Raw genomic sequence first — 288,358 nt, 5'->3', positions numbered from 1 at the left:
AATGCTGTGGAATAGGGTCAATACAGGAAGTGGAGGAGTTACATTCCATGACAGTTTTGTAAAGCTCAGTTGATATGATAGCAAATCTTCCTATGGTTACTTTTGTGCAGGGTTTGCTGATGGTGTCCATGTTTGTATCAGGAGATTCAGGACTAATGCTGGCTCTAATTGAAGTTATTTTGTTATTGAAGAATGATGCTACAGTAGTTCTTCCCATTTTGATGCAGATGACTGTGGACGGGTGGGGGCAGTGTATATGACACAATTAAAATGAACCACACATCTCTCTCTCTCTCCCTCTCTCTTAACATGTCAATACAAGGGGTGCCCCGGTGGCTCACCATATTCACTCAGCATAAACCGCAGCGTCCTGGGTTCGAATCCGGCCCAGGACATGTCAAGTAAGTCAAGTCAAGTAATTTATTTATATAGCACATTTAAAAGCACAAGAGCCAACCAAAGTGCTGTACAATCAAAGCTTAAAATCAATGTCCTAATATAAAATACACAAATACAAAAAGGCACAGCAGGACAAGACAGTACATTCAGAGAATAGGACAGTAGGACAACACACGGATAGGGGAACACAAAGTACAGTAGCACACAGGGGACAGAGGAGCATAAGAAGAGATACAAGAGGGAGGGGGCAGGATAAAATTACATGGGAGTGTGTGAGTTAGGGTGTGGGAGAATCAGGGTTTATTGAAGGCCAGGGAATAGAAGTGGGTTTTTAGACGGGCCTTAAATGTCTCCAGCGAGGGGGCAGATCGGATCGCCAGGGGAAGCTGGTTCCATAGCTTGGGGGCCACGGCCTTGAAGGAGCGATCGCCTCTCTTTTTGAGTCTGGTGCGGGGGGGGGGGGACCAGCCGAGCCTGGTTGGAGGATCTTAGTGACCTGGGTGCTGCGTAGGGGGTGATGAGCTCGGTGATGTATAGGGGTGCTGCACCCGATAGTGCCTTAAAGGTGAGGAGGAGGATTTTGAAGTCTATTCTAAGTGGGACTGGGAGCCAGTGTAGGGAGGCTAGGACTGGTGTGATGTGCTCTCTCTTTCTGGTGCCGGTAAGGAACCTAGCTGCAGAGTGCTGGACCATTTTGAGGCGGGACATGGCTGCCTGACTGATGCCGGTGTAGAGGGCATTGCAGTAGTCAAGGCGTGAAGTGATGAATGCATTGACTACAGTTTCCAGGTCGACGGGTGAAAGGATTGGTTTTATTTTACTGATGTTGCGGAGTTGGAAGAAGCATGACTTGACTACGGCATTTACCTGCCGGTCGAATTTGAGCTCTGGGTCAAAGATTACACCCAGGCTCTTGACGTGGGGTTTGAGGTGGGTGGAGAGTTGTCCTAGGCTGTTGGAGAGTGTTTTGGTGGAAGAGGGGGGCCAAACAAAATGATCTCCGTTTTATTTTCATTTAGCTGTAAGAAGTTGAGGGCCATCCAGCTTTTTATGTCCCTAAGACAGTTTTTAAGAGAGTCTAGGTTAGCTGTGTCAGAGGGGTTGAGGGGAAGGTAGATTTGGGAGTCATCGGCATAAAAGTGATATGAAATGTTGTGTTTCTGGATGATTTCGGCCAGAGGGAGCATGTAGATGGAGAAGAGTATGGGGGCTAGGATGGAACCTTGGGGGACCCCATACGGTAGACTAGCTGTGGGGGAGGAGTGTCCACCCAAACTGACCGAAAAGGAGCGGCCGCTCAAGTAGGATGCGAGCCAGTTTAGGGCAGACCCCCCAATACCTAGCCTGTGTTCGAGACGATCGACCAGGGTGGAGTGGTCGACCGTGTCGAACGCGGCAGAGAGGTCCAGGAGGAGGAGCATGGCACAGCTACCTGAGTCGATGGTGAGAAGCAGGTCATTGTAGATTTTGACTAGCGCTGTCTCAGTGCTGTGCCCTGCCCTGAAACCTGACTGGAATTTGTCTAGGAGGTTGTTGTGATGTAGGAAAGGGAGGAGCTGTGCCAGGACAGCCTTTTCTAAAATCTTAGATAGGAAGGGTAGTTTGGATATGGGCCTGTAATTATTGAAAAGAGCAGGGTCTAGGTTAGGTTTAGGAGGGGCTCAACCATGGTGTGCTTAAGGGAGGAGGGAACAGAGCCAGATTCCAGAGAGCTGTTATATATCATATTTGCTTATCGCGTCCCGCTCTGAGCCTTATGAGATACCCCTTATCTCCTATGATACCTACTGTATCCCCAACGAACAACTACATGCACCCACACCTGAATGGGGCCCCGCCCCTATGGAGGCGTAGCCTATATAACCATGACTCTGGTCACCAAACACTCTTCCTCTATTTTCGTTCCAGCGTATCGGCTGCGTGCACCGTACGTAAACTAGCAGGATGAAAAGATTAAGGAAGATTCGTAATGTTTTAAGGCTTACCGGAGGATTGTTTTTCCCTGGATTCTCCGGAGCTTGTTTCGGCGACACATGAGACCTGTGCTGATGGTTCCTCGGCTGACGACGGCGGACCGAGGGGCAGCGTGCAAGGTTTGACCAGCGGGTTGGCTTGTACAAAGGTGAGGTCTGTGTCAGTAGGCATCAATGTCGATGTTGGTCGTGCTGTGGAGTATGTTTCGGCACCAGGGCCGGGGCGGCTTGGCGATCGTTCCACTGCAGTGGACGATGTCCTGGCGATCCTGGAACATGCTGTTAACGCTAATGCTGCTACTGCTACTTCTGCTAACGCTGATGTTGACGCTGGAATGTCTAATAATCCCCGCCGCGGGATACCGCTTTTCCCTCCTCTTACCAGCTTCATTGATGAAGGTCAGTCGGTGGTGGATGTGGGGGGGTTCGCTGAGCTCTATTTACCTTTTTTACGGGTGGAGGGGCTAACAACGGGGTGCAGGCCGGGGGTACCTTGGCTAAGCAGCTAGGTAGCTTCTTTTCTGTGCCCAGGCGGGGATGAACGACGTTCCGCCCGGCCGATGCTTGATAGCATATCGGCTCGGAGGGTGGCAGTATGGACGGATGAGTGGTATACTGCTGCAGGATGGCGGCCAGTGTTATGGCTGAGCTGGCTACTTTCCTATCCACAATGGCGTCGGGTAGTAGGACTTTGGGTCCAACCGGCATTGTAAACATGATTCATGTTTGTGGTGTTATGGAGATCTTGACTCAGTCGCAAGCTATAACTGCGGGGAGGATTAGGATGCTATCGACTTTGGTTGTTAGGCATGTTTGGTTGGAGCAGTCTCCTCTTGGGGAAGATGATAGGTTTTCTCTCCTCACAACTCCTTTTTCCACAGATAGTCTTTTTGGGCGTTCTGTGGAGGCGCAGGCGGTTGTTGATCTGGGTCCTACACCGCCTCACGCTGTGCAGCCAGAGGTGGGAGCACGGTCTCGTTAACGACTGTGGCGAGATCCTCGACAGGCGGCCATGTTTCCCCCGCCAGTGGTGCCCTGGTTGGAGAGTCAACAGGGTATCGCGAGGCCGACAGCCTTGGCGGCCGAGGGATCGGCCATTTTGGGTGAATTCGAGTTTGGTAAAACAAGCCGTCTTAATTTTGCCGCGAGCAGCCCGATCCCCGTTCAATCCTCTCTCTGTTACCCACAGAAGCGGGGCTCTGATCGTTCTCCTTTGGCTGCGGGCCGCGAACCTTCATTGAAGCGTATGCGGCCCCATTCTTCACTTCTCATGGAGGCAGGGGCTGACACCCAGTTGATGGCTGAGTCTGGGTCTGTCCGTGAGAATGTTCCGTCGTCGCGTGGTTCCTACACCGCAGGTTGTGGGTGGTAGGAACCTGGGCCCTCATTCATCAAATGTGTGCGTAGAACTATTCTATTTCCACACGTAAGCACGGAATGTAGAACTAGTGTACGCACAGGGAAGTCGGGATTCATCACACACTGCGTACGCAGGCTCTATGCTCCTCCGTGTTGATGAATACCACTTTGTTCTACCGTCAATGCTCGTGCATGATTATCCATATAATTATGGTCATGAAAGTGAGGAAACACCCCCCATGGGATGTGAAATAATGGACTGACCCGAGCGGTACTCTGAGAAACTCCACGGAGAATTCACTGCTGTCGAACCAAGAAGACACTATCGCGTATTATGGGATAAATAAAAGGCGGATTTGTAAACGGTGATGTCAGATATCAACGGCTCCCTAAGACCATTGCTGCAATTCTGCCTGGACAGCTCAAAATACTAATAAAGACCGTTCGTTGACCACTGTTTGGCGTTGGTTGTGTGTCATTATAATCGTGCTGTAATATGAATGCCTTTATTAGTTGTGTTCGATTGGCTATATGATTTTTAGAGGCATCTATTTTGTTGTCGGCTAATAAAGACCGCGCTGGAATATGACTGCCTTTTCCCGTGTTGTTTGATTAATACCCAGGGCCAGGGATTAAAGTTCTCCTCAATTTTATTCCAAATCGCGATGGATCTCCCGTCAATTTTCTACCTGCTGCATATGATTTCTAGAGGCATACTACAATCTATTTTGATGTCAGTATTGGGTAGCCTATATAAACAATAATAGAGATCATATACGAGAACAATGAATCTCACTGCATGTATGATGTAGTCTGCCTTTCAATACATGAACTTGAATTCCATCATGTTTGTGTGCGGGACTCACAAGGCTGTTGTCACAATGGGTGGTACCGGTACAGTAATAATTACAGTCCACACAATATCACGATCCATGCCATAGCCTATGTTCTATTAGGACATGATCTGTGACGACAAATGTTCTAGAATGTTTGAAGATATCATACTCTGACAGCATGCCTATGATCAACAAAAACGCGAACTTGAATCCCATCATATACATAGTCTGTCCACTATGGTGTCATTGCAATGCGTTTTCTATTCTTTCTTATACAGTAAAAAGGGGGAAGAACACTATATTCATATGACTTGTATTCTGCTTACAGCTTCGAAATTCCACTTGTTTCGTTTAACGTAAAGCCTTTTAAATATAATCAAGACGTTCCCGTGTTTCTGCGGTCTGCGCAAAATAATAACGAGTTGAGCTTTATGATTAATGATGAATTGAAAATGGGGGACCCTGATGTAAACAAGACGAAAGTTGGTCTGCATCCCCAATTACAATTGTATGTACTGAGCTGTACTGTACTGTACCCATTCTGCAATCTGTTAATAAACTTTCCAATCAATCAATCAATCAAGCTACGCGGAGCGCAGTCAGTCAGTAGCCTACACCCCGTATATTCCGATAACGCTATATAAACCATGCTGCATTCATTCTGAGAGAAAGATCTATTATTCCAAATGCTATTTATAGGGTTCTGACCATAATTACACTACTGTTGCTATTTTACAATGAACTATAATGAACTACGGTTTGTACAGAACATGCCAGTGTTATTATGCACAGAAGCTCATTTCCTTGTTGTAATAATATATTCTACCACTGGGCGTCAGGTACGCCTGGTCTGACCTGTGCGTAGATGTAAGCACAGAGTCAAGTTCAAATCGAAATTGATGAATCCCACTCTTTGCTTAGAAATGATCGTACGCACAGGGTAAGCACAGATCTGTGCGTAGAACACGTTGATGAATGAGGGCCCTGGTGTTATAGCTGCCACTAGCTCCAGTGGTCAGCAGGGCGACTCGTTGCCTCTTCTGTTGAATGCTCAGCAGGGGTTGCCCCGGCTTCGCCTTCGCCAGGCGGGGTATCGCGCTGTTGCCTCCCACTCCCGTCAAACCGGCAGTCGTCTGCAAAGGAGAGGCGAGCGTGATTTGAGTGGTAGCAATATCACTGCAGGGCTTCGGTGTGTAGGAGCCCATGGGGTCCTCATGCCTTGCGTGTCTAGCTGCGGAACAACTCCTCAGCATGCGCTGGAGGGGTGTTCAGGGGGCGAGTGTGTGTCCACAAGTTTGATGACAGCTCCTCCCGTATCAAATCGGCCCTTTCTGTCGGGGTCCCCCCTTGGGTGCTTTGCACAACGGGGGGGACCGGGCCAACTATCTACTGTCGCTTGCGGCCCAGCGTCAGTTGACGGCGGGGGCGCTGTGGGATTATATTCACATATGGCGACGGGAATGCCCTCTGAATCAGTGGATGCGGAGAACGTTAGAGGCGGGGTTGGTTTTGCAGTTCGCCCAGTCCCATCCTCCGTTCTCGGGTTTGGTGCCGACCCTATTGTTAGGGTCAGACGCAGTGACAGCCCTGGCCGACGAGATCCAATCTCTGTTGGCGAAGCAGGCCGTCGTTGTGGTCCCGAGAGAGGACGCAATGTCAGGCGTCTACTCCCGTTATTTTCTGGTACCCAAGAAAACAGGGGGGGTCAGACCTATACTGGATCTGTCCGCGTGCAATTGGTTGATTGTAGCGAGACCATTCAGGATGTTGACCGTCCGACTCCTTCTGCTTGCTGTCAGGAGGGGGGACTGGTTCACCTCCATAGACCTGAAGGATGCGTATTTTCACATCCCCATTTTCCCTCCTCACAGGAAGTTCCTACGGTTCCTGTTTCAGGGCGTAGCGTACGAGTACCACAGAATGCGGTTCGGTTATTCTCTGGCTCCCCGCACATTCACCAAGTGCGTGGCGGCTGCTCTGGGGCCCTTACGTCGTCGGGGGATACGAGTCCTGTTCTATCTCGACGACATTCTACTCCTCAGCCGTTCAGAGGAGGTTGCCAGGTCTCATACTCGGCTGGTGGTGGAATTCCTCACCAGCCTGGGTTTTGCTGTGAATTGGGAGAAGAGTACCCCTCTTCCCAGTCAACAGGTGGAGTACTTGGGCTTGACATTGAGGTCGAGGCCCATGATTGCGACCCTCTCGGAGCAGCGTCGGGGGGTTCTCCGTCGCGCGCTCGGGGGTTTCCGTCTGGGAGGGACGGTTACGGCGTTGCAGGTGATGCGTCTGCTGGGCCTTATGTCGGCTGCTCACACGGTGGTTCCTCTTGGCCTCCTCTTTATGAGGAGGATACAGAGGTGGTTTCTCTCTTTGAGAATAGATCCGGTGAGGGACAAAGGGAAACGGTTGACGGTTCCTTTGTCGATATGGGGAGATCTCGCCCACTGGAGGAGGCTGGGTACCCTCACCATTGGGGTCCACATGGGCAGCAGGGGCTCACACGTCACAGTCTTCACCGACGCCTCTCTCACGGGTTGGGGAGGGACGTGTCGGACCCATGCAGTGGGGGGCAGCTGGACAGGTCATGCTGGCTCGGCTACCCTGCATATCAATGTGTTGGAGTTGAAGGCGGTCTTCCTGGTCCTCAAACGGTTCGACCACCTGGTGGTAGGCAAACACGTTTTGGTCAGGACGGACAATGTGACGGCGGCGGCGTATATCAACAGGCAGGGTGGGACTCGTTCCGCCCGCCTGCTCCGGGCGGCGCGCGATCTGTGGCTATGGGCATCCCGCAGGCTGCGCAGTCTGAGGGCGCTCCACATTCCTGGTACGGAGAATGTGGGGGCAGATATAATGTCTCGGGCGGTCTTCGTCACGACGAGTGGGAACTCCACCCCGACATAGTCAGACAGATCTGGGATCGGTTCGGGGAGGCCTCGGTGGATCTGTTTGCGTGCCGACGCTCTCACAAGTGCCCCTTGTGGTTCTCGCTCAGTCGGGCAGATCATCCCCCCTTGGGGGTGGATGCCTTCTCGACCTTTCCATGGCCGCCCGGTCTTCTGTATGCCTTCCCTCCTGTACAGCTGTTGAGTCAGCTGTTGGAGCGGATACGGAGGGAGCGCAGGACAGTGATCCTGGTCGCACCGGACCGGGGCACGTCAGTGTGGTTCCCGGTCTTAATCCAGCTTCTGGTCGCTCCTCCTTGGGTCATTCTGTGGTCAGCGACGGCCCTCTCACAGCGCAACGGATTGTTTTTCCAGCCTCCGGTGTTGGGTCAACGCCTGGTGGTGTGGCTGGTGGGAGGGTGAGTCTGGAGGGGATGGATCCCTTGGTGGTTGATACCATCCGGTGTGCGCATGCTCCCTCCACTGTCGCGGTTTACGCGGGCAGATGGTGTGCGTTCCAAGAGTGGTGTAAGGGGGGGGGGGGCTGGGACCCAGTCTCCTGCCCCCTGGATGCTGTTCTGAGTTATCTCCAGTCTCTTCTTGGTAGACTGTCGGCTTCGACGGTGAGGGTATATGCGGCAGCTATATCCTCCTATCATGAGGGTTTTGAGGGGACTGTTTTGTTCAGCCACCCTCTTGTGAAGCATTTCCTGCTTGGCGCTCGACGCGTTAAGCCGGTGCAACGCTCCTTGGCTCCAACTTGGGATCTTCAATTGGTCCTCGGTCGGTTGTCCTTGGCCCCGTTTGAGCCGCTCGAGCAGGCGCCGTTGGGACAGCTGTCCTTCAAGACCGCGTTCCTACTGGCTGTCACTTCCGCTAAACGCGTAGGTGAGCTCTGTGCTCTCTCGGTACGTCCAGAGTGCCTGTCTTTTCGGACCGATTGCGGTGCCACTCTGCGACCTAATCCTGCTTTCGTGCCTAAGAATATCCGGAGTTCCTTCCGCTCCCGGGATATTGTGGTTCAGGCGTTTCGTCCTCCTCCTCACACTAGTGAGTTAGATGCGGGCCTTCACCTGTCATGTCCAGTCCGTGCTTTGGGGATTTACCTCAGCCGTACTCAGGACTTCAGGGTTACCGACCAGCTTTTTGTCTGTTACGGTGGGGCTCGTGCTGGTAAGGCACTGTCGAAGCAGCGCCTGTCCCATTGGTTGTGCGAGGGCATTACCCTCTGCTACACGTTGGCTGGGCAGGATCCCCCTGGGGGCGTCAGGGCGCACTCCACTCGTGGGGTGGCTGCTTCTGCCGCTCTCCTGGGTGGGGCCTCGGTGGAGGACATCTGTGCTGCAGCTTCATGGTCCTCCCCGGGTCCCTTTGTAAGGTTTTACCTCATGGACATGACCGGGGGTTCTGTCTCCCAGGCGGTTCTGGGGTCTGTGGCCTTTCCTGCTTCCCGTCCTTTGGTAGGGTAGCAGGAGTGTATGGGTATGGGCCACAGTGTGTTGAGTCACACGTGGTTCCGCCTGTACGGTGTGTTCAAGGGGTTCTGGTTCCCTCTTGTTCGCATTCAGGTGGAGTTGACTGCGCCCCCCCTTCATTAGGGAGGATGGGGTGACAGGGCTCCCCGCACCCCTTGATGTGGGCTTACGGGTCCTCAGGGGGTACATCTGTCGGGTCTCGCGTCCGCTCTAACCCATATCTCATAAGGCTCAGAGCGGGACGCGATAAGCAAATACGATATATAACGATAGGTTATGTATATAACCTAGTTATATTAGTATTGGCTGAGCGTCCCGCTCTGCGCGGCCCTGAGTTCCCTCTTGAGGGATCTTTTCCTGGAACAAGATTTGGCGAGGAAGAGTGTTTGGTGACCAGAGTCATGGTTATATAGGCTACACCTCCATAGGGGCGGGGCCCCATTCAGGTGTGGGTGCATGTAGTTGTTCGTTGGGGATACAGTAGGTATCATAGGAGATAAGGGGTATCTCATAAGGCTCAGAGCGGGACGCTCAGCCAATACTAATATAACTAGGTTATATACATAACCTATCGTTTATGATAGACAAAATACTGGGGCCTACTATGTCCATGGACTCTTTTAGAAGATGGGTAGGGAGGGCATCAAGGGGGGATGTGACAGTCCGCATGCCTGCCACCAGCTCTCTGAGAGTGGTCCTGCATGTCTTCCCCATCTCTCTCCTTCCCAAATTTCCAAAACTGTCCTATCCACAATAAAGCACAAAATGCCCTAAAAAAACATATCTAAAAAATAAAATAAAAACATTTACATTCACAATGCCTAATGTTTTCATGTAATGCCCGACTTAGAAAGAGCAGTAAAAAAGCCTCTCATCCTATCTATTTTGGCATGTATTTCAGCACTATGGACAGAGAACAGAAATAACATAAGATAAGATCTTCCTTTATTGGTCCCTTTGGGGAAATTCAGGGATGAATCTAATTATCACCATTAGTCTTTTGCTTAAACCAATGGGTGTTCAAACAGGTCTCCTCTCTCACAAGCCCAGTGACTTGCAGAGTAATCAAATGGCCCACTCTGTGTTCCTAGTTTTGGCCGCATAGGCACAGTAACCTACTTGTAGGTTTGCAAATATTTGTTATCCATACAGAAAATACAGAAAGATACAGAAATCCATTGGATGGTCATTAATAGCTGCTGTTTTATCACAATAACTGAACTGAGCTGCATTACTGTTTGTGTTTTCTCATAATAACTGAACTGAGAAACACTACTGTTTGTGTTTTACCATAATAACTGAGCTGCATTTTCTGTATGTGTTTTATCATAATAACTGAACTGAGCTGCATTACTGTTTGTGTTTTATCATAATAACTGAACTGAGCTGCATTACTGTTTGTGTATTATCATAATAACTGAACTGAGCTGCATTACTGTTTGTGTTTTATCATACTAACTGAACTGAGCTGCATTGCTGTTTGTGTTTTATCAAAATAACTGAACTGAGCTGCATTATTGTTTGTGTTTTATCATAATAACTGAACTGAGCTGCATTACTGTTTGTGTTTTATCATTATAACTGAACTGAGCTGCATTACTCTTTGTGTTTTATCATAATAACTGAACTGAGAAGCATTACTGTTTGTGTGCATTCCGTGAAAGCTCCTGTTGTCTTTGTAGCCTGGCTGCATTTTGAAATAATTGGGTAGAGAACAAAAACAAAGGGATGATTAATTGTAATTCTCTTATCTGTACCTACTGACCTTATCTGCCGCTACTGACTGTGGGGTCTAAGTGCCCGACTCAACTGACCCATTGGCTGGCGGGGCCGGGGGCCACATGTCTCGCCCGTCATCACGCCTGCATTCAACACCCCCTCCTTTCTCTCTCTTTCTCTCTCTGGCATTGATTGCATTTCATGGTGTGATTTTGATCTTCAATCCCTGTGTGTGTGTGTGTGTGTGTGTGTGTGTGTGTGTGTGTGTGTGTGTGTGTGTGTGTGTGTGTGTGTGTGTGTGTGTGTGTGTGTGTGTGTGTGTGTGTGTGTGTGTGTGTGTGTGTGTGTGTGTGTGTGTGTGTGTGTGTGTGTGTGTGTGTGTGTGTGTGTGTGTGTGTGTGTGTGTGTGTGTGTGTGTGTGTGTGTGTGTGTGTGTGTGTGTGTGTGTGTGTGTTGCTGATCATTAGACCTCTGCTCTCTGTCCATGGTGCTGAAATACGTGGCAATAGGTAGGATGAAAGGCACTTTTACTGCTCTCTGGCATGTCATGCAAACATTAGACATTGTGAATGTGAGAGACATGTCGATTGTTTTGTATTGTCATGTTAAGAGTGAGAGAGAAAGAGATGTGTGGCTTCATTTAAATTGTGTCATACCTTGGCTTTTGCTGAAACAACACCACATAATTTGCACATCAAAATACATTAAATATTAAGGGCAAAAAAACGGTGTATTTTCAGCATAACGGACCATTGGATTAATGAGCTTCCTTTCAGCACTTCATACCAATGGGTTCTGTTTTCGGGATAACGGACTGTCGGGCCAGTGGGAAATATTTTGGACTATTGGGCTGTTGGAATAATGGGCTGTCTGACTTACTGTATGGGCAGTCTCTGTTAAAAAAAATGTGTACTGTCTTTTACTATTATGCACTCTACTACTAAGGAATCTACTACTACCTACTATGCTAGTATGTCTTTACTACTCTGCAGTCTGCACTCATGACTGTAGCACTTATGTTTGACGAACAATGTTACCCTTACTTCCAGAGTTGTACCCTTCCTGCTGACTTATTGTACAGAACTTGTAAGTCACTTTGGATAAAAGCATCAGCTAAATGACTAAATGTAAATGTAAATGTATTCCTGTGTTTGACGAACAATGTTACTTACCTTTAGCTGCCAGAGCTGTACCCTTCCTGCTGAACTTGTAAGTCGCTTTGGATAAAAGCGTCAGCTAAATGACTAAATGTAAATGTTAAACCACCCACATCAGTGTTTTTATTGAACTATACATGACACATATAGATGATATGTGTTTGAATGAATTTCCCATTCACTTACATGAAACGGTGACGTAATCTTTGCTATACTACACTTGTGAGCTACTTATCTCTACAGATTTGAGTGGTGCACCCCCGTCTGATAGTTAGCTTAACACAGTAGCTTTCAAAGCACGTCAGGCTAATTTGAATTCCCGATCTAGTTAAGCAAAGGAAACGGCAGTGCATCTCTATCCCACGGGGAGACAATTGGACGTGTTATGAAGTCATCTTGGAGAGATCCCAGATAGCAGAGTGGGCGGGTCACCAGAGGCTCACCAGAGGCTATCTTTGCCAGAACTCGTCGCTTCTATGACACTGTGTGTGTCCTTGTTTCTAGTCAAGCACCATTCATTTCAGATACCTAGGGCCTCTAGGCATAATATCTTATTAAAGTAATATCTTATTAAGTTACCATCTCGCCTAATTGAAGGGATTTCTCTTCCTTCGGCTCTAAAGAGCGGGGAGTTTTCTTTTAAAAAAATGGAAATCAATTAGGAGTTAATGATGTAGCACTGCAGTTAAAAGGACAATGTTCCCAGCAGGCCTTGATGGGGGAAAAAATATCGTATTGTATTCCACCAGAGGTATATCTGCCGAGCGATCGGATGACGTCAGTGTGTAACATCAGTGTGTCGTCTCTGTCACTTTCAACACGGAGAGAAAGGAGGGAGACGTGGTTTATATTCTATTGTTTGTCTTGTAGCTAGCACATTCCATATTCATCAGCAGCACTTGGAAATCTCTCTCTCTCTGTATAGTATATTTATACACATACAGTACATACTCACACAGACACACTATATATATATATATATATATATATATATATATATATATATATATATATATATATATATATATATATATATATATATATATATATATATATATATATATATATATATATATATTAGAGGTGGGCATAGATTAATTTTTTTAATCTAGATTAATCTATCTGCAATCCTGGATTTAATCTAGATTAATCTAGATTAAAATGGCTAAAAAGAAGAAAAAAAAACCTGCCGAAGGCATTCAAAATATGTGTGTTCTACCCAAATAATGACCAGAAGTAAGTCCTTACTTTTTCTTTCCTCCTTATGTTTCTCAGGCCAGGTGGCCCATTACACCATGAGCCCATCTACCGTTTCCAAAATGCATTACAGACTGTTTGAAAAAGCTGTTTTGCTATGATAATTGGTAATGAAATATCAAAATAATGTTCAATAAGATGTACTTGTGTTTAATAAGTTGTTTTATTCAGAAGTTAACACAAATAAATAATATTACCAGTACAGTACAGTATCTAGCACTCTCAGGAGCAAAACAGAAAGAATCATTTCAAACTTGAACTATGTGACATGGCTTGAATCAACTGCTCCAGTGGAGTTGCTCAGTGGCCAATGGTGTCAACTGTGGTTGTACTGGGCAGCTCCCAGGTGTGAATGGAACTGTGTGAATGTGAAGCAGGGCGTTCCTGAAAAAGAGCATCTGTGCTCAGCGAACCTACCCTGGGTAAATAAAGGTAAAAAAAAAAAATGTAAAAGATTAACGGCGTTAAGATTAATGCGTTAATTATATTATCGCGCGATACTAGTATAGCGTTAACGCAGCACGTTAACGCCGTTAACGGCCCAGCTCTAATATATATATATATATTGTCAAGGTCTCCCATCTCTCTCTGTATAGTATTTACACACATGCTCACACACACGAAATATATATATTTATATAGTTTTATTGCCCATATTTATTGTAACATTATAATATAACTGATAGGGCATACAGACCCGCATCTGCACCTTTGATTACTGTTTACCTCCTCACACGACGTCTGTGATTGGAGCGGAGTGAGAGGCGGAGTCACGGAGTTGGAGAGAAGAAGTGGGGACAGAATGGGTTGGAGAGTGATAGGCAACCTTCGGAACGAAGAAGCCACCTAATGATGATGATTCTTATATTCAGAGTTAATTATATCGTTTACACTGCTTATTTTTATACTATAATCTCATTGCCTATATTTATCTCTTTCTACTATTACCCTGCCCATACCTGTAACAACCCCCCCCCTCCCCCATGCTGCTATGACGCCCGCATTTCCCCAAGGGGATCAATAAAGGAATATCTTATCTTTATTGTCAATGCCCCCCCCTCTCTTTGTAGTATATTTATACACACGCTCACACACACTAAATATATATATATATATTTCTCAATGCCCCCCTCTCTCTCTCTGTATAGTATTTATACACATGCTCACACACTATATATTTGTCAATCCCCCTCTTTCTGTATAATATATTTATACACACGCTCACACACACTAAATATATAAATATATATGATATATATATATTTGTCAATGCCTCTCTCTCTCTCTCTGCATCTTCAGTGTCTGTTCATGTCTGCTCCTCTGTGTTCAGGGTGAACAACAGCCGCGGAGGTCGGGGTTTGGGGCAATATGGTCCCAAAATATCATCACCATATTTCGACACGTTTTCATGATTCATGAATGTATCACAGTGTTTTTCACTTTGCCTTTCTACGGCTAGTTTGCAAGTTGAAACAGTGTGAACCCACTGGTAACAATTACACAGAATCTTTGTTTTTAATTTTGTTTCTTTTTATTGTCTTGAGGGAGGGCATTTATAATTGTATTTATTATTTTTATTTAGATGTCTATTTTCTTGATTTTTATATAATTTCATAAATGTATGTTTTGGTTATAAAAAACTGGTAACAATATAGTACTCCTTTTGTATATGTGAGCTTATGAGACAGAAGTAAAGGATCAGTATCAGGATATGGAACAAGTAGTGTGAATTGTAAACATTTTTATCACAATCTCCACGGGAATGATATCATGACGGAATCTTAACATCACCCACCCCCTGCGCGGAGAGAGCGTGTGGTTGTCAAACCAGTTTCTCCCTCACTGACTTGGTCTGGTCTTTTCTTTTTGTAATTAGGGCATGATTGGATTAAGTGAGGAAATGGTGAGAGAGAGAGAGAGAGAGAGAGAGAGAGAGAGAGAGAGAGAGAGAGAGAGAGAGAGAGAGAGAGAGAGAGAGAGAGAGAGAGAGGAGAGAGAGAGAGAGAGGCTGCTGCTCTGATTCTGAATGAAAAAAATCTGCTATTAGACCTATTATATCGTCTGCACTGCTCCACATCCTGGGAACTCATGTTTTGCATTTGAAGTGCTATGTTTGGCACCAAGAAATAACCCCCTCTTCCTCTTCCCTCTCCTCCTCCTCTCATCCTCTTCATCCACCTCCTCCTCCTCCTCCCCCTCCTCCTCCTCCTCCTAGACACAATTGATGATAGTTGTTTGATGACCATGCATCAATTCAACGATTTTATTATTTTCTGCAACTGCTACTCTTAATAGTTACACTGCTGGCCAGTATGACTTACTACCATCTTTATACCTGGATCACTGTACATATTAATACTACAACTCTGTACATACATCTGATTAGCACTATTACTCAGTAGTACAAATTTATATATTTCATACACAGTTTAATCACTGGTATATTGTATATTTATGTTGCACTTTACTGTTACATTTTCTGGTTGGATGCTAAACATATTTTCATTGTACTGTACTTAGATGAATACATTTTGATCGAATCTAATCTTTATATTGATACAGCACCATCAGATTTAAACAAGCATTATAACAACTTTATTTAAACACAGGAGTTATTGAGGGAGACCCTCACTTTCAATGTCACGAGATTACAAAACACACACAATCAATTTAAAACATACAATAAATCAATCACCAACACACTCAAAAATAAATACAGCTCATATGCAATATCACATCAGACAAAGCAATTACAAGTCGACATAGGTTATTGATGATTGAATATCTAAAACGTCCAAAAGAGACAAAAGAGTGCTCAGTTCTAGAATTCCATGATTCCACTGCAATCAATACAGAAAGCAGTCCTTCCAAGATTAGTTCTAGCGTGTGGAACCTGAAGAACTAGACAATCACTAGAGCGTGTTCAGCGGTGTTCCAGAGCAGCATAGCGATGGTGAAACACAAAACCTCCTATCCGAATATTTCACTTTAAAAAAAGATATGTATATAATATGTATATATATATTTTCTTGCAGAATGCAATTCTTTTTAAGGATACCCAATACAATACACTGCTTTTGGATATTACTATAGTGTGTAACAATACCAGACGGAATAGTCAAACCCAAATCTGAAACTTTGCAGCTAGGAGGTTTTGTGTTTCAGCCATTGATAGGTGAGATATAAGGTGGTAATTTACAGAGTAGGGCTATATAAATATATAATGATTACATGGGCCGCCTCAGGGGGTGTGCGAGCAGTGCGGTCGCACAGGGCCTCGCGGGAAGGGGGGCCTCGCACAAAAAAAAAAAAAAAATTATTTATTATTCTTTTTATTTTTTTTTTATTTTTTTTTTATTTTTTTTTTGCGAGGCCCCCCTTCCCGCGAGGCCCTTTTTCATCACAGACCTAAAATCTAGTTTTGCTTATATGCTTATATATTTCACATTAGACACGTTTGTAGAATGTGTCTGACTTGTTCCTGGCTTTGAGGCTCTGCAGGCAGCTCTGAGGCTCTGCAGGCAGCAGAATTGGTTTCAATGAGGGGAGGGGTTACAGGTAAGGTAGCGTCTGTTGAGTTCATTGTGTGTGTCTGTGTGCTTGCCGGGGGGGGGGGGGGGGGGGGGGGGGGGCGTGAACCGACTCATTGCCAGACGTGAGCGATTCGACTCACGCTCACGGCAATGAATCGGCTCTTATGAACGAGTCGCTCATGACCGACCCATCACTAGCGTCTGACTATTTTGCGCGTGCAGCATTGGAGGTTATGCCAGCCAAGATGAAGAGGACATCGTTCGGCAGATGGACTGAAGATGAAAGTTGTTGCATGTTAGACAGTTCAGTCAGGCTAGCCATCCCGGCTAAAGACAGGGACAGCTAGTTAGCTTTAGCTACGTTATAATATTGAGTGCTAACGTGTGGTTCAGTCGGGATATAGCCATGATGATGTCGGCTAGTAGCTAGCTTAGCTAAAGGCTAACTAGCGTTAGCTAACCTAGAGACAGCGCGTGCAGCATTGTTATGCCAAGATGAAGAGGATGGTCGTTCGGCAGATGAACTTCGTCAACTCCACGCGGTTGTCTCCATCCTCTTGGATGTTTGGTGAGTTTTTATTGCACTCTATTCTATTCCCGCCGTGGATATCTCTCTCTCTCTCTCCCGGGAGCCAACCGGGCCGACTAGCTGTTGTAGTACTTGTAGCTAACGGTGTGTGGCCTGGACTTGTTGCCGGCACCGCTATGGTAAACACCACTCTGTAGTGGGACGTGTATTGCCTTCTTTTTCCCTTCTCTCTTCGTATGAGAAGAGGAAAACACGGCGGCTGTCTGAAGTGTTGGCCTGTATTGCTTTTCTCACGTTGTACAGCTTTTCAGTGGTAGCCGCATAGCTAGCTTCTGCGTTAGCTAATGGTTAGCGATAGCCGGGTTGAGCTAACTGTTAGCCAGTTAGCTGTTTAGCTATGACGTTAGCTGCCGGCTGCGCTCGGCTGGGAACGTTAGTTTGATGCTATCAGTTAGCCTAGAGTTAGCTGTTAGCTTGTGCTACGACCGTTGACATTAGCCGTGAGAATAGCAGGGGGCCCTGGCACTCTGACTACGACATCATCTTTGACAGAAGATGTAGTCGGGCCTGCACCATGACAAGGTACCGGCCATAGCTTCTTTTTGTCCCGCCAGCGAGAGGCCTTTCGTCAACGTGGAGACCTGTGTTGCGGCCTTTCGCCCTGCGTTCCTTGGTGCAGGTAAGATGTCCATTGGACATTACCCCACTCTTCCTTCCTTCCCTCCCGAATGTTTTGTTAATAACGATGTTTTTTTCCAGGCAAAACAAATGTTACTTCACAACATTTGGAGATACGACATGTGCTGTGTGTGAATTGTCTTGGTCGTTTGTGTAGCTTGGGTAGCGTTGGCCAAAGCTGTGTGTGGCCTGGTGTCAGTACCTGGCTAATCTATTTGCAGTTAGCCTATTTAGCTGATGTCGGCCCTTGGCTCCTTGCTACTTTGTTTTCTCTGGTATAGACCCTCTTCTCTTTGGATTTAAGTGTTGATCTTTGTCCTTTTGGATCTATGTATATTCATGTTGCCTTTGTGAAGTTATCTTTTCCTTCTGTTTTGTTCTTCCATTAAAAGTTGAATATCCTTTAGGGGCTCATCTTTGCTTATCTCTCTCTCATACATGCTCTCTCTCTAACACACACACACACACGACACACAGACATGCTCTCTCTCTCTAACACACATGCTCTCTCTCTCTCTCTTTCTAACACACACAGTCTGCCTATGGCGGCCTTTCTCGATGGCTAGGCTGTGCTCGCTGAGTCTGTACCTAGTCAAGGATCTTCAGTCACAGTGCTCAGGTATTCTGCCACTGTGTACTCTCTGCTTAGGGCCAAATAGCATTTCAATTTATTTCCAATGTGTCTCTCTCTCTCTCTCTCTCTCTCTGTACACTGTATATTGACTGTAGAACGGGAGCTCTCTCTCGCTCTCTCTCTTGCTATATGTTGACTGTATCATGCCCAGCCTCGGGCAGCGCTATTATTTAAGAATATGTTGACTGTATAAAAAAATAAAAATAAAAAAATTATATATATATATATATTTTTTTTTTACCTTTTGGGGGGGGGGGGGGGGGGGGGGGGGCTTGCGTTTAAATCATGCACAGGGCCTCGCTTTTCTTGAGAGAAAAGACTTGAGTTGATTGTTTACCAATGACTCCAGGATTTGGGCTAAGCGTGGTAGTTTGGAAATTGGGCGGCAATTGTTTCAATACAATTCCAACTGCTCTGCTATAACTGGGCTAGATTTAGAAGCTTCTAATCCATCCTCACCAGTAGAACACATGGAATCACTGGACCTCAGTGCCTCAAGAACATCACCAGGAGAGAGAGGATGAAGTCAAACTGAGAGGCATGGTTCATAGTTTACACACATTCATCATGATCATTTAAGGATTGATTGATTGAATGGTTGATTGATTGATTGATTGATTGATTGATTGATTGATTGATTGATTGATTGATTGATTGAAAACTTTAATTAACAGATTGCAGAATGGGTACAGTACACTACAACTCAATACACACAATTGTTAAGGGGATGCAGACCAGAGAAAGACTTCCGTCTTGTTTACATCAGGGTCCCCCATTTTCAAGGAGACCCTGCACTATTTTTCAAACAGATGGCCAGAAACAGCAACATGTTTGTTGAATGCAACTTATGCAAGGCAGCTCTCATTCATAATCAACACGCGTAGGCAGGGACTCGGTGGTTTTATCTTTGCTTAAATCTCCCAGTTTTTCCTTTTTGCTGGGTTTGCATATGAGTTTGTGATTAGGTCAAGATAATAGATAGATTGTCCTCACAGCATTTATTTCGGATTTGTCTGAAAGATAAACAATAAGCTTCTGGCACGAGACCAGGCGATACTCTTATCTTTAGGAGATCATCGATCGCTCCTGTGAGAACCATGGTGCTGTTCTATCTTTAATTTGAAGTCTCTTGAAGCATGCATGTTTAATAACAATACATAGATAAAATGATTACGTGAAGAAATCCAGGGCCGCATGAACATATATCTGACGTATCTGATGTCTGACATACAAAGTTGCTATTCGACATATCTTCCATAAAAGCTTGGTCATTAAAACGTTTAAAAGTGGAGTGAGATCTGTTTTTTTCCAAGTTCTTGCTTGTTATACTGTACATGCCATGGAGCAGCGATCACTGATGCCTGGTGCAAAACTCCACTAGACACAAGTTTATCAATTCCATTTAAGAATATAAGATAAATTAAAGTAGATTTTGAGTCATCTTTTAAATTAGGTCGGTAATAAGCTGAACTAGATTTAAATCACCACTTGTACAGCAGGTCTATTTTATTTGAATAATTATATTCTATTGTGCTTCTATTTTTATTTAGTTTATATTCCATTTAATCTGATTCTACCTTCTATTTTATTCTACCTTAATTGTCTGTCCGTTAATGTCGCACCAAACGACCAAATCAAATTCCTTGTGTAGCAGGGTGGATTATCCCTGCTTCGTGGGAACGGGTGTGCACAGCCACTGGGTAGCGAGACACAGTAGATCTCTCTCTGACTGCACCTCCGTCTTTGGGTCTGGAGCACCAACTGGAGGCTGGCAGTGGGAGTGGATGGGGCCTGGGATTTACCAACCTGGTCCGGTACTCTGGTCTTCCTCTCCATTCCAGGGCGGTCAGCAGTACTCCCCAACACGCTCTCACTTCCCCCAATTACTCCTTTAACCCTCCCACACCTAGTGACTGAATTGTAAATAAATAACTTGGTTCCCCCCGCAAGCAGTACCCTCCCTCAGTGACACTAGAAACCTTACAGTAAGAAGGGAAAGGTGGAATAGGAAGGGGTTAATTGTAGTAACGTTACCCACACCAAAATGGTTAATACTGGGCACAGGAATGGACACGCACACAGAACCCCATCTAATGTTTTATATTAGTTTGGACGGTTCAGTTACAAAGATTTAATAGGAGTGGTCGAATGGAATGAAGTCCTACTATTGCTCAGTTTGTAACTCAATACCTTATAGACACGTATATTATACACCCACCTCTGGGTTAGTACCAGGGATAATATACTTCAATGTGTTTGACTCATCACCCACGTCTGGGTCAGTACCATGTATAATACCTCTATCAGGCTTTAATTATATGGTAGGGATAATACCTCAGGTCTGTAACCTCCCCACAGGGAAAGGGTTAATTAGATGGGGAATTATTATTAAAGAACCAACACGTTATCACACTCAAAGGAAATCAAAAAGGTGGGCCCACTTTACTAAAACAATAGTCCTATACTAATGCCGGCATGTAATGTTTATGGGGTACCCCTATGAACTGGATTTAGCAACGTTAGCTTCACCCGCAGGCCGCATCACACTGTGTACTGTGCAATAAGATCCTGAGCCCTGACGCTCTACTGTACTCAACCAAGATGGCGGCCTCACTGCGCCACCACCGTCCGGGTAGCAAGATGGCATCGAACGCTCTCGTCACGGGCGCTAGCAAGCGGGGCTGGAGCAGAGGGGCAGTAGCGGGCTGAGAGCGCGTGCTGGGTGATGGCGACCTCTGCTGGACGAGAAGAACTCCCGTGCTGGGCTGACGACAGCCGGGGCAGAGCAGACGTCGAACGCCGGCGAAGACTGGTTGTTGACGGCCAGTGCTGGGTAGACGCGCAGCAATACTCTAGCCCTACCTTAACTGAAGCTACTCTTTGGGTCCCAAACAGCCCTCCTGCTATACGGTTATACTGTTACGCAACGTGGCTGGCTACACCACCGGTCTCTTCAGCGCCTCGCGCCCGGTGTATACTGGAGTCAATATAGCCGTTAGCAGCATGCTAAATATACCGCACACACTGCTACTATAACACGTTATCTATGGACGTTAGTCCTTGGGTTCGGTTTCTCTTACTCACGCACTATCACGGATACTTCTAGGATAACCCGTCATATACTCAAGTTCAATACGTTCACCCGTGTGGTCCACAACGGGGGCTCTGTCAAGACACGACCGATCACATCCAAGTCCCATCTCGAAGAGGCTCGTTCCTCCCACTTCCGTCTCAGTTGGCTTGCTTCCTTCTCCGTCTCTCTCGTACGCTCTGCCTGCCACCGCTGCCCCCTGCTGGTACCGCCAACTAGCCCCACAGGGAAGCACTGGGTGGAAGAATATGATCCAGTGTTACTGTTTATAATCCATATTCCAGCCGGTAGGAGAAGGAGAAACCTGCGTCATTGTTCGAGGGAATATCAATGGAAACTAGTTAATATGTCTTGGTGCACCAGAGGAGATAATAGGCAAGTCAGCACTTCTGAATAATAGCCATATATTCAGGGTGCTACACTTGTATGTGTAAACTACTTGGCAATAAAGACCTTTCTGATTCTGATTCTGATTCTGATTCTGATTTACTCCTTTAAATGGTCTGATGCATTACTCAGCCAATTCAAATTAAAATCACCCACTACAAGCAGCTCTGGAATCATCAAAACAAGAGACAAAATGTCAGTAGCCTTTTGGTTAGCAGATGGGGTCTATAGGCACCTTTTAAGATCACTGGGCCTAATGGATCTTCAGGGCAAGCAGTTGAAAACTTGTTGGCTTGGAGATGGAGTCTATGGACGGTCACAGACAAACCCATTTCTACACAAAAAGCCATCCTCTCCCAACTATATCCTTTCTAAATAAACTGTAGCCTGTTAGAGTTACTTCCCAGTCATTAATACTTGCTTTAAGCCATGACTTACTTAATACTAGGATATCAGGATCATTCTGCAGAATTAAAACATTTAAATAATCCACTTCTTTTGTATTGGGCTTCTAACATTCAAACGCATAATCCCCAAACCATTTCTATTTTTAGTGGTTGAGTTGAGTGGAGAGTTTGCAGCATGAACATAAACAGAGGTAGGAGGTTGTGAGGGAATCGTGGGCAGGTTTGAGGCAGTAACAGTATGATTTGAATAGTGAGTAGAATCTTATAAATGGTAAATTGTGCATTTATATAGAGCTTTTATCCAAAACGCTTTACCATTTTTTGTTCCTCACATTCACCCATTCACTCACACATTCACACACCGATGGTGGAGGCAACCATGCAAAATGCCAACCTGCTCATCGGGAGCCGTTAGGGCGGCAAGTGTCTTGCTCAAGGACGCTCTGCCCGGAAGGAGCGAGAAACTAACCGGGAGCCTTCCAATTACCAGATGACCGATCTACCTCCTGAGCCACTGTCACCCCCTAATAGTGAGTAGGATTTCTAGTAGTATGTGTGGGAATGAATGAAGGAGTTAGCTGATAGTTAATGGTATCAGGAAGACAACAATTGTGATGTATCAAGGTTGTTATAGTTGTAGTCCAAACCGTTACTAAGTTACGAGGACACTTTGTAATTACTCCTGAGTGACGGCTTATAGGCCTATTATTTATAATTACACATACAGTATGTCAAAACCAGTCATTTAAACTGAGAAAAGCTGGATTATAGGGCAAGGTTCATGTTCCTTGAGACGAGAAGAGAGCGGGCTCTGTTCGAGTGAAGACAGTCATATCAGACAGGTGCAAATAGCTTATCTCTGTCAGAGAGAGTGAGTGGTGAAATTAGCATGTACAATAGTGCTGTATATACAGAATATATACATTTATTATTACCGTATATACATCTATCTGACTATATACTTGCATATAATCATTTTTACATGCCTGTATATACTATATCTATATCTGTACATATCGGGCCTTACCTACTCTTACTAGTTACACTGCTGGTCATTATGACTACTTTCATAGTGTCTTTATACCTGTATCACTGTACATATTAATACTACAACTCTGTACATACATCTGATTAGACACTCAGTAGTACTAATTTACAACCCACAGCCTGTCTGGCCTCACGTGGTATGAGGCTGCAATCTATCACCTGGAAGACAATAGGCGTGGGAAGAGGACTAACAAGCCAACTCCAAAATACTCGCCCAGAGATGGGGGTTGGGCTTGGGGCCAGCGACCCCATCCCGTAAAAGAAAACCTATAGCAACAGAAAAAAGTACTAATTTATATATTTTATACCCAGTGTAATCACCTGTACATTGTATATTACTATTGCACTTTACTGTTACATTTGCACTCTGGTTGGATGCCATTGTACTGTACTTGTGCTGTATAATGACATTAAATTGGAATTGTATCTAATCTAAATTGTCCCCCATGCGCTACAGTATCTAGGGTAGGAGAAGGGACCAGAGATGATGCATTTCTTGCCAGTGTCCAGAAGAGTGTTTATGAGTGTTTTCTTTTTTATTTGATTTATTTAACCTTTATTTAACCAGACAGGTCAATTAAGAACAAATTCCTATTTACAATGAAGGGTAACAGGGAAAGGGGACAACAAAAATGTAAATAAAATAGAAAAGAGACAGACGATACAGACATCACTGTGACGACCAGAGGTATTGAACCCAATGTGCAGATGAAGAGCAATGGTAGACAGGTCTTGTTCAAACCCAGTACGGGTATATTTAATTAGAAAAGAGTAGTCAGGTATTCAGGCAGAGGTCAACACATGGGGAAAGCAGTCATACAGTCCAGGGGCGTGCGCGGGACAGGAGAGTCAGACAATGGACTAAAGAACAATAAGAGAGAGAGCAGAATAACACGACTAACTGGGAAATACTAAGTTACGATCTGGCAGCCTCATGACATCTGCGGCGGAGTTATATTACTGACGTAATTGGCCCACAGACGTCAATCAGCTGCTCCGCTGACAGCAGCACACCAGAGAGAGAGAGAGAGAGAGAGAGAGAGAGAGAGAGAGAGAGAGAGAGAGAGAGAGAAGCCAGGTAGGAACTGTGACAATCACAGAGGTAAGTGGAGAATTCTCCGACGTTTTTCCCAATATGTTCATTATTATTATTATCATTATTATCATAAGTAACATTTATTGCATGCGTTAGTTATTGTCTGGTGCCGCCTAGTGGACGCAGTTTGGAACGTGTATTGTGACTTTGGACAGGTAAGCTGTCTCTGCGCCGGCGCGTCACGCTATTTAAATGACACTCTTGACCATAGGCTGTAAGCTGAAAAGCCCTGTGGGCGAACTGACTGGCCAATGGTACGTTGCATTGTATGCGCCGTTAATATCCGCAATTATACTTTCATTCATATATCTAGTTATTAATTAATGCCGTTTATTTCCTTTCCTTTGTATAGGTAAATAATCTGACTACTGACTAAATGCTATCGACTACTGACAGTTGCTAAATGCTACTATCCAATGCTAAACGCTGACAGTTACTAACTGTAACCTGACTATCAACAAACTGTTATCTGTGTCGACTCTGCTGGACATTACCAAATACCATATCGACCTCTATACTGACATTATCCACTAACATCTGAATGTACGCTGCTGGCTAACTGCTAACAAGTACTACTATCTACAGACTTAAGCTGCTACTAACTACCAGCTACCAGCTAACTGCTTGCTGGGCCGCACATGCCACTATGCACAGCATTGTAGGGTAACCCAGCCAGTTGTGGGCTCAGCCACGTTGTCAAACGTTACATGAACACACACAACTTCTCATCATACAACCAAAACCCAGTTCATTCTTACTCACGTAAAAAACAACGCTGTTTCTAGGTAGAGAGAAAAGCACAAGCTTTGGCCAATGCTACCCAAGCTATACAAGCGACCAAGACAATTCACACACAGCACATGTCGTATCTCCAAATGTAGTGAAGTAACATATGTTTTGCCTGGAAAAAAACATCGTTATTAACAAAACATTCGGGAGGGGAAGGAAGGAAGAGTGGGGTAATGTCCAATGGACATCTTACCTGCACCAACGAACGCAGGGCGAAAGGCCGCAACACAGGTCCCCACGTTGACGAAAGGCCTCTCGCTGGCGGGGCAAAAATAAGCGAGACGCCCCCCCTCCTGCAGCCGGTCATGGTGCAGGCCCAACTACATCTTCTGTCAAAGATGATGTCGTAGTCAGAGTGCCAGGGCCTGCTATTCTCACGGCTAATGTCAATGGTTGTAGCACAAACTAACAGCTAACTCTAGGCTAACTGATAGCATCAAGCTAACGTTCCCAGCCGAGCGAAAATGGGCAGCTAACGTCGTAGCTAAACAGCTAACTGGCTAACAGTTAGCTCAACCCGGCTAAGAAGCAAGCTAAGCGGCTACCACTGAAAAACTGTACAATGTGAGAAAAGCAATACAGGCCAACACTTCAGACAGCCGCTGTCTTTCCCTCTTCTCATCCGAAGACCTCTACACATCCCACTACAGAACGGTGTTTACCATAGCGGTGCCGGCAACAAGTCCCTCGCGGACTATAGCCGACCTGAGCATGGAGATATTCTCATAATGAAACACCAAGCTCACCTCCGTCGCACCGGGTGCTTTTAATTTTTTTGAAAAAACGGGGCCAGCGCGGCGACAGTTGGTATCTGTTTGTCCAGTGACCCGGGGAATTGAACCGCAGATTCGGAATCACGGTCCCAGGAAAACAAAGCTCTCGATGAGGAGCTCATGTTAAAGGCCAACTTGCAGGTTAAACCCTACTCTTCAATTATGGGTAGTTTACATCATTGGTATCTAATTTCATTATAATTTTTTTTCCATTTGACGCCGGAAATGCCACTCAGAAAGGGTTAAAAAGGTCCACGCACGAATAACATGTACGGAGCAAATGAAAAAGCTTATCAGACGCTAGCAGGGCCGCGACGTCACTTCTGGCAACTTATGCCTTATGCCCGTCCGGGTCATAGTACTACTGGCTATATGGCTCTGGCTAACGTTACCCCGCTAACGTTAGCATTATGGCTACTGTCGTGAACCATTTTAAATCGGGGCATGTAAAAGAGTTTTGGGAACGAGTCAAATGTGCAGGTCCTCTTCTCAGACCTGTGGGGCAAAGCACTGCACACGCATCATGCCGGCTAGCAAGCTACTGTACACGTCACGGCATGTTGATACGATAGCAGCCCCTCGGATAGCACTCGGTGCATCAGTCACGAAAGGGGCTACCACGATAGCTATTAGCTAACTAACGTTAACGTTACAAGCTCAAACACCTTATTACTTATTACTATTGTCGTGTCCATAAGAATACTTGTGAGGACAAAGGTATACAAAGAGGAGAGAACCATTTTAAATCGAGGCATGTTTTTTGATTGATTGAATAGTTTATTGATTTAGAATGGAAAATCACACATATACATTTGATCACAATTATGAACAGGTATACATTTCTCCATTTACCAATAGGATTCCAATAAACACAATAAAGCCATAGGCTTGATTCCATTGTGGTCCTTCATCATTGGTGTCAGTGGATTTATATACTGGTGTGTGGACGTGGGTGTTTGTAGTGTCTGTATGTCAGGATGTGTGGTATAAAAACAAAAAATACATACAATAATATTACATTTTATAGACAATAAAAGAATAAAAAGGAATAACACTTATTAAAAACCCTTTGTTCACTACTCCCAGCTTCTGCTACTTATGATCCACCTCTTTATAGCTAATTTAAAAGTGGAGAAGGGGCTTATGGGCTTCAACTCCATTGGTAGGCTATTCCATTGTACTGCTGCTGAATATAGGAATGAGTTTTGGCCTATTTTTCTATTGCATCTCACTGGGACGATGTCTGTAGGGCTCCCCTGGTGGTGTGTCCATGTACAGCCCTTACCATGTTAAAATATCCTCTAAGATATTGAGGGACAGTATTCCAGAGTATCCTGTGTGTCATGTTGAGTTTTATTTGGGAGACCCTCTCCTCAACCCTGAGCCATTTGAGGCTGTCAAAATGTGTCTGTGTAAGGTGAGTCCTGGGATGGAGTTTTAAAATCATTCTAACTAATTTGTTCTGAGCTGTCTGTAGCCTACCTTTCAGTGCTACTGTGATGCCAGTGTACCAGGAGGAGCAATTGCATAGTCATAATGACATTGGATCAGTGCCCCTGCCAGGACTTCCATTGCAAGGAGTTTGTTAGGAGTTTTGATAATGCTGGCTACCAAGCTAGCTAACTTAGCTACTAACGTTATATACACAATATGTACAACGGCACAATGATTTACATTATTACAAATATGGTAACGTGGTTGTGGCGTTTACAAATAGTGGTTAGCTTTAGAGATGAATGGCTATGATCACGGAGCACTAGTGTTAGGTGAAACAGATACATTTTCATTCATTCACTCCTCGGCTAGTAGTAGCAAGGCTCTCTGCTTCCTGGCACTACCTGCCTGTGACTCTCAGAGCCCCTGCTGCCCTGCACCTGATGTGACGTCATCATTAAGATGACACACGCACGTTATGAACCATGGATTAAAATATGCATGTGCGTGGAGGTTGTGGTTTGGTCGACAAAATGTTTGATAAAAACGCTAAAACTGGGTAAATTTTAGGGATGCACCGAATGGGAAATTCTTGGCCGAAACCGATACCGAAAATAGAAAACAGTTGGCCGAAAACCGAAAGCCGAAAGGCCGAAAATGATTCATAGAATAGATTTTTTTTATCAATGTTGTGGAACATTATGATTATGGAAAAATATATGATTATGGCAAAACTTAACTTAAATAATAAATAATCACTATTATGGGTCCATAAAACATGTATTCAGCACTTCTGAATGCATACAGTACATTAATTCCATCTTTTCTCTGGCTGCCGCAGCGGACATCTGTGCTCTACTGAGCGCACCTTTCTAGTCCCCAGCATTTTGACAGCGTCAAAATGTGAATAATATGCATATTAGATCACTCGGTGATTAACCGCGACGGGCATAATAGTGAATGAGGATATGGAAGCATGTTGAAGACGCATTTGTTGGACGCGTTGCGCGCAGAGTTTACATAGGGGCAGCGCGACTCCCGACAGCGCGACATCATCACAACAACACGCGAATGATATGCATAGATCACTCCTACCGCGACGGGCATAATAGTGAATGAGGATATGGAAGCATGTTGAAGACGCATTTGTTGGACGCATTGCGCGCAGAGTTTACATAGGCGACTCCCGACAGGGCAACATCATCACAACAACACGCAAGGTTGTTTCTGTTTCGGTGATATATTTTCGGTGAAAAAACTCTTTCGGCCAAAAGCCGAAAGGCCATTTTTTGCCATTTTCGGCCCGGTGCCGAAATTTCGGTGCATCCCTAGTAAATTTCTATCCATTTTTTTCCCCTCTTCATGAAAGTCAGCGTTGGCCTAGTCACATGCCGGTGGTGAAAATAAGGAAGGAGCTGTTAGTATGGCCACACCCCTGCTTATGTAGAGGAGCGGATGGGGGTGTGGCCAGGCGGATGGGTGTGTATATGTACATGTGGAGAAATGTATTCAGTAGTTAGACTGATATAGGATGTGTTCCACTAAGCAGCGCAGAGCGTAAGCTATGACGTAATATAACTAAATAGTAACGCACAGCCACTTGGAAAAGTAACTGTAATCAGATTACTGGTTTGTAAAAAGTAACAAGTTAGATTACTATTTACTGAAAAAAGTTATCAGATTAGAGTAACTAGTTACTTAGTAACTAGTTACTGGCATCACTGCGCAGAGTCCACTGTCGGATTTCTGCACATCCACGACACAATTTCTGACCGGAGGAATAACCCCCCCTCGCCGGAATCCATTGACTCACATGAAATGAATTCCAGTCTCTTACTTGCCTTTTCAGTTGAGTGAAAGTTTGAAGGCAGAAATGAGTCTCTTGTCAATCTAGACAGAGCTGTTAGTGGAGAGGGGGCTCATTCATATGAAAATGATTACCATAGAGAGCATGTCTGGTTGGAATACACTCCAATGGGAATGAGGGGGAACCTGAACAAAAGCAGAGCTGTATGAGCTAACTCAATCAGAAGTAATGAAGGTATGCCCAATAAGATTTTATGCATTAGGGGCACCGTTATTATGTAACGGACCATCTCTTACTCCAAGAAACTTTGCAATAACTAAATGACTGTTTAACAAGATCAAAATGGTGTTTTGAAACCAATTTGTTGAACGTTTGGTGTTTGTCTAAATCCCTGCAGACCTGGAGCCATTTCTAGTGGCATATTTTGATGCAAATAACTTACAGTACAAGCACTTCACCTAAAAAAACAACAAACAGCGCTGATTTCTTTTGCACATAATCTCACACACATTGATTTAGTTTGAGAGTTATTGAGAGTAAATTAGTTTGAATATTGTTTCAAGCCTTTTCGACCAAGCTCATACCTGGCCGTAATGTGAAGCTATAGCCGGGGACCAGCAACCTTCCACCATGGTCCGTGGACTAATGTCCAGGTCAGAGAGAAAACACTAAATGGTCAATGACGACTTTTACGTCTTCAGTGTCATCGTCAGACCCTTTTTAGGGGGTTCAAGCTCCACTGTAGTCCTCCTAAAAATACTTTTGTTTTTAAGCTAGCGCAAAGCTGATATCATATGAAACTAGACCACCTAAGGGATCTATAGGCACAAAACACGTCATGCTAACTTGCTGGACGCTCCAATGTTAGGCAAAAATTTGGCAAGGGTAAAATATTTGGACCATTTTCAAAAGGGTCCCTTGACCTCTCACCTCAATAATATCTGAATGAAAATGAGTTCTATGGATACCCAAGAGTCACTGTCCAATTTATGTTAATCCCATTCAGTTTTGGACCAAAACCATGCCGTTTTTCCGCATGTAATACAACAGTATTACTTCCGCCTATTTTTTAAATGGTGTATTAGCCTATTTCTGCATACTGGGGACCATAAACAGTCTTGGAATTGCATAAATCAGGTATGACTCGGGAGCTGAGACTCTTGTGGCTCCAATGAGCCCAATTATATTCATGTGTGATGGTGTTGGTCTCCATAGTAGACATTTACATTTTCATAATTTTCTTTTTACTTGACCTCACTGTATAAAATGACCTATTGTGACCTCATGACACTTCACAACCACAACTTAGAAACCAGGTCATTCAGAGGATATGTGGCCTGTCAATAAGAAGGGGCTCCTGAGCCATTTTCTGAACAGAAGAGCTCACCATCTGTTTTCCCAAGGTTTTTGATACCAAATCACAGCATGACTTCTTCCATGGTGTTCTTCACACTCTCTGTGTCTTAACTCATTCACTGCCAGACCCGATGATAGTCGGGTTATCTCGCCAGCAGTTGAGCGCCATACCTGAGTAAGGTTGGGTTTTCATAGTTTTTTCTTTTATTCGATTTTTTTATGCAATGTCACGGACCTCTGTATTACCATAGGAAATCATTCTGAAATTGCTAGAGTGCAAAATTCACATATTGCTCCATATCGCCGTTTTCAGGAAATAGCCAGGATCACTCTGAAACTATACAATATTCACCACGGTATAACACGCACACTTATACATGAAAAAATGTAATAGTTAATGTCAAATGAGCCATAGTATTGTCATAGCTAGAATATAGAATATAGATATAGCCCTGCAAACACCGCCACGCACAGTGAAAATCCCTATCTCTTAACTCATTGGACGCCAGAAGTCGCTGTGTACCGTGTGGTAAGAAGGCCACCGCTTTAAAGAATATGAATACATGGCGGTGTTTGCAGGGCTCAAACAATATTATATATCATAGCTATGGATATAATACTATTGCCCATTTGACATTGAGTATCTATCGTTCAATTTGTGAAAAAGAAAAAAAAATTTCATCCATACATTCCCGTTTTATACCGTGGTGAATATGAGTATAGTTTTAGAGTAATCCTGTCTAATCCCAGAAAACTACGCTATGTAGCATTTAGTGCATTTCACTAAAAAAGAGTTTCTCGCCTGTATCAACAATCAATCTGAAATCAACACTATATTATCGGTATTATGTTTCATCATGAATACATGAAAGGGTGGGGGGGGGGGGGTCGTTTTTCAATGCTTTGATCGCCACGAACGGAATACGTTACACATACGGTTGGATCGTACTCCAAAAAGAATATTCCAATTATTGATGTCGATCGTGTTGCCAACATAATCCACCAAAGAACATGAACCGGGAGTGCTTGATTCTCCTCAATCCATGCGTTATAAAAGCGTGTCCTGCCCGACAAGGAAAACCCGCACCGGACTTTTTAGATCAACTCACAGCCCAAGCCAGAGAGTTTCAAAGGATGTGCAATACCGGCCACAAGGCGGCAGGCGGCCGTATTGGAGGTTTGGATCTCAGACCCATTCCCAATGATAACATCAGGCTCCCTGGATGGATAATCAATGGAAATAGCGAATAAAAGAAATAACGACCAAAACCCGTACTATACTTGGGTCTGGCGCCGAATGTTCGGCGAGTTAACCCGACTATACTCGGCGCTGAAAGTGTTAAAGTGGTGGCCCATTGAGTACAAGGATGGCTTACACCGCTGGCCGTGAATGAGTTAATGGGTGTATGTATGGTACATGTATGACACCTACTGCTGACAGTAATGACTCCTTTAATTTAGTTTTGAATAATCTTAGCAAAAAAGGCTACTCAGTCTCCATTCCTCATTTCCAAGTTTTAAGTTTCAAGTTGACATTGTCACATCCGTATCCTCAGTATAGAGGAGTGATACCTTAGTTTCTTGGCTCCTCTGCCTAGCAGCAGTATCAACACAAGTAGTACAACGTATAATATATATTTAGATTCTAGTGTTTACTGTAACCATATTTATCGCAATGTATAATATAACTGATATCTGGGCATACAGATCCTCATCTGCACCTTTGATCTCACTGCCTACTTATAATAATAATAATAATAATAATAATACATTCGATTTATAGTGCACTCTATATTTGGAAACCAAATCGTGCTCATTATGCGTATATTCAGAGTTAATTATATTGTTTACACTGCCTATTTTTACTTTCTACTGTACTATAATTGTATTGCCTGTATTTTTACTGTAACCATATTTATCGCAATGTATAATATAACTGATATCTGGGCATACAGATCCTCATCTGCACCTTTGATCTCACTGCCTACTTATAATAATAATAATAATAATAATAATAATAATACATTCGATTTATAGTGCACTCTATATTTGGAAACCAAATCGTGCTCATTATGCGTATATTCAGAGTTAATTATATTGTTTACACTGCCTATTTTTACTTTCTACTGTACTATAATTGTATTGCCTGTATTTATGTCTTCTACTATTACCCTGTCCATACATGTACAGTACCTCTCCCTCTCCCCTCCCCCTAAGCAGCCAGATGAGCGAATAGTTATATTAAAGTTTTTTAACCATTCAAATGTCTGGGTGGTTAATAATTTTTCACACCACATTTTCCTGTGGTGTGACAAAGTCGGAACACATTTATCATTGCTTTACATGGACCGTCACCTAACCAAAGTTAAAGAGCTTAGATGTTACCACCCAACCCTACGTAGGGCAAACATGCACAGAAAAATATATTTATCCCAACCAAAGAGAAACGACCGGATTAAGCATTTACATGGCTGTATATTTTCTTATAGAACGGATTATCAAAGGTTTACACCGCCTCTCTCACCTCGATTTAAACATCCTTCCGGTAGGGCCGGATTGGGCCAGTCTCTTCTGATTGAAGTGGTTACATGAGGCGTTTTCAAGTTTCAAGTTTCTTTAATAGTTGTCATACAGAAGTACAGAATACTTTCATACAAAATGCTTCTTACTGTTACGCTCCAGAGACTGTGCTAGACAAGATAGTATCAAATAACATAGTATAGCATGTAATTTAGAAGAAGAAAATGAGGTCACAGTGTTCGGTATAGACATATGTACAATGTTCTGAGTTACTATAATATACAATACTATGCAGTGTACTAATGTACAGTACTATATAGTGCAAAGCAGATTCATTCTGATCTGGATATTTTTCCAATTATTAGTGGGGTGTATTAGTGTTCGTGTAAATGCAGTGTGTCAATTTGCCACCAATTCATCTGAAATGAGCAAATGCTTTAGGGCTCTCTGTCTATGCATTTGTGAGTTGATATTTCAGAGGGAAATTGCATGTTTTGCTTTTCAAAACAATCCATCATCTTGCATTAATAGTTGAGCACGATATTTGCATATTCAAGACTTTGACACAGACTGATCTGTGTGAGGGAGTCTATTCTAGGCTCTCGGTGCTCTTGATGGGAGCGTTCAGCCAAAACCACACGAGACAGCAGTCATTTTTAACTCCAGGTGACATCTGAACACACTGGAACGCACACACGTATGTGCCCATGTACACACCCTCACACCCTCACACACACACACACACACACACACACACACACACACACACACACACACACACACACACACACACACACACACACACACACACACACACACACACACACACACACACACACACACACACACACACACACACACACACACACACACACACGTATGCATCCACATGCACGTAAAACTATGGCTGTCCCCCCCCCCAAATCTGAGCGGAATCCTGTCAGGCCTTGAAGGATTAAAATTATGTTGTTAAATATGAATGTATATATGTGAAATGATGGCCCTCTCCTCTCCTGGTTCACATGACCACACATCACTCAGCCTACAGTGCAGAACACACAGCTCACTCATTCCTACTTGGAGCCAAAATGGGAGTTACTGGTGTAAAATAAGGAGTAGAGATTTCCTCGATAGCAGATGATAAGGAGAGGCAAAAAAAGATAATATTTTGGAAATACTTTGAGAAATGCTTTGAGAAATACTTTGAGAAATACTTTGAGAAATACTTTGAGGAATAAGGGAGCATCACATGTTCGCAGAATAGACATAGCGATGGCCGAAGAACAAAACCTCATATCTGCACTTTGCGAGGTACTGATACCTGGTCAGTATTGTTAACACACATAGTAATATAGTCCAGCAACAGTTTATTGTATTGGGTATCCTTTCTGCATTCTGCAAAAAAACTGCACGAAAATAACACTTTGTCAAACCTTTAAATCTTTTAGATAGGAGGTTTTGTTCTTTGGCCATCGATAGGCATAAAATAAGCATAATGTTGACACAATTATAGACAGGCATAAAATGAGCAGAGAATTTACATTAAAACCTCCCGGAAAATGTGTAATAGATCCGCTATCAGCTCTATCTTTAATATTTCAAAATGTTCAGTTGCTATCGCTATCAGCTCTATCTTAAATGTTTCTAAATGTTCAGTTGCTATTGCATGCACTCATCTGTGTTTCACTACACACATGAGTGCATGCTTACCAACTGTCCGTCTGCAACACTACTATCACCGACATCTAAGAAGGGAGATCCCCCCTTGAATTGGCCCTTCTAAGGTTTCTCTCCTCCACATTGCCTGTGGTGCATTTTTTACTATTGCTAGGTTTTTGTGAGTTTTTCCTTACCTTCGCATGGGGTGGGGTATGTCTGGGAGTGTTTGCATTGCATTCATTTATTTTGCATTTATTTTAAATTTGTTGGACCTTATGGTGTTCTTGTTTTGTTTCTTGACTTATTGTGATGTTTCTCCTTGACTTGTTTAAAGAAGATGTGTCCGGCCCATGGGGACATTAACGTGTGTTGTCGGGCGATACAAATACATTTGATTTGATTTGATTCTGTCATTAAAATCTAAGAAACATTTTAAAAAAATGTTTTAGAAAAGATTGTAATATATTTCTGTCATTAAAATCTATAAAAAAGGATTGTGATAGATTTCTGTGTTAAAATGTCCAACCCCAAGAGTGGTTCCTGCACAGGTCACACCCACCTCCCACCCACCTTGTATTGGGAATTGTGCAAAATAAAAGCAATGCATTCAGTGCGGACATAGAATGAGTATACAAATAGACAGTGCAGTGCAATAAAATAGACGTAAATTATCTGCAAATCATAGATACAAAATATAGATACAAAAATCATAGATACAAAACAGATCAGAGCAGTATGTCTACGGTGTTCATTTGTAATCCATGCGCTACACATTCTGATTTCTTCAAGGTCTCGTTTTGAGGAGACGCAAAGGAGGAGCGCACCCCGTGCCAACTCTTACTCCAGGAAAAAAAAGGAAGTAATCTGAGATTAGATTCATGTCGGTCCCAAAATAATGAGTGTTTTTTTTTTTTTTTGCAGGGTCTTCATGCCCGAGGTGTTGGAGTTAATTGGGTGCGTGGAACAGACTAAGGAAGCACATTTACGACAAGCCACGATAATCATGTTTTAGGCTCAGCATGTCACGTTGTGCGTTACGACTCTGCATCGGCGGAGCGGGCCTATATTGAGCGATGACTTCCCCCTAATTAGATGCAACATGCAAATCAAGAGCACCCGGGAAAGGCTATGGAATACATTACCAACTTTCGCGGGATCCCGGTGGTACGGAATGCAAAGTCGGAGGAATCGGGGGCGTGTTTACGTTGTAGTTGCTAATGTCATTCCCACGGGGAGCTCTCATGTGGATAAACAAATTACTATATATACCGTATGGATCTATTGTCTCGCGCTTTGACTTTGTTCCTCGGCTAGCGCTCCGCCCGGTGCTTTTGGTGACTGACAGGATGCTCGCCCCGGTCCTCTGGGAGGATGTACTGTAGCGTAGGCCCAGCTCAGTCCTGCAGGCCCGGCAGAGACGCTCGCCCTGAACACTGATTAGTTTGGCTCCAGGCGCCCTATGAATTATGCTCTTTGTGTCAGGACGCTTTCCTTTGGATTAACGGCTCATTCTCTGCAGGGTTTCCGCCGAGGCCAAAGTTCAGAGGTCATAAGTTAAACATCTATATTTACTTACTTATCGTCGGTTATTGATGTAAAGACCACGCTGAGATATCGAGGAGCATATTCTGTCTTCGCTCAGCGTTGAAATATGTCGTCGGGACAATAAACACGGAGATCAATTAAAAAGTCTTGCATCTTATCTAAACACTGTTTATTTTAACTTTTCCATTGGGCAGTCGTAGTCCATTCAATAGAGTTGCAAAACCACTGTAACTCAAAGCAAAGTACGCCGACAACTCATGCTTGAAAACCTGAAGTATTGGCTTTTTTGACAGGTTGCAATGGAGAAAGATAAACCTGTCAGTGTGAGTGAATAATTTGTTTCTCCAGACATCTACTGTGGGATGTGGAGGCAGATAGTGGATCTGGTGGGTTTGTTGTAGCTCTGGGGATAGTTATACACACAATGCAGTGATATACTTGGGATTACAGCTCTCCACACTTGATGGAAAGCTGCAGAGATGGGGGGAGAGCAAACTGCCAGTACATCTTACACAGATAACCAGTAAGATACGTTTAAAAAAGAATTTGAAAACAGCATTGAGACAAAAATAAATGTTTACATTAACCTGATAAGCTGTAAGCCGTATTTCGCCTAAAGGTACATGCAGACCAGGCTGCAGAAACAAATTAGTGGGGGGGCATAACATGTTCTCGGGGGGGCACAATGGTTTTTCAACACAGGTTCCCTTTTATACGTTTCAGCTGGGACAGCGGCGCTGTGGCTTGCTTGGCGCTGCCCACGGTGCTGAACTAAACAGCAGAGAGACTATTGAAAAATAAAATGTCTCTCTATTTTAAGAACATTCACTTATACAAAAACAGACTGAACGGATATATATAACAGACCTGCTGGGGCAGCGGACTGAGAGCAGGGGACACAAACAGGCTGGATAAGATGGTCAGGAAGGCCAGTAGCGTGGTTGGGGTGGAGCTGGACTCTAGCGAGGGTGGCGGAGAGGAGGAACCTTGCTAAGCAACCCCTCCCACCCACTATACACAGACTTGGCTGACAGGAGGAGCATGTTATAGGCTCACACTACCTAAATGCAGCACTGAACGGCACAGGAAGTCCTTCATTCCGACAGCCATCAGACTATACAATGCATCACTGTGCCTCACTGCATCACTGAGCACAGAGTGACAGTTACTATCTTCCTGGACTCTTACTTTTTAAACAGCACTGTGCAATATTACACCTACTGTAGACGTCAGTATATTTTTACTTCATTTATTTACTGTATCTTTTATTCTATTTTTATTCTATTTCATTTTATTCTATTCTTAGGCCATTTGTTTTGTTATTCTTATTCGTGACTTGTTCTGTCTAAATGTTTAATGTTGAGTGATTTGCAGTGTCAAATTTCCCTCAGGATAATACATTTCTATTCTATTCTATTCTATTCTATATCTTTGAAAAGTCTCCATTTATTCAACACTTCTGAATTCACTGAAAACTGAACTGAACTGACAAAAATAAGGTGCATAAAAAAGCAAAAAAAAATTCTCCACAGGCTACTCACCATCATTAGTAGAGCGGCAAGCGGCGTTTGGGGACAGAGTGAAATCTTCTTAAAACACTGCCCCTCCACTCATTCCTGAACTTTTTTGTTAAGTCCTTCTCAAATGCCAACTGAATTAAATTGGCCTTGCGTCGATGAAGCATACTAAGGCGATGTTATGTAAAGACGTTCTTGAGGGTAGAAAACTAATTCTCACAGAGTGCCGTGCTAGCTTCAGTAGTGTTGTTGTTGTTGACATCAGTGCCCACTAGGGCTGTCCCCAACTAAGGATTTGGATAGTTGACTTTGATTGACCAACATTTTTTTTTTATTTTTTTTTTACCAGGGTGGGCACAGCTGACTCTGTGGGCAGGCCCGGCCCCCTAATGCCCGCCCATGGCGCCGGGTCTGGGTACATGCCTAAGTAAATGGAAGATTGCTCCACTTCTGCAAGGTCAATTTGCATCTAGGGACCTGGGGGTATGTATTTCCAGTGTCAGAAATATTGTGTCTGTTACTAGGCTTGAGTAAATTGTAATGAAGAAAAGGAGAATATAAATTATGATTTATGATTTTTGCGTCTTTGATCAAAAATTGATACGGGTAGGAGAAAATGCTCACTGAGCTCATTCACCACCTTATTGAGATCATGTGTACAAGAAATCTAAGCAAATGAACCGCGGGAAGATGATTAAACAGAAGGATTTGTAGATACAGTAATTAATGATAATCGATTTAATTATAAATTCATATTTGATCTTGAACTTGACCTTGACCTTATTATGGCCAAATCATACATCTATGGATAGGGAAAATGCTCCTCTTTCCAATGGCAGGGTTGAATCTGGATTTAGTAATTTCCTTGCGGTTTTTGCGATAATTAGCATTTTCCGATAAATTTGTATTTCCGATAAATCGTATAAAACATTGGTAAAAATGGAAATATACACTTTGACTACTGTTTTTGATAGGGTTATGGTCTTTACTCTTGGCTACAATTCTTTTTTTTAAACATTGACCTCTTAACATCCAAGGGCCCACATGTGGACGATTATTTGCCGACATCTAGTGGCTCGGGTGTGCATTTCTTTTAATACAAGATATAGATATAATTAAAGCCCTATTTGTTGCCTGTCGATTGTCCTTTCAGGTGACAAAATCCGTTCAGCGGTTCTCGAGTTACATGTCGATATGTGAGGCGTGCCCCAAAGTACGCAAAAGTACACATTACCACCCCCGACTCCCGGGGCTCTAGCTCCGTCAATCATTTGGCGACCTCGAAGATCTTTGCACAGGGTTGTAGCCAATGTGTGTGGCTTTCCAATGATACCCCACGATATGATAATTGGGGATCTGATTTGATTTGATCAATTTATGATAAAGAAAAGCAGGGTCCCCCTATAGGGGGACCTTAAGGCTTAACAGAAAAACACAGATACTGTAGTGTACACTGACTGTAAATATATGAGTTTAATCCCGTTTAATCCCCTTTATTGTATTTTCTGTTATCTGATACTCTGTTATTGTACTGTAATGCTATTTGAAAAAAAATTTATATGTAGGAATATTGGAATATATTTGTAAATGTATGCTACTATGGACTTTAGAGAAGCTAGATCTCTTAATATTTTTTAAAAATAAGCTAAAAACTTACCTCTTCACCATAGCCTTCTAATACACTCCGCTGTTGATTGTACTGTAGCACTATTTTACTCTGTCCATTCTATTGTATTGATCTATTCTATTCTACTATTTTATTGCACTGTATTATTTTACTCTGTCTATTACTTTTTATTACAGGTTAAAAACTGTCAGGTATTAAAACTGTGTGGGTATCAAACAAGAAAGACTGTCAGGCTTTAACACTGTGTAGGAGCCAGGCCTAGGACTGCACCCTGAGAGAGGGAACTGCACCCTGATAGGGAGGTTTGCCTTGAGTGGGAGGTTTGAAGGGTCGAAGTGGGTATCAAACAGGAGGGAAGACTGTCAAGTTTTAAACTGTGGATACCAAACAGAGAAGGTAAAGACGACTTTGATCTGTTGAACAGTAATCCAGAACTATTTTATTGCACTGCATGTAAAATAAATGATTTTATCTATTCTATTCTACTATTTGATTGCACTGCACTATTGCACTATTGTACTCTGTCTATTTTATATTACTCTTTTTATTATTGTCTATTTAAAACTACATCAAACCATAAACAAGGGATGTTGGGATGTTAGATCCTAATGTGAAAAACTGTGATTGTATATGTCTGCACTTTATGTGCTCATGTTATGCCTGTCTTCTTTCTGTTGTGAAGCACTTTGAGCTGCAGTTTCTGTATGAAAGGTGCTATACAAATAAAGTGTATTATTATTATTATTATTACTATAATGATGTATGTATCTACTGTTTTGTTGTGTGTGGACCCCAGGCAGTGGCGGCCGGTACATTCTTCCCATGGGGGGGGCGCTATACCAAACATTTTGCAAACATGTACCACGCATTGGCATGTCACTGGCAGCGGACAGCTGACCAAGCGAACACTGACTCCCCACAAGTTAACACTACCAAACCACCAACAACACACAACCAGTCAAATAAAGTACAGTCTAATTCACAACTTGAAACACAATATATAAATAGAAAAGTTAGAAACAAACTCGCTCCGTCTCCAAACACACGCAGAGAGAGAGAGAGAGAGAGAGAGAGAGAGAGAGAGAGAGAGAGAGAGAGAGAGAGAGAGAGAGAGAGAGAGAGAGAGAAGCGTTAGCTGAGTGGCTGAGAGAGAGAGAGAGAGAGAGAGAGAGAGAGAGAGAGAGAGAGAGAGAGAGAGAGAGAGACAGTGGCGGCTCGCCACTAGGGGCGCAAGGGCGCCGACCCACCTGCTGGCCAGCTGCTGTTAAATCACAGAAGAAGACAATAAAACTTTTTCGTTTTTGTGTTTTATAGCCCTATAAATAATATAAACATGTTTAAAATGAATAATATTTACTCATTTTAAGTATGTTTGTATTTCCAATGCACAATATAACGTTATTATCTAAATAAAAAAAACATCGTTTTCATGAGCAGGAAGTGACGTTTTTTTTTTATTTTTTCGTATTTCTCGCCCGGGCTAGAAGCGATAGCGCTCTGAGTGCGCGTCACAGTTTGATCGCTGTCTCCGTCACAGCCAATCAGTGCATACGGCGTTGTGCGTTGAAATATGACTATTATGTTGGAATCCGAGCGCGATTTGAAGCGGTCTAGGCAGCAGCGTGAACTTCCGTGAAGAATTTCCATAGCCGCATTTCGCGGAGACGCTCTCTGATTGGCCGACGCCAGTATTTTTTTCCATGGCAGAATTTCACAGAGACGATCTCTGATTGGCCGAATCCAATTTCTAATGTTCCAATTCTAGCTTCTAGCTTGGTTCCTAGGTTGGTCCTAGGTTGGTCGGTGGAGATAGTTGTGTTGTTGTGAGATGCATGCAGCTGTTTGTCTTAGACAAGCGTGCCGTGACTGCAAGTTCTTTAGACTGTTAAGCTTAGGCACTCTTTCAAAGTTGGTTAAGGTTAGAGTTTGTCTTAGAGCATGGCGATAGAACGCCAGGTAGTTTGCAGTCTGTTCGAGCGGAAATGGACAAAGGAATGTACTTGTTGAGTGTTGTGCTAACGAGCTCAGCTAACACTTGGCTAACAAGCTATATGGCGGATTATACACGTTTATCAAGCTCTCCTGCCCTGGACGTTTCAACTAAACAGTGAGTCTCTCTTCTCTCTCTCTCTCTCTCTCTCTCTCTCTCTCTCTCTCTCTCTCTCTCTCTCTCTCTCTCTCTCTCTCTCTCTGTGCTTAACGTTAACGTTTGTAAATAGTTTTTTAGGAGCAGTACTACTGCTGGCCATTCATGAAGCGAGACATTGCTGATTGTTTATTTATTTTATAACACAAGACTATGACTACCAACTGCCTAGCCAGCCGTGTATCAATCTTGGATGCAATAATAACGTTACTTACCACACTGACTATGTCGATGGCTCATTGATTTAACTACTGCAGCTCTCTCGGATTGAAAATACGTGGATTATGGCTTGTTCAATATCGTCTATGTTTGAATGAATGAATGAATGAGAACTTTATTAACAGATTGCAGAATGGGTACAATACAGTACGGCTCAATACACACAATTGTTAAGGGGATGCAGACCAGAGAAAGACGTTTGTCTTGTTTACATCAGGGTCCCAGATTTTCGATTCATATCGATAGTTTAATAGCTAGCCTTGGCTCGTTTAACAATATGCTAAATATGTGTACAGCCCTGTACTCATACTGAAGTTATTCTTGTTATATAATAGGTCTGATTGTGTAACGAATCGATTCCACGTCGCGCTGTGTGTGAGAGAGAGAAGGAGAGAGGGAGAGATCTGCCTGTGTTTGTAGACGGGCGAGTTTTGTTTCTAACTTTTCTATTTATATATTGTGTTTCAAGTTGTGAATTAGAGTCTAGACTATACTTTATTTGACTGGTTGTGTGTTGTTGTAGTAACAGCTGAGCGACTCGTTCATAAGAGCCGATTCATTGCCGTGAGCGTGAGTCGAATCGCTCACGTCTTGCCATGAGTGTTGCGTGGTACTGTACTGTACATGTTTGCATTTTGCAAAATGTTTGGTATAGCGCCCCTAGTGGCGAAGTACCCACCGGCCGCCACTGGGAGAGAGAGAAAGAGAGAGAGAGAATCACGTTAGTTAGTTAGAGAGAGAGAGAGAGAGAGAGAGAGAGAGAGAGAGAGAGAGAGAGAGAGAGAGAGAGAGAGAGAGAGAGAGAGAGAGAGAGAGAGAGAGAGAGAGAGAGAGAGCGAGAGAGAGAGATCACGTTAGTTAGTTAGAGAGAGAGAGAGAGAGAGAGAGAGAGAGAGAGAGAGAGAGAGAGAGAGAGAGAGAGAGAGAGAGAGAGAGAGAGAGAGAGAGAGAGAGAGAGAGAGAGAGAGAAGGTTTTATGTACTGTAGAGCAATACACTCTGTACCGATCACAATACCACCACCTGGTTGTGTGGCAATAAAGGAATCTTGAATCTTGGCAATGGTAATCATACAGTACATGTCAACAGTAAAGAACCTGAGGGCAGAGTGATAGACTACAGTCTAGTGGCTGAGAGAGAGAGAGAGAGAGAGAGAGAGAGAGAGAGAGAGAGAGAGAGAGAGAGAGAGAGAGAGAGAGAGAGAGAGAGAGAGAGAGAGAGAGAGAGAGAGAGAGAGAGAAGCGTTAGCTGAGTGGCTAAGAGAGAGAGAGAGAGAGAGAGAAAGAGAATTAACTCACTTTGTTTAATTGAAACGTGGTCCAGCCGGAGGGCTTAATAAAGTGTATGTCCACTGACTGTCCCCCAGACTGTTGTCGATGTATATTCCACTGCCCACTGTCCAGACTCGAGACTGCATCACAACATACAGCAACTACCTGGCGATCTGCCATCCACTTCTGCAAAATGCGGCTACGGAAAAGTACTGTTGTCGCCGCGTCGGCCAATCAGAGAGCGTCTCCGCGAAATGCGGCTACGGAAATAAAAAAAACTGCTAAGGCTGCTTGCCTAGACCGCTTCAAATCGCGCCCGGCTTCCAACATAATACATCATATTTCAACGCACAGCGCGTTACGCACTGATTGGCTGCGACGGATACAGCGATGACGCACTCAGAGCGCTATTGAGTCTAGCCCGGGCGAGAAATACAGCTAGCGAGAAATGCGGCTATGCGCAGTGAGTCACTTCCTGTTCAGGAAAACTATAATTTTTTATTTGATATATTAACGTTATATTGTGCATTGGAAACACAAACATACTTAAAATGAGTAAATATTATTCATTTTAAACATGTTTATATTATTTATAGGGCTATAAAACAAATATATTTTTTTCTTCTCTCCCTTTTAACAGGGGGGTCGGCGCCCAAGCGCCCCCAGTGGCCAGCTGCCACTGACCCCAGGAAGACTAGCTGTTGCTGCGGTGATGACTAATGGGGATCCGTAATAAAGATAAAGAGCCATTTCCGATGGAAAGTAATGATAGCGTGAAATAATAACTTACTTAACTCCAGTGGAACAACTTGAAGGCCAAGTCTCTAATTGCAAGTCCAAATCGCTCCACAGAACTGGAAATGTAAAGGTGCCATAAACAATTCTCTGATTGTGGGTGAAGCCCATCCAGTGTCATACTCAATCTGTTCTCCTGTTTTATTATTATTATTATAATACAGGAAACGTCCTCATCTTGATTCTGTCTCCTTAGCTTTATTCATGGACTAAAACTAATTTCCGCTTTCACTTGTCACATCCAGGAATGTTTTTTATACTACCTTTTGGGAGACTTGCAGCGAAACAGATGGTAAACCTTAAGAACAGGCCTTGATATTCTTCATCTTCCCTGTTGCCATGGTGAGTGGAGAGGATGTGGTGTGGCATTTGGCATTCATCTGCAAAATGTTGATATGACAATGAATAAAATTATGCACAGGTGCGCAAAGCAATCTGTTTGCTTTTCCTACGGAGATTTTTAATAAATCAAAACATACATATGTATTTACATATGAAAATACATTATTATGCACATGGATTACAATATTAAATTTTTTGATCCTGTAATTCTGTTGGCATAATGCAGTGTTGTAGTTGTATTAAAGATAGTAGAGTCAGATGAATTAAGATTGAGTGAAATCCAATAGATGAAAGTGGGTTTGAAACCTTATCAAATCTGTGTTGTCAAAAAGCCCATCTGCCCGCTTGTGTGTACATATGAATTCTCGCAACACACACACACACACACACACACACGCACGCACGCATGCATGCACGCACGCACGCACGCACGCACGCACGCACGCACGCACGCACGCACACGCACACACACACAATGGAGAAATCCACTTAACATGGAAATTGTGTTTTCATCTTATAGGAATGTACCATTCCAAGGGATTTTGAATGCAGCTAATAAATAACAAAGGCAATAGTTCAGCAGTTGCCTAAACTTTGTGCAAATCAACTCTTCAAACTTTGTGAACCAAGAGGGTTATTATATATAATATATAGAGGGGTACTAAATTAAATATTAAATGAAAATAAAAACATGTATTTATTATTCAGACTCATTACGTGTATTTAAAAAAATAAAAAAAACACTTCCCTGCTTAACCTCTGCGTCCGCATCTCTGGTTGAAAAACACAGAGGAAGGACATCCCTCTCGCTTCCCGTCTTGACTAATAGAAACCATGTTTCCCCTCGAGCGGTGAGTTGGAGCTAAGCTACTCTCTCTGTGTGCGATAACTCATAGGCTCTCTCCGGTGGAATGGTGTGTGAAATATGGACACCACCACTGCCACGTTTCGACCCAGCAGACGGTCAATCGACCTCAAAGACTACTTAAGATTTGAGTGTGTAATATTTCATCCTATCGGATTTGCATTAAAGGCCCACCTTCCAGCCACCTCTTCATTTATTTCAGTCTAACCACTGGAATTGTCTCCTGACACGGCCTCTTCCACGACCAGGACAGCCCAAACCTGCCCAATTTTCTGTCGTCCTGTTATTTACCCGTAGCTCGTTGTACAGAACTTTGGATAAAAGCGTCAGCTAAATGACTAAATGTAAATGTCCCCATATTTCTAAATGTTAACTGGAGAATGGTTCTGCACAAAGGGGATGGAAATATGACTTGTCATTTGGCTCAACATAGGTTGGGGTAAGTTGTTACCCTAGCCAAAGGGTAAGTTGATCCTAGCCAAAGGATAAGTTGATCCTAGCCAAAGGGTAAGTTGATCCTAGCCAAAGGGTAAGTTGTTCCTAGCCAAAGGGTACGTTGATCCTAGTCAAAGGGTAAGTTGTTCCTAGCCAAAGGGTAAGTTGTTCCTAGCAAAAGGGTAAGTTGTTCTTAGCCAAAGGGTACATTGATCCTAGTCAAAGGGTAAGTTGATCCTAGTCAAAGGGTACGTTGATCCTAGTCAAAGGGTAAGTTGTTCCTAGCCAAAGGCTAAGTTGATCCTAGCCAAATGGTACGTTGATCCTAGTCAAAGGGTACGTTGATCCTAGTCAAAGGGTACGTTGATCCTAGTCAAAGGGTAAGTTGTTCTTAGCCAAAGGGTAAGTTGATCCTAGTCAAAGGGTAAGTTGATCCTAGTCAAAGGGTAAGTTGTTCCTAGCCAAAGGGTACGTTGATCCTAGTCAAAGGGTAAGTTGATCCTAGTCAAAGGATAAGTTGATCCTAGTCAAAGGGTAAGTTGATCCTAGCCAAAGGGTAAGTTGTTCCTGGTAAGTTGATCCTAGTCAAAGGGTAAGTTGATCCTAGTCAAAGGGTACGATGATCCTAGTCAAAGGGTAAGTTGATCCTAGTCAAAGGGTAAGTTGATCCTAGTCAAAGGGTACGTTGATCCTAGTCAAAGGGTAAGTTGATCCTAGCCAATTGTTCCTGGTAAGTTGATCCTAGTCAAAGGGTACGTTGATCCTAGTCAAAGGGTAAGTTGATCCTAGTCAAAGGGTAAGTTGTTCCTGGTAAGTTGATCCTAGTCAAAGGCAGGGGTGTAAAGTACTTGAGTAATTGTACTTCGTTTCAATACTTAAGTACTGTTTTGGGGGATTTGTACTTTACTCGAGTATTATTAGGTTTGTATACTTTGTACTTTTACTCCATTACATTTCAGAGAAAAAAAACATACTTTTTACTCCTTACATTTAAAATGCAGACCTACAAAGTACAAAGTACGAATCTCGCAGGTCCAACCATTTTAATTAGTATATTTGAATTGTTTATCTCGCCAAACTAACGTTAACGTTATTAATCCTGCGACCGCAGGTAAACAGCCAATCAAATCCCCATAAATGTAAAATGAACCCATACCCATGCTGATTGGTCCTTGTGCAAGACTAGAAAGCGGGGATCTTTGATTAAATACCTGCTATCAGAAGAATAGACAGTCAGAGTGACAAGCCATAGAAGATGGCCACAATGAGTGATGAAGAGGACGAAATGGTCGGCGACAACGTGGACGGACAAGACGAGCATCCATGGCCCTATCTACATAGAAAATACATAGTTCAAGGACTCCAACCTTATAGTGTTGTTGAGTTGCCAACTTGCCATCATTCAAAAACCTGATAAATGGTTTGCGACCAAGCACTAATGTATGAGGCCCACTGGCCGCTCGAAGATCAGCAAAGCTGCTCAAACCATGAAAGAGAAAGTCACTGCTGCTATGAGTGAAGTTGAATGGATCGCGACAACAACAGATTGCTGGACAGCCTGACAAAGAAGTTTCATTGGGGTAACCGCTCACTGGATCGACACTGAAAGCTTTGAAAGGCATTCTGTTGCACTTGCCTGCAGAAGACTGAAGGGCTCCCATACTTTCAATGTTTTGGCCAGTGCCTTAAACGACATTCACTTGGAGTACAAAATCTGCATTATGCTGTGGTTAATATTGTGATATTATTCAGTGTACTCCAGTATTCTGTCTTTAATATTGTGATATTATTCAGGGTACTCCAGTATTCTGTCTTTAATATTGTGATATTATTCAGGGTACTCCAGTATTCTGTCTTTAATATTGTGATATTATTCAGGGTACTCCAGTATTCTGTCTTTAATATTGTGATATTATTCAGTGTACTCCAGTATTCTGTCTTTAATATTGTGATATTATTCAGGGTACTCCCATATTCTGCCTTTAATATTGTGATATTAGTCAGGGTACTCCAGTATTCTGCCTTTAATATTGTGATATTATTCAGGATAATCCAGTATGCTGTGGTTAATATTGTGATATTATTCGGGATACACCATTCTGTTTTTAATATTGTCATATTATTCAGGATACTACAGTATTCGGTCTTTAATATTGTGATATTATTCCACTGTGATGTGAATGCCGTCCATGTTAGTTTACCTTCAATGGAGAAGTGCATAATTTTAATGCAAAAAAAGTGTCCTATGTTCTTTCATTTCAGCATTGTCTATCGCAGAACACATTCCATTGTGGGCAGAGTGTCTGCTTGGTTTCATTCCAGCCTTGCCTAAACACCAGCTGATGATTTCACTAATTGGCTCACCTCTTCAACTAACTCACCTGGTGCAATGTGTAGTTAAAATGAAAACTTGGCCCACGATGGAATGAGTTTGAGACCCCTGGTCTATCCCTTTAAAAAAAATTACTTTTACTTTTTAGTACTTAAGTACATTTAAAAGTAGGAATTTTTTTTACTTTTACTCAAGTGTGTTTTAGCCAGATACTTTGACTTTTACTTGAGTCAGATTTTGAGACAGTACCCATACTTTCACTTAAGTATAATTTCTGGGTACTTTTTACACCCCTGGTCAAAGGGTAAGTTGATCCTAGTCAAAGGGTAAGTTGATCCTAGTCAAAGGGTAAGTTGATCCTAGTCAAAGGGTACGTTGATCCTAGTCAAAGGGTAAGTTGATCCTAGTCAAAGGGTACGTTGATCCTAGTCAAAGGGTAAGTTGATCCTAGTCAAAGGGTATGTTGATCCTAGTCAAAGGGTAAGTTGATCCTAGTCAAAGGGTACATTGATCCTAGTCAAAGGGTAAGTTGATCCTAGTCAAAGGGTACGTTGATCCTAGTCAAAGGGTAAGTTGATCCTAGTCAAAGGGTATGTTGATCCTAGTCAAAGTGTAAGTTGATCCTAGTCAAAGGGTAAATTGATCCTAGGGCAGGGTAAGTTGTTCCTGGTAAGTTGTTTCTAGTCAAAGGGTAAGTTGTTTCTAATCAAAGGGTACGTTGTTCCTAGTCAAAGGGAAGTCGAACCATACCTCATGGGTAAACTGACCAGTTGATCGTTTCCAATAAAAAATCTCATTACAGCTCAATTAAGTGACATAGATGAAAAATAGAGATAAGGATTGCAATAGGGATTGCTATTTTATTTATTTATTTATTTATTTTTAAATTGAAATCATTTCACTGAGTTGTGATCAACACAACACAAGGATTTAGTGTCCTCTGATGACATCACAGGAGGAGATATTCAAACTCACTCTCAATAACTGTCCAACTAAATGAATGTGTGCACAACTGTTTAGATCATTGGGATATGTGTGAGATTATGTGAAAACATTTTATTGCCATTGTTTTTCAGTCAAGTACAAACACATTTGTTGAAACAGCTCTCCATTGAATGAATGAAGAAATGATGAATGATGTGGTATTCAGAGAACCAAGGTTATAAACATAATCTAAACTACCGTTCACTCACTACCGCTTAAACTAGTGCACGTCGTGACACATACATTCAGAGAACCCAGGTTATTAATGTAACACAAACTACCGACCTTCCCACTCATGCATTGCGTGGCACGTCAATTAGTGTCACAAACACAAACTGGAAAATACACAAAGGTATGCATGTTGACAGGAAATAAACATGCGCTGCAATTGAAAGAAACTGTAAATCACTCACAGATCACAAAGGAAAAGTTGAGGAGGGTTAATTGCCCCTGATGAGCTGAAATGTCTGTCACCACTCAGAAGTTGCCCCTGGCGAGTAGCGACACATGGGTCTGTGAGCATCCCAACGTTTGCACCAGAGTGCTTTTTAGCAACTGGGAGCGGCTTTTGTGTTGTTAATATCTTGCTATTGAAAGTGGGATAATGTAGATCATTCATAACCATAGTTACATCTCATACTGGCAGCATGTCTTGCTTTGCCTATTTGACAATAGGGGCGAAGCTACTGCGTATCCCTGATCAGTGCACCCCATGTTGGCCCAAAAAAGGTGCAGAGTAGGAGTGCTTGGTGGTTTGGTTCTGCCAGCCGGCAGGGCAGAGTAGGAGTGCTTGGTGGTTTGGTTCTGCCAGCCGGAAGCTCAGAGGAGGAACGCTTGGTGGTTTGGTTCTGCCAGCCGGCAGGGCAGAGGCAGGAGCGCTTGGTGGCTTTGGTTCTGCCAGCCGGCAGGGCAGAGGCAGGAGCCAGGATCTCCCATTTACTGATTGTTGGGCTGCCCTTTACCTGCTGCCACTGGAGACGGGCAGACAGGCAGGCAGACAGGAGAGCTTGAGAAACACCACAGACATACTTACCTGGTGGTTTTTCCTCCTAGACGATAACACCTTGCTTCAATGTTCACCAGGCTACTTCCAAACCTGCAGAGCCTGCGTAAGTGATGCAGCCATGCAGTGAGGGGCACAGTGGTGACTGGGATCCCCACAACGACATGTATAATGTGTTTAGAAACAAATCTCTGAATTTCCTTTACCCAGACTTTAAGGATTCTTCCTAAATGTGTGTGTAGCATCCTGAATATTCTGCTAATTATTCAGAAGTGCTGACTTAACCTGTTACTTCACCTGTGTGCACAAAGATGTGATAAACAGTGTTCCTTTTTGATATCTCACCCGGACTAATGATGCGAGGTGCTCTTCTTCCTCCGGCTTCGATATGGACATTGAAGCATCTTTCTTCCTGCCTTGAGTGTCCTATAGTGGGACCAGTTTGCGGTCGCCAGCAGGGGGCAGTGGTGGCAGGCGGAGCGGAGGAGAAAGGAGCAGCGAGTGAGAGATGATTACCTGGAGGGCGGAACAGAAGGAAGTCCTCTTCGACAGTGAACTCGGACGTGAGCGGACGTGAACGGGCGTGTGCTCTCGACGAGCCCCGTTGAAGAGTCCCGTTGAAGAGCCCCGTTGAAGAGCAACAGGAGATAACAAGTACTTTGCTATAACACGGGTTGTTGAAGAGCCCCGTTGAAGAGCAACAGGAGATAACAAGTACTTTGCTATAACACGGGTTATCCTAGAAGTACAAGCGATAGAGAAGTGTGTGAGTAAGCGATACGGAAAGAAGAACCAACGTCTGTAAATAACGTGTTATCCTAGAAGTGTAAGCGGTGTATTAGCTTGCTGCTAACGGCTATAGTGACTCTGAGTATACCACCAGGCGAGCGTCGCTGAAGACCGGTGGTGCATACAGCCACGTTGCGTTAGCAGTACAGGCGATAGCAGGAGGGTTCACTAAGACCCACAGTTTAGCTGTGTTTAAGGTAGCCAACAGTTTAGAGCGCGCCAGCCCAGTCAGCAGCCCCGCAGTGGACGTCTCGTCGACGCAGCCGAGGACACCTCTTCGTCCAGCAGAGGTCGCCACACCACAGCACGCTCCTCCAGTTCAGCCACTGCCCCTGCTGCCTACCCAAGCCCGCTGGCTGTGCTCGCAGGATCGCCCGACGGCCATCTTGTCACCCGGACGAGGGGTGGTGAGAGTGGACCCGCCATCTTGGTTAAGTACAGCGGTACTTCGTGTGCCAAAACAGTATTCATTTGAAGCGAACGCTAACAACCAGCGTCTAGGGGTACCCCAACCATTATAAGCCGGCTTTAGCTTAGGTTTTTATTTGGTAACGTGGGCCCACATGTAACTTATTTTTGTATTGTGATAACTGTGTGACGTTCTTGAATTCCCATTGAACTCCTTGACATGTGCCTGGGTCTTCCCCTAATCCAAGCAGGGCTTTTGAAGTAATGTATTGAGCACTAGGTGCCTATGTTGGGAATAGCGTTCCCCTATAATGTGAGTGAGAGCACCCGGTGCCTAATGTGATTATATGCCATATGAACCACATAAAGTATAAACTGTAATTGCTAAGTGACCAGGCTTTATATAAAGGAGACGTAGATGGGATCACGGTGTGTGTGTCTATTTCTGAGCCCGTATTCTAACCCTTGTTGACTGGGTAAATATATGACTGTAGTATTATTATTTAACCCTTTCACCCTATTCGCAGCATATGGTTAAAGGTCTCTACAGGTGGTCAAGGAAGGGTACTGCTTTGAGGGGAGCGCAATATCTTTATTCAACTAACAGTCACCAGGTGTGGGAGGGCTAACAGAGGTACTGGGGGAAGTGAGAGTGTGTGGGGAGCTACTGCTGACCGCCCTGGAAGGCGAGGAGGACCAGAGTACCACCCCCCAGGTTAGTAAATCCTGGGCCCCATCCGCTCCTGCTGCCCGCCCTCCAGTTCGACGTTCCGGGCCCAAAGACGGGGGTTCAGATAGATTAAAATCTACTGCATCCCGCTACCAGGTGGCCGTGTACAACCACTCCCATAAAGCAGGGATAATCCACCCTGCTACATGTGGTTAAACTACAAAGAATGTTGCGCACTTCCCTAGATACAATAGGTGGGTCATCTTTCCCCACTCTCCCTATAGTAGATCTGATACTTGCTTATTCAATTTGCTGTATAATTGTAGGTGCTCACAGTGATACATATAAGTATACATAATTTGAGCATATAAATAGCAGTACTATCCAGTACTATTATACATTATGTACATTCAGTTTACATTATATACATGCAGTATACATTACATGCATGTAGTATGACATATATAGATGGTGCTACGCTCTCCAATGTGTTCTTCCTTGATGATAGCACTTTGCTTCAATGTTCACCAGGGAGGGAGTCATAGTCCCCTCCCCTAACACTATATCAAAACGAGAGTTCAGTAAAATAACCCCTCCCCTAACAATATATAAAAACAAGAGTTCATAACCCCTCCCCTAACAATATATAAAAACGAGAGTTCATTAACGTAAGGTTATGTATATAACCAAGTTCTATGAATACTGGTGACGCTCAGCGTCATTCTGCACTAACCTCACTTCGTGCCTAGCACTGAATAAAAAACTCCACAATGTACCTTTAAATACCGACATCCGTCTGGCCACACCCCTATCTGCTTACCTTCATAAGCAGGTGTGTGGTCACCTACTCGCCTCCTTCCCAAACTTTCACCACAAGGCGAGGTCAAGGGCCGCAGTGGCGTCCTGACGCTGAGCGTCACCAGTATTCATAGAACTTGGTTATATACATAACCTTATGTTCTATTTCATTCTGGTTTCCTGGTGTCATTCTGCACAACAGGAGCTGAGCGGAAGCCAGAAGCTCGACAAATGTACCCCGCTGAGGCCCCCCACAACCATCAGACCGGAGAGGACCGAGCCCCCCGACCCTCCCTAATGGAGGGATACCCTCCCTATTGGAGGACGGGAGGGAGACGGATCGAGCAACTCAACGCACAGGGTGAGCAGACCGTGGCTTGACCCCACGACTACGCACACGCACAACCCGCATGCCACCAGGGAATGAACGGAAGGAACAACCCTCGTTACTGCCCCCAAAATCACAGAGTCAAGAGCAAACTCAACCCTGTGGCAAGGCCGTAGCAGCGGAGCGTGAAGGAAGACCCAGACCCCCTGAAGGGACTGGATCCCCTGGAAAAAGGGGGCCCGGAGAGGTCAATGACGCCAAGCATCAAGACCTCACCAGGCGGTCACTTAGTGACACCGCCCCCCACATCGCCAGCGTATTCGGACAGGGCCCCTCCAAGAGCGGGCCCTTCCCCCCACTAGTACGCCGCCTGGCACACTGACCCTGCAACACAGACAGTCAGCATGGCCATAACTTTGCAGCACTCAAAAGGTTAACCATAACGGAAGCAGGCAGCGCACCGGGGAAACCAGGCAGCAGGCTGTAGACCCGAGCCTGGAGCACTGCAGACGAGACAGGCGCCAAAGGGGTCAACTGAAAACAGCACCCCGGCGGAAGGGGCGTATGCTGGCATTGTTGCGCACCATGTCAAAGCCTCCATAAAAAAAAAACACCCAGAGGGGTCGAGGCAGAGAAGGCTGACACGATTGGCAGACGTCATGAACGTGCAGGGGCACACTCAACCGGGTAACCCGGGAGTTGACTCTGCTCCAACACACCAGGGAATCAACCACCCTCTTGGTACCACAGACGGTGGTTGTTTCTATAACCCCTCAAGAAAAAACTCAAACACACCTGCGGGTATACACCAGCTATACCACAGTACAAGTGTTTCAGTTTCCAAAAAGGGTTATTCCAGGCCTACGGTTTCAACGAAACATTACTTCGGACCGGGCCCGGCGGCTCGGGAAGCACACAGGGTTACCAGAGGAGGTCCAGAAGACCACCCCAACAGCCCCCTCTTCGCCATGCGTGAGAGAGGAGCGAAAGAAAGGAGAACCAGCCCCTTCATGATAGTGCCAGGTACAACGTGTACCCAACAAGGGTCTCCATAACGCCTAACCCTGTGACACCCGGGCCGACCCGGCATTTTTCCCCCCGAAAAAAGCATAAGTCCCTCAGGGTACCAGAACAGCAGATCTGCGTCCCCGGCGGACAACGGGTTAAGTGACCTGGACCAGCGCGACCAGAACCAATCCCGTGCCCTAACCACGCCGACATGCCCACTCCAGGAGAGGGGGTAGGTATGCGTGTCGATCTAAAACATGAAAAGAGGGCGCCACCCAGACGGTCCCATTTGTACCGCGCTCAGTGGCCCACCCCAAGGGCGTGAAACCCCTCTACCTATGTTCTGATCTATTCCGTTAACATCCCCCAGATATGAACGAGAATTCATCGAGACAACCTAGTAAACTGGCGCTCGGAAGAGACAAACTAACGAGCAACCAAGGCGTACTAGCCCCCTGTGTGATTCTTATCAGAAACACCCCGAGCCAGCACTACTGTATGTACGCGTTGAGACCCAAACACATCAATGGATAGTCTAACAAGACACCAGACATTGTTCCTCCAAGTCGCCTGGGAGAACGACAAGGAGCCGTCGTGCTTCACGTTCTTTCCTCTTTTTATTTAAAAAAAAAGAAACACAGACTGACATGAATCCCACATGACGCAGCTGAGGGAATTTTTTTTTCATTTTTACATCCCGCCACCCTCGCCACAGGGAGGAGACGGGAATCCCCAGAGAGACTTCCCACGCGAGCTGTATAGATTGAAAAGAAATATTGCAACATTGAGCTATGTAACACTTGGGTTAGGGCTCTCCGAGGAGGAGGCACTGAACCAATACACACTCAATAATCGAATTGAATCGAATACACACACAATAGAGCAGAACTCCTTTTTTGAAGTTCTACTCACCTTGACAATCTGAGGAGGAGGGTCTGAAACTCTGAGGAGGCTCCCTCACTGGGAAGGAGAGTCCGAACTCACAGAAGGCACTTCTCCCTGAGGAGGAGCTTCGTGAGGAGGAGCTCTGACAACTCCCTGAAACAAATCCATAACATGGACCTGAACAACCCACGGAAGTCTTACCAATAGAGACGCGCTCAGTGACGTACTCTATGGCGGGGGAATTTCCGCGGTGCACACGCCCAATCTTTCAGGGCGTGGGATAGTCTAACAAGACACCAGACATTGTTCCTCCAAGTCGCCTGGGAGAACGACAAGGAGCCGTTGTGCTTCACGTTCTTTCCTCTTTTTATTTAAAAAAAAAGAAACACAGACTGACATGAATCCCACATGACGCAGCTGAGGGAATTTTTTCTTCATTTTTACATCCCGCCACCCTCGCCACAGGGAGGAGACGGGAATCCCCAGAGAGACTTCCCACGCGAGCTGTATAGATTGAAAAGAAATATTGCAACATTGAGCTATGTAACACTTGGGTTAGGGCTCTCCGAGGAGGAGGCACTGAACCAATACACACTCAATAATCGAATTGAATCGAATACACACACAATAGAGCAGAACTCCTTTTTTTAAGTTCTACTCACCTTGACAATCTGAGGAGGAGGCTCTGAAACTCTGAGGAGGCTCCCTCACTGGGAAGGAGAGTCCGAACTCTCCCACGGACCTGAACATGGACCTGAACAACCCACGGAAGTCTTACCAATAGAGACGCGCTCAGTGACGTACTCTATGGCGGGGGAATTTCCGCGGTGCACACGCCCAATCTTTCAGGGCGTGGGACCAGGAAACTCCCCCCCCCCCCCCCCCTTACCCTGTAACGTGCCGAACAGCAACGTGACAGGAACCTTGAAGGACAGGGGGTTTTAACCCCTGACCAATCAGAAAAAGGGGAGGAAAGGATTACCAGTTCACCCCTTTATGAACCCTCACCCCTGATACGATGTAATGACAAGTAGAGCATGACACAGTCATAGCATGCTACATGAAGCATCTAACAGCTTCACATAGCTCATGTGCTAACCTGCTACCTGAGTTTTACTAAGGAAAAAACACAGAACAGAGAGGGCCCCTTTAAGAGCCCCGGTCCAGACTTACACATGTGCTTCTGTCGGCCAAACCTAACCCAGTTGTAGATCACAACGACACACACAACCCTTCATCACAACAAAAAATGGCAAAAGTACACTCTTACTACAGAGGAACGCCGTTTTTCATAACGAGAGAAGACAGAAGTCCTCGATTATGTAATGGCCACAGACCTTGCTAAGCACACATGATAAGTGACCAAACAACCTTTTCTTTAGGAAAAAATAGTTTCTCAAGCGGAAAGCACAAGCCCAGCAACTTAAGCTGAGGGTTACATCGTATCCCCACAAACACAGTGACACAATATATTGTAACCAAACATGTCTGAGAGGAGGGGGGGGAAGCCTCAGGGAAACCGGGGGGTCACCCCTCCTATCTTACCCTTGATACGACCAAGGTGAACAGGCACCTCTGTTAATGTGTGAACATGGTGTTCATTGTCATCACAGGCTGAGAAAAAAGATTCATTCCTCAATCACATGTCACTAAGCATAGCTTCACAGGTTAACTAACCCTCTTAGTTGTGAGTTCCCCCACGGTACAACGTTACATGAACACACATGTTCTCATCACAACCAAACCAGTTCATTTTTACACATGTAAAAAACAACGCCGATTTACTACAGAGAGAAAAGCTATACCAGTGACAAGACAATTCACACACAACACGCGTCGTATCCTCAATGTATTGCAGCAACACATGTTTTGGAAACATCGTTATTACAAAACATTTAGAAGGGAAGAAAAGAAGAAGTGTTTAAAGTCCAGTCAGGACTCCTACCTTCACCCTGAGCGCCGGCCGAGAGAACTGCAACACTGGTTAACGGGACACTGAGTCGAACCCAGCATCTCCTGCGTTGGTGACGAGGGTATGTCCGCTACGCAGCCGCCGTTCTCCATGTTGACAAAGTCCTCGCTGGCACTGGCACCCGGGTGTAGGGTCGACTAACATCCTCTGTCAAAGATGACGTCGTAGTCAGAGTGTTTAAGGCATGTTTATAGTCACAGTAATGTTTCAACAGTGTAGCATTAAGCTAACAGCCGTCCGACTGATAGCAACAAGCTAACGTTTACTAGCCTAGTAAACACAACGAGCTAGCGCCACAGCTAACAGCTGACTGGCTAACACAGTAGGCCACAACTAGCATGCCAGCTAAGCAGCTATCACCTGAACTGTACACAACGACATAACAAGCCACACTTCAGACAGGCCGCTGTCCAAGTCCCTCCCCATCCTAAGAGGGAAGAGAAAAAGAAATGTCAAACACAGTTTTCAACAGTGATTTACCAGACATACAGCGGAGCCGACACAATTTCCCATCCGGGCTGCAGCCGACTTGAGCATGGAACTCCCGATAATGAAGATCCTATGCCCACATTTCCTCGTTAGGGTGTACTTCCACATTTATGTGAAAGATGGGGCCTGCACGGGACAGAGAAGCATCCGCTCGTCTAGAGAATCCCGGGTTTTAACTAGGTCTCGGTCGCGGCCCACTAGGTTGACCATCATGGGCGTCAGACCAAGATCCTCCGTCCGCCGCTTAAGAAGCCGAGCAGAGGATCCCAGTCCAGGGTCGGCGTTCGTAAAATTGTCAGCTAAGTACTCACCCCACATGGAAGCAACCGATTTCTCACAACAGCCGGTGCCTCCCACAGTCCAGCTGTATGACCGGAGGGCCAATACCCATCCAGCCGCAGCAAGGAGGACTGCAGTTGGGGAGTATATCAGCGGCGCGAGCCCCTAATACGAAAAAGCCGGTGGAGGTCAGAATGATCATCATCTTTGCTCTTCTCTGTATTTACGAATGACCTATCTTGGGCTACCAAATGTGCTACAACAGTTCTTTATGCAGATGATTCAACATTGTATTACGCGGCACCATCATGCAATGTACTTAATGAAGTTTTGAGTAGAGAACTTAAAGTTGTGCATGACTGGGTAGTATGTAATAGACTTGTCCTTAATATCTCCAAGACTAAATGTATTGTGCTGGGAACAAGGCACAGGTTATCTACAAATCCAAAGCTTCATTTAAACTTGTGTAATTCAGCAGTTCAACAAGTTGAAAGTACTAAACTCCTTGGAGTGATGCTGGATTGCACTCTGTCTTGGTCTCAGCATATTAATTATATTGTTTTAAAAATGGGAAGAGCAATTGGTATTTCCAGGAAATGTGCTTCTTTTGTTGCCCGTCCCCTTTTATGTCAGATAGTGCAAAGTTTAGTTTTATGTCATCTTGACTATTGCTCTGCGATGTGGTCATCTGCTGCCAGTGGTGACCTCAGGAAGCTCCAGGTGGTCCAGAACAGGGCAGCACGGTTGGTACTGGGCTGCTCACTAAGGTCTAATGTGAGCCGTATGCATGCCCGCCTCTCTTGGCTTAACGTTGAAAATAGATTGTCTTTTAATATACTTCAAGCTGTTCAAGTTGGTCATGAGCAGTAAGACTCCTGTTTTTATACATAATCAGATTGTTTTTAGTAATACTGTGCACGAGCATTACACTAGAGGTTCCAGTAGTGGGCAGCTTGAATTGCCAGGTCCTAGAACCAGCGCTCTGGGGAGATCTTTTATTTTTAGAGCATAGTGGTGTGCTATATAACAACAATAGCTGATGGTATTGTCCTCAGGAAAACGGTGCGGATTTTCCCAAACCAGAAACCGTGGGTGGATAGCACTATTAGAGCAGCTCTGAACTCTCGTACCACCGCCTACAACCTGGGTAGAGAGTCAGGAAACATGGAGGAGTATAAGGCTTCAGTCTATACTCTACGCAAAGCAGTCAAACTTGCTAAGAGGACATATGCTGACAAACTGGAGACACAAATGGCACAAAACGACACAAGAGGATTATGGCAGGGACTGAAGTCAATAACTGACTATAAAGTCAGCGCCCCGTCAATGGGGAGCGACGACGCCTCCCTCGCGGACAAGCTCAACACCTTCTACGCTCGGTTTGGTGTAGACAGTGGCGCTGCTGGCTCTCCGGCTAGTGACGTCACTGGCGCGCCGGCTGTTGTGGAGGGGGGGGGGCAACCGCGAGGGGGGGGGGACGCTCTCTCGTTGTCGGAACACAGTGTGAGAAGAGCATTTATGCAGGTGAACACCAGGAAGGCTGCTGGCCCAGATGGCATAACAGGACGTATACTCAAGACCTGTGCCAACCAGCTGGCCCCTGTGTTCACCGTCATATTTAATCAATCACTGGCGGAGTCAGTGGTCCCTGCCTGCTTCAAGAGGTCTACCATCATCCCTGTGCCGAAGAAACCCTCCCCAGCATGTCCAAATGACTACAGACCGGTGGCACTCACCTCTGTGGTCATGAAATGTTTCGAGAGGCTGGTCAAGGACCACATTTGTGCCTCCCTCCCCAGTGATATGGACCCTATGCAATTTGCATACAGGACAAACAGGTCCACCGACGACGCGGTCTCCCAGGTACTGCACAGCACCCTCTCGCACCTTGACCGTCAGAAGGGGGGCTATGTGAGACTGTTGTTCATTGACTACAGCTCAGCGTTCAACACCATAGTCCCCACCAGACTGGTGGACAAGCTGATCGAGCTAGGTCTGAGCTCCGCCCTGAGCGCCTGGGTACTGGACTTTCTGAGCGAAAGACCCCAGGCGGTCAGGGTGGGGGGTCAGACCTCCAACACCATCACCCTGAGCATCGGGTCCCCCCAGGGCTGTGTTCTGAGCCCCCTGCTGTACTCACTCTACACACACGACTGTGTGGCCAAGTTCAGCTCCAACTCCATAGTGAAGTTCGCAGATGACACGGTGGTGGTGGGGCTGATCTCGGACAACGACGAGAAGGCCTACCGGGAGGAGGTGGAGGTACTGGAACGCTGGTGCCAGGACAACAGCCTGCTCCTGAACATTGGCAAAACCAAGGAACTGATCGTGGATTATAGGAGAGGACAGCAGGAGACACACACACCACTGATGATAAACGGGGCTACCGTGGACAGGGTGAGCAGCTTCAAGTACCTGGGGGTCCACATCTCAGAGGACCTGACATGGTCAACACACATAGGCACAGTAGTAAAGAAGGCGAAACAGCGTCTCTACCACCTGAGACAGTTAAGGAAGTTCAGAGTATCGGGGAAGATACTCCAGTCCTTCTACTCAGGAGCTGTAGAGAGCATCCTGACCGGAAACATCACTGCCTGGTATGGAAACAGCACGGCACAGGACAAGAAGGCCCTACAGAAAGTGGTGCGCTCAGCCGAGCGTACCACGGGTATTGCACTACCCCCCCTGCAGGTTCTATACAACAAGAGGTGCAAATCCAGAGCCTGCAGGATAATGAAAGACCCTCACCACCCCAATAACAGCCTGTTTCAGCTGCTGAGGTCAGGCAGACGCCTGCAAATCTCAGCTACTAGGACAGAGCGGTTTAGGCTCAGCTTCTTCCCCCAGGCCATCAGAGCCATGAACAATGTACATTGAGTGCTCAGAACATTGAACTGTCCACACACAAGCACACATGAACACACACACGACACGCACACTGTGCACGCTCACACACGAGCAGCCACTTAACACTTTAACATGAGCGGGCACACACTCATGTCGCACACACGCACACTTATGGCCAAAGGAAAGGTCACTTTAAATTAGAATAACAGGAACAGTGTATTGCACTACCAAAGCTAACTAGCATGTCACACATGCGCTGTAAATAACTATGTACAGATACCGAGATGTCACTCCATGTTACCTGCTATCTGTTACTGCACAATGTTGTTTCTTCTTTTGATTCTATTATATGTACCACTGTATTGCACATCGTTGCGGGCAAGACCACCCGCATTTCATTGTATACCTGTATGCCGTGACAATTAAAACTCTTGACTTGACTTGACTTGACTTAACTCTGTCGAATGGCCTGCCTCGGAACCTCTGCTGCATTTACAGTAGATTCACTTTTAAAAAGAATCTTAAATTGTTTTTAAATAGTTTTTAACACTGTAAAGTAATTTTTTGTTTTTGTTTTACACTAATGTAATTTTAGATATATTAATTGTTACAGTAGGTTCATTATGCATTGTGTGTACTGACTTTTAATCATTTTGTTTTTTGCAATAGTGATTGTTTTTGTGTTTTTTTGTGTGTGGACCCCAGGAAGACTAGCTGGTTGCTATCGCACCAGCTAATGGGGATCCCTAATAAAATCAAATCAAAATCTTCCAGACACTCCAGTGACGAAGACAATATCGCCGTATTTTCTCGAAAATAGTGAGAGAGAAAATAAAGATATAATGTCAACGTATCTTCCCTTTCTTCTGTTTTCCAACTTTCTTCGACTAAACAACCTCGTCAAGTGTGGGTATATACCAAGGCACTTCCTTGTGGTGAAAGTGAAGAAGGAGGCGAGTAGGTGACCACACACCTGCTTATGAAGGTAAGCGGATAGGGGTGTGGCCAGACGGATGTCGGTATGTAAAGGTACATTGTGGAGTTTTTTATTCAGTGCTAGGCACGAAGTGAGGTTAGTGCAGAATGACGCTGAGCGGAAACCAGAATGAAATAGAACATAGCCCCTCCCCTAACACTATATAAAAACTAGGGGTTATGACTCGTTTTTATATAGTGTTAGGGGAGAGGTTATGTTAATGAACTCTCATTTTATATAGTATCAGGGGAGGAGTTATGTTAATGAACTCTTGTTTATATAGTGCTGGGGGAGGGGTTATGTTAATGATTCTCGTTTTATATAGTGTTAGAGGAGGGGTTATGTTAATGAACTCTCATTTGTAGTGATATGGGAGCGGTTATGACTCGTTTTTATATAGTGTTAGGGGAGGGGTTATGTTAATGAACTCTCATTTGTAGTGTTAGGGGAGGGGTTATGACTCGTTTTTATATAGTGTTAGGGGAGGGGTTATGTTAATGAACTCTCGTTTTATATAGTGTTAGGGGAGGGGTTATGCCAAGGATGGCTCCAGTGCACCAAGCCACAATTTCAGGCCCGTCCAAAAACATCCTGAACACAAAAATGGTGACAGTTTAACGGTCTAACTTCACAATTCAGTGCTACATAGTTCAGTCTTTTCACGTTTCCAGCAACTATTTTGTAGTTGTATAATGTGTTTAGAAACTAATCTCTGAATTTGCTTGACCCAGACTTTAAGGATTCTTCCTAAATGTGTGGTCAAATTAGAAAATACATGATGTGGGTCCGAAGTATATATCTGCTTCATATTACATACTTTGTCATTTTATTTGGTTATTTGTTTGATGTGTGTTTTAATTATTTCCCTTACCTCTGTGGTGTATCATCTGTCTCTTTTCTATTTTATTTTAAATATTTTATTAAACATTTTTATTGTTCTGTCCCCTTTCCCTGTTACCCTTCGAGAGGCCCTTTTGTCCTCTCACCAGGCCATCATTGTAAATAAGAATATGTTCTGAATTGACCTTCCTTGTTAAATGGACTGCATTTATATAGCAAATGGACTGCATTTATATAGCGCGCTTTTATCCAAAGCACTTTACAATTTACGCCATTCATTCACACACCGACGGCGGAGGCAACCATGCAAGGTGCCGATCTGCTCATTGGGAGCAATTAGGGGTTAAGTGTCTTGCTCAAGGACACTTCGACATGCTGCCCGGGAGGAGCTAGAATCTAACCGGGAACTATCCGATTCCCAGACGACAGCTCTACCTCCTGTTGCCCCTGGTTAAATAAAGCTTAAATAAATAAATAAACATGCAGAATACATTACGTACATGCAGTAGTAATGTATACTGCATGCATGTAATGTATACTGCATGTACGTAATGTAACATTACGTACATGCAGTAGTAATGTATACTGCATGCATGTAATGTATACTGCATGTACGTAATGTAACATTACGTACATGCAGTATACATTACATGCATGCAGTATACATTACATGCATGTTGCATGATGTATAGATGGTTCCACGCTCTCTCCATCTATAATGGCGCTGCATTGGGTCGTATTAACAAACAACAGGTTCGTACTCGCTGGTGTTTGGGTCTGTGGAGATTCCCAAAGCGAAGCAGAAGATCACAGGGAAGTTCAACAGGTTTTGACTGATACCACGTCCTTTTATGCTGGGAAACCTTTGAACATGTTGAAAGGCAACGGGAACTCTACACCCAGCCGCCCCTCCCCTCCCGCCTCTGATCATGATATATGAACAACATCTTAGGATGCATCTTCTGCCGCACACTTTGGAGCCTCGTGTCCTCATGAGGAGGCTGGACCCTTCATCATATTTAATTTCTGTCCCAGTTAGTAATATCTGACTGCAAAATAAATAATAAGGAGGATGTAATTGGATATTATACAGAGTGGTGAATAGGGATTTGTGAAGAGTCACACTAACTGAAATAGGAGACGATGGCGGACTTAAAAGCCAAACAATTGTATCTTTGATGCCGGGGTGCTTTTGCCGCCTTCTGCGAGAGCCGTTTTCTCACAGAGTCCAACTGGGGGGGGGGGGGGGGGGGGGGGATCACACGGCGAATGATATGCATAGTTCAGCCTCTTACACGGGACATCTGAGAGCCCATTGGCTGGAGGAAATCCAATTAGGTTCGGAGTAAACCGCATTATTGCATCATTACCGTTAATTGACCTCTCAGAGACCTGTTACTGGAACACTGGTGGGGACGCCTGCATGCCGACTGCAACATTTATGAGGTTATGGAGAGCAGGCTGGAGAGGGGATGGAAAACACATTACAAAAAGACATTACTTCATACAACACACATACACACGCCCCCCCCCCCCCCGAGGAGCAGTGCGCCTCTCTGCATTGGAGTGGGACACTCGAGGAGCTGATAAAGCAACTAATAAATACATGATGATCTCAAGTCCTCCAGTGGGGAGTCCTGGTATCAAAGATTAGCTCGAGAACCTAATTTCCCCCCTTACTTCTGCGGCTCATGCTGCCCGAGGCTGCCTTTGAACGCTGCTCGGTTTTTAACTAAAGGTGAGACGAGGGGGGCGTGCGCGTGCAGGGGGGGGGGGGGGGGGTAGCCTTGGTAGCCGTGACAATAGCTGAAATAACGATATTCTTTGATTATCGGAATCTGTGGCATTGGGCTCCGACGGGGCGTAATTGCAATGGATGATGGGCCCGTACTTATACGGTTCATCACGGGGTCACGGGCAACTCTGGAAGTGGCCCCGGTGGGCAACCAGCCGCTGTTTGGAATAAAAGCACCGGGACTCGCGGTAGCAAAAGAATCCCATATATTTTTTTTAAAGGTACCCGGCTCACGGAGGCAAAGCGGAATCCCCTTAAAACATCAATAGGCCTCCGTAGCTCCAGGCACCCGGTCTCTCCTCGTTAGATCCTCACACAGGCCTCGTCAAAAACACATCTTTCATCTCGACGTGGTGTGGGGGCTGCGGAGACCAGACCTGTCGATACGCCACTGCCGAGAACAGTCCCACCACCGCTTTGGTTGCCGTCCACCTCGGCTTGATGCTTCTCATTGGTAACACGGAAGGATGTGCCTTTTGTTGTTCGGTTCTGACAAACGGGACAGATCCTGGGAGACGTATGGGGGCACGGCGGGGGAAATGATCGTCCCACTATTGAGGAGACGCTTGACTCACTTTGTATTTTTAGTAGCATTCTGTAAAATACCAACAGGCAATATCCCTTGGCTGAAATAGCAGAAGTATGTGTGCTATATAATTTGCCAAAACGGCACAATGGTTTTCAGATTCTTTTTTTGTTGTTCAGGAATCTGCTTCGGAAATATGACAGATGAATCCTCATGATGCCTTGATGAGTGATTACTGTATTATGCCTGTTATCAGACTAGATTATATTATATTAGATTATATTAGATTAGATTAGATTAAAATGTATTGTCATTATAAAGCACAAGTACAGTACAATGAAAATAAGTTTGGCATCCAACCAAGTTTCAAGGTTCAAGTTTCAGGGTTTTTTGTCACATACAGTACATTAAAAGTACAGTGTACAGTCAATGCAATGAGATGCACTTTGCCCTGGCACTCTCTCAGCCCTTAAAAAACTATAAATAATAACATAAACTGAGAATAACCACACAACATACAATAAAAACAATAGCAGCATCTAATAAAATAATAAAAAATAAATAAACAATTTAAAGCCCAACCTCCAGGTTAAACCCTACTGATCAATTATGGGTAGTTTACATCATTGGTATATAATTTCATTATTTATTTTTTTCCATTTGACACCGGAAATGCCACTCTGAAAGAGTTAAAAAGGTCCATGCACGAATAACATGCACGCACAAATCAAAAAAGCTTATCAAACGCCGACGTCACTACAGGTGCATATTAATGAGCCGAATCTAAAAGCTTATCAGACGCTAGCACGGCCGTGACGTCACTTCAGGAAATGCCTTGCCCGTCCGGGTCATAGTACTAGTTCAATGCAGAGGTTCAATGGTGGCCCACTCGGTGCATCACAGTTAGCCTATATAGCTCCGCCGTCCCTGCTGCCTACAGTCGGGACCACTACACTGACGTTAGCCTATGGTTCTCTCCTCTTTGTGTGCCCCCGTCCTTGCGGGTGTCCTGCGGAGGAGCTTGTGGATGCGACAACAGCGGCGGCCGTTGTTAGCTCATAGCTATCGTGTACCACTAGCCTTTACGGGCTCGAGCCATTGTCGCCGTTGTCGCGTCCATGGGCCCCCCGGCAGGGTACCCGTGGGGACGGGGTGTACAGAGAGGAGAGAACCATTTTGGGTCGGCCGTTCATGCCGGCCAGCGAGCCGGATGTCGGGATATTTTGTTAGCACAATAGCTACCAAGCTAAGCTATGTTAGCTACTAACGTTAGAAACACAATATGTGTACAACGACACAATGATTTACATTATTACAAATATGGTAACGAGGTTGTGGCTTTAGAGATGGGTGGCTATAATCACGGAGCAATAGTGTTAGGTGAAACAGATACATTTTCATTCGGCTAGTAGTAGCAAGCATATATCAGTGCCTGCCACTAGCTGTGTGTGACTCTCAGCGCCCCCTGGTGAGCCCCCTGGTGCCCTGCACCTGTTGTGACGATCATTTCGATTACACACGCACGTTATGAACCATTGATTAAAATATGCACGTGCGTGGTGATTGTGTTGGGCAGACAAAATGTTTGATAAAAACGCTAAAACTGGGTCAATTTCAATACTTTTTTTTCCCATTCTTCATGAAAGTCACTGTTGGCCTAGTCCACATTGTTTATTGAACAAAAATACAACGTGAAGGTTGACCTTTAAAGAACATGGGCCTCATTCAACAATTCTCTTATTATTTCTCTTATATTCTTGCTTACTTGTCTGTTAAGAGAACAATAAGAAAAGCCACGCCAAATACATCAAGCCGTTCTTAACCTCGAAATCTGTGCGTACCCAGGAGATTTGAATGGTGAATCCCACTCATTCTAAACTGGATGCACGTTCTCGCGCAAGTCATTTAGACTGTAAAATAGACTGTATTAATATAGTAGTAATATAATAGTAGTTGGCTAGTTGCGCGCTTCTGGCCACCTCCCGCAGTGTGCGCATACACACGTACTGTATACAGTACGTGCTAAATGAATCGTTCCAGCAAAGTACTGTGGGCTTTGTCAATATTGAACGACTGTGCATTATCAAGAGCCAATCGCACAGGTTGCCTCATCTCATCTGGCTCTGCAAATAGATCTAGAGTCTGAATATCTCCACATATATAGCCTGCTGATGACTGACACATCTCTCTCAAATCCATTCTGAGAACGGAATGCAGTGCCCGCGACGCGGGTCTTGATTGATTGATTGATTGAAAATTGTATTAACAGATTGCAGAATGGGTACAATACAGTACAGCTCAATACACACAATTGTTAAGGGGATGCAGACCAGAGAAAGACTTTCATCTTGTTTACATCAGGGTCCCCCATTTTCAATTCATCATAACATATATGACATACAGATGAAGCCCTTCAGATTCAAGTCCCTTCTGCCACTCCTCTGTCACTTTAGAACTAGCACTCAGGTGTTAATTTTCGAGGGCTGGTGGCCGTAAACAAAGGGAGGGTACTTAACTTAAGTGCTTCCCCAGGGAGGGGGTCGGGGGCTACTGCCCTCAGACCCCCAAGATCATTTTTATATGGGCAGTCTGACTTGGGGCACTGACCATATATTAGTGTTGCAATGCATGATAAATAAACAGTGAAAAAAGCTAAGAAATCGGATGGGGCTGGGACATTTGGGACGAATAAAAATGTAAGATGAAAATCTCCCCAGCCTGTGGGAGGCAGTGGAGGTGTGAAATCTGGCCCGGTCCAGAACAATAGGAGTCACAAAATCAGTTTGGAGTGGAGTGGTGGAGTAGTGGTAGAGTAGCAGTAGATGCTTGATTTTTGAGGGCTTTATCTGTACATGACATACAGATAGACAGTACTGCTACATCTATACATTTATGACATACCAGATTTACAAATACAGTACTGTTTGTGATACAAAAAGAGTAAAAAAAAAAGAGAGTATATATATTTGACGAAGAAACTGTACATTGGAGGAGGTGGGGGGGTTGGGTAGGTGGGGTGGGGTGTGGGGGGGGAACTACATTGGAGGTGGTTGGGTGGGTGGGGTGGGGGCGGATGGGTAGGCGGGGTGGGGGTAACTGTACATCGGATTATCGACGAAACCTTACTTAGTCCAAGAAGAGGGTCTTGTGTATTACTGGGTTTAAGTCAGTTGTTTATTAATTTATGTTTTACTGTTTGCATACGAGGTGGTCCGCAAATGTTCTTTATAACAATCTAGTGGTCCACATAAAACAGAAGTTTGGGAACCACTGATATATATCTAAATATGCGTTCTATGCTACGTATACAGTACTGCATATCTGTATGTCATGTCATAAATGTCATAATATATATCTATATATCTGTATGTTGTGTATGTCATAAATGTCATTATGAATTGAAAATGGGGGCCCCTGATGTAAACAAGACGAAAGTCTTTCTCTGGTCTGCATCCCCTTAACAATTGTGTGTATTGAGCTGTACTGTATTGTACCCATTCTGCAATCTGTTAAAAAAATCTTCAATCAATCAATGGCCTGGGCGGCCAGAGCATAACTGTTCTAACAGTAATATATAATCCATTTCCGACAGAACTATTATTATTATTATTATTGAAAAGTTCTGTATTTTTTAAGTTGTATTTGGGGGCAATTAACCAATGGTATGCTTTTTTTTATTTATTTTTTATTTTGGGTAAGAGTTTCTTATTTCGGTAAGAGTGCTCTCGACCACTCTTGTAATTTGTTCTTGCCTGAGAAAAAAGCAACAATAAGAAAACTTTGCTGAATCCCAGGTAAGAACAAAGTAAGAGGAATGAACGAAATCTGTTCTTATATCGCTTCCTTCATGCATGAGGCCCATTAGAACATACAATAAAAGCACAGATGAATAATAAAAAATAAAAAAGTCCACAGCTTCTACAATCATTTAAGCGCTAGCCTACTGTTCAATTCAGTATTCAGTCTGACCGCCCGGGGGTAAAAACTATCTCTGAGGCGAGAGGTCCGAGCTCTGATGCTCTGTAGACGCTTCCCTGAAGGGAGATAAGACAAAAGGCAGTGTGCTGGGTGTCCTTCATAATACAGAATGCTTTCTTCCTGCAGTGGGTGGTGTAGCGGTTCTCAACAGGGTGCCGCAGAGAGCTGCCAGGGGTGCCTTGAGATTTAAAAAAAAATTATATATTTTTTTTATTTTTATTTTTTTATTCTTTTTGGATTACAGAAAATTATCACTAAAGTGCTATCTGTTGCAGCTGCACTGTTTTCCATGAAAATACCATATTTGGATAAGTTTGACCATTTCTCAAAATCTGAAAATCATTATGAAACTTGGTGTTAATAAAACACAGAAAAGGATCACCAAGTTACTCTGGATAAAAAAAACTTTACAGATAACATTGAGACAAAGCTTCCTGACACATCTCCATCCAAACTCTTGGAAGAACTCATTGAAATCTCATCTGATACCACCTGGAGAGCTAGTTTCAGAGTGTGGTGCTGAGTACCAAGTATCTCATGATGCAGCAGTTAAGGTGTTGATACCATTCAGCACCACATATCTGTGTGAAGCTGGCTTTTCATCCATGACAGCTCTGAAAAAAAATATAGGGCCAAGTTGAGCCTTGAGGATGACATGCATGTTGCCTTGTCAAAGATCTCCACACGTATTGACCGTATTATTAGCCAGCAGCAGCAGACCTCGCATTGAGCTAGACATTTCCACTGAGTGAACGAGTGCTTATTTTCTGTATTTATTTATATTTTTTGAGAAATGGTAACTTGGTGATCCTTTTCTGTATTTAAAAAAAATACATGATTTTCTGTTTTTGAGAAATGGTCAAACTTATCCAAATATGCTATTTTTATGGAGAACAGTGCAGCTGCAACAGATAGCACTTTAGTGATCCTTTTCTGTATTTAAAAAAAAATACATGATTTTCAGTTTGAGAAATGGTCACACTTATCCAAATATGCTATTTTTATGGAAAAGTGTGCAGCTGCAACAGATAGCACTTTGGTGATAATTTTCTGTAATTTTATTTAAAGAAATATGCTATTTGATTTATACTACAATAATAATGTCAACAGTACTAAGCCATTTAGACCTGAAACACCTGTTAATAATGCATTATATAGCCTGCATACCTACACACAAATGTGTTTCCCGGTTTCTTAATAAACATTATTTTGAAAGCAAGCACTTTTGTCATCATTGTAGCAAAAAAGACACGACCGGAAAAGTCTTTATCGTATGTAGGGGTGCCCTGGAATATTTTATTGAACACAAGGGTGCCTTGGCAGCAGACAGGTTGAGAACCCCTGGGGCCCTGTTTCTCGTACCTGGTTCAACTAAGTCGATCAAAATGTCATTATCCAGATTCAGTTAACCCGATGTTTGAAGCCGGGATTTTCCTGTTCCTCGAAGGTGGATTCAGTCTCGTTAACTCGATTCAGACTTGAGACCCAGGCTAAGTGCGCGCGGCCGCTTCAGGTGAAAAGCCAGCACGTATCGATGGCAGAGATCCTGATTCTCTAACGGCATTGATTGATTAATTGATTTAAAACTTTATTGACAGATTGCAATACGCTCAATCGCCTCGCCGACAAGTTAAATGCGTTATCTATAGGCTAATTTTAAGTCCCTCATTACCTCAATCAATCAGATTATATTTCTTTAAACTTGCCTGCTGGATTGAATAATCAAATGAGATCTTGCTAGCGAAAATAATGAGTTAAACTGTTATACAGAATTACGATACGGCTCTCTTACCCATTGATTGATGTATAGTCGATCTTTAACTTATCTCCACTGTGGTCTAACGGGTTGTTCTTTTGACTTTCACGCAGACAACCGGGGTTCGAAACCCTAGTCTTTTCCTTCTTTTTGCAATATAGGAATAATTCAATTTGGTGCACGTTGAGAGCTATATAAAGAATGACATCCTCAATGCATGTAGATTTATAATATTTTAACTTAAAACCAGGCTACTTTGGCGTATAATCATTAATATTATATTCAAAAAGATTATATTGGAAACACGGGGTTTCGAACACCGGTCGCTGGGTTGGCAGGCTTGAACACTACCGCTGCGCCACTGTGCCAGATGGGATAAATTCATTGTTTATACATTAATGAACGAGAGACCCGTGTTTAGAATATTCTTTATTTTGAATGAAGTTCTATTTCTTTATCCTCATTCATTAATGTGACGTCAACGGCTCATTAAATTTCTCAAATCCGTCAAACAGCGCATCTCATCAGACATCTTAATCCCAGTTACAATTAAAATAACCACGTCATAATGTGTACATCGCACCGAGCGAGCGCCACGGTATATATAACGTGCATTATTTAGGACAAAGTGAATTTAGTATCAGCATTTTGGGTCTATTTTACATTTCAAAAGCCCCCTCTGGAAGAATGGAGCACAACAACGTAATTCAGAATGGTATAATGCAGATCGTAGACTGTGGGAATAATTTCAGGAAACGGGCTGTCACTTTTTTGCGGGGGCGTGGCGATGGTTCAGGCTAACTTGAACTTAAACTCTGCTTTCGACCAGGCTCAAACTTTTGGATCTGTTGTCATGGTGATTTGAACAATCCAGCTTCGGGGAATCGGAAAGTCAGGCTTAAGTCAGACTTACCCGAAAGTTATCCGGCTAACTCAGTTATCCAGGTACGGGGAACGGGGCTAGATGATCTGTAAATGTGGTAATGGTGATCCTATGATTTTAGATGCTGTTCTCACTATCCTCGTCAGGTGTTTATGATCCTGAGCGGTGGTGTTGCCAAACCATACCAGTATGCATCCTGTTAAGATGCTTTCTATTCTGGACCGGTAGAAATTGATTTTTGTTGACATACCATGCTTCTTGAGACACCTCAGAAAATACAGTCTCTGTTATGCCTTTTTAATGACACAACTGATCAGCGACCAGGAGAGAGAGTCTGAGATCTGGATGCCCAAGAACTTGTAGCTATTTACAATTTCAACAGGAGTGTTATTTATGAAAACAGCTGACTGAGCAGTTTTGTTTTTCCTAAAATCAACGATGAGCTCTGTTTTCGCAACATTTAGGAACAGATTGTTGTTGTGACACCATATGGACAGGTCCTTCACCTCCTCCCTATATGCGAACTCATCGTTCTTTGTGAGCCACAGACTCATACCCCCCCGACACTCAACTAACCGCCTCCGACAGTCCTTCATACCAGTGGCCATCAGGCTCCACAACAGTGGGCAGGGACTGCGGCCAGACATCCAACTAGAACTAATAGGAACCCAAGGAGGACAATAACACTACCTATGCATATTGCACCTTATGTGAATACTGCACCTTATGTGAATACTGTGATACTGTGAATACTGTATTTCAGTTAGTTAGATAGTAAATTGTAACACTGCCTTATGCATACTGCACCGTATGTGACACTGTGAATACTGTATATTTCAGTTAGTTAGATAGTAAATTATATTGACTTATTTGTTTACACTGCTTGTGTTGTTTTTACTACCTGTACCCCCCCATCCCCCATGCTGCTATGATGCCTGAATTTCCCCAAGGGGATCAATAAAGGAATATCTTATCTTATCTTATAAGCCCAATTACTGTGGTATCGTCTGCAAATTTCATAATGCTGTTGGTATGATGTTTGGCCACATGTGTACAGACTGTAAAGTACAGTAAGGGACTGAGACAACAACCTTGCGGAGCGCCGGTATTCAGAACTGTGGTAGATGAGTACTGTAGCTCTTTCCAACGCTTACTGTCTGGAGTTGGCCTGTCAAAAAGTCATATGGAATATGGAGTCAGATGGAATTGCAGAGGCCAATATCTGTTTAAACACCAGATTAGATGGTATGATTGTATTACAAACAGAGTGCAAATGTAACAGTAAAGTGCAATAGTAATATACAATGTACAGTTGATTAAACTGAGTATATAAGATATATAAATGTGTACTACTGTGTGTAGTGTTAATCAGATGTGTGTACAGAGTTGTAGTATTCATATGTACAGTGATACAGGTATAAAGACACTATGCTAGTAAGTCGTACTGGCCAGCAGCGTAAGTAGTAAGAGTATAGGTAAGGGATATACAGATATAGATATAGTATCTAGTATCTACATGTAAAAAGGATTACATGCAGGTATGTACAGACAGATGTGGATAGATATATATGGTAAGAATAAATATATATTAATGGTATATACAACATTATTGTAGGTACATGCTATCATAGAGAGTTATATGGGTTATATGCATATAGTGCAAGTACTAAATAATTTAGCATTTCTTTTACATTACCAAAACGGCACAATGGTTTTCCTTTTTTTTCTTTTTTTGTTCAAGAATCTACTTTGAAAATACGACAGATGAATTCTCATGATGCCTTGATGAGTGAGGAGGGTTATATACTGTATATTATGCCTGTTACTTATCAGATGTTGTTGCTTACAACAATAAGACTTAATTTCACACTGCGCTGGCCCTCCACAAAGACCCGTCTGCCGTCATTCCACCTCCATCTCCGTCACTGAATAGACTCCCGTTTTATCTCTGTGAAGGGAACAAGTGAATGGCCGCTTGACTTGATGCAAAACAAAGAGATGCCTGGATGCAGAGAACGATTCTAGACAGATAGCGCTGCTTTTTTAAAGAGTAGATGTAATGTACGTGTGAAATAAACGAGACAATTCAACTTTTGTGCCTTTAATCCCCCCCCCCCTCCCCTTAGGATAACTACGTATAACATACTATGCTATTTTGAACATTAGACCCTATTAGTTGTCTGTCTACCATGTCCCTGACACTGACAATCGGTCAGCGAAATAGCTCTGTTTCAAATGGAACTGTTATTGTTTCAACATTCAGATTGTGTGATACATTTCACAGGAGAGCCTACTGAAACGGGTAAGAACACACCCTGAGCTTCACGTCTCTCCCAGTATCTGCTATATTAGCCCAGTGAGCCCTGGGCTGGCGAGCTTATGAAAAAAAATGGTAAATAGGCATTTATACAGAGCTTTTATCCAAATCGCTTTACAATTTGTTCCACACATTTTACCCATTCACTCACACATTCACACACCGACGGCAGAGGCAACCATGCAAGGTGCCAACCTACACATCGGGAGCAGTAATCTGTTCTTAATTGACCTTTCTGGTTAAATGGACTGCATTTATATAGCAAATGGACTGCATTTATATAGCGCTTTTATCCAAAGTGCTTTACAATTTACGCCATTCACCCATTCATTCACACACCGAAGGCAGAGGCAACCAAGCAAGGTGCCAACCTACACATTGGGAGCAGTAAGGGGTTAAGTGTCTTGCTCAAGGACACTTCGATATGCTGCCCAGGAGGAGCGGGAATCGAACCTCCAGATTACCAGAGGACTGCTCCCGAGCCACTGTCGCCCAGAGAACTAAACTGAGGCAGGCATCAGACAACGGCAGTCAAAGGCCACTCCTACAGCACAGAATACACACGAGTAGGGGTGGGCGGAGCTTCTACCTCTGGTTACCCTGATACCTGGCGAGAGCAATCACTCTCTCTCTTTCTCTCTCCCTTACTCTCCTTTGCAACATTGCATAAATTCCTTGGCATACATTCACATAAAAAGACTATATCCACAATGCCAATTAATTTAGAGAGCATAGATAATAAAGCCACAGATGAAAGGAACCTGCCAACATGGTAATAGCTGTATTTTCAAACACAATGCATAGGAAGCAGTACAGATGAGACTGTGCTGACATTGCATCGCAGCGTCTGCTGCATTGCCAATAAAAGCTCAGGCTGAGCAGTAACTCTTCACAGAATACCAACATTCAATGCTCTGATTGGTGCCAGACTTTGGTGGTAGTTCTATTGAAGGCTGTATTCAAATTCAAAATAGAGCAGTTATCTGAGGAAATATACATCAACCAATATATCAAACGTTAGCTAGTTAACAATGCAACCGATTGCTTGATGATTCTGACATCCAAGGTAATAACCTGTTTAAATTACATAAATGAGGAGATGGCTGATCCCATTCAACTCAATGTCGGCCGAACTGAAAGTGTCCACACTTGGCACCAACGTGCGTCCACACGCTACACACTCAGTGACGCAATGATCCTTCCTCCTCCCGCCCCAACACCTTGGACCCCCTGCAATTTGCATATCGCCCCAACCGGTCCACGGAGGACGCCATAGCCCATGTGCTGCACACAGCAGCATCACACCTGGACAAGAGGTAGGGGAACTATGTGAGAATGCTATTTATTGACTACAGCTCAGCATTCAATACCATAGTGCCCTCCAAGCTCAGTCAAGCTCAGAGACCTGGGCTTGAACTACAACCTCTGCCAGTGGGTCTTGGATTTCCTGACAGGAAGACCCCAAGTGGTGAGAGCAGGCAAATGCACCTCCTCATCCATCACTCTCAACACAGGTGCCCCCCAGGGCTGTGTTCTGAGCCCCCTCCTCTACTCGCTTTACCCACAGGACTCTGTGGCAAAGCACAACAGCAACACAATCATCAAGTTTGCTGACGACACAGTTGTGGTGGGCCTGATCTCTGCAAATGACGAGAGGGCCTACCTGGGAGAGGTAGAGAACCTGGCGCTGTGGTGCCAGGAGAACAGCCTCTCCCTGAACGTCAGCAAAATTAAAGAGATGATTGTGGATTTTAGGAGATCGGGGGCTAGGGACTACAGCCCCCTCAGCATTGACGGGGCACCGGTCGAGAGAGTGAACAGTTTTAAGTACCTCAGAGTCCACATATCCGAGGACTTGACATGGACCACACACTTCGACAGTGTAGTGAAGAAGGCACGGCAGCGCCTCTACTTCATTAAGCACCTAAGGAAGTTCAAAATGAGTCAGAAGATTAAGAACTTCTACTCATGCACAATAGAGAGCATCCTGACTGGTAACATCACCTCCTGGTTTGGGAATAGCACCGCACACGACCGCAGCAGACTACAGAGACGCCCGATTGCGTCTATATTAAAGGCAGCCCAAGAGTGCTTCCGCATTGGCGTTTTGCGCTCTGATTGGCCGAGCGCGCGCATGCGCATGAGCCGCGACGCGCAACTCTAGCCAGGAATCGAAACTCCGTTTAAGCTCCAGAGAGCGAGGCTGAAAATCCACAGTTCTTGCCACACTGATGGAGCCGAATCCCGGATCCGAGTTTTCTGATGAATACCCCCAAAATATGGAGGTCCCGAACGCAATTAAGTATTGATTACGCTGCAACGAATCATTAAAAAAATAAACCGTTAACTGGAGTATGTTGTTTCTTTACACATATTTTGGATTAGAGAATTGGTTTGTCATGACAATCCAATAAAAAATCGCACACAGTAACTAGTAACTACATGCATCATTGTTTACAGCGAACGGTGGGGCTGGGCTCGGGCGTGCGGTGCTCCGGTGGCGGCGGCGGTTGACCGATGGCGATGCCGAGGACGAGCGCGCGTCCGTGGGGTAGACGGCCGGTGAGAGAGCGCGCTAAGTATTGTATATTGTATATTGTATATTTGTATTTTGTGTTGTCATGTATTTATGTTATTTGTTGTGTGTGTGGGTGTGTGCTTGAATGTATGTTTCTCTCCTGCTCCCTGCCCTTTACCCACTGTTCCTCCTCGCATAAGATTGTTGATGTATATCCCGTTTTTTCATTTCTTTTTTATTAATTAAACTCTGGTATGATGAATACTTCTAAATGTTTAAATGTTATCCACCTGAATATAAGGAGCATGCACCCCAAAATTGATCTACTGAGAGCTTGGCTTGTTTACAATAATCCCAGTGTAACTGTGTCTGAGACATGGTTGCATAGTGCAATCTCTGACAACGAGGTTGGACTTGACAACTATGTTCTGTACATAGCTGATAGGGGTTCTAGAGGCGGAGGAGTGGCTACATATGTCAACTCCAACTTGACATCTGAGCTTCTCAGGCCAAGGGTGAACCCTATAAACTTTGAGTGTCTTTTCATAACAATTTCTTTTCATGAAAATAAACAGTTGACCATTGGACATATTTATAGACCTCCTGATTCCCCTTCTGAATCTATAAATTATATATTATATTAACTCTTTAGAACGTCCAAATGAAACTATTATCATGGGTGACTTTAACATCAACTGGCTAGAATCGATCATCTAGTAATCTAGCAGGCCTAAATGACTACAGACCGGTGGCACTCACCTCTGTGGTCATGAAATGCTTTGAGAGGCTGGTCAAGGACCACATCTGTGCCTCTCTCCCTAGTAACATGGACCCACTGCAGTTCGCATACAGGACAAACAGGTCCACTGACGATGAGGTCTCCCAAGTACTGCACAACACACTATCTCACCTTGACAGTCAGAAGGAGGGCTATGAGAGATTGCTGTTCATTGACTATAGTTCAGCTTTCAACACCATAGTCCTCACCAGACTGGTTGACAAGCTGATCGATCTGGGTCTGAGCTCCGCCATGAGCGCCTGGATCCTGGACTTTCTAAGTGACAGGCCCCAGGCGGTCAGGGTGGGGGGTCATACCTGCAGCAAAATCACCCTGAGTATCGGGTCCCCCCAGGGCTGCGTTCTGAGCCCCCTGCTGTATTCACTGTACACACATGACTGTGTGGCCAGGTTCAGCTCCAACTCCATAGTGAAGTTTGCGGACGAGACGTGGTGGTGGGGCTGATCTCTAACAATGACGAGAAGGCCTACCGGGAGGAGGTTGATGAACTGGCACGCTGGTGCCAGGATAACAGCCTACTCCTGAACATTGGTAAAACCAAAGAGCTGATCGTGGATTTTAGGAGAATACAGCAGGAGACACACACGCCACTGTGGATAAACAGGGCTATCGTGGACAGGGTGAGCAGTTTCAAGTACCTGGGAGTCCACATCACAGAGGACCTGACATGGTCTACACACTTGGGGCTAGATCCACAAAGAATGGATTGCACAGAGCAAGTTGCACCCTTACTTACAATTCATTATGAATTGAAAATGGGGGACTCTGATGTAAACAAGACGAAAGTCTTTCTCTGGTCTGCATCCCCTTAACAATTGTGGGTATTGAGCTGTACTGTATTGTACCCATTCGCAATCTGTTAATAAAACTTTCATTCACTCAATCAATCTGCATGGTGATTGCAGAATGGGTACAATACAGTACGGCTCAATACACACAATTGTTAAGGGGATGCAGACCAGAGAAAGACTTTCGTCTTGTTTACATCAGAGTCCCCCATTTTCAATTCATAATGAATTGTAAGTAAGGGTGCAACTTGCTCCGTGCAATCCATTCTTTGTGGATCTAGCCCTATAGATTGTGTGAAAAATGGGAGTAACAAGTTTTTCTACAACTCAAGTTCAGACCTATGTTACTCTAGGTGAGTCCTAAAGTGAAGGTTGTGCAGGAGTCTCACTAGTTTATTTTGGGAGGTCTGGAGCTCAGTGGCGTCGCGTGGGTAAAATTTGATTTTTTTAAATACATTTTTATATATATATATTTATATATATATATATATATATATATATATATATATATATATATATATATATATATATATATATATATATATATATATATATATATATATATATATATATATATATATATATATTTAAGCCAAATAATATTGTGACAAAATAAAAATGCACAGTAAATATAAATACACATTTCAAGTGTAAACATACAGCTATACTATTCCATGTGCTAGATTTAATAAGATTCGAGCTGAGTAAAGCTCTTCCCACACCTCCAGGGCGGCAAATGTGCAGAGGCCAGAGTACTTAGTTTGCTGACGGACCCGTTTTAAGGTGTGGGAAGGGCTTTAGTCAGCTTGAATCTGATTGGCTAGTATTGGTTTTGCACTCCACATACATGAATCACATGGTGGAAGCTGGAGAAAGACACCTCCCCTCTGCCTCCTCTCCTCTGCTGCAGTGACTGCCTCAGTGACTGTACTGTGTCTCAGTGTGTTAGAGAGAGTGAGAAGGAGAAGAGGGAGAAAAAAACAATTATAACATAGAGATGAAAAATAATGATTTTTTTATTATTATTGTAATTTTTTTTTTTTCATATTTCATATTTCATATTAATTCATATTTTAATAATGGGGAAGCCTGGCTTCAGTTGGCTTCCAGGAGGATTCGCCACTGCTGGAGCTTTGTCTTCATTTGTTTGGATATGTTACTGTACTATGAAGTGCAAGCATAGTCAAAGTGACATTGAATGAGGGCTCCAGCTAGGGTCCTCAGAGCATTCCTATTTTATGAAAGAGGACATTCTAAATATTTTTTTTTTTTTTTTTGAACCTTCGTAATCACTTTTTGTGCCATTTTTTTCGTTAGACAGTTTGTTGTTTAAAATAAAGCCCAGATAGGTGACCTCCTCTTTATCCTCAATAATGCTATCACCTACTCAAATTTCAAAACCCTGGTATTTTGAAGGTCGAAGATCTGGTGGGGAACGATCTGGCTATTACATCCAAATGAGCTTTATTTTAAAGTAATGCTTACAGCTCTGAATCAGAATATCTACCCATATCCTGGTTACATCACCATGGCTACTGTCATAGCGTCCAAGGAGTAATTCCACTCTTCACTGTAAATGGAGCAGCTCCAAGATTTCACCAGTCTCTCAGCTTAACCTTTTCACTACCACACTACAGAAGGTTATATTTCGTACTTGCATCGCGTCCCGCTCTTAAGCCATACCGAGATATACCTCATCTCATGTACCTATTGTACTCCATCAACGAATAAAACCAAAATACACCCCTCACCTGCCAGGCCCCACCCCTAGTGGCATGCTACATAGGACTGGGCATGGCCACCACTCTTCCTCTATTTTCGTTTCCATCATAGCGGATGCAAAACGCCCTATGCAACTAGTTGATTTGAAAAGTTTAGATAATATTGCGTACTTACGGAGATTTGCTTACCCCTGGAATCTTCGGGGTATGTTCCAATGACACGTCGGGTCTATTCTGATGTTCCCTCGTCTTGTGGCAGCAGATCGAGGAACAGCGTGCGATGTTGGCTATCGAGCCGGCTCGCACACAGGTGGGCCCTGTGTCATCAGGCATTGATGCTAGTGTTAGTAATGCTGGTTTGTTTTGTTACACAACCATGTTGTGTGTCGGCGCCAGGGGCGTGATGGTTTGGTGAACGTTCCACTGAAGTGGACGGGTTCCAAGCGATCCTGGAGCGTGCTGCTAAACACTAATGCTAACGCTAAATGCTAATGCTAATGTTAAATGCTAACACTACTGCTGAAATGCTGGGCACTGTTCTAATGTTCCCCGCCGTGGGATGTTGCCGCTTTTCCCTCCTCTTAAACCGGTTCATTGATGAAGGTCAGTCGGTAGCTAATGTGGGTTTTTTTGCTGAGTCCTATTTTTCCCTTTTACGGGTAAATGGGTTGACAACAGGGTGCAGGGCGGGTGTGCCGTGGCTAGGTAGCCTAGCCAGGTAGCATCGATCCTGTGCCTCGGCGGGGCTGGACAATGTCCCACCCGGGAGCCGATGCTTGAGAGCGAGTCGGCCCGGCGGGTGGCAGTAGAGCTATACTGCTGCAGGATGGAATTTAGCGGCGGCCAGTGTTGTGGCTCAGCTGACTGTTTTCTGTCCACATTAGCGTCGAACGCTATGCTATAGTGGGGCTACTGTTTTTGTTCTGTCTCTCTGCTACGGGAATGTCTGTCTATGCTACAATCTTCCCTCCTCTCAACCATTCATGCTGACGGTCAATCGGGGGTAGTGCGGGGTGGGGCTTTGTTTACCTTCATGGGTAAATGGGCTGAGGTCTAGGGCTGGTGTGCTGTTGTGAATATTATGAATGAATGCGGGACTGGTTTCTCTGGTCCGCCTCCCCTTAACGTTGTGTACATGGGCTTGCCCATTCTACAGTATGTTCGTGGTGTTAGTTAATTTATTCATTAACCCCTTCATGGTGCACACCACAGTGGAGGTTGCTGTTTACAACCACCACTGGTGCTCCGTGTTAGCATCAGTCCTTTGCTTTTGACATGTTGAAACAGTGCCCCGCCCGGCCGACGCCATGAGGTGGGTCGGCTCGGCGAGTGGCTGGTGGGCTGCTAAAGCCTGTACCGCCACGGTATGGAATTGGCAGCGATTAGAACTGTGTTCGAATTGCTGTTTTTTTCTATAAAAAAATTGTGTCTGGTGGCGGGGCCTTGAGGGCCTGCCGACGTCGACACATCGCGCAAGGTTGTTGACGTTATTAGCTTTGACCCAGCCGCAAGCTATAACCGCTCAGGGCTCCCCTTTCCGCAGAGGATTTTGGTCTCCCGCTGGAGCGCGGACGGTATTTGTCCTAGGCCCCACACCGCCTCACACTGCGCAGTCAGAAGAAGAGAGAGCACGGTCTCGTCAGCGGCGATGATGAGGCCCTCGACAGGTGGCCATGGTTTCCCCCGCCAGAGGTATCCTGGGCATTGAATCGACAGGTGTCCACAAGGCCGACAGCCTTGGCGGCCGAGGGATCGGCCATGTTGGATGGGCTCGGCTTGGAATATACAAGCCGTCGCCGTCCTGCCGCGAGCAGCCCGCTCTCCGATCACTCCCTCCCCCAACACCAGCGGAAAAAGGGGGCTCTGATTGTTTTCCTTTGGCTGCGGGCCGCGTGCCTTCGTTGAAGCGCGGGCGGCCCCACTTTTCGCTTCTCATGGGGACAGGGGCTGACACCCAGTTGATGGCTGAGCCTGGGTCTGTCCGTGAGAATGTTCTGCTGTCAAGCGGCTCCCACACCATAAGCTGTGTTGGTTGAGCCTGGTGTTACGTCTGTCAACTATAGGTGTTGTCAGCAGGGGGGCTCGAAACCTTTTGAGGCACACAGTGCAGGCTTCCCCGGCCTCGCCTTCGCCAGGCCAGGTATCATGTTGGTGCCTCCCACTTCCGCGAGATCGGCAGTGGTCTGAAAAGAAGAGGTGCGCGTGATTTATGTGGTAGTAATATCACTACAGGGCTACGGTGTGTAGGAACCCATGGGGTCCTCACGCCTTGCATGTCCGGCTGCAGAACAACTCCTCAGCATGTTCTGGAGGGGTGTTCAGTGGGGGGGCTTTTGTCACCTAGATTGATGTCAGCTTCCCCCATATCAAACCGGCCCTTTCTGTCGGGGTCCCCCCTTGGGTGCGATTGCCTCGTGGGTAGTGTCAGGTTCTGACCCGACTCCATGGAACGCTCTGCTCGCACGGGTCCAGGGTTGGCTACGCACAGTGGGTGAGACCTGCGCCACATGGCGGCGGGTGCGTTGGGAGTGTCATCACATATGGCTACGGCAGTACCATATGTCAAGGTGGATGGAGAGAACGCTGAGGCAGGGACTTGTATTTACACAACCCCACCCGTTTTCGGGTTTGGTACAGACCCTATTGTCATGGTCACCAGCAGTGACAGCTCTGGTCGACGAGATCTGATCTCTGTGGACGAAGCAAGCCATCGTCGTGGCGTTTTCCTCCCGGTGTTCTCTGGTGCCTGAGAAATCGGGAGGGGGGGGGGTGTCAGACCCATGTTGGACCATGGGAAGATTCGGTATTTTTTGGATCGTCTCATACCTGTTGAACACTGTCAGGTGGGGGTCTGGTTCTCCTCCATAGGCCTGTAGGATGCGTGTTCGCATTCCCGATCATCCGTCCTAGGGCTTACCTGCGCTTCCTTACAGGGTTAGCGTATGGGTACCAGGGGCTGTCGTTCGGCTTTTCTCTGGCTCCCCGCATCTTCACCAAGTGCGTGGAGGCCGCACTGGGGTCTCAGCGTCATCAGGGGTTACGAAGTGTATTCTGCCCTGCCGACGTTCTGGTCCTTGGCGGTCAAGGTGGATCGTCAGGTCTCATGCCAGGCAGGGTTCCTAACAGCCTGGGGTTGCTGTAGACTGGAAGTAGAGTACTCCTCTTCCCAGTCAACGGGCGGAGTGCTATGGGCATCCCTCTCTTAAAGACCTCTGCGACAGGTCCTGCATTATTATGATTACAGTATATCATCCGCTGGGCAGTCAGTGGGTTGTTGGTTTTCTTTATCCACTTTTCCACAGGCATCTTCATCTGCTTCTTCATCATTTGCATCAGTGTCATCTGATTCCATCTCAAAATCACTCTCTCCATTTTGGATAGCAGCAATCACATCCTGCACACTGTATTGAGGACCTCTCATTGCTGGTGGCATTCTGAAATGGACAAATTAGAAATAGATAGATAGACAGACAGACAGACAGACAGACAGACAGACAGACAGACAGACAGACAGACAGACAGACAGACAGACAGACAGACAGACAGACATACAGACAGACAGACAGACAGACAGACAGACAGACAGACAGACAGACAGACAGACAGACAGACAGACAGACAGACAGACAGACAGACAGACAGACAGACAGACAGACAGACAGACAGACAGACAGACAGACAGACAGACAGACAGACAGACAGACAGACAGACAGACAGACAGACAGACAGACAGACAGACAGACAGACAGACAGGCAGACAGACAGACAGACAGACTGTTATGGTTTGTAACCGACCCCAATCGCACAACACAAGACAGGTATGAGAGTAAGCCAAAACAGGGCATTTATTCAACACAACACAAAAAGCGGCACTGTCCCTTTAAGGGAGAACACAAAAACACTGGAACAAAGAAATAGGGAAAAATGTGGCACTGTGCCTTTAAGAGGCGAGCAGGCTAAGGGGAAGGCTAAGGGACAGGGCCAGGGCAAAAGGACAGGGCAGGAACAGGGGCACTGGAGAGGGGAACAGGGACAGAGGCCCGGGGAGGCGGGCTGGAGAACAGGGCCAGAGAAAACAGGGTTAAGGCCTTGGACAGGGCGAGGGCCAGAGCTGCTTACAGGGATGGCAGGGTTCAGACGACGGAGGCCTGGCAAGGAGATCCTCCTCGGAAGTGAAGAGACGCATCCTCCCGTAGAGGATTAGGAAGCGATGCGCGCCAGCTTGAGCGTCTGGAGTAGGAGCGCGTCTGGAGTAGGAGCGTGCCGGCTTGAAGAGCGCGCCGGCTCGGGGTCTGGAGTGGAGCGCGTCTGGAGTAGGAGCGCGTCTGGAGTTGGAGCGCGTCTGGAGTAGGAGCGCGCCGGCTTGAAGAGCGCGCCGGCTCGGGGTCTGGAGTGGAGCGCGTCTGGAGTAGGAGCGCGCCGGCTTGGGGTCTGGAGTGGAGCGCGTCTGGAGTAGGAGCGCGCCGGCTTGGGGTCTGGAGTGGGACACTGGAAAACCTCCCGTAGAGAATTAGGGAGCGCGGACTGTGTCCCACTCCAGGCTAACGGAGACAGGTGGCGATGACTGGCACCTCGTCTCACGCCGGAGAAGAACCAGCATACAGAATGGCACAACGTCTCCCAGTGAGAAACAAAGGAATCCTCCCGTGGAAGAATAGAGAGCGGTGACGATGTCTCACCAGGAGCGCGGCGGTAGATGGTAGCATACAGATACAGAACGACCCGACGAGGACTGGAGGGGAAGTCCAGGTATTTAAAGCCCTCTGGGGCGCTAATCATAACTTATCACAGCTGTGAAAGGTAGTCCAAGGGTGTGGGCTGTTGAAGAGCAGAGGAGAGTAAAACAACGCAAGGGTGGGGGCTGGTGAGGTGAGGAGACAGGGAATTAAAGGTCCAGGGAAACAGGGTTAAGGCCTTGGACAGGGCGAGGGCCAGAGCTGCTTACAGGGATGGCAGGGTTCAGACGACGGAGGCCTGGCAAGGAGATCCTCCTCGGAAGTGAAGAGACGCATCCTCCCGTAGAGGATTAGGAAGCGATGCGCGCCAGCTTGAGCGTCTGGAGTAGGAGCGCGTCTGGAGTAGGAGCGCGCCGGCTTGAAGAGCGCGCCGGCTCGGGGTCTGGAGTGGAGCGCGTCTGGAGTAGGAGCGCGTCTGGAGTTGGAGCGCGTCTGGAGTAGGAGCGCGCCGGCTTGAAGAGCGCGCCGGCTCGGGGTCTGGAGTGGAGCGCGTCTGGAGTAGGAGCGCGCCGGCTTGGGGTCTGGAGTGGAGCGCGTCTGGAGTAGGAGCGCGCCGGCTTGGGGTCTGGAGTGGGACACTGGAAAACCTCCCGTAGAGAATTAGGGAGCGCGGACTGTGTCCCACTCCAGGCAAACGGAGACAGGTGGCGATGACTGGCACCTCGTCTCACGCCGGAGAAGAACCAGCATACAGAATGGCACAACGTCTCCCAGTGAGAAACAAAGGAATCCTCCCGTGGAAGAATAGAGAGCGGTGATGATGTCTCACCAGGAGCGCGGCGGTAGATGGTAGCATACAGATACAGAACGACCCGACGAGGACTGGAGGGGAAGTCCAGGTATTTAAAGCCCTCTGGGGCGCTAATCATAACTTATCACAGCTGTGAAAGGTAGTCCAAGGGTGTGGGCTGTTGAAGAGCAGAGGAGAGTAAAACAACGCAAGGGTGGGGGCTGGTGAGGTGAGGAGACAGGGAATTAAAGGTCCAGGGAACAGGCGAACCTCACAGTACCCCCCCCCCTCCACGGGAGCCACCGGGCGACCCAAAAATACAGACAGTGGGGCAGGGGACATGACAAAGCAACAAACAAAAAAAAAACTGGGCCATGCTAGCAGGGGAAACTACACCTAAGGTGGGGCTAGCAGAGGGACAGGGAAGCTGCCAGGGCACTGCTAGCTACAGGGCCTATGCTAGCTGTACTGCTACATTAACATAGAGGCTGCACTAGCTGCCGGAGCTAGGCTAGCAGACAGGGCTGGACCAGCATGAGAGAACAAGCTAGCTGGAAGGACAGTCCTAGCTGTGGGGAAACTGACCTTGCTAGCTGAAGGGGCAGTCCTAGCAGTGAGGAACTGACCTTGCTAGCTGAAGGGGCAGTCCTAGCAGTGGGGAAAACTGACCTTGCTAGCTGAAGGGGCAGTCCTAGCACTGGGGAAACTGACCTTGCTAGCTGAAGGGGCAGTCCTAGCAGTGGGGAAGCAGACCTTGCTAGCTGAAGGGGCAGTCCTAGCAGTGGGAAAGCTACACAAAAAATGGAGGCCACGCAGAGGGAACTAAAAAGGGCAAACTCAACATACACTGTCTGTGCTGGCTGGGGTCGTCGACGGGTCGGGTCGTACTGTTATGGTTTGTAACCGACCCCAATCGCACAACACAAGACAGGTATGAGAGTAAGTCAAAACAGGGCATTTATTCAATACAACACAAAAAGCGGCACTGTCCCTTTAAGGGAGAACACAAAAACACTGGAACAAATAAATAGGGAAAAATGTGGCACTGTGCTTTTAAGAGGCGAGCAGGCTAAGGGGAAGGCTAAGGGACAGGGCCAGGGCAAAAGGACAGGGCAGGAACAGGGGCACTGGAGAGGGGAACAGGGACAGAGGCCCGGGGAGGCGGGCTGGAGAACAGGGACAGAGAAAACAGGGTTAAGGCCTTGGACAGGGCGAGGGCCAGAGCTGCTTACAGGGATGGCAGGGTTCAGACGACGGAGGCCTGGCAAGGAGATCCTCCTCGGAAGTGAAGAGACGCATCCTCCCGTAGAGGATTAGGAAGCGATGCGCGCCGGCTTGAGCGTCTGGAGTAGGAGCGCGTCTGGAGTAGGAGCGCGCCGGCTTGAAGAGCGCGCCGGCTCGGGGTCTGGAGTGGAGCGCGTCTGGAGTAGGAGCGCGTCTGGAGTTGGAGCGCGTCTGGAGTAGGAGCGCGCCGGCTTGAAGAGCGCGCCGGCTCGGGGTCTGGAGTGGAGCGCGTCTGGAGTAGGAGCGCACCGGCTTGGGGTCTGGAGTGGAGCGTGTCTGGAGTAGGAGCGTGCCGGCTTGGGGTCTGGAGTGGGACACTGGAAAACCTCCCATAGAGAATTAGGGAGCGCGGACTGTGTCCCACTCCAGGCAAACGGAGACAGGTGGCGATGACTGGCACCTCGTCTCACGCCGGAGAAGAACCAGCATACAGAATGGCACAACGTCTCCCAGTGAGAAACAAAGGAATCCTCCCGTGGAAGAATAGAGAGCGGTGACGATGTCTCACCAGGAGCGCGGCGGTAGATGGTAGCATACAGATACAGAACGACCCGACGAGGACTGGAGGGGAAGTCCAGGTATTTAAAGCCCTCTGGGGCGCTAATCATAACTTATCACAGCTGTGAAAGGTAGTCCAAGGGTGTGGGCTGTTGAAGAGCAGAGGAGAGTAAAACAACGCGAGGGTGGGGGCTGGTGAGGTGAGGAGACAGGGAATTAAAGGTCCAGGGAACAGGCGAACCTCACACAGACAGATAGATAGATAGATAGATAGATAGATAGATAGATAGATAGATAGATAGATAGATAGATAGATAGATAGATAGATAGATAGATAGATAGATAGATAGATAGATAGATAGATAGATAGATAGATAGATAGATAGATAGATAGATAGATAGATAGATAGATAGATAGATAGATAGATAGATAGATAGATAGATAGATAGATAGATAGATAGATAGATAGATAGATAGATAGATAGATAGATAGATAGATAGATAGATAGATAGATAGATAGATAGATAGATAGATAGATAGATAGATAGATAGATAGATAGATAGATAGATAGATAGATAGATAGATAGATAGATAGATAGATAGATAGATAGATAGATAGATAGATAGATAGATAGATAGATAGATAGATAGATAGATAGATAGATAGATAGATAGATAGATAGATAGATAGATAGATAGATAGATAGATAGATAGATAGATAGATAGATAGATAGATAGATAGATAGATAGATAGATAGATAGATAGATAGATAGATAGATAGATAGATAGATAGATAGATAGATAGATAGATAGATAGATAGATAGATAGATAGATAGATAGATAGATAGATAGATAGATAGATAGATAGATAGATAGATAGATAGATAGATAGATAGATAGATAGATAGATAGATAGATAGATAGATAGATAGATAGATAGATAGATAGATAGATAGATAGATAGATAGATAGATAGATAGATAGATAGATAGATAGATAGATAGATAGATAGATAGATAGATAGATAGATAGATAGATAGATAGATAGATAGATAGATAGATAGATAGATAGATAGATAGATAGATAGATAGATAGATAGATAGATAGATAGATAGATAGATAGATAGATAGATAGATAGATAGATAGATAGATAGATAGATAGATAGATAGATAGATAGATAGATAGATAGATAGATAGATAGATAGATAGATAGATAGATAGATAGATAGATAGATAGATAGATAGATAGATAGATAGATAGATAGATAGATAGATAGATAGATAGATAGATAGATAGATAGATAGATAGATAGATAGATAGATAGATAGATAGATAGATAGATAGATAGATAGATAGATAGATAGATAGATAGATAGATAGATAGATAGATAGATAGATAGATAGATAGATAGATAGATAGATAGATAGATAGATAGATAGATAGATAGATAGATAGATAGATAGATAGATAGATAGATAGATAGATAGATAGATAGATAGATAGATAGATAGATAGATAGATAGATAGATAGATAGATAGATAGATAGATAGATAGATAGATAGATAGATAGATAGATAGATAGATAGATAGATAGATAGATAGATAGATAGATAGATAGATAGATAGATAGATAGATAGATAGATAGATAGATAGATAGATAGATAGATAGATAGATAGATAGATAGATAGATAGATAGATAGATAGATAGATAGATAGATAGATAGATAGATAGATAGAAATAATACACTACACAATACACTTATTATATTGCAGTAGGAATAACTATATCACCCACACCCAGGAGCCACAATGCAACAAGCATCCACATCCAATTACATCTCTTTAGACAAATTATCATACTAAAAGGAATACATGCATTCAACTTGTCATGTATCCCAGAGCTCCACCATAAAAAACCTCTGAGTAATTTTATTTTCCTCCCTCTCATTTAATGCACAAAAATCACCAAAATTGCCTTCTTCCATCTTTGTAATATCGCCAAAATTCGCCCCATTTTAACTCTGGCTGATGCTGAAACCCTGATTCATGCTTTTGTCTCATCACGTCTGGACTACTGTAATGCACTTTTTTCAGGCCTACCGAATTCAAGCATCAAAAATCTTCAACTCGTGCAAAATGCGGCTGCATGGATACTAACTAGAACTAGAAAATGTTATCACATCACACCAGTTTTGTCCACCCTACATTGGCTTCCTATTCAAGCCCGATCTGACTTTAAAGTGCTACTCCTCACCTACAAAATTTTAAATGGGCTTACACCGCTCTATCTATCCGATCTCATCTCCCGATACTCGCCCGCTCGTGCTCTGCGCTCACAAAATGCGGGGCTTCTATCGATTCCTAGGGTTAAAAAGAAATCCGCCGGCCACAGAGCCTTTGTCTACCGCGCTCCCTACCTGTGGAACAAACTACCTGCCGTCGTCAGGGGCGCCTGCTCTGTCGAAGCTTTTAAATCCCTGCTTAAGACCCATCTTTTCTCTCTCTCCTTCAACCTACCCTGATCTCACCTGGTCGGGGACTGACCTTTAGATTAATCTGTCTAGTTTAGTTAGGATGTCTATTTTCTCCCATCTCTGCTTTTCCGCAGCACTACAAACATGGGAACTCTCTAACCTCTGTGTCCCCCCCCCTGCCCCCATCTCTCTGAGTGCCTGCTGTCCAAGGTGATGGATGTCTCGGGGTCTTGGCCAAGATTGCAGAGACTGCTCTACGTGCACCACCGAGGCCACGGATCAGCTCCTTACAGTCTTCTGTCCATGGTCTGTCAACGTGGTTTCATTGCTGGGTTAAGTACTTCTATTCTATTCACATAATATGCTTACTTCATATATCTACTCTATTCACACATATGCTTACCACTTGTATCTATTTGCTATGTCCGCCCACTACAATCACGCAAGCTGTCTAATGCCTGTCCCGTCTCCCTGTCTCCCTGTGAGTTGCTGTCCCGGAGTGTTGACCGGAGTGTCGGACGTCCCACGATGAAGGCTGGGAGCATGCGACCCTCTCTGCGTGCCCTCCTGTCTCCCTGTCTCCGGCGGTCTCGTAGTGGTGACCGGAGTGCTGGACGTCCCGCGATGATGTCGGGGAGGTTGCGACCCTCTCTGCGCTGCCCCCCATCTCCCTGTCTCCGGCTGTCTCGGAGCGATGACCGGAGTGTTGAACGTCCCGTGATTAAGATGGGGAGGACACGACCCTCTTTGCGTCGCCCCTGTGCCTCAAATAGATTCGCTATCAGCTCTATCTTTAATTTTTCAAAATGTTCAGTTGCTATTGATTGCACTCATCTGTGTTTCACTACACACATGAGTGCATGCTTACCAACTGTTAGTCTGCAACACTACTATCACTGACATCTAAGAAGGGAGATCCCCCTTGAATGGCCCTTCTAAGGTTTCTCTCCTCCACACTGCCTGTGGAGAATTTTTTCCCTATTGTTAGGTTTTAGTGAGTTTTTCCTTACCTTCGCGTGGGGTATGTCTGGGAGTGTTGCATTCATTCATTTATTTGCATTTATTTTAAATTGGTTGGACCTTATGGTGTTCTTGTTTTGTTCTTGACTTATTGTTATGTTTCTTCTTGACTTATTTAAAGAAGACGTGTCCGGCCCATGGGGACATTAACGTGTGTTGTCGGGCCTTACAAATACATTTGATTTGATTTGATTTGATTCACCAACATTCCTGAACATTCAAAACATGTTTCTGCCAGAACCAGAAAAAGTTAAATGTATTTATTTTTAAACTCATAAGATATAGATACAGTTTCAAATACTGCTATGGATAGAGTTTCAAATAATGTATTAATTTATTAAATTCTGGCCTTAACTAAAAATCTTAACAGAGCAAACACATTTAGAACTTGGCTATAGTGAATTATCAAAGACATTCTATTTCTATTAGTATTTTTCCCCCATATGTGAACATAAGTGCAATGTCCCCATGTAATGTGTAAGGTGCACATGCAATTTTGACTACCACACTCTCCCAGGGTTGTTGAATTGCAACAAAGACATAACAAGCTCAAAATCAAATGTGATGAATGTATTCCACAATAACTAAATATATACATGTTCTACAGACTTAGCTAAAAGTGATGTTGTCATCTTGCAACTCCTACTGTGTCACTATAAGGTCATGTGACCAGAGACCACAATGTCTCCAAACACTCCCATAGTGTGGCCTGTCTAACCTCCAGAATTAAACATTTGTTCTGTGACAACCCCAGTATTCAACATGTTCATCTTATATGCATGTGAGATGCATTGCCCTCATAGTAGAGATGGTTGAGGTGAGACCTAGCTTAGCTAGATAATTCACAATACCATTGATTGGAATTCCTTTCTCATAGTGTAAGTGCACTATGTTATCTCTGTACCTCTCTAGTCTCTGACCACAGCTGTTATCTCTGTACCTCTCTAGTCTCTGACCACAGCTGTTATCTCTGTACCTCTCTAGTCTCTGACCACAGCTGTTATCTCTGTACCTCTCTAGTCTCTGACCACAGATGTTATCTCTGTACCTCTCTAGACTGACCACAGCTGTTATCTCTGTACCTCTCTAGTCTCTGACCACAGCTGTTATCTCTGTACCTCTCTAGTCTCTGACCACAGCTGTTATCTCTGTACCTCTCTAGTCTCTGACCACAGCTGTTATCTCTGTACCTCTCTAGTCTCTGACCACAGATGTTATCTCTGTACCTCTCTAGACTGACCACAGCTGTTATCTCTGTACCTCTCTAGTCTCTGACCACAGATGTTATCTATGTACCTCTCTAGTCTCTGACCACAGCTGTTATCTCTGTACCTCTCTAGTCTCTGGCCACAGCTGGTATCTCTGTACCTCTCTAGTCTCTGACCACAGATGTTATCTCTGTACCTCTCTAGTCTCTGGCCACAGATGTTATCTCTGTACCTCTCTAGACTGACCACAGCTGTTATCTCTGTACCTCTCTAGTCTCTGGCCACAGCTGGTATCTCTGTACCTCTCTAGACTGACTACAGCTGGTATCTCTGAAACCCAACTCGTTTATTGTCCCTCCCTCCATGCACCTCCTGGTCACGCATGCATCCCACGCCTCCAATTGACAAGATTCCCCCTCAACCAACTATTATTAAGTCTGTTATAAGAGCAGCTCACCCCTCATCAAATATAGCTCAGGATTATATCATTCCATGGTGAATTGTGTGAAATCACTCGGCTTGACATTTAAAGTAGAACACTGGTGTCATTTAGACTCACAGGCCCATTTACAACCGTCTACATCTAGACATTCTCAATCATCTTGTGCAAAGTGTAAATCCTTTTAAGATATTTCTTTTAGGGCATGTTGTGCTTTATTGTGGATAGGACAGTCAGAGACAGAAATCGGGTGAAGAGATGAGGGAGGACAGGACGAACCCAGGACGTTGCGATTGTTTATTGTTTAAAAGGATCCCCATTAGCTGCCACCTAAGTGGCAAGCTAGTCTTCCTGGGGTCCACACAGAAAGACAACACAAAACACAAAACATAACAATACATGAGATACATATGACAATCACAATTCACTTCATTAACAATGATAATCTAAAAACAGTAAAAGATTGTAGACATCTTTATAAACATAAGAAATTTTTAGAAAAGGTTATTACATTCATGAGTAAATATTTCATTATTACATTCCTACAGTAGGTATTTCCACTTCCAAACGTGAACAGTATTTGCTCACTTAAGTATTGCATTCTTAGGTGGTACTTGAAAGACACTTTGCTATTCAATTTACTTATGTTCAGTGGGCAGTTATTCCAATGATTGATGGCACGATAAACAACCGTCCTCTGCATTTGATTTTGGACGTGGTAACATAATTTGTCCATCATCGGCTGACCTAGTAAAATATGAATGAACCTGACTGCATCTGACGCAGCATGTGTCTTAACTTAAAAAATAGGTACAATGTGAGATCTCTGAACGCTCATCTCTGTAACACGTTATGTTGCTCTGGTGAAGTCTGCTGAAGTATTTGTATATATACTGTAAAAGAATGAATGGCAGTGACTCCAGTGAGACAACAACCCCTGATACCTCCAAATATGCTGTGTACATATACATTTAATAATGTGAAGGAGAGGTAGTGTTAAGTCTCTGGAAAGCATCTTCTAAATGAATTAAAACAGACCTCTATAGACACCCTTAATGGTTATCCTCTCAGCTCCATATATTTAATAGACAGCACTCAACAGCATCCCATTGAGGGCGACACGCTGGGGGGCGGCAGTGGTAGAGCGGTCGTCTGGTAATCGGAAGGTTCCCGGTTCGGTTCCCGCTCCTCCCGGGCAGCGTGTTGAAGTGTCCTTGAGCGAGACACTCCAGATGAGCAGGTTTTGGCACCTTGCATGGTTGCCTCCTCCGTCGGCGTGTGTGAAAGTGTGAGTGAATGGGTGAATGTGAGGAACAAAATCGTAAAGCGCTTTGGATAAAAGCTGCGTTGCTGCGTTATAAATGCAGTTCCTTTACCATTTATCAAACAGAAGGAGAGAAAATGGAGGATTGTTCCCACTTTAAACCCTCAGGCACCTTCCTATCGTATAGGTCGCCAAAAGATCTCTAGAATTGATGCTTTGAAAATACCAGCACAAAAATTTGCCGGAATTTCCATGTCGAGGAGCGAGAATGGAACCTCTTAATTGCAAGAAGGTCCGGCGTCCAGTAAGTACAGTGACTTCTTGGGTCAGTGTTATCTAATGGTCTTTCCCGGGTCCCTGCAGCCCATTACGGAGCGGAGACTTCTTGATGTAGCAGGGCACTAAGTGGAGTACAAATCACAATGTAATTTCCACAAGTACCCCTCTAATGTTCATCAACCCCGGACACTTATACAAGAGATATAACCAAGAGCTTCCTAATGGAGGCTTTAGGAGCACGTTACATCACTGACCGGCAGAGTGCTGTGATATTCCAGAACAAAATGCTAATGGGAGACATTCTAATAGATTCTTAAAAGAACGGTAATGTTGCAATGTTGATCATTACGACGACTCGGAACTGAAGGTTTTTCTTACGAGAGGTGATTCTAATTTCGTGGGCGGCTGGGTAGCGTAGAGGTCTAAGCACTCGCCTACCACCGCAGAGACTCTGGGGTCGAATCCAGCTGTCAGTCGTCCCTACGAACACACGCAGTGTTCGCGGGTGGGAAGCCGGTGAGGTATGAGTCCTGTTTGTTGCAAACCGCGACTCCTACTGGTAGGTCAGGGCGCCTGTTCAGCAGGGAGGGGATCTGGTGGAGATAGCGTGAACCTCCGCACACGTTATGTTCTCCCATTAAAACTCCTTGCTGTCAGGTGAAAAGAAGCGGCTGGCGACTCCACATGTATCGGAGGAGGCATGTGATAGTCTACACCCTCCCCAGACCTGCAGTGGGGCAATGCGTGCAATAACCAGGAATGGAATTGGCATAACGACTAAATTGGGGGATGGGAGGAAAAATATAGAAAGGCAAAAAAATAAAAAATTATTCTAATTGCAGAGGCTTCTTTGCCTTCTACGCCCCGGCTGAGTTATCGTCTGTATCGTACCAGCCCGAACTGAGACACTTTCAAAGAGCTTCCCATGAGGGCTGTGTCTCATCTACACACACGGGACGCAAGGCTGTCATACAGGCATCAATTGTCACCGTCTTGGACGACATCAGAGAGAGCAGGACGTAACAGCGTTTTATTGCAAATGAAGACGAGATGCCAGACTAAGGCGGCTCGCAGAGACGTCGATAACATTTATTTCTCCAGAACCATTATGGTTTTGTATTCCCCTGAGGAAGGTCCTCGGGGGTGAAGAAAACAGAAAGACTCTGAATTACTGTATTGACTGATCTGATCAATCGCGAAACAAAACCGAGGGGTCGTTTCTTTCCATGCCGGCGTGTGTGACAATCGTATACTACTCTCTTCAGATAAAACTACCTATAACACAGGGGAAGTTTAGAGGCTTACTTGCAGGCCTGTTTTTGACTTAGCCTACTTATATTAGTTAAAAACAGTATATAGTCTTTCATGTGTTTCACACATTGGTCTTTGTTGTATCTTCATCTGGGATGCAGTTTCCGGTGGGGAGTGTCATGGTTGGAGGGGGACGCGGGTAGTTTGAGTGTACTTGGATTTTTTGCTGGGTACGGTGATTATCCGACCGTCGCTGTGCATGGCGGTGTGAATGGCACGAGGGCTGTTTCCATCGATCATGACATGCTTTATCGGGGTGCGTGTCTTGGATGGAGATGTGGTGGGGATTGTTGTGTGGGGTGTTTGGGGGACTGGCTGTTCCAGGGGGGTTCACATGCATTCGAGCAACACTGTAGCCTACTTAGTGTACTTATTGTATGCCTATTCTTATGTCTGCACATTATACGTTGGACTACTTTTATTGTCTTTTATACCTACAGTATTCTTATGTCTGCACTTTATGCATTGTTATTATTCTGTCAACACTATGCACATTTTATGCCTATGTTCATTTTATGCTATTTGCTGTGGGGCACTTTGGGCTGCGGTTCATGTGTGAAAGGTGCTATATAGATAGTTATTATTATTATATTGTAAAAAAAAATGTATGCATTGAAATGTCTGTAAGTCTCGACGACATTGAAAATGAGGGTGACCTCAATTGTCCCTTTTGAGAATAAAATAAAGGTTTGAATTGAATTGAATTGAATTGGTAGGCTCTTGCATTGTCTTCCCTGTCCATTTGTTTGCCTACTGTACAGATGTAGCCGTCTGTCTATACGGTATCAACCAGTAGGGGCGCTCGGGTTACACCAGGTTACTTTTCGTCTCTAGGAAAAGGGAAGGGGAGACACAGCCGGTGACGAGGGTTGTTAAATTGCTCGTTCTCAGCTTGAATACACAGCCTGAATGCGCTCTCAGATCGTGACAGTTTTCAAATGTCCAATCTGACTCATTTAATTTTCTCATAAAATGCTTAAAATGTTCTGTTTTTGTCCTATCCACTATCCGTTTAATTTACAGTTTTTCAAGATTGCTAAAACACAAAAGACAATACCCTAAACCAAATGACCAGTTCCCTAAACACATTCAATAAAACTACATATTTCACCTGTAGACACAATTACACAAAACTCAAGCCCCTTTTCTCACAAGTCTAAACGCATTTTGTCTTGCTAAATCATATCTTGCAAAAATCTCTTATCAAATGTGCACATTGAAGCTCATGTGATGCAAAATGATAGCCACAGTCAGCAAAAGTTGAACACAATGAACACATCGTCATCTGGTGTCATTGGCTGCCAGCTATTAGCCTTATAGATGCATTACTGTATAGTAGGCCTATATATCGTACATGTATATGTATAGGTCATGTTTCCATATGCAGTATGTATAGGCCTACTGTCACTGAATTTCAAATTGCTTACAAAAAACTGTGACATATTGATAGGATAGTGGAGTTATGTAATTACTGTAAAGAAAAACATCACATTGTGTTTTACATTTTTACGTGTATTGTTGTGTGTAATGGATCCTCCATAGTGTTTACACTTTTTTCCATTTAGTTGTGATACAGTTTTTTTTTCCGATTGCTTACTGTAGGCACGATTTTGAAAACAGGGCCCGACACTACACAAAATTAGTACAACCACACACACAATAAGCAGAACACCTCAGATCCTTTGCTAAATGAAACACAAAACTCTAAACACAAAACACATGTTTCATATGACTTACTGTAATTCTGTTTGAACCAGTTACACACTGCTTGTGAGGTTTTGTCCGCTGCCCACCCACTCGCTCTGTTCCTTTAAGGTATTTTGTTAAATTAATTGCATTCCGCGCCCCACACTTCTATCTTGTAAGATGCCGTTTGATTGGTGCTCTCCCAACCACACGCTTCTGGAGCAATGATCAATTTCATCCTGCAGCTGTCACAGCTTGTCATTAAGCGCCCCGTGGCTTTAAATACCCTGATCTCCCTAATATTGATGTTGGATCGTTTTGAAACATTCCCTGCATTTGCCTGTTCCTTCCCGTCGCTGCTTTCCCTGTTCTGTTGCTTCCCAGGACTCTCGAGAAATATTCCGTTTGGAGAACCTGCTTCCCCGTTACGAAGCGGCCGCCTCGTTTGATCTGCTCGCTTTACGCGTTGCGCTCTGGTGAGTTTTTGTAAACAGTCTTTTGGATCTATCGTTTTTAAAGCACCGAAGAGATCCCGTTTTTGTTCATACTGTTCTCACATTTTTGTCTGTTGGAATTACACGTTTGGATTACCTAATTGTTTTCACTCTGGACACTGCTCACTGTGTGTTTCACACCGAAGATCTGTCACTTGGATTATTTGTTTGGACAATTCACCTCTCCAGTCACCTGTCAGTTTCAATTGTGCATTGAGCTAACTCAGGATCTCTCTCTCCCTCTCCGCCTCCATCTGGAGCATATGCTGGGAGGATCTGCAGAGCGGCTCAGACGTCACGGACAAATCCCACAACATCACCTTCTGGGAGAAGCTGCAGCAAACATTCCTCACATGCCTGTTTCCCAGTTTGTTCTGTTCACCACCTAATTCATTCTTGTTACTCAGTAAATAAACACGCCCTTGATTTCGGCTAACTCTGAAACAACTCTCTCTGTGCCGTTTGCGTTTGGGGTCGGTTTCAAACCCTAACATTACGATCCAACCATGACGACCCCAGCTGACACAGAGAGAGTCAGAACAGCATTAGCAGGCCAGATTGAGTTAACCAAGGAACACAGCCAACAGCTAGACAGGGCTGCGGCTGCAGTACAGGAACTCCGAGAGCAGGTCCTGCCTATTCAGGGGTCCCTGGGCGCTCTGGCTAGCCAGCAGTCAAGTATTCTCCTCCACTTACACACGCTGAGTGACACCGTTAACACCTTGCTTGTACCCCCACTTCCTTCAGGAGCCTTGGCCGGAGCATCACCCGCAGCCCTGGCAGGCCCCGCGCCTCCCGATCCCGCACCTCGGGAGCCCCGTCTCGCCGAACCACGGCTGTTCGACGGCAACTTCGAGGATTGTGCCACATTCATCATGCAATGTGAGTTGGTTTTTCGTCATCAACCCAGTCGTTTCACTTCAAGGGGAGCCCAAGTGGCCTACATGACTAACTTGCTCTCAGGCCGGGCAGCCCAGTGGGTCACTTCCTCCTGGGCAATGGAGGCAGACTTCTGTTTCTCCTACCCAGACTTCGTGGCTGAGCTCTGCAGGGTGTTCCACCATCCAGCCCGTGGTCTGGACCCTGGAGCCCGGTTGGGTACCTTCCGGCAGGGCAGCGGCGGGGTTACCGACTACGTGCTGGAGTTCAGACTGGCGGCTACGGAGAGCGGTTGGAACGACCAAGCACTTCATCTTACCTTCATGAGGGGGCTCAACGACGCAGTCAGGGACCAGCTCGCGACCCGTGAGGAACCTGAGTCCCTCGAGGACCTGTTCAGCCTCGCTATTCGCATCGATGGACGCCTCCAGGAGAGAAGACGTGAGAGAACCCGACAGGGACCTCCTGAGGTACTCCGGACCCCCCGTACTCGTGACGGTACTGCTGGTCGCCCTGCTCCCAACACGACTGGTGGTCTTTTTCCCTCCCGTTCGGTACCCGAGGAGGAACCCATGCAGCTGGGACGTTCTCATCTGAGCCAAGCTGAACGGGAGGCGAGGTTCAGGTCCGGCCTTTGCCTCTACTGCGGTCGGGAGGGACACCGTATCGCCAACTGCCCCACCCGGCCAAAAGACCAGGCTCGCCGGGACCCCGGGAGATCCTGGTGAGCCGTTTTTCTCGTTCCCAGAGCCGTGCACCACCTGGCCATCTGATGAGCGTCACCCTGGCCTGGGCGGACCAACGGGCCACGGTGGAGGCACTCATTGACTCGGGGGCAGACGAGAGTTTACTAGACTTCGAGTTTCCTAGACTTCGAGTTTGCTACCCAGGCCAACATTCCACTTGAGGACCTAGTGAGGCCATTGGAGGTATTCGCATTGGACCAACACCGCCTGGCTGACATCACTCAACGCACCTGCCCTGTCCTGCTGACCATTGCTGGTAACCACGTTGAGAGACTCCAGTTCCTTATCACCAGATCCCCTCTTGTCCCAGTAGTCCTGGGCCGGCCCTGGCTCGCGCTGCACGAGCCCCACATCGCCTGGTCCTCCGGTACCATCAAGGGCTGGAGCTCCTCCTGTCATGCCCAGTGTATTCAGGCGGCGTCCTGTCCCCCGCCCCGGAGATCCGTTGGTGAGCCGCCTCCGGACCTTTCGACCATACCCCCCGAGTACCACGACCTCATGGAGGTTTTCAGTAAGTCCAGGGCTCAGGCCCTTCCGCCCCACCGGCCTTACGACTGTGCCATCGACCTCCGCTCAGGGGCTCCCCTTCCCGGCAGCCGCCTCTACAGTCTGACCGTCCCGGAGAAGGCGGCGATGGATCAATACATCTCTGAGTCCTTGGAAGCAGGACTCATTCGGCCTTCCTCCTCTCCTGTGGCGGCCGGTTTCTTCTTTGTTGGGAAGAAGGACGGGGACCTTCGACCCTGCATCGACTATCGCCAGCTCAACGAGATCACCATTAAGAACAAGTATCCTCTACCTCTCATGAACTCCACTTTCGAGCCTCTCACCCAGGCTACCGTCTTTACCAAGCTGGACCTCCGGAGTGCCTACCATCTAGTCCGTATCCGTGAGGGCGATGAATGGAAGACCGCCTTCAAGACTCCCAGGGGCCACTACGAGTACCTGGTGATGCCGTTCGGCCTCACCAACGCTCCGGCGGTATTCCAGGCGCTCATGAACGACGTCCTTCGTGACATGCTGGAGGAGTTTGTGGTAGTGTACCTAGACGACATCCTCATCTTCTCCAAGACCCTCGAGGAACACATCCAGCATGTCCGCCGTGTGCTGGAGCGCCTCCTCCACAATCGGCTCTTCGTCAAGGCGGAGAAGTGCCGATTCCACTCCGACTCCGTCGATTACCTGGGCTTCATCGTGGAGAAGGGCTTGACCCGAGCTGATCCTCGCAAGATCCAGGCAGTGGAGGAATGGCCTGAACCCACCTCTCGGAAGGAATTACAGAGCTTCCTCGGGTTCGCCAACTTCTACCGAAGGTTCATCCGGAACTACAGTCAAGTGGCGGAACCGCTTACCAGACTGACCTCTCCCGCCCTGCCGTTCGACTGGTCCCCAGCGGCGTGTGCTGCGTTCCGCTCCCTCAAGAGGAGGTTCACTTCCGCCCCGATCTTGCTCCATCCAGACCCCAAGAGACAGTTCATCGTTGAGGTGGACGCCTCGGATACTGGACTGGGAGCTATCTTATCCCAGCGGTCGGCAACGGACCAGAAGGTACATCCGTGCGCCTTCTACTCGCGTCGGTTCCTCCCTGCCGAGAGGAACTATGACATCGGCAATCGGGAGCTGCTGGCGGTTGTGGCTGCCTTGGAGGAGTGGCGTCATTGGCTAGAGGGGGCCGAGGAGCCGTTTACCATTTGGACGGACCACAAGAACCTGACGTACATCCGTGCTTCCAAGCGCCTCAACAGCCGGCAGGCAAGATGGGCCAGCTTCCTCAGTCGGTTCGACTTCTCGCTGACGTTTCGCCCTGGTTCCCGCAACACGAAGGCCGACTCCCTGTCCCGGTTACACTCCAAGGGAGCTCCAACCACTGAGGACCCGACTCCCATCCTCCCGGAGGCCAGGGTGGTAGGAGTCGTCACCTTGGGCATCGAGGGGGTGGTAAGGCATGCCCTACGCTTCCATCGCGCTCCAGGCAATGTACCGGTTCATCGTCTCTTCGTCCCCGACTCAGTCCGGTCCCGGGTCCTCCAGTGGGGCCATACCAGCCGGTTCGCCTGCCACCCGGGCGTTCATCGCACGTTCTCCTTCCTGGCTCGTCGATTCTGGTGGCCCACCATGAGGAACGACGTCAAGGAGTTCGTACTGGCCTGCGCGGTCTGCGCCCGCAGCAAGGCCTCCCACCAGGCACCCTCCGGGTTATTACAGCCGCTTCCCATTCCGAGCCGTCCTTGGTCACATGTGGCGCTGGACTTCGTCACAGGTCTTCCCTCCTCCCAGGGGAACACGTGCCTTCTGACCGTGGTGGATCGGTTCAGCAAGGGGGTTCACCTCGTGGCCCTTCCAAAACTTCCCTCGGCGGCCGAGACGGCGGACCTCCTGACACACCACGTGTTTCGCCTCCATGGTTTTCCCCAGGACGTCGTCTCGGACCGGGGGCCCCAGTTCACTTCCCAGGTATGGCGGGCTTTTTGCAAGGGATTGGGGGCAACGGTCAGTCTTTCCTCTGGTTATCATCCCCAGACTAACGGACAAACGGAGAGGATGAACCAGAGCGTGGAGTCTGCTCTTCGGTGTGTGGCTGCCGAGAGACCAGCTTCTTGGAGCCGTTTCCTTCCCTGGGTCGAGTACTCCATCAACTCCATGGTCAGTTCCGCCACCGGCCTCTCACCCTTTGAGGTATCCCTGGGCTACCAACCCCCTCTTTTCCCTGCACAGGAGACGGAGGTGGCAGTTCCCTCCGTGCAGGACCACCTCGACCGGTGCGGTCGGGTCTGGGAGATCGCCAGGTCCGCGCTGCTCCGGTCATCAGAGAGCGCCTGTCGTGGGGCTGACCGGCGCCGGGTTCCTGCGCCGACGTACCACCCTGGGCAGAGGGTGTGGCTTTCCGCGAGGGACCTCCCACTTCGGTCCTCGGCCAAGAAACGTAACCCCCGGTTTGTCGGACCTTTCGAGGTTCTGAAGGTACTCAGTCCGGCGGCGGTGCGTCTTAAGCTTCCTGCGTCCATGCACATTCACCCCGTTTTCCATGTGTCCCGGGTTAAGCCTGTCTCTCTCAGTCCCCTGATGCCTCCTGCTCCGGATCCACCTCCTCCCAAGATGGTGGACGGTCACCCCCAGTGGCAGGTCCGCCGGTTGATGGGCGTTCGACGGCGGGGTCGGGGGTTCCAGTACCTGGTGGACTGGGAGGGTTACGGCCCGGAGGAACGGAGCTGGGTCTCCCGCCAGCTCATCGTGGATCCCGGCCTGATCACCGACTTCCATCGTGCCCATCCGGGCGAGCCGGGTCGGCCTGGTCGCCGGGTGGCTCCCGTGGAGGGGGGGGGTACTGTGAGGTTTTGTCCGCTGCCCACCCACTCGCTCTGTTCCTTTAAGGTATTTTGTTAAATTAATTGCATTCCGCGCCTCATGCTTCTATCTTGTAAGATGCCGTTTGATTGGTGCTCTCCCAACCACACGCTTCTGGAGCAATGATCAATTTCATCCCGCAGCTGTCACAGCTTGTCATTAAGCGCCCCGTGGCTTTAAATACCCTGATCTCCCTAATATTGATGTTGGATCGTTTTGAAACATTCCCTGCATTTGCCTGTTCCTTCCCGTCGCTGCTTTCCCTGTTCTGTTGCTTCCCAGGACTCTCGAGAAATATTCCGTTTGGAGAACCTGCTTCCCCGTTACGAAGCGGCCGCCTCGTTTGATCTGCCCGCTTTACGCGTTGCGCTCTTGTGAGTTTTTGTAAACAGTCTTTTGGATCTATCGTTTTTGTGTGTTTTTAAAGCACCGAAGAGATCCCGTTTTTGTTCATACTGTTCTCACCTTTTTGTCTGTTGGAATTACACGTTTGGATTACCTAATTGTTTTCACTCTGGACACTGCTCACTGTGTGTTTCACACCGAAGATCTGTCACTTGGATTATTTGTTTGGACAATTCACCTCACCAGTCACCTGTCAGTTTCAATTGTGCGCTGAGCTAACTCAGGATCTCTCTCTCCCTCTCCGCCTCCATCTGGAGCATATGCTGGGAGGATCTGCAGAGCGGCTCAGACGTCACGGACAAATCCCACAACATCACCTTCTGGGAGAAGCTGCAGAGCAGCAAACATTCCTCACATGCCTGTTTCCCAGTTTGTTCTGTTCACCACCTAATTCATTCTTGTTACTCAGTAAATAAACACGCCCTTGATTTTGGCTAACTCTGAAACAACTCTCTCTGTGCCGTTTGCGTTTGGGGTCGGTTTCAAACCAGTGGCGTCGTTAGCCCTGGGCTTCCGGGGCTTTAGCCCCGGATGTTTTTCTCCTAGCCCCGGATCTAAAAAAAAAAAAAAAAAAATTGTTTACATTTTTTTTTTTTTTTTTTTTTTTTTTTTTTTTGTCAGCATCCCCATTGTCTGTGCTGAATGTTTGTTAGTGTTTGGTATTTTTTGTTGGTTTTTAGTACTTTTAAACATTTTTAGTAAGTAGTTTTCATTTGATCCTATAATTCTTTCATTCACCGATTTGTGGACTTTTTTTTTAGTGTCCTGAAAGGTGCCTTATAAATCAAATGCATTATTATTATTATTATTATCATCCAGGAGGGAAAAGACACTTTGGATAGTAGGGACTGCATCTCTGCCTGTCCTGACCAGGAAACACTTTGCAACTGTGATCTCCTCTGGCAATAGTTGGATATTGTAATGTGTGGCAAGGGGTTGCAGCAATTCCACTGAGAGAAACTGGTCTGAGGCTGGATAACATGCCTGTATGCCTCTCATAAGTTGTTATCCAACTCATGAGAACCTGCTCTCAAGCTCTTGCAGCATTCTGTCGACGACTGGATAGAACAGTCTCTGTCTCAGCTGATCTCCTGAGCTGAGGTCTGAGCTTGTGCCACAAGATGACTCAACTACATACTCGTCCATCCTTTTCTGCTTCCTCCTTTGGCTGGTAGTATGTTCCTCAATCCAAAGGCCATTACATATGGCCTTTGTCCTGTCATACATGTCCACTGCCATCTCTGAGGTGCGATAACCTTTGAGTGTGTCCTGCACTGTGCTTTTAAATAGTACAGATATTGAAGATGTGCACTTTAACGCAGCAGCACCTGGAGCCATCCATACCCATGTCCAGTGTCCTATAATAAGCTTTAATCGAACCTCGGATAGTCCGGTTGGTTTGGGGTGGTGTGAAAGCTCATTCACTCTTGCAAGTGAACCCTGCTGCGGTTCATTTGAGATGTGAATGCAAAGCGGACCAAAGGCAGGAAAAGACCCAAAAATCGAATCTTTTTTTTATGAGAAGACTGAAACATATGTATATAATGAAACACACAATAGTTTTTTTTCGATTGCCTAAGCATGATTTTGAAAACGGGGCCCGGTGTTTCAAAACACACAATTAGCACAACCACACACACAATTATCAGAACACCTCAGATCCTTTGCTAAATTAAACACTTGTCAAAACCATACACTAATTTTGTTACCATATGAAACACACGTTACATAATGACTTAATTCTGTTTGAACCAGTTACACACACTGCTGTGCTTAACCTAAAACACATTTAGCAATTCTACTTCTCAGTGATTAGAGTACTGTAAGTGAAGTATGCAGAGAATGTATTGTATATTTTCACGTTCTCTGTGTACAGTACTTCACTCTCCTTCCATTTTGGTTGAAGACAGGTGAACTCACCTGCTGCATTTTTATAGTGCTTAAACCTGATTGTGTATCTACAATTAAGCAATGGTGTGTTTGCGCATCTGATGGCTGTGTTTAACCAATTGGCTCATATGTGGTAATTTGACATTCTGTGTCTAATGTAATGCAAGTGTGTTTAGTGTTTTGCAAATCACTGTGTGTATTGTTTTGCAAAAAGTGAGGCTGACATTGTAGGGGTGCAAATCTGGGCCTATATTTTGCTCCTTGAGTGTAAGGTTTTGATAATTGTGTAATACTTTTGATTTGGGTGTTTATGCAATTGAAGAAAACTGTAAAGACTAGAGATGAACTGTTTATTTATTTTGTACATAGGCTGTGCATATGTTTGTTTGTTTGTTTATTTGCTTATGTGTATGATTCTTAACTGTGTTTTTATTTTGTTATTGGTGTATATGTGTATGTACAGTATATGTATATATATTATATATATATGTATATATATGTGTATATATGTATATTTGTACTCCTGTTGGGGCTTCTTGGACCAGATCAATGTTTTATCTGGCTAAATAAATAAATAAATAAGAAACTGATGATTTGGTCCTGTTAACTTTGAATTTTCTATGGGGACTGCCCAGATCCCTCGCATGGACCTGGACCTCACTTTGAGAACCTCTAATGATTCTAGTTATTCAGTATTCATCTCTAATTACTCTAAAATTGCGTATTTCTGTGCTTAAAAAAAATAAAAAAAAGGGGACCCCCCCCCCCTCCACCCCCCTGGGCTGAAGCCCCCAATGTTTTCTAACCCTAAAAACGCCCCTGTTTCAAACCCTAACACTGCTGTGCTTAACCTAAAACACTTTTACCAATTATACTTCTAATTAGAGTACTGTAAGTGAAGTACACAAATAATGTGTCAATATACAATAAATTCACCAAACACTACACAAGACCAATTCTGCAGACTGATGAAAATATAATTATCTCCATATAGGCCCCTACCAAAATCAATCAACATGTCAACATGGAGAATCACAACAAAACATGTACCAGTTTTCATATAGTGTGCATATCACTGTAAGCTCAGCAAATATCAGACAAACATACTGTATCCAGTAGGCCTACAGGTTACAATTACAGTGGTTACAATCACAGAAACATTTATGAAATGAAAATAGAGTACATAAAATACTAGACATTATCTGTTTGCCTAGCTGGGCCTGGGCCTTGTTAGCCGTATCATTTTCAGGATAACTTGGCATAAATCAGACCTTTCGGTTCCCCGAAGCACGTTTGTCTAAATCACTATGGCAACAGATCAAAAAGTTTGAACCTGCTCCAGTGCAGGGTTTAGTTCAGTTTGTTAGCTGGATAAACTGGCCACGCCCTCGAAAAGAAATGCCAGCTCCCTTCCTCACAGATCCAATTATACTATTCTGAATTATGTTTTTGTGCTTCGTTTTTCTAGAGGGGGCTTTTGAAATGTAAAATAATAGACCTAAAATGCTGATAATAAATCCTATTCAGCCTATGGATTTACTTTGTCCTAAATAATGCATGCGACACAGACTATGTGGTTATTTGAATAACGGAGCATTGCAAAGGTGAATCCCGTGGGGATATTTTTAATGAATGAAACCTATTGGGCGTTTGGCTCTGATTCGTTTCATATTCTCCGCTGTGGATGTATTTGCTTAACGGAGTGCCCGGATTGTGTTTCATTGAAGCATAAATTGAAGCGACTTTATGCGTGGATTGTGGATGTGAATTAAGACGAATCTGAATCTGTGGATTGTTGAATTGTATCACTGTCACTCACACGTTATTGTTATATTGTAACTGGGATTAAAATGTCTGAGGAGATGCGCTGTTTGACGGATTTGATGATGTGGACGTGACTTGAGAAAAGTGAATGAGCAATTGCAAGCCTTAGACGTTTTGATGAATGAATTTGAGAAAATGCATTTATCTGTTCAAGCACTGTTGATGAACATGACTGGTGTCACTGGTATAAACCAAAGGTTAATCAATTCAATGCATGTATGGATGATGTCCGAAACAGATTAAAACCTGATTAATAGTGAAACTGTAAAGCCTCCAAGCCTCTCTGACACGTTATTTCGGGGGTCGCACCTTGAAAACTTTGGGAACCATGTATTTATGTAGTACATGATATAGCACATACAGTACAGATATCCTCATAAGTATCTATTAATTCGTTATTAGATACTCTTTGGGCTTGTTTTTATCTACTTATTCTGAAAGAGTTGAACTAATTATTTTCGCTAGCAAGATCTCATTCCATTATTCATTCCATTAAGCCTACTGCCAGCAGGCACATTTCAAAAAATATAATCTGATTGATTGGGGTAATGAGGGACTTAAAATGTGCCTATAGATATGCATTTAACTTGTCGGTGAGGCTATTGAGCCGTACTGTATTGTACCCATTCTGCAATCTGTTAATAAAGTTTTCAATCAATCAATCAATGCCGTTCGAAAATCAGGATTTCTGCTATCGACACCTGCTGTCTTTTCAGGTGAGGCGGCCGCGCGCAATTATCCTGAGTACCAAGTCTGTTTCAAATTCGAACAGGGAAAGCCTGGTTTCAAACATCAGGTTAATTGAATCTGGCTAATGGGACTTTTGGTCGACTTAGTTGAACCAGGTCCAGGTATAGGGCCCTGGTCAGATAATTTATGGGAAACTGGGACATGCTTTGTTGTGATTCTCCATGTTGACATGTTGACTGATTTGGATATATGGAGAGAAAAGATATATATTTGCATCACTCTGCATCGTTGGTCTTGTCTCCAGTGTATTGTATATTTGCACATTCTCTGTATACTTCACTTTCCTTCCATTTTGGTTGAAGACAGGTGAACTCACCTGCTGCATTTTTATAGTGCTTACTATAACTGTATTTTCTTAATTTCCATACTATTCCTATGAAACACACAAATCTATAAATGCCCAATACATATATTTTGAGAGCAGATAAGAAGGTTCCTAAAAAAAATTCCTGGCAGCTTAGTATACCGTTTATATTTGCAGGCCTTGAGAGGGATTTTGGTGTCAAAGTTTGCTTTTGAGCATACAGTATGGGCAACTATTTTTGTGTTGTTTTGAAAAGAGAATGTTAGGTTTTGTGTATATATCTTGAGAAAAGTGTTTTGTGTTTAGAGTTTTGTGAAAAGGGAGGGCAGTTTCATGAAATGTGTTTTAGCAATTGTGAAAAACTGTAATGGAGCAATTTTATTGGGCAGTTTCTCTCCTCCTCCCCTCTCCTTTAATCAAAACAATCAATGGATTCATGTTAATAAATAGTAAGACTGTTATATACTGTAGTATATAATATAGAACATTGTTTGTGTCATTTATGTGTACATATCATACATCGTGCGAATAAACACACACACACAAACACACAAATTCACGCAAAGGGGGGGAATGCGCCGCTTCACAGACAGGGTCGTTGACGAGAACGTAATCAAAGGGTACTCATCTACATCTTCATTATAGACAACAGAACGCAATCACATATGGGCCTGGCAGACAATAGCTACAGATGGGTGATTAAATGTTTCTGCAGACCACGGCGTCCTTCTCTCTGACTGTCGTGATGCTGGAGATCGCCGTGCGTAAGACAAGGACTCGTAATCACAGACCCTTCAGAGTGGTATCCTTCACCGCTAATAAACAACTAATTTCCAAACTCTCCATTTTCAAGACCGTGTTCGGCCGGCAGTGGTCGGCCGCACACACACACATATAAATACACACACACACACACACACACACATATAAACACACACACACACACACACACACACACACACACACACACACACACACACACACACACACACACACACACACACACACACACACACACACACACACACACACACACACACACACACACACACACACACACACACACACATATACACTGACGCTCATGTAACGAAATGTCAAATCTGTGCGTCCGCAAAACAAAATCACACAATCTGTTAATACTTCCCACGGCTGACCTACTTACAGTACTGAGCGCGTGCATTGTCTTTTAAATATTCATAGCCTCCGAAGACGCAATCATACATCCTTATTGAAACGATCCCGTGGATTTAAGTCCCATTAGCTTTCTGTATATTATTGCGTTCTTCATGAATCATTGCGTAACACTCTTATCTCTTCTCCGTGGCAACCGCAGAGAAGAGATAAGAGTCACAGAGAGAGAGAGAGAGAGAGAGAGAGAGAGAGAGAGAGAGAGAGAGAGAGAGAGAGAGAGAGAGAGAGAGAGAGAGAGAGAGAGAGAGAGAGAGAGAGAGAGAGAGAGAGAGAGAGAGAGGGAAGATATAAATGTACGGTGTCACATGAAGCCCCCTCCCATATTTCCAGAGGTATTAATTGCTTTGTGAATCTTTGCATGATTGGACCTAGCTGGTGTGGAAAGTGAACATTAATCATGCCGTTTTTGAGGTGGGATGTGTGCAGACTCTGTTTTCCGCTATGGAAGCCTGTGGAGGTCACTAATTGAAAGGAGTGGGGGTCCAGGCAATGTGTGCGTGTGCGTGCGTGCGTGCGTGCGTGCGTGCGTGTGTGTGTGTGTGTGTGTGTGTGTGTGTGTGTGTGTGTGTGTGTGTGTGTGTGTGTGTGTGTGTATGTGTGTGTGTGCGTGCGTGTGATTAACACATTCTCAAAATCAAGTCCAATTCAAGACAAGACCTTTTTTTTCTTGTCTTAATGTCCCATCAAGGACAATGAGCAAATGTGCAGGGTGGGTAGATTTATGGTCACCTGAAGGACAGACTGCGGAGACGGGTTATTGCATGTAAATCCGTCTGGATTAATGTGCCCCGGCTAATGTAACGCGGCGAGGTGAATTAGCGGCTTCTCTGTCCTGTCCTCCTCGGAGAGACGCGGGGGAGTACGAGGCGGCTGAACTGCTGAACCTCCCCGTCACCTAGAGACTGAAAGGCACTCCAGTCAATATCCCCCCACAGCCATTCATTCCCAGTGGTGGAAGAAGTACACGGCTCCTTTACTTAACCCTTCCACTACCACACTACAGAAGGTTAACCTTCCACTACCAACCGGCTGTAGTGTGGTAGTGAGGTTAACCTTCTGTAGTGTGGTATTGAAAGGGTTAACCGTCCGTAGTGTGGTAGTGAAAGGGTTAGCCGTCTGTAGTGTGGTAGTGAAAGGGTTAACCGTCTGTAGTGTGGTAGTGAAGGGTTAACCTTCTCTAGTGTGGTAGTGAAATGGTTAACTGTTTGTAGTGTGGTAGTGAAAGGGTTAAGTAAAAGTAGAAATAGCCAGATATTTTTTTATTCTGGTCAAATGTATTCAAAATCCATATACTTAAGTAAAAGTAGAGAAGCATTTGCTATTGAATGTAAAAAAAGTTAAAGTAAAAGTACACATTATACATGATGTTTGTGTATTCCAGTGATTGGGAGCATTCCATCCTCGAACCATTGACCTCCTACAGCAGTGTTTCCCAACCAGGAAAGATTTATTTTTTCGTACAGGAAAACCATACCCAAATAATGAATAATGCATGCCAAAATTGGGGGAATTCAAATGAAGTAATAATTTGCTGGCTATAATATTACTACTTGTTCTATCGCGCAACATTCAGCTTCCTGCCGGACTGTCAGGTGTTACACCGAGCATCATCATTGTAGTGGCGCGCTGGTTTTCTTGCTAGCTAGCAAAATATCAAGCCTCTTTAAAAATGTCTGTTAACATTATGGCTCAATGGCTGAGTCGAGCTGGTTCATCCAGCAACAATGATACTGCTCAATCAGGAGAACCTGTTCAGAAGAAAAAGAAAACGGAGAATCGTCAGTTTGGTGAACATTATGTGCTCTCTGGATTTACTGTCACAACTAGAGCGACCGCAGCCAATGTGACCATGTGACTTTATCCAGGTCATCCACTCACTCACACACACACACACACACACACACACACACACACACACACACACACACACACACACACACACACACACACACACACACACACACACACACACACACACACACACACACACACACACACACACACACACACACACACACACACACACAGCCGGTCTGCCACAATATATAGACTATTAATTATATATCCTGGGTATCACCACGATTGATTGCGTAGTAGGGGGTACTTTAGGTTGGCTTGAAATGCTTTGGGGGTACAGTACTCAGAAAAGGTTGAGAACCACTGTCCTACAGTATGTTAAAGTGGTATGTGGTCCAGTTCTATTGCTCTGATTAAAGGTCATGTTAAAGTGGTATGTGGTCCAGTTATGCTGATGTCCTCTTGAAGTCGGCAGGCTTAAAGTGTGAAAGTACTGTATATAATGTAACTTGTCTAACAAAAAATCATACATTTTTGCCACGTTTTCTATACAAAACTAGTAACTGATGGGTTCAGATAAATATAGTGGAGTAAATGGTACAACATTTCCTTTGAAATGTAGTGGAGTAAAAGTATAAAGTTCCTTGAAATGAAAATACTCGAATAAAAAGTAGCTTGAAATTGTACTTAAGTACAGTACTTGAGTACAAATACTTGGTTACAATTCACCACTGTTGAAACGTACTCCACGCCTGTCATTCCACACCCGCCGACAATCTCCACATCGACTGTAATGAGAGCGTTTTCTAATGTGCCGCTAAATAAAAGCAGAGCCGAGGCCTGGCACATCACCAGAGGATTAGTGCCCTTCAATAACAATCGTATGAAAATATGCTAATATGGATTATTTCCTTTCTGGATAGAAATGCCAATTAAATTAGGAATTAACTTTATTTCTCAAACCCCCAGCCCCCCTCCTTGCTAAGGCCGATTGTAAAAAAAAAAAAAAAAAAAAAGGATACTCTGATTGGTCTCGACAACAGTACCACGACAACAACAAAGGAGTATCATTTAGCTCAGTGGCAAATAATTAAGGATTATCCTGCGAGGCTCTGTTAATTAAGTGTACAGTGATAACGGGATCATAACGAGCGTGAGGTTAAGACGACTCTCTCCGTAATGGCCAATGGCGATCGATCGCCGGAGTGGAGAGTGAGTTTCCGCATGAAATATGAGCGTGGTGTGTAAGAGCCTCTACTTCACAGGCGTATCATCTGATGTTTCATGCATTCTTAATGGCTGATTTATGTGACGTCTGTATTAACATAAATCCATGCTTTGCAGACCTCACATGGTAGCTAAGCATCGAGCAGCCATTATGACTCATGAATAATATCAAACCCATTTGCCACCCACTGTTGTCTATATCTACTGATCTGTTCCATAAAATTTGCATTGCTTTCCTCCACCCCCGCTGCATTCTCCATCTTTTATAAGACTATACGAAAGACGTCATACTATATATATATGCTAATATAAGATGATAAGATAAGATAAGATGATCCTTTATTGATCCCCTTGGGGAAATTTGGGTGTCAAAGCAGCATGGGGGGGGGGGATACAGGGTGGGGGATGCATAGCTTCACAGTCCTATATGCACTATAGGTACACTATAGGTACACAAAAAAGTACAAACACAAGATAGTGATGAGAGTCCAGTGATAATAGTCTCTAGTGCAAAATACAGTCAGTACGGTGATGTGAGTCTCTAGTTCTCAAGTCCAGAGTTGTGACAGTGATAGTTCTGGCAGCAGAACCGGCCGCCCGAGCCCTTTGTTGTAGAGCCCGATGGCTGCCGGTATAAAGGACCGGCCCAGGCGGTTTGTGGTGTGTCGGGAAGGGATGAGCTTTAGGCTGAACGTGCTCTTCTTTCTGGCTAGCTCCTCGTAGAGGGGGTGAGAGGGGTTCTCCAGGATAGCTTCTAGCTTTTTCCTCATCCTCCTCTCAGCCACCACCTCTAGGTTATCCAGCTCACCACCCACTACTGAGCTCGCCTTCTTCACCAGCTTGTTCAGCTTGCTGGAGTCCCTCGAGTTGATGTTGCCCCCCCCCCCCCAGCACACCACAGCAAAAAAGAGGACGCTGGCTACAACCGGCTGGTAGAAAGATAGCAGCATATACACCTATTTCTACATTCTGTGAATTTTGATTTCAAACATTCGTTTTAAAGTTAACGACTGTTGATTAAATATACATTATCGCTCCCCCGCTGAGGTCGCAGCCGGGTCTCGTTCCCACCGAGAGGGAGGGAGAGAGAGAGAGAGAGAGAGAGAGAGAGAGAGAGAGAGAGAGAGAGAGAGAGAGAGAGAGAGAGAGAGAGACCTCTACATGTGTTCTGTTGGAACGCGTCAAACCAGCGGGGGAAGAGGCTCTCTCCTGTTTCAGCCGCAATTCTGAGAGAGAGCTTTTGTCTTGCCCCCTTTTTTTCTCAGAGAGAGAGAGAGAGAGAGAGAGAGAGAGAGAGAGAGAGAGAGAGAGAGAGAGAGAGAGAGAGAGAGAGAGAGAGAGGAAGGATGAATAATTGATGGTGTGAGATGGATGGATTCACATCAGTTGCTCGCTGATCCACTGTGTGTAGAATTACCTGGTGTGTGTGCACAGAGTGCTCTCTGTGCACCGTTTGCAATAAGCTGCTCACACAGTGTGTTTATGTATTGTATTGTATTGTATTGTATTCAACATCTTCAACCACTTGTTTTTATTTTCCCTTGTATTGTATTGTATTGTTTTCAACATCTTCAACCACTTTTTTTTTTTATTTTCCCTTTCACTCAAACTCCCTGCTCTAAAATTATCATAAATTGTCATACTGTATACGTTGAATGCCATTGCTTTCTCATTTAAGGATGACATTTAATGATGAAATAACCTGATATAAAAAAATAAAAAAAATAAAGAAAAACAACTAACCTTCGTACTTTTACTATTATGCGCTTTTCTACTAAGTAGGCCTACTTTACTCTCCAAATAGCTGATTGAAATAAAGAAAAGGAAAACCAATGCAAAATTCTACTTGGAAATAGCTGAGATGACTTCTTGCTCCCCACTCATAACGATGAGCTAATCGACTCATTCTGTGAAGCATAAATGGATACCAAAATTACACTGTGTCAGCAGATTTCTGTTGACACTACCCCAGCCGTACCACGCCACCCACAACATTACCAAACAGGCACAAAGAGGAAGGAATCATTGCTGACCAAATTACCAATACACCTGCGCCGGCATGAAAACAGAACCCTTAGTTAGGGAGGCACCGATTAAACTTTTTCAGTCCCGCTACCGATACCTGGGCGTTGGGTATCGGCCGATACCGAGTACGAATCCGATCCATTACTTTCAATGAACAGTGACTTAATTTTGGGGTCATTGGACAAATATAAATATAATGCATTTTTTTTATAGAGTTAACTGTTGTGAGTACTGCTTCTGAACAGATGCCTCAGCCTGATAGCTCCCCCCAGAGGTCGCGTGGCGCTGTCACTCAGTCCCGACTCGCACGCTTCCCTAGAAGCGCCCGGTCCACACCGGCTGCTGATCTACAATCAGAGGCTCCTGTCTCCTTCCCTATGATGGAAGGACCAGCCCTGAGGACAACGCGAGTTCGTTCTGCCAGGAACATGTGGGGACGCTGTTCCCGAACTGCCACGCTCGTTGTTTTTCCGCTCGCTTGCCCCCCGTGTTTTTTTCCCCCTCGCCTGTCCATCGTGTTAAGCCCCCGGGACTCCCGACTATTCCCGGGAGTTGTTTAGGCAACATTGACCCACTACATATACAACACGGTAAGACCCCATTCTACATTGTTAAGACACACACACATAGTCACCTGCTTCCCGACACATTTATTAAATACACACTTCATATCCCAAGCTTAATACATGCATACCGGCGTTGGTTGGCGAACTAACGTTACATATTCACAGTATACAATGAATCAATTAGCGTTAGTAAATCATCATCAAATATACACGTTTCACACACACACAATCCTTATCTGGTGGTTCCCAATCGGCGCTCCCATCAGATTCATGGGCCGTTGAATCGCTGTCCGAGGACTCGGCTGAAGAAGATATCAGCACAGCAGCCACCTTCCTCTTCCTCGAACTGCGACGGGGAGAGCCGCTCCCGGTCCCGGGGCGAGACACGTCGCTGGGCCCAGCGACGGTCTCACGGCTCTCTCCGATCGGAGCTACCAAAGGTCCGGTCATTGGTGCTGCTGCTGGAGCTACCAAAGGTCCGGTCGTTGGTGCTGCTGCTGCAGCGGCGGGTCCAAACGCCATCTTCGTTTGAACAAACCGATCCGCTGTCGGTCTGTCGCCTCTCTTACCTACACTACGTCTCCTCATACTGATCTAAATGGAACTACTAAATGATCAAACTACTATTACTACTACTGAAATATACTACCTAGACTACACACTAATCCCTCACAATAGTACTACTACTTAGCACGACTAAGTACTTCTAAAGCACAGCTGAAACCTTACAATTATTCTGATACTACCACTATACTGTATCAAACTATAAATATAGACTATAGGCTGATCTCAATTCAAATATCTCTCTCTCAATCTCTCTCTCTCTATCTCTCTCTCTCTCTCTCCCTCCAAAACCTCGTCGATTCTGGGATCCCGCTAAACTTTTATACCTGTGGTCACACTGGTCAGGTATGCTGGCCAATCAAATGCCAGATTCATTGTGGGGTGCAATATTCATTACCTTGTGATACAGTGTTAGAAAATAGGGGGACACTGCCACCTAGTGTAATTTGAGAGGAAATGCAGTTTCCTGTTCAAACTCTCTGCCAAAAGCTCCGCGGTGAAGTTCAGACAGGGAAAATCGAAAAAAGATGTAAACAGAACAAAGACGAGTTACGGCGTCTTCGGCAACTTGAGCATGGCGGGGAAGGACGCCTAAACTCGTCTTCTGGCAGTTAAAGTGTTAAATAAAATAATGTATTTGAGATTCTCTTAAAATGTATTTATTTTTTTATTCTTAAACTAATTTAATCTATTGAATAACAGGTCGTTATTCCTCTGACTTCTGTCTCACACACACACACACACACACACACACACACACACACACACACACACACACACACACACACACACACACACACACACACACACACACACAAACACACACACACACACAAACACACACACACACAGAGCTCCCCGGGCCCCTGTCCTATAAGGTATTGGCTTGTGTTGTTACACGGACACATTTGTATGTTGCACCACGACGGTACTTCCTGGCTTACAGTGTACAGACTAGTAAACAAACACTCCGTCTCTTATTATACGTGAACTAAAGAGTACAAGGTTTACACAACAGCCCCCACCTGCTGTTTTATTGTATTTGTACCTGTACTATCCGCTGTCAGCTGTTTATCTCTCTTTGTGTGTTATGGTTTGTAACCGACCCCAATCGCACAACACAAGACAGGTATGAGAGTAAGCCAAGAACGGGTATTTATTGAAAACAATCAGAAAAAAAGGCACTGTCCCTTTAAGGGAGAACACCAATACTGGAGAAACAAGAAAAGGGAAAGGCCCAGTGCCTTTAAGAGGCGAGCTGGCTAAGGGGAAGGCAAAGGGAAGGCTAAAGGAAACAGGGCCGGGGCAAGGGACAAGGCAGGAACAGGGAGGAACTAGGAGGAACTGGACAGGGAGGACTAGGAGGACTAGAGAGGGGAGACAGGGACAGAGGCCCGCGGAGGCGGGCTGGGGACAGGGAGGACTGGGAGGACTAGAGTGGGGAAAACAGGGAACAGAGACCCGCGGAGGCGGGCTGGGGAGTGGGAGGACTGGGAGGACTAGATAGGGAGGACTAGGAGGACTAGGGAAAAACAGGGTAAGGCCTTGGAACAGGGCGAGGGCTGGAGCTGCATACTGGGACAGAGAAAACAGGGTAAGGCCTAGGAAAAAGCATTAATGAAGTTGCTGCTCTGCAGCTTCTCCCGGGATGGTAGACTGGGGAAGCAGGTGGGAACATCAGAGCCGCTCTGCAGACTTCTCTCGGCAGATCTCCGAGGTGGGTAAACGGAACCGAGAGGGAGAGAGGGAGTGGGTTAACTCAGTGCAGTTGGAACAGAGCAGGTGACAGGAGAGGTGACTTGTAACCAAAAACAGAGTTATCCAAGTGAGAGAATCTTCGGTGTATATACACACTGTGAGTAAACGTCCCAAACACAAATCCACGTGATGAATATCTTCGGTGTGTAAACACACAGTGAGTCAACGCCCCAAACACAAAACCACGTGATAAAAATCTTCGGTGTGAAAACACACAGTGAGGCGATGTAAAGGCCAAAATATTATCCCAATGAAAACAATCCAAAAAAGGCTAAAACGCTGGGTGAGTGACTGTCTAATAAAAAGCTGGAAATCTTCAGTGTTTTATAAACACACGAAAAACAGAATTGGATCAAAGACAGTCATAAAAAACTCACCCAGGCGTTGTGCGTAAAGAGCGTTGGAACAGAACGGGGCGAGAGCGTCGCCACCGGGGAACCGGTTGTCCAAGCGGAGGTCAGAGTGGTGCGCGACTGCTTGGAGTGCGCGCCGGTACAGAGGACGCATCTGGAGTGCGTCTGCGCGGAAGAGCGTGCCAGGCTCGGAGGTCTGGATGGTGCGCGTCTGCTCCGTGGAGGTCTGGATGCGCGCCTGGAGTGAAGAGCGCATCAGCTGCGTCGAGGTCTGGATGCGCGCCTGGAGTGACGAGCGCATCTGCTGCGTGGAGGTCTGGATGCGCGCCTGGTTGGAAGCTGCGCGGAGGTCTGGATGAGCGTCAGGACGTCTGCTGCGCGGGGGTCTGAAGTGGAACACTGGGAAGCCTCCCGTGGAAGTCTAGAGAGCGCAGTCCAGTGTCTACCTCAGGCAACGGCGACAGGAGGCGAAGGCTGGAGCGCATGTCACGCCGGAGATGAAAACAGCATAAACAGACAGAGGACCTCCCGAAGGAGTCCTGGTGATAGAGAATATGATACCGAATGAAACGGCATGTTACGGCACGACCCGACGAGGAACAGAGGGGAAGAGCCAGGTACTTAAAGCCCAAAGGGGTGCTAATTAGAATACACATCAGGTGCGGGAGGTAATTGATAATCGAACTAGAAGTGAGAGTTCGGCACCAGACCAATCAAACACATAATGACAGGTAGTACAAGGGTGTGGCTGCTGAGAGCAAACGAGAGTAACGAACGCGAGGGTGGGGGCTAGTGAGGTGAGTGAGAGGGGAATTCCTTAACAGTAGGCTTAAAGGAACAGAGAGAGTAGGTGAGCAGCGGACAAAACCTCACATTGTGAGCTTGATTAAATAGCGTTAGCTCACGTTAGCTAGCGTTAGCTCCGCGGCTAATTTTAGCTTACCCTGAACTAAATCAATGACTAGGTTCTAAAGCATTCAAGTAGTTTTCACTGCACATAGAAGTAGCCAAACAGCGGGAGCATTTCGGGAGCATATTACCAAAACCCAGGCAATTTCGAGCCCTTAAGGAATCAAATAGAGTCTGCCATGGCTACATGCTAACGTTATTGCGCAACTGTAGGAAAAACCTGGCAGCGATAAGGGAATCGAAAGTCACGGGAGCCACACGGTTCCAGGCATCGGCCAATTAATCCCTACTCCTCTGTGGGGTCAGCAAAATGCTGTGACCATCTACTCTCTACAAACCATTGGTCAGGTCGGGTACACATTGTTAAATAAATGAGGCTACAAACAGCTTCTCTGTACATTTTTTACATTTGTCAGTTTCTGAGCATCCTCCTGATAGACTAGTCTTTGATCACCTGGTGTTTCCCTTGATCTACATTCTTACATGTCTAAACGTTTCAGGGTCTTTCCCAGATAGTTACATCATTGAGAACATGGTAAGTCACCCACCTTTGTATTTAAACATGGGATCCATTTTTGTATTTAAACATGGTAAATCATCCACCTCTGTACTTAAACATGGAATTAACCATAGGATCCATTTCAGTATTTAGACATGGACTCTAATCAGGTATTTAAACCTGGATTCTACTCCTCCCGTATTTAAACCCAGAGTATCCTCCCCCTGCCTTTAAGCAATGTAGCCACCCTCCTTCAGTATTTAAACATGGAGTACCCTCCTGCAACATTTAAGCAATTAGTCACCCTCCTTCAGTGTTTAAACATGGAGTACCCCCATTCAGAATTTAAACAATTTTCTACGAACCATACTTTGTATTTGTCGTGGCCTTCAATACCCTCCTGGATTTGAATACACCCATTTTCCTCCCACTGTCTGTCTGCCCTCTGGTAACTTGGTTGAATACACCCATTTCCCTCCCACTGTCTGTCTGCCCTCTCCGGGGGACAATGTGACCCCACTGACTACCCTGTAGTACTATGTAGTAGTAATCAACAGGGATAGGTGTACTGTCCTCCTCGTCACTCCCTTTTCAGGCATAGTCTGTCAGATACTTTGGGGGTTTGTGTTCCCTTGAGGCATACCTCCCACTGCTTGGGGCACTTGACGTCACCCTCGGGTGCTCCTCGTCATCGCCCTCTGGGGGTTGCTGGCTGTCTGCCTGCACGACCATACTATGTACACTGGGCTGGTGTGTCTCTGTTTCTACACCCCTTACTCTGGAGTCCAGCTCTGGCTCCTCTGTCTGTGTCTCGCTCTCACATGTTGCCTTTCTGACAAACTTGACTAGCATGTGTTTCTGCACTCTCCCGTTACCGGGATGATAAACTAGGAGAGCGGGGCTTCCCATGTCGTGTCCTAGGAAAAACCCTTTTACACCTCTGGACTCAGGCTTTCCCCTGTCCTGCGGGTACGCATAATACACTGATCCAAATCGGTGCATTCTGGCTAGATTACACTTCTTTCCTGTCAGCGCTGTATACAGGGTGGTGCCCGAGTGCTTATTAAAGCACCTGTTTCTGGTGTAAGCGGCTTCTTGCACCGCATAATGCCATAGGCTCTTAGGTAAGTTACTATCTACTAGCCATTTCGAAAAGGGTGCGCCATTCCCTCTCTGCCACCCCGTTCTGGTGTGGGGGATATGGACGTGACGTCTCGTGTCTTATCTTGTACCTTCTCAACAGTGATTGGAACTCTCTGTTTGTGAACTCGGTTTCGTTGTTGGAGCTCAAGCATCCTACGTTACCATAAGGGGCTACGTCTGCCAGGAATTTCTCTGTGGCCTGGAGTGTACGTCACTCTTTGCTTTGAGAAAGTAAACAAACACTGCCCCTGTGCACACATCTGTAAAATACTGTACATATCTAAAGCCTCCTATGGACTCGTTGCTTACTGGGCCGGCTAGGTCCGTGTCAACTAATGCAAGTGGTACCTTACTTTTTCTGTGGGATTTCTGTATCTCGGTTGCAGTGATGCCAGTAACGCGTTACTAAGTAACGCGTTATTGTAATCTGATTACTTTTCCCCGAAAATAGTAATCTAACACGTTAATCTTTAAAAGCCAGTAATCTGATTGCAGTTACTTGTCCAAGTGGCTGTGCATTACTATTTCGTTACTATCTCATCATAAATTCATAATGCAGGCGGAATGCAGTATTTTATTTCGTTTTCGACAGTCAAAAATACATTTTGAGCTGTTTTTCTTATTTGGGAGTGACGTGGTGTGGCAGTGAAAGGGTTAAATACAAGAATGTGTCCCGCGGCGTGACTGGTCCCTCTGTCTGTGAGTGACTCTGCTTTGGTCCAATCACATTCCCCATCCACAGTCTGCGAATCAGAGGCAGAGTAGGGCGGGTCTTCACAGCACGTCATGTGACATATGCGCCAATCGTGTGACAGCAGGGCTCCGTCGTCGGAGAATTCCACCCCAAAACGCTTGGCAAAATTAAAAGTGAAACCGCAAGATGACTTTTGCGGTTTCTGTTCAGAATTCCACCCCAAAACGCTCGTCTAAACGTAGCCTCAGTCACTACTTCACGGCGGAGGAAACAAAATACTGTCTACCGCTAAAAACAGCACATCCAATTGCATTGAAAGCATCTGGAATCACAACACTAGCCGACGCTTCGACTAGGTACAGGAGGGTTGATGGTGGCAGAGCAAAAGCTCTTATTTGCCAGATTTACAGTTAATTTACATGTTAAAGAGAGACTGATTGTATGTTTATAGAGAGACATTTATAAAAACAATTTAATAGTTACAGTTGATATAATTGAATAGTTCAGCCTGCATTTGTTAGATGTGATACACTGGTTTTGTAAAACCACTGGCTGGCTGCTCTAATGCTGTGAGCATCATAGACTGTTGCTTTACCATACTTGATGGTACAGAAGCTGAAGCACTAGTTTAACAATTTACGTTATGTGCAGAGAAACAAGTTAAAAACTATTTATGCACTTTCAATAAAGCGTTTAAAAAAAACTGTTGGGGGAACGACGACGACTTCGTAACCTAGTTACTTTCAAAGTAACTAAGTTACTCTGATAATCAAGTAATCAGTAAAGTAACTTAGATTACTTTTTAAAGGAGTAATCAGTAATCAGTAATCAGATTACTTTTACAAGTAATCTGTGGCATCACTGCTCGGTTGAGTAAACGTCCCCGTTTTGCACACTGCACAATTTTTGTCAGGTCTACGCTTTTCACCTTCAATGTGCATGCCTTCTGTCACTACTTGCAGTTTCAGTAAATCCTCGTATTTACAATGACCCATAATCTCGTGCCATGTCTGAATATCGTGACTGGCCGTCACGCTGCACATATAATTATTATCATTACACTTGTCGTTGTCATTACACTCTGTTTGCAGATAATATATTCTCTGGTAAATTTTTATGTCAAACCGTGTACCGTCAGGTTCTACTCCAATATACGACAGTGTCCCACAAGAGTCTATTCTGCGTCCACTTTTATTTACATTATTTACATTTTTCATACAATCTTGTATGCTACTGGCTCCACTCTTAAACTGGGCACTACACATTTACAGTCTGCTTTGATGCCATTCAGATAGGTCTCATTAACCACAAGCTAATCTTAAATTCTGATAAAAACAAAATGTATGTTATTCTCAAGGTCTTGTGTGAGCAGTATTCCTGATATTAGTATTCATACGCTTCATTGTTCTCAAATTTAAATTGTAGAATCTTATAAATACTTAGGATTTTTGTTCTCTTTTAACACCCATGTGGAAAACATGTCGAAAATGTTGATTATTTTATAGAAACAAATCATGCTTTTCTACTGCCAGTTGGAAGTACAATTAACAATTAACAAATGTCTGTATTGATCATGGTGACATTATGTACATGCATGCCTCTTCCTCCACCTGAAAACCCCTCAATCAATTTCTCACTCACCATTGTTTACCATACATACTGTCACATGTTTTCTATACTTAGCTTTACTGTAGATACACCACATTTAAAAACTGAGCTTGGTAAAACTGGTTTTACATACTATGCTCTTTGCAAACGGAATGCATTACAGAGAACCTTGAAATTGGAGCATTTAATTCCATTGGAGGATTTGAAAGACTGACTTTTCAGATGTTTGTAATTGTTTCCTTTCATTTCCTTTGTTCCACTTGATTGTTTGCTGTTCGAAACTGCACTTGTCTAAACTGTACTTGTCTAAACTGCACGTGTCTAAACTGTACTTGTCTAAACTGTACTTGTCTAAACTGCACTTGTCTAAACTGCACTTGTCTAAACTGCACTTGTCTAAACTGTACTTGTTCTCGAGTTACATGCCGGTATTTGAGGCTTGTGCAAAGTAGACAGTATTGCGCAAAATACCACTCCCGACTCGTGGGGCTCTAGTTCTGTCAATCATTTGGCGATCTCGAAAATGATTATGGAGGGTTTTAGCCAATGAGTGTGGCTTTCCAATGATACCCCATGTGGGGATGTAGTTCAAGTTCAAGTTCAAGTTCAAGTTCTTTAATAGTTGTCATACAGAAGTACAGAATACTTTCATACAAAATGCTTCTTACTGTTACGCTCCAGAGACTGTGCTAGACAAGATAGTATCAAATAACATAATAACATAATATAGCATGAATTTAGAAGAAGAAAATGAGGTCACAGTGTTCGGTATAGACATATGTACAATGTTCTGAGTTACCATATAATATACAATACACAATACTATGCAGTGTACTAATGTACAGTACTATCTAGTGCAAAGCAGAAATGGGATGAGGTACAATTTTAGGTACAATTTACAGTAAGGTGTACGAGTTGTAGTGCAATCCTTCATCCATAAATATAAAGTGTGGGGAGTGGGTGCTACAGTGTGTTTGTTTAAAGTGGGTGTGTGCTATAAGTGTGTGGAGTGGGTGCTACAGTGTGTTTGTTTAAAGTGTATGTATGCATCTAAAAAACAAAAAAAAACTAACAAGCTAAAACAGGAAAAGAAAAACAGCCGAATTAATTGAAATCTATGAGAAAACTGAGTTTTTCTTTTGTACACAGTTTACCAAAATCAAATCACTAATTTCTGAATGGATCTGTACGCCATACCACCTTCTGGGGAAATACTACCTCTGGACTACTAACTACTACAGAAAAACTTGAGTAACAAGTTTTTCTACAACTCAAGTTCAGACCTATGTTACTCTATTTCATTAGCACTAAAAGTGAATCAGAATGTCATCTTTCAGAAGATGCCAGGCTCATGCATGTGCTATAAGTATAAAGTATGTTGTTTTGGTTTGCAAAAAAAGTATGCAGTCCTCTAAAACGAAATTTAAATAAAAAAAAAAAAATTAAACTAAAATGGCCAATTTTGGGGGCGCAGGTTAACACATTGTCCGCCATGCATTGTACCCATCATTGGGCCCAGTCTGCCAGTGCTGTAACCCTATGGAGATGTTTACCTTTTTACTATTTTCACTATGGGTTGATACGTTGATCAGATGGATTGCCGTGAAATGAATAAACAATCGGGCTGAAAATAACGTTATATTCCTCTTACCGTTTGCAGATGAGACTGGAGGAAAAATATTTGTATTATTGCGTTAAGAAAGAGATCCCAATGCACTCGAGTGTGTATCTAGATCCACGCTACAAGATATTACTGCCGGAGGAATTTCCTCGATGCACCGAGCGCCACTTCCGGTTTGGCTTGGAGTGTAACTCGCCCGACATCCACCAGGCGGCGGTATTGAGGCGTTGCAATATCAGACAGGGTCCAGCTGCAGCAGCGGAGGGAGGCTGGATGAATTATGAATGCCATGGCGAAAAAATGAAATATTGATCCCAAAAACGAGTTAACTCGTTTCTGGCGCACAACGCATGGCGGGCAATAACGAGTATACTCGTTTTTGGCGCACAATGTGTTAAGAGGCTAAACTGCATTACAATGTGCTTGTATGTGTCTATTGTTAACAGGTCTCTCTTGTAAAAGAAAATGAGACAACCTGTATAAATAAAGGACAGAAAAGAAAAAAAAAGTGTGAGTGAAACCGTTATAAACGGATAAGCGGAAAAGACGCTTTGCTACGACCTGGCGGCTCTCCGCTCAGAGACTTGGGTGAAGTGTACAGTGACTCGGATGGAGGGTGTGATGGCTGCAGGGGACTCCTGGGGCCTCCAACCATATGTCACGGACAAACTCTTCCACTTTTAACACGGACGGGGGCCCCGGCTATTTGCACGTAGCCGGCTGAACCCGGGTCAGCGAGAGGTGAGGCGGCCCGGCGAAGTGGAGTGTGTGAGAATCCTGCCGCACGGATGAGGAAGTCGTGTCAAGTGGCGGTGGGGGAGGAATCGTTTTACACTTTTAGAACCGGAGTAAATAATGGATGATGGGCACCTGTGAAAATGTCATGAATCACGGTCTGAAGCCCTGACGTGACATGGGAGGAGAGTTTGCAGGAGGGAGCGGAGGATGTTTTCTGCCTCCTGCCTGACTCTTAAACACAGTGTAGTCCAGAGGACAACTTCCTCTCCCTTCATGTTGTTTTCTTATTGAAATTTTTTAAATGTTACTTTCTTTCTTTCTTATTGAACCGGGTTCCGTCACCATGTAGTATTTGAGGAACAGAGAGAGAGAGAGAGAGAGAGAGAGAGAGAGAGAGAGAGAGAGAGAGAGAGAGAGAGAGAGAGAGAGAGAGAGAGAGAGAGAGAGAGAGAGAGAGAGAGAGAGAGAGAGAGAGAGAGAGAGAGAGAGAGAGAGAGAGAGAGAGAGAGAGAGAGAGAGAGAGAGAGGAGAGAGAGAGAGAGAGAGAGAGAGAGAGAGAGAGAATGAGGGCCGTCGCTGTATGAAAATTGCTTAGGTCAGTAGTCTGAATGGGTTCCCACTAAACACCGGCATGAAATTTAACCACCCTTCGCGAGATTAATTACCCAGTGAGAGAGCCTTTTATGGCCAAGTTTTATCACAGGGGAGCAGTCTTACCCCCCCTCACTCTTTCGTTTCGCTCCAAGGCACTATTTGGTAAAGAGAGACTGTTGATCTTGCTCTCGACCACTTATCCAATCATGGCCAATCCGAGAAGACATCTGAGCAAGCTTGTGGAAACGGGAGAGAGAGTTATCACTCGTCCCCGATATAATGTCGAGTCACTGAACGACACTGTCTGCTTGGAAGCCCTCTGTGAGTAAGCTAATGTCAGAGGTGGTCATATAAGGCACTTTGACGAGAGCACACAAATTAGAGAGTTGTTTATGTGCTCACAGTCAGCAGGTGAAGGAAAGTTTAGGCTCCTTCTCGTTTTACAGCTTTGGAGAATGTTATTTTTATCATTACACAACGACAGAAGAGGGTCATTAAACATGTAGAATAATAGAAAATACAGTGTTAGCTTTTTTAATTACTTCACAAGGACATGAAGCTGTTTTGGCAGCATTGTGTTTGTGTCTCTTTCCATTCTCAGTCGTCCATATAGCCACCTTGAGCGGATATGCTTTTTAACTGGCCTGACCTTGTTTTGCCAGCAATTATCCACATGTCAAGGTACCGCATTGTAATATGCACGCATGTCAGGCTAATGTGATATGGTCACAAAGTTTAATTGTAGTATCAAATCCAGAAACCTAGACAGGGAGAGATTTCTCATTTGTGAAGAGTTAAATGAGTTTCTCTATGCTGTGTGGTGAGCAGTGGTGCAGTGCTCATGGGACGTGGTAGCACGCCGTTCCACCTCCTTTCTGAGCAGAAGCACGCGCATGCACACAAAATGCGCTCCACAACTTTCACTCGACTCGTCGTGCCGTGCATCATGTACCTGGCTACTTGTCTTTGCATAACAATAGCATACCAATAGCATAACAAAGAACGAGAAGAGCAAAACCAAAATACAAGCCCTGTACCAATTGGTGGGGGTTTGCTTGAGCTGTGGAACCTCTCACTATGTGACAAATGGTCCCGACTGGAAGGATGAGACATTTCTTAAGTTGTGCTTCAGAAGGAAACTGTCCTCCTCTGGAAGATAAGGGTGTTGTACAGAGGGCTAACATTTTCAACGAAGGCAAATATTGATTAAATAGATTAAATAGCTTTGATAAAGCAGGCTTGCTTGACTGTTTTGAAACCACTCTATTGTGAAACCAATTACAAGTTACATTGTTAATTTAGTTTGTATTAACTTCTAGTTTAAGTTAATTCAATTAAAGAAATTGTAACTACAATGTAACTACAATTACATTTAAAACATTGTTTGTTTTTCCACCATATCTGTTGACAATATAATTTCTTTATATATTGAAGGCTACATCCTGCTACCTTTTTCAGCTTCAAGGCAATATTTACAAAAACTAAACTAAAACTAGTAATTTCCTATACAAACATGTTCCTACTATTTATGCACATAATAATCATAATGCTGGTCGGAGCTGTTCTGTGTGCAGGCGAGGGAACATTTATGTGCATGTGCGTGTGCACGTGTGCGGGCACGTGACGTCATTAAAACACAGTGCAACCACTTATGAAATCACCACTGGTGGTGAGCGATTTCCGACTCTCATTAAATACCAGATTTTCCTTTAAACTAATGCAGGGGGGGGGGTGCGGCTGGGTGGCGCAGCGGACATTGCGCTCATCACCAACGCAAGAGACACCGGGTTCGAATCCGGCTGTCGGCGTTGCCTCCGGCTCTGGCCGGCCATCATACTAACTCAATTGGCAGAGTTAGCGGGTGGGAAGTCGAAGGGTGGTAGTCTGGTCGTTGTGAACAGCGACTCCTACAGGTCGGTTGGGGCGCCTGCACAGCAAAGTCAGGAAAATGGCGGGGGCAGTGTGAGCCTCCTACACGTTACTCCTCGCCAAATGAGAGTCCGCGCTGGCAGGTGAAAAGATGTGACAGGCTGCCTCCACATGTATCGGAGGGGACATGTGATGCAAGGCTTCTATCCTCCCTACAACCGGCCAGTGAGGGGCATATGCGAGCAACGATCAGGACAGGCGAAAGAGAATTGGCACGAGAGGTAAATTGGGATGGGGAGAAAAATCACAGAAAAAAGGAGGAGAAAAAGTAGATACAAAAAAATGAATGCAGGGGGGTTGCAAGTGATAATCCTAATCATACTCCTGCAATCGGCCAATATTATCATCCTCCCTGCCACTGTTACATGGATATTGATTCTCATGCCTACAGGGACCGGGTTGCCAGAGCTTAAAATATTCCACCAATAGCAGTAAAAATATTACCCTGCTTGCGGCTGCAATGTATTTCAGTTGAAGTCATTTAAAGTCTTTTAAAAGTTTAAACTTTGAAATATTTAATTAAAACCCCCCCATTAACATATGGCCCATGGCTCCAGAAGAATGGGATCTGCAGGCACAAATGGCAAAGTCGTAATTCAATCTTAAAAAGGGAGCTCTGTCAATGGGCATCAGCTAAGGTCAGGTATTATGCGATCTCCATCTGCGTCTTCCAGCTGAGTTATGATCTCTCAATTATATTACATCATAAAAAATTGCCTAGGTTGGGCATATGATAGAGTTGGATTCAGTACAGGGAGAATAAAGGATTCACATTACTGTTTAATCCTCTCTCTCACAGCGGGGGACCATTCAAAAGTGGGCAGAACGCCGGAGACACTCAGATTATTAGCCTATTCCTAACCCCCACAGATGTGAATAATAAGCAAATTAATCCTGTGATATTTGAGAGTGCGGAGCAGGGTCACTAGTCGATCTCGTAAGGTTTTGTACTTTGAAAGTTGCGAGTCACTGTAGATGGTTAATATTTGCATTTGGGTCAAATCCAGAGTGCTATTAATCACATGCTGTTATGCTTGTGTTGAGGCAGCGACTGGTGTGTTAAAGAAAGAAGAAATGACAATAAACATCAACACAGTTCAATTGATTCGTACAGTAAAGGCCTCTACATGCTACAGCAACGCAACTGCAACACAACATCAGCACGACTTCAACGCAACATGTTGCAGAGGGTGTTGTAGAGTGTGTTGTGAGGATGTTGCGTACCTCTCCCCAAAATATAATCTGAACAACCTTGCGTTGATGTTGCATAGCAGTGATTGGTTGGTTAGCGAATGCCATAACTAACGTTAATGTCATTCAGAATTTATTAACATAGCTACAACAACACACAGTAATGTTAATATAATTACATGCATCATTGTTTACAGTGAACAGTGGGGTTAATCGAAAGGACTGGACACGGACAAGTTAAACAGCAATCAATTAATTTAATATAACAGGTAGTTCGTCGATCTACAGACATCAACAAACACAGAAGTTACACAAGCAGAATACATCACGATTACTTCCGGTCGGGGGATTTCAAAATAAAAGAGCGACGTCTAAAAGCACCGTAAATACGTTTATTTTGTACATTATCTAACGTTAATACGAACCTAAACTAACTAACTAGGGTAGAATTGGCACGGCAAAAATTGGGATGGGAGAACACATTTTAAAAGGAGGAGAAAAAAGAAAAGAAAAACGTATATGACCCGGCACGGTCTAGGCCGCCATATCTCGCAAGGGAGGATTCTTCAGAATCGCCGTAAATGTTGCGCCATTCAGAAATAGGTCAACAATGAGATATTTGCTATTTCTAGTGCTTTGAAATATCTGTTTCCTTATTTGCACAATTTAATACGACCTGTAAATGTGTTAATTATTGTTAGATTGCCCGACAGTATGTATTCCGACGCACTGGAAAGAAATACATTCGCCTCGGAGGCTCGGAGGGGTGTGGTTAAATACTCCAGTTTAACTTCATTAGCTGAAATATTCTAAAATCATTAAGTCTGCTATAAGCGCAAATGTGTGTGTGTGTGTGTGTGTGTGCGTGCGTGCGTGTGTGCGTGCGTGCGCATGTGTGTGCGTGTGCACCGCATAACTCCGGGAATCTGCAGAGGCATTACACAGGTTAGGTGCGGAAAAGTGACCATAGTGTAGGAAGCTCTGATCGACTCGCACTTGGTTTTAAATTTTTCGGGAGACTCATGTGCATAAAAACCTGGGCCCCATTCCATGTACCTGGATAACTGAGTTAGCCGGATAACTTTAGCTGGATAACTGGGTTAGCCGGACTTTCCGGTTTCATGTACGTGGATTTTCCAGATCACCATGCCAACAGATCCAAAAGTTTGAGCCTGCTCGAAAGCAGAGTTCAAGTTCAAGTTAGCCCGATCACGCAGAGCCACGCCCCCGCAAAGAAGTGACAGCTCGTTTCCTGAAACTATTCCCACAGTCTACGATCTGCATTATACCATTCTGAATTACGTTTTTGTGCTCCATTCTTCCAGAGGGGGCTTTTGAAATGTAAAATAGACCCAAAATGCTGATATTAAATTCACTTTGTCCTAAATAATGCACGTTATATATACCGTGGCGACGGTGGCGCTCGCTCGTGCGATGTACACAAAAATGTGGTTATTTTAATTGTAACTGGGATTAAGATGTCTGATGAGATGCGCTGTTTGACGGATTTGAGAAATTGAATGAGCCGTTGACGTCACATGAATGAATGAGGATAAAGAAATAAAACTTCATTCAAAATAAGGAATATTCTAAACACGGGTCTCTCGTTCATTAATGTATAAACAATGAATTTATCCCATCTGGCACAGTGGCCCAGCGGTAGTGCTCAAGCCTGTCAATCTTGTGACCTGTGTTCAAATCCCGGTATTTCCAATATGATTTTTTTGAATATAATATTAATGATTATACGCCAAAGTAGCCTGGTTTTAAGTTAAAATATTATAAATCTACATGCATTGAGGATGTCATTCTTTATATAGCTCTCAACGTGCACCAAATTGAATTATTCCTATATTGCAAAAAAAAGGAGACGACTAGGGTCTTGAACCCCGGTCGTCCGTGTGAAAGTCAAAAGAACAACCCGTTAGACCACATTGGAGATAAGTTAAAGATTGACTATACATCAATCAATGGGCAAGAGGGCCGTATCGTAATTCTGTATAACAGTTAACTAATTTTTTTCGCTAGCAAGATCTCATTTGATTATTCAATCCAGCAGGCAAGTTTAAAGAAATATAGTCTGATTGATTGAGGTAATGAGGGACTTAGAATTAGCCTATAGATAACGCATTTAACTTGTCGGCGAGGCGATTGAGCCGTATTGCAATCTGTCAATAAAGTCTTAAATCAATTAATCAATCAATGCCGTTGAGAATCAGGGTCTCTGCCATCGATACGTGCTGGCTTTTCACCTAAAACGGCCGCGCGCATTTAGCCTGACTCGCAAGTCTGGCTTGAGTTAACGAGACTGAATCCACCTTTGTGAAACAGGAAAATCCCGGCTTCGAACATCGGGGCCCTGTTTCATGTACGTGGTTCAACTAAGTCGATCAAGATGTCCATTATCCAGCTTCAGTTAACCCGATGTTCGAAGCCGGGATTTTCCTGTTTCACAAAGGTGGATTCAGTCTCGTTAACTCAAGCCAGACTTGCGAGTCAGGCTAAATGCGCGCGGCCGTTTTAGGTGAAAAGCCAGCACGTATCGATGGCAGAGACCCTGATTCTCAACGGCATTGATTGATTAATTGATTTAAGACTTTATTGACAGATTGCAATACGGCTCAATCGCCTCGCCGACAAGTTAAATGCGTTATCTATAGGCTAATTCTAAGTCCCTCATTACCTCAATCAATCAGACTATATTTCTTTAAACTTGCCTGCTGGATTGAATAATCAAATGAGATCTTGCTAGCGAAAAAAATTAGTTAACTGTTATACAGAATTACGATACGGCCCTCTTGCCCATTGATGGATGTATAGTCAATCTTTAACTTATCTCCAATGTGTTCTAACGGGTTGTTCTTTTGACTTTCACACGGACGACCGGGGTTCAAGACCCTAGTCGTCTCCTTTTTTTTGCAATATAGGAATAATTCAATTTGGTGCACGTTGAGAGCTATATAAAGAATGACATCCTCAATGCATGTAGATTTATAATATTTTAACTTAAAACCAGGCTACTTTGGCGTATAATCATTAATATTATATTCAAAAAAATCATATTGGAAACACCGGGATTTGAACCCGGGTCGCAAGGTTGGCAGGCTTGAGCACTACCGCTGGGCCACTGTGCCAGATGGGATAAATTCATTGTTTATACATTAATGAACGAGAGACCCGTGTTTAGAATATTCCTTATTTTGAATGAAGTTTTATTTCTTTATCCTCATTCATTCATGTGACGTCAACGGCTCATTCAATTTCTCAAATCCGTCAAACAGCGCATCTCATCAGACATCTTAATCCCAGTTACAATTAAAATAACCACATTTTTGTGTACATCGCACGAGCGAGCGCCACCGTCGCCACGGTATATATAACGTGCATTATTTAGGACAAAGTGAATTTAATATCAGCATTTTGGGTCTATTTTACATTTCAAAAGCCCCCTCTGGAAGAATGGAGCACAAAAACGTAATTCAGAATGGTATAATGCAGATCGTAGACTGTGGGAATAGTTTCAGGAAACGAGCTGTCACTTCTTTGCGGGGGCGTGGCTCTGCGTGATCGGGCTAACTTGAACTTGAACTCTGCTTTCGAGCAGGCTCAAACTTTTGGATCTGTTGGCATGGTGATCTGGAAAATCCACGTACATGAAACCGGAAAGTCCGGCTAACCCAGTTATCCAGCTAAAGTTATCCGGCTAACTCAGTTATCCAGGTACATGGAACGGGGCCCGGGTTAACTGAAGCTGGATAATGGACATCTTGATCGACTTAGTTGAACCACGTACATGAAACAGGGCCCTGATCATGTCTCTAAAACAACGACAGCCAGAGCTGTGAGTGAATTACGCAAAGGGAGCAAAGCCATTTACCATCCTGTTGGGTTAGTGTTGTGTTGCATATAGAGTCATTGAGCATCCTGATGGCCAGGGCCCAGGAGTTCAAAACTTTTAATCCCTATCTGATCTGATCAGATTTTTAAATCCCATTTTTTGTGATTCAGGATCAGACAACTCGGCCAGATAAGATGTGATCCAGGATAGGATCACCCTGATCCAGATTCAGACTTTTCAAGATTACTATAGATCCTGAATATCAGTGCTTTAATCCTACCGATCTCCATCTAGTGCAGGGGTCAGCAACCTTTTTGACATAGAGTGCCTGTTTGAAATATAGTTGTAGCTAGTGTGCCTCAACAATATTCCATGCATCGTAAATATTTTTTCTCATAATCGGGTCTTTTTAATGATCATTTTTACATTATTACATCATTATTGTTATTGTTATTATTAACAATATTATTATGATGGTTGTATCAACCCTAAATCTGAGTTGGGGGGGGGGGGGATGCAATGCAGACAAACAGCTGCATACAGTGCGACCATTTCACTCACATTTGCCCATTCATTTTTGGACACATCACACACCATCGGTGTGTGTACTGTACGTGTGCTGTCATAGCTCCACCTACAGGCCTAATGGAGAACACCAGGAGAACACCAGGATGTGAATGGAGGGTGAATGTGAGGTATATCGTGTAAATAAGTTTTGATTGATCGCAAGACTACACTGTAAAAAAAATAATAATAATAAGTTACCAGAACTTAAAAATATTTAGTTCAGTTACTGTGCATTATGGTTTTCAGTTTTCAACCCATAATAAGTTAACAGAAAAATAAGTACACAACCACATTATTTCAACCTAATAAAACTATGTTTATTGTCATTGTTTTAAGAACACAAGTTGACTTGGTAATACTCACATTTTGAGTAAAAAAAAGGGCTTTTAACATGTGCAATGTTCAATGAAATAGAAAAATAAATAATAAAATGTGTTGATTAATCCCACTGGTCACAATGGTGACCGTAATAATGTTTTTGTTATAAGGCTCTGCAAATGTTACTGAATGATGTAGCAATGTATTTCCAGCTAAATTGAAATAATAAACAAATAAAGGGTCTCAATTAAATATGTGGTAGTAAAAAGAACCTGTGGGAGGATTTCAACAAGATAAATGCGACAACAGTGCAAAATATTTCACTATAATATTTCAAAGCAAAAAAAAAGGGGGGGTTGCCTACCCCTGGGCCCTGTTTCATGTACGTGGTTCAACTAAGTCGATCAAGATGTCCATTATCCAGCTTCAGTTAACCCGATGTTCGAAGCCGGGATCTTCCTGTTTCACAAAGGTGGATTCAGTCTCGTTAACTCAAGCCAGACTTGCGAGTCAGGCTAAATGCGCGCGGCCGTTTTAGGTGAAAAGCCAGCACGTATCGATGGCAGAGACCCTGATTCTCAACGGCATTGATTGATTAATTGATTTAAGACTTTATTGACAGATTGCAATACGGCTCAATCGCCTCGCCGACAAGTTAAATGCGTTATCTATAGGCTAATTCTAAGTCCCTCATTACCTCAATCAATCAGATTATATTTCTTTAAACTTGCCTGCTGGATTGAATAATCAAATGAGATCTTGCTAGCGAAAATGATTAGTTAACTGTTATACAGAATTACGATACGGCCCTCTTGCCCATTGATTGATGTATAGTCAATCTTTAACTTATCTCTAATGTGGTCTAACGGGTTGTTCTTTTGACTTTCACACGGACGACCGGGGTTCAAGACCCTAGTTGTCTCCTTTTTTTTGCAATATAGGAATAATTCAATTTGGTGCACGTTGAGAGCTATATAAAGAATGACATCCTCAATGCATGTAGATTTATAATATTTTAACTTAAAACCAGGCTACTTTGGCGTATAATCATTAATATTATATTCAAAAAAATCATATTGGAAACACCGGGATTTGAACCCAGGTCGAAAAGTTGGCAGGCTTGAGCACTACCGCTGGGCCACTGTGCCAGATGGGATAAATTCATTGTTTATACATTAATGAACGAGAGACCCGTGTTTAGAATATTCCTTATTTTGAATGAAGTTTTATTTCTTTATCCTCATTCATTCATGTGACGTCAACGGCTCATTCAATTTCTCAAATCCGTCAAACAGCGCATCTCATCAGACATCTTAATCCCAGTTACAATTAAAATAACCACATTTTTGTGTACATCGCACGAGCGAGCGCCACCGTCGCCACGGTATATATAACGTGCATTATTTAGGACAAAGTGAATTTAATATCAGCATTTTGGGTCTATTTTACATTTCAAAAGCCCCCTCTGGAAGAATGGAGCACAAAAACGTAATTCAGAATGGTATAATGCAGATCGTAGACTGTGGGAATAGTTTCAGGAAACGAGCTGTCACTTCTTTGCGGGGGCGTGGCTCTGCGTGATCGGGCTAACTTGAACTTGAACTCTGCTTTCGACCAGGCTCAAACTTTTGGATATGTTGTCATGGTGATTTGGAAAATCCAGGTACATGAAATCGGAAAGTCCGGCTAACCCAGTTATCCAGCTAAAGTTATCCGGCTAACTCAGTTATCCAGGTACAAGAAACAGGGCCCTGATCTAGTGGATATGGAAACAAAGGAAGATAAGGACCACATTGCAGAGACATCTATAATGTCTAATTATATTGTTAAATACATAAAGGACATCAAATCTTAATGGAATTGTAATAAAAAAAAAACACTCCCACTAGGGTAACAACAAAAAATTCATTAATTCAAAGGCAGCTGGATCGCCTCTAACGCAGGAGACGCTGGGTTCGAGCCCAGCTCTCAGCGTTGCTACCGGCTGGCCGGTCGTTCATACTAACACAATTGGCAAGTGTTAGAGGGTGGGAGGGCCAGTGGGTGGGGATTTGACGTTGTGGACAGCGACTATACAGGCCGGTTTGGTGACGCCGGTGCGGCGGAAGCAGGAAGTGGCGGGGGCAGCGTGAGCCTCCCACGCGTTACTCCTCGCCACTGAGAATTCGAGCTGCTGCGGTGAAAAGATGTGACAGGCTGCCTCCTCGTGTACCGGAGGGGACACATGATGCAAGGCTTCTGTCCTCACTACAACCGACCTGTGGGAGGCATAGTCTAGCCACGATCAAGACAGGGGAGGGGAGCAAAGCCATTTACCATCCTGTTGGGTTGGTGTTGTGTTGCATATAGAGTCATTGAGCATCCTGATGGCCAGGGCCCAGGAGTTCAAAACTTTTAATCCCTATCTGATCTGATCAGATTTTTAAATCCCATTTTTTGTGATTCAGGATCAGACAACTCGGCCAGATAGGATGTGATCCAGGATAGGATCACCCTGATCCAGATTCAGACTTTTCAAGATTACTAGATCCTGAATATCAGTGCTTTAATCCTACCGATCTCCATCTAGTGCAGGGGTCAGCAACCTTTTTGACATGGAGTGTCTGTTTGAAATATAGTTGTAGCTAGTGTGCCTCAACAATATTCCATGCATCGTAAATATTTTTTCTCATAATCGGGTCTTTTTAATGATCATTTTTACATTATTACATCATTATTGTTATTGTTATTATTAACAATATTATTATGATGGTTGTATCAACCCTAAATCTGAGTTGGGGGGGGGGGGGGGATGCAATGCAGACAAACAGCTGCATACAGTGCGACCATTTCACTCACATTTGCCCATTCATTTTTGGACACATCACACACCATCGGTGTGTGTACTGTACGTGTGCTGTCATAGCTCCACCTACAGGCCTAATGGAGAACACCAGGAGAACACCAGGATGTGAATGGAGGGTGAATGTGAGGTATATCGTGTAAATAAGTTTTGATTGATCGCAAGACTACACTGTAAAAAAAATAATAATAATAAGTTACCAGAACTTAAAAATATTTAGTTCAGTTACTGTGCATTATGGTTTTCAGTTTTCAACCCATAATAAGTTAACAGAAAAATAAGTACACAACCACATTATTTCAACCTAATAAAACTATGTTTATTGTCATTGTTTTAAGAACACAAGTTGACTTGGTAATACTCACATTTTGAGTAAAAAAAAGGGCTTTTAACATGTGCAATGTTCAATGAAATAGAAAAATAAATAATAAAATGTGTTGATTAATCCCACTGGTCACAATGGTGACCGTAATAATGTTTTTGTTATAAGGCTCTGCAAATGTTACTGAATGATGTAGCAATGTATTTCCAGCTAAATTGAAATAATAAACAAATAAAGGGTCTCAATTAAATATGTGGTAGTAAAAAGAACCTGTGGGAGGATTTCAACAAGATAAATGCGACAACAGTGCAAAATATTTCACTATAATATTTCAAAGCAAAAAAAAAAGGGGGGTTGCCTACCCCTGATCTAGTGGATATGGAAACAAAGGAAGATAAGGACCACATTGCAGAGACATCTATAATGTCTAAGTATATTGTTAAATACATAAAGGACATCAAATCTTAATGGAATTGTAATACAAAAAAAATACTCCCACTAGGGTAACAACAAAAAATGCATTAATTCAAAGGCAGCTGGATCGCCTCTAACGCAGGAGACGCTGGGTTCGAGCCCAGCTCTCAGCGTTGCTACCGGCTGGCCGGTCGTTCATACTAACACAATTGGCAAGTGTTAGAGGGTGGGAGGGCCAGTGGGTGGGGATTTGACGTTGTGGACAGCGACTATACAGGCCGGTTTGGTGACGCCGGTGCGGCGGAAGCAGGAAGTGGCGGGGGCAGCGTGAGCCTCCCACGCGTTACTCCTCGCCACTGAGAATTCGAGCTGCTGCGGTGAAAAGATGTGACAGGCTGCCTCCTCGTGTACCGGAGGGGACACATGATGCAAGGCTTCTGTCCTCACTACAACCGACCTGTGGGAGGCATAGTCTAGCCACGATCAAGACAGGGGAGGGGAGAATTGGATAATACGAAAAAATAGAAAAATAGAAAATGGAGAGAAAAAGTGGATAAAAAAAGGCAGCTGGATCATCCAGACGTGCTTTGAGGAGCTGAATTCTAAGTGAGATGTCAGTTTGCTGAAGGTGATAAGTGATGACAGATGGAATTTTTTTTAAACTACATTTGTGATTGACAATCTTTGTTGTGATACTTTTATGAGCATAAACATTTATGTCATCAGCATTTGGTTGAAAACAAAATAGGCCACCATTCATGTGACCAAAAATAAAATGTATTTGCCATGAAGGCTAAGAATTGTGTGACCTGTTTTTGATTTAATATTGACATTCAGTAGGGGGACATGGCACTGGACTGTCGCCAGGGGGAGCTGGTGCGACGTTGGGCTGGTCACGACAGGTGAAGAAGAGGTTGGTAGGAAGGAGGGGCTGGATACACAGGACTCTCTCTTCATCGTTTTCCAGGGAAGGAAGCAGACGTGTGGACGAGAGCTCCTGATAATAATAATAACATGCGAAATACGAGTCCTGCCACGGGGTGGGATAGTAACGTCGTATGCGACAGTTTAGCTTCCCAGTATAGTGCTTAGGGTACGTTTGAACCAAGAAGAAGATGTTCTACTGCCGGACTGTACTGTGGATATTCCACGCGCTGCGTTTAGGAATGTATAGGCGAGAGGCTAGGGGGTCGCATTGACCACAGCTTAGCTTCAAGTATAGGACTAGTAACCTGGTTAGCTCCACGCGTCGCCATGCCGTTTCCAGCCCTCGAAGCAGACGCCGCCGCCCGACGGCACGGGGCTCTACTCGCCTGCAGCCTGCACCTGTTTACCACCAGCCCAACCAGCTCTCCTGTGTATCACGCGGGGCCGTTTGACGGCTAACCCATGCCCCAAACATTCGTTGTGGGGACGGAACAGCACTCGGTTGGTACACTCACACCAGGTACTGTTAGCGCTCCCAGCGCTCTGGAACATTATCGCAGAACATTCTCCTTTTCGAGAGCATGCCCTCTAAGGGCGAAGAGAATAAATACTTTGAGCTGGCACATGCACCAGTGACTAGGGGCGCCCCAACGTTTGTTGTTTTAGGTAATGCCGGCTTAGACAGGTATTTGGTTTCAGTGTGGGCCCACGCGAGTGTATTTGTTGTGTTTTGTTATTGTGTGGCACAATTGGTATATTGATGTACATGGAAAGCGTATTAACCCTGACGGGGGCTTGTTCATGTAAATACCCAATTAACACTAAAAGGAGAGGTGTATACATGGGACCACTGTGTGTGAGTGAATTACTGTGCATTATTGTTTAAACCTCTTCTTCCCATTAATGTGCATTATCGTTTAACCCCTTCTTCCCTACGGTCTATGTGCAATTGGGGCAGGTGCTCTGTACAGGTCTGCACCAGTCAACAAGGAAAGGTACTGCTTTGGGGAGAAATTGTATCATCTATCACTACTGCCACCGGGTGTGAGAGGGTGTGGGAAGTATTAGGGGAAGTGTGGGTGTTTGAGGAATTACTGTAAGTTGCCCTGGAGGGCAAGAAGGACCAGCGTAGAACCCCTAGGTTAGTAAACCCTAGGCCCCATTCGCTCCCTCTGCTAAATCCCAATTCTAATACCCCTACACTACAGTCGGGGACTCAGCCGGACCCAGATCTGCTGTGTTCCCACTACCTGGTGACAGCTTGCACATCTACTCTCATAAAGTAAGGATAATCCACCCTTCTACAGGTAGATGAAGGGAAATACTGTGGAATGGTGATGTTGGACCTAGAGAAAGCATTTGACACAGTGGACCACACCATCTTGTCTAGGAAGCTCAAAGCACTATTTTTCAACAAGGCAGCTTTAAATTGGGTCAGCTCCTATCCAGAGGGAAGATAGCAGAAGGTGGATGTTGGGGGAGTACTCTTCGAACCAAGGACAGTAGAATGTGGTGTTCCACAAGGAAGTGTCCTGGGTCCAATATTCTTCCTTCTTTACATCAATGACCTGTACACCGACGACTCAGCACAGCTTGTTTTCCACAAAGAAAAAAGTGTGGTAGAACAAACATTGACAACTGAGCTACAGAAGGTTAGAGAATGGTTAGGTGACAACAAGCTGTCCCTGCACATAGGAAAGACAGAGGCTATACTGTTGGGTTCTAAGGCGAAGCTAGGTAGATCCCCAGGTTTCAGAGTGGAGGTCGATGACACACCTATTTTAGAGAAAAAGTCAGTAAAATACTATGGCTGTGTCCTGGATAATGACCTATCAGGAGAGAACATGGCACAGACTGTTCTTACTAAGATTAACAATAGAGGTAGATTCCTAGCTATACTAGCTATATATCTGGATCAAGAGACCTTGAAAACACTTGCAGGTGCTTAGTGCCATTATGACTATTATGGCAACAAACATTTTAAGGCTACCAGCTCGTACACACCTAGAGCCTACACACTACAAGAGCCTGGGGTGGCTAAAAGTCGAAGACAGAATAAAACAGATTCAGCTGTGTCAGGTACATAGGATTGAGTATGGAGAAGTCCCTAGATATTTTAGTAACTATTTTAACAGAGTCAGGGATACACACATGTATTATACAAGAGGGAGCAACACAGACATGGTGCCAGCTAAATTGAATAGTGAAATGGGAAATAGGTCATTGTTATACACTGCAGCATGTGGAATAGCATACCTGGAGAGCTAAAACCCATATCAATGCACAAAGATTCAAGATAGGAGTAAAGAGATGGCTTAAAGGAGAGTAGTAATGCACCAGGTAGAGTAGGGCAAAGGGTCTTTTATTGTAGACATTTAAATAGAGTTTTTAGTCTAAATTACTAGGTAGAGTAGGGGTTTAGTGTAGTTTAAGATAGTTTTATTTAATTTGTATAATGAGGATATAGTAGTGATATATGGTAGGCTGTTGTATCATTATTAGATAAAGTTGGTAGTTTGAGATCAAAATGTATTTGTATTGATTGTTTATAAGTTAGTTTTGATTTTGTACATATAAATGCTATTGATTGTTTAATGCTTTGTGTTATGAATTCTGTTCCAATGTGGTTCTACATGTCTGCCAACAGGGACCTCGATGGAAATACTTTTTTTAAGGACTTTAACGAGTTTAATTCCCTGACAACCTGTGTTTTTAATGTATATGATTTATGCAAGTGAAGTTTTGTCTAATAAAATCAAATAAAATCAAGGAAGATGCACTGTTAAAAATATTTAAAAAGTCAATAAATAAAAGAAAACGCTTTGTCACAAAAGCCTCACTTTCAAACTACTGAAATGAGAAATTACTTAACACATATTTAGTTTGATTTGTTTGACCAATATGAATATAAGACTGTTGTAAGATTTCAGAAATGTCCTTTAAAGTGGTAATCCTCAAGATCCAAGTTTTTGTTTGTTTTGGTGACATCTATCATTGTTGTGTTTTTGCACTGTATTGACATGCTTTCCGTCTTGATAATGCATGCTAACTACCGAGTATTCATTCCAAACAAACTGCTGTCGCTGCTGGTGATGTAAAACATATCACTTCCCTTCCCGTGTGCCGGATGATTTTCCTGGGAATGTCCTACCAGACACCAGTGTGTATAACAGGAATGTCCTACCGGACACCAGTGTTTATAACAGGAATGTCCTACCAGACACCAGTGTTTATAACAGGAATGTCCTACCAGACACCAGTGTTTATAACAGGAATGTCCTACCAGACACCAGTGTTTATAACAGGAATGTCCTACCAGACACCAGTGTTTATAACAGGAATGTCCTACCAGACACCAGTGTTTATAACAGGAATGTCCTACCAGACACCAGTGTTTATAACAGGAATGTCCTACCAGACACCAGTGTTTATAACAGGAATGTCCTACCAGACACCAGTGTTTATAACAGGAATGTCCTACCAGACACCAGTGTTTATAACAGGAATGTCCTACCAGACACCAATGTGTATAACAGGAATGTCCTACCAGACACCAGTGTTTATAACAGGAATGTCCTACCAGACACCAGTGGGTCTCATTCCCGAACGAAGTTACGACAAAAAATTTCGTCTTAGCCAGATTTCGGCCCATTTAAGACATATTAGCGCTGGGAGTGGGAGTCCCCAAATTTTCCTGAGATCAGATTTGATCGTGGCTGAGAGCAGATTTAAGAGTGCTGAGGAGCTCTTAAATCTGCTCTCAGCCACGATCAAATCTCATGATTGATTGACTAATTAAAAATGTCATTATAACTTGACAGACTGTGTTCTCATAGTGATTCCTTCACGTCAACGCTACAGGCCTCCTTGGAATTAATTACTTAATCATAATTAAAATAAATATGACAATATTTGTACGATAAGAAATTACGCATTTGATGTCGGAAAAATAAATAATATGGATTCATCTGATCACAGGGCAGCTGCTTAACCATATCTGAACCAGCTATTTTGGACAAATGTATAATTACTTTAATTACTCAGATATTCAAACACAATTATGCAATTATTGTGAAATGATTGAAAATAATATTATTTAATGCCTTCTGTGTAATTTGTATTTCTTATTTGTTACACATCTGTTTTAATGATTAATTATATACATTTGAAAGAATGCAGGTCAACATGCAATGTATCCCATTGATTGGTATACAATGGGACAGACCTTTGTTTGATTCATTGATTGATTGATTGAAAACTTTATTAACAGATTGCAGAATGGGTACAGTACAGCTCAATTACATAAGGGGATGCAGACCAGAGAAAGAATTTCGTCTTGTTTACATCAGGGTCCCCCATTTTCAATTCATCATAACATATATAACACACACGACACAGATAGACAGTACTGCTACATCTATACATTTATGACATACCAGATTTGCAAATACAGTACTGTTTGTGATACAAAAAGAGTCCAGAAAAGAGAGTACATTTGACGTAGAAACTGTTGGAGGAGGTTGGGTAGGAGGGGTGGGTGGGGGATAGACTTACACTGTACAAGCAAAACTGTACATTGGAATATTGACAAAACCATACTTGGTCATTTACTGTACATTGGAGGGGGTTGATATAGCTATAAACCTGCATTCCTTCAAATATATCATTAATCAATTAAACTTATATTGAAATACACTATATAGCCTATACACCAACACTGAACAGTGTATAAATAAATAAGAACTAAAGCTAATCGGTGGAAATAGACTGCATTAATATTCCATAACAAGTCTTGTGTGCGCCTACAAATGAACAGTAGCCTATAGGCTTAATTATGGAATAATAAGCCATACTGCGTTCATTCATTACGCCCGCCGTAGGCTATATATATTATATTTCATTCATTCATTCATATACAGTACTGCGCGCGCGCGCGTGTGTGTGTGTGTGTGCGCGCACGCTGCGGCAGGTGTACCGCGAGCTGTATATGATGCCAATACATTAATCTAATCTAGTTTTGATGGCACGCAAGCGTGATTACGAAACCTAGCCGCATTTCTCGGAGACGCTCTCTGATTGGCACTGACTGACGCTAGGTTTCGTAATCACGCGGCTCGCAAGACTCGCAAAGCACTTCCGCCATTCCATTTGCACACAGCTGCGTCACTAGTTACCTTATAAGGAGATCTGGAGGCGTTGTTTTGTATGCAAATGACCTGAACAGGAACGCGCTTTCGAGTTTAAGACAGAATGCCATTCTCCAAGCAGATATCAGATCATATAATTTGTGGGACCTTTTCAGCCACTTAAGACATATTACCAGCACGTTCAGGACTCAGAGTGAACTTGTCATTGATTATGTCTCAGTGGTTCCAAGATAAGTCTTCCAGAATATATCTTTGAAATGTCCTACCAGACACCAGTGTTTATAACAGGAATGTCCTACCAGACACCAGTGTGTATAACAGGAATGTCCTACTAGTAGACACCAGTGTTTATAACAGGAATGTCCTACTAGACACCAGTGTTTATAACATGAATGTCCTACTAGACACCAGTGTGTATAACAGGAATGTCCTACCAGACACCAGTGTTTATAACAGGAATGTCCTACCAGACACCAGTGTTTATAACAGGAATGTCCTACCAGACACCAGTGTTTATAACAGGAATGTCCTACCAGACACCAGTGTTTATAACAGGAATGTCCTACCAGACACCAGTGTTTATAACAGGAATGTCCTACCAGACACCAGTGTTTATAACAGGAATGTCCTACCAGACACCAGTGTTTATAACAGGAATGTCCTACCAGACACCAGTGTTTATAACAGGAATGTCCTACCAGACCAGTGTTTATAACAGAAATGTCCTACCAGACATGTAAAAACATTCATTGACTTGTTATAGGTAGAATCACTATTGTGTTACAACAGTTAGGGACAGAGAAAGGCAAAATAGACATTTATTTACAAGAAAATGTTTGAGATTATTACTGTAAATTGCTATGTTTTATGGCAGCTTTGTCTGTCTCTTTAAAGAATAATCCTCCTATTTGGTTTGGCTTCCCTGCATGGCCTCCATAGAGTATTCATGTTCAAAGCAACCTTAACATTACTAATATATTCATACTGGGGATAAAAGAAACAAGCATAAGTAGATACTCAAGTTCAATCTTTGGTTATTCGGGCGTCTTAATTAGAAGTGTTTGCTTTATGCTTGTTTAATTTATAAGGGCCTCTGAAAAACGGTCATGATTCATTCAATAAATGCTCTAGTTGTTGAGGAAACAGTTCCTTTGAGCTCATCAGCCGCAAGGCAGAGAGGGATTCAGCCATTCAGTCAGAGCTCACTGTGGCATGACCTTCTGAAACAGACCTTGGATCTGGGAAAATAGATTCCTCCACAAGAGCACTTCTGCACCTCTGACCTTTTGATCCGCCGTACAGATTATCATCTTGAAGCTTCAGAAAACGTTCTACGGTGCAGTTCTGTTTCATTAGGGGCTCTGCTTGGCATCACTACTGCACTATCTCGCGTACGTGCACGCGTACTGAATAAACCACAAATGTACCTCTAATACCAGTATTAGTCTGACCACACCCCTCATCAGCTTACCTTCATAAGCAGGTGTGTGGTCACCTGCTCTCCTCCTTCTCGCTTTCACCACAAGGAAGAAGTGCCTCGGTAGATCCCCACACTTGACACCATGATGGAAGAAAGGTTTAGGAGCAGTTTTGGGAAACAAGGATACGTTGACATCATATCTTTATTTTCTCTCTCACTATTTTCGAGAAAATACGGCGATATTGTCTTCGTACTGGAGTGTCTGGAAGATGATGATCATTCTAAAAACCCTCCACCGGTTTTCGTATTGGAAGCACGCCGCTGCATGCTTCTCAACTGCAGTTCCTTGCTGTGTTTGTTGGGGTGAAACCTGTCAGGCCACAGCTGAACTGTCGGACATGCCGCTGTTGTGAGAAGCGGTGCGTTCCAGGTTGGGTGAGTAGTGTTTGCTGGCGGGCTCCACTTGTCTGTTAGTGCTATGGGGGCTACTTGACAAAGTTTATGGAAACCGGCCCCAGGCTAGGGTCCTTTGTTCAGCCACCTAGGCGACAGAAGGCCTTGGTCTGGAGACCATTATAGTTTTAACTAGTGGGCCGCGACCATTGACACTGGTGATCCCTGTGTGTTCTGGACGAGTGGATTCTCTCTGTCACCGTGTTAAGGCCCCATCTTTCATATCCAAATGAGAGTATTCCTTCACGAGGGGATATGTGCATGTAATGTGCGATAGCGGCAGATTCATGTTCAAAGTCAGCTACACAGGCCAGTTGGTACTGTGCTGATTCCGTCGGATGTGGTAATGTCACCGTTGTGAAGCGGTGTTGACATCTTGTTTTCTCTTTTCTCTTAAAAAGTGAGGAGAGGTTCAGAACGGCGGCCTGTCTGGGTGAGTGTTATGTCATTGTTTACATGTTCATAGCTTACGGTTAGCCGGTCAGCTGTTAACTGCTGCGTTAGCCTGCTGGATCGCTGCATGGCCTGCTTAGGGCCTCCTATTAGCCAGTCAGCTGTTAGCTGCGGGGCTAGCATGTCGTGGTCGCTAGGTAACGTTAGCTTGCTGCTATGGCCATGGCCTGGCGCGGGGTAGCTTAGCTTCTCGCGCGCCGCCGTGAGCTCGCTTCTGATCGCGTGCGTCGTTAGATCGGCGTCTCGCGAGCAGAAGCAATAGCACCCGAACGGTTGGAGCAGCCGTTAGCTTGATGCTATTCTGTTGAACGTGCTTTGATTTTAACATGTTTTACACTCTTGACCACGACGTCATCCTTGACAGGGGATGTTCGTCGACCCTGCCCTGAGCCTGGACGGGGATTGCGTCAACAAAGAGGACTGTAGCGACTGGTTGGAGCGGCGACGCTGCCCGGATCGAACAACACAGGACGGCTGTGTTCTACGGTGTCTTGTGACTGCACTTCGCTGATCTGCGTTCCGGGTAGGAACGGGGTTGACCAGACCTCATAACACGTCTTCTGGTTTTACTTTGCTAAATGTATTGTGAATAACGGTGTTTTTCCCAAAACGTGTGTTGCTACAATGCATTTAGGATACGTTGCGGGTTATGTGTGAGCTGTTTTTGTCACTGGCAGTTAGCTTCTCCGTGCAAACGGGATGTAATGATCTGGTTGTTGTGTGAGTAACACGGCCGTGTACTCACAACTAAGGTAACTAACCTATGAAGCTATGCTTGGTGACAAGTGAGTAAAAGAATGTTCTTTCTCAGACTGTAATGACAATGAACAGTGTGTTCACACATTAACAGGTTTTCCTGTTTTAACTGGCCGTATTGAGGGTAAAATAGGAGGATTGTGTTTTCCCCCCCGGTTCCCTGGGGACTTTATCACCTCCTATCAGACATGTTGTGCATTAATTGTGTCTTTTGTGTGGTAGGGATACGATGTAACTCTTAGCTTGATTGCTGAGGTTGTGCTAAATCTGCTGGAGAAACTTATTTCCTAAAGGGAAATTGGTTTGGTTGCTGTCATGTGTGCTTAGCAAGGCCTGTGGTCGATACTAATCAAGAATGATGTATTCTCTCATTGTGAAAAAAACGGCGTTCCTCTGTTGAGTGTTTTTGCCATTTTTTGTAGGTGATGATGGGTTGTGTGTGTCATGTGACCTACAACTGGGTTGTACTGGCCACAGAAGCACATGTGTATGTTGGACCGGGGTTCTTAGAGCCCTCTCTATTCTGTGTTTTTCCTTAGTAAAAATCAGATAGCAGGTTAGCTCATGCGCTGTGTGGAGCTGTGAAACGCTTCATAGAGCTGACTATGACTGTGTCATATTCTCTTTTTGTCGTTACGTCGTATCATGGGTGTGGGGTCGTAAAGGGGTGAACTGGTAACCTTTCCTCTCCCCATTGTTCTGTCGGTCAGGGGTACACCCCCTGTCCTTCAAGGTTCCCGTCACATGGCGGTTCGGCACGTTACGGGGGGGGGGGGGGGGGGGGGGGGGAGGAGGGAGTTCCTGGTCCCACGGCCTGGTATATTGGGCGTGTGCACCGCAGGAATTCCCCCGCCATAGAGTACGTCACCGTGCGCGTCTCTGTTGGTAGGACTTCCGTGTGCTGTTCAGGTCCATGTGATGGATCTGTTTTCAGGGGGGGTGGTCAGGGCTCCTCCTCACCAAGCGCCTATTCAGGCCTTCTGTGAGTTCGGACTCCTTCTTCCATGTGAGGAAGCCTCCATCAGAGTACAGAGCCTTCCTCCTCAGATTGTCAAAGTGAGTGGACCCTCTAGAAGGGTCCTTTTCTATTGTATGTATATTCGATTCAATTCGTTTATTGAGTGTGTATGGGTTCAGTGCCTCTTCCCCGGAGGCCCTAAAAGGTGCAATATATTCTTTTCAATCTGTACAGCTCGCGTGGGAAGTCTCTCTGGGGATCCCCGTCTCTTTCCTATGGGAGGGTGGTGGGATGTAAAAATGTGAACATTTTTTACCCCGGCTGTGTAGACTGGGATACATACTGTTGATGCTTCCTTCTTTCTATTCCAGAAGTGTTGGAGTTAGGGAGTGTCACACCCCTCTTGTCGTTCCCCTGGGCGCCTTGGGGATTCAATGACAGGTCTAAATAGCCTGTTCATTGATGGGGGTGTGTCCCGACGCACGTATAGTGCTAGCTCGCTGTAAACAGGCGATTGACTGGCACGCCTTGGTTGCTTGTGGTTGAAACAGCGTTTTTATAAAGCAACTGAGATGGGGGTTTTTCCTCTTCCGACGACCACATCCCATGACCTGGGTGGGTTGTCGACGGATTCTCGTTCATGTCTGGGGGATGATGACGGGATGGATCTGAACATATGTAGTGGGGTCTCACGCCCTTGGGGTGGGCCACCAGGCGCGGTTCGTCCGAACGTCTGGGTGGCGCCTTCTTTTCATGTTAAGATCAACACGCATATCTGCCCTTCTCCTGGAGTAGGCATGTCGGCGTGGTTAGGGCACGGGACTGGTTCTGGTCACGCTGGTCCAGATCAGTTGAACCCGTTGTCCGCCGGGGATGCAGATCTGCTGTTCTGGTACCCTGAGGGACTTGGGCTTTTTTCAGGGGGAAAAATGCCAGGTCGGTCTGGGTGTCACAGGGTTAAGCGCTATGGAGACCCTGGTTGGGTATGTTTTTACTCAGCACTGTCGTCATGGCTTACAGCCATGCCATTCTGTATGCGCTCGATCTCGTCGGATCTCGGCCGCTACACAGGTTGGTCCTGGTTAGTACTTGGTTGGGAGACCGCCGGGGAATACCAGGTACGGTGTGCTTAGGGGCTGGTTCTCCATTATTTTTCGCTCCTCTCTCACGCATGGCGAAGAGGGGCCTGTGGGGGTGGTTTTTTGACCTCCTCTGGTGACCCTGTGCTTCCCGTACCGCCAGGCCCGGTCCGAAGTGATGTTTGCGACCCGTAGGCCTGGGTTAACCCTTTTTGGAAACTGAAACACTTGTACTGCGGTATAGCCGGTGTATACCCGCAGGTGTGTTTTGGAGTTTTTTCTTGAGGGGTTATAGGAACAACCACCGCATTGGGTAACACCGAGGTGGTTGATTCCCTGGTGTGTTGGAGCAGTGTCAACTCCCGGGTTCACCGTTTGAGGGTGCCCCTGCACGTTCATGACGTCTGCCAATCGTGTCAGCCTTCTCTGCCTCGACCCCTCTGGGTGGGGGTTTTTAAATGGAGGCTTGGTCATGCAACACCGCCAGCTTACGCTCCTTCCGCCGGGGCGGCTGTGTTCAGCTGTCCCCTCTGGCGCCTGTCTCGTCCGCAGTCTCCAGGCTAGGGTTAACAGCCTGTTGCCTGGTTTTTCCCCGGTGCGCTGCCTGCTTCCGTTGGTTAACCTTTTTTGTGTGCTTACGGCCATGCTGACTGTCTGTTCTGCAGGGTTAGTGTGCCAGGCGGTGTACTGTTGGGGGGACGGGGCCCGCTCGGCTTACGGCCATACCGACCTGAACACGCCCGATCTCGTCCGATCTCGGAAGCTAAGCAGGTTCTGGCCTGGTTAGTACTTGGGATACCGCCTGGGATTACCAGGTGCAGTAACTGGGGGGCCTTTGTCCGAATACGCTGGCGATGTGGGGGGCGGGGCACTACGTGCCCACCTGGTGGGGTCTTGATGCTGGCATCATGGACTTCTCCGGGCCCCCATTCCAGGGAGTCCAGTCCTTTTGGTGGGTCTGGGTCTTCCTTCGCGCTCCGCTGCTACGGCCTTGCCACGGGGTTGGGTTTGCCCTTGACCCCGTGATTCTGGGGGCAGTAACGAGGTTGTTCCTCCGTTCGTTCCCGGGTGGCATGCGGGTTGTGCGTGTGTGTAGTCGTGGGGTCAAGCCACGGTCTGCTCACCCTGTGCGTTAAGTTGCTTGAGTGCCTCTTCGCACGGTCGGGTCCGTCGCCTTCCCGTGAAGCCTCTAATAGGGGGGATACCCTCCATTAGGGGGGGTCGGGGGGGCTCGGCCCTCCCTGTTCTGATGGTTTTTGGGGGCTGTCAGCGGGGTGTATTTGTCAGCCAGCGGCTCCGCTTGGCCTCCCTTTGTGCAGTAGTGATGCCAAGCAGAGCCCCTAATGAAACAGAACGTTAGGTTATGACTATAACCAAGTTCTGTTAATTAGGGGTGACGCTTGGCATCAGACGGCCGCTGCAGCCCTTGACCTCACCTTGTGGTGAAAGCTTGGGAAGGAGGAGAGCAGGTGACCACACACCTGCTTATGAAGGTAAGCTGATGAGGGGTGTGGTCAGACTAATACTGGTATTAGAGGTACATTTGTGGTTTATTCAGTACGCGTGCACGTACGCGAGATAGTGCAGTAGTGATGCCAAGCGTCACCCCTAATTAACAGAACTTGGTTATAGTCATAACCTAACGTTATGGAGAATGTGGCATGTCTTGACATATCCGTCAAATTCTATTTCAACATGAATGAATTGCAATGTGAGAAACTACTTTACTTTTAATTTGTGTTAATGACATATTAATCAAATTCTATTTCAATGTGAATGAATTGCAATGTGAGAAACTACTTTATTTAAGTTACAACATACAGACAAGGCTACCTGTGAATATGCATGACCTTTTTTACTTAATGAGTGTTGGCGATAGATTAAGGTGTTTATGTTGATTCATTCAAAATGAATATTCATGCACTCCTACGCAAAGTGTGTGTCTTCGCAGGTATTATGGAAAACCCTCCATTCTATTCTTCATTTCACCTCATGTTCGTGCAGCTGTTTACACAGTGTCTGATAACAATTAATCACCCGTAATGAGAAGTGACAGCTTTCTTATTGGCAGCGATTAAGGACAGTCGAAACCAACTAATGGACGCTAATATGCTATTCATATGCCGCAAAGACAATTTGCGGTAGTGTTTCTTTGTGATATATGGTTAGATATATGGTTTGATTGAGTCGTATTGTGGGAGATTATCGTTCGTATGCCTCGTACTGCGTCCCTACGGCGGTATAATTGTACTACAGTGTCTCAAGGTTGAAACGCACACCTTGATGTCAGCGCCTCAGAGCACCTGCTGTAGCGACTTTTCTTTTTTTTTATCCACTTTTTCTCCCCATTTTCTATTTTTCTCCCATCCCAATTTCGTATATCCAATTCTTCCCTCCCCTGTCTTGAACGTTGCTAGACTATGCCTCCCACTGGTCAGTTGTAGTGAGGACAGAAGCCTTGCATCACGTGTCCCCTCCGGTACATGAGGCAGCCTGTTGCATCTTTTCGCCACAGCAGCTCGAACTCTCAGTGGCGAGGAGTAACGCGTGGGAGGCTCACGCTGCTCCCGTCACTTCCTGCTTCCGTCGCACCGGCGTCACCAAACCGACCTGTAGGAGTCGCTGTCCACAACGTCCAATCCCCACCCACCGGCTTTCCCACCCTCTAACACTTGCCAATTGTGTTAATATGAACAACCGGCCAGCCGGTAGCAACGCAGAGAGCTGGGCTCGAACCCAGCGTCTCCTGTGTTAGAGGCGAGCGCCTTGCCCACTGCGCCAATCAGCCGCCCCTGTAGTGACTTTTCAATCGTAAATGCTTCAAGGACAGAACTCACCCCAGTCCTTAACCAGCTATATGTATGCTAATCACGACAGGACAGCTGTTTCTATTGCAAATCACTGGGTGCTCGTTGGTACAAACAACACCCAGTGGTAGAATGACCAAATGGCGGAAGAAAACACCATTCGTCTTTCTACACTAAAAGATGCGTTTGGAACTGTGGACTACTACTGTATGTTACTCACTGTGAATTCACAATTTTTTTTTTTTATTAAAATAAGTAGTCAACATGTTAAAATAATAGCTCTATATCAGCCATCACTGATATAGTGTCTGGTCAGTAACATGGATCTCCCAGTCCCTGCATTCTACAGAAAACAGAAAACAAATGTTCTGGTATCCCGTTCCCACTTTATCCAATCAGAAGAGAGAACACTGCAAAAATGGTCTGGCAAAAATAAGAAATAAAAACACAACTTGAAACAAGTAAAATAATCGGCCAGTGCAGTGAGCAAATTTGGCTTGACAAGATTTCTTTAAATAAGTAAAATAATATCTAGGGTTCTCTCTCCTGATTGGATAAAGTGGGAACGGGATACAAGGAAATGTATTTTGTGTTTACTGGGAGACCCATGTTACTGACCAAACACTCAGTGATGGCTGCTGGATGTAGAGCTATTTAACACTTATTTTAACAAAAGGAAACACCACTTACAGCACCTTTAACACTGACTGGTATCGGGAGATCCATTTCCTGAGATCCATTTCCTGAGCCCCACTTGGAGCAAACTCCCCAGTCCAGGCAGTTCCAAGACTCAAGCCCTCTTTGAAGGAAAACGATCGATAGAGCTGAACAGCTCTCTGTTAGCCCGCCTGTGCGCAACTGCGCATGTCCCGTCCTCGGCTGTGATCTTCAACGCGAGAACACACACACACACAGGCATTTAGAGAAAACGACTTCGCGACTGGCAGGACTCAATAGGACCAGTCTCCCATTGAAAGCAGCCGGCCGAGGGATCTCTCTCTCGACGGCACTCCTCCCTACCGCCCCTGAAATATTTATCACCACAGGTTATCTCCCCTTGATCAATTATACCCCTGCCATCGTCGCACAATGAATTATTAACATGCACCCGATAAGCCTCTCTCATCCATTGATTTTTGTCACTCTGCGGAGATGGATGTAGTGGATGAGGTTTTCTCTCAGCCGGCGCCCAGACAGCAGGCCAGTCGCTCAGCCGAGCTGAACCGAGACGAGAGGAAGAGAGGTTTTCTCACAGCGACGACTCAATACGTTTGAATATTCACATGATGATTTACAATTAAAAATAAATAATATCATGATGTGAGTACTGAGAATACAAACCTTCTCTGGTACAGAACTCAACCAGGTGTTCTGCAGTTGTATCTCTATGACTTAATGCACGGTGTGCTTTGTAGTGTGAAAATAATCAAGGTTGGTTGCTCTGTTGTGCTGGAGCCTCTGCTGAATAGTCCCGCCTGCCTCTGTCATAATGCACAATGGAGCCTCTGGTGAATAGTCCCGCCTGCCTTTGTCATAATGCACAATGGAGCCTCTGGTTAATAGTCCCACCTGCCTCTGTCATAAAAATGCACAATGGCGCCTCTGGTGAATAGTCCCGCCTGCCTCTGTCATAATGCACAATGGAGCCTCTGGTTAATAGGCGCCATTGTGCATTATGACAGAGGTAGGCGGGACTATTAACCAGGTATCCGAGCCTTTGCTCCGTGCATTGCATTGCACCGGAAATGCAAGGACAGGAAGCCGTCATGAAATCGTTGTAGTCATATTGTAGTCTTTTAGTCTTAATTAACTAAAAGATTTTAACAAAATAAAAAGCAGCAGCACTATTGCATAACTGAGTCATGTTTGCTATGTATTTCTTTCTTTAGGGGAGTAAGACATTTGTTTCACAGTTTTAGCATGATGTTCTATAGATGGCTAGGTTAAACACAGGTTTTTGTTTTTAAGAGGGGGGGTTTGATTTGATTTGATTGAAGTTTATTTCAAATATGCAACACAACAAAGAAACATCAAGTACAGATATAGCCTTAAGCCGTTCAAATAATAAATGTATAATTTTTTTTTTAAATAATAATAATCTAAAATAACCGATAAGAGTATTGATAAAGTACCGAACCGTCAAGCAGTATCGAGAAGAGTAGTATATATCTATAAAATCCCAACGATACCCATCCCTATACATTGCAATACATTTCCCTGTGCGACCCCCTGGACTATCCTCCACCATGGACCATCAAGAAAATGGACAGGTGAATAATATAAAATAATTAAAAGAAAAAGAACAGAATGAACTAGAAAGGTGCGCTCATTAGAACGCATAATTTCCACCAGGCGGCAGCCACCAATTTCTTCATTTCTAGTAGACTACATGTTGGGCGGGGCTTAAAGGCCAACTTGCAGGTTAAACCCTACTGTTCAATTATGGGTAGTTTACATCATTGGTATCTAATTTCATTATTTATTTTTTTCCATTTGACGCCGGAAATGCCACTCAGAAAGGGTTAAAAAGGTCCGCGCACGAATAACATAACGGAGCAAATGAAAAAGCTTATCAGACGCTAGCAGGGCTGTGACGTCACTTCAGGCAACTTATGCCTTATGCCCGTCCGGGTCATAGTACTACTGGCTATATGGCTCTGGCTCTGGCTAACGTTACCCCGCTAACATTAGCATTATGCTACTGTCGTGAATCATTTTAAATCGGGGCATGTAAAAGAGTTTTGGGAACGAGTAAAATGTGCAGGTCCTCTTCTCAGACCTGTGGGGCAAAGCACTGCACACGCATCATGCCGGCTAGCAAGCTACACGTCACGGCATGTTGATACGATAGTAGCCCCTCGGATAGCACTCGGTGCATCACAGTCACGAAACGGGCTACCACGATAGCTATTAGCTAACTAACGTTAACGTTACAAGTTCAAACACCTTATTACTTATTACTATTGTCGTGTCCATAAGTTCCCTGGCAGAATACTTGTGAGGACAAAGGTATACAAAGAGGAGAGAACCATTTTAAATTGAGGCATGTTAGGAGTTTCGAGAATTCTGGCTACCAAGCTAGCTAACTTAGCTACTAACGTTATATACACACAATATGTACAACAACACAATGATTTACATTATTACAAATATGGTAACGTGGTTGTGGCTTTTACAAATAGTGGTTAGCTTTAGAGATGAATGGCTATGATCACGGAGCAATAGTGTTAGGTGAACTGATACATTTTCATTCATTCACTCCTCGGCTATAGTAGCAAGGCTCTCTGCTTTCTGCCACTACCTGCCTGTGACTCTCAGAGCCCCTCGCTGCCCTGCACCTGATGTGACGTCATCATTAAGATGACGCACGTTATGAACCATGGATTAATATATCCACGTGCGTGGATGCAAGTTGGCCTTTAAGTGTAGGGGGCGGGGCAAACAGATCAATGAAAGGAGATCTCCCCACATTCCTATAACACTATTACTCTAGCACACTATTACACTATTATACTATCACACTATTACACTATTTTGGTGGAATAAACCTTTAAAACTATTTTGATTACACACTATTACACATTTACACATGGGGCACGGTTAACCAGGACCAATGGAAGTAGTAGTCTGTGCCAAGTTCATTGACTCCTCTCATAAGTCTCTAGGACAAACGGTTCTTGAGATATGAACCCTGGGCGGAGCTTATTTCAATGGATGATTCATAAATGTGTTTAATGCATAGGTATATCAATGACAATAGGTTCACTATGGCATGTTGTAAACAGGTGCCAGAGAGCTTATTACAGTGAACGTGTGTAGTATATCTAGTGTTCAAACAGTGTAACTTCATACTGAATATGTATTTCAATGAACAATGATGGAAATTCATTCAAATAAAATACTTGTTGTTTACCAGTCAGAAGAATATTCTGCTGCTGTCAGCCTGTGCTGCGACAGGTACAGGTGACTCTGCACTCCTCCTCGGAGTCGCTGTCTGGGTCTGGTTGCTGCTGCTCTTTGTGGAAAAATCATATTCTTAGGGGGTGCGATGTGCCTGTTCTTTGGCTGACGAGTTAAGTCCACCACCAGGGGTAAGTGTTCAAAGGGCAGAAGGAGGCTTCTGTGGGAGACTCCATCCCTTAATATTTGCATTTGTTTTGCATTTTTTTACTTTGGTTTTGCATATTGTATATTTTGTATATTGTTTGTTCTTTATTCTTTTTACTTTTTTACTGTATGAAGCACAATCTCAGGAGGCTCATAGTACAGAACCAATCATTTTACTGTAATGTACATTATATGTGACAAATAAAACAAAACTTGAACTTCCTTTACCACTTTCTGGACTTTGTAGACTGTTCCGTTCTTTTACCCAGTAAACTTGGTCCCCCCGGGATCTTTCACGTAAGATTGCGAGATGAGGACTTGGTCGCCAGTCTGAAGGTCTCCCCCTTGCACTTTCTTATCATAATGTTCTTTCCCCCAAGCTGAGCCGTTATTGGCTGTCTAGGATGCATCTTGGTGAAGGCTAGTCCACTGTATTGGAGTGCATGATGGTAGGTGCCCTTTCTTGATGGTATCACCGTGTGGAAGGTTGTCAATAACTCAGGAGCCCCAACATCTGACGCAGGTCACCCACCGTAGCTGGTGTTCTGTCCTTTAAGGCCTTCACTGGAGCAGCTTCTGCTGGGTCCTTCGTAGGCCCTTCCCGTGTCTCTCTGTGCTGGAATAGCTTGCATTTCTTTGGGGTGAGCTTTACTCCATGTTCCTTATACCGCTGGAGCAGCGCATGGACATGGTCGAGATGGTCTTCAAAACTGCTGCTGTGTACTATGTTATCGTCTAAGAATGGCAAGCTAAATGTCCCTCAAGCCAGATAGACAGTGCTCCATACTTCTTTGGAATTCCGCTGGAGCAGAGCTCAGGCTACATAGTATGCACACCCACTGGTCAGAGGCCCCAAGGAGTTATGAATGCTGTTAGCGACTGGCTCTCGTCAAGGAATCCCTGGTTGTAGGTTTTGCCCTGATCCAACACAGAGAGAGGCAGGGGATCCACCCAGTGTCCCACAATGCTTACATTTACATTTAAGATCAAATAAGATAAGATATTCCTTTATTGTTCCCCTTGGGGGAATTCAGGCATCATAGAAGCATGGGGGAGGGGGGAGGGGAGGTACAGGTAGTATAAGACATTATACAGGTCATAGAATTATAGTACAGTGGAGAAGTAAACATTTAAATAAAATAAAAATAGGTAGTGTAAACAATATAATTAACTCTGGACATGCGCATATGGGCAAGTAGGCAGTGTAAAAAGGTCAAGGTGCAAGATGAGGGTATGTATGCCCTCTCAGTTATATTTGCCCTACAATAAATATAGTTACAATATATATAATAGAATAATCTAATATATAATCTAAAAATGCAAAAGATGCTAAATATATGCTCTGATGAAGTAAGTATACAGTATACACATAAGGTACAGTATGCATAAGGTATGTATGCCGTGATATACTTCATACGTTATATATTGTCCATTTAGGTCGTCCATTTAGGTGTACAACTTTCTGTACAACAAGTCAGCAGGAAGGGTACAACTTATAGTTATAGACATAGTAGTATAGACATAATTTAGCACAGTAGGTGGCCTCTTTGAACTGCTGCGGTCAGGCAAGCGCTACCGGAGTCTCATGGCCAGTACAGAGAGACTCAGAAGGAGCTTCTATTCCCAGGCCATCAGGATGCTCAATGACAATGACACTATGTAACAACACACTATGTATGTAGAAGATGCAGAGCGTAGGGGTCTTGAGGGTGTGTAGTTAGAAGATGCAGAGCATAGGGGTCTTGAGGGTGTGTAGTTAGAACATGCAGAGTGTAGGGGTCTTGAGGGTGTGTAGTTAGAAGATGCAGAGCGTAGTGGTCTTGAGGGTGTGTAGACTGACTGATTCTATTGATTCTGAACGCTCTGCATCCATGAGAAATGTCCCTCCCAACCACATCTGAAGCAGTGGTGACCATTTCCCCCTTTCTCTTCTTCTTGACACATGTTGCAGCCTCCGTGACGACGTCTCGGCCTTGACCAGTCAGCACTGGCTTCCACTGCGGCAAGAAACATCGGCTTCGTTTAGTTTCTGAGCTTGTCCACTATTTGCTGTGTATTTGGATTCTCTGTGTCGGTCTCTTTCCCTGTCACTGTTCTGACTGCTACAGCAGCACCAGGCTCTATGGGTGAGTGAGAAGACTGAGCAGATGAGTGGTCAGGCTGGATGTCCGTGTGAGACTCCCACACACAGTGGCTTTTGCCTGTGGTGAGCCTCTTTCTTTTCTTCTGTCTTACGCCAACCAGCTTTGTTTCCTTATTCATAAATGGTAAATGGTCCATTTATATAGTGCTTTTATCCAAAGCTCTTTACAAGGTGCCAACCTGCTCATCGGGAGCAGTTAGGGGTCAACAGTCTTGCTCAAGGACACTTCAACACGCTGCCCGGGAGGAGCGGGAATCGGGAACCTCTGGATTACCAAACGACTGCTCTACCGCCTGAGCCACTGTCGCCCCCGATTTCACCTGCTCGATCAGTGCCTCGTCCATTCTGACACCACTGAGATGCGGGCGAGATCTGAGACTTCACAGAGTCCATCGGCAATCAGGTTTTAATTTGCGCTGAATAGTGTCCCTGCTGTGCTGCTCATCAGTGTCTCCATTTGTGGCCTCCCAGCTTTATCCTTCAACTCGATGGCTCGGAAAATGAAATTATCTTGTGATGTTGATCAGTTGGTGATAGAGGTTAGTGGCGCTGCTTACTTTATAAAGTCCCTTTAAGTTGAATTACAATGTGAGCTCACGCTCACATACTGTACGTATCTCTCAAAGGAAGGCCTGGATTGATGGCTCTGATCACATCCTTCCTCCAGCCCTACTTTGTCGGATCAGACTAAGGTAAGACAGTTTGTCCTTCCACCCACTCTTGAATTCTTGACGACCGCTCGAGTCTACTTTGAAACAAACCTTTTCGATGTGTGCCTCGACTTGAGTTCCTCAGGTTCATCTCTAGTGTGCAGACACTGGAAATACTTTCCCCTCAAGTTATTTTCTATGGGTGGGTTCTTCTGTACTAAATGGTAAATGGAGCATTTATATAGCAATTTTATCCAAAGCGCTTTACACATTTTCCCCATTCACGCACACATTCACACAACGATGGCAGAGGCGACCATGCACGGTGCCAACCTGCTCATCGGGAGCAGTTAGGGGTTAAGTGTCTTGCTCAAGTCAAATCCAACGAAAAGTTGTCACACAGTTGCCTAAGTCAATAAACAACATCCTCGCATAGTTCCCCTGCCATTTTGTCCAGGTGGGATGAGGCGATGTGAAGAGCATAGCAGGCTATGACATCATCACCTTTAGGACACGCCCAGGGATGCCGTGTGGTCAGCACCAGACCTTTAGGACACGCCCAGGGATGCAGTGTGGTCAGCACCAGACCTTTAGGACACACCCAGGGATGCAGTGTGGTCAGCACCAGACCTTTAGGACACGCCCAGGGATGCCGTGTGGTCAGCACCAGACCTTTAGGACACGCCCAGGGATGCTGTGTGGTCAGCACCAGACCTTTAGGACACGCCCAGGGATGCAGTGTGGTCAGCACCAGACCTTTAGGACACGCCCAGGGATGCAGTGTGGTCAGCACCAGACCTTTAGGACACGCCCAGGGATGCCGTGTGGTCAGCACCAGACCTTTAGGACACACCCAGGGATGCCGTGTGGTCAGCACCAGACCTTTAGGACACACCCAGGGATGCAGTGTGGTCAGCACCAGACCTTTAGGACACGCCCAGGGATGCAGTGTGGTCAGCACCAGACCTTTAGGACACACCCAGGGATGCCGTGTGGTCAGCACCAGACCTTTAGGACACGCCCAGGGATGCAGTGTGGTCAGCACCAGACCTTTAGGACACGCCCAGGGATGCAGTGTGGTCAGCACCAGACCTTTAGGACACACCCAGGGATGCCGTGTGGTCAGCACCAGACCTTTAGGACACACCCAGGGATGCCGTGTGGTCAGCACCAGACCTTTAGGACACGCCCAGGGATGCAGTGTGGTCAGCATCAGACCTTTAGGATGCTGTTTTCCTGGCCTTCAGCTTCTTAATGGACCTCCTTATGTCATGCTCTGTAATCCTGAATGCCGACTTCTTTTCAGTGCTTAAGGAATCCTGCAACCCTACGGCATGAATCAGAGTTAACGGGGAACACCACCTAAATGAATAATTCCAATATGTTATTTCCATGGGAAAGTTCAACCAATATTTGTGAACGTGAGCTTGTCAATCAATCAATCAATCAAATGTATTTGTATAGCACATTTAAACATGACACAGTCAACCAAAGTGCTTCACAGTGGGTCGCGTAGCAAAACATAAAAGAAAGTAGTCCTAAAGTATAAATAAACTGAAAAAATAAACAACAAACAGACAAACAAAGAAACAGAACAACACGTCAAAACAAACTAGGCAAGAGTCAGAGTGAGTCAGGGAAGGCTATGGAATATAGGTGAGTTTTGAGCTTAGATTTAAAAGACTCGATGGAGGGGGCAGATTTGATGAACGTGGGGATGCTGTTCCAGAGGTCAAGGGCTGCGACAGCAAAAGCACGCCCCCCCCCCCCCCCCCCCCTACACTTGAAATTGGACCTACGGGTGGTTAGGAGACCCTTATCAGCAGATCTGAGGGCCCTGACGTTGGTATAGGGGGTGAGGAGGTCTGCTAGATAAAAAGGGGGCCTTACCATTAAGGGCTTTATAAACTAATAGGAGAACCTTGAATTTTTTTTTTTTTCATTTCAACCTTTATTTAAAATCGTAAGCATCTGAGGTTTCCCTCATTTACAGAAACGACGATTGTACAGTACATAATAAAAACAATATTCACAGAAATGTAAACACCAGAGTAATTTTTTTTTAAACGTTTAAAAATCATTTTAAAATATCAACTAAAACAGTTACAGGTAGTCACACAATGGTCTGAAATCATACATTTAAACATTCCAAGGGAAGGGAGAACCTCCAATTTTAGCGTGAGTTGAAGGACATTCCATGAGTTAGAGGCATCAAAGGAAAAGGCTGACTTCCCTAGCTCAGAACAAATCTGAGGAACCCTAAGAACCATCCAGTCATTCGATCGAGTTGAATAGGTTCCAATATCCCAATCTAACAGTGAGGAGATATAAACATAAAAATAAATAAATACCAGTGTTTGTTGCGCCTTTCTGCAAGAGAAGGCCAACCCACCCTATCATACCGGACACAATGGTGAGTATCATATCTGTCACCAGTTATACATCTGAGAGCTGAGTGATATGCAGAATCCAGAGGTTTAAGAGTTGATGCTGCAGCATGCCTATAAATTACATCACCATAGTCCAAAACTGATAAGAAGACTGATTCCACAATTCTTTTTCTACTAAATAGAGGAAAATTGGATCTGTTTCTGTACAGGAAACCAATTTTCTGTCGCAGTTTAGTGGCAAGATTTTCCACATGGAACTTAAATGTTAATTTCTCGTCGAGCCACAGGCCAAGATATTTATACTCAGTGACTCTCTCTATACAAGAGCCACTGCCAGTAGATATCCTCACATCATCAAAGTTAATATTCCTTGCTCTTGAAAACAACATAAACTTTGTCTTACAAGCATTAAGAACTAATTTAAGACTAGTAAGGGCATCCTGTAGAGCATAAAAGGAAAGTTGCAATTTCTCAAAGGCCAGCTGTACAGAGTCTGCAATACAGTACACAATTGTGTCATCAGCATACAAAGGGGCATGACATCCATACAAAGAAGAAACAATATCATTAATATAAATTGTAAAAAGGACAGGACCCAAAACTGAACCTTGTGGCACACCTTTAGTCATGGCCAAGAATTCAGATTGTGCTTGACCTAACTTCACACACTGCCGCTTAGAAGATAGATAATCCTGAAACCAGACACAGGCATTATCATCCAACCCAATGTTAGATAGTTTCTTTAGAAGTAAGTAGTGATCAACTGTATCAAATGCTTTTGATAAATCAACAAAGAGGGCAGCACAATGTTTCTTCTTATCTAATGCTGAAATAATGTCATTTGTAACCAAAGTGATGGCTGATGTTGTATTATGTTTGGCTCTAAAACCAGATTGTTGAGAGCTAAGTATGGAGTTAGTTGAAAGGTAAAATTTAAGTTGTTTACTTACTAGTGTTTCCAGGACTTTAGCTAAGCAAGGTAGCCTGGAGATAGGACGATAATTATCTAAGTTATCCCTATCACCTCCCTTATGTAAAGGAATCACCCGTGCAGATTTCCAAACTAGAGGAAATCTACCTGATGAGATAGAGAGATTAAAAATATAAGTAATCTGTTCAGCGATAACTGGTGCAGCCAACTTAATAAAAAAAGACTCTAAGTTATCCTCACCTGTAGAACACTTTTCATCGATTGATTGCAAAGCATCAAATACAGCCGACTGTGTAAAGGTTGAAAGGAGAAATGGGAAGTGACGCCCACAGGATACAAACAATCAGAATCAACAGGACAAGGTCCATTATAGTTCCTATTAAATAAATTACCAGCCTCTGCAAAATGCCTATTGAATTATATCCTGTAGTGCACCGGGAGCCAATGAAGGGAGGCGAGAACAGATGATATGAGCTCTCTTCTGAGTACCTGTGAGCAATCTAGCAGCGGCGTTGTGGGGTAACTGTAGGCGGGCTATGGTCGACTTATTAAGCCCCAGGTACAGGGAGTTACAATAGTCTAGTCGTGAAGATATGAAGACGTGAATGATTCTCTCAAGGTCTGAGGGGGAGAGAATGACCTTGATCCTATATGGACCGAAGCTGGAAAAAATACCCCTTCACCACCGAGTTCACCTGTCCTGTCTATTGAAGCTAAACATGGTCAAAGAACATGCCCAGGTTTTTCACAAAAGGCTGAACTAGGGCAGACAGGTTACCCAGGCTGCTGGAGATGACACTGGTTTGGTTTGGGGGGCCGAAAAGGAGGATTTCGCATTTAGAATGGTTAAGTTTAGGACATTTTGTGCCATCCAGCATTTGGCACAGCAGTCATCTAGACAGGATCGGAGGCTGTCAAGACTGGATTTGTTATTAGGTTTCATGGGGAGATGTGGTATGGGGATGTCTGGTTTGAGCAGATATAATTTTGTCATGACTGTGTGTGTGTGTGTGTGTGTGTGTGTGTGTGTGTGTGTGTGTGTGTGTGTGTGTGTGTGTGTGTGTGTGTGTGTGTGTGTGTGTGTGTGTGTGTGTGTGTGTGTGTGTGTTTGTGTGTGTGTGTGAGTGTGTGTGTGTGTGTGTGTGTGTGTGTGAGGATGGCTGGAAAGGTGTAGCTGATCCCAGGTCTGATTATCTTGACCCAGGGAATGTGTAGCTGATCCCAGGTCTGATTAGCTTGACCTAGGGCAGGTGTAGCTGATCCCAGGTCTGATTAGCTTGACCCAGGGAAGGTGTAGCTGATCCCAGGTATGATTAGCTTGACCCAGGGAAGGTGTAGCTGATCCCAGGTCTGATTAGCTTGACCCAGGGCAGGTGTGGCTGTGTGTGTGTATGTGTGTGTGTGTGTGTGTGTGTGTGTGTGTGTGTGTGTGTGTGTGTGTGTGTGTGTGTGTGTGTGTGTGTGTGTGTGTGTGTGTGTGTGTGTGTGTGTGTGTGTGTGTGTGTGTGTGTGTGTGTGTGTGTGTGTGTGTGTGAGGATGGCTGGAAAGGTGTAGCTGATCCCAGGTCTGATTAGCTTGACCCAGGGAAGGTGTAGCTGATCCCAGGTCTGATTAGCTTGACCCAGGGAAGGTGTAGCTGATCCCAGGTCTGATTAGCTTGACCCAGGGCAGGTGTAGCTGATCCCAGGTATGATTAGCTACACCTTCCCTGGGTCAAGCTAATCAGACCTGGGATCAGCTACACCTTCCCAGGGAATGTGTAGCTGATCCCAGGTCTGATTAGCTTGACCCAGGGCAGGTGTGGCTGATCCCAGGTCTGATTAGCTTGACCCAGGGCAGGTGTGGCTGATCCCAGGTCTGATTAGCTAGACCAGCCATCCCCCACACCACAGAGTGTTTTCTGAGAGAGACTCAAAGCCAGGAACCAGAGAAGTAAGTCTCAAACTTGTGACGTCATCAGGTATAAAGTCTGGAGCTGCTCCGCTCCATGAACGGGAGACTGATTTTGTGTTTAATTTTTTATACCCAAATGAGCTTTATTCTATTGTAGTGCCCTCAGTGTCTCCTACTGTATAACATCCTTCCCAATTTATTGTCTATGGAGCAGTGCCAGACTTTATACTTGATCACATCCCAAATTTGAGTTTTAGCACTCTAGTTTTTGGATTTGGGAGAGAGATGTTCATGTTTACTAATATTTTTGCACTGTCTTAGACCAGAGGAATAACACAATTTAGAAAGATTGGTGTAGTTACCCTTTGACTTGCTACAAAACATCACCATAAGGGAAACGGATCCAACATTACTTCTATCAAGGGAAACATTGATATTGCCCTTTAAGTGCTTTGCTGAAGGGCACAAAAACTGTATGTATGGTGTGAGTTTCCAATTTTCTCTCAATCCCCAAACGTCCTTGCGAGTCCAGGATTATGAGCTTGCGGCCTTTTGACCACAAGCTCAAAGCTCACTTCTCTACCTCGGCGCTCTCTCTGTCCCATACAGTATCTCCGATATCTGTGAGAGTTCAGGTGCAATTATTTCATTTCTCTGTTTCCTCTGCATTACAGGAACACCCCTGTCACCCATTCATAATGGATCCATCCGGTGCCAAGGCCAACACATGCTGGCTGCCACTAAGTGTCGGAGAGACTTTCTCCATAGTCAACGTTCCCCAGCTCCGAGAGAGACGCCCTGCCAGGGGGAGACTGATTGCCAGAGAGATTGAGTTTGAAAATCAGTTTTCAACATGGATGAGGCACTCTAGATTAGTTTGAAAATGATGGGTAGATTCTTTCCATTTTAGCAACAGGAGGTTTGGACAGAGACCTTTTTTCTTTATCTTCCAATTTATCTACCGTCCAGTGGGTGTGAAACTTCAGGGACCTCGTCAAGGATTTCAATTAGAGATGAGTTCCACAGACTGGGACCTAAATTGCATGCATGATTGTGGCACGGATGGCTTCTAGGGCATAATTATCCAAGCAATGTCAGAATGCAGAAATGCTTGAATGGTTATCTGACTTAATAAGCTCTGTTTTCCAGCTGTAGTTGCCTGAGTTAGGCTGTGATGACATGTGACGCCTTTTTCTTGCTCAAACGCGGGGTGTGGCAGTGTACATAGAGAAGTGCATAGGGCACAACGGGCGATACAACTGATTACCGTTGCTACCTCAGGTAACGTCACATAAGTTACATACATTACCACTGATTACCGTTGCTACCTCAGGTAACGTAACATAAGTTACATACATTACCACTGATTACCGTTGCTACCTCAGGTAACGTAACATAAGTTACATACATTACCACTGATTACCGTTGCTACCTCAGGTAACGTCACATAAGTTACATACATTACCACTGATTACCGTTGCTACCTCAGGTAACGTTACATAAGTTACATACATTACCACTGATTACCGTTGCTACCTCAGGTAACACTACAAACGTTACATACATTACCACTGATTACCGTTGCTATCTCAGCTAACGTCACATACTGTACAGTAAGTTATATACATTACTGTTCACAGCCCTTCAGGCGTTACTGTTCATATCTCGGTCGTGGTAAGACCTGGTCGTACAAACAAGGTTTGTGGGAAACTGACCAAATTTGCTTCCCCTCCGTTATCGATTTCTCTTCAGATACCTCAGATTTTTTATCCCTCCCCTCAGTTGATTTGATTGATCCATCGACAAGAAGGTGACATTGACGTCGGTGCGCTCTGTGGCTAAGGTTTAAACTTTTTCAATTAAGAGCGCCCTGAAAGAGCACATATAGTTTGTAGGAGATGCCGCGACAAAACCATTGAAAACAATAGAAAAAAGCCGCCCAATGTGATCACAGCCTTAGTAATAATTAGCCGCCTCCTCACAGGGATGTCCTCTCTACGCCGCCATCTTTATCAACTGAACGGGTCAACGGACATCCCGACGTCTTCAGACGACTGAAGATGATGTCAAGCCTAAAGTCCACAATGCATTATTGCACAGATCAAAGACTGAGAGATTAATGGCTGAGCTTGGATGGAGAAGCCATAATGAATGAGGGGCTTAACTGCAAATTAAATAGACTGCAATGCCATTATGGAAGGTGAGTGTTGATCAATATCCTCACATAGCAGCCTCCAGGACCACGGATCACACAACTGAAACACAGCTTATTTCTTCTATCAGTAGAGAGACATGCCTGGATTTAGCAGCAGGGGAGGGTTTGTATGTGTGTATGTTTACGCATGCATGGATGCATATATTAGCTGTGTATGAGGGAAACCATTGTGTGTGTGTGTGTGTGTGTGTGTGTGTGTGTGTGTGTGTGTGTGTGTGTGTGTGTGTGTGTGTGTGTGTGTGTGTGTGTGTGTGTGTGTGTGTGTGTGTGTGTGTGTGTGTGTGTGTGTGTGTGTGTGTGTGTGTGTGTGTGTGTGTGTGTGTGTGTGGGTGCGTGCGTGCGTGCGTGTGTGTGTGTGTGTGTGTGTGTGTGTGTGTGTGTGTGTGTGTGTGTGTGTGTGGGCTCATGCACGTATGTGTGCATTGTATAATCGCTAATGGCTGTTTTGTCGCAGGCATAATGGTAGAACCTCCGTTCTGGGGAGGAGCCACGAAGAGGCTTGCGCATTAATTCACCGTTGATGAGTTATCTAACTTGTTTTTATATTCACTGTGATATCTGGAGGCTTGGCCCCCCTGACCCCCAAAACTATGTTTAAACCGGTTAACGAGAAATCCGTTCCAAATTTGCATTCACGAGCGTTGTGGGTGGACCCTAATTGGTTGCATAATGAAATAGCAGCATGGGATATAGTAATTGTTCCATTTAGGTTACTCAAGGAAATTACGGCCGGTGTACTTTATTAATATTACACGTAACCAAATGACTGATGACTGATTTAATTGTAACTTTACGGATGTGCAGACTTTCATTAAAAGTTGCCTTCTTTTGTGCTCGTTCTTAAACTTCTCAGTTTGCCCAGAAAAGTGTCCTCTTCTCCCCTCCCATTTTTTTTCTTTTTTCATTTTCTCATGATGAGATTCCTGCTGCCTCGGGGCCGTGACACCCTTGGTTGCAATAATATATCGATGGATTCAATTGAACCGCGCTTCTTCCTCTATTGCGGTTGCCATGGTGGCTGAAGTGGCTGCAATGGTTCACCAGTACTTGGTATTCTGCCTGGGCGGAGAGCGCTGACAGCCCCCCCCACCCCCCCCCCCACCCCCCTCCCCTCTGCTTACTGACTGTATGTGTTCCATGCAGGGAAACAAAATACTATGGCATTTATCTGTATCTTCACTGTGGAGTCCTGGTTACAATGCTTTGATATGTAGAAGTAGAAGTCTTTATTTGTCATGCAGATTAACACACACGTGCGGGATGGGCGACACACAGGAACACACACACACACATGTGGTGTTCCACAAGAAAGCATACTAGGACCGTTACTGTTCCTAATTTATGCAAATGACATGTCATCAGCTTGTGACTGCAACTTGTTCCTATTCGCGGATGACTCAGCCCTGCTGGTCTCTGACAGGGACAAGTTGCAGGTTGAAAAAGCCCTCAGCTCCGAACTCGGCAGAATCTGCACCTGGCTCGCTGATAACAAACTACTGTATCATTACACCTGGGTAAAACAGAGTCCATTCTCTTGGGATCAAATAACAAACTCAGCAAGGCCAACGGCTTCTCTGTTACAGTGGGTGACAATATTGTCACAAGGAAAGATTAAATTACCTGAATGAATGAATGAATGAAAACTTTATTTAACAGATTGCAGAATGGGTACAATACAGTACGGCTCAATACATACAATTGTTAAGGGGATGCAGACCTGAGAAAGACGTTTGTCTTGTTTCCATCAGGGTCCCCCATTTTCAATTCATATACCTACCTGGGTTTCATCCTAGAGGCAAATCTTTCCTGTGACAAAATGGCAACCAATGTAATAAAAAAGGTCAACCAACGAACAAGATTCTTGTACCGGATCTCCTCTCTGGTAAACAAGAATACCCTGAAGACTCTGGCAGGAGCACTCATTCAAGGCTACTACGACTATGCATGCACCTCATGGTACCAAAGCACCTCAAAGGCCCTAAAAACAAAACTACAAACATCTCAAAACAAACTGGTCAGACTACTGCTTGACCTTACTCCTAAAACCCACCTCACCCCTGCCCATTTTGACAACCTAGGATGGCTTAGAGTAGACGACAGAGTACAGCAACTTGCAATGGGCCTGGTCTACAAGATACACTACACCACTAAGATACCCATGTACATGTCGAAATACTTCCCAAAGGTCAGTGAATTTCACGACCACAACACCAGAGGGAGTTCCACAAATCATGTTCAGCCCAGATTCGGCTCAAACAAGGGACTAAACACATTTCGCAATTATGCCACAAGAATGTGGAACGCCCTACCCACTGCCGTAGAATAATGTGCATCCCTACCCTCCTTTAAAACCGCTCTCAAAGAGCCCCTACGGGTGGCTGCAATTAGAAACTGGCCCCGGTAAATGTTTATTATTTATTGAACCCATTATTTCTTTTTTACAGACATCACATTTGATCCCGTTCATTGATACATGTGGTTTAGTAGAGGTAAATGGCCAATATTAACCACATAATGCTGTTTAGATTGCTTGTAATTTTTACATGAATTGAGGCTTTTTTGTATTAAAACCCCAATAACGTTGTCGGTCCACCAGACGCCGTGAACATTGGGCGAGTAACAAAAACACCAAACTAGGGTTAATGGTTATTGAGACTACTACTGTGTGGAATACAGTGAGGAGCCTAGGTGCTACACCTTAAGCTAGACTAGATAGGTCTAAGGAATACAGAGGAGAGTCCTCATCGTATACATAAGAGAATCTTTTGTTTTAAAGCTTTTATTTGATTACATTCCGACTGAACACCAATTTAAATCTGTTCAGAATTAAGACTCCACACGAATAGTTCCGTGTCATGTGCCGGTTGGATATATAATGTTCCTACGTTTAAATACTGTTTCAGATGATTAGTACTGATTGTTGTTGGTGTGATATGAGCTGAAGCTGCTGTGTGTGAGGGAGGCTGCTACTGAGCTGAGCTACACTGTCTTTAGAACTGTTGCCAAATTGCAATTCACTTTTTAATCCTCTTAATTCTGCCGTAGAAAGGATCAAAACAAAAATCTATTTGGATGTGCCAGCCATTTATTTTCTGAGAGGCACTTTATCTAGTATTGAAGGGACCACTGGGCACGCTACTCCAAGAGCTTATTTTTGGTCCAACACCCGCAATGTTTACCGAGAGTTTTTACATTTTAAATCTCGCCCATCAATTTTTCAAAACACAGATTTGGGGAAATTGGCCGTGCCTGACATCTTCATGACTTTAACTGTGCCGTTCACGCTTTTTAAAATTAACTTGGGACCGAATAATCTGCAGGTTTGGACTCAAGCCAATTCAAATGGAGAGGGCGGGGGGTAGGCACACCATTTTACTTAAGGATGTGTATCAGTGATAATCAAACCGTGAACAAAGAGGCCTATTAAGATGTTAGATCTTAATATGAAGAACTATGTGATTTGGTGTTCTATGCATTACCTTTGTCTATTTAGCTGGTATCTATTTTATACTTATTTTATGTCTGCACTTTTTTGTAAATGTTGTGCTCGTTTCATGCCAATTTTGTGCTCTTTTCATACCAATTTTGTGCTCATGTCATGTACATTTTGTGCTCATTTTATACCTGTCATTTCTTTTTATTGCTGTGAAGCACTTTGAGCTGCAATTCTTGTATGAAAGGTACTATACAAATAAAGTTTATTATTATTAGCTCCATATAGGTGCATGTTCAGCTGAATCCTGGGGTCATGCTGACCTGACTGTGAGGGTCACAGCACCAGTATAACAGATTACTGGCCAAGAGGAGACTACAGAGCCTGGGACTATTTTTAATCGAATCATTGGCCTCCATTCAATGTGATTGATTTGAGTTTGATTCATTGTCTATATGATGAGCATTGGCTTTTTCATCAGACCATGAATGCACTATTTCCTATAGTCCACCTGAATCCTACCGTACGAAAGCATGGTATTCAATTCTGTCTCAGTTCAGTCTGAGTGCCCTTCTCTATATCAACTGAGTGCTGTGTTTGTTCTGAGTCATTCAGAGTTTACCGCCTGGAAATCGACCTGAACTCAGTTCTTTCAGATTCCCAACAGAGTAACACAGCAGGACAACAGAGGAAGGTGTAACAGAAGTAAATCTTTATTTGGAAAAAAGTTTAATCACAAGTGAAAAAGAACACAATGTGGATGGGAGAATTAGGAAATGTCCTAATTTTGGACTGCTTGCTGGTGGCCTGAACGCAGCACAGCCCAGTGACAGGGGAACTCCACGTGACCACAACAGCCAGTAAGATTGGTGGGCGGTACCCTGGCCTACCAATACTGAGCTAGGTGGGTCATACCCTGGCCTTCCCTGGCCTACCGACACTGAGCTTGGTGGGTGGTACATTTACATTTAGTCATTTAGCTGACGCTTTTATCCAAAGCGACTTACAAGTTCTGTGCGACAAGACAGCAAGAAGGGTATAACTCTATCAGCTGAGTAACAATGTTCATCAAAGTGTTGCGTGTTACAGTGTAGGTTAGTTTATTAGGACAAGTGCATGACATTAAGGTTAGTCGGGGTTAGATTTTTTTTTTTTTTTTTTTTTTTTTTTATCATTTCAGATAATGGTTGAAGAAGTGAGTCTTTAGTCGACAGCGAAAGATTGGACGGGATTCGGCTGTCCTAACTGGGATGGGTAGTTCATTCCACCATTGTGGGGCAAGGACTGAGAATAGGCGGCTTCTCTTTGATGACCCTCCGGGAGCTTGGATAGGAGTAGATCTGAGGCGGCCAGAAGACGCAGAGCGTAGGGGTCTTGAGGGTGTGTAGTTAGAGACCATTGACCGGAGGTAGGCGGGAGCGGTTCCCTTTGCCGCACGGTATGCTAGGTCGAGGGCCTTGAAGCGGATACGTGCAGCAATGGGGAGCCAGTGCAGGTCCCTAAGAAGTGGGGTGACATGGGCTGACTTCGGTAGGTTTGAGATCAGGCGGGCCGCTGCATTTTGAATGAGTTGAAGAGGCTTGGTGGCAGTGGCCGGGAGGCCAGCTAGCAGTGCGTTGCAGTAGTCGAGGCGGGAGATGACTGTTGATTGGACGAGGAGTTGGGTGGCTTCTTTTGTCAGGAAGGGGGGTAACCTTCTGACGTTGCTCAGGAGGAATCTGCAGGTTCTGGTTGTCGCTGCGATGTGAGCAGAGAAGTTCAACTGGTCGTCGAGGACAACACCAAGGTTCTTGGCGGTCGGCGACGCGGTCACAGCTGCATTCTCGACTGTGATTGAGAGGTCGGTCAGGGGGGAGGATTTGGCCGGCAGGTGGAGCAATTCTGTTTTGCTTAGGTTCAGTTTGAGGTGGTTGGTCGTCATCCAGGCGGAGATGTCGGACAGACAGGCCGAGATCCGCTCAGAGACGTGGATATCTGAGGGAGGGAAGGAGAGGAAGAGTTGAGTATCATCGGCATAACAATGATATGAGAAGCCATGAGATGTGATAATGTTACCCAGTGATTTAGTGTAGAGGGAGAAGAGAAGGGGTCCTAGGACCGAGCCCTGGGGGACACCCGTCCGGAGGGGGCGGGTGGCCGACAGAGTCCCTCTCCATGACACTTGGTAGGAGCGGTCATTGAGGTATGATGTCAGCCATGTCAGCGCAGATCCAGCCACTCCCATTCCTGCGAGGGCCGCGAGGAGGATCTGATGGTTGACTGTGTCGAAGGCTGCAGATAGATCTAGGAGAATCAGGACAGAGGAGAGGCCTTTCGCTTTTGCTAAGTGAAGTGCCTCTGTGACCGCAATGAGGGCCGTTTCTGTGGAGTGGCCAGTCCGGAAGCCAGACTGATTGGGGTCTAGGAGGTCATTCTGTAAGAGATAAGCAGTAAGTTGGTTGGATACAGCACGTTCAAGTGTTTTAGAAAGGAAGGAGAGAAGAGAGACAGGGCGATAGTTGGCTATGACGGTGGGGTTCAGGGTTGGTTTTTTTATGAGGGGCGTGACTCTGGCTTGTTTTAGGGAGGTGGGGACCACCCCCGAGTTGAGTGAGGAGTTGATGGTTGCAGTTAGGAATGGGAGGATGTCCGGTGCTATGGTCTGGAGGAGTGGGGAGGGTAGCTGGTCCAGCTGGCATGTAGTCGGACGGTTCGACGTTACCAGTGTCAGGGTCTCGGCTTCTGTAATGGGAGAGAAAGATGACAGAGTGAAGGATGAGGTTCTCGATTCAGCGTTTGGAATGGGTGGGGGTTGGGAGAAGGAGCTGCGGATGTTCTCCACTTTTTCCTCAAAGAAGATCGCAAAGTCTTCGGCAGAAAAAGATGAGGGAGGAGGAGGTGGGGGGGGAGTGAGGAGGGAGGACATGGTAGCATGCAGTTTGCGAAGATTCTTGGCAGAGGCCTCGATCCTATGGTGAAAGAAAGAAGCTTTGGCATTAGTAATGGTTTTGGAGAATGTTAACAAGAGGTTGTGATATGTGTCGATGTCAGCAGTGAGGCGTGACTTTCTATACTTCCTCTCAGCCGCTCTCAGGACCTGTCTTTGTTCTCTCACTGCATCCGTCAGCCATGGACTGGGTGGGGAACGGCGGGCAGGTTTCTCAACGAGGGGACAGAGCTTGTCGAAGGAGGTTGCAAGGGCTGAGAGGAGGGTGGAGGTTGCCATCTCTGTGGGGAGAGCAGAGAAGGTGTCACTCAAAGGTAGAGCGGATATTATGTCAGAGGAGAGGGTGGAGGGGGATAGGGAGGGCAGGTTGCGTCTGAGTGAGACGGTTTGAGTTGGGGTGAAGACTTTTCGGTTAAGCATGAGAGTTAGTGAGAAGGATATGAAGGAATGGTCAGATACATGTAGGGGAGTTACCGTGGTGTTAATGATGCTGGAGTTACGGGAAAATATGAGATCCAAGGAGTTGCCTGCTTTGTGGGTGGGAGGCATGGCAGTGGGAGTCAGGTCAAATTGTTGTAGGAGGGAGACCACTGGGACCGACTGAGATGAGTCAGGCAGGTTGAAGTCGCCCAATAGAAGGAGCGGGGTACCATCTTCCGGTAAGGAGCTTAGAAGCATGTCCAGCTCATCTGTGAAGTGATCGAGGGGACCTGGAGGGCGATAGAGTGTAACAATGGTGAGATTGAAAGGATTAGAGACAGATACTGCATGATATTCGAGGGAGGAGAGTGACAGTTCTGGGAGTTGCGTTAGGTTTGTAGCCCATGAAGGAGATGTCATGAGGCCAGTGCCTCCACCCCGTCTGGAGGGTCGAGGTGTGTGAGTGAAGTTATAGTTTGTAGATAATGCTGCAGGTGTTGACGAGTTATTGGGGGTTATCCAGGTCTCAGTTAGAGCCAGGAGCTGCAGATTTAGACTATGGGCGTAGGCAGTAATGAAGTCAGCTTTCTTGACTGCTGATTGACAATTCCATAAGCCTCCCTGTACTGTGACAGGTGTATTAGTGGCTGTAGGAGGGTAGGAGAGATTAGCCGGGTTGCTAGCAAACTGGCGTGGATGGGTTGATTCTGTTCTTGAGGAGCAGATTGTGGATATAGGTATGAGGCACATTGTGGTGTCAAGAGTGGTAGGAGGAGGTTGAAGGGGCTAGGGAGGAAGCGAGATAGTAGGGAAATAGCAGAGTGGGACGGGAATATGGGATTATGGTGTACTTAGCACTGGGTGGATCGGTGGATCCCTCTGCGGTGAACTCCAGGAAAACTCCTCCTCTTTGTCCCTCTTCGTTTCTCGACGCTTCGCTGACGCTATGCCAGCAAGTCTTTAAATCACTATCACTAATTACTGATGAGTGACACCTGCAGCAAAAGGCCACACCTCCAGTTTCTGTCAGCTGGGTGAAACTAATTACAAACAATTTCCACAACACAATTTAGTCACACACTTCAAAATGATGTACACAGTATTCAGTTAAAAGATCCTACCCTCTCTGCTGTTGTCCTCAGAATGAATCCAACAGAGAAAAAGCTGGTATTTAAGCAGAGAAACTGTCACAAGTGCCCACTTAACTACATGCACAAAGGCCACACCTCCAGTTTCTGTCAGCTGGGTGAAACTAATTACAAACAATTTCCACAACACAATTTAGTCACACACTTCAAAATGATGTACACAGTATTCAGTTAAAAGAGCCTACCCTCTCTGCTGTTGTCCTCAGAATGAATCCAACAGAGAAAAAGCTGGTATTTAAGCAGAAAAACTGTCACAAGTGCCCACTTAACTACATGCACAAAGGCCACACCTCCAGTTTCTGTCAGCTGGGTGAAACTAATTACAAACAATTTCCACAACACAATTTAGTCACACACTTCAAAATGATGTACACAGTATTCAGTTAAAAGATCCTACCCTCTCTGCTGTTGTCCTCAGAATGAATCCAACAGAGAAAAAGCTGGTATTTAAGCAGAAAAACTGTCACAAGTGCCCACTTAACTACATGCACAAAGGCCACACCTCCAGTTTCTGTCAGCTGGGTGAAACTAATTACAAACAATTTCCACAACACAATTTAGTCACACACTTCAAAATGATGTACACAGTATTCAGTTAAAAGATCCTACCCTCTCTGCTGTTGTCCTCAGAATGAATCCAACAGAGAAAAAGCTGGTATTTAAGCAGAAAAACTGTCACAAGTGCCCACTTAACTACATGCACAAAGGCCACACCTCCAGTTTCTGTCAGCTGGGTGAAACTAATTACAAACAATTTCCACAACACAATTTAGTCACACACTTCAAAATGATGTACACAGTATTCAGTTAAAAGAGCCTACCCTCTCTGCTGTTGTCCTCAGAATGGTGGTACCCTGGCCTTCAATACTGAGCTAGGTGGGCGGTTCCCTGGTCTACCGACACTGAGCTAGGTGGGTGGTACCCTGGTCTACCGATGCTGAGCTAGGTGGGTGGTACCCTGGCCTTCCAATACTGAGCTTGATGGGCGGTTCCCTGGCCTTCCAATACTGAGTTTGGTTGGCGGTTCCCTGGCCTTCCAATACTGAGCTCGATGGGCGGTCTATCCCCAGACCATCAGGCTGCTCAACGAACAATGAACACTACACAACAACCATCAAACGCACATAGCACACACATCCACACGCACACACTCACTTTAAACAAACACACTGTAGCACCCACTCCCCACACTTTATATTTATTGATAAAGGATTGCACTACAACTCGTACACCTTACTGTAAATTGTACCTAAATTGTACCTCATCCCATTTCTGAGTTACCATACAATATACAAGATACTATGCAATATACTAATATACAATACTATATAGTGCAAAGCAGAAATGGGATGAGGTACAATTTAGGTACAATTTACAGTAAGGTGTACTGAGGTATGGGTTGTAGAGCAACTCCTTTACCAATAAATATAAAGTGTGTTTAGGTGTTCTAAAGTGTGGAAAGTGGGTGCTGCAGTGTGTTGTTTGTTTAAAGTGAGTGTGTGCATGTGGATGTGTGTGTTGTGAGTGCATTTGATGGTTGTTGCATAGTGTTATTGTTCGTTGAGCAACCTGATGGCCTGGGGATAGAAGCTTCTTCTGAGTCTTTCTGTGCTTGTCATGAGACTCCGGTATTGCTTGCCTGACCGCAGCAGTTCAAAGAGGCAGTTGTTTGGGTGGCTGGAGTCCTTAATAATTCTCTTAGCCTTACCCCTGCACCGCTTGTTGTAAATGTTCTGGAGAGTGGGAAGCCCCCCTCCAATTGTGCGTTCGGCTGAACGTGCCACTCTCTGTAGTCTGCTTCGGTCTTGTGCAGTGCTATTCCCAAACCAGGAGGTGATATTGCCAGTCAGGATGCTCTCTATTGTACATGAGTAGAAGTTCTTAAGGATCTTCTGACTGACTTGGAACTTCCTTAGGCGCCTGAGGAAGTAGAGGCGTTGTCGTGCCTTCTTCACAACACTGTCAATGTGTGTGGTCCATGTCAAGTCCTCGGATATGTGGGCTCCGAGGTACTTAAAACTGTTCACTCTCTCAACCGGTGCCCCGTCGATGTGTAGTCCCTGACCCCTGACCTCCTAAAGTCCACAATCATCTCATTTGTTTTGCTGATGTTCAGTGAGAGGCTGTTCTCCTGGCACCATCCCGCCAGGACCTTGACCTCTTCCAGGTAGGCCCTCTCGTCGTTTGCAGAGATCAGGCCCACCACTACTGTGTCGTCAGTAAATTTGATGATTGTGTTGTTGTTCCGCTGAGCCACACAGTCATGTGTGTACAGGGAGTAGAGGAGGGGACTCAGAACACAGTCTGCCCGTCAGGAAGTCTAAGACCCACTGGCAGAGGTCATAGTTCAAGCCCAGGTCCCTGAGCTTGGCTATGAGTTTGGAGGGGACTATGGTATTGAATGCTGAGCTGTAGTCGATGAATAGCATTCTCACATAGTTCCCCTGCCTCTTGTCCAGGTGTGATGCTGCTGTGTGCAGCACATGGGCTATGGCGTCCTCTGTGGACCTGTTGGGGTGGTATGCAAATTGCAGTACCCTGGCCTACTGATGCCGAGCGGGGGAATTGGGACACTCCAAGGAAAGAAATGAAAGCAAGAAAAACTAGGTTGACACTAAATCATAAACAAACCAAATTAACAACTCACACGCCGACACCCAATGGCCCCACACATGTAGAATATTTAGATTACTTACTCACGCTGTTTACAGGTAGTGACAAGGCTAAGCATACATTCAATCTATGCCTGCACCTTTCATACAAGAATTGCAGCCCGAAGTGCTTCACAGCAGTGATGTAGACACAAAATAGACATAGGCATAACATTTTCATAAAATCTGCATAATTATAGACAGGCATAAAATGAGCGGAGAATTGATATTAGAACCTCCAGGATTTTTTGTATAGATTTCTGTGATTAAAATCTCTCTCTCTATATACAGTATATGTAATATATTTCTTATTGATTATGATATATAACATAAATCTGACTGAAATCTATAACAGACTAGGTTTCTGACTAATTAAAAGCAATGCATAAAGTGCAGACAGAAAAATAGACAGTAAGTCAGACAATAGCCGATAAGAGCAGTGCAATAAAATAGACATAAATTTGCATAAAATAGACAGAGTAAAATAGTGCAATAGTGCAGTGCAGTCAATCACAGTCTGGATGCAATGAGTCCATGCAGCAGAGTGTATTAAAACGCGAAGAGGTACGTTTTAGCTTACTTTTGAAAATATTTAGAGATCTAGCCTCCCTAATGTCAATAGGTAGGGTGTTCCATAGCTTTGGTGCATAATTTGCGAAGGTACTGCTGCTATGACCACGAAAGGTATCTCCGCCACCCTAGTGGATCACCATGTGTGGAGCAAGCAGACAAGGGGGTCCGTCGGGGTCGATACCTAATGGAGAGGAAACTGCTATCAGTGGCTTGCTGGTTCCAGTTTAACACTGGCACTATATCTGGGAGATGGTGCGTTGAGGAGCCCCAGATGAGTAGCCCGCCATGGAGGAGAAGATGGATGGTGGAGGTTGAAGTTGGAGCATGCAACCGAAGCCAACATCACAGAAGGGAGCATGCGCTCTCTCACGTTCTGAGACTTTCGCCAGGAATGGTCTGCCATGTTCTTCTTCTTCTTCTTCTTCTTCTTCTTTTGAATTTTATTGGCGGTTGGCACATCCTTCTGAGTGCATTACCGCCACCAACTCTAGCTTGACACGGTCGTAACGTTACAATACCGCCATCTTCTGGACCCCTTCACCTCCCACAATGTCCATTCTGCTTCACCATCCAGAAGTGCAGCTAACGCTGCCTCCCCCTGACTGAGTCCCCCTCCGCGAGACATGCTTCGCCTCCCGTGGCCTGACTCTGGACTACTCGACCACTCACACCCCACTTCTCTAACTCAACTTGATCACCCACCCTCTTTAACTCCCCTATAACGTCCTCCACTGTCAACCCCTCCATACCCAAGTGTCCCACTGCTGCTTGCACTACCAACTTGGTCCTAGCTGTCCTACCACTAACCGTCGCCGTCGTAATCACTACACCTGCCACAAAGGCCACTATCTCCAACTTCTCCCTCCACACCCTCCTCTTCTCCTCCTGTACCTCCTCTACTGTCAGATGCCCTTTCCTAAAACCCAGTTCCCTCTCTTGCTCTCCCTGGGTCTGCCATGTTGACTGTGGGCTTCCATTATAAAGCCCAGATGTGTCTCTGTGATCTCATCACGCACCTATGGGAAAACTAGCAGAGAACTGGGGTGGGGGCGGGGGGGGCACTATCAGCCAATCCCCAGGTCCTCTCCCAACACAATCGTTTATTCACAGCTGTGCCCAATCACATATCAATTAGTCAATAATGTCCAAATGTTCTGAGCACAGCTGTGGGGGAGGCATAAAGACACACATAGTTCAGACAGTTCATAGTTGTGTCTCGTTAACGCAGTAATCACAGGTATATTATGTCCACAGCACTCCAACGGTATCTATAATCCACACAGGGGCATATTCCAACTGTTTTAGGTGAAAAACAAAGTGTTTGTGAGAAAAACAAAAAGACGTGCATGTTAAATTAACACACACATACTGGCCTGAAATCTGTAATCATGTCTCACACACACACACACACACACACACACACACACACACACACACACACACACACACACACACACACACACACACACACACACACACACACACACACACACACACACACACACACACACACACACACACACACACCTTGACAATGAAACCGGCATGATATTTCCCCCCCTGTGTTTGTTATTCATTTCAAGTAATTATACCTGTTGAAATGCAATGATGATGAAAAACAAGTCTGGGAAAAAAAACTGTGCTTCAGAGTCCCAGGTGAGCGAATGTGGGAGGTTGACTATTCATGAACTCGTCTTGAGGTAGCCTGCATGCGTTCTGAAATCTAAATTCACTCTTTAACCCCCAGGGACCCAGAGACCCATGGAGGTGGTGTTGCTCCCAGTCAATAGTCTTTCAGAGGCTCAGTTCTGAAGCTACAGATACTGGTATCATATGAAACCAGACGACCGAATGCATTGGTAGTATTTGGTACCATGTCATGCTAGCTTGTCAGGAAATGTCCCCAAGGGGATCAATAAAGGAATATTGTATCTTATTTGATTTGATTTGATTTGATTTGATTTGATTTGATTTGATTTGATTTGATTTGATTTGATTTGACATACAAATACAAGATTCCAGGGTGCGGCTGGGTAGCGCAGTGAAGAATGCACTCGCCTACTACTGTACCACCGCAGAGACTCTGGGATTGAATCCAGCTGTCAGCGGTACCTCCGGTTTGGTCAGTCGTCCCTACTAACACAATTGGCAGTGTTAGCGGGTGGGAAGCCGGCGGGGTATGTGTCCTGGTCGTTCTAAACTGCGGTTCCTACTGGTCGGTCGGTGCGCCTGTTCATCAGGGAGGGGATCTGGGGGAAATAGCGTGAACCTCTGCACGTGTTACGTTCCCCCAGTGAGAGTCCTCGCTGTCAGGTGAAAAGAAGCGGCTGGCTGACTCCACATGTATCAGAGGAGGCATGTGGTAGTTCTACACCCTCCCTAGGCCGATAGTGGGGCAATGCGCGCAACAACCAGGAAGGGAATTGGCATAACAACTAAATTGGGATGGGAGCAAAAATACAGAAAAAGTGAGAACAAAATAATTATTATAAATATATATATATTTTTTAATACAAGATTCCAGAAAAACGTCAAGGATGCTACACAAAAAAGTCAAGACTTATTATCCCATCTCATCTCATCTCATCTCATCTCATCTCATCTCATCTCATCTCATCTCATCTCATCTCATCTCATCTCATCTCATCTCATCTCATCTCATCTCATCTCATCTCATCTCAACACCATATCAACACCAGAGGGAGCTCCACAAATCATGTTAAACCCAGATTCGGCTCAAACAAGGGATTAACACGTCTCGCAATTATGCCACAACAATGTGGAACGCCCTACCCACAGCTGTAAAGGAATGTGAATCACTACCCACTTTCAAAACCACTCTCAAAGAGCACCTACGGGAGACTGCAATTCGAAACTGGCCCCTGTAAATGTCCAAACCCAACCCCCTCCAATGTTTCCCCCGCCCCCCGGTGTCTTAATGTGGTATGTTGGAGTGATTTTTGACCATGTTTATTCATTCTCAATTGGTCAAACATTTTTATGTTTTGCACCAAATCTGTGTAACAAATGGTATCAATCCATTCATTGCTGCGACAACTTTACAGAGCTTTTGGGAATGTAAAATGACTCAAATGATGGAACTATGTAAATTCATTATACCATTTAGACAATGGAAATCGTTTTCCTTCAATCCCTCCTATAAGAAGTGGAAGTGTGTATGGAGAGATAAAGAGGGAATAAGTGAACGAGGGGTGCTGAGTGGAGTGGAGAGAGATGGAAGAGAAATAAAGGTGCTGGGTGGAGGGGTAGAGAAATAAAGGAAACTGTCATATGTGTGTGTAGTCCTATGAAAGAGGAGAGCCAGGGCTTTCGAATTTCATAAAACTACACTACCCAGCTCACGCCAGCCCCTGTCAAACTTGGAGCCGTCTGGCGTGAAATAATTTTTTTACATTATTTGTCTCACTAGATTATGCTTCACGGGTCGAACAAACCTGAATGTTATTGCCATAAAATAGAACGTACTGTACTTTGTTTAGTTTTTTGCTTTCTGTGAATGTCTAGAAAAAAAAACGTGTCTCAATCTGATGAAAAATAGCAGAGCATTTTTCATTACAAAAAAGTAACTGTACTTACAGTAGATTTCATTCAGGGTCTTTGCTGCCCTGTTATGGGTGCCTGGTGGTACTAAATCCAGAGTGAACTCTACCATTGGAAAGAGGAGATTTGACCTGATCCATAGATGTATGACTTGGACATAATAAGGTAATTTATAGTGAGGTATAATTGACTATGAAATGAAGTTGTTTAGATGGTATATTACTAGTTTACTTTAGTTTAAGTAATAGTGTGATATTCAGTTTGCCGACGAGAACATTCTTGGAGGAATGGAGCTGAGATAACGCCCAGGTCGCCTTACAACAAACACCCTGTCGTAAATAACTTGAAACTTGCAGCCTGTGAAGAAAAGGAGAACTGCGTTTTGTGAAAATACATAGCATAAAACTGTTCAATGGAATTAATATGTTAACCTCTTCCGCCTGTGCGGTCCGTCGGCGGACCGCAAATGACATCTGGTCATAAATCAATAATCTCCAGATTGTTCTATAAAAGTAGCGTTTTTATTTTCAAACGTATTCAAGTATAAACATCATAACCATGTCACAACAGCATTTATAATGTATATTATCATCAATACGTTAGTTTAGGAATAGGTTAAAGTGTTATTAGATAGATTTTCCTTCTCGAAATGTCAATGTTATTTCGCGAGAGGCGACCATTTTGTAACACCTTGAATCATGGGAATTGTAGTTTTTTTGCGGCCATTTTGTAGCAGACATCCAGAGCTCGGGATCTGCATTGGAATTTTTCAAAACTACACTTCCTGAAAGGTTCTATGGGGTTCAAGGTTCATAGTTCAAGTTTCTTTATTAGTTGTCATACAGAAGTACAGAATACTTTTATACAAAATGCTTCTTTCTGTTACGCTCCAGAGACTGTGCTAGACAAAAATAGATAAGTATAACATTTTATTAAATAAGTATAGCAAGTATAAAATAGAAGTCACGTATGTAGGCACAAGTGTTCAGTATGTATATGTACAATGTTCAATGCAGAGTAGAAGTAACTGAGTTACCATACAATATACTATAAAATATACTAATATACAATATACTATATAGTGCAAAGCAGAAATGGGATGAGGTACAATTTAGGCACAATTTACAGTAAGGTGTAATGAGGTATGGGTTGTAGTGCAAATTCTTTACCAATAAATATAAAGTGTGTTTAGGTGTTCTAAAGTGTGTAAGTGGGTGCTGCAGTGAGCTGTTTGTTTAAAGTGAGTGTGTGCGTGTGGATGTGTGTGCTGTGAATGCATTTGATGGTTGTTACATAGTGTTATTGCTCGTTGAGCATCCTGATGGCCTGGGGATAGAAGCTTCTTCTGAGTCTTTCTGTGCTTGCCATGAGACTCCGGTATCGCTTGCCTGACCGCAGCAGTTCAAAGAGGCAGTTGTTTGGGTGGCTGGAGTCTTTGATAATTCTCTTAGCCTTACCCATGCACCGCTTGTTGTATATGTTCTGGAGAGTGGGAAGCCCCCCTCCAATTGTGCGTTCGGCTGAACGGGCCACTCTCTGTAGTCTGCTACGGTCTTGTGCGGTGCTATTCCCAAACCAGGAGGTGATATTGCCAGTCAGGATGCTCTCTATTGTACATGAATAGAAGTTCTTAAGTATCTTCTGACTGACTTGGAACTTCCTTAGGCGCCTGAGGAAGTAGAGGCGTTGTCGTGCCTTCTTCACAACACTGTCAATGTGTGTGGTCCATGTCAAGTCCTCGGATATGTGGACTCCGAGGTACTTAAAACTGTTCACTCTCTCAACCGGTGCCCCGTCGATGCTGAGGGGACTGTAGTCCCTGACCCCTGACCTCCTAAAGTCCACAATCATCTCCTTTGTTTAGCTGACGTTCAGGGAGAGGCTGTTCTCTTGACACCATCCCGCTAGGACCTTGACCTCTTCCAGGTAGGCCCTCTCGTCGTTTGCAGAGATCAGGCCCACCACTACTGTGTCGTCAGCAAATTTGATGATTGTGTTGTTGTTCCGCTGTGCCACACAGTCATGTGTGTACAGGGAGTAGAGGAGGGGACTCAGAACACAGCCCTGGGGGGCCCCTATGTTGAGAGTGATGGATGAGGAGGTGCAGTTGCCTGCTCTCACCACCTGGGGTCTGCCCGTCAGGAAGTCCAAGACCCACTGGCAGAGGTCATAGTTCAAGCCCAGGTCCCTGAGCTTGGCTATGAGTTTGGAGGGGACTATGGTATTGAATGCTGAGCTGTAGTCGATGAACAGCATTCTCACATAGTTCCCCTGCCTCTTGTCCAGGTGTGATGCTGCTGTGTGCAGCACATGGCGTCCTCCGTGGACCTGTTGGGGTGGTATGCAAATTGCAGGGGGTCCAGGTTGATGGGGAGGGAGGAGCAAATGTAGCCCTTTACTAGCTTCTCAAAGCACTTTATGGCTTCATAGTTATGTATGCATTATATTAATAACTCTTATTATTCTGGATAATATACCACAACATGTAATGTTATTGACAAATATTGAAACACAGTTAGTTTCTCTTCCCTATTGTTAGCATGCAGCAACAATTAGATCTGAAATTAGTTTAGAAATGGTTGCACTGTGGTGAAAATAAAAAGTACAGTAGATTACAGTAGATTTCATTATCTGTTCTTATGCACGCCTGGTGATACTAAATCCAAATTGAACTTGGGCATTTGAAAGATAATATATGTATTATGGCTGTCAAAGTTAACGCGGTATTAACGCGTTAACGCCCAATTCTATTAACGCCACTATTTTTTTTAACTCACAATTAACTTTTTTTTTCTTTCTTTTTTTTTACTTTTTATTCTTTTTACCGGACTTCACTCAGGTCTATTATTGATGCTCTCATTGATACTATGTTTGTTTCTGAAGTGTCTGTCTGTGTGTGTGAGAGAGAGAGAGAGAGAGAGAGAGAGAGAGAGAGAGAGAGAGAGAGAGAGAGAGAGAGAGAGAGAGAGAGAGAGAGAGAGAGAGAGAGAGAGAGAGAGAGAGAAAGAGAGAGAGGGAGAGGGAGAGGGAGAGGGAGAGGGAGAGAGAGAGAGAGAGAGAGAGAGAGAGAGAGAGAGAGAGAGAGAGAGAGAGAGGGGGGGGGGTGAGAGAGATGAGGAAGGGGCAAGAGAGAAAGAGACCTGGGAGAGTGTGTGTGTGAGAGAGAGAGGGGGTGTGTGATTACTCAGCCCTTGTGTGGGTGAATGTAACAAGTTCCTAACGTTTTATTTCCCCTATTATTTCATGCACACTTTATTCATTGTTTTAAATTATTATTATTATTATTATTATTATTATTATTATTATTATTATTATTATTATTATTATTATTATTATTATTATTATTATTATTATTATTATTATTATTATTATTATTATTATTATTATTATTATTATTATTATTATTATTATTATTATTATTATTATTATTATTATTATTATTATTATATTTTTTTTATATAATTTATTTTCATTTTCAACCAGCATGGATACATACAGGATATGGTCAGTGTCAAACGGAGAGACATCCAATTTTTTCTTTTTTTTCCCCCCACCCCAACTCCCTCCCACCCGTTCCCTCCCACCAGCCCACCCGCCCCCCCTCCCAGGTTCAACTCAGACTCACATTTGACAAACACTAAACTAACAGAGACATATACACATCAGATACGAAAATAAGTAAAATGCAAACGTAACAAAACAAAAACACATTCACATCTTCAACTTGCCCCGAGGTCTCAACATAGTCTCATAGAGTCAACTATGGAAGTGTACACATCCTTTCATTCTCCATATACGTCAAAAAAGATTGCCATGTCTTATAGAATCTATCCGTAGAGCCTCCTAAGGTGCATCTCATCTTTTCCAAGTGCAGGAACCCCATTACATCTCTGGTCCATTGGACATGTGTGGGAGAGGCCTCCTGCTTCCACATCATAAGTATTAAACGCCTAGCAATTAGGGTAGTAAAAGCAATGATTTTCGAATATTTTATGTGAATAGGCATATCCTCTGGTGCCACTCCAAAGATTGCGATTATAGGGGAAGGGTCCATTTTGGTTCCAAATATTACAGAAAAAGTATCAAATATAGATGTCCAATAGTTATATAAATTTGGAGAAGTCCAGAATGTATGAACGAGATAACCCGTCATCGTCTTGCACCAACAGCATTTCTCAAGCGGGTGTTCGATAGTGTCTCAAATCATGTCCTTGAAATCATAAATATGTCGCTTCAAACAGGCACTTTTCCAGATGCATTTAAAACGGCTGTAGTAAAACCACTACTAAAGAAAACAAACTTAGATGTAAACGAACTAAAAAGCTATAGGCCAATATCAAACCTTCCATTTATCAGCAAGATATTAGAAAAGATAGTCTCAGTACAAATAAACTCCTTTCTCAAAGATAATAACATCATGGAGGAATTACAATCAGGTTTCAGAACAAATCCCAGCACTGAAACTGCCCTTACTAAAATAGTTAGCGACCTCAGGCTAAACTCCGATGCTGGCAAAGTCTCAATTCTTGTCCTATTGGACCTTAGTGCAGCGTTCGATACGATTGACCATAATATCCTGATCAGTCGTCTTGAAAGACTGGTTGGCTTTTCCGATCATGTACTAAAAAATGTAAAAAAGCGAAAAGGGAAGTGCTGTGTGAAAACCTGGGGAGTCTGTCATCCTATAAAGACTGAGGTTACAAGCCTAGGTGTCATCTTGGACTCAGACCTGACCTTTAAGTCTCATATTAATAAGGCCATGAAAATGTCATTCTTCCACCTAAGAAACATAGCGAAAGTAAGACCTTTCGTAAATAAAAAGGATGCAGAGACACTGATTCATGCTTTTGTCTCAAGCCGGCTTGACTATTGTAATGCACTGTTCACTGGTCTTCCCAAAGCAACCATTGGGAAGCTTCAGCTTATCCAAAACTCTGCAGCTCGATTACTAACTCATACAAAGAGAAGAGAACATATCACTCCAGTCCTAGCCACTCTGCACTGGCTTCCAATAACTCATAGAATTGATTTTAAGGTCCTTTTCCTGACATATAAAGCTCTTAATGAGCAAGGCCCAAAATACATAGCAAATTATTTGCCCTCAAGAACGCTACGGTCATCCACTACAGGTTTACTAGACACACCCAGAAACCAAAAGAGGATAGGAAGTATGGCATTTGCCAACTATGCCCCAAAACTATGGAACACACTACCAACACACATCAGAAACGCCAGCTCCATACACATTTTTAAAGGAAAATAAAAAACGTACCTATACCTATACTAGCTTACAAATAGTGTACCATGCCTTAGGGAAAGCGAGTATCTTATTGAAATGTTTTTATTATTATGTTTTTATTTTTTATGTATTGATCTTTTAATGAAATGTTATTTTACTGTACTTTGCCTATTGCCGTACTTTTATTACTATTGTCTTATTAATGTGATGCTTTATTTTTAGTACCCGGAGCTGCTAACTGGCTAACGTTATGAGAGCTAACGTTGCTACCTGCTGTACCTGGAGCTGCTGGCTAGCTGACGTTATGAGAGCCAACGTTGCTACGTACTGTACAAGTGCATTGGTTTAGTGCACTTCCTACTTCCGGTTGCTGCTAAACAAGTACAAGTGCATTGGTTTAGTGGACGTTATGAGAGCTAATGTTGCTACCTACTAGATATTGGTTTAGCATTGGTTTAGTGCACGTTATGAGAGCTAACGTTGCTACCTACTAGTTATTGGTCTAGTGCACTTCCTACTTCCAGTTGCTGCTAAACAAGTACAAGTGCATTGGTTTAGTGCATTTCCTACTTCCTAACTGGCTAACGTTATGAGACATAACCAGTGATGACAAGTAATCTGATTACTGATTACTGATTACTCCTTTAAAAAGTAATCTAAGTTACTTTACTGATTACTTGATTATCAGAGTAACTTAGTTACTTTGAAAGTAACTATAGGTTACGAAGTCGTCGTCGTTCCCCCAACAGTTTTTTTTAAACGCTTTATTGAAAGTGCATAAATTGTTTTTAACTTGTTTCTCTGCACATAACGTAAATTGTTAAACTAGTGCTTCAGCTTCTGTACCATCAAGTATGGTAAAGCAACAGTCTATGATGCTCACAGCATTAGAGCAGCCAGCCAGTGGTTTTACAAAACCAGTGTATCACATCTAACAAATGCAGGCTGAACTATTCAATTATATCAACTGTAACTATTAAATTGTTTTTATAAATGTCTCTCTATAAACATACAATCAGTCTCTCTTTAACATGTAAATTAACTGTAAATCTGGCAAATAAGAGCTTTTGCTCTGCCACCATCAACCCTCCTGTACCTAGTCGAAGCGTCGGCTAGTGTTGTGATTCCAGATGCTTTCAATGCAATTGGATGTGCTGTTTTTAGCGGTAGACAGTATTTTGTTTCCTATCCCTATTGGGGTGGAATTCTGAACAGAAACCGCAAAAGTCATCTTGCGGTTTCACTTTTAATTTTGCCAAGCGTTTTGGGGTGGAATTCTCCGACGACGGAGCCCTGCTGTCACACGATTGGCGCATATGTCACATGACGTGCTGTGAAGACCCGCCCTACTCTGCCTCTGATTCGCAGACTGTGGATGGGGAATGTGATTGGACCAAAGCAGAGTTACTCACAGACAGAGGGTCCAGTCACGCCGCGGGACACATTCTTGTATTTAACCCTTTCACTGCCACACCACGTCACTCCCAAATAAGAAAAACAGCTCAAAATGTATTTTTGACTGTCGAAAACGAAATAAAATACTGCATTCCGCCTGCATTATGAATTTATGATGAGATAGTAACGAAATAGTAACGCACAGCCACTTGGACAAGTAACTGCAATCAGATTACTGGCTTTTAAAGATTAACGCGTTAGATTACTATTTTCGGGGAAAAGTAATCAGATTACAATAACGCGTTACTTAGTAACGCGTTACTGGCATCACTGGACATAACACAAAGACGCTATGGCTTGGAAAAGCCTTATGGATCCATAAGGCTTGGAAAAGCCTTATGGACCCAACTCTTTAGATGAGGGAACGGGTACATACGCATACAATACGCAACCACCAATAAAAACGTAACTACACTAACGTTATGAGAGCTAACATTGCTACCTACTGTACAAGTGCATTGGTTTAGTGCATTTCCTACTTCCGGTTGCTACTGAACGGACATGTTTGTGCGGACCTGTTCTCCCAAACTGGTCAGCAAATGACTGTTTAAATTTTTACGTTATTATTATTATTTTTTTTTTAAACATTGATCTTAACTGATCACTGTGACTTTATTGCTTTTATCGTTATATATGCCTATGTTTGTGTACAGCACTTTGAGCTACATGACATGTATGAAAGGTGCTTTATAAATACTTACTTACTTACTTACTTACTTACTTACTTACTTACTTACTTACTTACTTACTTACTTACTTACTTACTTACTTACTTACTTACTTACTTACTTACTTACTTACTTACTTACTTACTTACTTACTTGCTTACTTACTTACCTATTGCGATCTGTCCCTGGATAAATCTTAGCCAACTTCTCATTTGAGAAATGCAGACGGTGTAACACCTTAAACTGTAGGAGCCCATGTCTGGCACATATTGAGGAAGAGTGAACATTCCGGAGAATAGATTGCCATTGTTCATCCGAAAATTCTACAAACAGATCATCCTCCCAATGTGATTTAATAATGGTGAGAGAGGGGGAATGTAGGGTCGACAACATATCATACAATACTCCAATCTCTCCCCTTCTGTATACATTCACATCTAGAAATTCATCTAAAGTAGTTGTTTTAGGCATATTGGGAAATTGAGGACATCTGTTGCGTACAAAGTCACGAATTTGCATATAACGGAAGAAATTAGTCCGAGGGATGTCATGCTTTTGAGTCAGTCAATATACAGATCTTTAAAACTAGATATACCCTTATCGCTCCAGATCTTAAAGGCAGAGTCCAATAGAGACGGTAGGAACATATGATTGCAAGGGATTGGTGCCCGAGACGACATTGATTGTAGACCGAACCTTTTCCTACATTTTATCCAGATTCTAAGAGAGTGATGCACTATCGGGTTATATCGGTAAGCATCTAATTTCAACGGAAGGGCTGAACTAATCAAAGCTTGCAATGAGGTTTTTCCGCAGTGGGAGGACTCAATATGCCACCACGCTGGAGTCTCAGTCGACCGATCCCCCATCCAGTAAAGAATTTTTCTTGTGCTTGCTGCCCAATAATAAAATTGAAGATTGGGCAAGGCCAGCCCCCATGACCATTTTGCCTCTTGTAAAAATTGCTTCCTAATCCTTGGAAGTTTGCCATTCCAAATGAATGCCGAGATCTGTTTATCTAATGTGTCAAAGAATTGTCTCAGTAAATAAACTGGGACGCACTGAAAGATATATAAGAATTTGGGCAGGACATTAATTTTAACAGCGTTAACACGACCAATTAGTGCTAAAGGAAGCCTATCCCATCTTTGAAGATCTGATTTAGTACGCTCCAGGAGTGGTGCGACATTTTTCTTGTATAGATTTTTATGTAAGCGAGTGACCTTGATGCCTAGATAAGTCAGATGATCCGCTACCTTAAATTGAAATGCCTCAAATGAGATCTCCTCAGCTTCACTGTTAATGGCTAACAACTCGCTTTTATGCATGTTCAATTTATATCCAGAGATACAGCCGAAATCTCTGAAAATGGTAAGAGCATGGGGAAGCTATTCCAAGGGGTCAGACACATAAAGTAACAGGTTGTCAGCATAGAGGGATAATTTGTGTTCTAGGCCAGCCCTATGGATTCCCCTGATCCTGTCTTCCGTTCGCAACTTCATAGCTAAAGGTTCTATAGAAATCGCGAACAGGAGAGGGGACAATGGGCATCCTTGTCTGTTCCACGATTCAGTGGGAAATAGGGGGAGTATACATCGTTTGTCTTGACACGGGCCATGGGCGAGTTATACAAGAGCCTTACCCACGAAATGTACCTTTCACCTAGACCGAATTTTCCAAGAGTAAAAAGCAAATAATCCCACTCCACCCTATCGAACGCCTTTTCGGCATCTAGTGACAGAGCAATCTCAGGTGTCGAAGATGAAGGGGTGTATAAAATATTAAATAGCCTACGCAAATTAAAGAAGCCCTGTCTGCCCTTTACAAATCCTGTCTGATCCGGGGATATCATAGAAGGCAACACATGTTCTAATCTGAGAGCTAAAGTTTTAGATTTTACAGTCGACATTCAAAAGTGATATTGGGCGATACGACGAACATTGCAATGGGTCCTTGTTTGATTTTAACAGAAGTGAAATTGTCGCTTGCTGGAGAGTAGGAGGCAGGCACCCCGAGTCGAAGGATTCCGAGTACATGTCCAGCAAGAGCGGAGACAGTTTGTCACTGAATACCTTAAAAAATTCCACCGGAAAGCCACCTGGACCGGGTAATTTACCAGAATGCATTGATTTGATAGCCAATTTGATTACTTCTAAGGTGATATGCTGATCAAGTTCACTTCTGTCATCGTCCCCCAAAGTTAGAAACACCAGGTCCCCAAAAAATGCATCAAACACTTCAGGGTTTTTTAACAAGTCCGAATTATAAAGTTTAGAATAGAAATGTTGGAAACTCTCATTTATTATTTTAGGGTCCTTACAGGGGTGTCCAGATTGGGTTTCAATTTCAGGGATCATGTGCTATTATTTTCTTTTAAGTTATTTTGTGCATCACTCTGTTTTGAATTTGTTGCAAATTTGCAATGCATGAGGGTCATCCTTTTGTGTTAAATGGCTGCATAAAGCAAGCATTTGTTGACTCTCATGTTGATAAGAGTATTAAAACTTGGAACTTGAAAAATATCCCTCTAAGGTAGATACAAAAAACAAATTAAAAAAAAATGCGATTAATTTGCGATTAATCGCGAGTTAACTATGGACAATCATGCGATTAATCAGATTACATATTTTAATCGATTGACAGCACTAATATTTATATATATATATAAATGTGCGAATTGGCTATAATAAGGTAATTTATAAGCCTGCTATTCTATAATAATATTTTGCATTGGTCCGAATGGGAGAATTCAGTACTGTATCTACAGAACCTTCTGTTTAATCATCTTCCCTTTATTCATCTCCTTAGATTTCTTTTACACATGATCTCAAGAAAGTACTGAACGAGATCAGTGGCAGTTTTTAATGTTTGGTCATTATTAGCATGGTGTTATTCACTGTCAGTGAGCTGGATGCAATCCTACCTGGAGGGGAGAGAACAGATGGTAGAGGTAAACGGTACTCTATCCCCCCCCCTCACAGTGAGCTGTGGTGTTCCACAAGGAAGCATACTAGGACCGCTACTCTTCCTAATTTATGCAAATGACATGTCGTCAGCCTGTGACTGCAACTTGTTCCTGTTTGCGGACGACTCAGCCCTGCTGGTCTCTGACAAGAACAAATTGCAGGTTGAAAAAACCCTCAGCACGGAACTAGGCAAAATCTGCATATGGCTCGCTGATAACAAACTATCATTACACATGGGCAAAACAGAGTCCATTCTCTTCGGTTCAAATAACAAACTCAGCAAGACCGACGGCTTCTCAGTTACAGTGGGTGACAATATTGTCACAAGGAAAGACGAAATTACCTACCTGGGTTCCATCCTAGAGGCAAATCTTTCCTGTGACAAAATGGCATCCAATGTAATAAAAAAAGTCAACCAACGAACTAGATTCTTGTACCGGATCTCCTCTCTGGTAAACAAGAATACCCTGAGGACTCTGGCAGGAGCACTCATTCAAGGGTACTATGACTATGCGTGCACCTCATGGTACCAAAGCACCTCAAAGGCGCTTAAAACAAAATTACAAACATCACAAAACAAACTGGTCAGACTACTACTTGACCTGAACCCCAGAACCCACCTCACCCCTGCCCACTTTGCCAACCTAGGATGGCTTAGAGTAGACGACAGAGTACAGCAACTTGCAATGGGCCTGGTCTACAAGATACACTATACGACCGGGGTGCCCATGTACATGTCAAAATACTTCCCAAAGGTCAGTGAATACCACAACCACTACACCAGAGGAAGCTCAACAAATCATGTTAAACCCAGATTCGGCTCAAACAAGGGACTAAACACGTTTCGCAATTATGCCACAACAATGTGGAACGCCCTACCCAAAGCTGTAAAGGAATGTGAATCCCTGCCCACATTCAAAACCGCCCTTAAAGAGCACCTACGGGAGGCTGCAATTCGAAACTGGCCACCGTAAATGCCCAAAACCCCCACCACCTCCTAATAGACAGTCTCCTCCCCACCGCATGTATATATTCCCTCCCCGCCGTATGTATATTCCCCTCCCACCCACCCACCCCCTCCTAATGTACAGTCCCCTCCCCATCATATGTATATACTCTGTCAGGATCTAGGGGTAACAGTACTGTATATTTGAATACCGCCTATGTCACAAATGTATCAGTACTAAATACCTATATGTCCCTATGCCATAAATGTCATGTATGTTATGTATGTCATAAATGTCTATATGAATTGAAAATGGGGGACCCTGATGGAAACAAGACAAACGTCTTTCTCAGGTCTGCATCCCCTTAACAATTGTATGTATTGAGCCGTACTGTATTGTACCCATTCTGCAATCTGTTAAATAAAGTTTTCATTCATTCATTCATTCATTCATTCATTCATTCATTCATTCATTCATTCATTCATTCATTCAAAGATGCAAAGAAAAATAATTATTCATATTCTCCTTTGTTTCATGACTATTTAAGCAAGCCTAGTAATAGACACAATATTTCTGACACTGGGAATACATTCACTGAGGTCCATAGATGTCCCTAGATACCAATAATATGCAAATGGACCTTGTAGAAGGGGAGCAATATTCCATTTACTTAGGTATGTATTTTAGGCGGATTTTCAGAAAATAGGCTCCGGGTGGAAGAGGTTAATGCTTAAGTCCAAATCAGAAGTAATATCAACAATTGGAGCCAATTACACTAAACCTTTAGATATACATCAAACAATAAAGTGTATGTGTTAAGAGCTACAGGTGTCTCTATCTATCTCAACACCGATTCGAGATAAAACCCTGTGGCCGCTCGATATCCCCCAGCGAGGTGCTAAACTCGCCAAGTTCTCGAGTCAATTACTAATCCTAATCACGCTTATTTCATAGTCACTGGTTAGTTTTATCCCTTTCATATGAAATATAAGCGTATAAGAGTTGTTAACCTCTTCATTGTTTGTAATAAACAGAATGTCTGTTTGGGAAAACTCCTTTCATTGAATTGTCATATTCACAGTAATACTATTTAATAAGTAGTACTACTAATAATAGTGTAATATTAGCGTAATAATATTAATAATCATTTCCATAAGACCAGGTCGAAAACACGCCATATTTTTGACTCCAACCTGGGTACAGACGTAAGAATTACTGAATAGTCATTGATATAACTTTAGCTAGAAGCAGTAACCAGCAATGCATTGAATCTGTAATCAGGCTACCAGGACATAATTACCTCCCGTTTATCTCAGATGAGAGCAAGGCGTTGCCAGCGCCTTTAAAGATCGTGATGGAGTGGTAAAGAAACGCGGTCCAAGAGTTAAATAAAAGTATTTAACAAAGTTTGGTTTTAATTAGAAAAAGCTGTTACAGTAATACTGTCTTGGAAAAATCCAATCCAGGAAAATAAACAAAGCAAGGACATAAAAAACTCATCAAAGTCGTAGTCAACATCTTTCTCAAGAAAAACAATAAAAACTCTCTGGTTTAAAAATCATCACAGAAGATTAGCTAAGAGCCTAGCACACAGTGGCGGCTCTGCCACTAGGGGCGCAAGGGCGCCGACCCACCTGCTGACTGCTGTTAAATCAGAGAAGAAGAAGAAAATAAAACTTTTTAGTTTTTTGTTTTATAGCCCTATAAATAATATAAACATGTTTAAAATTAATAATATTTACTCATTTTAAGTATGTTTGTATTTCCAATGCACAATATAACGTTATTATCTCAAATAAAAAAACACTCGTTTTCCTGAGCAGGAAGTGACGTTTTTTTTAATTTTTTTAATTTTTTCGTATTTCTCGGCCCGGGCTAGACGCGATAGCGCTCTGAGTGCGCGTCACAGTTTGATCGCTGTATCCGTCACAGCCAATCAGTGCATAACGCGTTGTGCGTTGAAATATGACTATTATGTTGGAATCCGGGCGCGATTTGAAGCGGTCTAGCCAGTAGCGTCAAGAATTTCTGTAGCCGCATTTCGCGGAGACGCTCTCTGATTGGCCGACGCCAGTATTTTTTTCCGTAGCAGAATTTCACAGAGACGATCTCTGATTGGCCGAATCCAATTTCTAATGTTCCAATTCTAGCTTATTCCGGTCCGTTGGTGAGAGATAGTTGTGTGTGTTGTTGTGTTGTTGTGAAATGCAGGCAGCAGAGCGTGCCGTGACTGCAAGTTCTTTAGATGGTTAAGCTTAGGCACTCTTTCAAAGTTGGTTAAGGTTAGAGTTTGTCTTAGAGCATGGCGATAGAACGCCAGGTAGTTTGCAGTCTGTTCGACGCGGAAAAATGGACAAAGAAATGTACTTGTGTTGTGCTAACAAGCTAACACTTGGCTAACAAGCTATATGGCGGATGCAGTCTGGAGACAGTGGACAGTGGTCTGGAATACATCAACAGTGGATTATACACGTTTATCAAGCTCTCCTGCCCTGGACGTTTCAACTAAACAGTGAGTCTCTCTCTCTCTCTCTCTCTCTCTCTCTCTCTCTCTCTCTCTCTCTCTCTCTCTCTCTCTCTCTCTCTCTCTCTCGCTCTCTCTCTCTCGCTATACACAGCTGTCTCCGCGAAATGCGGCTACGGAAAAAAGTATTGACTGTGCTTGCTGAGACGATAATTAATAGGCTAGCGATTCAAAACGCGCTGCTGTGTTGTGAACTATAACATTAATTTAGCTGCTGCTGATGCATAATGAATGAATGGTGAGTTGTTTAAAATGACAACATACATGTGTTAATTATTTGATTTGATTGATCCGAGAGACAGAGAAAGATTGCTCCAGAGCATCTCAGAGCATTACATTTTCAACTCGACCTATTAACGTGAACTGCGACCTACAAGGCACCAGCGCCAGCGGCCGCCACTGCGTAGCACAGCTCTTCAAATCTAAAAACAGAAAAGAGATATCATCTACGAGTATCATCCGAGGGAGAAATACTCTTTCCAAAACGGCCATATCCAGGCTTCATACACCGCTAGGCTCTGGAATGGAGATAAAAAAAGTCACTAAAGCAAGCCGAGCGAGCATTACCTTATATACACAGTCCCGTAGCGTCATATTGCAAGCAAAGATACACACTCCTCCTTTCAACTGTGTCTGGTCATTGGCTCAAAGATAAACACTCCTCCTTTCAACTGTGTATCTGCCATTGGCTCATTTCTACTCCAATGGCTAGTAACTTAAAAAGTAAAAGTAACAGTTTTACTGAAACGGATTACTGTACTGTGGAAACCCCCTAAGATTCCATCTGCATCTGTACTGGTCCGTCCTTCAGCAGGAATAGCCTGTACGCTTATGGATATATACAGATATATACATATATATATATATATACATGAACAATACAGACATATACAATAAACATATACTTAATCATGGTTATATGTTTACACATCACGCATGTAGCTCAATCATCACCTGTTGTAGGATGGCTTTTTCATCAGTAGTGTGACAGCAACGGGTTAACCGCTGCAGAAAGTGGAGTGCACTTTCCTCACAGATGCCCAAGGTCAGACACACAAGATAAGCGCCCTGAGTTTTAAGCTGAATATACTGCCTTCCTGCTGGGCAGTATGTATATAGTATGTAAGTATTGATTATACTTTCTAGTTTATTTAACATGTGCAATCAACATACACTGATTATTTTAGGCACAAAGCACAACTGCCCCCCTCATTCTGCTGGAATGTGTCTTGCAGAAGATAGGACCTGTCCGGGGGAGGGAATTACACAGTCCTGAAGCCCACAGTATTAACAGAGGACGGAACAATTGCACTGCTGTGATCTACAAGATAATACATGGTCCTTCAGCATATACAATAAACATATATTTAATCCTCTATTTATATATGTTAATGCTTAATATATTACATCATACAAGTGCCACAAGACAGAGAGAGAACAGGATGTCAATATAAAAAGGGTCACTGTAGTTTGTGGCACTTCAACAGTATGCAATCAAAGAAACCACTGTAAAAGATAATCTGATTATACATGATTGGTTAATCCATTTCTTGAATAATGTTAAACCATTTGATCAATTGTGAATTTATGACAAGATCTATTTTTTTTACATATAAAAGATAATGATGTTACTTCTCTCTCTATGGTTTTTAAACTTAGAATACAGTAGTTTAGTGTTTAGTGTCAAATTGTAGCTCATCAGTAATTGTCATACATATATATAGAGATCATATTGAGCCACAAATTGCAAATTATTGTTAACCACCTTACATAGAATCTGTTGAGACCACTATGGTAGAAAGACCAGCTGTTATCAGGCAGTTGGCAGTAGGCCGGAAAGAAGGGGGTTTCGAGATCAATTGACCACATAAGGACGTGAGCAGAGTGTAAATGGAGCAGGCCTCAGCATGAAAGCAGGATCTCATTGGCCAGCCATAGTAAAAGTGTATGATGTCATAACGTCTATAAGAGCCACGTTCTGGAGGTTTGGGGGTTAGGCAAGGCGAGGCAAGCTTTGACCTCCAACCATCCTCCTCCATGACAGATGTGATCCTTTTTGTGAGTATTATTGTTTCATTAGCGTTGGGCTATTTCAGATTATGGGACACTCAAATATAACTGTGTTGTGCTGTGCTATTTTAGTACATGTGAGGGCAGTATTTACCGGCCCAGGGAACATGTACTGGGAGCCAGAACAAGGCCACTGTAGGGCCGCTCTTTCTGTGAACTTGATTGATAACCATATATGATCATATTGTCATGATCATCTTGTGTAATTCTCTGAATGATTCTTGGGACGTTTACCAATAAACCCACTATTGTACTAAGTTGAATTAATGGCTTGGACATTAAGAAAATTCCTGCCTTCAGCTCCTGGGGTCCGGGAACTGGGGCTTATTCCTGACTCTTCTCTTCTTCAGCAATGTGTACCCAAAATAACTCCTTACATTAAAAAGGTAGCCTCAATAGGCCTGATATTCTACTGCCAGTTTAGCCCCTGTTAGGGCAACTCTAGCTGTCCCTGTTCCTCCTCCGGCTCCCGGGGAGACCCCGACGTCTGGTCCGGGTCGTGCTCCTGTCCCCGGGGAGTCTCCTGCCTCCGGCTCCTCGTCTGGTCCAGCCCGGCGCCGTGGTCCATGCCGTGGTCTACGCCGTGGTCTACGCCGTGGTCTGCACCAAGGTCGATCTGCACCTGGAGAGTCGTCTGGTCCAGCCCTGCGCCGTGGTCAACGCCGTGGTTTGCACCGAGGCCGATCTGCACCTGGAGAGTCGTCTGGTCCAGCCCTGCGCCGTGGTCAACGCCGAGGTCTGCACCGAGGCCGATCTGCACCTGGAGAGTCGACTGGTCCAGCCCTGCGCCGTGGTCTACGCCGTGGTCTACGCCGTGGTCAATGCCGAGGTCTGCACCGAGGTCGATCTGCACCTGGAGAGTCGTCTGGTCCAGTCCTGCGCCGTGGTCAACGCCGAGGTCTGCACCGAGGTCGATCTGCACCTGGAGAGTCGTCTGGTCCAGTCCTGCGCCGTGGTCGACGCCGTGTTCAACGCTGAGGTCTGCACCGAGGTCGATCTGCTCCTGGAGAGTCGTCTGGTCCAGTCCTGCGCCGTGGTCTACGCCGTGGTCGACGCCGTGGTCAACGCCGAGGTCTGCACCAAGGTCAACGCCGGGAGGGGCTCCCATCCGGGGTCCCGCGCCCGGTCCCAAGATCTCCACCTGGAGTGGTCCCCGTCCGGGGTCCTGCTCTGGGGTCGTCGCCTCCGCCCTTCATCTCCAGGCCCCCTCGTTTGGTCCCAGGGTCTGCACCTGGAGTGTTCCCCGTACGGGGTCCTGCTTTGGAGTTGTTGCCCTCGCCCCTTTGTTCCGGGCCTCCTCACCGGGCCCCTGTCCCAGTGCCCGGCATCCGCCGTTGGGCTCCTGTCCCTGTCTCCAGCCCCCCTCACCGGGGCCCTGTCCCCGTTTCCGGCCCCCCTCGCCGGGTCCCTGTCCCCGTCTCCGGTCCCCCTCACCGGGTCCCTGTCCCCGTCTCCAGCCTCCCTCACCGGTCCTCTGTCCCCGTCTCCAGCCCCCCTCACTGGGCCCCTGTCCCCATCTCCAGCCCCCCTCACCGGTCCTCTGTCCCCGTCTCTAGCCCCCCTCTCCGGGCCTCTGTCCCTGTCTCTAGCCCGCCTCTCTGGGCCTCTCTCTCTGTCCCTCTCTCCAGTGCCCCTGGTCCCGTGCCCTGTGCGCCCTTCTCCCGGCTCCCCTCTGGTCCTGTTCCCCGGCCCCCCGGCTCCAGTTTTCCGTGTCCTCGTCCCCAGTTTTTTCCGGGGTCTCTGCCCTTCGTCCTGCCTGTCCCTGGTCGGTCTTGTGGGTCGTCTGGGAGCCTCCCCTTCGGGGGGGGGGTACTGTCATAATCTGCCCTTTGGACTCAGGAATTCTCTGAACAATAAACATTACCCTCTGGCACCACCTTTCGAACATTACCCTCTGGCACCACCTTGTGGTTTATCGGGGAGTGAACTCCTCCTGTCTACTGTGGCCTCCCTGTCTACTGTGGCCTCAGTCCTTGTGTTGTTTTGTTTACAATGTTTAATCCCTGCCTGGCTCAAGACCTGGCTGCCTATTATTATGTGTCCCTATTATCCCTGTTAGTCTAGTGTCCTTGTATTAGTGTCTAGTCAAGTTTCAAGTTTCTTTAATAGTTGTCAAGTACAGAATACTTTTATACAAAATGCTTCTTACTGTTTCGCTCCAGAGACTGTGTTAGACAAGATAGTATGAAATAAAAATAAAAATAGTATAGCATGTAAAATAGAAGTGAAAATAGAGGTCACAGTGTTCAGTATAGACATATGTACAATGTTCGATGCAGAATAGAAGTAACTGAGTTACCATACATTTTGTTCATGTTCCTGTCTAGTCCTATCTTCCCTGTGTTGTTATGTTACATTGTATTGGAACCTGGTATTAGTGTCTAGTCTTGTTCCCTCTGTGTATTCATGCTCCTGTGTGTGTGTTGTCCACTCTATTCCCCGGTCTGGTTTAATGTTGGTGTCACTGTTAAGGCGCTCCCATAGTCCAGCAGACTGTACACAGAGCAGACTCCGCGGATGTCCGCGCGGCTCTTTGAGCTTTCATAGTCGAGCAGATCTCAGCGGACGTCCGCGGTCTATTTCCTACATTTCTCGCACCAGTTTTACTACATTTCCCACAATTCTGTCTGTTCTGCTGTACTGGCAGATCAGAAGGAACATTATCAGCGGGAGAGCGAGAGAGAGAGCGAGAGAGCGAGAGAGAGAGCGAGAGAGCGAGAGAGAGAGAGAGAGACAGAGAGCGAGCTTCACGGGCTCATCTCTCTCCTCGCGCCACCAATCGCTCGCACGGCGTCACATTAAATGCAGTTCGATGTCAACCAAAACGCCGAGCAGCGTTTTGTGTGACACCAAGTCAGCGGCGCGGATGTCCGCGCCTCAGAAAATAGGAGCGTCGCACCTGTGGGTCTGCTGTCCGCTGAGATCAAAGCTCAAGAGTCCGCGCGGACGTCCGCGGAGTCTGCTCTGTGTACAGTCTGCTGGACTATGGGAGCGCCTTTAATGTCAGCAGGTGTGTCGTGTTAGTAATCAGTGTGATTAGTCCTCCTATATATTCTGTGCTGTCCTGTTACTCCCCTGTCGGTTTGTAAACGTATCTTGTGTCGTCCGTTGTTGTCAGAACATTATTATCATTATACCATTGTGGTTGTGATAACACCCTTCCGTGCTATTCACGCTTGTACCCTTTGTTGTATATTCTTTATCTGCCGGCTTAGGCTGTGGTACGTTTATTGTTTTGTTGTTGTAGTTGTACTCCAAAGAGTGAAGTAAAGCCTCTTCTCAACTACACCCCGCTTGTGTCCTGCCTCTCTCTCATTCCTGTATTGCGCCTGGGTCCACACACCAACAACGAGATTCTTACAGTATTGTTTAATATAAATCCATTTTTTATTCCAATCCCGATTTGTATTTGAGATTCCCAAATCCCATCGGACTTGACTTCTTCGTGTCCCTCAATGAGTGTAATACCAGCATTCAACTGTATGCGCCACAGCGGTTTCTATCATCATCATCACCACCCACGCTATGCATAAAATATATATGTCCGCGGAGAGGCACGCTGAGGAGGCTGTGCAAACTGCAATGGAATATGGGGCATCTCTCTCTCTTTACCTAATATTTTGATTCTATCCTGACATTTTTCAGTTGGAAGGGCAGTCTATATGCGTAACGAATCTTTTCTTTATTTTTTATTTTTTTTATTAATTTTTTCAAAAAGGGCACTTTTTTGATGAGGCTCAAAAAGGCAGGTGCTCAAGCACCCCTTGGCCTCTATGTGTGCACGTGCCTGCACACACACACACACACACACACACACACACACACACACACACACACACACACACACACACACACACACACACACACACACACACACACACACACACACACACACACACACACACACACACACACACACACACACACACCACCTCCAATTACTGCATCTTTCACAAAGAGCTGGATTATCTTTTCACATTGAAGCCTGTGTCTTTCTCTTTGACATTTACATTTTCATCACCTCATACATTATGAATGGACTTTATTATAAATACAAAATGTCTGACTGGTATTTAAAAATGATCTTTTCATTTCCCCATGAATGACTTACAGAGCTTGTGAAAACAGTAGGAAGACTGTATGTGTGTGTGTGTGTGTGTGTGTGTGTGTGTGTGTGTGTGTGTGTGTGTGTGTGTGTGTGTGTGTGTGTGTGTGTGTGTGTGTGTGTGTGTGTGTGTGTGTGTGTGTGTGTGTGTGTGTGTGTGTGTGTGTGTGTGTGTGTGTGTGTGTGTGTGTGTGTGTGCGCCCGTGCGTGCGTGTGTGTGTGTGTGGGGGAATACATCTAACTCGCTATGGAACATACTGTATTTGAAGTCCATGATCTTTGCTCATAAAATGTGACATTTCGAGAGTGTGTCACAGGTCGAGGCAATCAGACTTGGACGGACAATAGTAGGTTCCCAGACAGAGACAACGGAGTGGAAGGCAAGAACATACATGTTATTACAAAATTATTACAACATTGGTGGCTCATCAAAACCTGCATGGACTACAAAAGTATGACATATATCATGCCAATCAGGGGTACCTTGTGTATACTGCACCTTGTGTATACTATATACTTTTACTCTTACTCATAGTATATATTCAGATTCAAATTCTTTATTGCCTATATTTATTGTAACATATATAACCGATATGGCATACAGGCCCACTTTTATCTGTGTTTACACTGTTAATCTTAAAAAGAATATATATATATATATATATATATATATATATATATATATATATATATATATATATATATATATATATATATATATATATATATATATATTCAGAGTTGATTATATTGTTTATACTTTTTATTTGTTCTCATATTTTAGTGCTGTCAATCAATTAAAATATTTAACTCGATTAATCGCATGATTGTCCATAGTTAACTTGCGATTAATCGAAAATGTATCGAATTTTTTTTCTACCTTAAACAGATATTTTTCAAGTTCCAAGTTTTAAAGTGGAAATGAAGCAGTGCGATAAATACATATTCATAGCATCACATTAGTATTTAGATAAGCCACAGAAGAAATCACGTTATAAAAATAAGCAGTTTCTAAGAAAAAACGATTTGTTGTGTTCATTTCTGAAGCATTTAGCATTATGGGCGCGGCCATTTTGTTGCTGACGTCATGCCACTGGTTGGGTGTATACACGGCTGGTTAGCTGCCTATAGTGAATGGGTCAGTCAGTAAATAAAATGTTGCCTACAAAACAACGGGACCGCGGTGGTTCTGTTTGTATTGCTCCTGGCTGTTCAAACTAATTTTACCATGTGAGAGAGAGGAAAGTTGGTTAATTTCCACAAACTACCAGTGAAAAAAACAGTGTTGTTGGCACGTTGGCTCAGGCTGGCTGCACTCAGGCGGCGCGACCAGCCTGTTGGACAGGGAAGGAGGATCTGCAGCGAACACTTCATTGCCTCGGATTATGTTGTTGGGGGTGGAAGTTTTGTCCAGAAGACCACTAATCAGCTGAAGCGGTTCCCTCGGTCTTCGACAGACAGACCGGCGTTAGCTCTCGGGAGCGATCGCTAGCTAGTTGGCACCAGCCGGGGACCGGAGTTAGCTCTCGGGAGCGATCGCTAGCTAGTTGGCACCAGCCGGGGACCGGAGTTAGCTCTCGGGAGCGTCGCGGAGCATTCAGCCTGCTGGCTACCTAGATCCACTTCAACCAGCGTCGCGGAGCATTCAGCCTGCTGGCTACACAGCTTGTCGGTGTGCTGGAACCTCGGCAAGCTAACGGTAGCTGGCTACATAGCTTGTCGGTGTGCTGGAACCTCGGCAAGCTAACGGTAGCTGGCTACACAGCTTGTCGGTGTGCTGGAGCCTCTGCAAGCTAACGGTAGCTGGCTACACAGCTTGTCGGTGTGCTAATAGCCTCGGCAAGCTAACGGTAGCTGGCTCCAGGCTATTAGCACATCAACAAGCTGCTGGAGCTCCCGACGCTCGGCTGGTTGAAGTGGATCTAGGTAGCCAGCAGGCTGAATGCTCCGCGACGCTCCCGAGAGCTAACTCCGGTCCCCGGCTGGTGCCATCTAGCTAGCGATCGCTCCCGAGAGCTAACTCCGGTCCCCGGCTGGTGCCAACTAGCTAGCGATCGCTCCCGAGAGCTAACTCCGGTCCCCGGCTGGTGCCAACTAGCTAGCGATCGCTCCCGAGAGCTAACGCCGGTCTGTCTGTCGAAGACCGAGGGAACCGCTTCAGCTGATTAGTGGTCTTCTGGACAAACCTTCCACCCCCAACAACATAATCTGAGGCAATGAAGTGTTCGCTGCAGATCCTCCTTCCCTGTCCAACAGGCTGGTCGCGCCGCCTGAGTGCAGCCAGCCTGAGCCAACGTGCCAACAACACTGTTTTTTTCACTGGTAGTTTGTGGAAATTAACCAACTTTCCTCTCTCTCACATGGTAAAATTAGTTTGAACAGCCAGGAGCAATACAAACAGAACCACCGCGGTCCCGTTGTTTTGTAGGCAACATTTTATTTACTGACTGACCCATTCACTATAGGCAGCTAACCAGCCGTGTATACACCCAACCAGTGGCATGACGTCAGCCATGACGTCAGCAACAAAATGGCGGCGCCCATGTTGAAAACAGGGATATTATATTTGATTTTTCAGACAAATAAGATAGATTTCACATTTGATTATAGAACCCTGTCTTACACAAGGTACACAACAAACAAACTAGGATCACATTGCTCACTGCTTCATTTCCACTTTAATACTCTTATCAACATGCGAGTCAACAAATGCTTGCTTTATGCAGCCATTTAACACAAAAGTATGACCCTCATGCATTGCAAATTTGCATCAAATTCAAAACAGAGCACAAAATAACTTAAAAGAAAATAATAATTTAAAACAATGAATAAAGTGTGCATGAAATAATAGGGGAAAGAAAACGTTAGGAACTTGTTACATTCACCCACACAAGGGCTGATTAATCACCCCCTTCCCCCCTCTCTCTCACACACACACTCTCCCAGCTCTCTTTCTCTCTTGCCCCTTCCTCATCTCTCTCACCCCCCTCTCTCTCTATATCTCACATACACACACACTTCAGAAACAAACATAGTATCAATGAGAGCATCAATAATACACCTGAGTGAAGTCTAGTAAAAAAAAAAAAAAAAAGTGAGCTAAAAGAAATAGTTGCGTTAATAGAATCGGGCGATAACGCGTTAATACCGTGTTAACTTTGACAGCCTTAATTTTTATATTCAGATCTCATCTTATTGCCTATATTTATGTCTTTCTACTATTACCCTGCCCATAGGGGAATTACCGCCCACAGCCAGAAGGGCTCCTCTGAACCAACACTAGCTATAGTAGGAAGACAAAGGGGCACACACAAGGGGGAACTAAAATACCCACTTTATTTTGCTTACTTGACTTTAAAACAACAAATGCAGGGGGAAGGAAAAGGTACAAACACAGGGGAGACAGCTACTAAGGACGGGGAAGGGGTAATAAGAATTCCACTGACCCTGGGTCAGCCAACAACAGCCCGAAGGCAAATTCTGCCACAAAACTGGTTATCACTACGGGACTGGGGGGTGCGCAGCAACAAAAGGACACCAGGGAAATCCTGGTTCCAGGACCACTCTTCTCTAGGTGTAGTAGGGATTTCAGCCAACCTGTCACAGGAGAGCTGAATGAGTGGCGTATTTGTTCACAGTTCAACATCCAATACCAACATGGAAGCAGAAAAGATCGCTACTTAGCTTGAGTTATAGTTGAGAGACATAGAGATATAGTTGAATGGTAAATGCTAAATGGCTGCATTTATATAGCAGCTTTTATCCAAAGCGCTTTACAATTTGTTCCTCACATTTTACCCATTCACTCACACATTCACACACAGATGGCAGAGGCAACCATGCAAGGTGCCGACCTGCTCACCGGGAGCAATTAGGGGTTAAATGTCTTGCTCAAGGACACTTTGACAAGCTGACTGGGAGGAGTGGGAATCAAACCGGGAACCTCCGGATTACCAGACGACTGCTCTACCTCCTGAGCTACTGTCGCCACCCCCGCCGGTTCCCAAGCCGAGGCGTCGAGCTGCTTCTGCTGTCTCCTAGATGGGTTGGACGAGGCTGAAGAACTGTCATGAAGGATAGCAGGGGTTTACTGGCGTTGTGGACAGCGATGCCTACAGGTCAGGTCTGAGCGCTTGCTCAGCGGAGGCAGGACTTGAGGAAGGCAGCGTGACCTCCCACGTGTTACACTTCACCAATGAGAGTCCTTGCTGCCAGGTGAAAAAAAGAGTCACTGGCTGTCGCCGCACGTGTCGGAGGAAGCGTGCGGATGACTTCAGGGTTCCCTTGTACCGACCAGTAGGAGAACATGCGCACAACAACCAGGTAGGGGAGGGGGGGGGGGGGGGGGGGGGGAATTGGCACAACGACTAAATTGGGACGGGGAGAAAACATAGAAAAATCGGAGAAAGAGAGGATTAAAAAAAAATTGAAAATTAAAAAAGGATAGCAGGGGTTTGGCATCGTTGTCATGAGACGTCCATGTGGAACCTGTCTGTCAGTCCATATCTCTTTCCTGGTTTTTAAATCCCAGGTGTCGGTCCACACTGTCATCATGATCCTATAGGGAAGCTTGAAAAAAACAGTAAAGGGAGGGGAGAGAGGCAAGCACAACCAATCCATGCGAATAATAATTCAAAAATAAATAAATAAATAAATATATAAGGCCTGAAGCCTCCCCCAATTACACCGACTGTCTCATATTAATGTAATCACAGTCAATGTTCTCTCTTGGGCCTGCACACAACCTGCAGCATAAATAGCAGTTCACATGTGAAATCACAAAAATAGCAGTCAATGGCAGGAAGGTCATGTCAACCGTGTGACTAATGCAGTCACCTGTATTAAAATAGCCCAACCCGTTAACAATAGAGGCCTTGCACAGAATGTTTGTGTAGTTCTGGAATTAGGCATTTTCTTTTGAAGGTGGTTCCCAATGGGTACAGGCAGCCAAACTGGAAGAAGGGGAATGACACAAACATTCTGTGCAAGACCTCTATTGTTTTCCAAACGTGATATATATTTTTGAAACTGTTAGATAATCGTGTTTACAGCCTCCTCGTTGATCGTTATCACCTTCCGTGAAGTCTCTGCGTTGTGTTTATTTGTTGTTGTTGAGGCAATCGTTGGAATCGGTGGAATTCTGTCCTCCCACGCACTGGCTGTAACACTGTTTCAAACTGTTAATGCTTCCGGACAAAAATGTATAAGAAAGCTAAACCCCACCTGTTGTGAAGGATCAGATTAAACCGAATATATATATTTATTTATATATATATATATATTTAAATAGTATTTGTATATCGTTTGATATCCCCTGTATATTCCTTGTACAATATGCACTGAATATCCCTTTAGTCTACTAAACAGCCCATAATAGTTTCATTCTACCATTGGACGAGAACCTGGCGCCAGCAGCCATACCCCTAGGTTCAAGTTCAATCGTGCCGCCCAACATGTCGTGGCAAGCCCGGTTCCGCGTAGGAATATGTCTGGCGAAATACGAATGGTACTATTTGTTTACAGCGCATATATATATGGCGCAAGTAAAGTAGAACTTTCTTTTAGTCCATTAGTTCTTTACCCTCCAACCGAGTAACAGACGCGAAGCCTCACCCACGACGCACGTGTGGTGCAGTAAGGCCTACTTGGCCTCAGAATAGGCATTGAGATATCGTGTGGATTAATAGTTGAATTGTCATAGTTTGGCACTATACCGTCGAGTTGGAAGTATTCTATTAAGCTAATAATAGTCTATTTATGTATGGTGCATCGTTCGGTTAGAGTTATAAAGTTATCAGTACCCCCATCGTTCCTGACGTTATCTGGAGTCTTAACCAGGCTGGGCAGACCACTAGTGGTGCTTGCATCCGAGGAGCTCCGGGCCAGGGCGACTGGACCTGTACATTGGATTACTCTACCCGGACGACGGCGAGCCTTCCACGGCTTGGATTATGCTTTGGGTGCTTTGATTATTCCATGGATAACGGCCAACACTGCGGAGTGTTGGAACTACCCCCCGGAGAGGACTCCAGGTGAGACGGCGCTCTACACCAGTGAGGTCGCCTCACGTCTCTCCGTTGTGGACCGGCAGCTACCGTCCACCAGAGGGTCCAGCTGTATTCGTCTGCGGACCGAGGTTCTGTGGGCACCGTGTTCAAGACTTTGAATTCTCCCAAGAAATCGTCGGCCAGATGGGATACCGCCAGCGGCTTCTCTAACCCCCCCCTCCTACTGTCTTACAACCAGCGGGACCCCCCCCCCCCCCCCCCTTAGTGTATCCAGCTATAATCATTTAAGTACCATCGCTATAGTTTCCTAAAGAACCGGGTTGTATACTTACTACCTGCGTAACCAGAGATTGGACATTCAATGTTTATTTACCTACGAATACTCATTTGCCATACAAGTGCATTTCAAATCATAAGTGTAAACAAGTGAACGTTGTATATACCTTTTTGTCAGAATGCAGGTAGGTGAATTCCAATGGTTGAAGGCAATCACAGAGACAGAGAGTGTTTACTCTTGAACAGGTTCGACTTTATTAGTAAGAACACAGAGTAAATTCTAAGAGAGAACAAGTGCTAAAAGCACAAGTGTAAGATAAGGTAAATGGGAGCTTATTGGAGGTCCACAGTAGAACCGTCCGCGTTATCCCCGAACGCAATTAGTGAAGACCTGACAATGGACAAGCAGAGAGAGAGAGGTATGTTAAATAGAGACAAATACCAACATTCCACACACACCCCCGTGACAGCCAATCAGGAAACACCCCTAAGTGACAGCACTAATTGACAGGGAAATGACAGGTGACAAGCCCAGTGACATATGCCAGGAATGTGGGTGGTCACCGACCGAGGTCGGTGTCCAGAACGTAACAGTACCCTCCCCCGACGAACGGCACCAGACGTTCACCTAGGAGCCTCGGGATTCAGCCGCCGGAAATCAACGATCAGGCTGGGATCTAAAATATCCCTTTGAGGCACCCAAGAACGCTCTTCTATCCCGTACCCCTCCCAATCCACCAAGAACTGAAACCCCCTACCCCTCCGCCTACAACCCAGTATCCTCCGCACCGTGTAAATGGGTTGACCGCCAATAAACCGGGGCGGAGGAACCACAGGCAGTGGCGGGGCCAAGGGCGATGAGAGGAATGGCTTCAACAGGGACACATGAAACGTCGGATGAACCCTCATAGAGCTCGGAAGTCGTAGCTTGTAAGCCACTGGATTAACCCGATGAATCACTTTAAATGGTCCTATAAAGCGAGGAGCCAGCTTCTTGGATTCCACCCGGAGAGGGAGATCCCGGGTGGAAAGCCAAACCCGCTGCCCTGGACGGTAAACTGGAGCCGGACGACGCTTATGGTTAGCCTGCCGTTGGGTACTAACCGAAACCTTCTGTAGCGCCTTCCGAACCTGTTTCCACGTCCTGCGACAGCGAGCCACATGTGCCTGGGCCGAGGGCACCTCCGCCTCCTGCTCCTGCTCGGGAAACAGAGGAGGTTGAAAACCATACTGGCACTGAAAGGGAGACATACCGGTAGAAGAGGAGAGAAGGGTATTATGCGCGTACTCAGCCCAAGCCAACCTCCTACTCCGGCAACGTAACACCTCAAGACCCCCTCCAAATCCTGGTTGACCCTCTCCGTCTGCCCGTTCGACTGTGGATGGAACCCAGACGACAGACTGACAGAGGCGCCGAGGCCGGCGGCAAACGCCTTCCAGAACCTGGAGGCGAACTGAGGACCCCGGTCCGACACGATATCTACTGGCAGCCCGTGGACCCGAAAGACATGCTGTATAATTAAATCAGCAGTCTCCCGGGCCGAAGGAAGCTTGGGGAGAGGGACAAAGTCAGCCGCCTTAGAGAACCGATCCACCACCACCAAAATGGTGGTGAATCCGTCCGAAAGGGGAAGACCAGAAATAAAGTCCAGAGATATGTGTGACCAGGGTCGTTTAGGAATAGGAAGTGGTCGGAGGAGACCCGCCGGTGCCCGTCGAGAGGTCTTACTACGTGCGCACACCGGACAGGCCGCCACAAAGGAACGCGTATCCCCCTCCACTGTCGGCCACCAGAACCTCCTACGGATAAATTCCAGGGTCCTGGTTGCCCCTGGGTGGCTGGTGAGGGATGACGCATGTGCCCACTGTAGCAAGCGTGAGCGCGCCACCTTGGGAACATACGACCGTCCCGGAGGACCCCCACCAGGATCGGGCTCCCGCGTTAGCGCCGACCTTACCACCTTCTCTATGCCCCAAGACACGGGTGCCAAAATCAAGGCCGGTGGAATAATGGGATGGGGCTGCTCCTCCCGCCCAGGAAGATCAAACTGGCGCGACAACGCGTCAGGTTTGATATTCTTGGAGCCGGGTCTATAGGAGATGGTATATCGAAATCGTGTGAAGAACAACGTCCACCTGGCCTGGCGAGCGTTAAGGCGTTTAGCCCCTTGGATGTAAGCCAAGTTCTTATGGTCAGTCCAAATAATGAAAGGATGTGCCGCCCCCTCCAACCAATGTCTCCACTCCTCCAGTGCCAATTTGATCGCCAATAACTCCCGATTACCCACGTCGTAATTACGCTCGGCTGGTGACAGACGGCGAGAAAAAAAAGCACACGGGTGCACCTTCCCATCCTTTAAGCATCTCTGAGAGAGCACCCCCCCCACCGCGACGTCAGAGGCATCCACCTCCACAATGAACGGAACCTCCGCGTCATGGCGGATCAATACAGGAGCGGATGTAAAACGACGTTTAAGATCGCAGAAGGCCGACTCAGCCCTAGGCGACCATTCAAAGCCAGGGAGAGAGGCTTTAGTGAGAGCTGTTAAGGGATTGGCTAAGGCGCTAAAATTGCGAATAAAGCGCCTGTAAAAATTTGCAAAGCCCAAAAAACGTTGTAACCCCTTGAGCGACGAAGGCCGTGGCCAGTCCAAAACTGCACTCACCTTGGCTGGATCCATGCGCAGATCGCCCTTCGTCAACACAAAGCCCAGGAAGGACACGGTGTCCGTGTGAAACACACACTTCTCAGCCTTAACGAATAGTTGATGCTTGAGGAGACGGTCTAGCACCTCCCGAACGTGCATTTGGTGTTGCACCATATCGCGAGAAAAAATCAGGATATCATCTAAGTAGACAAACACCGACACCCCAATCAAGTCTCGCAGCACGTCGTTAACCAGGGCTTGGAAGACTGCCGGAGCATTAGCCAAACCAAAGGGCATGACCAAATACTCATAGTGCCCATTGGGTGTGTTAAATGCAGTCTTCCACTCGTCTCCCTCTCTAATCCTGACCAGGTTGTATGCATTACGTAAGTCAAGTTTAGAAAAGACCTGTGCCCCCTGTAAGCACTCAAAGGCCGTGTCCATGAGGGGTAAAGGATATCGGTTCTTGATGGAAACGTCATTCAATCCCCTATAATCAATGCATGGGCGCTGATCCCCATCCTTTTTATCAACAAAAAAGAAGCCAGCGCCGGCAGGGGAAGTGGAAGGGCGTATGTGCCCCGCAAGCAATGCCTCCTCTATGTAGGTGTTCATGGCCAAGGTTTCGGGGCGTGAGAGAGAGAACATTCGCCCGCGAGGCGGGGAGGTACCGGGTAGAAGATTAATGGGACAGTCGTATGATCTATGAGGCGGAAGTGCTTTAGCACGCGTCTTGCTAAAAACGTCCGCCAGGTCCCAATAGATCTCAGGCACCCCTATTAAATCGGGATTAGAGGGTAGATCAGAATCTGCCACGCTCCCCACCATCCTGGAGAAAAAGGGAGGAGACAAAAGAGAAGAGGGGGGGGGAGACAAGGGTTTGGGCAAACTCCCGCTGACGATCGACTTGACGTCGGCCGCCGTTGAGAGTTCGCCCGTGCTCCAATTAATGACACGAACACATGACGACAACCAGGGATGACCCAACACCATGACAGAATAGGGGGAAAAGATGACAAAAAAAGTAACCCATTCCCACTCCCCACCCTCCACCCGGATGTGTAAGGGAACTGTGCGCTGGGTGACGCTCCCACTGCCCAGGGGCCGACCGTCCAGGGCATAGACTGGTAAGGGAACACCTAAGTCCTCCACCGGGGTTCCCCACTCCTTCACCAATCCCACGTGAATAAAATTGCCCGCCGCCCCTGAGTCAATGAGAGCCTTAGTTCCCCTAATGTCACCCCCACAGTTGATCGCCACCTCAAAAAATGTGCGAGAATCCGTGGTTTTGGCAGGAATGAGCCCACCTGCTGGCGCCCTCTCGAGGCCCGACGGCGCAGCTTCCATCCCCGATTGGCGCCGAGCCGATCCAGCCTGGACCCGACAGCTGCCGAAGCGGTGACCGGTGCGGCCGCACCGGAAGCAGCGTCGCTCTTTGATGAAGCGCTGCCTCTCGTCGTCCGAGAGCGACAGCGCTCCAAGCTGCATGGATTCATCACCCAGTGGCCCACTCGTGTAATGCATGGAATTATCAACACCAGGAGAAGAAGGGCGCAATTAGTGAAGACCTGACAATGGACAAGCAGAAGAGAGGTATGTTAAATAGAGACAAATACCAACATTCCACACACACCCCCGTGACAGCCAATCAGGAAACACCCCTAAGTGACAGCACTAATTGACAGGGAAATGACAGGTGACAAGCCCAGTGACATATGCCAGGAATGTGGGTGGTCACCGACCGAGGTCGGTGTCCAGAACGTAACACCTTTTGCTATATTAAATATTCGATTTGTACATTTGTGTGGACTTCGTTTCATCAGGTGGGAAAGTGTTCATCATATCTATATCATGTACTGGATGGCCAGAAGTTAAAGTACAAGAGGTAGTGGTTTAATAATACCATACTTAACAATACAGTCAGGGAATTGTACCCCTCAGTTACACCACCTGTACTTCTGTTACAAGAGGAAACATCAGGGATATCCTGACACAACTTGTATTTACCTGCACTATTCTTACCCTGCCTACTCTTATACACTGCCTATCAAATGTATGTGTCGGTTATTGCACTTTTTACTTCTTACTGATGACTATTTTTAAACTGAATCATTTTAAACTATTTTTATTATTTGCTAGATCCAAATGTGAAACACTGTGATTATTTGTATTACTGAATAGAGAGCCTATTAGGATGCTAGATCCTAATGTTAAACACTGTGCTATGCTCGCTCATGCCTGTATTTTTTATGTCCGTTCTATTTTATAATTTTTTGACTATTTTTAAACTGAATCATTTTAAACTATTTTTACTATTTGTGTTACTGAAAACTGTAAGCGGAGAGCCTATTGGGATGCTAGATCCTAATGTGAAACACTGTGATTCTACCTGTCTATCTTTTTATGCTCGCTTATGCCTGTATTTTTTACTGTTGTGAAGCACTTTGAACTGCAACCTCTGTATGAAAAGTGCTATACAAATAAAGTTATTATTATTATTATTACAACCATAATGAAAACCAGTGAAATCCTTCAGAATGAAACCCTTGTGTGTTTGTGTGTATGGCTCCAAATGGGATGCATGATAATAACAAAAAAGTTGTGCTCAGTGGAGCACGATATATCTTTTTCATTTCTATGATGAATATGATATGATGATTGTGACCTGTCTGCTATCAGAAATGCAAGCTGAGGCCACAATGGCATTCCAGTGAGTTAACTGTACTAGAACACAAAGGACAACTTTCTCAGATCGGATGTTCATGGCCGCGGTTACATGAACAGATCAATGTGCCTATTGCCATACGCTGGTGCAGACGCTACCAATGTGAATGTACTCTGAAATGCGTTATGGAACATTAACGGGAGACATGACAATGGAGCACAGCGGGAGAGAGGAATGTAAAGAGGGACAAAACACTGGGATGAAATGGGGGGATTTCTTATGCCTGTCTACATTATGAAAGCCATCGCACCAGTGGAAATTGTGTTCTCTGTTCAACACCCAGGTGGCCAAAAAGTTCCGGCCCATTAATGGCCTGTATCCGGCAGGCCGGAAGAAATTAATCGGCCCAAGTCCGGTTGCCAGAGTCGGCCAAGTAGGCGGCAATGACTGACTGGCCGATTCCGGCCCGAGTACACTGGGCCAGGTCCGGGGTTGCCGGAAGCGGTGAACGTCCGGAATTGGTGGAATCGGCCCAGTAGGCGGCAATGACTGACTGGCCGATTGCGGCCCGAGTACACTGGGCCAGGTCCGGGGTTGCCGGAAGCGGTGAACGTCCGGTTGCCTAAAGCAGCCCAGATGCGGCCCAAACACACTGGGCCAGGTCTGGTTGCCCGAAACCTAGCCGACACTGCCAATGCAATACTGGTACTACACAGTAAATTCCGCAGAGTACATTTGACTCAAACTGAGTAAAGAAATTTTACTCAGTTTGAGTGAAATGTACTCAGTTTGAGTCAGCGGAATTTACTGTGTACCCAGTATTCTGCCAGAGCTACTCCACTATCTGCCTATGACCGTACATTACCGGAAATACAGTAGGAAATGGTTGATTAGTAATACAATGCCACATATTTAAGGACCCTTCCCTTTACCAATTCAGTATTGGCATGTCCCTCATTGAAAAATTCAGAAGTTTACATGCTGTCTCCTACCTCACTGAAATATATTCTCAGTGTATGTGCACATTGTACACAATATACATCATTCTGCAGTGATGCTCAAATATCAAGTAAAGTAACAATGCTACTTTTTCCAGTTAAAAATGACAACTTGAATAGATATTTAAACATTTATTAACAAAGAAATATCACATTAATCACATTAATGACTTTACTGGGCCATTACACCCAAAATGAGGTTTAATCAAATCAACATCATAATAAATCATAGTACAGATAGATTACTCAAATGCACATAAGGAGACTGGTATATATCTCCTCCTCTCTCTCTGGAGATGACCGTAAGCATGAATGATCAGTTTCAAATTTTTTCTACCTATGGTGGTAATTACATTACCTTAAAAAAAAAACATTTGAATATCCATTATTGCTCATTATGTAAATATACCTACACCAACATACATATAGAATAATGTATTCTCTCTCTCTCTCTGTGAACATTAGTAAACATTTATTACCATAAAACAGGCCTTGAGATAATTAACAAAACATGTAACAAAATAAAATAGTCCATACACCCAACATTGGTGTAAAGAACAAAGTGCAATTAGTCAAAAGTACATTTGTACTTTACTTTAGTATTAGGTTTGCGGATTGGTCCTTGTGCAAGACTATAGAAGGCGGGGATCTTTGATTAAACACTGCTATCAGAAGAATAGACAGTCAGAAAAAAAATGTGTACTTTTAACTAAGTACATTTAAAAGTAGAAACTTTAGTAGACTTTTACTTGTGTGTTTTACTTGAGTACAATTTTGAGACGGTACCCATACTTTCACTTAAAACTCCCAACATTTTGTGAAATTAGCTTACAGTCTTCTCAAGAGAGAGAGAAGAAGATAGATACCAGTCTCCTCTCTGTGCGTCGAGTAAAAAGCTATCTGGCTGCATGTTAGCCTAGCTTAGCACAATGAATGGAAGCGGGCATGACTGGTTAGCCTAGGCATTGTCCAACTAACACCTCTCCCGAAGGCTATACACAGTCATGTCCGCTTCCATTCATTGTGCTAAGCCAGATAGATTTCTACTCAATGCAGATACGAGACTGGTATACATCTTCTTGTCTCTCTCTGGAGAAGACTGTAAGCATGAATATGATCAGTTCAAAATGTTGTCTACCTATGGTGGTAATGTTCTTATGTTGGTCCACCACTCTTGAATGAAGTGTAGAGGAAACTAAACAATTTTGTCTTTCAGATCCTTTACTTAGGGATGGCTGGGGGATTTACTGTGTTTGCATGTGTATACGACAGTGGTTTGGTCGGTAGAGCAGTCGTCTTTATCCGGAGGTTCCCGGTTTGATTCCCGCTCCTGGATAGATAGAAAGATAGATAGAGAAAAGTAGGGGGAGGGGACAGATAGTTAGTTCAGGGATGTGATTGTGCCTTAAGAAAAAAACATGAAAATCTTCTAAATGATATATATATTATAAACACTCCATTTGAATGAATGAACACATTTTATTTGTATATATTGAACTGTTCCCAGGGAAGAGGAAGGTGGGAGAGGAAAGGGACAAAGAAAATGCATCAAATATCTCAGTGTCCCCCTAAAAAATGTAAAGGGGTCATCGGACCCCTCCCAAGTCATCCTGGCTCAAACACTAACGGTAGGACCTTATCTTTTCTTCTTTGCAACCAGATTGTGCAACACCTGTAACCGCCTCCTCTAGTCTTGCCTACTGTGAAGGGCTGCAGTTGGACTAATGGACTCTTTCGCTATCAAGTCGATTTTGAGAATGAAGGTGGTGACATTTCTCCATCTGCTTCTTGGTTATGTCTAGGTTGGCTTCTGTACCTCATGCTTGAGAGTTTGATGTTTCTACAGAGCGGTACACTGGTGTCACCAGGGTGGAGTTTTCAATACAGTCTTCACTGTGATAAATCAATAAATTGTGATAGTGTAGGCTATTATAAGTGAAATAATCTGTCTGTAAACAATTATTGGAAAGATTATTTGTGTCATGCACAAAGTAGATGTCCTGACTTGCAAACACTAGTTTGCCAACATGAAATCTGTGGAGTGGTTAAAATGTAGTTTTAATGACTTCAACATTCAGTAAGTATGTAAACGTAGACAGACAGACCACAACTTACTAAGAATGAACTTGTCTCAAGGCCCGCTCTCTCCTTCCTCCATCTCTATCTGCTGAGAGCTGAGGCCACCTTTTAGTATAGCGCTCTACATCTGCATCAGATGCACTTTTAGTGCCCGCATTGAGTCTCACGGACCCTAAAAAAAGACAAAGAATGGGACAGGTGAAGCCCTATCATAAGAAACTTCCATTAACTTTTTTTTTTAATGCTTTCTTGATACTCATCCAACTATAAGTGTTTTGAGAGTCGGTCAGAGTGATGAAAGGCATTAGATTTACATCTGCTCAGAGCTCAAATAAATCAAGGATGTGATTTTTCCGGCCTGAAAATGTGATCCACGTGAATCCACGTACATTTCCGTGCTAATTCATATTTAAAGTATACAGACATGAATGGTATCAATCTCCTCAACTCTGGTCAAGAAAGCAAATATGCATATTACCCAAAATGTTGAACTATTTCTTTAGAAGATTAAGAAACCATATAATAATAAAGCAAAACTTACTCAGGAAAACATCTTTAATTGCAAGTGGCTCGAAGGCCTGCTTGCCATTTGCCCCACGCCAGTTAATTTTCTTGGCCAGCTGGTTTGTCACTAGTTTCGCCATAGTCCTCCAAACAGCCATCGCCAAGTAAAGGATCTGAAAGACAAAATTGTTTAGTTTCCTCTACACTTCATTCAGGAGTGGTGGACCAACATAAGAACATTACCACCATAGGTAGACAATTGGAAACTGATCATAATCATGATAGCAAAAAAAAGAAGAAAAAGCATAAGGCCTAGTGCGTAGAAGTAGCCCTAATCATGATCAAGTAACCAAATATATAATAATAAATAGAATGGGAGAAAAAAAGTAGATAAAAAAAGGGGGGGCCATAGGTCAAAAGTCTCAGCAAATGTCAATTCCTCAAATATACATTTTCACCTACCAATTTTTGCTTATAAACATCCTCCTGTGCAATGCGCTCATCAAGGGTTCTCAGGTCATCCAGGGTGGAAAGTGGTAACATCGTAAATGGAAGGCCATCTGGGACAAGTGCTGCTGCACCATTTTTTTGCAGTAAGGTGTGCATTTCCTTTATCATTTGATTAGTCGTTGCCACAGTAGTTAAAATCTCACGGAGAATAGCTGTAAAAAACAAACACTTAACAAGTTAATATCTGAGATTTGGAAACACAGTAACATCACTACAATAAACTCAAACCGGTCTACATATAAATCAAAAAATCTGACAGGTTTGTCCAGATTATTTTAATTTGGAGGCCTAACATATATATAACATAATTTGGAGGCCTAAGCATATCTAAAATGTCACAAAAATCCATTACACAGGGAAATTGGGTGCAGAACTGTGGTAAACTAACGGTTCTGAACTGAGACACAAATATCCATTGTCTTGAGTCATGGTTCCCTATTTCGTGTCAAGGTCTCACCCCCCCAGATGCAACACTTTGAATGAGATTTACTGTGTAGCAGAGGTGTGGACTCAAGTCACATGACTTGGACTCAAGTCAGACTCGAGTCACGCATTTGATGACTTTGGACTTGACCAAATCAAAAAATACTTTGACTTTAACACCAGGCTAGCATATATAATAGAATGGTGGCATGGTGGTGTAGACTGACTAGGGGCATGGTGGTGGTGTAGACTGACTAGGGGCATGGTGGTGTAGACTGACTAGGGGCATGGTGGTGTAGACTGACTAGGGGCATGGTGGTGTAGACTGACTAGGGGCATGGTGGTGGTGTAGACTGACTAGGGGCAGGTTGGTGTAGACTGACTAGGGGCATGGTGGTGTAGACTGACTAGGGGCATGGTGGTGTAGACTGACTAGGGGCAGGTTGGTGTAGATTGACTAGGGGCATGGTGGTGTAGACTGACTAGGGGCAGGTTGGTGTAGATTGACTAGGGGCAGGTTGGTGTATACTGACTAGGGGCATGGTGGTGGTGTAGACTGACTAGGGGCATGGTGGTGTAGACTGACTAGGGGCATGGTGGTGGTGTAGACTGACTAGGGGCATGGTGGTGTAGACTGACTAGGGGCATGGTGGTGGTGTAGACTGACTAGGGGCATGGTGGTGGTGTAGACTGACTAGGGGCATGGTGGTGGTGTAGACTGACTAGGGGCATGGTGGTGGTGTAGACTGACTAGGAGCATGGTGGTGTAGACTGACTAGGGGCATGGTGGTGTAGACTGACTAGGAGCATGGTGGTGGTGTAGACTGACTAGGGGCATGGTGGTGGTGTAGACTGACTAGGGGCATGGTGGTGTAGACTGACTAGGGGCATGGTGGTGTAGACTGACTAGGGGCATGGTGGTGTAGACTGACTAGGGGCATGGTGGTGTAGACTGACTAGGGGCATGGTGGTGTAGACTGACTAGGGGCAGGTTGGTGTATACTGACTAGGGGCATGGTGGTGGTGTAGACTGACTAGGGGCATGGTGGTGTAGACTGACTAGGGGCAGGTTGGTGTAGATTGACTAGGGGCATGATGGTGTAGACTGACTAGGGGCAGGTTGGTGTAGATTGACTAGGGGCAGGTTGGTGTATACTGACTAGGGGCATGGTGGTGGTGTAGACTAACTAGGGGCATGGTGGTGTAGACTGACTAGGGGCATGGTGGTGGTGTAGACTGACTAGGGGCATGGTGGTGGTGTAGACCGACTAGGGGCATGGTGGTGGTGTAGACTGACTAGGGGCATGGTGGTGGTGTAGACTGACTAGGGGCATGGTGGTGGTGTAGACTGACTAGGGGCATGGTGGTGGTGTAGACTGACTAGGGGCATGGTGGTGTAGACTGACTAGGGGCATGGTGGTGTAGACTGACTAGGAGAATGGTGGTGGTGTAGACTGACTAGGGGCATGGTGGTGGTGTAGACTGACTAGGGGCATGGTGGTGTAGACTGACTAGGGGCATGGTGGTGTAGACTGACTAGGAGCATGGTGGTGGTGTAGACTGACTAGGGGCATGGTGGTGGTGTAGACTGACTAGGGGCATGGTGGTGTATACTGACTAGGGGCATGGTGGTGGTGTGTAGACTGACTAGGGGCATGGTGGTGTAGACTAACTAGGGGCATGATTGTGTAGACTGACTAGGGGCATGGTGGTGTAGACTGACTAGGGGCATGGTGGTGTAGACTGACTAGGGGCATGGTGGTGGTGTAGACTGACTAGGGGCATGGTGGTGTAGACTGACTAGGGGCATGGTGGTGGTGTAGACTGACTAGGGGCATGGTGGTGGTGTAGACTGACTAGGGGCATGGTGGTGGTGTAGACTGACTAGGGGCATGGTGGTGTTGTAGACTGACTAGGGGCATGGTGGTGGTGTAGACTGACTAGGGGCATGGTGGTGGTGTAGACTGACTAGGGGCATGGTGGTGTAGACTGACTAGGGGCATGGAGACTGACTAGGGGCATGGTGGTGTAGACTGACTAGGGGCATGGTGGTGTAGACTGACTAGGGGCATGGTGGTGGTGTAGACTGACTAGGGGCATGGTGGTGGTGTATACTGACTAGGGGCATGGTGGTGGTGTAGACTGACTAGGGGCATGGTGGTGGTGTAGACTGACTAGGGGCATGGTGGTGTAGACTGACTAGGGGCATGGTGGTGTAGACTGACTAGGAGCATGGTGGTGGTGTAGACTGACTAGGGGCATGGTGGTGGTGTAGACTGACTAGGGGCATGGTGGTGTATACTTGACTAGGGGCATGGTGGTGGTGTGTAGACTGACTAGGGGCATGATGGTGTAGACTGACTAGGGGCATGGTGGTGTAGACTGACTAGGGGCATGGTGGTGTAGACTGACTAGGGGCATGGTGGTGGTGTAGACTGACTAGGGGCATGGTGGTGTAGACTGACTAGGGGCATGGTGGTGGTGTAGACTGACTAGGGGCATGGTGGTGGTGTAGACTGACTAGGGGCATGGTGGTGGTGTAGACCGACTAGGGGCATGGTGGTGTTGTAGACTGACTAGGGGCATGGTGGTGGTGTAGACTGACTAGGGGCATGGTGGTGGTGTAGACTGACTAGGGGCATGGAGACTGACTAGGGGCATGGTGGTGTAGACTGACTAGGGGCATGGTGGTGTAGACTGACTAGGGGCATGGTGGTGGTGTAGACTGACTAGGGGCATGGTGGTGGTGTATACTGACTAGGGGCATGGTGGTGGTGTAGACTGACTAGGGGCATGGTGGTGGTGTAGACTGACTAGGGGCATGGTGGTGAACCCTAACTCAGGTGACCAGGAATACCTGTTTTTTCCAAAATTCAGTTCAAATGCCATCTTGGAATAACAAAACAACGATTGTGTGCAGACAATTGAAAATGTTGGGTTCCTTTCCACTTTCTTGAATATAGAAAAAATTTAAATACTTGTTCTAGAACTGTATTTTTTGCACTTGTTTGTTAAGTTACAGGGAATACTCTTTCCTTGTTTTTGCTCATTTTAACAGACAAAACACAACACATTCTAGTAATTCTGGTTTACACCTAACCCTTATTATTGCTGTTATGATTTCCAAAAGTAAAATCTCACCAATCTTTAGTAAAATAGGAGATTTAAGTGTTTATCTGGAATTGTGAGGATAGGTATTCGCGGTAACCTGGGATCAATATGTGAAACGTAATTATCTCCTAAAATAATTGGCCACAAAAGACGAAACTCATTTTGGTTGTTCATTGGGGTGCCAAGATCATGCCCAAAACATATCATGCATCTGCCATGAAAATTAAGCCTTTTATGTTTGTTATCAATTGAAGGCCATGAACTATGTTGACTCATATCCCATACCCGGATTTTTCCTTCAGATTCAGCTAAATTTGAATTCTCTTGAGATAACTCGGGGAGAACTATGGTATTATGTTACATGATGATGATATCCCTACAAAACAACCAAAACATTTGAATTCTCATTTGAAATTGGAGGAGATAGTGAATTGGTATTCCCGGTAACTTAGGTCAACTTTAGAGGTCCGCCATCCCTTATTACATGATGTTTTTTTTTAAAGGTGAATTATTTGGTATCTATAACAATCATTCTTGACATGAGAAAAGATTTTAATGTTGTTCGTATAACGTCCTGGGTTATATGGCTTAGAAATGGGACAGGTTACCGGGAATACATGAGTTACCCATATAGAGAGAGAGAGAGAGAGAGAGAAGGCATTACAGGATGACTCTTTGATATGATGTCCCAGATTAAAAAGTATATATTATATATACACAGTCACACACACAATAAAAAAAATGTTATACATCACTTACGACCACTTGAAGTAGTTGTTCTTGAGCTGTCTTCTGCGTTCATCTCATTGATGAGATCCAGCACTGTAACAGTTTTTGCAACAATGAAATTATATATTTTATTACAACTCTATCAGCTGAGTAACAATATTCATCAAAGTGTTGCGTGTTACAGTGTAGGTTAGTTTATTAGTGCATGACAGTAAGGTTAGCATACTTTTCACACTATAAACCCCACCTGAATGAGCAGCTCCGGGTACAGTAGGTACCCCAACGTTAGCTCTCATAACGTTAGCCAGTTAGCAGCTCCGGGTACAGTATGTACCAACGTTACTGTGCCGCCCATTGATGCACGACGAGGACTCCGAGTTCTTTAATTACAGATGGCTGTTTATTGATGCATATTCTTGAATACACGTTCATCACCACCGTAGAACTACAATTGCAGGAAATAATAACAGTCAATACTCATACAATTCAGTCAATAGAATTACAAAAACAAAACGAAAAGTGTGAAATAAACTTTACGAACCACTTTGGCCTGCTTGCAGCTCAATGGGAGGGGGTTATCTTCAAACTCTAGTACTTTAATATTTTATCTTTGACAAATAAAGTGCATAAATCTGCTGCACTGTCTTCTTCCTACAAGTCTAGACACGTTCCGCCAGATCTGCTCAAACTACGCTGGGTCAGAGCGTGAGACAGGACGTGATACGTCACATGAGATAAAAAGAAATATAAAAATAAACATGCGCCCTCTAGAGGCGACAGCTGCATTTACACTCCCACCAATCACATAACATGTGATTTTCAACATAACCATTTAAAACATCAGGAACCCTTTAAACATTGGGAACCCTTTAAACAAACCAAATACACAAAAACAAAAAAACAAATTCAAAGAGCCTTTACTCTGCTTCCTGTAATAGTACCGTTTTGTGTATGGCTCTCTCTAAATAATGTGTCTGAGATAATATTATGCGTGCGCCTTTGTTGTCTAGTGTTGTGTCACTGACTAACTGGTTAACTCTTCTGACCCTATTGTCAGCAGCTAACTTCCACTGATTTCTTGGCAAGTTCTCATCTTGCTGGTATTTCTCCTGTCCTTGGTCCATTTTCTTCTGTGTTGCAGATTAAGCAGGTACTCCTTTCTCCACCTAGTCCGGAACTCATTTGACAGGAACTGAACTCTCTTCCATCTTTTCTGAAGATAGAAGTCTTCTTTCACAAACTCTCCTGGTTTTGTTTTCTCTCCTTGTTGATGAGAATGTCTCTCTCTTTGTCGATGAGGTCTCTCTCCTTGTTGAGAAGGGCTCTCTCTTTGTTGAGAAGGGTTCTCTCCTTGTTGAGAAGGTCTCTCTCCTTGTTGAGAAGGGCTCTCTCCTTGTTGAGACGGGCTCTCTTCTTGTTGAGACGGGCTCTCTCCTTGTTGAGACGGGCTCTCTCCTTGTTGAGAAGGGCTCTCTCCTTGTTGAGACAGGCTCTCTCCTTGTTGAGAAGGGCTCTCTCCTTGTTGAGACAGGCTCTCTCCTTGTTGAGACGAGCTCTCTCCTTGTTGAGACGGGCTCTCTCCTTGTTGAGAAGGGCTCTCTCCTTGTTGAGACGGGCTCTCTCCTTGTTGAGAAGGGCTCTCTCCTTGTTGAGAAGGGCTCTCTCCTTGTTGAGAAGGGCTCTCTCCTTGTTGAGACGGGCTCTCTCCTTGTTGAGAAGGGCTCTCTCCTTGTTGAGAAGGGCTCTCTCCTTGTTGAGACGGGCTCTCTCCTTGTTGAGAAGGGCTCTCTCCTTGTTGAGAAGGGCTCTCTCCTTGTTGAGAAGGGCTCTCTCCTTGTTGAGACGGGCTCTCTCCTTGTTGAGAAGGGCTCTCTCCTTGTTGAGAAGGGCTCTCTCCTTGTTGAGACGGGCTCTCTCCTTGTTGAGAAGGGCTCTCTCCTTGTTGATTCTCATCTTCATTCTTCACACCGTTTGCTGTGGCAGTGCATGGCTCTTGTCCAGTCAGAATGACAGGCTCTTCCTGTTCCTCTCGCTCACTCTCTCCTTGTTGAGAAGGGCTCTCTCCTTGTTGAGAAGGGCTCTCTCCTTGTTGAGACGGGCTCTCTCCTTGTTGAGAAGGGCTCTCTCCTTGTTGAGACGGGCTCTCTCCTTGTTGAGACGGGCTCTCTCCTTTGTGAGACGGGCTCTCTCCTTGTTGAGAAGGGCTCTCTCCTTGTTGAGATGGGCTCTCTCCTTGTTGAGAAGGGCTCTCTCCTTGTTGAGAAGGGCTCTCTCCTTGTTGAGACGGGCTCTCTCCTTGTTGAGAAGGGCTCTCTCCTTGTTGAGAAGGGCTCTCTCCTTGTTGAGACGGGCTCTCTCCTTGTTGGAACACTGGAGGCGCAAGAGGACGCAGTTCTTCTTGTGGGGTGAGAGCTAGCGAATGTGCTGAAGGATAGTGTAGAAGAGGTAACCACAGATGGTCTTCTTCATCAACATTATGAACGCTTTCAGTGTAAACCTTTAGCTTTGCCTTAACTGCGTTGAGTTTCTTGAGTTCCTCTAACCGTTCCACTTCTCTTTTTTTCTCATTCAGCTTTTTTCTTCTATGAGCACTTTCCATGATGAATATTTTCTCTGCCTGGATCTTGGCGTTCTCTGCGTGGATCTTGGCGTTCTCTGCGTCGTTTTCAGCCGACCGCCTTTCATCTTCCTGCTCCAGTCTTAGGATTTCTTCTTCTTGCTCATGGCGCTCTCTCATTATTTTTAGTACCTCTGTAGCTGCGGCTACTTCCGCTGCAGCTTGTCTTGCGTTGTGTGACACTGAGATTTCAGAACCACCGTTGTTGTGGTACTGCTGAAACCTTTTATTAGCAGTCCTGGTTCTCCTCTTGTTGTTGATGAACTGCTGAGCCTTTGTATTAGCAGTCCTGGTGAGCGATTGGCATGTATCATTCCTTCTACAGGTTTCTGAGTCTGGATGATCGGGATGTAAAGTGTCTCTCATTTCTAGATAAATACCATCAATCTCACTTTGGGCTGAATTTATTTTGGCCATGGTCTCAATTAGGTCAGAGTCATCCTTATACTTGAAGGATCTTTTCAGTTTATTTATGTAGTGCTTCCACCTCTCATATGCCATTTTGAAGTTCACCTTTAGATCCATCACTGGCTCACTATCGTCTAGCTTGTCTGTCTCAATCTGAGATTCAGTCTGCTCTATTTCACCCCTTTGTGACATGTTTACTGTGTAGTAAATAAATCAATTATGTATTCATTAAATATTTATGAACCATATCTATGGAATAAGAACTATGATCTGTAAATAGAGGGGTAGGCTAATATGAATTCAGTCTAAGAAAATGTGTAAGCCTAATAATGAAAAGTGTCAACAAATGTCTTAAGTATTCAAAAATAAAATGCTTAATTTAGTTGAACATTGTAGGCTAATTCAAATCTACACCTTTCTTTAATGTGAAATACAAATCACGAAAAATAACAAATAAACCATAGGCCTAGGTTTATATTATAGTAGCTTACTATACTGGGATAACTGGTAAAATGTGTAGGCTAATATGAAATTCAAAAACGAAATGAAAATGTAAGCCTAGAAGGCTATTATGAAAATGCAAGTATTAAGTTCGAATATACCCTTTATGAATGGCCTTTTCTAAATTAACCTTATAAAGCTAGACTTCATTAATGAATATCAACCTATTCTTAAATGGCCAAAAATATTAAACTGTAAACAACCTTATATAGTCTCAAGAATGTGCGCACTTGCAATGCAATTGTAGCCTACAACAATACTTCTCTCTGAAAAGTCAATACCTGAGACGTGTAGTCAGTCAACTTGGTGAATGGCATTGCCTATGCAGTTCAATTTCAACGTAGGGAAAACGTCTACTGCTTCTTTAAGATGGATGCTGTGAATCTTACTGATACGTGGAAAGGTTCAGCGGCAGAGTCCTGTACCCGCGCCAGCCTCGAGCCGTCTTTTTCCACGAGCTCGCTTGTTTGCCTATGCAGTTCAACTTCAATGTAGGGGAAAGTCTGCTGCTTCTTTAAGATGGATGCTGCGAAATCCCACTGATACATGGAAAAGTTCAACGGCAGTGTTCTGTACCCGCGCCAACCTCGAGACGTCTTCTTCCACGAGCTCGCTTGTTTGGCCGTGTGCGCACTGCTGCAGCTCCTTCCATGGCAGAAAGGTTCCCCAGACACGACGATACATCTTCAACTGCAGACAATCCTCTACCCGACGTGATTCACTTCTCATTTGGAGTCTTCAACTCCACAGTCCAGTGTTCTACTGTGCCGCCCATTGATGCACGACGAGGACTCCGAGTTCTTTAATTATAGGTGGCTGTTTATTGATGCATATTCTTGAATACACGTTCATCACCACCGTAGAACTACAATTGCAGGAAATAATAACAGTCAATACTCATACAATTCAGTCAATAGAATTACAAAAACAAAACGAAAAGTGTGAAATAAACTTTTTTTTTTATTTAACCTTTATTTAACCAGGAAGTCCCATTGAGATACAAGATCTCTTTTGCAAGGGAGACCTGGCCAAGATGACAGCAATAACACCCGAAAACATCAGACAGCAATAAAATGTGCGGTACATCACACAAGAACATAATAAAAGTGCATGTACACAATACACAATACATCACACGTAAACATAAAAACACAAAACAGAACAGTCTACATAACAGTAAAAGTGTACGACAGTAAAATACAGGGCAATACAGTAACTCTGCAGTTTTGCAGCTGGGACCCGACTAGAGAAAGCAGCGACACTCTTCCTGTAGGAAGTTATGTAATACAGACCTAAACTCGCAGAGGGAGACCAGGGTATCTAAGTGGATATGGTCCTGTAGCCCATTCCATGCCGAAGGTGCGAAGCTTGAAAAAGCCGTTCTTCCCAATTCAGTGTTTATTCTCGTTTTTTTTAAAAGTAGCCATCTTGTGGACCTGGTATGGTAGCTGCTAGAGGCAAAGCTAATTAGGTTGGAAAGATATAGGGGAAGCTTCCCTATGATGGCCTTATATATAAAAACAAACATGTGGGATTTCCTCCGTACGTACAGAGAGGTCCATCCTACCATTTGGTAAAGCTCAATGGGAGGGGGTTATCTTCAAACTCTAGTACTTTAATCTTTTATCTTTGACAAATAAAGTGCAGAAATCTGCTGCACTGTCTTCTTCCTACAAGTCTAGACACGTTCCGCCAGATCTGCTCAAACTACGCTGGGTCAGAGCGTGAGACAGGACGTGATACGTCACATGAGATAAAAATAAATATAAAAATAAACATGCGCCCTCTAGAGGCGACAGCTGCATTTACAGTTACTCTCATAGTCATAACGTTAGCCAGTTAGCAGCTCCGGTACAGTATAGGTACCAACGTTAGCTCTCATAGTCATAACGTTAGCCAGTTAGCAGCTCCGGGTACAGTATAGGTACCAACGTTAGCTATCATAGTCATACCGTTAGCCAGTTAGCAGCTCTGGTAGTTTACAGATCCCGCCAGTTTCATAATATCGAGCTAATAACGTTACAGTAGTCACTGGAAACACAGACTAAACAGCACTCATTTATATCAGCGGCACGCATTACTTATAAATAATAAAATATATGTGTTGCACAATTACCTGAGGAGAAGATGCAACAGTTGCTCACGACGTGGTGCAGGCTCTGTCTGTAACGCGCTTCAATTAAAATTTCAAACCGGGATCCCCCACAATGCAACGCATCAGTGTTGCCAGTTTTGAGAGTCTGCCTTCATCTGACAAACCTTTGATAATAATGGGCGGTTCGGATATTGTTAATCCGATCTGGCAACCATGCTCTTCCTTGTTTCTCCGCACAGACTGACCACGGTTTTGATTGATTGATTGAAAACTTTGTTAACAGATTGCAGAATGGGTACAATACAGTACAGCTCAATACATACAATTGTTAAGGGCATGCAGACCAGAGAAAGACGTTCGTCTTGTTTACATCAGGGACCCCCATTTTCAATTCATCATAACATGACATGTGACATACAGATAGACACTTCTATACATTTATGACATACCAGATTTGCAAATACAGTAGGCCTACTGTTTGTGATACAAAAAGAGTCTAGAAAAGAGAGTATATATTTGACGTAGAACCGTATATAGGTTGGGTAGGAGGGGTGGGTAGGGGACACTGTACAACTGCACAAGCACAACTGTACATTGGAATATTGACTAAACCATGTTTGGTACTTTACTGTACATTGGAGGGGGTTGGGTTAGGACATTTACAGGGGCCAGTTTCGAATTGCAGTCTCCTGTAGGTGTTCTTTGAGAGTGTTTTGAAAGTGGGTAGTGATTCACATTCCTTTACATCTTTGGGTAGATGTGGCATAATTGCGAAACGTGTTTAGTCCCTGTTTGAGCCGAATCTGGGTTTAACATGATTTGTGGAGCTCCCATGGTGTTGTGGTCGTGGTATTCACTGACCTTTGGGAAGTATTTTGACATGTACACATATACCTTGGTCGTGTATGTATCTTGTAGACAGGCCCATTGCAAGTTGCTGTACTCTGTTGTCTACTCTAAGCCATCCTAGGTTGTCACGTGGGCAGGGGCGAGGTGGGTTCTAGAAGTAAGGTCAAGCAGTAGTCTGACCAGTTTGTTTTGAGATGTTTGTGTAGCAGCTAAAGAGCAGCTAAAGAGCTAACAGCCGCAGCTAAAGAGGCTAACAGGGGAGCTAACAGGGGAGCTAAAGAGGCTAACAGGAGAGCTAACAGGGGAGCTAAAGAGGCTAACAGGGGAGCTAACAGGGGAGCTAACAGCCGCAGCTAAAGAGGCTAACAGGGGAGCTAACAGCCGCAGCTAAAGAGGCTAACAGGGGAGCTAACAGGGGAGCTAAAGAGGCTAACAGGAGAGCTAACAGGGGAGCTAACAGCCGCAGCTAAAGAGGCTAACAGGGGAGTTAACAGGGGAGCTAAAGAGGCTAACAGGAGAGCTAACAGGGGAGCTAAAGAGGCTAACAGGAGAGCTAACAGGGGAGCTAACATGGGAGCTAAAGAGGCTAACAGGGGAGCTACTAACTAAGTCTCTGCTTCAGAAAGGTTTAGCCCAATATACAGAATTGCTAATTGTACATTACCTTTTACAGTAAAACTGAACATGAAAGTCATGCATCCCATACATGAGTACATCTGAAACACATTAAATTAGAGGCACAACATTTCTGCAGAAAAGTATCTGCTTATATAAGTACACATATCATCTAATGAAATATTAAGTGTTTTATAGACAATACAGCTAACTTGTGGATGGGGCCTAGGATTTACTAACCTAGGTGTAGTGTGCTGGTCCAGCTTTAACAAATTATCTCTGTATCTTTTCAATGTAAATAATAAATCAGTAACCAGTATTGTTATGTTAGCGTACTGAGCTGCGGTTAAAGGCCTTAACCACAGTTGTTATGTTAGCTACTGAGCTGCTGGTTAAAGGCCTTAACTACAGTGTTGTTATGTTAGCTACTGAGCTGCTGCAGGCCTTAACCACAGTATTATGTTAGCTATGAGCTGCTAACTATAGAGGCCATAACCACAGTATTACATATACTCTTGTTAGCTTTATGAGGCTACATCAACACGCTCCTATGAGTGCAGCATATGTTAGCTTTATGAGGCTACATCAACATCCTATGAGTGCAGCTATAATGTTAGCTTTATGAGGCTACATCAACATGCAGGCTCCTATGAGTGCAGCTAATGTTAGCTTTATGAGGCTCTGCCCCCCCCCCCCCCCCTCCACTCCTCTAACACCCACCTCGCTCTGCCCCCCCCCCCCCCCCTCCACTCCTCTAACATTTTATTTATTAATTTTATTATTATAATTTTCTGCCAATCACACCGCTGTTGTGTGTGGGGGCGGCGTCGCTTGACTGAAACTTCGGCTCTTCCCCGGCAACCATTGCCGGGCCAGAGCCGGTTTATCTTTGGCAAGCCCGAGTCGGCTCTGCCCCGGCAACCATTGCCGGGCCAGAGCCGGTTTATCTTTGGCGAGCCCGAGTCGGCTCTGGCACGGCAACCATTGCCGGGCCAGAGCCGGTTTATCTTTGGCGAGCCCGAGTCGGCTCTGGCACGGCAACCATTGCCGGGCCAGAGCCGGTTTATCTTTGGCGAGCCCGAGTCGGCTCTGCCCCGGCAACCAGAGGTGCACTGACGTTTGTGGTCATATTAGGTATAAAGCATCGTAGCCTATAATATGAGTTGAACTTGTGCTGCTATTTTCACACTCACATTTAACATTAAAACATGAAAAATTTAGGGCGGTTAGGTGGCCGAGCGGAGATTGCGGTCGTCACCAACCCCGGAGCTGTGAGCTGGATTCGAACGAATCCAGCTCACAGCTCCGGGGTTGTCACCAGCTTGGCTGGCCGTCCACACTAATACAATTGGCTGTATTAGAGGGTGGGAGAAGCTGGCGGGGTGGGTCCGGGTCGTTGTAAACAGCGACTCCTACAGTTTGGTCGGGGCACCTGCTAAGCGCGGATAGGACTTGAGGGGGATAGTGTGATCCTCCCACACGCTATGCCCTCTCAATGAGAATCCGCGCTGCCAGGTGAAAAGAAGCGGTGATTGGCTGGACGTGTGTCGGAGGAAGCACGTGGTAGCCTCCACTCTCCCAGATGATCTGACTGTGGGGGGTAAGTGCGCAGCGACCAGGAAGGGACTGGGAATTGGCATACGACTAACATTGGGATGGGAGAAAATCGGAGGAAAATGGAGGGGGAAAAAGACCAATAAAAAAAAAAGAAAACATGAAAAATTGCAAGTGAATCCCTTCTATTGTCTCCATCTCCAAATGTATTTTGGGTAAAATCGTCATCAGCCGTCCATCAACATCATACGTAAATGAACGTCATCATCAATCACTTGTCAACAGAGCACTGCCTAAGCATGAGCGGGAGCAGTTATAAACACAAAAGTGGAGCGACAAAACGCAAAGAAAAAGATAAAAAGCACCAAGGAAAAGACAAATTGTCCAAGCTAGATGTATATTTTTCCCGCCCTACTCTCCTCCTGCGGGAGGAAACTGAAGTTGTTGAAGAGCCCCAGCCCGCCAACAACGTTAGTGGGGGTGAGCCAGATTTACAGGTAGGCTACAATCACGGACACACTGTCAACAAGAAAACGTGAGTTTGTGGTAAATGTTGATATCATATGGTTGTTGTTACTTCGTGTAGTATCACATTAAAACGCTTATGTCCCACTCGCTGGTCATCTCGCCATGATGCGCTTGTTGCGTTAAGGCACAGATATGGAGACATTGTAAAAGCCCTCGTCAAAATATCCCTTACCAGTGACAAAAAGGATGAGCGCAATGAAGCAAGTGCACTCAAGAATGCCATAATATGCTAATTTTGCTCTCTATTTTTGGTCAACATGCAGACCAAGATATGGAAAGCATAAATTGTGCTTCACAGTTACTGCAAGCTAAAGACGCGGATATTCTCAATTCTACTCTACTGCAAAATGCCATCAGTGTTTTGGTGGAGTAAACTATAGGGGACAATTTGATGAGGCGAAGTCCGTCACTCTTGCCCTGGCTACTAAATGGGGAAGTCAAACACAGTTTGAAACAACGCAGGGCCAGGAAAGTTAAGCGTCACTTTGATGAACTTTCTGAAGACAGCCGCCTCACTGACGCAGAGAGCAACTTTCGGGTGAACGTTTCAATGCATGTCTCGATATAATCATCCAGCAACTGTCCCAAAGATTCACCAGTTTAAATGCAACTGTGAACATGTTTGAGGCAATTCTCCCCAACACACTACTGCAAGCAAAGGATGAGGAGTTTACACCAAGCTGCCCAGGAGTGCTTCCCTGACCAGCTGCTTTCTTTCAGGGACCAGATACAAAAACTAAAATCTGTTGCGGATCTGGTAAAAATGCTCATTGTTTACAACCCAGCAGTAACATCTACATTCAGTGAGGTTTGCACAGCCTTCATCTTATTTCTGACTCTGTATGGGCCGCCTTGCCAATTTGACTACTGCTCTGTGCTCTCGTGGTCCGTGGTGAATGGTGTGTCAGAAATGTAGTCATTTTATTAGGCTATGTTTTCGTTGTTCTTGTAGTTTGTTGGCTTTATGTCATGTTATATCATTATCTGTATATATTTAGTTTCTATACTATTTGTAGAAACTAAATCTTAAATATTACACCTTTTCTTTGGTTAGTTTTCTTTCAAACATTGTTTTAAATTGTAATCTTAGACTGTTTGCGACTTTTTACGCACAAGCGTCAGATTACCACCCCGGACTCCCGATATGTCAAGCTTTATTGGGTTTAAAGGGCCCGGTAATGTGGCCCCGCCCCCCGGCCCGGTTCCGCTACTGATTCCGAGGCTCTAGTCAAAACACAGGACTTCCTGGCTTCTTCTACCCCTTTCTCGTTGCAATCAGCCCTTGCATGGGACAGTGCTGGCTCCAGAATTTAATTGGCTACAAAGGTGGTCAATCATTTTCGGCATCAGCAGTGACCGGCCGGTTCAGGACGCGGCCAAACCGGACGTGGTCACTTGTCTGAATGGCTTGTCAAATGATGCTCGTCGGATGTTTCGTCTTGTCACTCGAGTTGAGTAGGGTGATGATTGAAAGGCGGCAAATTCAACTTTCCAACAATGTATTGGTTGATCGGAAAAAAGGCAGCCCAGAGCCAAGAGACGAGGGCAAAGTGCCTGAGCGCGCACACCGATGCTTAAGATGTTAACCCCCAAACATAAGACTGTTCTGACAGCACAATATTGAAAGATAAGTATTCTTTTTATGCATTGGTATATCAACAATTGATTAACTATGGTATGTTGTACACAGGTGTCAGAGAGCTGTGTAGTATTGTCGTCCTCTGGTGTGCAAAAGGTGTAGCTTTAGTGAATGTAATATTTCAATGGACAATGATGAAGAATTATTCAAATAAAATACTTGTCGTTGTCCGATTTAAAAAATATATGAGGATTCAGGTGCTTAGCCTGCTGTCAGCCTATATGCAAGGTTTCATCCAAATCTGCCCTGTAGTTTGTGAGTTTAGTTGCAGTTAGAGACACACACACGTACACACACACACACAGACAGACATATAGATAGACAGACAAATGCAACCAGACACATAATCTCCCTTGTACCATCTGGTGGAGATAAACAACTATTTACACATCACTTTTCAAAACAGTGCTTAACAAACCATAATACAATAATAAATCAAACTCAACGCAGCAGTAAAAACCCCAGCCAGAAATTTAAGATATAGAACAGAGTTTAACGGGTAAAGTCACTCATTTGTCTGAAAACAAACTTTCACCCGAATAGACAGTTTTGTTCTCTAATCTACGAACTGACATGATTTCTTACCTCATAAAACTTTTTTCTCTTGCATCGTGTACATCTGTAATTAGATTCACTGTTGGCTTGGCCTCCTTCTTTGATTTACAGATAGTTTGCTTGTTAGATGTTGAGGGATGTCGACCCTCAGCACACAGCATGAGCTGGATGCTGCCTCTGTGCTTGTGGCATGCTGATGCATACTCACACGCATGCCGGAATCATTTCAGGGGGGGGCTTGAGTATTCAAACGACTTCCTAAACACCTCCGACGTCGAGTCGCAGCCTCCAATCGGCTCACGTTCCTTCAAAGACTACAGCCAATCACCATCCTCTCTCTCTCATCCTTCAGTCATATTCCTGCTCCCGCTGAATTTAAACAGCATTGTCTGTCTATTTTAAAGTTTGTAAAACTGTAAATGGTAAATGGTGCATTTATATAACATATTTATCCAAAGCGCTTTACAATTTTTGTTCCTCACATTTTACCCATTCACTCACACATTCACACACCGATGGCGGAGGCGACCATGTGAGGTCAGGGTGTCCGCGGGACCTTAAAAAGTCTTAAAAAGTCTTAAATTCAACTATCAACTATTAAGGCCTTAATTTGTCTTAAAATGTCTTAAATCCGACTTTCGGAGGTCTTAAAAACATGCCATGTCATCTTATGTTTCATTGTGAAATCTGGGGGGAAACTATTAACGGGAGATAAATCAGGCTTTTTTCTTTCTTTCACGCAAACGGTACGCAGTGGGGCGGAACCTTAATGTGGTCCTTAATGTGTGTCGCCGTCGGGAGCTATTTCAGAACACCGGAGCATAGGTAACACGTTATTCAAGCCGTAGCGATAACGCTGACGCTTAGTTTAGTTTAATTGATTTGTATTTATTTGCACTCGTTAATTTAACATGGGAAAGTGCAAATTTAATGAGAACTGGCTCGAAAACCCTCTGTTTGCAGCACCGTGGTTGGTCCCAGTGAAAGATAATTACGAGGCCCGCTGCAAACTCCGCAAAAAGGATTTTAAACTGGGAACGATGGGAATAAAAGCAGTCGAGTCACACATGCACAGCGCTAAGCATGTTTACCTCTGCAAAAAACCGCCTGCAGACAACTTCAATATCAAATTTATTTTCGACGGCGACGCTGTCCACATCAACTGCTGAGGGACAGGTAGGTCTACCACCAATTACATCTGCACCTGTCCGGGTAACGTTCGGCTCCACGCCAACCCTTGAAGCTGAGGTACTGTGGGTTCTAAATACGGTCGCAAAGCATCAGTCCTACAATGGAAATGAGGGACTAGGAGAGGTGTTTCAAGCGATGTTCCCTGACTCTGAAGTCGCTAAAACATTCACGTGTGGAAAAGATAAAACGTCCTACATAGCCAGGTTTGGATTGGCTTCTTGCATCCAAAAAATCTCTCCACGGATGTAAACAAGGGCAAGGACACGTTTGTGTTGATGAGAGTGAGAGCTTCACCCCACCCTATGTATTTATTTTCTACCACACACCTACCCCCTCCTAATGTACAGTCTCCTCCCCATCATATTTATATGTATATATATATATATATATGTTAGGATCTATGGGTAACAGTACTGTATATTTGCATATCATATGTCACAAATGTAACAGTAATATATACATGTATGTCCCTATGCCATAAATGTCATGATGTCATGTATGTTGTGCATGTCATAAATGTCACTATGAATTGAAAATGAGGGACCCTGATGTAAACAAGACAAACGTCTTTCTCTGGTCTGCATCCCCTTATTATTGTGTGTATTGAGCTGTACTGTATTGTACCCATTCTGAAATCTGTTAAATAAAGTATTCATTCAACCAAACCACAAAAACAAAACAACTGGATGAATGACAACTTTATTTAACAGATTGCAGAATGTGTACAATACAGTACAGCTCAATACACACAATAATAAGGGGATGCAGACCAGAGAAAGACGTTTGTCTTGTTTACATCAGGGTCCCCCATTTTGAATTCATATTGACATACACAACATAGAATAGATAGAATAGAAATACTTTTATTATCCCGTGGGAAATTTGACACTGCAAATCGCTCAACATTTAAACATTTAGACAGGACAGGTCACGAATTAGAATAATAACACAAATCAATCAAGTTGCCTAGGATAAGAGTAGAGTAAAATAGAATAAAAATGAAATAAAATATACAGAAATGAATACAGTAAAAACATACATGACATGACATTTATGGCATAGGGACATACATGACATACAGGTATATACTGTAGTACTGTTACATTTGTGACATATACGATATGCAAATAATATACAGTACTGTTACCCAGAGATCCTAACAGAAAATATTATATATATATGATGGGGATGAGACTGTACATTAGGAGGGGGGGGGGGGGGGGTTGGACATTTACGGTGGCCAGTTTCGAATTGCAGTCTCCCGTAGGTGCTCTTTAAGAGCGGTTTTGAATGTGGGCAGGGGTAAAAATGGGTTTTAAGAGTGAGGTTAAGCAGTAGTCTGACCAGTTTGTTTTGTGATGTTTGTAATCTTGTTTTTAGTGCCTTTGAGGTGCTTTGGTACCATGAGGTGCAAGCATAGTCGTAGTACCCTTGAATGAGTACTGAGAGTACCCATGATTTTTGCCATTTTGTTATCGTGAAATTGGTATTAAATTTAATTCTGAGTGGCATTAAAAAGTCTTAAAAAGCCTTAAATCTGACTGGGCTAAACCTGCAGATACCCTGGAGGTGCCGACCTGCTCATCGGGAGCAATTAGGGGTTAAGTGTCTTGCTCAAGGACACTTCAACATGCTGCCTGGGAGGAGCAGGAATTGAACTGGGAACCTTCCAATTACCAGACGACTGCTCTACCCCCTGAAACACTGTACTGTGAAAGCTACTAGATTCTATAGGGCTGACCTCGACTAAGGATTTGTATAGTCAACTTTGATTGGTCGAAATTTGCCGATAGTCGACTGATAGTAATAAAAATATTCCATTTATTTTTGTATCATTCCATTTGAGCTTTGGGGGGTGCTTAATGTCTGAAGGAGTCGACTGAAGGCTTCTTTGTCCTCTGCGAAAGCATGCAATTGGTCCACTGATGGATACATCATATTTGTCTAGTCTACGTGTGTTCATTAGACAGGTGAAATCCTCTTTCAGTGCCTCTGTGCCTGTTTTCTTAGGCAGTTAGCCTCTCTGGTATGCGCACCATTAGCGTTAGCCATGCTTCTAGGCCTCTTTGCTTTTGGAAAGAATGATAATTTTTTTTATAATATTTATTTATTTTCATTCGACCAAGAGGTTGGCAGTCGACTACGGATCCTTTCGATCGATTAGTCGACTATTCGAATAATCGGGGCCAGCCCTACTAGATTCCTGAATTTCCCCAAGGGGATGAATATCCTAATCGCACCTCATCATCATGTTGAGAACAAGAAGCTTGAACTTGTGAAAAGATCATTAGCTCATTAGCACCAATTTGATATTGTTACAACCAGCCCAATTTAGACGTCCCTTTTGTATAGAATATCCTGGGAGGCCCTGTCTGGCAGTCCTTGGTAGACCCCTAGGGGTGTTTCATAGGAAGTGATAGGGTAAGCATCGTATGTCTGAATAGAGGCGGGGCTGACTGATCAATTGCCGCCTGATTGCGGATGACAGGCAGCTGTGCAGGTGGCAGACGCAAGCCAGAGAGCATCTCAAGGAGACCGGCGTGAGTCTCGGATCTTTGGTTTATTTATTTGGATCTCTTTTAGCTCATTGGCTGATCCTCCAAGAATCCATTTAAAAACATTAAAAACGTTTACAAAACATTTAGATATGCAATCATGCATACAGAATACATTGATATTCATACATCATTTTGACATATATCACACATAAACCTCCAACCTGGCAACATAAACCTCAATAAAATGTATTAATGAGTTCCATAATTTTAACGGTTTTGAAAATGAAAGTCCTTCTTCCCATTTCAGTTTTTATTCTGGGTAAACACATATATATATATATATATATATATATATATATATATATATATATATATATATATATATATATATATATATATATATATATATATATATATATATATATATATATATATATATATATATATATATATATATATATATAATATATGATGTTTATCACATACTAAAAACACTTTATTCTTAATTTAACCCTTGAGAGTCCAAAATGCTTTTTGCATCCGTGGGTGGAGAACAAAGGGATTTAGAATGTCTCCAAAATGCTCAGGAAGTTGCGCTTTTCAGAAATCGGTAAAATAGAAAAATGACATTTTCGAGTGCTTTGAGATGTTATATATATATATATATGTCTCCTTACTTGCTAAACTTAATACGACTTGTAAATATGTTTAATTCTTGCAAAATTGTATAGTTCTAATTACCCCCGTATTCAGTGGAACTACAACGCATCACGTACATGCACGGGCGCACACACAAACAGTGGCGTGTGCGGTTGATAGGTGTTAAATCACTGAGTGATACCAATACATTCCATGCAGAGCAAGAGGGGGGAGGGATGGTTTGTTTCTCAAATTGTCGCTGTCTGTGAACTCACTGCTCTCTGAAAAGCTATCTCGGCCATGGGGCTGCATATTTCTCAAACAAATCATATACCGTTTATAAGATCTATTTTCTAGTATTCCAAGTTTTAGTTAACCTGCATTATCATTCTCAAGAATACACTTTTCATTTTCATTTCAATTAAAAGTGTATTTATAATAGCATTTGAATCCACCATTTAGGGCTAAACCGTTACGGTGTATAAATATAGCCTAACAAATAAAATGTAATGTGTCTCGGAACATTGGCTTGCAGTTGCATTATTTCAAACTAAAGAAATGTGAATTCAATAAGTTAAAACGAATAACAGGCTGAAAAAACCCCTGGAAGTGCTATGAATGGGGTGTGGCCCTCTGTCTCATTCCAGACAGGAACTGCTTTTTTCGCATATACCACTAAGTGTGATACAGAACAGGCAAATACAACCATGAGGAGACACCTATTATTTTTTTTATACATGTGCATAATTGTATTTTTTGCTTTTTTTTGCTTTTTTTGTACATGTAGATTTTGCCTAAATTCATCACAGCCGCTCTCTGCCAAATATCATATGAGGCACCTATGTATTATTATTTTAATTCACAATATATTTCAAAATACATTTATAATTACTCTGCACCTGCAGTGATATAGGGTTGTTCATTGTACAATACAATTGAAACAGTTGATGTTTCTTGTTGATTATTATTCTCTATGTTTTTTTTATAAAATTGTGTGAAATTCTATTCCAGTTGTGTTTTTCTTTCATTTTTTGTATATAGTGATATAAACTAGATATAAAATTTTATACATGACATGACAACAGCTAATCAGGAGAATCTCTCTCTCTCTGTCTCTCTGTCTCTCTCTCTCTCTCTCTCTCTCTCTCTCTCTCTCTCTATCTCTCTCTCTCTCTCTCTCTCTCTCTCTCTCTCTCTCTCTATCTCTCTCTCTATTATATTATATATTATATTACTATACTATTATATATCTAATGTGTTATATGTCTAATTTATTCACCTCTATATATCTAACGTGTGTACATGGCATCAAATCAAAGTGTTGTCACTGTAGGCCTGCCTGGGCCCAGTCATTGGAATAACAAAAGGAACAACAGACTATAAACTGGGCCTTTGTTCCAGGTGTGAATTGGTCTAGTGACATTGACATCACATTGCATTCTGGGAAGGAGTGTAGTTCTCTTTTCATTTAGCTGAATTCACTGAATTCGTTCAGACCCTCCTGCTGCGAATTGGTAAGGATTGTACCAGAATGTTTCATAGGACATTGATTAAAATCGGCTCGAATTTTACAATTGATGGCTTAAAAATAGTGACATTTCTTAAGGAGGAGGAGCATAATCAGCTAGACTTCAGAGGGTTAACTCATTCTGCGCCAGTCACGAGAAAAGTCGGCTTAACTTGCCAACCGTTCAGCGCCAATCGCGAGAAAACTCGGGTTTTAATCGTTATTTCTTTTATTAGCTATATCCATAAATGTTTCATCCATCCAGCCTGACGTTATCATTGGGAATGGGTCTGAGCTTGCAAAAGGGCAAATACCGCCGCCTATGCCTTCCAGCCGGTATTGCACTCCATTCGAAATGGTGTAGTTTATTTTCTGGGTCGAACTGAGCCGTGCGGGCGGGTTTTAAATACTCCGACAGGACGAGCGTTTACAACTATGCATCTGTGATGCTGCCCCCCCCCCCCCCTTCATATGCAATGCCGGACAATGTGGGACGGACCTCCACGAGCAGTATTTGGAATGGCGATCAGATAATTGGATTATTCTTTTTGCTTTACACCAGAGACAAGGTAAGAACACTATATATAAAATCTTGCGTTGATCTGATATTTCTTTCTACCTCGATCGAAGCTGTCTGTGTGGACTGTGTGTGGCTTTTTAGCATTGGCTGCGGTGGGGGGGGGGGGGGGGGGGGGTGAGCGCCCCAATACGAGGGCCATTTCATGTATGCATGAGGAAGGATAATAACGATAATCTAGGGTTGATTTCAGGAAGATTCGATAATCAGGCGAAAAATTTCAACGTGATAAGTGTACTCCACTAAAACGCTATTATCGCGTCTTTTCCTGGGATTACTAAGAATCACCAAAACTATATACTCATATTCAAAATGGTATAAAACGGAAATGTACGGATGAAAAAACAATCTGTTTTGTGCATGTTGACTGGAAGCAACTCACTAACAATCGACGGGTGTATTAGACCCATAGCTATAATATAAGATATATTTTAACCACTCGCAAATTTTGCAGTCTCCCCATTGATTAAAGCGATGGCGTTCTAGCGCCCCCTGGCGCCCCGACCCCTGGCGCTAATTGAGTTCATACAAACCAGATGTCCAATGTCATGAAATCAGTGTAAGAGAACATTGTCCCACATGTTCCACCCCTGTGGGCTGTCCCATCGCAGCATGCAGCTCACACCCCCTTTCAAAACCATAACACTATTCCTGCTGCCTCGTTCAGTATATAACTGATCACTTCCCTGTCATGTTGTCTCTAAATCTTGCCAGTGAACTTGCACCCCCTCCTTGTAAGACAACAATTAAAGTAATAAATGACAGAACCCTGCAGCAACTATATGGAAGCCTGGAGACCAAAGGGTGGAAAAATGTATATGATGCCTGTGATCCTGATACAGCATATGATAGTCTGATATTGGAAATAACAGACTCCATCCATAACACCATTCCCGAGAAGAATGTCATGAGCAGTAAAAAATGACCAGGACCCCTGGCTTACAAAGGGCATCTTAACATCCATTAAACACAAAAATAAACTCTACAAACATTATCTTAAGAAGCCTAGTATAAACAATAGAAACAAATACAATCTATATAGAAATAAACTCACTCATCTAATAAGGAAAAGCAAATGTGATCATTATACTGATCAGGTAGCATCTCAGGGTGATTCAAAAAGGACATGGTCAGTTCTAAATAAAGTACTAAACAGGGACAAAAAAGCAAGTTCAAGTTCAAGTTCTTTAATAGTTGTCATACAGAAGTACAGAATACTTTCATACAAAATGCTTCTTACTGTTACGCTCCAGAGACTGTGCTAGACAAGATAGTATCAAATAACATAATAACATAATATAGCATGAATTTAGAAGAAGAAAATGAGGTCACAGTGTTCGGTATAGACATATGTACAATGTTCTGAGTTACCATATAATATACAATACACAATACTATGCAGTGTACTAATGTACAGTACTATCTAGTGCAAAACAGAAATGGGATGAGGTACAATTTTAGGTACAATTTACAGTAAGGTGTACGAGTTGTAGTGCAATCCTTCATCCATAAATATAAAGTGTGGGGAGTGGGTGCTACAGTGTGTTTGTTTAAAGTGGGTGTGTGCTATAAGTGTGTGGAGTGGGTGCTACAGTGTGTTTGTTTAAAGTGAGTGTGTGCGTGTGGATGTGTGTGCTATGTGCGTTTGGTGGTTGTTGTTGTGTAGTGTTCATTCATTGTTCGTTTAGCAGCCTGATGGCCTGGGGATAGAAGCTTCTTCTGAGTCTTTCTGTGCTCGCCTTGAGACTCCTGTATCGCTTGCCTGACCGCAGCAGTTCAAAGAGGCAGTTGTTCGGGTGACTGGAGTCTTTAATGATTCTCTTAGCCTTGCCCTTGCAACGCTTGTAGTAAATGTTCTGGAGGGTGGGGAGCCCCCCTCCAATTGTGCGTTCGGCTGAACGTGTCACTCTTTGTAGTCTGCTTTGGTCTTGTGCAGTGCTATTCCCAAACCAGGAGGTGATGTTGCCGGTCAAGATGCTCTCTATTGTACATGAGTAGAAGTTCTTAAGGATCTTCTGGCTGACTTGGAACTTCCTTAGGCGCCTGAGGAAGTAGAGGCGTTGTCGTGCCTTCTTCACAACACTGTTAATGTGTGTGGTCCATGTCAAGTCCTCGGATATGTAGGCTCCGAGGTACTTAAAGCTGTTGACTCTCTCAACCGGTGCCCCGTCGATGCTGAGGGGGCTGTAGTCCTTGACCCCCGACCTCCTGAAGTCCACAATCATCTCCTTTGTTTTGCTGACGTTCAGGGAGAGGCTGTTTTCCTGGCACCATCCCGCCAGGACCTTGACCTCTTCCAGGTAGGCCCTCTCGTCGTTGGCAGAGATCAGGCCCACCACCACTGTGTCGTCAGCAAATTTGACGATTGTATTGCTACTCCGCTGAGCCACACAGTCGTGTGTGTACAGGGAGTAGAGGAGGGGACTCAGAACACAGCCCTGGGGGGCCCCTATGTTGAGGGTGATGGATGAGGAGGTGCAGTTGCCTGCTCTCACCACCTGGGGTCTGCCAGTCAGGAAGTCCAAGACCCACTGGCAGAGGTCATAGCCCAAGCCCAGGTCCCTGAGCTTGGCTATGAGTATGGAGGGGACTATGGTATTGAATGCCGAGCTGTAGTCGATGAATAGCATTCTCACATAGTTCCCCTGCCTCTTGTCCAGGTGTGATGCTGCTGTGTGCAGCACATGGGATATGGCGTCCTCCGTGGACCTGTTGGGGCGGTATGCAAATTGCAGGGGGTCCATGTTGATGGGGAGGGAGGAGCAGATGTAGCCCTTTACTAGCTTCTCAAAGCACTTCATGGCTATGGAGGTGAGAGCTACAGGGCGGTAGTCGTTGAGGCAAGCAGGCTTGGATTTTTTGGGTACAGGGATAATAGTGGACTTCTTCAGGCAGGTGGGGATGACAGCCTGTTCTAAGGACAGGTTAAATATGTCAGTGAATACTGGGGCCAGTTGGTCGGCACAGACTTTTAGGACGCGGCCGGGGATGCCGTCTGGACCTGCTGCCTTCCTGATATTCACTTTTTTAAAGGTCCGCCTCACCTCATGCTCTGTTACCCTGAACACTGCGCCTCCATCAGCAGCCGACCCCCCCCCCCCCCCCCATTGCCGAGGTTTGTGAGCTGGTGTTGTTATTACCAGCATCAAACCTCGCATAGAAGGTATTGAGGTCATTTGCTAAGGAGATGTCACTGTTCAGTTTGAGGGAGGCGCCTTTGTAGTCTGTCATCGTTTTGAGCCCCTGCCACATAGCTCTAGAGTCAGCTTGTTCAAACTGGAGTTCAATTTTATCCCTGTAGCGTCGTTTGGCCTCTGACACTGTCCTCCTTACGTTGTATCGCGCCACCTTGTGGTCATTCATGTTGCCTGCCACTAGGCCGTTGTTGTATGCTTCAGGGAGCATCAGTGCTCCCTGACCCTGCAAACATGTCACAGCAGGATCTCTCTGATAAATGCAATACCTACTTTGCATCCATTGGTGAAGACCTGGCGAATAAAATTAGATATCCCGGGGGGGTGTCTTTTAAACAGTATTTATCAGGTAACTATATTAACTCTTTTTTCATGAAACCAACTGACCATGATGAACTATTCAACATTATCATGAAGATGAAGGACACTCGCACAGCCGGTGCTGATGGAATATGCAGAAAAATCCTAATAGCCATAGCCAATATTATAGTCAGACCACTCGCTCACTGTATTAATTTGTCCTTACTACATGGTGTAGTGCCAAAAAACATCAAAATTGGGAGAATAATACCCATATATAAATCAGGTGACAAAAATAGTATTAATAATTACCGTCCAATATCCGTGTTACCAGCTCTATCCAAAGTCTATGAGAGAGTTGTGTACAATATATTAAGCGAATACACCACCAAGCTAGATATACTCACCAATTCACAATATGGCTTCAGGAAAAAGAGAACTACAAACATGGCAATATTAGACCTCATAGAAAAAATACATGATGCCATTGACCAGGGTGATTGTGGGGTGGGCGTTTTCCTGGATCTATCAAAGGCTTTTGACACCATTGACTTCACCATTCTACTTGGGAAACTACACCATTATGGCATAAGGGGTCTGGCTCTCAACTGGTTCAGTAGCTATTTACATGGTAGGCAACAGTACGTCGATATAAAAAATCACAAATCAATAAAAATGGACATCAAATATGGGGTCCCCCAGGGGTCAATTCTAGGGCCTTTACTATTTATTCTCTATATAAATGACTTTGTCAACTCATCTGTACTACTGCACAAAGTAATATTCGCTGATGACACTAATTTGTTTCTGTCACATAAAAATCCACTCGAGCTACAAGATCTACTCAATACAGAACTACAAAAAGTGGACACCTGGTTCAAATGCAACAAATTATCACTAAATCTCAGCAAAACAAATTTCATTGTCTTCCACTCAAATTGGATGCGCACACATCACATGTGCATACAAATAAATGGAAAGGAGCTGTCAAGAGTGGTGTCCACAAAATTCCTGGGGGTCATCATCGATGAGTCACTCAACTTCAAATGCCACATAAAATATCTACAAACAAAACTGTCCAAATATGTTGGCTTATTCTGCAAAATACGTCATTTTCTTCCCTTGCCTGCCCTTCTCACTTTATACAAAACCCACTTTGAACCCCTCATTAATTACTGTAACGTCATATGGTGCAACACATACCCCAGCCATCTCAAGAAACTAGAAAGCCTACAAAAGAGGGTACTACGAGTGCTGTCATGGTCCGGGTATAGAGCGCCCTCAAAGCCTCTGTTCCATCGCTTTGGTCTCCTGAGGCTCGCTGAATTTAACATTCATCAAAACGCATCAATTATGTATCAAGTTGTCAACAACATGAATCACAGACTGTCTGAGCTTGTCCCAGTCTGCCAACCACTGCACATCCACAACACAAGAAATAAGCATCTTATATCTGGCAAGAGGAGAAGGCTCAATTGTGCTAGCCTAAGCATAGCATGCAGGGGTCCACAGATCTGGAACAAGCTTGACGAAAATCTAAAAATGACTAATACCTTTAAAACCTTTAAAAAATCACTGAAAGAGGAACTGCTAAAATCATATCTCTAATTAAAATTATAACTTAGGAATAAAATTGTCTGTATTATGTATCTCTGTTATATGTCAGTTAGTAGGTAGGTGTGTAAACCTACCCACGTTGTATTGTTTTGTTTTGTTTTGTTTTGTTTTTTGTTATTGTTTTGTTGTTTATATTCTGATTGTATCTGTGTTCAGGCTCCCTCCAAAAGCTTTAAATAGCTTCTTGGGAGACCTGGCACATGCACACAATTTGCAACATTGATATCACATGAGGATACTCACATGTAAATGTATCGTGTGTGTGTGTGTGAATAAATTCATTTATTCATTCATTCATTCATTCATTCATTCATTCATTCATTCATTCATTCATTCATCATTCATTCATCATTCATTCATTCATTCATTCATTCATTCATTCATTCATTCATTCATTCAGTGTGATCTGCAGTCTCATATCGCATATGATGTCTCATGCCCTAGTGGCCCACATCTGTTTTGTTTCAGATCAGATCTGATTTGAACAGCACAACTCACATGGAATCTGATATTTTCAATTCTGATTTGAATTCTGAATTCTGACTTTCATAATGTGGTCCTAAATCAGATACAGGTCTGATTTTATTAATTTAATTGTTTTTAATTAGCTGGCCTCCATTGCATTCAACTTGTAAATTAAACCATAAACTGTGACTTCAGTGTCCTCCATGTTTACGTCCATCATCATCGTTGTTCATTTCTGCATGCAGGTCAGTTCCGGAGCGTGACCAGTTCACACTGGAATGTGATATTGGCCACATAATCTTTTTTAAATAATAATAATAAAAATAAAAACAGCCAAACAAAAAAATCTGATCTGAGCAATAAATATGAATTGAGCACTAAGGCTTGCAGTGTGAACACAGTTTTAGTTGCATTATTTCACACTGCCCAGCAATGATTCAAGTGACTGCAGAGTAGACCTTCTCCGTTTGGTTTCTGTTTGGTTTTGGGACCGTTGTCTTTTTAGATACTAAAGAACATCGACCACCATTTCATCTGAACTACATCAGCTACGTGAGAGCTGGTCACCAGAGCGCAGAGGAGGCTGGTGGAACGTCGCTGGAGCAGAAACTGATGAGGGGCCGCTGGGTCCAGGCCTCCATTAGGGCAGTTTAGAGTCACATTCACTCAGGTCTGGTTTATGTTCATGTCAAACACTATACTACTAAGTCTACTATATACTACGCTATACTACTATCTACTATGGAACATAAGATGAGATGAGATATTCCTATATTGATCCCCTTGGGGAAATAGTAATATAGTATATAGCAGCGTAACATAGAATAATAATATATTAAAATATTGTATAATACTGTACCAATATGGTGTAGAATAAATAGTATGATTTAGTTATATTATAATAAAATAGAAATTAGATAGTATATAGAAGTATAATAAGTGTGTGTGTGTGTGTGTGTGTGTGTGTGTGTGTGTGTGTGTGTGTGTGTGTGTGTGTGTGTGTGTGTGTGTGTGTGTGTGTGTGTGTGTGTGTGTGTGTGTGTGTGTGTGTGTGTGTGTGTGTGTGTGTGTGTGTGTGTAAATGAATGAACCTAAATATGTAGTTTGACTGATAGATACACAAAATGGATTTATTTATGTTGATTTAATTTGGTTGTGTTGATGTTCCATTTTTTGCAAAATGGGTATATTCTGTTTGGTTTTACACAATAAGTCTATCGGTGTGTTGTGTGTGTGTAGGGGCAGGTATATATAAGATTTTTTCTTCTTCCTGTTCCTTTCAGCCATGGTATTTGGTGAATTATATGAATATGTACTGTTGGACTGTGGTAATTCCATGTACGAATAAATAAATGATGATGAAATGATGAATTGCTCATCATCAAAACATCTTTCGATAGTCATTCCTACATTAAATTGAAGCTTAACACTTTCTCCGCCGGAAACGGCTTACGACGTGTTTCAAGTTGATGCGAATTCTGCCAGATCACGGCGTACGACGTTATTCTGATCATATTTCATATTTTCGCCATGGTATTCATATTTCGCTCACGAGGCTGGTCTGATGCTGTCTGAGCCGGCACAACTCTGCAACGCTTCAATACTGCCACCTGGTGGCTGATCAGCGAGTTGCCAAACTGGATATGCCCGTTGGAACTCAGTCCGTACCCTAAATCCGTCCGGCCACTCGTTTATCGTTGCGGAACTCAAGACACACACCGTGGATATGGATCGTTGCCATAACTCAATAGTCGACATGATTTGGGCGTATATTAGCGTACAAACCGGAAATAGATCGCCTCGATCCCCATCACATAACTGGGATCTGTTTGCTCCAGTATCATCGCCCAACGCTAAGAGGAAGCTGCCGTGAGTTTCAGCGTTTTTGTTCATTATTTTCCATACAAACTGCTCTGATCTATATATCACCCATACTACATGAAGCATTTAAGGACGATCACGGAATTATAAACGACCCCCCCCCCCCGTTCACCCGCGCATGATCAGTCATAACGTTTAGGACCATGTACAGTTGACATTTTTAATATAGCGTCGATCAATATCAAACGGCATTTGATAATCTAATATATGCATTTATGCCTATATCTCACGTTCTAGGAATTACTGCAGAAAACGATAAAAACATATTTATACTCTAGACGGTATTTTCATATGAATCTGTGAATGAAAAAGTTAAACGTTCCTACATCCTGAACGATAGATAATCGATGTTGAATGGGCCATAGTAATGTCAATTTAGCAATACAATTAAAAAAGTTATAGCCCTGCAAAGAAGGTAAACATCTCCATAGACTTACAGTGCTGGCAGTGATCAAACATTGATGGATATAAGCGTGGCAGAGAAAGTGTTAGATGTTGGCTTGAAATGTGTATCCCTCTCATTTCCCAATGTATTGTAACAAAGAGTTAATCACCTATCAAAGACACTCTGAGTCTGACACATTGTGACAACCAACCCCATCTGTGCTGTGCGGAGCCTGAATGACTCCAAAGGCTAGTTTTGTATTTGATCCTATTTTGTTTCTGTGTTTTTATTAGTGTTATTAGTCAGGTTTGTGGAAGTGCTGTTTTTTGTGTGTCTGTGCATCATGCACTTTGATTATATGCACTTTTACTGTAATTTGTGCCACTATGCACTTAACTATGATATGCACTTTTAGGGGATGTTGATATCAATTTTAGCATTTGTCCTTTTATACTGTCTGTGTTTTTATATATTTTTCCTGTACTGTTTCTACTCTGCTCCTGTATTGGATTAGTTGTAGACACACAGTGTTTGCTCTGTACCTGTATTCTAATGTGGATTCGTCCATACATGGCAAATAAAATCTTTGACTTTGATCATGGTGGCGTTGAGCTCTATAATAGCAATTAATTTAATCCATCACAAAGTGCAAAAGAAATAATCAGAATGCAATAAATAAGTTGCCCCACCAACATTTTACATATAAAAACGCCACTGGTCAGAGGTGTGGTTTTGTAACATTATCTAGTGGTCAAAAGTCGCATAGCATAACTTTAAACAACTTTAAATAAAAAACGCTGCCGAACCACTAATACCCCTTTCACACCGCCAGGGCTCCGGTTCAAGCTCCAGCTCCGTTCTGGAGCCTCTGAACCTTGGTGCTCTCTGGCGAACCAGCCCGCGTTTACACCTATTTAAGCAGAACCAACATTCCACCGTGTCCGTCATCAATGGGGGCGTTACTCAGGCGGAGGTAAAAATTATGCGTGGAGAAAGGCTTAGCGAGCCTCAACGCGCAATCGCACACACAAAAGCACACACGCACTGTATACATTTGAAACGAATCGTTCCAGCAAAGTAGGCTTCTATTATTCGAATTACTGTTTGTTGTGTCCTACTGTTCTGTATCATTAGTTGATCCGCTCGGCATCACTTTTGCACTGTCCTCGCACGTGCACGCGCACTGAATAAAATTCCACAAATGTACCTTTAATCCCAGTATTCGTCTGACCACACCCCTCGTTAGCTTACCTTCATAAGCAGGTGTGTGGTCACCTGCTCTTCTCCTTCTCGCTTTCACCACAAGGAAGTGCCTCGGTAGTACCCCACTTGACGTGTTGTTAGTTGAAAAGAGTTGTGACGAGTTTACATTGTGCTTAGTTTTTTCTTCTCTCATAACTGTTCAAAGGAAAAAGCTAAGTCATAATGTCTACTTCGGAGAGTAGACCCACTCTTCACCAGCGGTTCTCCATTCCCGCCTCCGTCGTGCGTTCTGGTGCGGGGCTGCTGCCACTTTCGTGGTTGACGACCCAGCCCAGGAGGCAGCCGATGGGTAGTTTGCCTCTCCGAGGAGCCGAGACATCGGTGCCGTCGCTCCGGCGATGGCATGATCTCGACTCTGGTTCCTCTGGTTCCAGGGAATCATCCGTTGTTGAACGGTCGGTTCTTTTGGGTCCGGAGGATTTGCGACGCAAACTTTTCGCTATGTTCGTCAGGGTCAGGCGGTTTCTAACATCATGGGACTTACCCCCGCCTACGTACCAGTTACGCGGGTGTCGGGGTTGGTCAAAGGTATGAGAGAGGGCGTGCCACGGCTTGATAGGCCGATGGCCGCTCTCCTCTGTCCGGATATGGTGTGGGAACCATTATGCAAGCCGATTCTCCATGGAAGATCGGCTAGGCGATTGGCATATTGGGGTGACCAGTCATTTATCGCTGGTACACAATCGCTGGCTGCGGCTTCTAACATCGCCCACCTGGCTAGATTTGTATCGGGGATATTGACGGGCGGCATGGATCTGACCGAGGTAAAATGCGATCAGATCACCCAGGCGGCAGGAGCTGTCCTGCATCTTACCCAGGTGCTGGCCATAGCCTCGGGGAAGACGCGCGCCCTGGCCAGTGGCCACCCTGACCCAGCGCCACCTTTGGCTGGAGCAGGCTCGAGTGCCGGAGAAGAAGAGAACCCCTCTTCTGACGGCCAGCCTCTCCGATGCTGGACTGTTCGGGAAGGCCCTGCAGCTGATGACCTCAATGTGCAGAGAGATGGCAGAGGAGAGATCCGTTCTCCAACCCCATTTTCCGCCTCCCGTCCTTGCCGGTGGAGTCAGAAGGCTTCCACAACGTCAAGCTCCCTCCGCCGTGCCTACCACTGCCTCCGCCGCCGCTGCTGGCCCCTCCAAGAAGGCCAGGAGAAGAGACGGCGCTTCTGCTACCGCCGGCCCATCCACGACCGGAGGAGACGGTAGGGAACGTCGAGACCAGCAGACAGTTACCTACCATCCCTCCGGGGCTCCTCGGGGTGGCAAGACTCGAGCGGCGCGAGGTGGCAGATGCCGCTAAAAGTGACTTTTCCCTCTGTGTCCCCTCTCCTCTACACCCTCCCCGGCCCCTCATGATTATGTTTTTGTGCCGTGGAAATAAAGAGTTCCCCGATATAAGGGGAACTGTATTATTGGCCAAACAAACTGTGTGTTTCTTCAACAAATCATATGATGGGGTTGCGTGAATGTGAATCTGCACTATTACATTGAGGGATGAGATTACGAGATAAGGCAAGGTCTGCAAGCATACACTCAGTCGTAGGAGGTTCTATTAGCCTGACGCTCCACATGCAGGTAGAAACTGGTGGTATTTCCATTGCTTGAACAAAGTAAATGTGTCCCACAACGCTGTTGTGTTAGTTGCAGTAATACTCGTACACACACGTTCCACGGCCTGGCCGTTACTCTCTGTCAGCGTTGCTATGTATGACATAGAAAGCGGGTGTAGGATTCACACACATACAACTTGTTTTGTTATAAATCCTGTTCACATTTGTGGGTAGCGGGCATTGTATTAGCTTACGCTATACATTGGCATTCTACCGAAGGTTTCAAAATGCTACAGTTGTTATTGTGTGTAGGGAAAAAGGGTTTTTTGTGAGGGGGTGTCAAATAAACCCCTCCTTTCCACTTGGTTGGTTTAGGAGATTTTTTCTCATTCTGCTGAGCCAGTCAGGGCCGAGTCGTTCGAACATCTTGGCAGGGAGGGGGGGGGGGGGGGGGAGGGTTGTCCTGACGTGACTCCTATTACAAACAGGAGCCGTGTACAGGGTTTCCCCCCGTCATAGCAATGTTGCTATGGCGACGGCTTCCGTGAGTTAAGATCTTTACGTAAGGTTGTGGTGTTAAGGTGTCGAGTTAGAGCGTAGGGCTTGCGGGTCTGCTACGCTCGATTTATGTGTAAACTTGAGTCAGTTGGTCACGTGACTCACAGTTGGCATGTCTTTTTCATAACTACGACTCATGTGGGAAGGCTTCTGGGAAAGTTCGGTCTGTACTCTCTGACAAAAGGAGTGACTCGATGTAAAAAATAAACAGTTTTTTACTCCCAGCTGTGCAGTTGGGTTCATACGGTTGATGCTTCTTCTTTATTATTATAAAGAGTTGGATTAATCTATATGAATTGGAAATGGGGGACCCTGATGGAAACAAGACTAACGTCTTTCTCAGGTCTGCATCCCCTTAACAATTGTATGTATTGAGCCGTACTGTATTGTACCCATTCTGCAATCTGTTAAATAAAGTTTTCATTCATTCATGGAGTTGGTTGCGTCCCGCCCCTCTTGTCGTTCCCCTGGGCGCCTTGGGGATTCAATAAAATGGTCTACATAGCCTATTATTGATGTGGATATGCCCGACGCACGCATAGTGCTAGCTCGGGATGTTCTGCTGGACATTAAGCAACTGACTGGCGCGCCTTGGTTGCTTGGGGTTAAAACAGCGTTTTTATAAAGCAATTGGGATGGGGGTTTTCCTCTTCCGACGACCTGTGTGGTTGTCGACTGGTTCTCGTTCATATCAGGGGATGATAACGGAATGGATCTGGACATATGTAGAAGGGTCTCACGCCCTGGGGGTGGGCCACCGGGCGCGGTTCGCACCGAACGTCTGGGTGGCGCCTTCTTTTCATGTTTAAGATCAACACGCATATCTGCCCCTTCTCCTGGAGTTGGCATGTCGGCGTAGTTAGGGCACGGACTGGTTCTGGTCACGCTGGTCCGGATCAGTTAAACCCGTTGTCCGCCAGGGATGCAGATCTGCTGTTCTGGTACCCTGAGGGACTTGGGCTTTTTTTCAGGGGGAAAAATGCTAGGTCGGTCCGGGTGTCACAGGGTTAAGCGCTATGGAGCCCTTGTTGGGTGCATTGTATTCTACACTGTCGTAATGGCTTACGGCCGTGCCAGCCTGTACACGCCCTATCTCGTCGGATCTCGGCCGCCACGCAGGTTGGTCTTGGTTAGTACTTGGTTGGGTGACCTCCTGGGAATACCAAGTACGGGGTGTTGGGGCTGGTTTTCCATTCTTGCGCTCTTCTCTTACGCATGGCGAAGAGGGGCCTGTTGGAGTGGTCTTTGACCTCCTCAGGGGACCCTGTGCTCCCTGTATCGCCGGGCCCGGTCCGAAGTAATGTTTTCGTTGACCCGTAGGCCCGGGATAACCCTGTTGGAAACTGGAACACGGGTACTGCGGCAGTGCCGCAGGTATGTTTTGGAGTTTTTTTCCTGAGGGGTTATGGGACCAACCACCGCATAGGGTAACGACTAAGTGGTTGGTTCTCTGGTGTGTTGGAGCAGTGTCAACTCCCGGGTTAACCGGTTGAGGGTGCCCCTGCACGTTCCTGACGTCTGCCAATCGTGTCAGCCTTCTCTGCCTCAACCCCTCTGGGTGGGGGTTTTTAAATGGAGGCTTGGTCATGCAACAACGCCAGCATGCGCCCCTTCCGCCGGGGCGGCTGTGTTCAGCTGTCCCCTCTGGCGCCTGTCTCGTCCGCAGTCTCCAGGCTCGGGTTAACAGCCTGTTGCCTGGTTTTCCCCGGTGCGCTGCCTGCTTCCGTTGGTTAACCTTTTTTGTGTGCTTACGGCCATGCTGACTGCCTGTTCTGCAGGGTCAGTGTGCCAGGCGGTGTACTATTGGGGGGACAGGGCCCGCTCGGCTGAGGGGCCTTTGTCCGAATACGCTGGCGATGTGGGGGGCGGGGTCACTAAGTGCCCACCTGGTGGGGTCTTGATGCTGGCATCATGGACTTCTCCGGGCCCCCGTTCCAGGGGGTCCAGTCCCTTTGGTGGGTCTGGGCCTTCCTTCGCGCTCGGCTGCTACGGCCTTGCCACGGGGTTGGGTTTGCCCTTGACCCTGTGTTTCTGGGGGCAGTAACGAGGTTGTTCCCTCCGTTCGTTCCCGGGTGGCATGCGGGTTGTGCGTGTGTGTAGTCGTGGGGTCAGGCCACGGTCTGCTCACCCTGTGCGTTGAGTTGCTTGAGTGCCTCTTCGCACGGTCAGGTCCGTCGCCCTTCCGGGAAACCTCTAATAGGGGGGGTGCCCTCCATTAGGGGGGGTCAGGGGGGCTCGGCCCTCCCTGTTCTGATGGTCGTGGGGGGCTTTCAGCGGGGTGTATTTGTTGGCCGGTGGCTCCGCTCGGCCTCCCTATGTGCATAAGTGATGCCGAGCGGATCCACTAATGATACAGAACGTTAGGTTATGACTATAACCAAGTTCTGTTAATTAGTGGTGACGCTCGGCATCCGACGCCGCTGCAGCCCTTGACCTCACCTTGTGGTGAAAGCTTGGGAAGGAGGAGAGCAGGTGACCACACACCTGCTTATGAAGGTAAGCTAACGAGGGGTGTGGTCAGACGAATACTGGGATTAAAGGTACATTTGTGGAATTTTATTCAGTGCGTGTGCACGTGCGAGGACAGTGCATAAGTGATGCCGAGCGTCACCACTAATTAACAGAACTTGGTTATAGTCCTAACGTTATACACAGTGATTAAAGAATGCAGTTACTTATTTGCACCACTTGGTGTCACCGGAGGTGACCTGCCTAGACAGGCATGAAGAAGAAGCATGAATACAGGAAGTGAGGCTTGCATGCCATGATGTGGGATGCTATGCAGGAACTAAACAAAGAATAGTCAATTGAAATGGATCCACTCTCTCCAGTGTCTTATTCATTGCCATCCACCTCTACACTGTTTTAATCATAGTAGTAAGTCCTATTGTAGAACATGACATATTAGCATGACATCTTATTTATTAATGCCAATACTGGACGACAAGCGCAATTGGCACTTGACAAGTGTAAATGATGGATTAGTCAGTAACAGTTAACGTTTGACCATTTGGCTCAACTGGTTAGTTCGCTGGCTGTGGATCCTATGGTACCAGGTTCAAATGTCTTGGTTACAAAAGTTTTTCTTTTTTAACATTAATTCATTTATCCACTCTGGATGGTGTATTGTACTTGTGCTGTATAATGACAATACATTTTAATCGAATCTCATTTTGAAATCACTACGCTACCTATGGACACGACAGTGGCAGACAGCTTTGGAGGTGTGGCATTGCACCATGCTGATCCACTCAACAGGTAGCGATTTCAAAATGAGATTAGATTCAAATGTATTGTCATTATACAGCACAAGTACAATACACCATCCAACCAGAGTGGATAAATGAATTAACGTTAAAAAAGAAAAAACGTTTGTAACCAAGAGATTTGAACCTGGGACCATAGGATCCACAGCCAGAAAACTAACCAGTTGAGCTAAATGGTTGGACATTAACTTTAAGTGACTAATCCATCATTTACACTTGTCAAGTGCCAATTGCGCTTGTCCCTAATTTTTAGTATTGGCATTAATAAATCAGATGTCATGCTAATATGTCATGTTCTACAGTAGGACTTACTACTATGATACCCATTAAAACAGTAATTCGAATAATAGAAGCCTACTTTGCTGGAACAATTCATTTCAAACGTATACACTGCGCGTGTGTGCTTTTGTGTGTGCGCTCGCGCGTTGAGGCTCGCTAAGCCTTTCTCCACGCATTTCTGGAGCATTGCTTTATCCACTATGGTTGGATGGTGTATTGTACTTGTGCTGTATCATAACAATACATTTTAATCTAATCTCGTTTTGAGATGAGTTGCAAATCGCTTCCTGTTGAATGGATCGGTTGAGTGCAATGCCGACTCTCTACTTTCCCCCGTTTACTCGTCTTCACAGCCTAGAATATGACACGCCCACTGATGATGTCACAGTTCGCGAGGAAAAAACAACTATTTTCCGGTGCCAGCTGAGCACCGATTTGTCACATTCTGAACCAATTAATCCCGGTGCAAGATTACGTTCGGGAATCGGCTCCAGCACGGAGCCTGGCCGGTGTGAAAGGCCTCTAAGTGCTGTGCTGCATTGTGTTGTACAAATGGCTATATTCTTTTACTTCCTCTGCCAATCTTTCTTCGATTTGGTCCATGTTTGTAATGTAGTTAATCACGAGCTATAATAGAATACTCCGACCGAGCTCGGTAGGCTTGCGGGAGCTCGGCAGGCTTGCGGGAGCTCGCTAGACTTTCGGGAGCGCGGGAGCTCGCTAGGTTTGTGGGAGCTTGGCAGGCTTGCGGGAGCTCGGTAGGCTTGCGGGAGCTCGGCAGGCTTGCGGGAGCTCGGCAGGCTTGCGGGAGCTTGGCAGGCTTGCGGGAGCTCGGTAGGCTTGCGGGAGCTCGGCAGGCTTGCGGGAGCTCGATAGGCTTGCGGGAGCTCGGTAGGCTTGCGGGAGCTCGGTAGGCTTGCATCGGTAGCCTCGGTACAGTCTATTTAGGCTCACCGCAACCTTCACAACCACTTTGAAGTCAGATTATAAATTAGGCACAAGACAGCAGTGAATGCCCTATTGACACTGTAGGCAATGAGGCATTGCTCATTAATAGAATCGCCAAAATGCCATTTGCATTAAACCACCACTGTGATGGATTTTTCTTGTCAAATATGCGTGAATTCTATTCCTGCTTAATCAAATATTTATTCAAATGTTGTGTTCATGAAGTAGTGTAATAGTTAAAGCTTTGCGGATATATTGATTAATTCAACTCAAGCTATATGCAAACACTGCATACTGTGCCTTTTCTGGTCTGGATGTAATTTCGGTGAACCCTCCGAGGTGTTGGTGGTGTGATTTGTCTTGTAAACAGATGCATTAAGACCTTATTTGCATACAATAGATTCACAACCAGGATATATTCACTGAATCTACAGTGGAAATCTTGTTCATACTGTGCTTGTCAAATAATCAGTGTGCTTCATTCCTTAGACGAAAGTGTGCTCTCTACGTTTCCAGTATCCACTGCTATTCTTAGATCACAGTAAATATCACTTATTGTCACAGCCAGCCAATTTTCACCCTCTGGTCGGAACCCGCGAAGAGAAGCGAGTGTACATTGTGAGCCCCTCCCCCTCCTCCCGCCCCTCGGGTCAGGGCTGGCCCCCCTGTGGAGACTGCCACTGGCCTGTCACAGACGGCATGCTGACTGACTGATGGGCAGATCAGAACCATCAATCAAGCTCAAACCTGCCCCTGTCACAGACCTCAGACCTGCCAGGCCACCGTCTATTAGTCACATCAACCCCTCCGCCGCTGACTCTTGGCATTTTCAACCCTATTTGGACCTGTTGGCATCGTCGGATGAGAGCGGTCCAGATACCAGTTGGAATATCATATAAGTCTACGATGATCTGGTGGAATAATGCTATTTTATATCATTTATTTATCTTGCAACCACCCAAGTCGATAGCATTAGACATGTGTGGAGTGGGAGATGTGCCGACATCAATCGCATGCTGCCACTCTTCCTCTCTGCATCCACTCATCATCCACTCATCATCCAGGCATCATCCTGTCATGCATGCCAGCAGCATGCCTCTCATCAGCCTGGATGCATGCACATCGCATCACTCGATGCAGCACTGCATGCATGCCAGGCATCATCATCCACTCATCATCCACTCATCATCCACTCATCATCCACTCATGCATCGAATGCATGAAGATTCATCGATGCTGCTCGATGAAGCATCGCATGAGCCTGATGTGCATCGATATCGACTCATCATCCATTCATCATCCATCATCCACTCATCATCCATTCATCATCCACTCATCCTCCACTCATTATCCATTCATCATCCACTCATAATCCATTCATCATCCACTCATCATCCACTCATCATCCACTCATCATCCATTCATCATCCACCCATCATCCACTCATCCATTCATCATCCACTCATCCATTCATCATTCACTCATCATCCATTCATCATCCATCATCCTACACTCATCCATTCATCATCCACTCATCCATTCATCATCCACTCATCATCCACTCATCATCCATCATCATCCACTCATCCATTCATCATCCACTCATCCATTCATCATCCACTCATCATCCATTCATCATCCACTCATCCATTCATCCATTCATCATTCACTCATCATCCATTCATCATCCACTCATCCATTCATCATCCACTCATCATCCACTCATCCTCCACTCATCAACCACTCATCATCCATTCATCATCCACTCATCATCTACTCATCATCCACTCATCATCCATTCATCATCCACTCATCCATCCATCATCCACTCATCTACTCATCATCCACTCATCCATTCATCATCCATTCATCTACTCATCATCCACTCATCCATTCATCATCCATTCATCCATTCATCATCCACTCATCCACTTATCATCCACTCATCCATTCATCATCCACTCATCATCCATTCATCATCCACTCATCATCCATTCATCATCCATTCATCATCCACTCATCATCCACTCATCATCCATTCATCATCCATTCATCATCCACTCATCATCTACTCATCATCCATTCATCCATTCATCATCCACTCATCCACTCATCATCCACTCATCATCCACTCATCCATTCATCATCCATTCATCATCCACTCATCATCTACTCATCATCCTTTCATCATCTACGCATCATCCACTCATCATCCACTCATCCATTCATCATCCAATCATCATCCATTCATCATCCACTCATCATCCATTCATCATCCACTCATCATCCACTCATCATCCACTCATCATCTACTCATCATCCATTCATCATCCATTCATCATCCACTCATCCATTCATCATCCACTCATCATCCACTCATCTACTCATCATCCACTCATCATCCATTCATCATCCACTCATCATCCACTCATCATCCATTCATCATCCACTCATCATCCACTCATCCATTCATCATCCACTCATCCATTCATCATCCACTCATCATCCACTCATCATCCATCATCATCCACTCATCCATTCATCATCCACTCATCCATTCATCATCAACTCATCATCCACTCATCCATTCATCCATTCATCATTCACTCATCATCCATTCATCATCCACTCATCCATTCATCATCCACTCATCATCCACTCATCCTCCACTCATCAACCACTCATCATCCATTCATCATCCACTCATCATCTACTCATCATCCACTCATCATCCATTCATCATCCACTCATCCATCCATCATCCACTCATCTACTCATCATCCACTCATCCATTCATCATCCATTCATCTACTCATCATCCACTCATCCATTCATCATCCATTCATCATCCATTCATCATCCACTCATCCACTCATCATCCACTCATCCATTCATCATCCACTCATCATCCATTCATCATCCACTCATCATCCACTCATCATCCATTCATCATCCACTCATCATCCACTCATCATCCATTCATCATCCATTCATCATCCACTCATCATCTACTCAACATCCATTCATCCATTCATCATCCACTCATCATCCACTCATCCACTCATCATCCACTCATTATCTACTCATCATCCTTTCATCATCTACGCATCATCCACTCATCATCCACTCATCCATTCATCATCCAATCATCATCCATTCATCATCCACTCATCATCCATTCATCATCCACTCATCATCCACTCATCATCCACTCATCATCCACTCATCATCCATTCATCATCCACTCATCCATCCATCATCCACTCATCTACTCATCATCCACTCATCCATTCATCATCCACTCATCCATTCATCATCCACTCATCATCCACTCATCATCCACTCATCATCCACTCATCATCCACTCATCTACTCATCATCCACTCATCATCCATTCATCATCCACTCAACATCCACTCATCATCCATTCATCATCCACTCATCATCCACTCATCTACTCATCATCCACTCATCATCCATTCATCATCCATTCATCATCCACTCATCCACTCATCCAAAAACTAAAACAATGTGGAACGTCCCTGTCTGTCTTTGTCAACACGCTCATTGGCAGAGCGCCTCTGTGACATCCCGCGCTGAATACAGTAGCACAGGTGGAGCGACCTGACGGATCCATAAATAATGGAAGCAGGCGGAGGGGCCAAGCGGAGGAGAGCTGGGGCCTGCGGCACTCCCACCGCCCAGGGACAGGCAGCTGCCCGAGAGTGATGAGAGGAGCCCAAGGACGCCCAGCTAATGCTCCTCCATAACCAATGCTACTGTCACGCGTCTCAATCAAATCCGCGGGCCGTGTCTCCCCTCCACACACACACACACACACACACGCTGAGGCAGACGAAAGCATAGCCTATATAGGGTACATTTCACACAGAGATGCATTAAGGGTCCCTCTAGCCCTAAAAGGAGTATAGATCAAACATTGGCCTCTGCGTGTCTTCTCGGATGAGGAAGACAAAGTGGAAGATGAAGCGGAAGGCCAGAGCGATGGTGATGGAGCTGGACGCTGGTCAGTGTTTAAGAGAGCAGCTTCTCCGGTCCTTGAGAGAGAGAGAGAGCGGGGAATCCAGCTCCGCGATCGTTAAGAGGCACGTCGGTAGCTGCGACCAGATGGAAGTGTCACGATGAAGCATGCCCGTGCTCGCCCCCCATCCCGCCCACCTCCTCCCCCTCCTCCCCCTCCTCCCCCTCCTCGGGGCCAAATAGAAGAAGAAGTAAAACGAACATGACCTTGTGTCACACTCTCGCCCGCGTTCAGAGCGTAATGACTCATCGCACACACAAATGGTATCCTGGAGGAGATACTGTGTAAGCCTTGGACAAATGTATAAATGCTTATTCATGTCACTGCCCTCGAGGGCCGTTGCTATTCAAGCGAACCTCTCTCTGCCCAGTTGGAGAGAAACCAGGGGAAATTGATCCTCCACTTTAGGCCAACCGTGTCTTCATTACACACCCGGGAGAGAGCGGAGAGACGGGGCATAGCAATCACCCCTGTGTGGTCCTGTCTGTCTGTCTGTCTGTCTGTCTGTCTGTCTGTCTGTCTGTCTGTCTGTCTGTCTGTCTGTCTGTCTGTCTGTCTGTCTGTCTGTCTGTCTGTCTGTCTGTCTGTCTGTCTGTCTGTCTGTCTGTCTGTCTGTCTGTCTGTCTGTCTGTCTGTCTGTCTGTCTGTCTGTCTGTCTGTCTGTCTGTCTGTCTGTCTGTCTGTCTGTCTGTCTGTCTGTCTGTCTGTCTGTCTGTCTGTCTGTCTGTCTGTCTGTCTGTCTGTCTGTCTGTCTGTCTGTCTGTCTGTCTGTCTGTCTGTCTGTCTGTCTGTCTGTCTGTCTGTCTGTCTGTCTGTCTGTCTGTCTGTCTGTCTGTCTGTCTGTCTGTCTGTCTGTCTGTCTGTCTGTCTGTCTGTCTGTCTGTCTGTCTGTCTGTCTGTCTGTCTGTCTGTCTGTCTGTCTGTCTGTCTGTCTGTCTGTCTGTCTGTCTGTCTGTCTGTCTGTCTGTCTGTCTGTCTGTCTGTCTGTCTGTCTGTCTGTCTGTCTGTCTGTCTGTCTGTCTGTCTGTCTGTCTGTCTGTCTGTCTGTCTGTCTGTCTGTCTGTCTGTCTGTCTGTCTGTCTGTCTGTCTGTCTGTCTGTCTGTCTGTCTGTCTGTCTGTCTGTCTGTCTGTCTGTCTGTCTGTCTGTCTGTCTGTCTGTCTGTCTGTCTGTCTGTCTGTCTGTCTGTCTGTCTGTCTGTCTGTCTGTCTGTCTGTCTGTCTGTCTGTCTGTCTGTCTGTCTGTCTGTCTGTCTGTCTGTCTGTCTGTCTGTCTGTCTGTCTGTCTGTCTGTCTGTCTGTCTGTCTGTCTGTCTGTCTGTCTGTCTGTCTGTCTGTCTGTCTGTCTGTCTGTCTGTCTGTCTGTCTGTCTGTCTGTCTGTCTGTCTGTCTGTCTGTCTGCACCAAGCATAACCTCTACAGGTCTGGTCCCATTTGGATTAATCTAAGCACATACAGCAGGCTGACAGCAGGCCAATGACCTGGATTCTGGAACGTTTTATTTTGAATTGCTCAACGAGTATTTTATTTTAATGAATGTCCATCACTGCCCAGTGAGATCAATACAGGGTGAACATCAACACCAGGGGGCGCTAGACACTAGGCCTAAGCCTCACCTATACTCCTGTAGTCATCTCAGCAAAACAAGGCCTGAGCCTCACCTATAGACTCTAGGGATGGGATATTCTATCCCATATGTACATTCGATTTTCATGTCAGAAAATCAAAAATATTTTTTTAAGCAAACCATTCTTATTTCATTCCTTTTTATATTTAGAGACAGCCTAATTGATGTAAAAGATGCACATGCTACTGTTTCTGTTTGTTTATTAAAACCGGTTGATAGAAGTGCCTATTTATGTGCAATACCCTTTGATTTTAATGATCCATTCTATTAAAAAGAATAACTGAATTTAACTGAAACTGAACATTTTAACTGAATTTAAACTGAAGCAGATATTATTATTATTATATAATAATATAATAATAAAATATAGAGTACTTTTATATAAAATGCTTCTTTCTGTTTTGCTCCAGAGATTGTGCTAGATAAAAATAGATATGTATAAAATAAGTATAATAAGTATAAAATAGAAGTAAAGTACGTAGACAAAAGTGTTCAATGTACATATATACAATACAATGCAGAGTAGAAAAGTAACTGAGTTACAATACAATATACAGTACAATGCATGTAGCATCCCTGGGAGAGTGATGGATGGACTCCTTTACTGGTGTTTCATGGTTTATTTTCAGTTCACAACGTAAGAGCTTAAAGGCCCACTTGCAGGTTAAACCCTAGTCTTCAATTATGTGTAGTTTACATCATTGGTATCTATTTTCATTCCACTCAGAAAGGGTTAAAAATGTCCATGTACGAATAACATGTATGGAGCCAATCAAAAAGCTTATCAGACGCTATCAGTGCCGTGATGTCACTGAAGGTAACTTTCCCCTACCTCTCATCCACTACAATGGAGTTTTGACGAGTGCAGAAAGCTATTTCCTTGATCCAAATTGACGCCTTACAAGACGCAAGTGGGTTTAATCGTCAGAGAGACTTTGATGGACCTCTACTACTGCATTTTTGGTTGAAACAAAGGTAGTTATAGCGTTTTTAATGTCGTAAAAAAAATAACTACAGTATATGTACCACTAGGCAGCCTGTTGTTCAGTACAGCAGCGCTATTGGTCTGTTAGGCTGTCGCCTTATCCCCGTCACGGGTCATAGTACCAAGCTGGCTAACGTTAGCATTATGTCTACTGTCGTGAACCATTTTAAATCGGGGCATGTAGACTAGAGGAGTTTCGGGAACGAGTAAAATGTGCAGGTCCTCTTCTCAGACCTGTGGGGCAAAGCACTGCATGCATCATGCCAGTTAGAAAGCTAGCTAGCTACACATCACGGCATGTTGATAGCACGATAGTAGCCCCTCACTCGGGCTACCACGATAGCTAACTTACGTTACCGTTACAAGCTCAAACACCTTATAACTACTACTACTGTCGTGTTCATAAGTTCAGAATACAGGCAGAATACTTTTTTTTCTTCTTTTTTGCAGAATACTTTGTTTGTGAGGACAAAGGTATACAGGAGTTAGGAGTTTCGAGAATGCCGACTAGCAAGCTAGCTAACTTAGCTACTAACGTTATATACACAATATGTACAACGACACAATGATTTACATTAGTATTTACAAATATGGTAACGTGGTTGTGGCTTTTACAAATAGTGGTTAGCTTTAGAGATAAATGGCTATGATCACGGAGCAATAGTGTTAGGTGATTCTCAGGCCCCCTGCTGCCCTGTACCTAGTGTGACATCATCATTAAGATGACACACACGCGCTATGAACCATGGATTAAAATATCCACGTGCGTGGTTGTTGTGGTTGGGCGGACAAAATGTTTGATACAAATGCTAAAACTGGGTCAATTTCGATAATTCTTTTCCCCTCTTCTTGAAAGTCACCATTGGCCTAGTCCACATTGTTTATTGAACAAAAATACAACATGCAAGTGGGCCTTTAAGTGAAAAGACAAAGAAAAGATACTCAGATATATACATTATATATACAGATATACATTAGATATACATATATGCCACATTCACATTGTTCAATAAAGCTAACATAACACTTGACACAAATGGCTTCCAATAACAGTGACATAGACAAATACATAAATGAATACAAAATATTAAATAAACAGCCCATATTACTAAATAGGGCAATTTGACATCTCTCTCTCCAACAGGGGGCTTAACCATAAACCATATGAAAGTCTTCTTTCAGGATCTATAAGCAAACAAAACTCTTAAAATGTTGGTACTCTGGACCTTATTGAATGTGTAGGCTAGCTAGCAATTTGCAATGACCAAGCTAGCAAGAAAATAACGTATTCCTCACAGTAACAGGAATAACTTTAGGTTGTCAAAAACACAAACAAAAGTGAGTTCAAACCAAATATTAAAACCATAGAAAGTGCACAGCAGTTACCTTGTAAACAATTCCCAAATAACCAAAGAATAACGAAGATATTCACTGAGATTTTTCTTTCCTGTCAACCGTCACCTAAGCCGTCATCTCATCCGTCAAGCTAAGCTCACACTCGAGGCAGCTGCTTCCTGTTTGGCAGTGCTTCAAAATAAAGGTTCCCTATCACACACAAACCGAATGACGCTACCTAGAGGGTTGTTTACACTCCCACCATTCAGGAGTGGTTTACAGTATATCATACTGTAAATCCAACTGATTCCATAATAAGGAATAACCTAGTTGACCTGTATCCCCAGGTAGGGAGGCTTAGGGGGTGCTACCACTTGCCCAAGGTGGACCCCCAGACTAGTGGATGGAAGGAGTCATCTTACTTCTCCATTCTAGTCCATTATGGACTAGCCACTGCCGATAATTCTATATGACCTCTGATTATTCGAGAGGTTAGTGCGTTAGACTTGATATACTGTAAAATAAGACTATATAGCTGTAGGTTTAAATGGTCGGAAGAAGCAAGATCAGCTTCTGTACTGGTCGGTCGACAGTGGAAGGTTTTCCAGTACGTGGTCCATCGTTTCCCATCTTCTGGTCTCCAATTCGAATCCTCACTCTTCTAACGAGCCCATCCTTGTCCATCACAGTCTCAACAACCTTAGACAATTTCCAGATCACAAGACTTCTCCATGACAATGTCACCGACTTTGAGATTTCTTCTTGGGGTGTGCCAGCGCTGTCTAAGAGCGATGTTGGCGAGGTACTCTTTTCTCCATCTACTCCAGAACTGTTCTGCTAAATACCGAACATGACGCCATCTTTTCTTGCCATAAATATCCTCTCTGCTGAAATCCCCTGGAGGAGGTAGAGCTTTGGCAGACTTCATGGTCAGCAGATGATTGGGCGTGAGAGGCTCAGGACTCAGAGGATCGTTGAGGTTGGTAACAGTCAGTGGGCGACTGTTGACGATTGCCATAGCTTCGTAGAGAAAGGTCCGTAGAGAGGCATCATTGAGTCTTCCGGAGGACAGAGCCAGAGTGGACCGTAGGACGCTTCTCACTGTTCTAATCTGTCTCTCCCACACGCCTCCCACATGACTAGAGTGGGGAGTGTTCATGCTGAAGTCGCATTGCCTTTCGGCGAGGAATGTGGCCAGCCGGTCTGCATTTACTTCCTTTAGAGCCTCCTTGAGTTCATTCTTGGTTCCAACAAAGTTAGTTCCACAATCTGACTTGATTTCACGAACAGATCCACGTATTGCAATGAAAGATTTTATGTTTAAAATATAGTACACTCATTTGAGTAGTGGAAAAGGGGTAGGATTAAATAAGTGTATACTTCTTCCTACTCCTTTTCGAACATGCAGATTGAGTTGTTTTGCTTTTTGTTATTGTTTGTTGTATTCATTGCATGTTCGAAATAAAGACTTCAAATAAAAAAAAAAAATCAAAGATCGAAGGCCATTGATGAGTGCATCTGTAGACATGTCGTCTAACATCTCAATATGAATTGCACGGGAGCTGAAGCAAGTAAAGAGGAGGCTGTATCTCTTATTTTCCTTTCTTCCTTGTTTTGTAAGAAATGGGCCAAAGCAGTCCATACCGCAGAAGGAAAAGGGGGGAGATGGCTCTAAACGTTCCGGGGGTAGATCGGCCATCCGTTGTTCTTCCGTAGGTTTCCTGAGCCTTCTACAGCGCACACATTTCCGAATGTAAGATGCTACTGCTCTGTTGATTCCTGGAATCCAGTAGCCATTGGACCGGACTTCATTGATGGTGAGACCCTGCCTTGATGGTTCGTTCTTTCATGATGATGAGCGATTATCATTTCAGTAATGTGATGATCTTTAGGAATGATGGCCGGGTGCTTGACGAAGTGAGGAAGAGTGGAGTTGCGCAGTCTTCCTCCCACCCTGAGTATACCATCTTCATCGAGGTACAGTAAGCATCAAGAGAGTGCAGGGGATTGTTAGATGGCAGAGGAGTACCCTTGCTCAGCAGTGTCAGCTCTTCATGATAAACTGAACTCTGCAGGTCTTTGATTATGTGTCATTCAGCTTCTTCTCTTTCTGTCACAGTGCTGAGGTTGTTAGATTTATTCTTGTGGACGCGTCTCTGAATGCGTGCGATAGCTCGAGTAGCGAGTGACCAAGAAGAAAACTTAGACAAGTGATCAACTATAGTGCTTTGCTCCTTGGTCGTTGTGCTAAGTGCGAAAGCACTTCTAACTTCTGGATCTCCAATAGCGTCATCTGCTGGCAGCTCCATTTCTTTGTTCCACAAGAACTTGGGTCCAGTTAACCAGTTGGATATCAGCAGCTCGCTGGGCGTCAAGCCCCTGGACGCATGGTCAGTAGGGTTGTCACTTGTTGGGACGTGTCTCCATTGTAGAGGGTCTGAGCTGAGTCTTGCTTCATTCCTTATGTATCCCAAGACTACTTTCGAATCAGTCCAGAAGAACTCCTCAGCACCAGGAGAGCCAAATTCCTCTTTGAGCAGGTTGCTCATTTGTCAATTCCAATCTTGGAATAGTTGTGACCTTGGTCGGCGAGACCAGTGATGCCACAGATTACTTGTAAAAGTAATCCGATTACTGATTACTGATTACTCCTTTAAAAAGTAATCCAAGTTACTTTACTGATTACTTGATTATCAGAGTAACTTAGTTACTTTGAAAGTAACTAGGTTACGAAGTCGTCGTCGTTCCCCCAACAGTTTTTTTAAAACGCTTTATTGAAAGTGCATAAATAGTTTTTAACTTGTTTCTCTGCACATAACGTAAATTGTTAAACTAGTGCTTCAGCTTCTGTACCATCAAGTATGGTAAAGCAACAGTCTATGATGCTCACAGCATTAGAGCAGCCAGCCAGTGGTTTTACAAAACCAGTGTATCCATTCACATCTAACAAATGCAGGCTGAACTATTCAATTATATCAACTGTAACTATTACATTGTTTTTATAAATGTCTCTCTATAAACATACAATCAGTCTCTCTTTAACATGTAAATTAACTGTAAATCTGGCAAATAAGAGCTTTTGCTCTGCCACCATCAAATATACATTAATCAATAGGGAAAGAAACAATCTCTCTCTTTTGCTGTTTGGCTGGCCTCCGAGTCCTCCTGTACCTAGTCGAAGCGTCGTAGTGTTGTGATTCCAGATGCTTTCAATGCAATTGGATGTGCTGTTTTTAGCGGTAGACAGTATTTACGTTTAGGTCGCTTTCACATATAGTTTTGGTGGACTCGGTGCGGTTCTGGGGGTGAAGTTGCAACATTGTTGCATTCTTCATTTGGTTCGCCTGCTTTCACACAGAGGCGGACCGAGACCTTCTGAACAATGTCACGCGGTCGAAAAGGGCGCTTGTCTATTGGACAGTGGAAATGTGTGTGTGGCTGCTGCGATCCCGTGTGTGCGCGCGCGCGTGTGTGTGTGTCTGTGTGTGTACTGCGGTCTGCGGAGCCCTTCAAATCAGCGGAGCCGAGTTTTGACATGGCATTGATCCATTGTTCTATTGAAGCACATTACCACCATCCTCTCGCTAAACAACTTGTAGACCACTGTGTTTTTATGAGTGCCCACAAGTAGCTGTTTTAATAATATAATAAGCCGCGCGCCTCGGTAATAATAATAAGCCGCGTTTTTTCTTCCTGTAAGCGTTTTGGGGTGGAATTCTCAGACGAATGCAACGGAGCCCTGCTGTCACACGATTGGCGCATATGTCACATGACGTGCTGTGAAGACCCGCCCTACTCTGCCTCTGATTCGCAGACTGTGGATGGGGAATGTGATTGGGCCAAAGCAGAGTCACTCACAGACAGAGAGTCCAGTCACGCCGCGGGAGTCGGGACACATTCTTGTGTAACCCTTTCACTGCCACACCACGTCACTCCCAAATAAGAAAAACAGCTAAAAAATGTATTTTTGACTGTCGAAAACGAAATAAAATACTGCATTCCGCCTGCATTATGAATTTATGATGAGATAGTAACGAAATAGTAACGCATAGCCACTTGGACAAGTAACTGCAATCAGATTACTGGCTTTTAAAGATTAACGCGTTAGATTACTATTTTCGGGGAAAAGTAATCAGATTACAATAACGCGTTACTTAGTAACGCGTTACCGGCATCACTGGGCGAGACACACGTTTTTCCGATAACCAGGGCGCAGTGGACACCTCCTTTCTAATTTTTATGTCTCAAGTACGAACATTGACCATACCCTTTAGTACTGGCATCTGAGAAATGATGCAGCTCCACCTTTGAGACTTTTCCAAATCCAGCAGGTGAGTAGGTACGAGATATGGTGACGTTTTCCAACTGTGCTAGTTCAGCTTTCCATTTCTCCCATTTTGGACGAAGCTCCTCTGGGAGAGGGTCGTCCCAGCCTGTTCCACGCCTGCACATCTCCTGGAGAATCATCTTCCCTTTGAGCAGGACCGGTGCCACAAACCCGAGTGGGTCGTACAGGGAGGCTACTGTTGACAGGATGCCGCGGCGTGTAGGAGGCTGTTCTTTAAGGTTGACATTGAGACAGAAGTTGTCAGACACCATGTCCCATTGAATCCCGAGAGCTCTTTCAAGTGGCAGCTCATCAAAGGTGAGGCGCATGCACTTTACGTTGGTTGCTCGTTCAGAGAGCGGGATACTCTCGAGGACATCTCTGTTGTTTGACACAAACTTATGTAGACGGAGGCCACCTGTGGCACAGAGTTTGCGTGCTTCTTTGGCTAACTGAATTGCACTCTCAGTGTTTTCAACACTTGTGACCCCGTCGTCCACGTAAAAGTCTCTCATGACGAATCGTGATCCATGCGGGTAGGTGTGTGCCTTCTCCTTAGCTAAGTTCTTTAGTCCGTAGTTGGCACACCCTGGCGAGGAGGCCGCACCGAACAGATGCACCTTCATGCGGAACTCCATGGGCGGTGAGTTCAGGTCTCCTTGCTTCCACCAGAGAAAGCGCAAGTAGTCTCGATCAGCTTCCTGGACGTGAAATTGATAGACAATTTTTTCAACGTCGCACATCAGAGAAACTGGGTGCTGGCGAAAGCGGATGAGCACTCCACTTAAGTTGTTCAACATGTCGGGCCCAGAAAGGAGCTGGTCATTGAGGCTTGTTCCTTTGTATCTTGCTGAGCAGTCAAACACAATGCGAAGTTTGTCAGGTTTCTTTGTGTGAAAGACGCCATGATGGGGAATGTACCACCTTTCGCCTTCTCTCCCACCATCTTCGACTGGTTCTGCGTCTCCCTTTCCGATAACCTCTTCCATGAACTCGAGGTATTTCCTCTTGTACCCTTCGTTGCGCTGCAGTTTCCTTTTAAGGTGATTAAGGCATATCAGAGCTGAGTTCTTATTGTTGGGGAGGCTGGGTCTGTTTTTGAAGGGCAGGGGCATTTCGTAATGGCCTTGTTTGGTTTTCCGTATTCCTTCATCCATCTTTTTCAGAAACGTGATGTCATCTTGAGACACTGTTTTTCCGTCTTCACTGCCGTCCTTAAAGTCTGACTCTAGAATGCGGATAACATCGGCCGGTGTGGCCGGGGGTAGCTCTTTAACTGCGGTTCTGTGGCACATGCGACTGGTGCTCAACGAATCCTGGCTTTGAGCTGAGGGCCCCACGATACTCCACCCTAGATCTGTCCGTACAGCGTATGGTTTCTCATCTGCTCCGAGGATGACTTGCCTTGGAGCCATGGCTCTCGAGCAGTTATAACCTATGAGAAGACCCACTTCGCAGTCTTTTAGTGTTTGGATTTCGTCTGCTATTCCTGCTAGATGACTCCATTTCTTAGCCGTCTCACAAGACAGACAGACAGACAGACAGACAGACAGACAGACAGACAGACAGACAGACAGACAGACAGACAGACAGACAGACAGACAGACAGACAGACAGACAGACAGACAGACAGACAGACAGACAGACAGACAGACAGACAGACAGACAGACAGACAGACAGACAGACAGACAGATAGACAGAACCACAGGAGTGATACCCCCTCACACAGCGTACAGCATGTAGTCATTATTGTCATTACCCAATGGAAAGGCCAGGAAAACATCCCCAGATAATAACAGAATATCAATGAAACATGATGTCTTTTGGTTGTCTGGGGAAAGTAGATTCTCGAAAGAATCTTACTTTACATGAATATCTAGTCCTGACATCCATCCCTGCTGCTCAGATGCATTATGCATTGTTTTTCCTTTTTGCTCCTTTTCATGTCCAGAAGTAAGTTATGCAATGGTGTGTTTTCATTGAAATGACTGGTTCAGTCAGTCAGTCAGTCAGTCAGTCAGTCAGTCAGGCAGGCAGGCAGGCAGGCAGGCAGGCAGGCAGGCAGGCAGGCAGGCAGGCAGGCAGGCAGGCAGGCAGGCAGGCAGACAGACAGACAGACAGACAGACAGACAGACAGACAGACAGACAGACAGACACAGACAGACAGACAGACAGACAGACAGACAGACAGACAGACAGACAGACAGACAGACAGACAGACAGACAGACAGACAGACAGACAGACAGACAGACAGACAGACAGACAGACAGACAGACAGACAGACAGACCCACAGGAGTGATACCTCCTCACACAGCGTACAGCATGTAGTCATTATTGTCATTACCCCATGGAAAGGCTAGGAAAACATCCCCAGATAATAACAGAATATCAATGAAATATGATGTATTTTGGTTGTCTGGGGGAAGTACAGTACTTCACTACAGTACCTATAATTCCACTGTTCAGTAAGAATCTTACTTTACATGAATATCTAGTCCTGACAGTGACATCCATCCCTGCTGCACAGATGCATACTTTTTTTTCTTTTTACTCCTTTTCATGTCATAAGAAGTAAGTTATGCAATGGTGTGTTTTCATTGAAATTAAATTAAATGATTTTCTATATGCCAGACCGGCATTCTTGTATTTAGATATTTTAAGTGATCCATTATGTGAATGTTTTATGGGAAATGGCTTTTTCCACTTTTTCCACCCATTGTTCTTACCTTGCTAGAGCTTTTGAGCTGTCTCTGGGGAAAAGAAACCTTTAGACGCTAACTTAACTCTCACATAGTTTGCTTTCATTACATTTTACATTTAGTCATTTAGCTGACGCTTTTATTCAAATGACTTGGAGTTCTGTACAACAAGTCAGCAGGAAGGGTACAACTCTGGCAGCTAAGTAACATAGTTCGTTAAACTTGAACTTGAACACTAAAGTCTTGATTGCATAGTGGTATAGACATATTAGCATAGTAAGTAGTATAGGCATAGTAGCATAGTGCAGAACTCAAGAACTATTAGAAATGTCTGACCACTAAGTGTGTCTGACTCTTAACCACCAAAACCTGCACAGACTACAATGTATGATGTATATCATACCAATTAGGGTAACTTGTGTATACTGCATCTTGTATATGGTTTACTTTTTATTCTTACTCATAGTATGAATTTAGATTAAAATGTTTTATTTCCTATATGTATTTATACTTATTGGCAAGGTAGATTCCTTAGTTAGCAAAGTGCATAATAGTAAACGACAGTACAATGGTTATTTTTATTATTATAATTTTTTCTAGATATTGGTATTGTTTGTTATTGTATGATTACATTACATTACATTATAATTTGTGAACAGGAATTAACATAATCAGTTTCAAGTGCAGTGAAATGTATTCTCCCCCAGGTCTGCAGATTCAGTGAATTACTGTAGATTTTGAAGTAGACATCCCACAAAGAAACACGAGTATAAGGCACTGTGGCAAACGTTGGTATTTTTTAAATAACTGTTTTCCAAGAGTTCACAGCGTGAGTGACGTTAATCGGGAGTGCGATTCGCGAGGGTGTTTCGCAGAGTGTAAGTAGAGGTTCACACGTGGGATCTTTTCTAGTGGATGTTGTAATGAAACCATAAATCACAGTATTGTTGGATATCCTCCCAGTCTCTGATGTGTCCCCAGACAATCTGTATCCAATAATTTGCAGTCTGCTTACTCTGTTGAATAGATTGACTGAAGAAGATAAAGTGAAATATGACTTTCCTCGAGTGGTCCTGAATTAACATTGTGGTTTGAAGACAGAAGTTTCCATAACATATTTTTGTTTTCATTTAAGTTAGAGTTTTGGTTTTTATATTTATATGATATATATATTCATAATACATAATATTACATAACATAACAAATTGGGGTTTAAATGTTTTATATAAATATACAAGCTTTTTAATATATATATATATATATATATATATATATATATATATATATATATGTATATACAAATATCCCCGTAGTCTGTGTGCTGTGCTGTATAATGAGGTTGGGATAAGAAAAAAAAATATATAATAATAATAATAATAATAATAATAATAATAATAATAATAATAATAATAATAATAATAATAATAATAATAATAATAATAATAATAATAATAATAATAATAATAATAATAATAATAATAATAATAATAATAATAATAATAATAATAATAATAATAATAATAATAATAATAATAATAATAATAATAAATAAAAGCATCATGTATCACTGAGTGGTGCCACAGTGGGCCCCTTTAAATTCCCAGATTCTTCTTATGGCAGTGATCACCTAACATCTCACTCTCCCTCAGGTGCTAACAAGGCAAGACAGGATATAAATTACTCTCAGTATGGAGAAGCTGAGACCCCCCTCCCTCCCCCCCAACATCACAAAGGAATCATCGCACAACATCACTCCTTTTGCGCGTAACACAGAGCGCTTTGTTGTGGTAATGGTGGAGACGTTTGGGCTTTTTTTCCATGTGAATGTGAAATGAGAGCTGGCAGAACCGTGGGGGGGGGGGGGGGGGGGGGGCGCACGTGATTTGACGCCAGCCCCGCGGTGAATTCAGAACCCACACCAATCCAGTAATTAGTCTAGGCCTGCGGTTTGCGCTGGTCGTGATGGGAGGCAGTTTATCGCCCCCAGGACGGTGAGTGCGTGAGGACTGCCTGCCAAAACGGGGGCTCCGTGATTACTCCACCTCGCTGTGGGTTTGGAGGCTGGAGTGAGCCTCCTGGGAGTTGTGTGGGGCTTCGTTCGTGCTGTCAGGTCTTTTCACACATCTCCAGTGCCGTGTCTCCTCAACCCGTGACAGATGAACAATATTACAGCGAAACGCATAAACGGGTCAATGGTAGCTGGAATCAGACGTCCCATTTGGCAGCCGGGGAGGATTACGGTGTGCATGCAATAATGTCAGAGGGTTGTACGGCACCGCTGTGCTAAAATGTGACAGTAGGGTATTATGGATCACTCATTACGCTCGGCACGAAGCCGCGCACAGACCTACAGCGCGCTGTGTCGGTGCGGACAGCTGTGGAATGTTGAAAGTCGTTTGGCGAACGTCGCACTTCCTTGCTAACGCTAGCAGCCCGTACATCATCCCCACACCGCGCCATCAGTGTCTTTCAAAGGGCCAAGTTCCTCTGAGCTAGTGTCTATTCTATGTCCATTATGTCTACATTATTGCTGTGAAGCACTTTGGGCTGCAATTCGTGTATGAAAGGTGCTATACAAATAAAGTTTATTATATAGCTCACAAATCATGTTAAACCCAGATTCGGCTCAAACAAGGGACTAAACACGTTTCGCAATTATGCCACATCAATGTGGAACGCCCTACCCAAAGCTGTAAAGGAATGTGAATCCCTACCCACATTCAAAACCGTTCTTAAAGAGCACCTACGGGAGGCTGCAATTCGAAACTGGCCACCGTAAATGCCCAAAACCCCCACCACCTCCTAATAGACAGTCTCCTCCCCACCGCATGTATATATTCCCTCCCCGCCGTATGTATATTTCTATCCCACCCACCCACCCCCTCCTAATGTACAGTCCCCTCCCCATCATATGTATATACTCTGTCAGGATCTAGGGGTAACAGTAGGCCTACTGTATATTTGAATACCGTTTATGTCACAAATGTATCAGTACTAAATACCTATATGTCCCTATGCCATAAATGTCATGTATGTTGTGTATGTCATAAATGTCTATATGAATTGAAAATGGGGGACCCTGATGTAAACAAGACAAACGTCTTTCTCAGGTCTGCATCCCCTTAACAATTGTGTGTATTGAGCCGTACTGCATTGTACCCATTCTGCAATCTGTTCAATAAAGTTTTCATTCATTCATTCATTCATGGAATGAACTCCAACAGTCCTTAAAGCTTGAGATTCTCCCCTCTGTTGCAGAGTTTAAAACCTTGATCTCCAATCTTTGTCAATCAAGTTGTATGTGTTTTAATTGATTTGTTATCCTTGCCTTTGTTATGCTTTCATATGTTTTTTTTTTTTTTTTTCTTTTTTTGCTTATTTCTGTACGTACACTCGACGTGACTGTAAATGAGGGAAACCTCAGTTGCCTTTCTAGTTTAAATAAAGGTTTGAAATTAAATGAAATTATTATTATTATTGACCACAATGTCCCACAATGTCCAGGGGGAGAAAAAGACTCATTTATGTATAGACAAACCAATGGTTTCAACGAGATCTTGAGGTGTTTTTTCAAGGGCCTGCCACATGGTACATCTTGAAATGAGATTGGAAGCCGGAGTCTCTCTACTCTGGCTCAGAATAGCTTTTGCGCACGAGCTACTGGGTGCTTGAAGCCTGAGGTGTAGAGAACGATGCACACAGTAGAGAGAGGGGATGTGACACCATAAATTGATGTGCGCGAAACAGGTCAAGGTGACGTGATGCAGCGAGAGCAGTTAAAAAGATGGAAGGCTTGGGTGCATTTGTTTGCATGTGTGTGTGTGTGTGTGTGTGTGTGTGTGTGTGTGTGTGTGTGTGTGTGTGTGTGTGTGTGTGTGTGTGTGTGTGTGTGTGTGTGCGTGCGTGCGCGTGGACACATGCAGGGAACCACAGCGAACTACAGAGACAAGTTTGAACGCATCTGTGAAACTATCTTGCGACCCGATGCTGCACTTCGAATGTGGCGTGTGATGTGTGAATTATGACGGCCATTCCTGGTCAAGGCCAAGCGGTTTGAGAGCCTTCTGAGCGGGGCAGTTAACCTCTCACCTGGATGCAGACCAACTGCACTGTATCTTGGCAACGCTCCAGCACGGCTCCCTCTCTGGGTATTGCTTTAATCCAGTAGAAGAACACGGAATAGACTCGGGCCCCTTTGACTGTAATCCAATGAAATCCGTGGTCTTTTCCAGAGCCTGAGCACCAAGACTGGCCCAATTAGAGCCTGAAGAAAAGCTTAAAGGAAGGGCCACTCCCCAACTTCGCCCTGAACTCGCAAAGCGGAAGAGTGAAAATAAGCTCTTGTTTATCTGCGGCTTAGAATGGAAGGGAGAGACCGACTGACCAACATTGTTGCTGCAACGATGCTGCTAATCTCACTGTGTGTTTACCTAACATAATGTAGCGACCCTGAGTTTGGGGGTCATTGGTCAGCCGAGCTGTCACTCAGCACTCCGCCATCTCTGGCTTGCACTGATGCTATTGGTCGCTTAAGCCGCGGGGTGACAGAGGCTGGAGTGCGGGGGCTGACCTGGGGGCGAGGGTATAAGAGAGTGGGGCACCTAGCGTGCGCTCTCTTAGCACTATGGGAAGTTCAGAGGCAGTTGTTGAGTACAATGAGAGGTGATGCATCCAGGTTGTACGCTGTGAACCAGAGACTGTAATAAAGTAAGAAGTGAGAACTAACCCCCCCCCTGAGTCGGTGAGTCGTCAATAACGGTGCACGTTACAATATGTAGCTGGCCAGCTGCTGCTGATCTCACTGTGTGTTTACTAGGGCTGACCCCTATTAGTTAATCGGTCGAAAGGAGCCGTAGTCGACTGCCAACCTCTTAGTCGGAAAAAAAAATTATATTATTATTATTATTATTATTATTATTATTATTATTATTATTATTATTATTATTATTATTATTATTATTATTATTATTATTATTATTATTATTATTATTATTATTATTATTATTTGTTTTTTTTATCATTCTTTCCAAAAGAAAAGAGGCCTAGAAGCGTGGCTAATGCTAATGGCACGCATACCAGAGGCTAACTGCCTAAGAAAACAGGCACAGAGGCACTGAAAGAGGATTTCACCCATCTAATGAACACTAGACTAGACAAATATCAAGATGTATCCATCAGTGGACCAATTGCATGCTTTTACAGAGGACAAGAAGCCTTCAGTCCAGGGGCGTCGTTCTGGTATGGCAAGGTATGGCACTCGCCATACCTTGGCAAATAAAAATTTAAAAATTAAAAAAAAATACGTTTTTTTTAATTTTTTTTTGTATTACAATTTTTTATGTTGATTTAGAATTTGAATGTCAACATTATGAACGAAGCTTCGAACTATTCGGTACAGCCCTAGCATGTTTTGATATTGTCAATTATCTCACTTGTACTAGGTGACTTTTACTGTGACTAACTGAAATATGCCCCAAAAAAAAGGAAAATGGACATAGGGACGTTTTTTAATCAAAGGGCAGCAGAGACAAGTGATACAGGGACACAGGTAAGGTCTGGCTTAGTGATTATAATAGTGCAGTTCAGCATTCAGTAACTCATACTTTTTGTGAATGTGTTTTTGATACTACATTCTGTTGAACACACACCTCAAAAAATTGTCTCAATTGCAAGAAAAGTAATAGACAGTTATGATATTACATTCTGCATAATTCATATGCAAAATATTGTGGTTCCCTGCTTTAGTCTGTTGACACATTTCTATACTAAAAATGCTTGTGTAGTCCTGTGTCATACCTAAATGTCATATAACTGAATTGTATAGAACAACTCACCAAAAGTGACTATTGCACAACTGATTTGACCAAAAAAATCCACCAAGGGGGGGAAACACCCCCTTCACCCCCCCCTCCCTCCTCGCCATACCTTGCCTTTTACTGAAACGACGCCACTGCTTCAGTCTACTCCTTCAGACATTTATCAGCCCCCACAGCCCAAATGGAATGATAAAAAAATATGTAGCTCTCACCTCTATAGCCATGAAGTGCTTTGAGAAGCTAGTAAAGAGCTACATCTGCTCCTCCCTCCCCATCAACCTGGACCCCCTGCAATTTGCATACCGCCCCAACAGGTCCACGGAGGACGCCATAGCCCATGTGCTGCACACAGCAGATCACACCTGGACAAGAGGCAGGGGAACTATGTGAGAATGCTGTCATCGACTACAGCTCAGCATTCAATACCATAGTCCCCTCCAAACTCATAGCCAAGCTCAGGGACCTGGGCTTGAACTATGACCTCTGCCAGTGGGTCTTGGACTTCCTGACGGGCAGACCCCAGGTGGTGAGAGCAGGCAACTGCACCTCCTCATCCATCACCCTCAAAATATGGGAATGAATGAATGAATGAATGAATGAATGAATGAATGAATGAATGAATGAAAACTTTTTTTAACAGATTGCAGAATGGGTACAATACAGTACGGCTCAATACACACAATTGTTAAGACAAGTTTGTCTTGTTTACATCAGGGTCCCCCATTTTCAATTCATATAGACATTTATGACATACACAACATACATGACATTTATGGCATAGGGACATATAGGTATTTAGTACTGATACATGTGTGACATAAACGGTATTCAAATATACAGTACTGTTACCCCTAGATCCTGACAGAGTATATACATATGATGGGGAGGGGACTGTACATTAGGGGGGGGTGGGCGGGTGGGAGAGAAATATACATACGGCGGGGAGGGAATATATACATGCGGTGGGGAGGAGACTGTCTATTAGGAGGTGGTGGGGCCCCCCAGGGCTGTGTTCTGAGCCCCCTCCTCTACTCCCTGTACACACATGACTGTGTGGCACAGCGGAACAACAACACAATCATCAAATTGGCTGACGACACAGTAGTGGTGGGCCTGATCTCTGCAAACGACGAGAGGGCCTACCTGGAAGAGGTCAAGGTCCTGGCGGGATGGTGTCAAGAGAACAGCCTCTCCCTGAACGTCAGCAAAACAAAGGAGATGATTGTGGAAGCTTCTACCCCCAGGCCATCAGGTTGCTCAACGAACAATAACACTATGCAACAACCATCAAATGCACTCACAGCACACACATCCACATGCACACACTCACCTTAAACAAACAACTCACTGCAGCACCCACTCTACACACTTTAGAACACCTAAACACACTTTATATTTATTGGCAAAGAATTTTCACTACAACCCATACCTCAGTACACCTTACTGTAAATTGTACCTAAATTGTACCTCATCCCATTTCTGCTTTGCACTATATAGTAGATTGTATATTAGTATATTGTATCGTATATTGTATGGTAACTCAGTTACTTCTACTCTGCATTGAACATTGTACATATGTACATACTGAACACTTGTGTCTACGTACGTGACTTCTATTTTTTACTTGCTATACTTATTTTATTTTATACTTATCTTTTTTGTCTAGCACAGTCTCTGGAGCGTAACAGAAAGAAGCATTTTGTATAAAAGTATTCTGTACTTCTGTATGACAACTAATAAAGAAACTTGATATATATATATTATATATATATATATATATTTTTTTTTTGTCGACTAATAGTCGACTATCTGCAAATTTCGTCCAATCATAGTCGACTATCCAAATCCTTAGTCGGGGACAGCCCTAGTGTTTACCTAACATGTGTAGCACAGCTCCTTCTCAATAGATGATGGACGTGAATGGCAGCTTTGTGCCGCCTTAGCCATGTTAGGTATATTGTATTGGCCCTGCAAGCTCTTCAAATCTTCAAAACTTCAAATCAAGACTCAAGAATCAAACAAAAAATTAAGAAAAAGAAAATAATGAACACTATAATACAGACAAAAACCAAAAAACAAGACAAAAGCCAGGCTATTCCTAAATGATCATTACAGATTCTAGCTTAAAAATCCCAGCGTTGGAGAGCGCACAGGTTACTCTTCCTAATATTCAAATCAACACACAATCCTCACATTTTAAATAATGCATGAAGCTGCTCCGGTGAGCGCTTTCAAATTTTACGAGTCAAAATTTGAAATGATATTGTCTCATTTTTGTTATACTGTATGTCTAGACAGCAGTTTGGAAAAGGCAAAAAAAGAGGGGGGGAAATAACGCCATACCATTGCGGGGAATTATGTAATACTGAGGGGCTTGTTGAAGTGTTTCCACCGGTGTGTGTGTGTGTCTCTGTTCTCTCTCTGCTCAGTCTTGACATTCTCATTGCCTCAATTGCGTTCAGCAGAGAAGCAATTTCCTAGCTTGGCCAGCCTTTTGGGCAGGATGACTAAACCAGTTGCGGGACTTCCCATCTTCCAGTACAGTTATCAGTGACATGGAGGTTCTTACCCTGCCATGGAACGTCCCATTTGATTATTGGAAACATGATGTTTACTGACATGATGACTTGGTTATTCATTGTCACAGGAGATGGCACGTTTGTTCGACAGAGCACCAGAGTGTTGATTATCTGTGAGTAAAGGCCTATTTGTTTGAAGCAAAAATGAATAAATACATTTTTATTTTTAAAGTCCTGCCTCTCTCTCTGTCAGAACCAGAATGCAAATGAGTCCCGCTCACTGACTCACTTCCTCCCCGCAAATTAATAACTTCAACACACCCTATAATACGATACAATACAATTAGATACTCCATTATTTTGTGAACGCCATGCAGCAGAATCATTCCGTCCTCTCAAGCATAATTGTCATGTGGCCACATTTGCTTAACAAACGTCGAGATCAAAGGCATTTTTTGAATCCTAATCAAATCTATTTCAGGTCCCGTGCTGGCGCTTGGCTGGCAGGCTGCGGTCTGGGCTGGCACGGTTTTGAGTCCCCGTCTGAATACCTGCAACAGTAAATAGATGGGTGGCAGGGCTATTTGCATATAAAAAGAAGCTGTGATAAAAGAAAGCACTTAACCTGGAGTTTCTCACCATCCAACACTCTGGCACCCTCCAGCACAATGACGGAGGACTGCTTTTTATCAAAGTGGATCCCATTATGAGATAATTGTATTTATTCTCAGCAGAGACTGGAGAGGAAGAAGAAACAAAAGAATGCGGTCGGTATTCCTTTAGACTCTGTGAAAAGCCTCTTCATGTTAAATGCCATAGAGTCTGCAAGTAGAAGTTGTTTGTATAGTGTGTCATTGTGCATTTGTAATAGAGGGGCTGCTTTTGTACAGAGGTGGCTGCTTGGAACTTGTGCGAATCGTATCTGGTACAATCAATGATATTTGTTCTTTTCTTTTTCAGAAAAACTCCCTATTCCACGCTCGGATTATTAGCACCAGTAAGTGGGATAATAAAGAATGAATAGGTGTGATTGTGAATGAGGCTATGTAGCTCTTGTGACAATGAGGATTTCTAACTTAGATGTTTTTGGAATATGCTCAATGCATATGTGGTAGTGTCAAGTTTATTCATTTGTAACATTAGCTACATGCAACTAAAGCTTGTATTGTCGTCGGACATGAATTGTTTTTCCTTAACGTCAATCTAATAGCTATTTTGTTTGAAATGCAATATAATTGTGGTCTTTGTTGATGTTATATTTGTTAGCTGGCTCGCTAGTGTGAAATGGAACATAATTGTGGTCTTTGTTATATCATATTTATTATCTGGCTAGCTAGTGTGAAATGGAACATAATTGTGGTCTTTGTTGACATTATATTTATTAGCAGGCTAGCTAGTGTTCTCATCACTTCCTACAAGACTTGACACCATGTCTTACACAAGGCTGTTACATTGTATCCTTCCAGGTTGTCAAACCTATCTTATGAACGTTAGGCCAAGCTGAAAGAGTAGAAAGTCGTTGCTCGTTAAAAGGCATTTGAAGAAAATCCAAATCAGTCCAGCATCATGTGATATCTCAATGTAAACCACTATACTCAAGATGTTACGCTAGATACACATAAATACGTTTGATATCTATATAAACAACCTTTAGAGAAATTGAAGAATATCCCCCTCCGCTGTACACCCTCTTTGGTATAATTCAGTTAGAATGAGGGACATGGGGGTCATTCCCTGATAAATTAAATGAGATAATGATGACATTTTCAGCAATTTGACATATATATATATATATTCAAAGACTTTGGGGAGATTATTTGAACAAAATCAGTTTTTGTAGGTCAATAATCTCCCACTTTACATTATTAGTAAATAATGTATATTTATTTAGATCTATGACATAATTAGTAGAAATAAATATGTAAATCCATATATCAAAAACCTGGTGGGCCAGTGCCTCCCCAGCTTGCATGGGCATGACGCCACTGCATTCTTCTCTACCCGTGCTACTCCTCTTGTCGTTCATCTGTAGTTTATTTCAAGGTAATAACACTCAGCAATTTCCAAGGTATCTGTCCTGCGTTTGGGAAGATTTGTCTGCAGATTCGACGACGAGGTGTTGTTGACTGCGACTATTGGAGCTAAGAAATTTGAGAAGATTTGATCTACGCCTCTTTCCAGTCAGTGAGCTCAGTGCTCCAGAGGAATGTAATACCCCAAGACCACATCCTGAAGACCGCCCATGTAAAATAAGGTGCCTCTAAAAGGAATATATGAATATATCATTGCCTACACAATCGAATCACACTTTATTTTTTCATCACATCTCGATATACTGCATCTGTGGTACTGTATATGGAGACAAATATCTCTTAGAATAACACAGTCAGTCACAAATTGTGGATATTCTTCAGATGCCCTGCTCTCTCTGTTGCATAGGAATCAGAGGTCTGGCAGATTATCAGCATTAGCAGTGCCCTTTCAACATCTCCAGGCTGCAATCAATGTCAACGTCTCTGCATATCTGCCCCGTCCTCAGAACGAACGACAGCTCCCTCTAGACTATAGACACGTCCCTCTCAGGCACCGTGATGAGCATGTCTACGTCTCCTCCAGACTCTGTGTAGGTCTTCTTCAGGACACCGAGGGACTGGGTATCTGCTCCCGGGTCTCTTTTAATGAAAGACATTCATCAGCCGTTTCAAATGCAACATGACGTGACATGACCCACTGCGATTTCAACTCTGCAAACAGTGCACACATGCTCACATTTAACCTGTTAAGCTGTAGCCCTATTTTCAGAAATTTTGCCGAAAGGTACATGCCTAAGTAAATGGAAGATTGCTCCACTTCTACAAGGTCAATTTGCATGTTCTAGGGACCTGGGGGTATGTATTCCCAGTGTCAGAAATATTGTGTCTGGTACTAGGCTTGAGTAAATTGTAATGAAAAAAAGGAGAATATAAATGATGATATTTTTTTGCATCTGTGCCAGTGAATAACAGCATGTTACAATTGTGCGCAAACCAAGCTTGATCACTGAGCTCATTCACCACCTTATTGAGATCAAGTGTACAAAAATCTAGGCAAATGAATAAAGGGAAGATGATTAAACAGAAGGATTTGTAGATACAGTAATAAATGATAATCGATTTTAATTATAAATTCATATTTGACCTTGAACTTGACCTTGACCTTATTATGGCCAAATCATACATCTATGGATAGGGAAAAGGCTCCTCTTTCCAATGGCAGGGTTAAATCTGGATTTAGTCGTTTCCTCACGGTTTTACGATAAAAGAGATATAATTAGCATTTTTTCGATAAATTCTTATTTTCTATTCTTATCTTACAAAACATCGGTAAAAATGAAAATATACACTTTGACAGCTGTTTTGATAGGGTTATGGTCTTTACTCTTGGCAAAAAAAATAAAACATTACCTCTTAACATCCAACATCCATGGTAAATAAATGGTAAATTGTGCATTTGTATAGCAGCTTTAATCCAAAGCGCTTTACAATTTTGTTCCTCACATTTTTACCCATTCACTCACACATTCACACACCGAAGGCATCATGCAAGGTGCCGACCTGCTGATTGGGAGCAGTTAGTTAAGTGTCTTGCTCAAGGACAAATCGACATGCTGCCCGGGAGGAGCGGAGGAATCGAACCGCGAACCGCCGGATCACCAGACGACTGCTCTACCTCCTGAGCCACTAGGAGGGGGTGGGGGTGACCTTGGTGTTCGGGCCTCGTCACACAACCCCCCCCCCCCCCCTCCCGTATCCCTGTGACGGCGAAGCAAGGAGCTCAAGCCACCCCTGGGGGGCCGTTCATCCAGATAGGAGATCCATCAATCAAGGCGGCCATTGATCTCCGCGTCGGATGGCTTGATTTCCTCCGCGTAATAATCGGCTCACATTTGAAACCCCCCTCCGACACACGGACGAGAAGACGGAGACAGGGCAAATGGATTGTGAAGGACGCCGGTGGCCGCCCGCCACGCGATTAACGAGTCCGACGCATGCATGGAGATGGAGATCTCATACGACCAAAAGCCCTTATGTAATGAGCACGCGGAGCGAGAGAGAGAGAGAGAGAGGGAGAGAGAGAGAGAGAGAGAGAGAGAGAGAGAGAGAGAGAGAGAGAGAGAGAGAGAGAGAGAGAGATTCAGCTCATCCGTCCCCGTCCAGACAGTCGCAAGGACACCTATTTTTATTTCATGTGCCGCGGAACGCTGTTCCCATGGGAACGGTCGGATGAGAGCGAGAGAGAGAGAGAGAGCCATCACATAACTCCCCCCTGCTGTTCCGAACAGGATAAATATGTTGTCCTGTCCCTGCTATTGCCCACAACAGAATAAGACACACTCTAAGCAATCTCATGTGAGTGGCTGGAAATGCCAAGGAATTGCCAGGGAGCCATTTTGAGCAGGGGACGGATTAGCGCGCGCGTTCGGTTCCCTGTCGTGGTCACTGTGCTACTAGGACAGTTAGAAGGAGGCCGACATGTGTTGGACATTGATAATGATTGTTGAGCCACAATGGGCAGAATGGAGTGCTGTGGAGAATAAAGGCACAGAAGCATATCAGCCCCGAGCATGGCGGGCAATCCTGCACAACAAAGAACACTGTCCTGCACACCCGGCTAAGCTGATGGGTTTTATAGTCAAATAATAAGTAGAGGAAGGAATAGGAGCAACATGGGGTTTCTTCCTACATTAGACTATCTAAGTTACCACGGACTGTGGTGATATGAGGCTGCTGCGGTTCATAAGTCCTCCCCGATACGCGGGTACAAGAGGAATCGTGTTTACATGAAGCTATTGACTAAACTTTTAGTCAATAAAGGATGCAGGGTTTTTCTTTTCTCAAGCGAGAAAAAAACAGCCAGGGCCGCGTTCAACTCTCTCGTACAGTGAGGCGTCTCCTTTGGCAACAGGTCCCCGTCGATAGCTTGCTGATTTACGAGGGAGCCTGAGGATTGGTCGAGGGCAAGGTGTACAGTGTTCTGTTTTGTTTACCAATCTCTTCCATCGGCACAGTCAATAGGGTGACGCGGGTTCAAACTGTGGGAGGGGAAATAAATTGAAATTGTAATGAGGGTCATGCAGAACGGGAGTGAGCTTGTTTGGCACAGAAACACTGTTGTGTTAAAGGAACACGCCAACATCTTCCCCAGAGAGAGACAAGAAGATAGATACCAGTTTCCTCAGTGTGCGTTCAGTAGAAATCTGGCTGCATATTAACCTAGCTTAACACAATGAATGGAAGCGGACATGACCGGTTAGCCTAGGCATTGTCCAACTAACACCTCTCCCGAAGGCTAACCGGTCCTGTCCGCTTCCATTCCTTGTGCTAAGCTAGGCTAATGTGCAGCCAGATAGCTTTCTACTGAACGCACAGAGAGGAAACTGGCATCTATCTTCTTGTCTCTAATTTCGCTAATTTCCCAAAATGTTGGCGTGTTATTTTAATGTCTGACAGTGCTAATGCCTGCATTCTGATAGAAGAACCAGATCTCTTTTTTATGATAAAGGTGTTTATTATGAGAACTGCGCTTAGAGTCTCCTCCGGAGTCAGACAAGTAGACAGATACCAATTTCCTCTCTCTGTGCGCTCGGTAAAAAGTTTCTTTATTTCTTTATTTCTTTATTTCAGATCTCCATTAGTCACTGCCTCAGCAGCGACTATTCTTCCTGGGGTCTGAATACAAACATATAAAAACAAGAATAATCAATAAAACAACATAAAAACAAAACAAATGTCAATAAAACACCAATAAAATATACAAACAAATATCTATTAAACAAATCAAAATCAGACATACAAACAAATATAGAAGAATAACAAATATACAAACATAGAACAAATCAAATATCAATAAAACAACAAATGGAGACATCTCAGAGAAAACTAAAATGTGCTCAAAAACAGCACACCATTCCATACACTAATACTCTAATACTCCTCATAACCACTAGACAAAGACATTCCAAATCAACACATAACCCAACACAAGAACCCATTCATTAGACACAGATTAGACCCAACCAAAATCAATCTCTTTTTGCATTACAGCCCCTCTTAGTCTCCTCTTTTTTTGTATTTTATTTTTTTATTATTTTTTAAACAAACACATAAACAAACATAACAATACACGATAAGATATACAAACACACATATGCTCCAGCTCGTACCCCCCCCCCACCCTCCCGGACCCCCCATTGGATAATCCAACCATTATAACTTGTTCCTAACCAGACACTATCATTATATGCTAGCTTATATTCTCTCCACCACTTCTAACCACATTGCCATTTTGGATTCATTGAGACCCAAAATTCTTGCTGTAGATATTTCTTGATAAATCACATCGAGATATGTAAGAATCCAGACCTTCCGGCACATTTTTTCCGGTTGAAACCATCGTGATGCTATCAGCTTTTTAGCCACTGTGATACCGGATAAAACCAATCTCTTTAGCTGTGGAGGTACTGCATACTCAAAGACATCATTCAGCAGTAATACAGAGGGGTGTACAGGTATATCCAGAGTTAAGAGATTTGATAATTGCTGGGTCACTTCTTTCCAAAATATCTTAACTGGTGGGCAGTCCCAGTACATGTGCATAAATGTCCCTTCGTCCCCATTTGTACATAAGGAGCATTTGGAGTCTTGTTTAAGACCCATTTTGTTCAGTCTTATAGGAGTTAAGTATGTCCTGTGAATATAGTTAAGATTGATTTGTTGATGGTCCGGGTTCCTTGATGCAAGTCGTACATTTGCCCAGGCTTCTTGCCAGTCAAAGTCTATCTCCAGGTCTGGTATATCCCTCCTCCAGACTGAGTCTAGATGGAGGGTTTCATACGAGGCCGTTAGTAATTGATGATAAAAATCTGAAACAAAACCTCTCGATGTCTCTCTTTCATAGAAGAATTTGTGGTATCTGTGGTGTACAATTGGTATCCTTAATGGAACACCGTGAGCCTTCAAACATGCCAATAACTGTGCGTAAAAATAATATGTGGACTTGGTGAGATAAATTTTTTTGCGTATTTCATCGAAACTACAAAAACCCTGTTTGTTGAAGACGTCTCCTAATGTGTGTATGCCTTGCTTTTCCCATCTAGGGAATCTTATAGGTTGTTTTCCAATCAAGAGTGCATTGTTATTGAATAAGGGAGTATGATTATGCCATTTATGTGGGATAGAGTATTTTATTTGTGTTTCACGCCATATCCGGATCGCATGAGTGATTATGGGGCCAAATTTCCGTTTGCATTGCTTAATTGATAATTTGGTGTATACTATGTCCTTCAGCCTATGTGGAGCTACTATATTTTCTTCTAAATTTCTCCAGGACACTGATGCTTGGGGATCAAACCATGTTGTCAGTGGTCTTAAAGTGTACGCCTTAAAATAGTGGTGGAAATCTGGAAATGCCATACCACAGTCTGCTTTGTTTCTCTGTGTGGTGGATCTTTTTATACGTGGTGGTTTGTTATTCCAAATAAATTTGTATGTGGAGGAGTGTAATTCTTTCCAGTAACCCTTTGGAGGGGGTAACGGTAGCATTGAGCTGAAGAAGTTGATTCTAGGTAGGACGTCCATCTTAACTATTGATATCCGTGCCTGTACTGAGTTTTTAAGTTTTGACCACCTGACAAGGTCGTATTTGATTTTGTTTTGGATTTTTATGTAATTGTGCTTCACCGTTTGGCTTATGGTAGGGAATATTTCAACTGCCAAACATCTAAAGTGTTTTACCATCGGTATCTCTTCTGGGAGGGTTATATTTCTTTTTGCAGGGGCGTTAAGTGGGAGGAAGGCCGACTTCGGCCAATTTATCCTAAATCCCGATAAATCTCCAAAGTCCTCAATCAACTTGAGAAGATGAGGCAATGCGGTGTTGGGGTTTTGCATGAACAGTATTACGTCGTCCGCATATAAACTAATTTTGTGTTGTGTGCCCTTGATTACGATTGGTTCTATGGATTGGGATTGTCTTATATATTGTGCTAAAGGCTCTAATGATAGATCGAATAGTCCGGGACTAAGAGGGCAACCCTGTCTGGAAGAACGTGATACTGGAAAGATTTCGGAGGTGATTGTACCTGTTGTAATCATGGCCGATGGGTCTTTGTATAATACTTTAATCATATCAATGAATCCTTTTCCTAACCCCATCCTTTCTAATACTGCCCATAGATACGACCATTCCAACCTGTCAAAAGCTTTCATTGCATCCAGGGACAGCATCGCATTAGGTGTGTTGTCTTCCTTGTTAGCATCTAGTACGTGTAGTAATCGTCTTATGTTATCAGTGATCAAGCGGTCTCTTATGAAGCCAGTTTGGTCCGGATGAATTAAAGACGTCATATGCTTTTGTAGTCTGATGGCCAATACCTTAGAGTACAGTTTGATATCGGTTCCGAGGAGGCTTAAAGGTCTATAACTACCGCACTCGGTGGGGTCTTTGTCTTTTTTAAGGAGGACTGTTATGAGTGCAATATTGTCATTCTTATGGAAGTTCCCCTCCTTGACTGAGTATAAAATCATATTTATGAATAAGGGTCCGATTATGTCCCAACAAGAGAGGTACATTTCTGGTGGGATACCGTCTCTTCCAGGAGCCCTACCACTTTGCATTTTAGATATGGCCTCCCTAAGTTCATCTAGTGTGATCGGTGTTTCTAACTGTTTAGCGTCATCCTTTGAAAGTTTAGGGAGGTTAATTTGATTAAGATATGTGTCCATTTTGTTTTGATCGAAGGTAATTTCTGATTTGTATAAGTTGGAGTAGAATTCTTTGAATGTCGTGTTTATTTCTTTGGGTTCTGTAACAAGTCCTTGTTGTGCTCTAATGGTAGTTATATCTGCAAATTTTGCGTTGACTCTTAATCGCATAGCTAATAGGTGACTTGGTTTGGAACCTTGGGAGTACTGCTGTTGTCTTGTGCTACGTATTTGCATTTCAGATTGTTGTCTGTATATGGCGTTAATCTCTTTTTTTAGTATATTGACTTGATTTTCCAGTTGAACCGAGTTGTTGTATTGTAAAGAATTAAATAACGTTGAGTAAAGCGTTTCCAGTTCAGCCAGTTTTGAGCATAGATTCTTGCGTATTTGGGAGGAAAAGCTATCAGTGAAATCCTTGATCATTCCCTTTGCCGACATCCATAATATTCTGGGGTCCTGCACCGAATTCGCATTAATCCGTAGGAATACCGTAAGAGCTTCTTTGATTTGTGTAATGCATTCCTTGTTATTAAGCAGCATCGTGTTAAATCGCCATCTTGGGGCTCGGGATGATAGTATACCAAATGTTCCTTTTAGGAGTAAATAACAGTGATCTGACAATGCATTGGGTATCATTTCCACATCGTAGTTGTTGCAACTATTATTATAGATAATATACATTTTCATTTCAGACTCATAAAGTAAAATATAATACACACACATAGTTAATTGGTGACAACGTTTTGTCTTATTTGTTTTATTTTCTTTAATGACAATGAAAGTGCAATGATTGTTCGCCAAACAAAACTAACACAGTTTGTCTTTCAGCACCACGCAAGAGTGGACAGCTCCTGCCAACGTGTGCCTAAACACTGCAGCTGTGCTGAATTGCTTTGATTGCTATATTGGAACCAGCTGTGATATATATATGTGGCGTGCTCGTCGAGCACAAAGAATGTAAAAAGACTTTGAACTGAACTGAACTGAACTGAAAGAATGTAAAGATTGAACTGAACTGAACTGAATTGAAAGAAAACGAACTGAACTGAATTAGAATTTGTAACTAATAGAAAATAAAGGACCTTAAGATTTGATTCAAAAGAAAACCAACGACTGGACATTCCTGTTTTCATCTTTGTAACAAAAGCTGGTGCCGAAACCAGGGACCTTTAGATAATTAAACTTGTCAGCCTTGCTGAGGTCTGGGTTTCTATGAACTGCCATGTCGTACTGGCTCCAGAACGTTTGCCATAGGCTAATTTCTCCGTTAAATTTGTCAATGATCAGTCTCGGGAGTTTGACTGCAAAACCATATCCCTTGTTGGAGCACACTGATGAACGGTCATCTTCTTTTCTTCTCATAGCCTTTTCAATTTGGTTTTACGCACACATATATCCTCTTCATATCGTTGCACACCCTCAAGTTCATCTTCAAAATCCTCTTCCTCAATTCCGTCTTCAATTTCTGTGTTCAAGGCTTTCAATGCAATTTCTTTTTCCACAAGCATGTCCAATATTTCTTCATTATCCGCGTCCACATCTTCTAATGACACTCTTGTCTTCTCATCTATCACATTGAGTAATTTTGTTATCGCAGTCCTTACCACCCCTCTTTTCAGAAGTAGTTTCTTTAGTTGTGTCTTGGACATCGCTGCTGTAGGCATGTCTGTACATTCCCTTGATCCTTCTTTGTCTTCAAAGCACTTCTTTTCTTTGTTCTTCCCTGGTTTCGGCACCAGCTTTTGTTACAAAACTTGTTCTGTCCTTATAAAGCTACGTTGACTCCCACCGTCCAACAGGCATCTGGTCAATTTACTCCTGGTTGCGTTTTGTCCAACGTAAAGGTCCACGGAATGGAAAATCAAGACGTGGAAATATTAATCGGATCCGACTACTATTGGAAAGTGGTCTCTGGGAAGATTGAAAGACTACAAGATGGACTAGTGGCAGCCGAGAGCAGCTTCGGATGGCTCATTCAAGGCACGGTAACTACAATGCATGTCAGCACCATAACCAACGTCGGAGTGATGCATGTCAATGTAGATAATAAAACACTGTCTGACCAGTTACGCTTATTCTGGGAGCTAGAATCCCTGGGAATCAACCCTGAACTAGAAACTAAGTTGAGCGCCAATGATGAAATTGCCCTGAAACAATTCAAAGAAACCATTACGCACAACGGAGAACGTTATGAAGTGCAACTACCATGGCGCACAGATAATTTGAAACTGTCATCCAACTACAGAATTGCAGAGAACAGGTTTCAACGTCTGATGAGAAGATTCAAACATGATGGTAAACTCTTCACAAGATACAATGAGGTGATCAATGACTACTTGGAGAAGAAAATCATTGAACCAGTCGAAACCAATATTACCGGTAACCCATTGTACTACATGCCACATCATGCTATTGTGAAGGAGGAACGCGCAACGATGAAAGTCAGGGTTGTATTCGATGCGTCGTCACATGATGAAAATAGTGACTCACTTAATGACTGTCTATTAACTGGGCCCAACTTGAACCCTGATTTATTGAATGTACTATTGAAATTCAGACAACACAAAATTGCTTTCATGTCGGACATTGAAAAGGCCTTCCTACAAATCTCAATAAACCCGACAGATCGAGACGCACTGAGGTTCCTGTGGACAGACAAGACACCTCATACAGAGAATGAAAACGAACATAATGAATGCATAATGAGGATGACAAGGGTTCCATTTGGCGCGACTGCCAGCCCATTCCTGCTGTCAGCAACTATCACACATCATCTGGAGGGATTGGAGTCAACATACCCCTCTACGGTAAAAGCATTAAGAGAAACTCTTTATGTGGATGATTTCATAAATGGAGCGGATACAGTAGAAGATGCATACAAGTTGTATAAAGAATCCAAAATAATCATGGACAAGGCCGCGATGAAGATGTGTAAATGGAAAACTAATTCACCTGAACTACAGAACAAACTACAGGAAACAAAATCGGACCAGAATGCCCCAGTCAAGGTTCTGGGAATGACGTGGAGAACGACATCGGACGATTTCATGTTTGATCTGACAAGTATTCTACGAGAATCAAAGAATACAAAATGCACAAAGAGGACAGTCCTGCAAACAGCCGCCAGGCTATTCGACCCTATCGGGTTCCTGTCACCATTCACGGTGAGGGCCAAGCGACTATTCCAGGAAACATGGGAACGAGGCCTAGAGTGGGATGAGGACTTGCCCACCGATTTAAAGTCAAAATGGAAAGAATGGTATGGAGAGTTACAAACTGTCAAGAATATGGTAATTCCTAGACCCTACGACACTGGAACCACGAGTTCAATCACAGAGCGACAACTACACGTATTCTGCGATGCCAGTGAAACCGCATACTGCGCCGTAGGCTATTTACGCGCGGTTGGGAATGACGAAAGCACCTGCACGTTAATATGTGCCAAAACGAAGGTAGCCCCTTTGAAGAAGGTGACGCTACCAAGACTGGAGTTATTAGCAGCTCTAATAGGAGCGAGACTTTGTAAATATATATTGGACACCAGAGACACACCGATAAAAGCTTACCTTTGGACAGACTCAACAATCGCACTTCACTGGATAAAGGGCTCCGCCAACCAGTGGAAACCATTCGTTGCAAACAGGATAGTTGAAATCCAAAAGCTTTCCGAGCCAGAAGATTGGCGACACTGTCCTGGTAAAGATAATCCAGCCAATCTAGGCACGCGAGGAATATCCGCGGAAAACGTAAAGACTCAGAGCTTATGGTGGAATGGACCACAATGGCTAAGAGACGCGGACCCCCGTCAAATAGAAAAGGAGACCAACGGGCATAGCCTACAAGAGCCCATTGAGGAGACTGTCAAACAGTACCATGTTGTGACCGAAACGAAAACGTACCTAACAGAAACTGCAATTACAGTAGGCTAACTACAGTTCTCAGAATTACTGCATGGGTAAACCGATTTGTGCATAACTCGCGCTATAAAAGTAAACTGACGGCAGTGGAAATGAACACAGCAGAGTTATACTGGATTGCTGAAACGCAAAAAAGAGCCTTCTCACAAGAAATGAAGGAATTGCAAAAGGGAACGGATATTCACAAGCACTCGAAAATTAAAGATCTAAACCCATTCTTGGATAATGGAGTAATGCGAGTTGGAGGTAGATTGCAAAAATCAAGCCTCAGATATGGACAAAAGCATCCGTTTATTCTACCCACGCATGACGTATTTACAGAACTGGAAATAAAACATGCGCATGAAGAGGTAATGCAT

Source organism: Notolepis coatsorum, assembly GCF_963971535.1.
Source record: "Notolepis coatsorum genome assembly, chromosome: 13".
Lineage (NCBI taxonomy): Eukaryota > Metazoa > Chordata > Actinopteri > Aulopiformes > Paralepididae > Notolepis > Notolepis coatsorum.
Note: the sequence above shows the minus strand (reverse complement) of the source record.